A 257,916-nucleotide genomic window follows, 5' to 3' on the forward strand; every position below is an offset into this window, starting at 1 on the left:
GGCTGCGCAGCGTCTGCACAACCCGTGCGTGTCGTCGCGGAGCGGGAAAGGACACGAGCAGCCCTTCTCATCCGCCCGTGACAGCTCTAGTGCTCGATAGGAGAGATCGGGGCCGGTGGCTCTAAAGGAAACAGAGTCGCAAGACATTCAGGATGGGACTCGGGGTTTGGAGAGTGAGGATGATGTTCCAGAAGACGACCTCACTCTATTTGAATCAATGTAGATGGTTGTACCGCACTTAAAAAAAATAACACACCCCCTGAAAATAAGCCCTAGGGTGTCTTCTTGAGGAAAAATAAATAGAAGACCCTGTCTTATTTTCGGGGAAACATGGTACGTGCTTACCTTCAAACAAAAAGGGGGAAGCCCTTCTCCCCCAGTGATCGCCCCTCTGCTCTTTCCAACGGGGCGGGCGTGCCTGGTGCTCCCTGCCTGGGGCAGCCGCCCGGCACCCAGGCAGCCTCTGCTCCCCAAGCCCCCTCCCCCTAAACCAGCCCCCTTCCACCTCCTCCTGGTCAACGACACAGGCCAGGGACGGCCACAGCCCGCCCTCCGCCCCGTCCTCAGCAGCCTGCACCCCGCCCGGAAGCCACCAGCCTCCAGGTCAGAACCGAGGCCCAGGCTCCGCTCTCTTCTCTCTTCCTCAAAAGGAAGCACAGTCTCGGTCCTGGTCCCCCAGCCCGAACTAGCCCTCAGCCCCACCGCACTCACCGCTCCAGCTCCGAGCTCATCACCTCCACAGGGGGAGGGGGCTTGGGGACTGGTCTCCACCTCCCCCTCGGCACCCTGTCAGGCACCTTCTGGAAGGTGCTCGGTGAGACACAACCACCTCCCATCTCCCCGAGGCTGCCCTTATCCAAACCAGACCTCTGGGCTTCCAGCTGAGCTTGAACTTAAAGTGGAAGCTCCACTTAAAGTGAACTGCAAGTGGAAGGAGCTTGAGCCCGGGCTCAAAACTTACCTCCACCACTCAGGGACCACTCGGGGGTGAACAGTCTCTCGAATGTGCTTCCTGGTCTACCATAACCACTGCACGACACCCAAAGACTGCTAAGGACTCAACGTGTGTTTTCTCGTTTCATTCCCCTACTGCCTGGGGAGACTTGGTACTTTTTTTTTTTTTTTTTGAGACAGAGTCTCACTCAGTTGCCCAGGCTAGAGTGAGTGCTGTGGCATCAGCCTCGCTCACAGCAACCTCCAACTCCTAGGCTCAGGCGATCCTCCTGCCTCAGCCTCCTGAGTAGCTGGGACTACAGGCATGCGCCACCATGCCTGGCTAATTTTTTCTACATATTTTTAGTTGTCCAGCTAATTTCTTTCTGTTTTTAGTAGAGACGGGGTCTCGCTCTTGCTCAGGCTGGTCTTGAACTCCTGACCCTTTAGCGATCCTCCTGCCTGGGCCTCCCAGAGTGCTGTGATGACAGGCGTGAGCCACTGTGCACGGTGGAGAGTTGGCACTCTCATCATTACTGCCATTTCACAGAAGAGAAAGTCGAGGCTCAGGAGGTTACCTGCCCAAAGTCGCTTGGCCAAGGGATGATGGAGCAGTGACCCAAACCCGCTCACCCCCACCAAGCCCCAGGACCTCCCTGACCGAAGAGGCAGCAGGACGCGCCCGCCCCGCGCCCCCGCCCCGCGCACCTTCCTTGGGCGCGTCCGCATCCCACACGCTCCACATCTGCACGAAGAAGAAGGGCGTCCAGCACACGATGAAGGCCAGCACGATGACGAAGGTCATCTTGACCGTCCTGATCTTGGCCTTGGAGATGAGCTTGACGCTGCTGACGCGTGCCAGGGCCGCCCGGCCCGCGCCCGCCGCGCCCTCGGGGGCCTCAGCCGCCGCCGCCGCCGCCGTCTTGAGTCGCAGGTTCTGCCAGATCTTGAGGCTGATGAGGCCGTAGCAGGCGGCCAGCACGAAGACCGGCACGATGTAGACGGCCAGCGTGATCCACGTGACGTAGGCCTTGGGCCCCCAGGGCTGGATGAAGACCGCCCAGCAGTCGAAGACGCCGTCGGCCACCTCGCGCAGCGAGAAGATGTGCACCTGCGGCGCGCTGGCCGCCAGGCAGCCCAGCCAGGTGGCGAGCACGGCCAGGCGGTCGGTGCGGCGGCGCCGCGGGCGCAGCGGGCGGCAGATGGCCAGGCAGCGGTCCAGCGACATGAGCAGCAGCAGGTAGGTGGAGGCGAACATGCCCACCACCTGCAGGTACTTCACCAGGCGGCACAGCAGGTCGGGCCCGTAGAAGCGGAAGGTGATGTCCCACAGCAGCTGCGGCAGCACCTGGAACACGGCCACCACCAGGTCGGCGATGCTCAGGTGCTTCATGAAGAAGAAGAGGCGCGAGTGCTTGTGGCGCGTGGTGCGCAGCGCCAGCAGCACGCACGCGTTGCCGCCCAGCGCCAGGACGAGGATGAGGCAGAGCACGGCCACCTCCACGCGCGCCAGGGCCTCGTCGCGCCGCGGCGGCCCGGCCGTGTGGTTGCCTCCTGCGCCCGGCGGCGCGGCGCTCGCGTTGGCCGCCCCAGCGCCCCAGCCCTCCATGCGCGCCGCGCCGAGTCCTGCGCGCCGCAGCCCGCCGGGGCTCGCTCGGGACTCCGCGGGCGGCTCTGCCGGGTCCCAGCCTGAAACACAGCAGGGCGCGGTGAGAGATCCCCGTGCGTCTCTAAGGACGCGCGCGCACGCGGGGCGCACTCGTCCGCTTCCCGGGAAGCCCGAGTCGCCTGGGACTCCTCCAGGCACAAGCGCCGACCGTGGGCTGCTCAGCCGCCACCCCAGAAATCCCCATTCCACTTACCTTCTCCTCCTCTGAGCCAAGCCGAGCTGCTGCAAACGAGCGGGAATTGTCTACACCAGCGCCGGCTCCCTAATATGTCCAGCAGCTTCCGCTGGGGGACGGGGCGCGTCAGAATGAGCCGCTTTCCTCCGGGATGGGCTCCCGAACCCTCCACTCCCCTGGGGATTCCGAAACCACCTGCCCCTCCCGGTGCCCTCAGCTTGCCCGCCTCCCGCGGGGCCCCCAAGCCAGCCCTCTCCCGATAAGCCTCAGTCCGCGCGTGCAGCCCCCCCCAAAACCGCGGCTCAGGACCACCCGCCCTTCTCCTGTTTCTAAGTCGCTCGGCCTGGACTGCCAGCGCGTCCAAGCCGGCTGCTTCCACCGCGCCGCCTCCGCCCAAGCGCAGCCCCCAGAACCCCGGGTCCGGACACCTCCTGCGGGGACCCTCCCCGACCCGGCGGCCTCGGAAGTCCGGGAGCCCGCCGCGCGTCTCGGACAGCCAACAGCTCCACGTCTCGGTCCCGTCCAAGCGGCCACTTCGCAACTCTCAGGGCACCCCGCGCGCGCGCCCGGGGACCCGGAGCGCACGGCACCCGCCACCTGCACTCGGGAGGGAGCCGGTGGCCCCCGCCGGCCCTAGTCGTCCCGCCCGCCCTGCTCAGCACCCGGCTGTACCTGCGCGGAGCCCGCAGGTGAGCCTTGCGTTGGGCCCCGGGGGGCAGTGGCACCGCGAGCCGCCGAGTCCGCGCGCGCTCCGGGCCGGGTTGGGGAGGCTGCCGGGGCACCCCGTCTCCTCTCTGGCGCCGCAGCCTCGGGTGGCGGGTGGCGTCCCCGCGCCCTGAGCCCCGCCAGACGCGGACAGAGCGAGCCAGCAGCGCCGAGACTGCGCGCTGCGTCCGGCTGCGCTGTCGTCACCCTGGTCCGCTGGGTGGGGGCGGGTCTGCTTGCCCCGGCGAGGTCCCCGGGGCCGGTGACAGATGGGTTTATTTTGCAGGGGGTTGACACGCGGGGGGGGGAGAGCACCTCGTAAATAACCCGCCTGGTTTCTTCCTTTCTTGGTTTCGAGGCTGCGGACTCCCGGGCAGTCAGGAGGCTTGGAGAGTGAGGTTGCCCGAGCGCAGGGTGACGAGGCGCAGAAGCATTCCCCGGCATTGCCCAAGCAGGAGGCGGGATTCCGCGCCTTCCCGCCCCCACCCGCGCCCCGCTCCATGGAGTGGAGTCAGCGGCGAACTCAGCCGGGCCTTGCTGGGGAACCCGTTTGCCCTATTCCCGCTAGTGAGGACTTGGAAACGCCTTCTGTCCCAAGCAGCGCTGGTAGAGGTCTTCGTTCTCTAGGGGTAGTTTTAGGGGAAAGAGCTCAAGCAAAAAAAAAAAAATCCTATCTTCATTTAAAGGAGGCCGGTTCTGCCTCCTGCTCTGTGCTTCAGAACTGAACTCCTAAAGGATGCCAAAGGAAGAGGAGACGTTAACGACAGCTTCTCTGCCTCCTTGCCCCTTTTTCTATTCTAAAATCTTTTTTTTTTAAGTAATTGACAGTGGCTGAGAATTAAAGCAGGAAAAAAAAAGGCCAGGATTTAAAATGTATTAAATGCGTATTTCCTCCTCCTGACATTTCACTTCTCCCGCTTTTAATTATGTGGAGAGAATTGAGTTAGCCAAGGACCGGGTTTCCTGAATCCACAGTTACAGGCCTGTGCCAGGATGCGCTGGGTAGGGGTGCCCCTCGGGGCAGCCCTGAGCCCAGGGTTCTACTGGGGTAAGCACTCAGCCCAGAACCCCAGCAGCGTTGCCAGGGGTGGGAGGCAATATTAATCAATATTAATCAGTAGTATAGACCCGGCGCAGTGGCTCACGCCTGTCATCCTAGCACTCTGGGAGGCCCAGGCGGGCGGATTGCTCAAGGTCAGGAGTTCGAAACCAGCCTGAGCATGAGCGAGGCCCCGTCTCTACTATAAATAGAAAGAAATTAATTGACCAACTAAAAATACATAGAAAAAAATTAGCCGGGCATGGTGGTGCGTGCCTGTAGTTCTGGCTACTAGGGAGGTTGAGGCAGGAGGATTGCTTAAGCCCAGGAGCTGGAGGTTGCTGTGAGCTAGGCTGACGCCACAGCACTCTAGCCAGGGCAACAGGATGAGACTTTGTCTCAAAAAAAAAAAAAAAAAATCAGTAGTATATATCTGCCATGCAAATTATAGATTAAAGCTACAGAACACTCAGGTGACAATTAAGTGACCTTAGGCAAGTCCCTTCTCTTTGGGGGGAGGGGGTGGGGTGGTCAAGATAGCTAATGCCTGAGTTCTCATCCCTCTGGTTTTCTGAAATTTTATGATCCATGAGATCTGAGAGCTTAATTCTAACAGCTGAAACACCCCTGCCCCAGGCCATGAGTGGAGGGAGGGGAGTTTTCCCTGAGAACCCCTAACTGGGGAATTTGGAAAGGGAAGCACTGGGCCTGTAGAACCAACCTGCCCTGCAAATAATCCAACACGTCCCCTGAAAATAAGCCCTAGGGTGTCTTCCTGAGGAAAAATAAATATAAGACCCTGTCTGATTTTCAGGGAAACACAGGTAGTTAGGTAACTGAAAGTCATGCTGAAGGCAAGTAGCACGTTAGTCTTTATGAGGCAAAAGCAGGAAACATGGCGTGTAAAAAAGAAATTCTGTTAAAAGAGAGGGATTTCTGATTTAACGAATCTTTCGCTTGGAGGGTAGCTGCCTTTGGGGCGACGTTTGCGGTGCCACTTCTCCAGGGATGGGCTCTTCTACCCCACATGGGGAGACCCGCTCGGTCCTGTGTGACCCTCGAGTGGCAAGTGAGACGGTCCAGTTCTGGATTCACTTAGCAGGGCCATTTAGTTTCAGGAGTAGCCATATTTTCTAATTTGGCCTTCCTCTTAAAAAAAAAATGATGTCGTGATCCCCATAGCCTCTTTTCTGTTTTATTTTTCAGTGCGTGCAGCAACCAGGCGGGAGAGAGAGAGGGCCCCTTGAAAGCCCCTGGCAATGATCAAGACGCGCTCCCACCTCCCTGGAGCTCTAGCCGGAGGAAAGCACTTGCGTGCTTGCGGAGTGACGATGATACACGCTGGCGCGGGCAGGGCGCAAGTGCCAGGGCTGAGAGAGAGGGTGCGAGGGGCACACTCACACAGGAGGTAGCTGGATTGGGGGCTCGAGAAGGAGTTCTCCAGGAAGCAAGGAAACACGATGCACTTTCTCAGAAAGCGGTGCAGGATGTCCGTGGCATTTGCGTGGGCGAAGTGTTAAAGACGGCTTCTCGGCTTCTCTGCCGTCTTTAACGTTTTTCTGTTCTATTCTCAGATCATTTTTTGGGAGTAATTTACAGTGGCCAAGAGGTAAGGCAGAAAAAGGCCAGGGTTCAGAAGTGAATAGGGCTCTTTAAAACATATTAAATGGGCCGGCCTCAGTGGCTCATGCCTATCATCCTAGCAGTCTGGGAGGCTGGGGCGGGAGGAGTTCGAAACCAGCCTGAGCAAGAGAGAGACCCTGCCTCTACTAAAATAGAAAGAAATTAATTGGCCAACTAACATATATAGAAAAAATCAGCTGGGCATGGTGCACATGCCTGTAGTCCCAGCTACTCGGGAGGCTGAGGCAGCAGGATCGCTTGAGCCCAGGAGCCTGAGGTTGCTGTGAGCGAGGCTGACGCCACGGCACTCTAGCCTGGGCAACAGAGTGAGACTCTGTCTCAGGAAAAAAAAAAAACAAAACATATTAAATGCATAATTCCACGTAGCTGGGATGAGTCGCTCAGGGCCTGGCACGTGCTGGCATTTCGCAGACACGGCAGGCCTCCCTATCCGTGGTCCTGCATCAGTGGGCTCAGCCAGTGTGGATCGAGTATGTTTAGGAAAAACTAATTCCACAAAGTTCCAAAAAGCAAAACTTTAATTTTCCAAGCACTACGTCGAACCCATGCAAGTGAAGTGACGTGCACGCGTGGCACTAGGTGTGACGAGTAGCACAGAGAGGGTTTAAAGTGTGCGAGAGAATGTGCCTAGGTTATGTGCAGATGCTGCTCCGTTTTCTGTGACATAAAGGACTTTGGTGTCCACAGGGGCTTTTGGACCATTCTCCACCAACACGGAGAGGGGGATGCACGCGCTGATGCTGAAGGACGTCCAAGTCCCTGCAAAGGAGAACAGATTTCATCCTGTGATGCAGCGTCCCGAAACAGGGAGCGGACTACTTTCCTTACGGTATTTCAGACATGGATTTAGTGCTGAGCAGTTTTGCATAATCCAGGGAGGAAATTCAGATCCCTTTTGTTCTATTTCTCTCCCTTTGGTTCCAGCAAGAGGAAAGTCTGGTATAAACAAAAATCACGAAGGCCGTGCAGGGTGCATGGACGGCTGAGGCAGGGGAGGCTTTGCTGGGGAGGGGGAGGGGCGAGGGGAAGGGCTGCCAGCAGAACAGTATCGGGTCTGTGCTTTGGGGAGCCAGCCCCGGCCGCTCTGGCCGGGCAGGAGGGCAGGAGATGCTGGCATTGGGGGAGCCTTGGCGGTCCCAGCCAGAGATGCTGCCGGCACAGGCCACAGGGCGACGTTGGAGGGCGTCCCAGCTGGCATCCGCCAGAGCAGCAGAGGCACCAGGATGTTTATGTGTCCAGACGGAGACTTGTTTGAGGGCCAGGCTTAGGCTGTGGAGGCTGGCAAGTTCAGGATCTGCGGGGCGGGCTGGCAAGCCGGGGACCCGGAGAAGAGCAGACGTTCCAGTTCATGTCCAAAGCTCGTGGGCTGCAAATTCCTTCTCGCTCAGGGGAGGCCAGTCTCTTGTCCTCCACGGGCCTTCAGCCGACGGGCGAGGCCCACCCACATGGTGGAGGGCAGTCTACTTCACCCTGAGTCTGATGGAAATGTCCATCCAAAAACACCCTCCCAGAAACATCTGGAATAACGTTTTGTTTGTTTTGAGACAGAGTCTCACTCTGTTGCCCAGGCTAGAGTGAGTGCCATGGCGTCAGCCTCGCTCACAGCAACCTCCACCTCCTGGGCTCAAGTGATCCTCCTGCCTCAGCCTCCCAAGTAGCTGGGACTACAGGCACGCGCCACCATGCCTGGCTAATTTTTTCTGTATATATTTTTAGTTGGTCAATTAATTTATTTCTGTTTTTAGTAGAGACAGGGTCTCGCTCTTGCTCAGGCTGGTCTCAAACTCCTGACCTCGAGCGATCCTCCCACCCGGCCTCCCAGAGTGCCAGGATGACAGGCGTGAGCCACCACGCCCGGCCTGGAATACTGTTTGACCAGATATCTGGGCACTGAGGCCCAGCCGAGTTGGCACGTGGAATGAACGGTCACATAAAAGGACGACTGACGTTGCACAGACATCCCCTTCCGTTTGAGCTGCCAATCATCTTGGCAGTGCTGTCTATCCCTGTGCTCGGAAAGGCCCAGGCCAGGATCGGCACTTTGTAGGTATTTATTACTTATTATAGCAGGAGGGAAGGGAGAGGAGGAGGAGGGAGAAAATAAACACGCGTGCCCACAGGCGGCAGTTTCCCTCTCCTGAACGCAGAACCAGGCCACCTGGGGAAGGCGCCCCCGCCCAGCGCACGACCCGCTCCACGCCCGCTCCCGCCCCCGGGCCCTGGGTCCTCAGTTCTAGCATCCTGAGCACCCTCCAGCCCCAGCACCCACATTTAGACGTGGATCCAAGCCCTACAGTCGGGGTGGAAATGAATCATGAACACGCCCAGTATCCTGGCTCCCTGACTTCACCTCCCCTCCCCCCCGCCGCCTGCCCCAGATGACTCCTCGGTCTCTGCTCGGCCGTCTGGCCTCATCCAGGAGTGGGGTCAGTGACACACGCAGGCACGAAAGCTACTGCAGCGATAATCTTGCTGCTGGCAAACGGCCGCCTTAGGTTTGCTGCTGCTGGGCAGACGCAGGGCCATCGGGGCCAAGCCGGGCAGTCCCCACGAGGCCAGGCTGTGGAGGCAGGTTGCCGACTCAGCGTGGCTCTCACGTGCCCCTTCTGGCCGGCAGCTCCCTGGACTCCCTCTCAGCCTGGGTTTCCATCCCTGTGGTGCAGGGAAGGCGGAGAAAGAGAGAAAAACCTGTCTCCATGTTGTGGAGGGCACCGGGTTTGCAGCAGTCGGTGCCAATGCCTGGGTGTCCTTGCCAACAGCCTGGTGGCCACGGTACTGAGCCCCTCCGAGATTCAGTTTCCCCAGCCAGGTGCTGACCTCCCAGGGCTGTGTGAATGAACCAGACTCGATGCTCTGCAAACAGTTAAGAACCCCATAACCATCCATCCATCCATCTATCCATTCACCTACCCACCCACCCATCCACCCATCCATCCATTCACCCACCCATCCACCCATCCATCCATTCACCCACCCATCCACCCATCCATCCATTCACCCACCCATCCACCCAACCATTCATCCATTCACCCACCCACCCACCCATCCATCCATCCACCCACCCATCCACCCACCCACCCATCCACCCATCCATCCATTCACTCACCCACCCACCCATCCATCCATCCACCCACCCATCCACCCACCCACCCATCCACCCATCCATCCATTCACCCACCCACCCACCCATCCATCCACCCACCCACCCATCCCTCCATCCACCCACCCATCCCTCCATCCATCTATCCATTCACCCACCCATCCCTCCATCCACCCACCCATCCACCCATCCATCCACCCACCCACCCATCCACCCATCCATCCATTCACCCACCCACCCACCCTTCCACCCATGCACCCATCCACCCACCCACCCACCCATCCCTCCATCCACCCACCCATCCACCCATCCATCCATTCACCCACCCACCCACCCATCCATCCATTCATCCACCTACCCATCCACCCCCCCACCCCCATCCCTCCATCCATCTATCCATTCACCCACCCATCCACTCACCCACCCACCCATCCCTCCATCCACCCACCCATCCACCCATCCATCCACCCACCCACCCATCCACCCATCCATCCATCCACCCACCCATCCACCCATCCATCCATTCACCCACCCACCCACCCATCCCTCCATCCACCCACCCACGCACCCATCCATCCACCCACCCACCCACCCATCCATCCATCCATCCACCCACCCACCCACCCACCCATCCCTCCATCCACCCACCCACCCACCCACCCATCCATCCATCCATCCACCCACCCACCCACCCACCCACCCATCCACCCACCCACCCACCCATCCATCCACCCACCCACCCACCCACCCATCCATCCACCCACCCACCCACCCATCCATCCATCCACCCACCCACCCATCCCTCCATCCACCCGCCCACCCACCCACCCATCCCTCCACCCGCCCACCCATCCACCCACCCACCCACCCACCCACCCATCCACCCACCCACCCACCCATCCACCCACGCACTCATCCACCCACCCACCCACCCATCCCTCCATCCACCCACCCATCCACCCATCCATCCATCCATCTATCCATTCACCCACCCATCCATCCATCCATCCATCCACCCACCCACCCACCCATCCATCCATCCATCTATTCATTCACCCACCCATCCACCCATCCACCCATGCATCCATCCATCCATCCATCCATCCATCCATCCATCCATCCATCCATTCACCCACCCATCCATCCATCTATCCATTCACCCACCCATCCACCCACCCACCCACCCATCCATCCATCCATCCATCAACCCACCCACCCATCCACCCACCCATCCACCCATCCATCCATCCATCCACCCACCCACCCACCCACCCATCCATCCACCCACCCACCCACCCATCCATCCATCCACCCACCCACCCATCCCTCCATCCACCCGCCCACCCACCCACCCATCCCTCCACCCGCCCACCCATCCACCCACCCACCCACCCACCCACCCATCCACCCACCCCACCCACCCATCCACCCACGCACTCATCCACCCACCCACCCACCCATCCCTCCATCCACCCACCCATCCACCCATCCATCCATCCATCTATCCATTCACCCACCCATCCATCCATCCATCCATCCACCCACCCAGCCACCCATCCATCCATCCATCTATTCATTCACCCACCCATCCACCCATCCACCCATGCATCCATCCATCCATCCATCCATCCATCCATCCATCCATTCACCCACCCATCCATCCATCTATCCATTCACCCACCCATCCACCCACCCACCCACCCATCCATCCATCCATCCATCAACCCACCCACCCATCCACCCACCCATCCACCCATCCATCCATCCATCCACCCATCCACCCACCCATCCATCCATCTATCCATCCACCCATCCATCCATCCACCCATCCGCCCATCCATCCATCTACCTATCCACCATCCACACATCCATCCATCCATCCACACATCCATCCATCCTCCCACCCACCTGAGTCTTTTCTCCTATGCCAACATCTTTCCCCCCACCTCCCAGGACCACCCCATGAAAATATTGTCTCATCCTTTCAACCTTGATCTCATTAATCTTCCCGGATTGGGCTCATATGTCTTTTCAATTCAGTGAGACGAACTTCATGTGCTTTCGGCGAGCATGTGTGTGTGAGCGTGTGTGTGTGCGTACGTGTGCATGTGTGGGCATGTGCATGCCTGTCACTGTGCCAGGCAAGGAAAGCAACTCCTCTGAGCCCTACTGACATGAAGGAATGCTAAATCTTCTCTTCTGGGAGGCCTTTCCGGGTCGCCTCTACCCCGTGATGCACTTCCCGAGCTTCTCCAGCACGGCCGAAGGCTGCATGCACTCCATGAATGTAGCCAGTGGGTCTCCCAGATCCAGTTACGAGCGCCCAGAGTCAGTCCCCTCTACCACAGTCCTGTATGTATTTGCTCATCACCTTTCCTAGCATACATGCCTATCAATAAAAGTACTGTGTTTCCCGAAAATAAGCCGTGCCCATAAAATAAGCCCTAGCAGGATGTCTAGGCACGTGCGCCATAGAAGCCCCACCCCGAAAATCAGCCCTAGTGCCGGGCGTGGCTGCGCAGCGTCTGCACAACCCGTGCGTGTCGTCGTGGAGCGGGAAAGAACACGAGCAGCCCTTCTCATCCGCCCCATCGTGACAGCTACTAGCCCAGAGGTGACCGGAAAGGTGCAGGCAGCCCCACCAACAAGGTGGGCTCCCCCTGTCGGGTCCCGGTCATCCTGTGCGTGCTGCAAGCTGAGGCTTTGAGGGAAAATCACACATCCCCTGCCAATAAGCCCTGGGGCGTCTTCTTGAGGAAAAGTAAATATAAGACCCCGTCTTATCTCCGGGGAGACACGGCATGCCGAGCAGATGATTGACGGGTTACCTATGAGCGTCCCTTAGCAAAGGGATCACTGGGGCCGGACCCTTGCTTCCCGGAGCAAATGCTCCTAATTCCACGACCATGTTGCCGGTTGACAGCTGCCGCGACCACACAGCCCCTTAACGACTCGGCTCAAATAGCCGCGTCCTCCGCGCAGAGGCTGCTGGGCCGGGTGACGGCATGGCATGGCGTCCTGGAGAGAAGCTCGCTTCGGTGACCACAGAGCTCGGGATAGAGCAGGCTGTGCGTTTGCAGAGGGACAGGCTGTTGAGAAGCTGGGTCTCGGGCATTTGCGGCTTGTTTCGGAGAAGCCGGGTCTGGAGGCGTGGAGAGTAATTTCGAAGCGGCCGTTACCCTCGTGACAAGCAGAATAATCGTGGTCACCACGGTGTCTCTGCTACAGATGAGGAAACTGAGGACCGGGGAGGGGAAGACACCTGCCCAGGGCCAGCCCTGGGAGGCCTGGAAGGGACGCTCTCTCTCTGCTAAGAGCGCGGGGGCCTCGAGGGCTTTGCGGCGAGGAGGGCCAGCGGACTGCGACCGGCGAGCCGCGGCGGCAGGAAGGTCCATCGGAAGGCCGTGGGGGGCGTCCGGGCGAGAGTGGCTGAGTCTGGACGGGGCGGTGCCCGGGCGGGCAGAGCAAGGGCCGGAGCCTGGCCTGCAGCCCCCGCCACTGTGGGAAGCAAAGCCAGACCGGAACGCCCGTCTCGGGGGCCGCCGGCCGGGCACTGAGAGGCCCCAGCAGCACGGCAAATGCTCCGGATTGAACCGCGGAAAGACATTCTGGTGCAGCAGAGAGAGACAGAGGGAGCGAACCAAGCCAAGAGAGTCTTATTGATGGCTCGAGACAGTCCGGCAGAATCTTCTAGAGGTCAGCGTTCATGCAGGGACACGCCAGGAAGACAAAGCTCTCTTCTCTCCTCCGCCCTGCGCTGGCTGGGTCCCCCAGCCTCTCCAGGAGAGGATGGCGCCCGGGGGACATTCCAGCGCCCTGGCGGCTCCAGACACATCGTCTTAGCGGGACGTCTCCCCTCCGCAGGCTCCAACAGCCCACTGGCTTTTCATTTAAGATAAGAAAGGCATTTCTTCCCCGAGGGCCCTCCACGGAAATAGGCCTTTCTTCTAGGGATTCCGAGCACAGGGCGACAGAATGTTCTGTTTCTCCTGGTCTGCTGCTCTCCGACACTGCTCCAGCAAGCGTGCTCAGAGCGCCTACTGTGTGCCGGGGCGCCTACTGTGTGCCGGCCCCCCAAGCCACGGCACAGAGAGGCCGCGCTGCTAGTTCAGAGCTGAGCTCCACCAACCAGTGCCCACGGGCTGGGTGAGGAAACCGAAACAAGCAGAGCCCAGACCGGGGGCGGGGGGCGGGCAGGTCCCCGGGGCCTCGGTTTCCCCTCCTTAAAATGAGGGTGTTAGGCAATCTCTAAGATGCTTCACCGCTCTAACTTTCCGTCATTCTCTAAGTTTGGGAAGCAAAGCGCACACGACAAAGCCGCGAGCACGAGACAGGCTGACACGGAGCACCCGTCCCCCTGCCCCCTGCCCCCCGCAGGGCCAGCCGGGGCCGCACTCCAGGGTGCTCGCCCGATCGATCCCGTAGAAAGAAGGAGCGTGGCCCGGGCAGGAGAGGTGGGAGCGCTGTGCTGAGAGCCTGAGTTCTCAACCACCGAGTTCTCATTTCCCACCTAGCAGACTGGAGAAAATGTAAACAGAAAGACCTCGGGCGAGGCCGGCCCTCTCGACTCCGCTGAGGGGGTGCGTTTGGAGCAGCCTCCTCTGCAGGAAGCAGTTCAGCAATGTCTGTCCAGAGCCTTAAAAACGTGCGTGCATTTTGACACAGCAATGAGCTTCTCCAACGCTGCAACTTAAGGAAACAACTGGGCAAAAATGCAAAGATAGATGTATGCACGTGCTCACCGGGCACCGCTGCTAGCCGTGAAAAAGGGTTAGCAGGACGGGGGTGTCTACCGCACACGTCCGGCGAAAAGCCAGGTGGAGGCTGAGAATGACAGGATGGATCTGTGCTCTGATTCAGGGAGAAACAACGTGTGTGTGTTCGTGTTCGTGCGTGTGCGCGTGCGTGTCAGAGACAGAGCGTGGGGAGAGGAGAAAGAGCAGCCACAAAACAGGATGTATACGGTGATACTGTCTTTATTTATTTATTTATTTATTTTTGAGACAGAGTCTTGCTTTGTTGCCCGGACTAGAGTGAGTGCCGTGGCGTCAGCCTCGCTCATAGCAACCTCAAACTCCTGGGCTCAAGCGATCCTCCTGCCTCAGCCTCCTGAGTAGCTGGGACCACAGGCATGCACCACCATGCCCGGCTAATTTTTTTTCTACTTTTAGTTGTTTGGCTAATTTCTTTCTATTTATAGCAGAGACGGGCTCTTGCCCTTGCTCAGGCTGGTCTCGAACTCCTGATTTCGAGAGATCCGTCTGCCTCGGCCTCCCAGAGTGCTGGGATGACAGGCGTGAGCCACCGCGCCCAGCCGATACTGTCTTTATAAGTCTGCACGGAGAGTGGCCTTAAGGGATATTAGAGACAAGCCAACAGCAATGACCTCTAGATGGTAGGGTTGTGGGTGATTTACATGTTGCTATGATCTGTATTTTCTGGCGTTTCGTGGTGAATATGGATTGCGGCGTGAAAGGAGAGACTCTATGTCCAAAACGCCTCGTCCCTCCCTGGCAGGGACACCCCAGCCAGCGCCTCCCGCCCCGCCCGGCTGTGCACGGGAGGGCGGGGCGTTCCCTTCGCGTGTCCCGGGCTGTCCCTAGCCGGCTGTGCACGGGAGGGCGGGGCGTTCCCTTCGCGTGTCCCGGGCTGTCCCTAGCCGGCTGTGCGCGGGAGGGCGGGAGCGTTCCCTTCGCGTGTCCCGGGCTGTCCCCACCCGGCTGTGCGCGGGAGGGCGGGGCGCGTTCCCTTCGCGTGTCCCGGGCTGTCCCTAGCCGGCTGTGCGCGGGAGGGCGGGCGCGTTCCCTTCGCGTGTCCCGGGCTGTCCCTAGCCGGCTGTGCGCGGGAGGGTGGGGCGTTCCCTTCGCGTGTCCCGGGCTGTCCCTAGCCGGCTGTGCGCGGGAGGGTGGGGCGTTCCCTTCGCGTGTCCCGGGCTGTCCCTAGCCGGCTGTGCGCGGGAGGGCGGGAGCGTTCCTTCGCGTGTCCCGGGCTGTCCCCACCCGGCTGTCCGCGGGAGGGCAGGCGCGTTCCCTTCGCGTGTCCCGGGCTGTCCCCACCCGGCTGTCCGCGGGAGGGCGGGGCGAGTTCCCTTCGCGTGTCCCGGGCTGTCCCCAGCCGGCTGTCCGCGGGAGGGCGGGGCGCGTTCCCTTCGCGTGTCCCGGGCTGTCCCCAGCCGGCTGTGCGCGGGAGGGCGGGGCGTTCCCTTCGCGTGTCCCGGGCTGTCCCCAGCCGGCTGTGCGCGGGAGGGCGGGGCGTTCCCTTCGCGTGTCCCGGGCTGTCCCCAGCCGGCTGTGCGCGGGAGGGCGGGCGCGTTCCCTTCGCGTGTCCCGGGCTGTCCCCAGCCGGCTGTCCGCGGGAGGGCGGGGCGCGTTCCCTTCGCGTGTCCCGGGCTGTCCCCAGCCGGCTGTGCGCGGGAAGGCGGGAGCGTTCCCTTCGCGTGTCCCGGGCTGTCCCTAGCCGGCTGTGCGCGGGAGGGCGGGCGCGTTCCCTTCGCGTGTCCCAGGCTGTCCCCAGCCGGCTGTGCGCGGGAGGGCGGGGCGCGTTCCCTTCGCGTGTCCCGGGCTGTCCCCACCCGGCTGTGCACCGGAGGGCGGGCGCGTTCCCTTCGCGTGTCCCGGGCTGTCCCCAGCCGGCTGTGCGCGGGAAGGCGGGAGCGTTCCCTTCGCGTGTCCCAGGCTGTCCCCACCCGGCTGTGCGCGGGAGGGCGGGGCGTTCCCTTCGCGTGTCCCGGGCTGTCCCCAGCCGGCTGTGCGCGGGAGGGCGGGGCGTTCCCTTCGCGTGTCCCAGGCTGTCCCCACCCGGCTGTGCACCGGAGGGCGGGCGCGTTCCCTTCGCGTGTCCCGGGCTGTCCCCAGCCGGCTGTGCGCGGGAGGGCGGGGCGTTCCCTTCGCGTGTCCCGGGCTGTCCCCAGCCGGCTGTGCGCGGGAGGGCGGGGCGTTCCCTTCGCGTGTCCCGGGCTGTCCCCAGCCGGCTGTGCGCGGGAAGGCGGGAGCGTTCCCTTCGCGTGTCCCGGGCTGTCCCCACCCGGCTGTGCGCGGGAGGGCGGGGCGTTCCCTTCGCGTGTCCCAGGCTGTCCCCACCCGGCTGTGCACCGGAGGGCGGGCGCGTTCCCTTCGCGTGTCCCGGGCTGTCCCCAGCCGGCTGTGCGCGGGAGGGCGGGCGCGTTCCCTTCGCGTGTCCCGGGCTGTCCCCAGCCGGCTGTGCGCGGGAGGGCGGGGCGTTCCCTTCGCGTGTCCCGGGCTGTCCCCAGCCGGCTGTGCGCGGGAAGGCGGGAGCGTTCCCTTCGCGTGTCCCAGGCTGTCCCCACCCGGCTGTGCACCGGAGGGCGGGCGCGTTCCCTTCGCGTGTCCCGGGCTGTCCCCACCCGGCTGTGCGCGGGAGGGCGGGGCGTTCCCTTCGCGTGTCCCGGGCTGTCCCTAGCCGGCCGGCTGTGCGCGGGAGGGTTCCCTTCGCGTGTCCCGGGCTGTCCCCAGCCGGCTGTGCGCGGGAGGGCGGGCGCGTTCCCTTCGCGTGTCCCGGGCTGTCCCCACCCGGCTGTGCGCGGGAGGGCGGGGCGCGTTCCCTTCGCGTGTCCCGGGCTGTCCCCACCCGGCTGTGCGCGGGAGGGCGGGGCGCGTTCCCTTCGCGTGTCCCGGGCTGTCCCCACCCGGCTGTGCGCGGGAGGGCGGGAGCGTTCCCTTCGCGTGTCCCGGGTTGTCCCCAGCCGGCTGTGCGCGGGAGGGCGGGAGCGTTCCCTTCGCGTGTCCCGGGTTGTCCCCAGCCGGCTGTGCGCGGGAGGTCGGGGCGCGTTCCCTTCGCGTGTCCCGGGTTGTCCCCAGCCGGCTGTGCGCGGGAGGGCGGGAGCGTTCCCTTCGCGTGTCCCGGGTTGTCCCCAGCCGGCTGTGCGCGGGAGGGCGGGGAGCGTTCCCTTCGCGTGTCCCGGGCTGTCCCCACCCGGCTGTGCGCGGGAGGGCGGGGCGCGTTCCCTTCGCGTGTCCCGGGCTGTCCCTAGCCGGCCGGCTGTGCGCGGGAGGGCGGGGCGTTCTCTACGTGTGTCCCGGGCTGTCCCTAGCCGGCTGTGTGCGGGAGGGCGGGAGCGTTCCCTTCGCGTGTCCCGGGCTGTCCCTAGCCGGCCGGCTGTGCGCGGGAGGGCGGGGCGTTCTCTACGTGTGTCACAGGCTGTCCCCAGCCGGGCGCTGTGCGCTCACAACAGCAGCTTTGGTCATGGAGAAGGGCGGCCCCCAGGCCGGCGGCGGGGAAGGGGCTCCAGCACGGGCCTCCGGGGTCCTGGTCGGCGGGCAGGACGCTCTCTGCAAAGGCTCTCCGGCCCCCAGCTCTTCCCCCCGGGGCCATGCGCCCGCCCTCCTTCCGCTCCACGTTCCAGGAGCCCGTGATGCCCCAGCGACAGTTTCTTAAAGCTGCCCAGTCCCAGCACGTGATGCACCAAAAAACGCCGGAGCAGCCCGGGCTCGCACCCCCGGGCTGGGCCGTCAGAAGTGTGGGCGCCGGCGGCGGGGCGCGCCTGCCACCCTGCCACCCTGGCACGGCCCCGGCAGGCGGCCGGCCGCCGACACGCCACACGGTGCTGTTAGACGGGCTTTGCGAAGTCACACCTTCACCTCAGCAGAAGCCAAACTGACTGGACGCATCGTGATGTTCCGGAAAGCCTCGTGTCTCCTGCTTCTTGTGAGCACGCTGCTCGGTGAAGAACGCTGTCGCCCCAACGAACGCGGGGGTGAGGAGGAAGATTTTTTTGGCCAAGTTTCTACGGGGAACCTTTCAGGAATTACCTGATTTAACGTTGACGTCGCTCTTCTTATTTCATTTTATTTTTTTCCAATGCAAAGATGTTGTCTGGAAGCTCTTTAGCTGTGAGAACAAAGAAGCTTGCCTCAACCTCATCCCTTGCAAGGAGAGTGACGCAGCCCGGGACGAGGGACAGTGACCCCCCGTCGGGAGCAAGAGGCTGTCAAGGCTCAGGGAACACAAGTGACATCATCTGAGTGCTGGGGACATTTATCTCCCAAAGGTGCCACTCATGTCCTGGCCCAAGACAGGCAGGTTTCAGGAAGACGGAGTGGCCGCGCGTCACAGGGCAGGTGTCCCAGAGGGCCCCAAAGGTCACCTGGATGTGGCTCCGTTTCACGCTCGTCTGCCTCACCCAGCGTTAGGGGCTGACTCACAGACAGGGCCACCTGGAGGGTGAGGAAGATCTACGGTGACAAACGTCAGATGGTCCGAGGGGAGGCAGACGGATGGCGTCCCGTCCCCCGCCCCCCTCTGGGCGGAGCCGGCTTCTCCCAAGGCCTAGGCGGCCCCACGGCGCCCGTGAGGAAGCCGCAGCTGCCGTAGAGACTCCTGCGATGCCAGGTCCCGGCCGTGACATCGTGCAAGCGGCCACGGTTGGTCGTCGACCTCAGCTTTCTCGTTGTCTAAGACGGTGACGACGACAGAGATCAAATCGTTGGTGCCGTGGGTTAAGTCGGGCGGCTGCAGGAAAATAGCGCCTGCAGAGACGCAAAGCTGGTATGAAGACGCGAAGATACACAGACAACACAGTGCTTTTGCAGCTGGAGGATTGGGCGAGCCTCTGTGAAGTTGGGGACAGATGACCTTCGCCACTGTGAGGCCCAGACCCGCACCAGAGAGGCCTGGTCCTCACACCCTCGTGGCTCCAAACCGTCAGCACCACGGAATCACAGCCTATGAGCTCTAGAAGGATCTTCCCCGGGAAGCTTGCCCTGAACTCGCTTGTTTGCCGAGAGATTCTGGTCCTCGAGAGAAAAGAAGTCACTGGGTCGCAGGCATGGAAAGCGTCTGCCTAATAAACCCTGGCTGCATTTTCTGAACTCATCCGACGACACAGGAAAAAAAAATAGAGGGAGAAAAAGCTCAGCCTGGGCCCCCTTGTTTCAGAGGGACGGAGAAGAGGGTTACGGCCGCAGGCAAGAGCAGTCCCAAAGCGGGGAGATCTCAGACGAGAGGGCCAGCTCCTCATCGGTATGGCGGGTGACAGCCGCCGCCCCTCAAAGTGCTTTTGCAAGAAGTGAGTGAGACAGCGATGTCCAGCAGTGATGGATGTCAAACACAGGCTCTCTCTGCCACGAACGACGAAACATTAACGATGACCCGAGGCAAGCAAAGGAGTCCGGAGTCTGGGTACTCGGTGGGCACCACGGGAACGCCCTGGCTGTCTGTCAACAGCGAAGCGAACCGGGTTTCTAAGTCTGCATCATGCCTGGCCTTCACAGGCCTCATCCCCGCCGATGTCTGTCTGGCCTCTCCCCAGCCAGTCACCCCTGACACGCAACCCAGGCCTTCCTGGGCCTCAGTTTCCCTCCCCGAAGGGCAGCCAAGGCCATGCCCGCAGCAGCGAGCCTGGTGAGCTCAGGAGATGGGGCGTCAGGAAAGCTGCCCCTGCGGACACGTCGCTGAGTCCCCATTCCCTCTGTGAGCAGCAGCGAAGGCGCCTTCCCTGCGGGGCACGGTGGGGGCGCACGGACAGGGCCTGGGAAAGCACAGTGCTTTAAAAGCAGGAGGGGGTTTTAACGTGCCTGCTGAAATCGAGCTTCGGTCCAACCACAGCACTGGCTGGAGTTTCTTGGGGGTTTCTGCAAATTAAAAATCTAACTGGAGAGCAAGAGCCCGTCCCTACTATAAATAGAAAGAAATTAATTGGCCAACTAATATATATAGAAAAAATTAGCCGGGCGTGGTGGCGCATGCCTGTAGTCCCAGCTACTCGGGAGGCTGAGGCAGGAGGATCGCTTGAGCCCAGGAGTCTGAGGTTGCTGTGAGCGAGGCTGACGCCACGGCACTCACTCTAGCCTGGGCGACAAAGCAAGACTCTGTCTCAAAAAAAAAAGAAAAAAAAAGGCTCACGAGACCAGACCCACCAAAAACACAATTGCCAGCCCCTGCTGAGAACCACGGCACCCGGATGTTCACCCGGACGGGAAGGCCTCGGTTCCTGGAGTCCGCAGACACCGCCAGCCCCTCCCATTTCTCAAGAACAGACACAGGCGCAGTGGAGAATCCCCAGCTCTTCCTGCCAGAAGCCCCAGCGCCCTCAGACAGCACGAAAGGCCTCACCCCTTTCAAACAGGCGCGACTTCTCTGGCCCCGTCTCGGCCGGCGAACCTCGCCCGGGAGCGTCCAATGCAGCCCTGTCGCTTGCCCCTCCCCTCTGCTCGTCTCTCTGGCGCCGACCGGCCAAAACCTTGCGGGGAGGAGCACGGGGCTAGGCGTCCAGGGGACCTGGATCCCGGCGATCCCTGATCCGGACGGTTCCTCAGCTCTCAGCAGGGCTCTTCGTTCCTGATGGGTTTGCAGCTGGGGCGAGCGACGAACTCGTGGAGACGCCCCCGGCGGCCAGGCGGTCTTTCCCGAGACAGCTGCGGTCACCCTCTTTGCGCCAGGGGTCCGGCCCGGCCCGGGCGGCCATCTTTCCCGAGACAGCTGTGGTCACGCTCTTTGCGCCAGGGGTCCGGCCCGGCCCGGGCGGCCATCTTTCCCGAGACAGCTGCGGTCACCCTCTTTGCGCCAGGGGTCCGGCCCGGCCCGGGCGGCCATCTTTCCCGAGACAGCTGTGGTCACCCTCTTTGCGCCAGGGGTCCGGCCCGGCCCGGGGGGCCATCTTTCCTGCGACACCTGTGGTCACCCTCTTAGCGCCAGGGGTCCGGCCCGGCCCGGGCGGCCATCTTTCCCGAGACAGCTGTGGTCACGCTCTTAGCGCCAGGGGTCCGGCCCGGCCCGGGCGGCCATCTTTCCCGAGACAGCTGTGGTCACCCTCTTTGCGCCAGGGGTCCGGCCCGGCCCGGGGGGCCATCTTTCCCGAGACAGCTGTGGTCACCCTCTTAGCGCCAGGGGTCCGGCCCGGCCCGGGGGGCCATCTTTCCCGAGACAGCTGTGGTCACGCTCTTAGCGCCAGGGGTCCGGCCCGGCCCGGGCGGCCATCTTTCCCGCGACAGCTGCGGTCACCCTCTTTGCGCCAGGGGTCCGGCCCGGCCCGGGGGGCCATCTTTCCCGAGACAGCTGTGGTCACGCTCTTAGCGCCAGGGGTCCGGCCCGGCCCGGGCGGCCATCTTTCCCGCGACAGCTGCGGTCACCCTCTTAGCACCAGGGGTCCAGCCCGGCCCGGGCGGCGGGGGCTCTGGGCGGGGGCCGGGGCACCAGAGCCGGCCCCTTGGAAAGGGAGCACGCCCGCCCTCCCAGCCTCAGCTTCCTCACCTCGGCCCCGCTCCGGCGACCCGGCCTCAGCACCCCTCCGCCTCTCCGGGAGGAGAGGGAAGAGCAGAGTGGCGCTACGCTGGGGAGGGCTCCCCCGGCCGACGGTGACAGGACAGGTGGGAGCGTGGACGGCCTCCCCCGGCCGTGCCGAGTCCTGGTTTCTGCTTCCCCAGAGAGGTGGGCTCGTGGCGCGCGTGAGAATGGACAGGTGCGGCCGGCTCCCCGGGGCTGCCCAGGGCCTCCCTGTCCAACCGGAGCCACCTTAGATCCCAGCCCAGATCCAAATCTCGGCTGGCGGCACATCTGCGTGTTTGGCACCATTAAAAATTTACAGGTTTCTTAAAGCTCATTCGAGTCCAATTTATTTTTATTTTTATTTTGAGACAGAGTCTTGCTTTGTTGCCTAGGCTAGAGTGAGTGCCGTGGCGTCAGCCTAGCTCACAGCAACCTCCAACTCCTGGGCTCAAGTGATCCTCCTGCCTCAGCCTCCCGAGTAGCTGGGACGACAGGCATGAGCCACCATGCCCGGATAATTTTTTCTATATATATTTTTAGTTGGCCAATTAATTTCTTTCTATTTATAGTAGAGACGGGGTCTCGCTCTTGCTCAGGCTGGTTTTGAACTCCTGACCTCGAGCAATCCGCCCGCCTCGGCCTCCCAGAGTGCTGCGATGACAGGCGCGAGCCGCCGCGCCCGGCCTGGCCTCAGTCTTAACACAGGGTCGTCCAGTCCCATGTGCACGCCTGTAGTGAGAGCCACACAAAGCTGCCACTGGCTCGAGAACCTCCTGCCTGGACAGTGACGGTTCCTCGGGCCATTCCTAAGGAGCCCCAGTGTCCAGGGCTCGCCCTCCTGCGGACAGGCAGTGTGTGCTGAGAGAGGCACCAGGAAGAGACCACCTCAGACCCAAAAATCTTTTTCGTTTCTCCTACGCACTGAGTTCCTTCAATAGAGACTGATTCCCTGGGTTAAGCAATAACCTGTCACGGGGAATCTACCCAGCACGGCTCTTGTCGTGGATAATGTGCGCCGACTACCTCGCTCAGTGCCTTGCCCTCACGCAGAGCTCAGCAGATCTTAGCTTCCTGCCCTCCGTCCATCCTACCTTCCCTGGGGGTGCCCTCGCCACAGCAGGGAACAGAGTAGAGCTCTGTCGGGTCTGCCTCAGCGAGCTTGCTGCGTGGTCCCTGCGCAGCCGTTTGCTGCAGCCTAGTCTATGCCAGGCACTGTTCCAGGCACTGGGACTGCAGGCCCTAGTCAAGTCCACGCTTTCATTTTATTATTATTATTATTTTGAGACAGAGTCTCACTCTGTCGCCTGGGCTAGAGTGAGTGCCGTGGCGTCAGCCTCGCTCACAGCAACCTCAGACTCCTGGGCCCAAGCGATCCTCCTGCCTCAGCCTCCCGAGTAGCTGGGACTACAGCCCAAGTCAAGTCCTCGCTTTTACAGAGTTTACAACCAACCGAGGGGCAGGCGGATAGAAAATAAGTTAAAAAAAAAAAAGAAACCCATAAAATAAATATCACGGTTGTAATAGCCCCATGAAGAAACCGAGGGGAGGGCTGAGACTGGGCGGCTGGGCCGGGGGAGGCAGGAGGGAGGCTGAGGCCCCACGTGTTCCGGGCCTCCCCCGTGATTCTGCCTGATGGCTGCGGGGGACACTGCAGTTCAGATAAACAAATAAATCTAGAGAAACGCGCCGTCTCGGCAAACTCGCCGCAGTGAATCATGATCCCTCAGGGGCTGGAGCCACGGGCTTGGGGCTCAGAAGCCTCCCTTCTAGTCAGCACAGCGCCCGGCTTCCGGGAGCCCTCGGTTCCAACGCCAGCACCACCCCAACTCTGAGTGAGGCCCCCACCCCCCGGGTGCCTGGAGTGGAAACTGAGGCCGGGGCTGGGAGCCGCCGGCCCTGGGGCTTCACCAGCGACCAGCGCCTTCCGCGGGGCCTCGGCGCCGCCCGTCCTGCGGGCTCCGGCAGCTGGGGAGGTTCTCGCTCCGCGCCCGGCTGTGCGCCTGGCCGGCCTCACTGCGCGGCTCCAGCTCCAGGCCGCCTTTCCTTCCACGCAACTGTCTAGTCACAGCCCAGACGGCCGGCAACTCACAGCACCCCGAGCGGTGACCAGCTGGCCCCAACGCTATTCCAAGAAGTCGCCGTTCAGGCCGAGCACGGTGGCCTGTCATCCCAGCACTCTGGGAGGCCGAGGCGGGAGGATCGCTCGAGGTCAGGAGTTCAAGACCAGCCTGAGCAAGAGCCAGACCCTGTCTCTACTATAAATAGGAAGAAATTAATTGGCCAACTAAAAATATATAGAAAAAATGAGCCAGGCATGGTGGCACATGCCTGTAGTCCCAGCTACTCGGGAGGCTGAGGCAGGAGGATCGCTTGAGCCCAGGAGTTGAAGGTTGCTGTGAACGAAGCTGACGCCACGGCACTATAGCCCGGGCAACAGAGTGAGACTCTTGACTAAAATATATATATATATATATATAAACAACAAGAAGTTGCAGCTCGCACGGGTTCCGTCAGAGCCACTTGGGGACCCTGCCGTGTCCTGTGCATCCGCGGGTCCTGCTTCCTCTGGGCGAGAGGGCAGGTGCAGTCAGGCAGGGCGTGGCCGGGGCGGCGCCAGTGCACACACGCCAGGGCACGGAAAGACAGAAGCAGGGGCTGACACCCTAAATCACCAATGCCAGGAGAGATCTGGTCCGGCCTCTTCGTTTTGTGAGTGAGAGAACCGAGAAGCAGAGAGGGGCAACACCTTGCCGGAGCCGCGGGGCAGAGCGGAGTCCGAACCCAGTGTTTCTCATGCCCGCCTCGCCTCTTCCCACTGCCTTCGGCCACAGCTGCAATCCCTAAGACTTCGGAGTCTTGGGCGGGATGCCTTCTCATTCTGGTTTTGCAGGGTTTCCAAACTCTAGATAGGCCCCACCCAATGTGCACCACCCGCTCCCAAACTTTGTGGTCTTCCTGGGGTTCCAATCAGCCTGACCTCTTCGCTGGCCCGGACGCCCCTCGCCCGGGGCGTCCAGACCCCATAGCAGAGGTTCTGCGCTTCCCCTTGCCTGGAACCTCACCCTCTCTCTCCTTCCCCAGGCGGCCCTGTCCATCCTTCAAGGCTCAGCTCAAACACTCCTATTCATTTGTCTTCCTCGTTCTGGTTTCTTCTCTTCCTACCCATTCCCTGCACTCTGATCATCTGCAGCCTTCTAAAATAGGAATCGGGCCGGGCGCGGTGGCTCACACCTGTCATCCTAGCACTCTGGGAGGCCGAGGTGGGCGGATTGCTCAAGGTCAGGAGTTTGAAACCAGCCTGAGCAAGAGCAAGACCCCGTCTCTACTATAAATAGAAATAAATAAATTGGCCATCTGATATATATAGAAAAAATTAGCTGGGCATGGTGGCGCATGCCTGTCGTCCCAGCTACTCGGGAGGCTGAGGCAGGAGGATCGCTTGAGCCCAGGAATTGGAGGTTGCTGTGAGCTAGGCTGACGCCACGGCACTCACGCTAGCCTGGGTGACAGAGTGAAACTCTGTCTAAAAAAATAAAATAAAATAAAATAAATAAAAATAAAATAAAATACATACAAATAGGATCACATTATCCCCTCCTGACGTGTTTAAATGGCTTTTGATGCCTGAGGACACGGCTCCCACGTCTGCTCACTGTGGAGTGCGGGTCTTCTGAGCCTGGTTTCCGCCTCCTTCCCCGCATCCTCCTCCAGTCCCTAAACTCTCGTCGCACTGTCATTCCCAACTCCCGTGCTCTTCACGCCTCCAGCTCTGCCTGCGTCCTTTGCTCTTGCCCTAGTGATGAGCTTCTACGCCAAATCCACGTCCTCCGTTAACCCCCCACTTCTCCCCCGAAACCACCGCACCCCTTTGCTCCCCGACCCGGCACATCAAAACATAACCTCGGCCCCCGCCGCCACGTCTATCCCACTGTACCCGAGCTGTGTGCTACACGGCCAACCCACCCGGCCACGCAGCCCAGCGACACGCGTGACGCCTCTCCGCCCCCAGACCCTAGCGTCCACTTGGCACGGCGCCTGCCACGCAGCCAGGGCTCTGAAACGCTAGGGGGACAAGGGCTAGAGGGATACATGCGCAAACGAGTAAACAGCGACTTGCCAAATGTGAACTTCTGGTTCCCAGGTGCAGAATAGACTGCGTGTTCAGGAACGAGAGCGGCGTGCCTCTCTCTGGCCTCCCTCCGCAAGGCACAAAAGCCGGGCTTAGGAGACACACAGGGACGCTGGCGCCCTGGCCTGCTCCCTGCTCTTGCTTCCGCTTCTATCAGAGGGAAGGGATGCTCTTTACGGCTTCTCTCTCCATCCTTCACCCCCGGCCCAGTCGAGCCCAGACTGTTGCAAAATCGCTTTTTACGAATTAATCTGAAGCAAAGGAGCAAACTCCGTTGCCCCTAGCCATCAGCCGGGGCCTGGCTCCCTGAGGGTGGGTGAGGCAAACCTCTCCCCGCAAAAGCCGCCCTGGAGAGAGACTGGCTGCGCCTGGAAGTCTGGTCCGATGGTGCAGGCGGCAGAGCTTACCAGAGAGCAAGGATGCGCTCGGCTGGTGAACGGCGCTCTGCATCAGGCCCACGCCGGGCCCTGCAGGCACAACGCCAGTAGCCGGACATGGCCCTGCCGTGGAGAGCTCCCAGTCCAGACAGGAGGCAAAGAGCCACAGACAAGAAACTACGAAATCAAATTATTAAGTGCTGTAAGAAAGACCCACTCCATAATTGGGCCAGCATTTAGTGAGCACTATGTTCCAGGGTGCGGGGCACTGGAGGGTGTGTGAGTGAATAATACAGGGTCCCGTGCTCAGAGATTGACTATCAAACAAGAAGGGAAGGGATTCCTTATAAGGCGAGTGGGGAATCACCTGGGAGATTTGGGGGAGCTCTGAAAAATGGGTAAGAATTGAGCAATTAGGAACGGCACCATTCCAAAGGCAGTTGGAAGAAAACTCCTAGGATAACCTCAATCAGTGCAGTAAAAGCATTTGACAAAATTCGATATCCATGTTAAAAACAAAAATGCTTTAAGAAAATAGGAATAGAAGGGTGCTTCCTTAACCTACATCATAATTAATGTTGAAATATTAAGAGCATTCCCTTTAAAAACAGGAGCAATTTAAGGATATCTGCTAATACCAACTTCTACATTTTACTAGAAGTCCTATACTGTGCCAAAGATTAAAAAATAAAGAAATTTATTTATATCACCTATTTATAGGTGATATGTATATTTGCACAGAAAATTCCAAAGAACTCTCAGAGAAATTATTAGAATTACTAAGATAATTTAGTAAGGTTGCTCAGTCTAAAATAGACAAAAATAATTGCATTTTTTATATACAAGCATCAGGCAAAAAGTAACTTGTTTTTAAAAAAGATATTACCATCCAGGCTTGGTAGCTCATGCCTGAAATCCCAACACTTTGGGAGGCCAGGGCAGGAGGACTGCTTGAGCCCAGGAGTTTGAGACCAGCCTGGGCAATATAGCAAGAACCCATCTCTATTTAATAATAATAATAATAAAAAGATATTTACCATAGCAACAAAAGTACAAGGTACCTAGAAAAAAATTAACAAAAGAAATGGAAGCCATTTATAAAGAAAATGGTAAAACTTTATTAAGAAATATATTAAAAAAGACCTAACTACGTAGAAAGATAAACCCCATCTTTGGTAGGAAGACTCAATATTGTAACTATGTCAAGTCTCTTCCAATTGATCTAGAGGTTCGTTGCAACTCTAATAAAAATTCCAACAGAGTTTTTCACGGATATTGGCAAGCTGATTCTAAAATATAAGTGGAAGAACAAAAAACAAAGAATGGCCAAGACATTCTTAAAGAAGAGGAGCAAGATGAGACTTGTCCTCCCCAATAGTAAGATGAATTTAAAGCTTTCGTCATTGCTGCTGGGTATCCAACAAGACACAAGACAGCCCTCCACAGCAAAGAACCATCTGCTCTGAAATGTCCATCGTGCCCACGTCGAGAAATCCCACCCTAAATCCACTCCACAGTCAGGCCCTCCAGGCACAGATAGCCCCCGACAAAAGACTGGCTCGACTTAAGATTTTCCAACTCTACCATGGTGCAAAAAGAGAGGTGTGTTAACTAGAAACTGAATGGGAGTACCCGCACACGATCATTCTGGTTTTCACTTTCAGGATAAGTATTCGATAAATTACATGAGATATTTGACCCTTTGTTATGAAACGAGCTTTGTGGTCAGCGATTCTGCCCGGCCGCAGGCTGATGTGGGCACTGCGAGCACGAGAGGAGGGCGATGGGGGGCATTGCCAAGGCACAGCCTGCTCTGCCAGGCGGCCGTCAGAGCCCCAGCCCTCTGAAAGCCGGGGCAAACAGCTCTCCTCCTCCCTCAAGACACTTGCTCCTTGCCACTGGCTAATGTTGTGCACGACCACGGCAACGGGGTTACACGGGGACAGACTCCCTGTGCCTCCCTCCTCCGGACGCTGGCTGCGGAGTGTCAGGGATGCAATCACCACCTTTGCCAGGAGGGCAAGGAGCACAGGAACGGGCAGGCAAGTCTGCGTGGGCTCGGGAGGGGCTGCCTCTTCTCTGCGTCATGCTGAGTCCCCAGCTGTCTGTCTGATGTGCAGGATGCAGTAGGCAGCACAGCAAGACGCATGCGTGTAGGGGCTTAGCAGGGGCCAAGTCAGCTGGGGGTGGGCGGCATGAAGGGGGGGAATCAACAGGGTGCCACCCGGGCAGTGCCAGGTTAAGGAAGCCCACCTAGGCCGGGCGCGGTGGCTCATGCCTGTTATCCTAGCACTCTGGGAGGCCAAGGCGGGAGGATCGCTCAAGGTCAGGAGTTCGAGACCAGCCTGAGCAAGAGCGAGACCCCCGTAAAGTAAGGTATAGTAAAGACCCTGTCTTTACTATAAATAGAAAGAAATTAATTGGCCAACTAAAAATACATAGAAAAAATGAGCCTCATGTGGTGGCGCATGCCTGTAGTCCAGCTACTCGGGAGGCTGAGGCAAGAGGATCGCTTGAGCCCAGGAGTCTGAGGTTGCTGTGAGCTAGGCTGACGCCATGGCACTCTAGCCCGGGCAACAGAGTGAGACTCTGTCTCAAAAAAAAAAAAAATCACACCTGGGTTTGAAGTTCCTGCTGTACCTGTGTATGTAACCTGAGGCAAGTCAGATCTAACCTCTCTGAGCCTCAGTTTCCATATCTGCAACATGGAGAGACAGTGACCTTTCTTCGTCCTGCTTCACAGGCTTGCTGTTTTGATGAGGAGGCATTGCGTGGAAGAGGCTGAACATCATCTGAGCGCCCTGAGCCTCTCTTCCCCGTGGGGAAAAGGGATCTCATCACAGCTGTCCTGCCTCCCTGAAGGAGCATCACCAGTCCAAATGGGACCGTGGCCTGGAAGTACCTGCTTAGTACCAAGTACCCTGTTAGTACCAAGTACCCTGCTTAGTACCAAGTACCCTGCTTAGTACCAAGGCTGTCCTCCTCAGATGCAAATGGAGGACCCTTCCCCACCAAATGCCCCGTTCTCCCAGCCCTGGCCACCGCGGAGGAAATGCGGCAGATGCCAACCGACACTCGAAGCTTGCTCTGTTCTCTTGGAGAACTCCGCGGGTCACCCGTCATGCCCGTTGCTGACTTCCAAACGGGCGAGGCAGGCGCGGTCTCAGAGGGAAGGACGGCCACGGCCCCGAAAGGTGGGGACGGCAGCACCGGTGCCTTCAAACCTCACACGCCACTCCCCGAGCCCCGCGCTGGGCTTCCCCCTTGGCGACGCAGGGTTCCCATCACATATGAATGAAGACGGGGCCGGCCCCCCCACAGAAGACGGGGCGGTGGCCGCCAACGCCATTCATAACTGTAATTGCTTTTGCACGGGCTTTTCTCGAAAGCAATTTCGTGTCTGGCAAGAACTAGGAATGAAGGCTCTTCCTTCGGTGCTCACATGTGCAGGCATAACACAGAGTTGCACTTCGCTGCACATAATAAATGTTCTGGAAATATGCGTGATGGAAGGCTCATGCGCAGACTTCCGCTGCGCTCACATTAGACCCAGCAGGAAATGTGTTCTTTAATGCGAGCCCGTTCCACTCTTTTCGTCCTGTGTCTTAGTTTAGATTTTTTTCCTAGGTGATTGCCCAAAGTACTTGGACCATGTGGAATTTCAAACTAAAAGCAAATATTGTACAATCTCTATAGTCAACACGGGATTTCTGCAGTCACAAAGGGACCAGAAGTGGGGAATGGTTGCCGCAGTCCGTAAGGGGCACATGATCCTACCAGACTACATGGTGATGCTAAAAATTCTGCTCATTAGATTTGCAATTAGGTTAATTTCAAGGTTCCAGGGGGAAGGAGGGCGCCGAGCGCCTCCATTGAGGAGATTAAGGGCAACGGAACAGGAGAGAGAAGCCAAGGGCATGTTCTCGCGGGCACAGGACCGAGTCTCCGAGCACGGACTTTCGGAGCTACTCAGAAGGACAAGGAGGAACAGAACCCTCTGGTGCTTCTTGTAACAGATTCCTGGGTGACAAAAGAAAAAAACCATAAGTCCGTCCCTGCAGGGATAGAACTCAGGCACACTGGGGGTGTGAATCCCATGTGACCTGGGCAAGTTGCCTCGTGTCTTTGTGCCTCAGTTTCCCCATCTGCAAAATGAGGCCGGTGATCTCACAAGGGGTGAAGTTCCAACACAGTCATGTAGGAGGGCAGAGCCTGGCAACAGTAAAATCTGCACACAAATACTCCTCTTCCTCTCTGGTTCTGGGCCTGAGGGATCCTGCATGTGTGAGCTGCCTCCCGTGAGGCGCCTCTGCTCCCTGCTGTGGGGCCTCCTCTCTCCCCCAGCGGCTCTTCCACTTTGGTGTGGACAGGATCCCGCGGGGAGAGCTGATGAAAAGCACAGAGGCTCCCAGCTCGTGGGTGCAGGGGAGGACAGGCTTGGCCCGAATGTTTTCACCAAGTTCCCAGGGTGAGTCTGACACCAGCTAAAGGTACGGAACATCGTCTGAACGTACTGACAGCCCAGGAAAACCTTCAGCACAACAAAAATCTGACGTAGCCCTAATACACAAGTTCGTTCGGTGGTTCTTAATCTTGGCTGTACACTGTAGGCACCCAAGGACTTTCTTTTATATCATTGAGGTTACAAAAACCCACCCCCAGAGAACCGGATTTAATAGCTCTGGGCGCAGCTGGGCACCCAGATTTTTAAAAGCCCCCACAGTGTCTAATGTGCATGGGAATTATATGCCCCGTATAGACTGCAGCAACCATTTCCCCTTTCTAGTGCCTTTTGCAACTGCAAAAATCCCATGTTGACTACAGAGATTGTATAATATTTGCATTTAGTTTGAAACCCCACATGGTCCAAGTACTTTGGGCAACCACCTAGGAAAACCTAAACTAAGACACGGGACACAAAAGTGGAACAGTGTTCGCATTAAAGAACACGTTTCCTTCTGGGTCTAATGTGAGCGAAACGGAAAAGCCTGCTTAGCAGCCTTCCATCACGCATATTTTCAGAAAATTTATTATTTCGAGAAGCCCCGAGCTCCAGCCTAGCGAAGTGCTCGGTGGTCTCTCCCCAGCCCTGCGCCCCAGGCCTCTGGGCCTAGCTGTCAGTTATCCTCCCCGCTGGAATGCAGGCTCAAGAGGGCTGGGGAGCGGGGGTTCCTGTTTTGTCCAGGACTGTGCCTCCACCACGTAGAACACACGTGGCATTGTATAGATCGGGCATTCTCAAACTACGGCCCGCGGGCCACATGCAGGTGTTTTTGCCCGTTTGTTTTTTTACTTCCAAATAAGATATGTGCAGTGTGCACAGGAATTTGTTTATGGTTTTTTAAAACTATTGTCCGGCCCTCCAACGGTCTGAGGGACAGTGAACTGGCCCCCTGTTTAAAAAGTTTGAGGACCCCTGTAGAGAGGCTCGATAAATACGAGTTGACTAAAGAACAAGATGAGTGAATGTGAGTAGAAATTGTTCGCGCGCTTGCTGTATTCTTCCCAGAAATGCTTGCATTTCTATGGGGGGGCATTCTGGAAGACCGAAAACCTCTAAACCTCCGCCCACCCCCACCAAGAGATGGAATTTTAGGCATCTAACACACAGCTGCCCAGGAAGATTCGTTAGGGCTGGGAAACCTCGACAGTGCTCAATTCACCCAGGTATGGCACACACAGGTACCTCACCTACACTACCTAGCTGGAGTCAGTCTCACTTTCAGGCTTCTAGCATGTTCTGCAGAACAAGAAGGAGGCCTTGAGGGCCTCCAGGGAGAGGGTGGGTTGAAAGGGCAGGGTACCCTGCCCCCCAAAACTAGCACCAAGCAAAAGCACTCCATGGTTATCTGTTTTACATGTTCCATGTCTAAGGAGATTTTCATTGAAAATAAGGATTTTGGTGTTTTTTTAAAAAAAATAATAAGTTTGAAATACCCTAACTAGACTGTTTTGCTAAACAAGCAAATCTTTATACTCCCTTTATCAAGGCTGAGAGCCTCTCTCCAGCTGGCGGGAAGGAGGGAGCTGATGCCAAGGCACCACCCAGGGGGACGTCCCCTTGCAGACTGCCTGTCCCGCAGAGTCCCTGCAGCCTGGGGGGGCGCTGAGACCTCTCTCCCGCTCCAGACTCCCGCACCCTCCTTGGCGCCTGCGCTCGTCAACCAGGCGTTAGGCTTTGGGAATAAGAAACAGGCGTCCGCAGGGCGCGGCGGGGGCTCACGCCTGTCATCCCAGCACTCTGGGAGGCCGAGGCGGGCAGATTGCTCGAGGTCAGGAGTTCGAAACCAGCCTGAGCAAGAGCGAGACCCCGTCTCTACTAAAAATAGAAAGAAATTAATTGGCCAAATAAAAATATATAGAAAAAATTAGCCGGGCATGGTGGCGCATGCCTGTAGTCCCAGCTACTCGGGAGGCTGAGGCAGGAGGATTGCTTGAGCCCAGAAGTCTGAGGTTGCTGTGAGCTAGGCCGACGCATGGCACTTGGCCCAGGCAACAGAGTGAGACTCTGTATCAAAATAAATAAATAAAATTAAAAAAAAAAAAAAGAAAAAAAGAAAATGGGTGTCATCACTCCCCAGCTCAAAAGGGAAACTGCCCAAAGTGTGGCCACGAGAAATGTCACGGAAGAAAGGCCCACGCAGCCTCACGAATGAGGCCCTAGCCTGCAGGGTCTCAGAGTCCGTACCATTCCTGTCTGCCCGGGCACCGCAGCAACGCGAGCCCAGGTGTCCCTGCTACTATGGTTTGGATGTTCCTGTCCCTTCCAAAACTCATGCTGGGATCTCATCTCCAGCGCAACAGTTCAGGTGGGGCCTTTAGGAGGCGGTCAGGCCCCTAGGACTCTCCCGCTGCGAACAGGGTTAAGGCCCGCCGAAGCCTTCACACAGCGTGCATCCTCTTTCCTCCCTTCTGCCTCCCACCGTGTGAGGGGGCGCAGCGTGCACCCCTTCCGGAGCACGCGGCAACACACAGCCAGTAATGTTTACGGAGCGTCTACTAAGTGCCAGGTATGTTCTACATATTAGCAGCAGAGAGCAGCTTTCAACAAAACCAAAGTGGTCGCCACCTTGATCTGGGACTTCCCAGCCTCCGGAACTGAGAGAAATAAATTCATATGTGGAAATTTGGCATTTCTGCAGCATTTTGTGATAGCAGCACAACTAAGACAATCGTATGCCAAGAAAATCCTACTTGGCCGGGCGCGGCGGCTCACGCCTGTAATCCTAGCACTCTGGGAGGCCGAGGCGGGCAGATTGCTCGAGGTCAGGAGTTCGAAACCAGCCTGAGCAAGAGGGAGACCCCGTCTCTACTATAAATAGAAAGAAATTAATTGGCCAACTGATATATATAGAAAAAATGAGCCGGGCATGGTGGCGCATGCCTGTAGTCCCAGCTACTCGGGAGGGTGAGGCATGAGGATCACTTGAGCCCAGGAGTTGGAGGTTGCTGTGAGCGAGGCTGGGCTAGCTGTTTCACTCTAGCCTGGGCTTTAACAAAGCAAGACTCTGTCTCAAAAAAAAAAAAAAGAAAAAAAAAAAGCTACTTGACCTTCACACACGGACCCTGGGTAGCAGCGCTAACGGCCGGTACTCTACAAACTGTCTTCTCCGTTAGACTGTAAGCTCGTTAGGGACCAGGGAGAATTCTTGCTCTTATCTCTTTACTTACAGAGCCTGACGCAGAGTAGATGCGCCTCAACTGCTGTCGCTACACTCGGTTTTCATACGCTGCTTTCTGTCACGTAATACTTCCCAAAGTTCTACGAAAGCGGCATTGCCACCAGCTTCATTTCATGGTTACAGAAACTGAAAATCAGAAAGGATAGCCCCAAATTATAATTAGACTAAGATGGATCCAGTAATAGAATCAGAATCTTAACGCAGGCCTTCTTGGTCTACATCCTATATTCTTGCAAGACACTGAGGCTTGTGAAGAGGGTCTAGACGGAGCCTATCCAAACGCTGGGTCCACTGCAGAAGACAGGAGTCCGCGTCCACAGCCGAGATGGCCGGTGACGGCCCCACCCTCCTTCCCTGGGAAGACTAGGGAGGACCATTTCTCCTGGGCTCTTGACCCTAAAGGAGGCTCCTCTTTCTAGGGTGTATGTAAGAGCCCAGCGTCCTGCCTCCTCCTCCTCCTCCTCCTCCGTCTCCGGCTCTGAGTCACACTTGTCAGCTCGTTTCCAGTGATCGGCTGGCCTTGTTGGCTGTTTATGCCCTGACCCTCTTGGGACAACAGAAAAGAGTAGACCTTGGCTGACCTGTTTATTCCCTTACCCCGTCACATGAGTGACAAGCAGGACGTGCATCGCGAGACCTTTGGGAAGTGTCTCAGAGTCGGGGGCAAACTTGCGGCTAAGGTGAGAAAGCGTGCGGTCCGGGAGACAGTCCTAGGCCTGCCAGGAAACGAGGTTCTCCTAATGATGGGTTTTGGGATCGCACCCTGAAATAGGCTTTCAGGCTGACCAACAGGAGACAAAGGTCGATTTAGTTGGATCACACCTGTCCGCTACGTTCACAGGCACCACGCGCAGCGCCAATCCCGTCGAGGGAAGGAAGGAGCAGCTCTTCCTGTGTGTTTCTCTAACCAGCATAAAAGCTTTTCCCGGAAGCCCCTCATCGTGTCCTTCATAGACACCCGCCTTCAGCGACACCCGCCTGGCCTTAAACAGTCTCTGACAAGGGGAATGGAACCGCCACGACGGGCTTCGACTGGTTAGGGTCTGCCCCAGAGCTGGGAGGGGCAGACCCATTTCTGAACCCTTGTTGTCAGAGCAGAGACAGACAACAAAACAAAAAAGGAGGACAGGATCCACAGGTCCCTAAACCATCACCGGAGTTTCTTACAAAGTCAAATTGTTCCATCTGCTTGCTGATCCTATGATGCAGCTTTAAAATTATTATAAAAACCACGTGGCAGCAAGGACAACGTCTTCTAATTTAATAAGATGATAAATCAGGAGACAAAAACGTACGTGTACTAGGAGGGCAGCATACAAATGTGCCTGTGCGTGGACACCATCCAGGACGAAGTGCCCTCAGGGCGAAATTAATTCGTTGATGCATGAGATGGAAGGGATTAAGATGGATTTCATTTTTCAATTTTGCCTGTTATGTTAAAAAGTTAAGTAAACTCACTACCCGTCCAACATGCCTGCCTATTCTATTTCTGAATAGTGGAAACAGAGGTTATTCATACTGAGCTGAAGCGCGTCTATCTTCCTGTAGCTTCCACCCTCGGTCCAAATTTTACCACTAGGTGTCACACAGAAAAATAAAAAAAAAAATCTCTATGCCGGGCGCGGAGGCTCCCGATTGTCATCCAAGCACTCTGGGAGGCCGAGGTGGGCGGATCGCTCGAGGTCAGGAGTTCGAGACCAGCCTGAGCGAGACCCCGTCTCTACTAAAAATAGAAAGAAATTAATTGGCCAACTAAATATATATACAAAAAATTAGCCGGGCATGGTGGCGCATGCCTGTAGTCCCAGCTACTCGGGAGGCTGAGACAGGAGGATCGCTTGAGCCCAGGAGTTTGAGGTTGCTGTGAGCTAGGCTGACGCCACGGCACTCTAGCCTGGGTGACAGAGTGAGACTGTCTCAAAAATAAACAAACAAAAATGCCTAATTCTCCATTTGTGCGGTCAAGAAACTGGAACCAGACAAAGCTGGGCCCGGAGGTTTGCCCTGCCACCCTAGCTCCGTGACTTAGCTCTCTGCCCACTCACGCCAGCACCCACTAGCGGGCCTTGCCTGTGGGAATTGGCACTATGGTGTGGCAGCGACGACTTCTATTTCCCTGTGCTCAGTTCCCACATCTGTGAAACAGAACCCATGAGAATCAAAGGGGAAAACCCAGCATGTGACACACTCGCACCGTGACCAGTGCAGACGCAGGGCCCAGCAAACACAAGCTTTTATCACTGAGACACGGCCACGTCCTGAAGAACATTCTTCGCTAGGTTCGGTCTTCCTGGTGCCTGCCGCGGTTCTCAGGCACCTCACCCCGAGGGGCTGTGAGTGCAGAGCCCGCTCTGGGCCGCCCACAGTCTGTCCCATGGCACTCGCCTCCCTGCCGCCTGTCCTGGCGTGGCCAGTTCCTGCGGCCGTTCCCAGCACGCCGGTGGCTACTTAGGCACGGAAGACAGAAGGGCTGTGCTGCGGGACAGGCTGCGCCTCGCTTCTGGCGGGAACAGGGAGGTTCCGGGGGGTGGGGGCAGCTGGAAATAGCTGTCCTGGGACCGGGCGGAGGACTGGGGGGAGGCCCGGGTCCACACCTGCAGGAACACGCCCGCCCGCCGGGGCCGCCTTGCAGCCCGCACTCGTTGCTCAGGAAGCAGCAGACATCGACATCATAAATTCCCTTCCGTTCCACACACTTGACCCAGAAAACCAGAGCCGAAGAGAACCGTCTTCTCATCTGCAGGCACAGGGCACTGGGACAGGTCTCAACCTCACCCCGCTCTAAGGAAGCCGTGGGAGGAGAGATGAAAGCAACGGGACGAGCAAGGTGATGCTCACCTTGAAACAGCCGTGGACTCCCAGAAGGTCCCACCAGGCGCGAGCCTCCGAAGACCACTCTGCCAGTGGGGAAACTGAGGCCGGAGGGCTGAGGCACACGGGCAGGTTGCAGCAGAGCCTGGCTTAGGGCCCGATCTCCTCTGGTCTCCTCTGTCTAACACCATCAACCGTCTATATTTTCTGCTTACCCCCTCCCCCACAGCGCGCTCGTGCGACGGCTAGTGACCGGTGTCCCTGCCGGCGCCGCAGATGGGAAGCCCACCACAGTCTCACTGGATCTGTGTCGGCAGAAACGTCGAGTGAATAGAAATCCAACCTGAATCATAAAAGCAGAGGGTCGCCGTCCCTCGATCGGTTCCCAGCGGAGCCAGTTCACAGCCCGGCACCCCCCGAGTAAATGGGAGGCCCGCGCCCCCTGAGGAGGGACCCCGGTATATCACCAGGAACGCGTACCGTTCGTCTTTCTCCTGGCCTTCCCCGAGGGCCTACGGACACGGGTGACTGCACTGGCGAAAAGGAAACCACCAGACCTTCTGGGGACTACTGGACGCTGGCTCTGAACTGACACTGACTCCAGGAGATCCAGAATGTCACCGTGGCCCACAAGTCAGAGGCCAGCTAACGGTCGAGTTCTAGTTTGGGTCCGTCTCACAGTGGGCCCAGTGAGCCCCTGAACCCATCCTCCAGCGACTTCCCCAGTTCTGGAAGGCAAAACTGGGACAGACAAACTCAGCAGCGGGCAGAATGCCCACATTGGTTCCCCTGACCTGCCACATTGAGGAAAGCCAAGCGGAAGCCACTAGAACCGCCGACAGCCGGGAAAACAGTAAGCCAGACGCAAGACCTCACCCCGAGAGGTGGTGGAGAGCAGCGCAGGTAGGGAGGAGCACACGTCTGGAATCCACGCGATCCCTTCAGACATCTCTCATCACGCCCTGTGGCTATGGGCAACGAAAACGACAACAATCGACTGATGGCCTGGATTCTCCGGGAATAAAGTCCGGGCCATCCCAACGGCTCAAAAACCATGAGCAACTAAGGCTCTCGCTGAAGGAAGAGAATGCAGAGCGAGTGGTGGAAGAAGGTCGTCACAAATACTTGCTGTGACCATGTGACCAGCTATAGAACAGGGACTGTGACTGTCATGAGCACTTCCTCCAGGGAGGCCATCCACAGGGATGAAGTTAGGTCCCTTCAGGCTAGGAAACCAAGGCCCAAGGGCAGCCTGAGGGAGGGACGACCCCACGATGGTGTCATTGATCCTTTTTTTTTTTTTTTTTTTTTTTTTTTGAGACAGAGTCTCGCTCTGTTGCCTGGACTAGAGTGCCGTGGCATCAGCCTCACTCACAGCAACCTCAAACTCCTGGGCTCAAGCAATCCTCCTGCCTCAGCCTCCCGAGTAGCCGGGACTACAGGCATGCGCCACCATGCTCGGCTAATTTTTTCCATATACTTTTAGTTGGTCAATTAATTTCTTTCTATTTATAGTAGAGACGGGGGTCTCACTCTTGCTCAGGCTGGTTTCGAACTCCTGACCTCGAGCAATCCTCCCGCCTTGGCCTCCCAGGGTGCTAGGATGATGCGTGAGCCACCGCGCCTGGCCAGTGTTATTGATCTTAAGCAGCTGCCCTGCTCTGCTTTGGTGCTGGACACTGGAAACATTTTCCCTGATTTGAGGGGCCCACTTTCACCTCATGGGGGAGCAGAGGCACAGGGATGTGCTCACGCCCCAGCAAGCGCACACAGGAAGAACACCGAGCGTCCTCAGTGTGTACCTTGACTCTGGTGCCCATCGCCACCCCACGCACGCTGCTCTCCATGTCTGCTGACATGCTCTTTGGTTCTCTGCCAGCCAGCCCGTCTCCCGGGCAGACATGAGCCCCTCACGGGCGAGGGCTGTGCCTTCGGACCCTATGTTCCCAGTGCTGGGAAAGGGCACAGCGCGCAGGAAGCCCAGAGAGACGGTGTGCTGAGCTCGACCTCGGGGCTGGAGTCCGAGCCCTGGTCTCGCGGCGCCCACGGCCAGCGCGCTTCCCATTCCACTGTCGGGCCGTGGTGGGGGGAGGACCACAGCGTGCACTCGCTGCCACGCGCGGAGTCTGTCTGCCTGGGGTCCGGCCTCCTCCTCCGTGGAGACCCGGCCAGGGATGACGGAGAAGCCACGGAACGCGGAGCGACGGTGCAAACCTGCCGGGCGGGCAGCTCACGCGTGGGGAAGGACTCCCCCGGCGGCCAGTCTGTGCTCTGGGCGCCCCACCGGCCTGGCGAGACCGTGGGCGCTGCCCCCACCCGAGGCGCCTCCTACCCCAGCTTCTCCCTTCCTCCCTCCCCCCACAGCCCGACAGGGTCTGGAGGCTCCGCCCACCTGCTCCTGTTCCGTCTCCCTTCTGTCCTTCGCAGACGTGCCCTCAAGAAACGTGTGGCCCAGCCGACTGTCCCGGCCTCAGGAAGAGCCTGGAGCACCGGGTGCCGGGAGCGGCGGGCACGCCCGGCTGGCAGATGAGAGCAGACAGGTGTGACCACGGGCGCTGGCTGGCGATCCGTTCCTTTGAGAGACACACACGAGCGTCCCGAGCCGCCGAGGGCACGGGACAGACAGCGGGTGACGTCGTGCGCACTGTGGTGTCTCAGCGACTCTCTGAACCCGAACCTCCGCCAGGCAGAAACCTGGCTCCTCACAGAGAGGCGAGACGGGGCAGTGAATCGAAACGTGTCGCTCCAGCTCGAGGTCTCTGCCCCTCCCGGAAGAGGGCCTGGGAGCGGCCTGGGGAGCGCAACCCGAGCCCGGGAGCGCGGGGCGACCAGAGGGTCAGGCGTCAGACCTGCAGCAAGCGTCCCGCGGGTCGAGGTGAGTGCGGGCAGGCGGAAGCGCTGACGTTAGCTGTCCTGTGACAGGTGGCACGCTTGACGGATGGAGACCTCGACAGCACCACTCACCCGCGGCCATCAGACCCACGGCTCTGACTAACAAGAGACGCCGCGAGAGCAATGTCTACGAGACACTGGAGACTTGGGACGGCGGGGTGTCAGCCAGCGAGGCCCGCGCGTTCCCGCCCTGCCGTAGCCGCGGGGAAACCTGACGCTGCGTCCCGAGTTCAGAGGCCTCGTGGCCTCTGCTCCTTTGTCTCTTTTCGTCGGGTTTGGTCTTGGTTTCCAATGACCACGTTCACTCTGTGGTGAGGGAGCCGCTGCGGTGAGGGGCCGGGTCTGGAGCTGTGCCCTGCACCCGACCACCGGGTGCAGGACCGTTCTGCCTGCCCCACTGGGAGCCGCTGTGTCAGATGACCTCTGGTGACCTTGGTGTTTCCAGTCCCAGCGCAGGAACTGACGTCCATGAAGGAGATGGACAAATATTCACCGAATGCATTCACGAGCCTGACTTTCTGCCCTGGGTCTCACCGCCCCCTTGCAAACTCCTTTTGCTGCAATTAAAGCAGTAATTACTTCCGGCTTAATTTCTAGCCGACTGTGTGATTTTTTAACGGAACAAGCAGTCTGGCAGGGCTCCTGGCAACTCAGTGGCGCGGCCACCGCGTGGACGCCAGCCTGTCTCTCGGCGGCACGGCCCGCGCCCCGCATCGGATCCACCGCGAGATCTGGAGCGGCGCTGCCATCAGTGTCCTTAACGCGCTGCACGACGCTGAGTCGGTGAGACGATGATGACAAATCCTTCTACGGCCACGTGAAGCTCAGGGAGAAAACAGAGGCCAGATTTCAGCGTGGACGCACTAACCTCTCAGCCACCGTGAGACTCCACGCGTTGTCAGAGACCCCGAAGCAAAGCCACAAGCCAAAGTCAACGGAGACGTTCTCTGGACGAGAGAAGTCGCCAGTGTTGAAGCCCGCACGTTCACAGCCCCGTCACCACCGCCGTCTGCCGTCAGTTATCGGAAGCTGACGTGTTGGGTGGGTGGGGCGGGGAGGCTGGCTCCGAGACGCCCGAGAGAGGCGTAAGGACTCCGGAAGGAACCGGCAACTGGTGGACGCTCTGCACGCAGACAGCGACATCCGACCGACACACTCCAGTGATTTCTAGCCAGCACCCAACAATTCACAGGATATTGTTTTAATGACATTATTTAAAAATTGATAGGGAGTCTATTCATTTACAAAATCCATTTATTGCATACTTTTTGTTTAATAGCTGGGGTCCAAAGTGTTAAAGATCTGACTGACCCAAATGAAAAGATACAACAACAGTAATCACTTTTAAGCGCTAGTTCAGAAGAATATGCCTAATGTCTCCAAGTTATTACGACTTTTTTGACTATTGTGATTTTAAATTATGATGTAGCACCCTGCCCCTAAGTAATGTGTAAACAGGGTTCTAACAAACTGCCACATTAAATTCCGCACCAATCGCCGGGGCTGGCGTCTGCACTCACGCGCCAAGGGCGTGAATTATGACATCCTGCCTTTCCAGAAACGCAGATGCCCTTAACTCCTCAACTGCTTCTTGTGGAAGAGAGGTTACGGAAGAAGCCTGCTCTGAAGCTGCGTTCTCCACGGAAGAGAAGGAGACTGTCTTAGGGATGTTCTGACATTTACACATCAAGCCGAATCAAACCCTCTGCCAAAGAGTCTGCCCACTGCAAGCTGGTGAGCGCGCGGACGCCAACGTCAGGCCTTTGGGCAGAGACTGTTGTAGGGGCAGGAGGCAACCAATCAAGTGGGGACGTTTTCTAACTTTTTTCTTCCCCAGAAAGGCAGAAAAGAATGAAAATAAGCTAACCATAATATTTACAATTTAACATCTTTCCTTGGGCATTTATAAACATGAACTCTGTAGATGACAACAGAGAGTACCATATTCTGATCACTGAGTTTTAAAAAGTCAGTAAAAGCTCACACTAATTCCTATTACGCTTATTTCTTGGCTCAATCTCAGCACTTTCAGGCTCTCGGGTGCGGCGATTCTGTCTCGGACTTATTTCTGTGTCTTGAAGATCATTTCTGAAAACAGAAAAAAAAAAAAAGAAATGGCATCGTAGAAAATAACAACCATTATTCTACCCATTCTACCCATTTTTCTTCCCATTCTGGTCAATGTAAATATATTTTATGCCTTGTACTGTGTGTGTGTGTGTGTGTGTGTGTGTGTGTGTGTGTGTGTGTGTGTATACATATTTTTTCCCTGTATATTATGATAGTTTGATATTTTCAAAAACTCTCTGGCTGGGAAGAGCCTGTCCCTGCTGGGTGGGGCGTCCCAGAGACAGGGCAGGGCCCAGTCGGGAGCAGGGCTCTGATGTGCCGCTGACCAGCCCGGAGCCCCACCTCCTCCCTGACCCTGCGCCGCACGAGGCAACACTCCTCCTCCTTAGTCATCGCCAGGCCAGGCACCAGGTAACTTGGGGCCACCCTCTAGTTTGGAGCCTGCTGGAATTATTCAAATGAGCCGACCCTACGGTATGCACCCTGCCCCACCCTGCCTCTCCCAAGGAAACACCCATCAAGGTTCTCCCCTCACGTTTTCTCCTTGCCCCTGTCTTCTGTTGCCTGATCGGCCTGCTGTCTTCCCCCTGTGGGTGCCCCAAGCCCCCTGCCTCTAGGACCTTCGAGGGTAGTAAACTGCTTTCCTGAGCCTCCCCTGTGTCTCCTCTTGTGCCGCTCCTGAATGACCATCTCATAAAAAAGGAACACACACACATAGCTCAAAACAGCTGGATAAGCCAAGACATGAGACACAGAGACACAATAACCCAAGACCAGGCTGTAGGAAATAAGTCTTTCTGCTGCTTACGAAAATACTGCTCTGCAGGGAGCAATGTGTTGCTAATGAAACCTCTAAATCATTAACAGAATCAGGAGAATGTGCCAGGACCGATACAGTATGTTCTAGGACAAGCATCTCAAATATGCCACTTGTGGCACCTCGAGGTGGCTATTTATAAGAACCACCACATTTTGCTGAAAAGCAAGCGGTGGAGGCTTTTCCTGACTATCTCTGAAACCGTATCAAGGCATAAGCTCGTGCGAGGCAGGAATTGCGGTCGTCAAAACTGCTCTGCATTTGTCTGAAACAAGAAGGCCTGTATTCTGATCCTGGTGGTGCCACTAACGAGCCCTGGGACCTTGACCCAGTCAGCTTACTTCTCTGGAGTTCTAGCGTGGGCTCAAGAACTCTGGGCTACAGCTTGCTATAGCCATTGGCATCAGTTTTGGTTCAACACAAACGGGTACAGGAGGAGGTAGGTAGATGACCGGTCTGCTCTTATACAACTTGCCACACCAAGCTTAGGTAACACAGAAAGAGCAATGCAACCAACATCTCAGACTTCCATAAGCTGCTCCCGTTCGGGCCACCAAATATCTCACAATGAACCTACGCATGATGCACCGCCTAGACACCCCACACTGCTGCCCTCGCCCGGCGGTTCTGTGTGAAGTGACAGAATGTCAACAGCATGGTAAACTACCCTTCTTTGAAAAGACAGTATAGTTTGATGGTTAAAAGTGCCAACTTTTAACAACTGGGTCAGAATTTCATCTCCACTGATTATCACTTACTGCTATGTGACCTTGGGCTAGAGGTTTTCCCTTTCAGCCTCAGTTTCCTCACCATAAAATGGAGACGATAGTAGTACACCATAGTGTTGTTATGATATTTAACAAAGCATTCACTCTGGGTCAGGCTTGGCTGACACGGGGGTTACACCAGGGTCACAGAGCAGCAGGGAGAAAGGCAAACAAGCAGGCATGCAGAGGCAGTGGGAAGAGGAGGACGCGGTGCTGCACAGGAGGGTTAGAGCCAGGAAGGAGGGTCAGCGCAGACTTCGAGAGGAAGGAGCTCTCGCGCTGAGACCGGAAGGGTGAGCAGGTGTGTGAACCAGGTGCAGGAGAATGGGAAGAACATCCTGGGTAGAGGGAAAGCCTGCTCAGAGGCGCCGTGGTGGGAGGGAGCTTTGCATGTAGGAGGACCATCCTAAGAGGTCTATACGATGGAACAGAGAGAGTATGTAGGCATATAACAAGAGATGAGTCTGAAGGAGATTAGATCATGTAGGACCTTTTAGATATATTTAGGTATGTCACATTCCTTCTTAATCCTCAGAGGAACAAGAAGTCATTAAAGATTTTTTTTTTTTTTTTTTTTTTTTTGAGACAGAGTCTCGCTTTCTTGCCTAGGCTAGAGTGAGTGCCGTGGCGTCAGCTTAGCTCACAGCAACCTCAAACTCCTGGGCTCAAGCGATCCTTCTGCCTCAGCCTCCCGGGTAGCTGGGACTACAGGCATGCACCACCATGCCCGGCTAATTTTTTATATATATATCAGTTGGCCAATTAATTTCTTTCTATTTATAGTAGAGACGGGGTCTCGCTCTTGCTCAGGCTGGTTTTGAACTCCTGACCTTGAGCAATCCGCCCGCCTCGGCCTCCCAAGAGCTAGGATTACAGGCGTGAGCCACAGCGCCCGGCCGATTAAAGATTTTTGAAGCAGAGGGCTGAGCAACAGTGACCAGATCTGCATTTTGAAAAGACCACCCTAGTGGCTGTGTGGCAATGGTAGTATAAAGAAGCCAGAAGAAATGAGGACAAACTGAGACTACTGTCCAGTCAAGAAGTGACGGTGGCATGGATTCCGGTGATGAGAGAGCTGGAAACAAAGTCCACCTGGTGGAGGTGGTGGCTTCCAGACATACAGTCACGGGTTGCATGATGACATTTCAGTCAATTAGAGGCTATGTAAGATTGGGACACTCTATTTTTACTGTGCCTTTTCTGTGTCTGAATGTATTTAGATGACCAGACGCTCACCACAGTGCTGCCCACAGCGCCCAGTGCAGTGACACACTGGGTGGGTTGGTAGCCCAGGAGCAACAGGCCCTGCCCTACAGCCTGGCTGTCTACTAGGCTCGTCCATCCAGGGTTGTACAAGTACACTCTGTGGGGCTTGCACGAAAATGAAATCACATCTCTCAGAAGGTATCTCCATCATTAAGCGATGTACCACTGTATGAACTGCCCACAGCTACAACCTGTCCTTATACTAATAGCTTCTGATAGGTGGCAGGAGTTATTACAATAGGATTCCATATCTAAGCAGAAATATACAGAAACAGGTAGTGAAATGGAAATCTTTACCTTGCATGTGGATTACTACTTTCTTACACCAGAAAGCAAAATATTCTTTTGTTTACAAATCAGATGTATAGAAGCGTAACTCCTCAGGTCAAAGTACATGTTTATTTCTTGATTATGAGAACTCACTTGTGTGACGCTTCCCAGGCTTCCTCTTCTTCTAGAAGATCTCTTATGATGTCCGAACTGGAACTAAAAGGATAAGTACCTCAGTATTGCCAGACAAGAAGATGACTGTATGATTCCATTTATATAAAATTCTAGAAGACAAAAACTAGTCTATAGTGACAGAAAGCAAATCTGCAGAGCAGTGGTTACCAGCAGGGGTGGGGGGAGGAAGGAGGAGTGGGAGCGGGCAAGGAAGGATGACAACGTAGCACGAGGAAACTTTGCGAGTGATGAATACGTTCGTCACCTTGATTGCGGAGATAGGTTCATAACACACATATGTCAAAACTCATCAAATTATGTGCCTTAAATATTTGCAGTTTATTATACATCAATATCAATAAAGATGTGAAAGAATCTTACTAAATTAGCAATAATAGCGGAAAAAATCATTACAAGCTTCAATAAATCCAACATAAAACCTGTATCCAAATGGGATATAGTCATGAGACTTTTCAGTTTCCAGCCAAGCGAAGATCAATTTGTTTGTTTTTGAATTTCAAAATATTAAGGAGGTAAAAATGTCTTTGTTAAAGCGCTTTAGTGTGCCCATCACCCGAACAGTGTTCACTACACCAGCAGGCGAGTGTTTGCCCTTCCTCCCTTCTTAGCTTCCAGTGTCTTTTACACCTCTTTGTGCCCATGTGGGCCCACTGATTCACTCCCAGTTATTAGAGAGTACATGCGGTGTTCATTTCTCCATTCCTGAGATACTTCACTTAGGATAATGGTCTCTAGCTCTATTCAAGTTGCCACAAAAGACATCACTTCATTCCTTCTTATGGGTGAGTAGTGCTCCATGGCATCTATACATCACATTTCGTTAGTCCACTCATGAACTGATGGGCACTCAGGCTGAATCCACATCTTTGCAATTGTGAGTTGTGTTGCAATACACATTTGAGCGCAAGTGTCTTTCTGATAAAATGAATTCTTTTCCTTTGGGTAGATTCCCAGCAGTGGGACTGCTGGATCGAATGGCAGGTCTACTTCTATTCCTGGAGGAATCTCCACAGAGTCTGTGCTAGTTTGCAGTCCCACCAACAGTGTATAGGCGTTCCTTTCTCTCTGATCCACGCCATCTGTTGTTTTCTGACTTTTTAGCAATGGCTGTTCTGACAGGGAGAAGGTGGCATCTCACTGTGGTTTTTTTTTTTTTTTTTTTTTTTTTTTTTTCTTTTTTTTTGAGACAGAGTCTCACTTTGTTGCCCAGGCTAGAGTGAGTGCCGTGGCGTCAGCCTAGCTCACAGCAACCTCAAACTCCTGGGCTCAAGTGATCCTTCTGTCTCAGCCTCCCAAGTAGCTGGGACTACAGGCATGCGCCACCATGCCCGGCTAATTTTTTTTTTTCTATATATATTAGTTGGCCAATTAGTTTCTTTCTATTTATAGTAGAGACGGGGTCTCGCTCTTGCTCAGGCTGGTTTCGAACTCCTGACCTCGAGCAATCCGCCCGCCTCGGCCTCCCAGAGAGCTAGGATTACAGGCGTGAGCCACCGCGCCCGGCCTCACTGTGGTTTTAATCTGCATTTCCCTGATAATTAGTGATGCTGAGCATTTTTTCACATGTTTGTTGGCCAGTTGTCTATCTTCTTTTGAAAAACTTATGCTCATGTCTTTTGCCCACTTTTTAATGAGGTTGAATCTGCCTGATTTGAGTTCTCTGTAGATTCTGGATGTTAGCCCCTTATCAGATGGACAGTTTGTGAATATTTTCTCCCATTCCGCAGCTTGTCTATTTACTCTGTTGATTATTTCCTTTGCTGTGCAGAAGCTTTAAAATTTAATTAAGTCTCATTTATTTTTCTTTGACAAAGCCGGCAACAATATACACAGGGGAAAGGAAGCCCTATTCAATAAATAGTGCTGGGGAAACTGGATAGCCATGTGTAGGAAAATGAAACAGGACCCCTATATTCTCACCATATACAAAAATTAATTGCAGGCCGGGCGTGGTGGCTCACGCCTGTAATCCTAGCACTCTGGGAGGCCAAGGTGGGCAGATTGCTCGAGGTCAGGAGTTTGAAACCAGCCTCAGCAAGAGCGAGACCCCGTCTCTACTATAGAAAGAAATTAACTGGCCAACCAATACATATAGAAAAAATTAGCCGGGCATGGTGGCACATGCCTATAGTCCCAGCTACTCGGGAGGCTGAGGCAGGAGGATCGCTTGAGCCCAGGAGCTGGAGGTCGCTGTGAGCGAGGCTGATGCCATGGCACTCACTCTAGCCTGGGCAACAAAGTGAGATTTTTGTCTCAAAAAAAAAATTAACTGAAGATGGGTAAAAGACTTAAATGTAAGACGTGAAACCAGAAAAATTCCAGAAGAAAATGTAGGCAAAACTCTTCTAGACAGCAGCCTAGGCAAATAATTTATGAACAAGACTCTAAAGGCAAATATAGCAACAACAAATCCTATTTTAAAAACTGTACTCTAAGGCCACCTGTGACAGTTCACACCTGTAATCCTAACACTTTAGGAGGCCAAGGTGGGAGGATTTCTTGAGGCCAGGAGTTTGAGAACAGCGGAACAACAAAGTGAGACCTTGTCTCTACAAAAAAATTTTAAAAATTAGCCCGGTGTATTGGTGCACACCTATAGTCCCAGCTACTTGGGAGGCTGAGGCAGGAGGATCGCTTGAGCCCAGGGGTTTGAGGTTGCTGTGAGCTAGGCTGACTCCACTGCACTCCTGCTGGGGCAACAGAGTGAGACTCTGTCTCAAAAAAATAAAAACCAAAATCCAACCACCCCCCCCCCCCCCGCCTCCTGCATTCTAGTAATGAGATTCACAAGAGATTTCAAGTTCCTAAGTGGCTTTTAGTCCTTTTATAACCAAAGTAAAGTAAAATTTAATCAATTTGAACTGTGCTAATGGAATCTGTTATAATACAACCTGGCTTAAAGTGCTGCATCTTTGGCCTATTTGTGCAAAGAGCGCAGAGTTAAAGAGAGTTATAGAAGGCATGCACTATTTCTTTAAAAGGAAATACCGTATTAAGGCTTTTAGCATCTTGTTCTTACCCAAATAAATTTTTTTAAAAATTCAAGGATATGTACATCAATATCAAAAAAGGATTTCTTTTGACATCCAAGACACAGAAAGTCATGGGCATTGTATGGGACAACTCAGAGAAAGCTGTCACTACCCCAGAACGAAGATGACAAAAACAAAAGGAAAAAATCCCATTCGCTCTCTCAGGTGAGAAACAACAGGTTTGGAAATGTTACTGCCAGTCGTATGTCTAATAATACTCTAATAAATAATAAATGTTTAAAAATTAGGAAGATTTAAAGCGCCAATGAATCATTCTCAACCATTTCCGACAAATCACTTTGAAGCAAATTTTGTCTATGATGCTTGAACAAAAAAGGGCAATGATGGCCATTAAGTACAGCTCTCCAAAGGTTTTACTCAAGGGACTTCCGGGTAACTGAATGCCTAGGACTCTCCAGGAGCTGTAGGAAGGCCCCTCTGATCCCTATGTGTGACGATTACGCCTTCGTGCTGGGGAATCCGGTCACGCCGCCGACATAATGACCCTCAAATGTATCTAGCTTGTGGGTTCCAGGCCTTTCAGGAGGAGCTCATATGGCAGTAGTAACATTTTCAGTATTTTTTGCTTGAGAAAATATATAATGGTAAAGAATGACTATAAATTCAGTAATACTTTTTACATTTTAGTCATTATAGCATTATATTATTTTTAAAATAGTAGCACATGCATTTTTGAGATACTATTTTGTCTACAGACAATTCTACCTTGCCCACAGACCCACTGCAAGCATTCCTTCAGGCCTCTGGGTTGGGGACCACTGATCTGGGCTGTCACAGCGTCTAAGCATCTGCTACCCTTGTACACTGGGGGTAGCCCTGCTCCAATGCAAGTGTCCCTGAGAACAGCTAACATTAATTTATCAGTCATTTTCACTCTAAACTGGCTTATGATAAGCTTCCCATTAAACAGCTAGCTTAACGTAGTTTCCATTAGGAGAGACGGAGGAAAAGCCAAAGGTCTGGAAGGAAATTAAGGCAGATTTAACCAAGTTTATGACTTTCTCAAGAGACAGACCCATACAACCACTCACGAGGGAGGCTCATATTCACTGCCACTCATCTATTTCCACAGAAGTGACCCTAAACCTTTCTGTTCACCATATCTCGACTCCTTACTTTGGAGATAATTACTCCACCTCTATAAAGAAAACTGAAGCTTTCTTAACCCAACCTTTTCATTCGCTTCCCTCTACTCCAAAGTCACCCATTCTTCTTTACCTGGATAGACCTTAAGGTGGTGTTTCTCAACCTCTTTTCATTATCATCTCCCAAAGCAGCTTTTTCATACTTTTTTCCCTCAACCTCCCCATGAAATTTTAATACCACAAATACAATGTCTATATCTATATCTATATATAGATATAGATATAGGCTACATGGTACGTGAAAGTGACAGCTCCCCTATGGAAGGACATTCAAATAGTCCCGTGATGACCCCACTGCTCCAGGCTAGAGTGGACATTACACAGGTTACACATGAGAAAGACTCACCAATAAAAAACATGAATTTTGAATTCTATGGCATTCTCAACCTCTGTTCAGTATCTATCTATCGATCGATCGATCGATCGATCGATCGATAGATATCTGTGCTTTATACATAAAAGGAGTAACATTTTTTACTCCCGTCCCTAGCCAAGAACCAATTTCCACCCCCTTGGGGGTGATATCGCTCCTATTAAGAGCCCATGAGCTAGGGGAGTAGGAGTTGGGGGGTGATCATGTAGCTCTGGGTCCTAGAAGGGCTCACAGAGCTGAAGAAAGAATAAAGCCAGCTTCTTGCCTACACTCCCAAACACACACACACACACACACACACACACACACACACACACACACACACACAATTAAAAAAAACAAAAACCAGGAAGGTTACAAAACATCTGCACTATTCCAGCTAAGTCAGCAGGATGGCCGAGCCTGTCAACTAACCTAGGCGAGTCCGCCATCAATTTACCTAGGGGCTTTCAAATCACTGGCACGAGTCACTGATTTGTTAAAGGAAAATATTTGCGGTACACTAATGACATAAACCTAAGAGGTTTTTGCTGTGTGGCCTCAGTGAAAGCAGATGGTAGAGGGAGTTTACAAAAAAACACATTTTAGAAGTTGCCTGCAATCTCCTCTGTGACTTCAAAGCCACTTCCGGACAGGCTACGCAGCTCCCCAGTCCTTAATTGCCACTGCCCTCCTCCTCCCCCACCCACACCTGAACGCATGATAACCGCTGCGCTAAACAGACAAAGTGTGTGAGTTTGAAGTTTACCTAAAAATGAAGTTTCAGGATTATTTGCCACATCTGCTGCTCCAATTCTCGTTACTACCAAGAAATTGAGAGTTGATGCTGATACGATTAAAATACCAGATAGAACTGGTGATTCCTTTTTAAAATCATGTACTTACTGTATCTACTCAAAAGCCACAATCCTTAAATTAAACATAGTTTCACAAATAGAATTTTACAAAGAAACTCTTGGGTGTTAACAGTGTTACTAAAATTATCACTCTCAGATCTCTTCCTTGTGGATAGAAGCAATTAATGTTTTTGAAGTCTTACTCATTTTAATATGTCCTGAAGATCAAAACTTCCTTTAATATTCTTCTGAGACATCTAAAAATATCCTCCACCAAAGAAAATTACTCACTCTTGGTGTATCTAGAGTCAGAGCATGTACAAGCCTACACAACCACAGCTTTTAAGTCTAGGACGAGGAACGTTTTCAGAGTGAATTTTAGCATCCCTACTATTTGGTCTGAAAACATTCTGGAAGACCATGTTTTAAGAAACTGGATGAACATGAGGCTACATGTTACATGAAAGTGATAGCTCCCCTATGAAAGGACATTCAAATAGTCCCCTGTGATGCCCCCACTGTTCCAGGCTAGAGTGGACATTACACAGATTACACATGAGAAAGACTCACCAATAAAAAACATGAATTTTGAATTCTATGGCATTCTCAACCTCTGTTCAGTAAGATTCTGATAGGCTTATTAAGAACAACCAAATTTAATTTATCATACACCTTATAGATACTATTTTCAGCTCAAAGTTTTGGAATTGTAAACTAACTCTTGTGTGTGTACACATGTACCTTGGCCTACTTGGTGTTCCTGTAACATTTTACTTCCGCCAGAAAATGACAAAAGTAGAACAACTTCTTTGGCAAATGAAACATTCCTTTGTACATTCCTTTTGTAGCATCTCATTTCATTCTACTAGTAAAGATTTTACCACCGTAGCTGAAAAGTAAGATGCCAAATACCTCTGGTGAAGATATGACTGGTAATGTTATCTAGGGGAAAAAACCCATAGATTTTAGTGTTAGTCAAAGTTAGGGCACAGTCCCATTCTGCAGTGCAGCTTCTGTTTCTATGCATTAGGTTATTAAGTATGAAATGTCTGATTTCCTCAAGTACTGACAGTTGATATCTCTGACATGTCACTTTGACGTTTCTTGGTTTATGTTTATTGTGAAGTATATCCTCAGTCTTCCAAATGCATGTTTTGGCTTGTAATTATCTTTCAAAAAAATTTTCAGAGTAATTTTTGTGAAACCATGGATAAGTCAAAAACTTGTGTTATTTTCGAATATAAGTGTGTCGTGGAACCAATGCAGCACAGACAGCTTGAAATATCGAGGCGTTTGGGAAGGATGTGGCTGATGAACGCACAGTTTGAGAAGTTCTTCTGATCTGGTGATTTTAATCTTGAAATTGAGCCATGTGGGCAACCTGAGAACAAGGTAGATGATGATGAGCTGAAAGCTGTAGTGGAAGCGAATCCATTTGAACCTACGTGTGAATTAGCAGCAAGGTTTGACGTTACTGTTACAACATTTGGACCATTTGAAATAAATGGGCAAGGTAAAGAAGCTGGACAGATGGGTTCTGTGTGAATTGCAAGCTTCAGAAGAGAAATCATCTTGAAGCCCGCCCTTCTTTGCTGTCACGTCATAAAGGCGAATCATTTTTACACCGTATTGTGACATGTGATGAAAAATGGATTCTTTTTGACAATCACAAGCATTTGGCACAATGGTTGGATAAATATGAAGTGCAGAAACATAGTCTAAAATTGAACAGTTATCAAAAAAAGCTAATGGTGTCTGTTTGGTGGTCTAGAGCTGGCATTATCCACTACAGCTTCATGAAACCTGGTCAGTCGATTACAGCAGATGTCTACTGCACCCAATTGGACAAAATGGTGAGGAAGCTTGTGACTGGGCAGCTGAGATTGCTCAACGTGCCACGTGTCGCATAAACAACACTGCTATAACTACGGAAGCTGGAGTAACTCTCCGACATTCACTGTACTGCACCAACTTTTTCCAGGCTTTGGACCACTTCTTGCAAGGAAAAATATTTAACTCACAGCAAGCTGTGAAAACTGCCTTTCGCAATTTTACTGCCACTCACTCTCCAGGCTTCTTTGCTGCCGGCATGACCAAGCTACTGTTAGGATGGCAACACTGTGTTGATAGTTTAGGCGCACACTTTGATTAATTGTACTGCTTCCTGTTTGAGATATAGTAAACTGCTTTTGATTTGAAATTGGACGTTTGATATTTAATGACCTAATAACTTTGGGCAAGTTACCTTTTTCCTGTGTCAATATCCTCATCTCTAAAGTCAGGATAATAATACACATACTTCATAGGGATATTTTTAAGATTAATCAATATATAACATGCAATGTTTAGCACAGAGCTTAACACACAGTAAGTGTTCAATAAATGTTGGTTCCGTTTTCATGAAACAGATTTGGGCCTGAAATTACCCAAATCACTGCCTCAGCACTGTGCTTCAGTGTGCCCCGGGGAAACCTGATTACTATGTGCTCTACTTTAATCTTTGATTTCCACTGTTTCTATGACACCAGAGTGCAAATTCATCAGAATTTGTTATTTATCCAGCATGGCAGGTACACAGGGTACTGTGTGTGGGGCAGGAAAAATGCAAACATCTGCTATAAAAATCTTGTGGATTAAGGATTACTCATGAGAGGAATTTTTCTATTATCTAGTCGTTAATGTCCCCGTCTCTTCTCTTTATCATGCATTAACTGGAATGTGGTTGAGTACATCCTACTTAAGGGGAAAAAAAAACCAACTCCTTAAAGACAGATCACGGGAGGATTAATGGAGAGTATACGATGCCTACCAGACAATGGTTCTTAAATAAGTGCTGCCAGCTACCATGAATCCTTCCCTAAACTTCTATTTTTAGTAACCTGTTCTATAAGATGAACAATAGCTTATATGCCACATATTTTAGCAGTTGGCTGACCAAGTATTAGAAAACACCCTAGGTTCAAACAACAACAAAAAAATCACTCAAAGGTGACGATGACAAAATTATCATTTTCCGAGCAACTACCCTTATGATGATAAAGATAAAAAAAAAATAATTTGATAGAAGCAAAAGGAAGAGCCTTACAACAGCATTAGGTACATAAATAAAACACTGGGGAAAATGTAGAGATCCAACAAAAACTGAACAATCTGGTCCATGACGATGTACAAACATAAGAGAATATTGCACCCATTAAAAATAACAGGTACAAACATTAGGTAGAAATGTGAGCAACCACATTTCTACCTCATGTTTATTCTGTGAAATACCAGAATATAAAATGGTATGTATAATATCTGTGTGTATATACAAATATAAATAAAATGAACACCTTTTGAAAAATATCTTTCCAGATGAACCACTATCAAAGTTCTAGTTCTTAAAGCTTCCCCTATTTACTCAATTAAATGTTGCTGCTTTACTCTCCCATGTACGTCTTTCAACCATCTTTGTTTTCCAACACAGCTGTCTTTGACGCCTTCATTCATTGTCCTGATAAGATTTCACTGCCTATCATGCCGACTTGTCCAACTCTAGGAAAACAAATATATACAAAGGTGACAGAGTGGAAAACGAAGTCACTGTGTGGCTGTCGCAGCCTCCCACATGCTGCCTGCCGTCGACGCGAGGGCTCCCCGGCAGGAAAGGAGGGTGTGATGGAAGAAGACTGGCAGGCTGCAATACGCCTCAAAGGTATTTTCTAACTATTTCTGCCTATCTACCTGCCATGTTTCCTCGAAAATTAGACAGTCTTATATTTATTTTCCCTCAAGAAGACACCCTAGAGCTTATTTTCAGGGGATGTGTTATTTTTTTTCAGTACAACAATCTACATTTATTCAAATAGAGTGAAGTCATCTTCTTCTGGAACATCATCCTCACTCTCCAAACCCCGAATTCCATCCTGAATTCTTGTGACTCTATTTCCTTTAGAAAAATTGGCCCCCATCTCTCCTGTCAAGCACTTTAGCTCTCATGGGGCAGATGAGAAGGGCTGCTCATCTTCTTGACCGCTCCTCGACGACATGCATGGGTTGTGCAGATGCACTGTGTAGCCACACTCATCACTAGGTCTTACTTTCAGGGTAGGGCTTCTATTACCCAAATGGTTAGAAATCCTGCTAGTGCTTATTTTATTTGTGATTAGGCAGCTGAGATTGCTCAACAGAGACAGGCCAACCCTGTCTTATTTTCGAGGAAACACAGCATGCGTGCATAGGAAACACATATTTAAGATAATCGACTGCGGCATGTCTCTTACCTATTGCACGAATCCGATTCTAGTGAAGAAGGCACTTCTTGAATATCAGTACAACTAGAAGAATCGTCTGGTCTTTCCGACTCCAGTTTCCCTGAGGAGCCCAGCTGTGACTTAGGGAAGTAGTCTGTTACTGAGGTCAAATCTGAGAACTTCATTTTATTATCTTCCTTTCCTACACGGGAAAAGGAAATTTAAAAAAGAATAGAAAAATTTAAGTGTACCTTATAATCTACAGCCTCTGTATGCCTATTATTTCTGCAACATTAAATACTGCTATTTACACTTAGTAAAATAGAAATGTATGTAACATTGACTCCAAAACTCTAGTGACAGCCAGAGAACAAGAATCAATTATATTGCCCAGCCTGTGTTCTTCCAAGATTAAAGATAAAATTTCTTTTAGAACCAGGAGTAGTGAGAACCTTGTAAGTTTAATGAGGCACCTACTTACAGATCACTGAGGAATTCTTGCATATTTCATTGATAAGAGAACACTGACAAACGTAAGAATTGTAACACAAAGAGACTAAAGATTCAACTAATAAGAAAAGCACAATATTTCTCACTAACAAGAGGGTATACCTGTCTGGACATTTCTCTAAATCTGTTAAATAGAATCTAATTTTTCACTATGAAAAAGGAAAAGTAACCAGACAAAATGAGCATTTCCATTTGACCCAACATGCATCCTATTTCTATGCTTCGCCTGTCATATTCTCAGTTTTTGAGGTCTCTTATTACAGATTTTTTCAGGCACTAAACTCATTTCTAGGAATATTCTTTAACAACTGCATGAACAAATTCAAGTTGTTCAAAGAACACCAGGTGTGTACTGAGGTAGGCAGCAAACAACCTACTAAATGGCACTAACAGAACTGAGGGCAAAAATAAGGAATGTAATAGTACGTAAAAGAATAAAATACTTAGGAATAAATCTAACCAAGGAGGTAAAAGACTTGTATGCTGAAAACTACAAAATTTCTAAAAGAAGTTAAAGAAGAAATAAATAAATGAAAAGATATCCCACATTCATGAATTAGAAGATTTAAGACTGTTAAGATGTCAATAGTACCCAAAGCAACCTACAGATTATAGAAATAGAAAAATCCATCCTCAAAAATTCCAAGGAAAACCAAATAGCAAAAATAATCTTGAAAAATAATAGAGGACTCAGACTCAATTTCAAAGTTTACTACAAAGCTACAGTAATTAAAACAGTATAGTATTGGCATAAGGACAGATACATAGACCAATGGTATAAAATAGAGAGTACAGAAATAAACCTTCACATACGTTGTCAATTGATTTCTGACAGGACTACCAAGAGCAATCAATGGTACTAAGAATTATATATCCACATGCAATAGAATGAAGGTGAACCTTTACGTTACATCATATACAAAAATTAACTTAAAATGGATCAAAGACCTAAACATATGAGATAACACCATAAAATTCTTAGAAGAAATCTTTATAACATTGGATTTGGCAATGACTTCGTAGATATAACATAAAAAGCACAAGCAAAAAAAGGGAAAAAAATTAAACTGGAATTCATCAAAATTAAGTACTTTTGTGCATGAAAAAATCAAGAAGGCAAAAAGACAACATAGAAAATGTTCATAAATATTTGCAAGTCACATGTATAGTAAGAATATAGAAAGAACGCTTAAAATGCAACAATAAAAAATCCCCAAAAGAACCCAATTTAAAAATGGGCAATTAAGGTGCAGTGGCTCATGTCTGTAGTGCCATCCCTTTGGGAGGCTGAGGCAGGAAGATCACTCAAGCCCAGGAGTTTATGAGACCAGTGAGCAACATAGTGAGACCCTGTCTTACAAAAAAGAGAGAGAGAGAGAGAGATAAATTAGCCAGGTGTGGTCATGCATGCCTGTCTGTAGTCCTAACTGCTTAGAAGGCTGAAGCAGAAAGATTGCTTGAGCCCCAGAGTTTGAGGTTGCTGTGAGCTAGGCTGACGCCACGGCACTCTAGCCTGGGCAACAGATGAGACCATGTCTCAGGAAAAAGAAAAAGAAAAAAAAGAAAAGAAAATGAGCAAAGGACTTGAATACAAATTTTCTTCTTCTCCAAAGAAAAATAAATGGCCAATAAGCACATGAGAAGATGCTCAACATGATTAGGCATTAGGAAAATGCAAATCAAAACCATAATGACATACCTCTTCATACCTACTAACATAGCTACAATTAAAAACAACACAAAACAAAACAGAAAATAACAAGTGTTGGCAAGAATGTGGAGAAACTAGATTCCTAAAGTATTGCTGGAGGGAATGTAAAACAATGCAGTCACTATGGAAAACAGTTTGGTGCTTTCTCAAAAGGTTAAACATAGAAATGCCCTATGACCCAGAAACTCTATTCCTAAGTACACATCCAAAAGAATTAAAAGCAGGAACTTAAAGACATCTTTACACCAGTGTTCAGGGCAGCATTATTCACAATGACCAAAAGGCAGAATTAATACATAACAGATAAATGGATAAACAAAATATGGTGTCCATATATACTACGGATTATTAGTTATATTTATTCAATCATAAAAAGAAATGACATTTTAATATGTGCTATATCATTGATGGACCCTGAAAACATTATGTTTAGAGAAATAAGCCAACACAAAAAGACAAATATTGTATAATCTCACTTACGTGAGGTACCTAGAATAGGCAAATTCACAGACACAAAATAAAATAGAGATTACCAGGGCTGTGAGGGAGAGTTATTATTTAATAAGCACAGAGTTTGTGCTAGGAATGAAGAAAAGCTTTTGGGTGATGGTTACACAGTATTTTGAATGCATTTAATGCCAATGACTTGCACATTTATTAGTGGTTAAAAAAGATAAATATTCTTATGCATATTTTACCAGAATAAAGAAAAAGTAATAAGGAATTTCTTTGTGCACTTTCCCCCATTATGATTCTGCTTTGTTCACTGACCCAAAGCCCTGGCAATAGAAACAGAATATTAATCTTGAATTTTAAAATGGATCAGAATTGAGAAATGTGCCATGCATTAGCCTACCAGGTGTACTAGCTTTAGATCATTTACCAGAACATTTCATCCAAAGTAAACACCAGTATTCTATAACAAAAATAACTGATTCTCTTTATAGGATATCTTGGGATCTCCAGCAATAAATCCTATACCTAGAAAATCCTCAAGCTTAAATAACTAAGAAATTTATGATTTATCATTAACTGAAAGGAAGACAGACAAAAGAGATTTCTTCAGGACATTCTTCCAATCATTTTTCCCACAACAATAAACCTAGTTTATATTCAACAACTGCTATGAAGTTTATCTAAAAATACTTCTTCCTATTTCCAATAACTAATAACTCCAAAGTAAATTCCTTTGATTTTAATTTCTTTTTATATTAAAAGTAATTAATGAAATTCAACATTACTTCTGTTTTTAATTAAAGTCTCTTACCCATGCATACAGATAATAGCTTTTCTGTAGCTTCATCTTCTTGTTTTGTTGTTACTGTTTTTTGCGACATTCCAACAGTTTTCTTATATCCTTTTTTGGCCTGATCCACCAGAAGCTGAAATTCATTCTGATGTTTTTTACCTGAAATTCAAAAGATCTTTTCTGTAAAGCTATGACTATGAAGGTTAACCATCTACAACTGACAAACTGAATATCAAGAGATGTACAAGCATCCAGAGGCAGGAGGATCACTCCTGTGCCCAGGAGTTTGAGGCTGCTGTGAGCTAGGCTGATGCTACGGCACTCTAGCCTGGACAACAGAGTAAGACTCTGTCTCAAAAAAAAAAAAAAAAAAAAAAAAAGCATCCTTAGAAATCACTTGCAACCAATGTAAAAGCTGCCAAGCATAAGAATACAAACAGCTAGGACATGGATGCCCTCCTTTTTAACTTCTCCCTTCCTCAAACACAATCATGGAAACACGACACTCCTCATCTGCTATTCTAGGTTTCTTCCCAAACCTCATAGAGAAGCTTTTGATGGAGCATGAAAGATGCCACTTTCTTAAATACATCCAAAAATGCCGTTCTAACTTCCAAGATACACAAGAGTACTAGGATAAGGAGTACTCATTGAATATAAAAAAATAGAAGTGTCTAGGAAATTGGAGTCATAACAACAAAAGATATCCATTCCAATTCTCCCTTTTTTCTTTACATTTCCTTCCTGTTTCCCAAAAGAACTCCTTTACTTTAATATTCTAAGACCTCCCCCAGCCAATTCCACATTATCTTAGGATACTATAATAACATCAATCTTTACGTACTACCTTAATGCCTTTGAATACAATTTAATTAACCCTGGCCTCAAGGTCATTATTATTAATGGACACCAATTTACTCAATAAAGAGTAGCCAGTCATCATCAGCACACAGACTTTAGGGCATCTATTTGTGATCTGAACTGTGGTTCAGATAGCTGAGGTTGCAGTTTACTTATCTAGCAGTCTTAAATACGTAGGTCATGGTTCAAAACTATGTCATAAATCCTGTAAAATTTTTACAAAGAATCATACAGCAAATAATTAAAACAAAAATTTGAGACCGTTTTCATACAAAAACCAACAACGTACATTTTATCACTCGGTTTCTTCCATTTTCCTTGTAGCACGATACTAAGATACATGGAATACACTGGGTATAGGGAAAACATGTGCTCTAATTGAAAACTATGGCATTATCTAAAGCTACCCTTCCAGGATTCTAGCTATTTGCTGCCTGTCTCTATGGTACAACTCTGTGAGTTGTTGCAAATAAGCAAAATCCTGCCTGGTGAGGTTTCGTAGACTCCCCTCTCCCACTATGGAAAAAGCCAGTTTTCCTCCATTTGCACATTCATTTCAATATTCCTGATCTATAAAATGTGACTTTTCTTCGGATTCTCCTTTGAAAACCTTATAAACATCTTATCAGTCCCCTAATTGTGAGTTTTAAAACGTCCTTAATAAAAACATATTTATTTTATGTCTATGATAACATTTTACTTGCTTTTGAAAATTAGCTTTTAACATGGGAAGAGAGGGCACTAAGTTATGAAGTACAACAAGGAAAAGAGGAGAGAAGTTGTAGCCTATGTGTAGACACTGACAGGCACAGCAAAGACATTTGGGAAAGAATGCTCCTAACTCCAATCTATCTAGGTGTATCATTCTAACAGGAACACTGCCATCTTCCAACCTCCAGTACATCCTGTCTGTGCACGCATGATCGACCTTCCTTGCTGTCACCATTCAACAACTGTCCTTACTGCAATTAGAGACTGCCCTCTAATTTATGCTCTGGACTCTACAGTGAAGGCCTCTCAAAGACAGGCTGTTGTTTTCAAGACGGAGAGTGTGCATTGTGAGAAAAGCTCAAAAAGCACAGACTGGCATATTATCTTAATGAAATAATCGAGAAAGAAAACAGAAAGTACCAGAGTGCATTAAAAATGGAAAAGGTAAATATGTTTTGTGATACTTTTGTTTCAGCAATGTGTGTGTGTGTGTGTGTGTGTGTGTGTGTAGTTACTAAGTGATATAAAATGTATTTCTCACTGTGGGTTGAGTCCAAACGGTCTGAAAGTCACTGAGTTAAGTGTCTCCCAATTTAAAAAGCAAACATAAATAAATAAATAAACAAACAAACAAAACTCACCCTTGACCCAATGCCCACCTCTGGCTACACCCTCACTTTTCTGCTCTCCTTGATGCAGTGGCTCTTCCCCCAGAGAGCTGCCTACCTGCCTCACTTCCTCGCCTCCAATTTGGTCTCGATCAACTCTAAGCAGTTCTGAGCCTCCTCCTTCCTTAAATCTCTTCTCAAGGTTTGCTGCCTCCGAGAGCTGTGAAACCCACTGGTTCGTTCTCTCTCCTTTTACACACCCTTTCACGACATGCGACACCATTCGAGATTTCTCCTTTCTTGACACAGTCTCTCCATCTAGATTTTCTGATGCCGTATTTCTCAAGATTTCCTATCTCACGGCACTCACTCTGCTGGCTCCTCCTCTGGTCGTCCTCCCTGCTACCGAGCCCTGAGGGTTCTCGCCTCAGGGCTCCTCAGCAGACGAGTGAAAAACCTATTGTCACAATAATACTAAAAAGTTGTCTATTTTTGGTACGTTGACATAGGCACTGTACAGTGAGCACTTGAGGAAGCACCTGTTTGTGTGAGTTGTGGCTCGAGCCCTCACTGCACGTTGGGACACATCAGAAGAACTTTATTTGCAGCTCTCGTTTCATCACAGAGGTCCTTAGAAAGATACGCACTCAAGGGTCAAAATTTAATAAGATTAATAAATTTTGTCATTGCTTCATCAAGGACATTCTTAAGTGTAACTGACTCATTTTTTTTTTTTTTAGTGGTAAGGCATGGCCAGGTAGAATGCAGTGACTACCAGCATAGCTCGTTGTCACTTCCTTAATACACACTAAGGCACGGCAATTTTACTCCCACTGCTATTGTACCTTCCGTGTGTGCGTCAGTGAAGCCAAGCTAATGCTCCTGAGATTCACCCACACTGTTTCCCATGTCAGAAGTTCATTCTTTTTTTACTGCTGAATACTGCTCCACTGTACATGGATATATCGCATTGTGCTTACAGATATTTGCATTGTTTTCAGCTGAAGATAATATAAGGTGCTATAACCACATCTGCCTGTAACACTCACCAAACTGTTCACTTACAACTGAGAAACTTTATACAAATTATATCTCAATGAACCTACTTCAAAAAACTTCCGTATGGACACATGCTTTCATTTCTCCTGGGTAAATACCTAGGAGTAGAATGACTGATGTTAACAGGGAAAAAAAAGCCAAACTCTGTAAAATAATTTTAAAGAGATTTACTTTGAGCCAAATTTGAGGACCATGACCTGGAGCCACGCCCAAGAAGCCTTGAGCAAGTGGACTCGGTGTGGCTGGGTTACAGTTTGGTTCCATACATTTCAGGGAGACAGAGGTTACAGGTAAAGCCATCAATCGAATACGTGGGAGGCATACATTGGTTTGGCCCCAAAAGGTGGGACATCTCAAAGTGGGGGCTTACAGGTTATAGGTTGTTTTATAGATTCTTTGACTTGTACTTGGTTAAGGACATGAAGCTTTGTCTAGAGGCTTGAATGTTTTAAGATAAGAAGCTCTTATCAGAGATAAGCCACCCATATATTGGATGTGTAAATTGAGGACCTGCAGGTTTATCTTGACTACCCATAGCCTGTTAATGGGTTACAAAGGATGTCCTCAAGAAGGGAGGGGGGCATGATGAGGCCTGTCTGACCTCCTTCCTCCTGGCAGGCAGTTTAGTTGTAGGATATCCCTTTGGCCACAAGGGGGTCCATTCAGCCAGCCCCTGGGGGAGGGGGTGAGCCAGGATGGCAGCCAAGTAGGAGCCCAAAGAGCGCCAGAATAGACTGGAACTTAACACAGGTGGAGGTGGCTGTAGGTAGGTGAGGTGTTCTTGAGAAAATAATGAAGTTGACAAATAATCTATTTGTGTAAATGTATTAGAAAGCGATTTATAGTTCTGGTGAAGGGTTCACAGATATGTTAGTACTAGGTAAACAGAAAACTAAACAAATAGAAGAGAATTATTCATTATAAGAAAAATGGAACATCTCCCTGAAAGGAATGAGAACCATAGTATTGTCATAGACAGAATATCTGGCTCAAGCTGTAAACAACATATCTAATCATGACAGGCTGGGTGTGGTGGCTCACGCCTGTAATCCTAGCACTCTGGGAGGCCGAGGCAGGTGGATTGTTCTAGTCAGGAGTTCGAAACCAGCCTGAGCAAGGGCCAGACCCTGTCTCTACTATAAATAGAAAGAAATTAATTGCCCAACTAATATATATAGAAAAAATTAGCCGGGCATGGTGGCGCATGCCTATAGTCCCAGCTACTCGGGAGGCTGAGGCAGGAGGATCGCTCAAGCCCAGGAGTTTGAGGTTGCTGTGAGCTAGGCTGACACCACAGCACTCACTCTAGCCTGGGCAACAGAGCGAGACTCTGTCTCAAAAAATTAAAATTTAAAAAAAAAAAAAATCATGACAAAACATTCAGAGGAGGGGAAGAAGGCAGTGGTAAAGATCAGGATTTATAAAAAAGCTAAATCTTCTAGCACTCTGGGAGGCCGAGGCGGGCGGATTGCTCAAGGTCAGGAGTTCAAAACCAGCCTGAGCGAGACCCCGTCTCTACCATAAAAATAGAAAGAAATTAATTGGCCAACTAATATATATAATATAAAAATCAGCCGGGCATGGTGGCTCGTGCCTGTAGTCCCAGCTACTCGGGAGGCTGAGGCAGCAGGATCGCTTGAGCCCAGGAGTTTGAGGTTGCTGTGAGCTAGGCTGACGCCACGGCACTCACTCTAGCCTAGGCAAGAAAGCGAGACTCTGTCTCAAAAAAAAAAAAAAAAAAAAAAAAAGCTAAATCTTCATTTACACCAATAGTAAACATGTAAAACTGAAAAACTTCAAGAACTAGCAGAAAGAATAGTTTCTTATAAACAGGAAGGTAATTGCCAAAAGAAAAGCCAAGGTTGTTGCTGTCAGGGAATGGAGGCGGCTGTTGGTAGAAGAGGCAAGAGACTGTTTTTTTTTTTTATAAGCCCCACAGAAATATGTGATTTTTTAAAAAAACTGCATGCATATAAAACATTAATAAAAATGCTTAAAAGGAGCTATATCAATAGTCTATTTAGAGCCTGATATTAATTCAAAATGTACAGCTAAACTGTAAGGCTAAGTATTGAAGCTTTAGGAAGCATGTGAAAGCTTTAGGGGGAAAAAAGGTTAAACAATTGAGGTTTATTTTAAGGCTAAAAGAATTAATTTAACATCACCTGTTTAGTAAAGCTAAACTTGCGATAGAAATTTGTATATTTTCTGGAGTCTGTCTACTACAGATTTTTCCTAGTATGGCATATAACTGTTAAATACCAACCTTTTAGTTATTTAAATTACTTTCTTTCAATGCAAATTTTCTAGTTTCTTTAACTTTACAGGCCTTAGTTTTCCCAATTCAGTTATCGTATGATATTCTTTTCTATGTCTTCTCTAGAGAAAAATCACTGAGGTTTCCCAGAAGTTGATCAAAGAGGCTCACATCATACTTATCTTTCTACAAGAGAACAACGGTGACTTTCCTTGTATCGCCTACAGTCCAAGAATAGCCTAGGCTCCTTTTACTACTCTAGCACAGGCCACCACACCTACATCGAGGTGAACACGACCTTTCAAAATTTAAGAACTGAAAAAAGAAAAAAATCATCTTAGCACAGTTAAAACACACCATGACCGGGAATACTCGTAACAAACATTTATTAACTATCTACTATGTCAGGCATTTAAATTTAAACTAAAAACCAACCAACCGAGCAAACAAAGAGTAACAACTACCTAACTGATGAAGCAGTGATGTGCTAGCCCTGGGAAACACAATGTACAAAGGCCACTTAAGGAAAAGGGAGTGATAAGTTGTGAAGCTGGTGACAAATAATAAAATGACAACTATTCTTGGCACAAATTTGCTAGCTATAGAAATGCTAAAATTCTTTAGAGAGGTACTGTTATTTAGAGGCTTGAGGACAGGATAGAGTCAGGAATGTTTCTATTTTAATCCCATCTTCTTCTCACAGAGATGCTTTGAGACCGGCTATTAATAATTAATATTTGCAAAGTGCTTAGTGATAAGTTCAAAGCAGAATGCTAGTCACAAATCAAAAAGCAGACACACAGAGTACAAAAAAAGGTCACTGTCTGAGTAAACACTCAACTAAAACTCCATCTATTAAGTAATATTAACAAAAGTCTGTGTCAAACATTAACATAAAAACAATTCTCTAAAAAATTACTTAAGATGAAAAACAACAACACAAGTTCTTTGCAAATAAAGAAAATGTTGCACAACTTACGGTATTTACTGTGAATTTCTTCTATTTCCTTTTCTGTTTGGTCCTTAGTAAAAACCATTACCTAAAATGATAAAAAAAAAAAAAAACCTTAATAAAAATTCCCCAAAAAAATGTCAAAATGGAAATCAATATTACAAACTTTAAAATCTCAAATGTGGGTGTTTAAAACAGAGAAAAATAATCTCTTATCTCTGTTTTATCTAAATCTAAGAAGAATAACTCCTATGTACTTCTCCTGAATACCATAAATAGCATCCCTTTTACTCATTTTGTTCCACACTGCTTTTTTCTCATCAGTAGATAATGCAACACTGATTCTATTATATGAAGTGTTAAGAAAATGATCAATTAAATTTCCTATTAACAATAATTTTACACATTCATTCATGTAACAGATAACACTTGAAACTAGAAGACCAAAGACATTTAACCGATTATTAATAAAGAAGATTTCTTCCATTGCTTTCCAGCTTTTCTTATCTGTCTTCTTTCCTTTCCAACCTAACTTCTCCAGGTCACACTAAAAAGCAATATATACATATATAGAAAATGCAACAGTACAAGACTCTGTGTGTTAAATTTCCAGTTCCACTGTCTAAATCCCAGACTTAAAAGGTCAGACATCTATTTACCCAATTCATTCCAGTCACTATCTTACAAGTCAGCACACAGGTAATAATAAAGTCATGCAAATTCCATTTTTTTTTCTACTATCTAGTTATAAACTTACTTCCCTAAGGTCGCTGCTGTCCTCACAAACATATTACCGATGGTCTAGAAAAATAAAAGTCTACTTGGGAGAGCCCAAAACACTTTCTCCTGTGTCATGGGACACAATGACTATTTTCTTCTTTGGTATCCTGTCCTCAAGTTTTGGGCCATCAAGCTAAAGGAAGGCAACAGTGAAGAATTTTAGGTCTCTCATTCCCTCAAAAGTTCCACAGAACAGTCAACTCTCATAAACTCTCAGAATTACTTATTACTCCATAAGTATAGTCACAGAAGTGCAGAATGCCAGAGCTAAAAGGGGATCTCAGAGGCCCTATAAGTTCAACCCCTGAGTTTTACAGATGAAGACCCAAAAGACCATAGAGATTAAGCAGTTTATCAGATGCAACCAGCATAGAAAAAAAACAGTATCAAAGCTACCTGATGCACAGGTATAGGCTTTTTCTACAGGACTCCAGCTCATAAACAAACTCTACTTTGGATTCCATTTTGTGCTAGAAGACTACTAAATATGATCAAATATCATTCTAAAAATGAGCTGCGAGTAAATCACTATATACTAAATGGAAATGTGTGTGTTCTAATACATTTCCCACTGAACAAATTAACAATGGCTTGCTTTAATTTGATTAGAGTACTGAACTTTTCTTTCCTTCATTTCCACCCAGATACTGAAATAGACCACCAACATACACTTTCATTGAGTTTACTAGCTTCAAGACGCATCCTGGTCTTCTCCATATTTTCAATTTCTTGAACTATTTCAGCAGCTGTTAAAATAAGAACATATAACCACTGTTAATTACATGGTTTCGATCATTGTACTATCCTTAGGTTGCTAACATCCAGAAGATGGGTGATGGGTATATGCGAACTCCTTGCCCTACTTTTATAATTTTTCTGTAAATCTATTATTATTTCAGGAAAAAAGTTAAAAAAAATAAGAACATGGAGTCAAAATACTGAACTCTTAACACATGCACAAAGTTCAAAATATAACCAGAAGAGTAAAGTCATTTTGCTTAATCCTTTGAATATACAGGTATAAACTACAGTCCCAAGGAAAATATGAAAATTAATTTGTTTGAGTTCATTTATTAGGCTTTATTTGCTCAAATTCCAATGTACTAAATGCAGTACAACACTCTACTTTTCAAGGAAAGAGAAAGGTCTACAAGTAACAGGGGGAAATGTCCTTGCCTTCAAACCCTTTGTCTGTAGGTATAGTTACCTACATAAAAAGACAACACATCTGAAATTTGCTTCAAAAAAATCCATGGGGAAAGAGGTAAAAATGGCAGATGAAACATTAGGATAGTTTGATAACTGTTTAAGCAGGATAGTAGGTATATGGGGAAATCAGTAAACTCTTTCTCTACATCTATCTGTGTTGAAATAATCCAAATTAACGTTTTTTTTTAAGTCCATAGACCTTAAGAGGATTACTTAAGAATGCAATAGCATATACATAAAAAGTACATATAAAGTATTTGAAAAGAAAGTTTCAAATACTCCCACAAATAAATAAGAAAAAAAGAGGTCCACAGCATATAAAAATTGGACATAGTATTTAAGCAGGTACTTCACCAAAGAGTGTATACTTTACCAAAGAGATGGCCAATGAGTATGCGGATAACAAATCAGTACGTATGTCGATATGTTGGGAAGGAGGATTCTTACTTCGGGAAACAGTATCCTTGAAACCCACTTTTATCAGGTATCAAGTGGCTTGCCCGAAGTCACCCAGCCATAAACCTGAAAAACCAGGACTATAACCTAGGCTCTCCAGAGCCCCTCTTCACCTTAATATAAATGTAAGATTTACACAGGACTAAAGAGCCTGCCTAACACTGAGGCTAAATCAGAATAACAGAGGTGACTCCCTTTCTCCCTGCCATGACAAGTAACAGCAGTCTCCCACCAGAAGACAGATAACCTGGAGACAGAGCCTCACTGAGGCACAGGCTGAGAGGGAAAACCTAAGTTGTGAGGGACATAGGTACAACAACTCTTACAGACATTGGCCTAGGGAAAGAATTTATGAAGAAGACCCCAAAAGCAATCACAGCAACAACAAAAATAAACAAATGGGACCTGATCAAATTAAAAAGCTTCTGCAGGCCGGGTGCGGTGGCTCACGTCTGTAATCCTAGCACTCTGGGAGGCCGGGGCAGGAGGATTGCTCGAGGTCAGGAGTTCGAAACCAGACTGAGCAAGATCGAGACCCCATCTCTACTATAAATAGAAAGAAATTAATTGGTCAACTAATATATATACATATATAAAAAATTAACCGGGCATGGTGGTGCATGCCTATAGTCCCAGCTATTCAGGAGGCTGAGGCAGGAGGATTGCTTGAGCCCAGGAGTCTGAGGTTGCTGTGATCTAGGCCATGGCACTCACTCTAGCCTGGGCAACAAAGTGAGACTCTGTCTCAAAAAAAAAAACTAAAATAAAAAAAAATTAAAAAAAAGCTTCTTCCACTCCCAAGCTCCATCAAAAAAAAAAAAAAGCTTCTGCATGGCCAAGGAAACTATCACCAGAGCAAACAGACAATATACAGAATGAGAGAAAATATTTGCATGCTACACATCACATAAAGGTCTGATAACTAGAATCTATATAAAACTCAGGAAAATCAGCAAGAAAAAATCAAACAACCCAATTAAAAAGTGGGTAAAGGATATGAACAGAAACTTTTCAAAAGAAGACAGACTAATGGCCAAAAAAACATATGAAAAAACGCTCATTGTCTCTAATCATCAGGAAAATGCAAATCAAAACCACCATGAGATATCACTTAACTCCAGTGAGAATGGCCTTTATCAAAAATCCCCAAACAATAAATGTTGGCATGGATGCGGAGACAGGAACACTCATAAACTGCTGGTGGGACTGCAAACTAGTGCAACCTCTGTGGAAAGCAATATGGAGACAACTCAAAGAGCTACAAGTAGATCTACCATGTGATCCAGTATATGTGTATACTCCTCACCACCACCCTATTTCTGCAAAGACACACGAGAAACTGGCAGCAGTGGTGCTTCTAGAAGGGGATTTGGGGACTGGGAGACTGGCTGAGAGGAAGGCTGGCTTACTGTAGCATATTCTCGGTACCTTTTGAAGGAATATATTCACATGTCTTATTATAAAAAATGCATTTATTAAGAATTTTTTCTATGGTTTATAATATCTGAGCTACACAGAATTGCTTTACCCCAGAAATATGCATAACTCATTGCTTTACCTGACTTAGGATGCAAAGCATCACACTGAGCATTGTACATATGTACAAATTCCTGGTGCCTTTTAATGAGCTGTTGTTTAGTTCCTTGAACAGATAATCCATGCTGTTTCAGTTTTTTCTTTAAATCACGATCAGAGAGCAAGTTGTATACAGTCTTGGGCAGCGGCTTCCTTTTGTGAACAGAACTGAAAAGGGGGAAAAAGCCCTTTGAGGATTATTGTGAATAATCAAATGCTTTTCATGTAAAATGGTAAATTACCTTCTGACTCAACATCTGAGTGACTGGGAGAATAGTAGAACCATTAAGATAAGAAGGGGAAAGAGAAGAATCTAGCTTGCAGATAAAGTTGACAGTGTTTGACACGATGCACCCAAGGTACTGGTGGGACGTTCAGATAAAGGGGTCTGAGCAGCGTCAGAAGCGAGAGACTTAGGTCTCAAGAAGTCAGACAAAAAGATGCACGCTTAGAAGGCATATACGGAAGGCTTGTAGAATAATACTATGCAGAACCTCACTTAGAATCACACTTACATAGACCTATTATTTCTCTACCTCTTCAAAGCATGCTTTTCCTAAAATTTTACCACAGTTTCCCTGCAAAATCCCTGCAAAAATCAGTTACCTTAGATGATAAGAGTACAAATGCTACCATGGCTATGGATTTAAGGATATATCATCACACATAGCTTCTTTAAAGCTCTGATCCACAGGAAAAACTGCCCCCTCAAACCCAAGGCAGTCATTCTGCAAAGGCATTAGACAAGTAATAGAAGACCTATTAGGATGGCTATCTTTGCCCAACTCGTTATCACCACTGAAAACATAATCCAGAAAGTTGATGAGTAGATAATCTTCTTATAGGATCATCTTCAAAGAACACAAGTGAAAACAACAATAAAAAATACAACAGGGTATTGTTATCTTCAACTATCTATGTTAATAAATACATATGGCATTACAAGAAGTGCAGTAGCAAAATCACCACCTAGCTTTTCATTCTATTTACATAATTAATATAGTGAATAAGCACTAAATAATTTCAAATATAACAAAGCCATATTAAATTACTTTCTCCTTCTCTCTCCATAACAGACAGTTAATAAACATTATTTCTTAAAGTGGACTGGAATTCAAGCTACCTAAAAGTATCAATGACTTGAGGCAATTTCACAAACAGGAACTCCACTGTGAGTTTAAACCATTTCATCTGATGACAGCACGGTTCTCTCGAGTACACTGCCAGGCTCAGCACTATGGCAATTAGGTGCCTAATAAAAATGTGCTCAGGGGGTCACTAAAATTGCTATCATTTCAACATGAGAATAGCAAAGGTTCCGGTGAAAATTAATAGAAACTTGAAAGTAATAGGTGTATCCAAAAAGCAAGCTTTTACAAAGGGTTTACATATGACTAGTTTCCATAAGGCTGTGCTTCCCAAATGTTGGCCTGCCTCGGAATCCGCTTGTTTAAAATGCAGATTCTCAGTTCCCTTCCCCACACCATTTACCAATTGTGGCTCAGGTCTGAACCGGAAACTTAAAATCTAAATTTTTAACAAAGTTCTGCAGGGTAAATCTGATGCAAATGCTCCAAAGGTCATATTTAGAGTAATATTACAGTCAAGTATAGAGTAAAAACAACCAAACATTTCTCTATTAACCAACAGTGCTCTTTCCTAGCTAAACTATTTTTTATGCACTATTAATAAAGTCCAAAAGCCAGAAATAACTACTGAACTGTGAAAAGAACTGCAAACCCTCAATAGATTATATGTTTCCGGAAATTGCTCTTCTTATAATCACGGCCCATTGGACTCTACAAGACTGATAAAATTATGGCAAAATAAAATCACAGCAGGTAGTAACAGCCGAATCTTTTTGTAGGTGTTTATACAAGCACACAGGCAGGGAGGACTCATTAAGCCTGTATCTAAAACATTTATTTTATCAAGGATAGATGATTAAATTTATGACTGTAAAATTCTAATGAAGAACTTTATTGTTCACTGGCATTTATAGTGAAAAGCACCACCAGAGATCAACAATTTCTATCAAAAATCTTAAAATATGGCCGGGTGTGGTGGCTCACGCCTGTAATCCTAGCACTCTGGAAGGCCAAGGTGGGAAGAATGCTTGAGGTCAGGAGTTCGAAACCAGCCTGAGCGAGACCCTGTCTCTACCAAAAATAGAAAGAAATTAATTGACCAACTAAAATATATATATACAAAAAATTAGCCAGGAATGGTGGCACATGCCTGTAGTCCCAGCTACTGGGGAGGCTGAGACAGGAGGATCACTTGAGCCCAGGAGTTGGAGGTTGCTGTGAGCTAGGCTGGCACCACGGCACTCACTCTAGCCTGGGCAACAAAGTGAGACTCTGTCTTAAAAAAAAAAAAGAATCTTAAAATATGCCACCTGATAAATGTTTCCCCAAACATAAAAATAACATCGATTCTTCTTCCATGATTTAGTAAAACTAAGTAACACATTTAAGGGGCCTGAGAATCTGGGGGCATCAAAGGAAGAGTGCCTTCTCTGGATCAACTCTGACGTGATATTGCACAGAATGGGTCAGTGCCGCCACCCACATCCTGGGGACGGCCTGCCAGGACCTTGTGGAGGAGACTGAACAACCGGCAAGGCCTCTTCCCTCATGCTGTCTCCCAGGCTGCGGCAACCTCAAACTCCTGGGCTCCAGGGATCCTCCTGCTTGAGCCTCCTGAGCAGCTAGAACTACAGCTGAGTGCTGTCACACCTGGTTAATTTTTTTTTTTTTTTAATGTTTTTGTAGCCATGAGGTCTCCCTGTGTTCCCAGGCTGGTCTCAAACTCCTGGCCTCAAGCAATCCTCCCATCTCGGCCTTCCAAAGTGCTGGGATTACAGGCGTGAGCCACCGCACCCAGCCTGGGAGGGCCAGTTCTATGTAACCAAACCCCAGGGGCATGATACAGCTAAAAAGAGATGTGGCTCAATGTTTCCCTCAATGCGTCATCACAAATACCAGTTTTGCCAGATGAGGGTTATGAGGACAAAAAGGTGTTGAGGTCAAATAAATTTAGGAATTACTGGATTAAACAAATTGTTATCCCTAATATAAGAATTCTCAGAGTCTTCAATACACTAAAGGGGCAATACAAAAGCCAGAGCTTCTAAGTTGTGCTACTGCGCAACTGGTAGTATTCTTTAGAGCAGGATTTGGAACCACTATTAGAACTTAGTCACACATGGACGAGTATGTTTTCAGATAAATTCACAATGCCAAATGTGTCAGAAATATCATGGATACATCAGAAAAACAGGATTGCAAGCAAGATCATCATTTCAGATTCCTCACTCTTCAAGGAGAAAATACTCAGCTTCTACATTCCCAATTCATTCTTTAGGAAGAATATTCCTAAAGAGAAAAGCAGGTCATCAGACTCCCCGGTTTATGGGAAATAATCCTTACGAGTATCCAGTTTCATCTATTCCAAATCTCCACTAACTAAGCAACCTAAAAATCTAACATTATTCTCATCTACAAATTTACCCACTAGGTGGAAGCACTGTGCACGCAAGACTGCCACAGGTTTGGGCTCAAGTACGTCCCCCACCACAAACTGACAAAGCACAGCTGTGTTTTACGTCAGCTTTTGTTAAGCTACAACAGCATGCGTCAGTCCCTGGGAACCTGCATTCACTCTAAATCTATTCATAAGAATTAAGTGATGTCTTTTCTTTCATCACGAAAGTAATAAGATGGCTCTGCCTTATTAACAGTTTTTGGAGAATACTCTTCAAAGTCCTTCAAAACAGATCAAACATAAGAGCCAATCATTCTATTAATCCCCGCTTCCCAGATACCATTAATTTTTTCAGCTTCCTTCCTCTTCGTTTCCAAATATCTCTGAACTATCGCCTATTCTCTTCCCCTTTCCTCCTGCTTCTTTCTGCTTACCTAGGAAAACATCACGGTCAGACTCTGATCTCTTGCGCCCCTACTCTGTTCTATTTACCATCTGCTCTTTCCTTGGAGAGTGGAATGAAGGAGACTGAAGGCTTAAGCAATCCCTATTTTTAAAAATAAAATCTTCCCTTGATCTTGCTGTTCACTCCTTTCCCAAACTACTCTTTCATCTCTCTTCCTACCTTAATCGCTGGACTCATCTAATTTGCAGCTTCTGTTTGTCTTCATTAACCACTGATTCCTTAATACCCTGCAATTTAACTCTGACTCAAATTTCACTGCTGAACAACTTAGTGGACTGATTTAAGAAATCACTGTCACTTTAATGGAAAAGGGTGACAGAATAGCACTGCAGTTCAGGTGCAAATACTGAGCTGACGATTTATTAGTTATGTCACATGGGTGGTTTGGGGTGGGGGGGTAACATTACATTACATACATACCCTTTTGTACCATTTTATATCATGTGTATATAATTGCCTAGTCAAAAATAAATAAATTCTTGAAAAATTCTGTTTAAAATTTTAAAACTTCTGAGCATCCTAAGGACCAAAGAAAGAGTTTATATGTTCTATACTCAGAGTCTAACTTTGCCTTCTTTGGCCAAGGAGCTTTATGAGAAGAAAAAAAGTTTAAAAAGGATTGAATCCTAAGTTACTAATTTCTCATTAAGTCAAAGTTTAGTGGCAGCTCGAAGATTCAATATACCTAATGATATTTGGCAAAGTAAGACTTGAGAAAAGAACAAGAGGAGAGGGATTGAAAGAGCTCACCAATAGGATTAACGGAAGCAGCAAGTGAAAGAGGTAATATGACAACTGGTCACCTGGACAAAATGAATACTGTATTTTTTTTTAAGTTCATACAGGACAAGAGACAGCTGCAGCAGGTCAATGGCTATGCTCAGCTTTCTTACCTTCTAAGGCTCTCCTTCTTCTCTTCACGTGATAAACAGCTGTCTAGGTGCTTATTAATGTGGCTTTCTGGAATGTTAACCCCACAAACAGGGCAATCCACTGCATTTTTTTAAAAAGAGAAAAAGAGGCTTTATTAGTTGCAGAAAGGGCAAAAATAATATAAGGTGCCACCTTCGTCAATTAAGTAAAAAAGAATCCCAACCCAGCATGCACTTAGAAAGGCAGAAAAGAAAAAGAACAAGCCATCAGGGTAACAGGAGTGGGACGGGCTGGTAACTAGGTGATGGCTAAACTGTGGGATGCCACACCATTAGGTCCTGGGTCTAGAGGAAGAGGTGCAAATAAGTCTGGAAATTAGTTTAATAGAAAATGCTTTCGTTAAACCTTCTCTACCAAGGCGTGACCAAACTGTAAAACTAGCCTTCCATTTTCCCAAGACTTAGGACCCATCCATGTTTAGCACAGAAGCAATGGCGCAACCTGCAGGAGGCGCACTGGCCTGGGGGCGGGGTAGGGGATGGGTGCAGCTAAATTAACGCATTTACTGGGTTGGGCCAACGACTGCTCGATTTTGTCAATGGCTACAAGTTTTTGTTTTGTTGTGTTTTGTTTTTGAGATGGGGTCTCACTCTGTTGCCCTGGCTAGAGAGTAGTGGTGTGATCATAACTCACTGCAGCCTCCAACTCCTGGGCTCAAGCCATCCTCCCGCCTCAGCTTCCAGAGTAGCTGGGACTACAGGCTACTATACCACCACGCCCGGCTCATTTTTCTAATTTTCTTGTATAAAGACGGGGTCTCACTCTTGCTCAGGCTCATCTCAAACTCCTGGCCTCAAGCAATCCTCCCTCATCGGCCCCCCAGGGTATTAGGATTACAGGTGTGAGCCACCATGCCTGGCCACAAGTTTGTTAATTTAGCTCTCATTTGTAATTTCACATATAATGTTAACATTAGGAAATGCAATCATTCTCAAAGTGTTTTATGAAGATGCAGAGATCTGTGCAGGTATCTCAAGGCCTAGAAACCACCCTGGCTAATAGCCAGTGGCTAAGGGGGAGGTCAGGTAGAACAGCACGATCTCCAGGCACTCCCTCCCTATTTTAACAGAGCAGGGCCAATTTTATCTATTTTGCAGGTTACAGTTTGTTATAAGATTTCAAAAATGTTCTGCTAGGGGAAAAACAGTTTACTATCAAGCTAATAACACTACCACAAAAACTGTCAATTGGTAAAAAAAGAAAAATTGACCAAGGATGAGACATAATAGAGAACGTAAGTGAATTTTATATATCCTTAAGAAATGTAAACACGTGAGTACTAATAAACTAATTTCAATCTAAATTTAATAAGCCCTAACATCTCTGCACTGTGTATAGTACGCGTATATCAAAGAAGTCTAAGACAGTTTCTGCCTGAAAGATGCTCAGAACTTCAATGGCAAGAAAAGACACAGAAACAAAAGGTTAAACAAGCACCAGTTAAGCAAATGACATATAGCACAGTCCGGAAAACAAGTGCTATAGCACCTTAGTGATGTGAGATATCAATGTTTCCTCACATCACCAAATAATAGTTAGGATCTGGATAGAGTCTAGAAAGGCGTAGACCAGGGATTGGCAAACGTTCTTATTAAAGGGCAAAGGAGTAAAGGATTTAGGCTTTACCAGTCATACTGCTTCTTTTACATGTGCAGCTCTGGCAGAGTAGCATGAAAGCAGTCACAGACAACATGTAGACAAAAGGGTGTGTCGTAAACCTTTATTTACGAAAACAGGTGGGAAGCCAGGTCTGGCCTGCAAACTGAAGTTCACCAATCCCTGGGCATGCTGGGGGAACAGTGGGGAGATGGGCTTGGTAAGAGCAGGATATCTGACAGGGTGAGGTGTGAAAGAAGGTTGCGATGGCTAGGCACGGCTCGAAGCATCAAAGGCTTTAAATGTCAGGAAGAACAGCACGGAGGCATTCAAGCGGTGACATAGTAAGATGAAAAGAGCGTTTTATAATTAAACAGGACCTTCTATGCTGACTGGGAGGAAGAAGGATTAAAAGCCAAAATATAGAAAGCTACTGCCATACGTTAAGTATGAATTAATAAAAATTGTTTCGTTTTTGCAGGCTGAATTCCTACTCTATGAGAGAGAGAGAGAGAGAGAGAGAGAGAGAGAGAGAGAGAGAGAGAGAGAGAGAGAGAGAGAGAGAGAGAGAGAGAGAGAGAGAGAGAGAGAGAGAGAGAGAGAGAGAGAGAGAGAGAGAGAGATCCAACATACCTAGAAGCACAGACTATACCAATCTCTGAGAATGCAATAAAGGTGAAATCTCGTTTTTCCTCTCCCCCTCAAAAATGCTACCTATTGGCCGGGCGAGGTGGCTCAGGCCTGTAATCCTAGCACTCTGGGAGGCCGAGGCGGGCAGATTGCTCAAGGTCAGGGGTTCGAAACCAGCCTGAGCAAGAGCAAGACCCTGTCTCTACTATAAATAGAAAGAAATTAATTGGCCAACTAAAAATATATAGAAAAAGTTAGCTGGGCATGGTGGCGTGTGCCTGTAGTCCCAGCTACTCGGGAGGCTGAGGCAGGAGGATCGCCTGAGCCCAGGAGTTTGAGGTTGCTGTGAGCGAGGCTGATGCCACGGCACTCACTCTAGCCTGGGCAACAGAGACACTGTCTCAAAAAAAAAAGAAGATGCTTCCCTACCTTTGGTAACTAGTTTCAAAGTGGAGGTAGACGGCGACTCGGGACCACGAGCATCTGAGGAGCCGGGAGCCATCTTTCCCACGGAATGCGTCTCTACGGTCTCTGCAGTAGTGCTCGCCTCTTTTCGAGGGCTGAATCTGCTTTTATTTTCTCTTATCAGCAACTCTGACGTAGAACCACCCGTTTCTCTGACCAAGTAAGTATCCACTGACTTGCTCCCCTGCTTTAAAGAATGCCTGAAGGCCACAGGAGTGTGCGCCTTGGCAGCAAGGTGCTTTGAAGAGGAGGACGCGGGAGATATAGGCGGCGACTCCAAAGCGAACTGCGACAGGTGATTCCTGGAAGCACAAAAAACACAACTGATAACTAAGATTTCAGATTAAGTATGACAAATTAACTGCCATAGGCTGCTTTCCCAATCAACACTGTTTCTCTGACATACAAGACTCACACCGCAAGGACCACCAAAGCAAAGTGTTTCTTCTAGAATAAAATGCAAAGCAATAAATCTGACTTAAAAGGCAGTTAATGTGCCTACAAAAGAAAATGGAGGGACATCACGTTCTGGCCATGGAGAAGAGCTGATATGAGGCTTACTCTCCACCCATAAATAACTCTAAAATCTGGGTAAAACATATAAAATAACTGTTCATAGGCACTGGACTGAAACCAACAAAAGGCTGCAATCCCTGAGAAAAGAAACACATGAAGTGATCCAACCCCCCCCCCCCCCCCGAGATTTTACCCTGGAAGCATCTTCCAGGAGGCAAGTATTGAACTAAAGTCCACACAGGAACTTTTCCTCTCACTGGGCAGAGGAAAGAGGGGTCAGAGTTCTGGGCAAAGGTTGTTAGGACTGGGGGGACAGGGTACTTGGCAGGAGGCTGCTACAGAAAGGCAGCGGAGATATTCTCATTCATTCCTGCTCGTCTCCAGGGTGGTTCAAGGTTAGACAAAAAAGCACAGGAGACGTAGCAGGAAGCAGACACTGGCAAACTAAGATTCCAAGGTGAGTGCTGGAAAATCGTTGCTGTCTGAGCCCAGCCAAAGCCGGGAAACCTTGGTGAGAACCACAGACACCCAGGTGAGACCCCACAAAGGCCCTACTTTAGACAAAGGACCACACTGTGGTCTGCGACGACATGCATGGGTTGTGCAGATGCGCTGTGCAGCCACGCCCATGACTAGGGCTGATTTTCGGGGTGGGGCTTCTATTGCGCAAATGCCTAGAAATCCTGATAGGGCTTATTTCATGGGTGGGTCTTATTTTCGGGGAAACACGGTATAATGAATGATTAAATAGCCTATTCCTTTGGAAGGGAGGGAGGGAAGAGGAGAGCTCAACCATTCCAAGGCCTCAATTTAAGTTACCAAAAGGTCTGTGAACCTAAAGATACTGATCACCTCTCTTCAAAAAAACATCTGTTTCCTAGCAGGGAAATTATGCTTTTAGTATCAGCCGAGGAATAAAATACACTTTGAGATGTAACTTTACTGTCTCAGAGGAAAATCAAACCACCAATAAACTCATTTGTAAAGACACAGCCCCGGCGGCACCGCTGTCGGCCTTCCTGCCCAGCAACCACGTGAGCAAGGGCCGTGTTGGGGCCCCACAGCGCCACGGCCGAGGCACCTCCCCAGGTGGCCCGTAGTGCCCGGACCCGCGGGAAAGATACCATCAAGTTGTACTGGTATGACCATATATATAAATAACTAACACCTGAAGTCTCAATGTAACATGGACATTAACAGTGATGACAGATAAATACAGATGATTGGGAATCAAATACCAGGAGAAACACTTTTTAAAAAGTATATCAGGCTTTTAAGAAACACGTCTGCAGGATCCTGTCTACCTTAAGGCCGGAAGAATTCAGCTGAAGGAATTTAGGAGGTTCTCAGGTTCCCCGTGGCTGAAGCTGAGAGTGTGAAACCCTGATGCGTGAGCTCTATTCTAGACCACAGCTCCAACTCCTTCAGGATGTAAGGAAAAGAGCTGATACTAGCACAGTGGCAGATCTTTGGTTGTGCAGGTTTCCGAACGAGTGGATCATGATGACCAGGTTGCAGGGACTTGCCAGAGCATGGCTGCTTCCCCATCTACTCCTGTTACAAGATCAACAGTGGGTTTAAACAGCTTGGATGAATCCTTTTGTGGCAGACCCTTAAGGAATCGTGGTATTGCTCACCCTGAAGAAATCTCTTCTCATTCTCAAGTACAATCAAGAGCACCAAAGAAGAGACCAGAGCCTGTGCAAATTCAGAAAGGAAATAATAATGGAAGAACCAATGCTTTAAAACAGCAAAGTACCAGAGGATCATGGGTAAGCCCTAGGAAAAGAGGACTTTCTTCTTCTGAAAAGGACAACATAGAAAAGGCAGGCTGTAGAAAATTGTGAGAGAAAGCAAACAAAACCTGTTTCACCAGTTTTAAAAAGAATTAAGCATTGTCTCAGATCTGAAGCACCAAACAGTTCAGAAGAAGATTCACCTATAAAACCAGACAAGGAATCACTGATGACAGTGATTCAGCTGTTATAAACTGTGGTGACTGTCAGCCTGACAGGAACACTAAGCAAAATAGCACTGGTTCCTATGTGTTGCAGGAAAAATCAGTAGCTGAAAATGGGGATTGGGATTGATCATTTTCAGGATGCAAACCAATGAAATGTGCAATTCTACTGCAAGAGATATGTTTATACTTTTGCAAGGAATGTAAGGTACCTCCAAGAATGTTCCAATAAGCCTGGACGCCATATACACTCATGCGCCACATGATGACTTGTCATTTGATGACAGACCGAATATATAGTAGTGGTCCAATAAGATAACGGAGCCAAAAATGCTTATCACCTACGGACATCTTGATGCTCTTGATCCTGTGTAGGCATAGGCTAATGTGTATGTTTGTGTCTTCCTTTTAACAAAAAGTTTAAAAAGTAAAAAAAAAAAGGAAAAGAAAAGAAAAAAATGTAAATAGAGCAAAGCTTATGGAATAAGGATATAAAGAAAATATTTTTGTACAGCTGTACAATAGCTTTGTGTTTTAAGCTAAGTATTATTTTTAAAAAGTTAAAAAAATTACAAGTTTATAAAGTAAAAGTTATAGTCAGCTTAGGTTAATTTGTTACTGAAGAAAGCTATTTATTTTATAACTTCACAGGGCCTAAGTGTCCAGTGCTTACAAAGTCTACAGTAGTGCACAGCAGTGTCCTAGGCCTTCACGTTCACTCAGCACTCACTCACTCACTCACCCAGAACAACTTCCAGGCCCACGAGCTCCATTCATGGTAAGTGCCCTATACAGGTATATCATTTTTTACCTTTTATACCATATTTTTACTGTACCTTTTCTATGTGTAGATATGTTTTGATACACAAATACATACCATTGTGTTTTACAATTACCTACAGTATTCAGTATAGTAACATGCTGCACAGTTTTGTAGCCTGGGAACAACAGGCTGCACCATGTAGCCTAGATACGTAGTAAGCTGTATCTAGGTTTGTTTACGCTCTACAATATTCACACAAGGACAAAGTCACCTAACGACACATATCTGAGAATGAACCCCTATTGTTTAGCAACACATAACTGTACTTAACCATACAGCCACCTCTTATCTAAACACAGTATGTTCTTAATAAAAATTCTTGATTGACTTGTATGATTAAAAGTAAAAATAATTCACGATATCGTTCGGCAAAACATGCCTTTCAATATCCCTTTGGATAACCAAACTCACACATAAATGCATTTGACAGCCAGCGGGTAAAGCTGCATATCCGTGCTTTATAAAGTACAAGCAACTACATATTTCACATGGCACATCATTTAATACATGCTGAGTGAATCAGATTAAGAATTAATGGGTTAATATATAACAGAACCAGTTATAGATATGTGCATATGCATGGGTTAACACACACACGTATACATATATGTATTACCCAGCTCTGTCCACTTAGAGAGCCTAGAAGCAATGACACCCCAGTAGCAACAAGCACACTCTGCACCAGATCCTGGTTTCTAAATAACATTCTCCAATAAAAGGAGCTCTTCAGAGAAATGGTTGATTCTAGGGCTGGGGCAGGTACAATGCAAGATACACAACAAGTATCCCAGCACCCAAAAGTAAAGAAGTCCTCAAATCTGCATTTTGACTCTTAATTGTTCTTTATAACAGGAGAATTTCTGTTAGGTAAAAGAAGAAAATCTTATTACTATTAGATTTTCCATGTGTGAATGAGTATTGTCACTTCCCTTCTTTTACTCCAAAACACGTAGTCCTGCATTTCCTAATCCAAACGTGCACAGAGTAAAGTGAGAACACATATAAAAGGCAAAAGTAGTTAGAGGTTAGTCACAAAATTAAATCATACCGTGCAAAATTCAAGCTTTTTACCAGTTCATCTAATATGCGGTTATTTTTCAGGTCCGGCTCCGTGACTGTCTAGGAAAAAAAAAAAAAAACCAGATGGTAAGGTCAAAAACAATAATTAACTTGTCATAATCTTGTTTTTGAAAATGTGTGACCCATCCTCCTGAGGTTCTCCATCCCACTAAGTCTTCCAGGAAAGCCTCAAAATAAATTTCATCTATCTCGTACTGACATGGAATTGTAAAATGGTCAATCAGAATCTGCTGGCTGACGGGAAATCTGATAAAAGCTCTCCAAGGCATCTGTTAAAATTATATATACTCAGCACTAAGACAAAACCTAACATGAGCAAGAATCTTTCCTCAAAATGCCAGCACTCAGCTTTCCCAAAAATTTCTCCTGAAAAACAGAAGAGAGATGCTCTTTTAAGTAGTAATACTGGAAGAGGCATCAAGTGTCCATACAGAGTTTAAAAAATAAGAGTGGTTTTCAGGATGACAAATCCAGTACTTATTTAGCATGGATACACAGTTTACCTCAGTGACACCATCTTGACAAAGGCAGCATAGCATCATTTAAAGGCCTTAGGTTTGGAAGACAAACTGCACAATTCCTTACACTGGAAATAGTTCAGACGAGTTTAACGACATCCTGACACCGCACACCTACCAAAGCGGCCAAACTAGCCAAACCCTCTAGCTAGCCCCAAGGCCTTTCTGTTAGATCTCACTGCCTCTTCTCATTTTATTCCTGCTTACGTTTCATTTCCCTTTTAATCTACATTTCCACCTGTTCCTACTACTTGAAAAGTTTCAGAAACTATAACGACAAATTTCCCAGTGTTTTCCCTGAAGATCTGGTTGGGGAAAGAGGTAAGGCTACCAGTTAGTTAGGCTGGGAAAGCCCAACAGCCATAAATCTTTGCCTTCTGCACAAACACTTATCCCAGTCCTTTGCAACGGAATGAATAATCATACCAGCATAGTTTCTGCCAAAGGTGAGAAACAATAAAAAATTGGGAGCCATAAAAACATAGGTCATAAGTATTAAAGAGTGCTACATCCTGATCTTAAAATTAACTTTTACTTCCTAAAATACATTTAGGTTATGAGTAATCTTAATGAAATATTCAACAAAGCCCAATTCTCCTTACATGTACTTTAGAAGTACTTCGATAACTACACATCTTCCCATGGGCCTTTGCATGTAGATAAAGCAGAAATATCTGCACCAATCAATCAATAAGTTAGAAAAAGAAAAACTCACCACACAACAAGTTGGACATTGAGTTTTATAGGATAGAAATTTTCTTATACAGAGAGAACAGTCTGCAAAAACACAAAATGCAACATAACAAGTTAATTAAGCTATATTAATAACACAGAAATCTGACTTCTAACAAAATCTGACTTAAGCCCTAAGATATATCCATCATCTAGGGTATATCATTATAGCCTTAAATTTCTAGTACCTCTAATCTATGCACATTTATACATGTAATTAAACAGTTATGTTTAGGAAAAGGAAACACAGCAACTATAATGATCCCTAGGACATCACAAATCCATGAGCAGCATACATCACTGTGTGTACGCTACCTGTGAAACACAGGAAACACGCATGCCAGATCTGCTAGATATGCTGGATATCTCTACTGCCTTCCATTCCAAAATACGTATGTTAAAATACGATACATACACGTTAAGAAATAAAATATTCCCAACATATCAAATCAGGATTTCAACATCCTAACTTTGTAAACGATTCCATCATCCCACATTTAACAAGCATTTTTGTGGCAAGCACAAAGAAAACAACAGTGTGTGAGGGAAGGTTCCTGACTTGAAGGGGCTAAGGAAGCAATGAGGCAAGCACAGCACAACTCAGACACTAGAGACAACCAAATGTGGAGGGCTTACCACGTCTGGCTTCTAGTTACTACAAAGCCACAATAACAAAGACAGTGTGGCTCTGTCACAGGACAGACATACAGACCAGTGGAACAAAAGAGTCCAGAAACAGACCACACATGGTTGGCTGGGGCCATACTGACTCACATGGGGAAGAATTTATCAGATGATGAAAATATTCAGTACTTAATTGTAGTGGTCACATGATACACACATTTGTCAAAACTCATTGACACTTTTTAATGGGCTCTTAAAATGGATGTATTGTATTTTATATGTATTTTATATTATATGTATTATATGTATTTATTTTATATTTAAACAAAGATAATGTTAAAACACATTTAGAAACCGTACCTAAAATTTATCTCAGTTTTTTTTTTTTTTTTTTTTTTGAGACAGAGTCTCGCTTTCTTGCCTAGGCTAGTGTGAGTGCCATGGCGTCAGCCTAGCTCACAGCAACCTCAAACTCCTGGGCTCAAGCAATCCTACTGCCTCAGGCTCCCGAGTTGCTGGGACTACAGGCACGAGCCACCATGCCCGGCTAATTTTTTATATATATATATTAGTTGGCCAATTGATTTCTTTCTATTTTTATAGTAGAGACGGGGTCTCGCTCTTGCTCAGGCTGGTTTTGAACTCCTGACCTTGAGCAATCCGCCCGCCTCGGCCTCCCAGAGTGCTAGGATTACAAGCGTGAGCCACCGCGCCCGGCCTATCTCAGTTTTTAATGTGAATCTGGCCTAGAAGGAAACGAACATTTATTGAACACCCATAATGTGCCAGACGCTGACTTCTGCACACTTAATTCCCAGCACCACTTTCTAATGTAGGGATTACTGACCAGACGTTTACACCTGAAGAAATGTCAGGCAACTGCACACTCTTCCACCTGCTGAGTGGAGAGTCAAGAGTTAAGCCTAAGCACATCTCCAAAGCCCACACTGATGTGGCCACCACTGCCATCCCCTTAGGTCTTCTCTACAGAAACTGTTCCACCAAAGCTTCTACCCACTAAAACCATTTTTTTAGGCCTAACTTGATTGTTTTTTAACATTCCAAGACAAATAAACTTGAAAATGGAGGACAAGAAAGACCACAAACCTGAAGAATTCATAAACTGGATGGCTGGCTAGCTCCTGAACAAAGATAGGCTAAGCCCTCTATGCTAAATGCCTCAAGCATGCCACAGTATTAAAAATGTTTATATACCTGACTCAAAAAGAGAAATACAGCAAATTCCAGTATGGGTCTCCTCAGCATTACATAGCAGTTAAGTTATAAAACTGTCCATAACACTCTTCAGTGGTGGAATTCTTCCACTGGGAAAATATTCTTATTGTTACAGATATTTAAATTTTGAAATTATACACAAAGTACTACTTGGTTGAACCACCTATCTGTTATCCTAGACAAAAATTCTGCAACTTAACATCTAAAAGCACTTGACAAATAAAAAGCCGTATAGCATGACCAAAACCTTTATTGCCATAAATGCTATAAACGGCATAAAAACATCCAAGGGGAAGGTGGCAGAAAATATGGGGGCCTTCTAAAAACTTCAATATTCAAGAGAGAGGTGGTGGAAAAAGACCTTGTGAAAACTTCAAGATAGAGGAGCTCAAGGTGAGAAATAAATATATGTACTTATCATTATTGTTAAATCAACGCACTTATCTTTATTGTTTAATTGACACTACCGTATGTAAATATCACAATTTACTGAACTCACAGAAACAAAACATACTTACAGTTATGTGAACACTGAGGAATTATCATTGCAATGTTGAAATATTCAAAGCAAATTCCACACCGCAGCAAATCATCTATTGTCTGAAATGCAAAAATACATATATACATCTAAGAAATGCAAAGAATTACCATTGCAATGTTGAAATATTCAAAGCAAATTCCACACCGCAGCAAATCATCTATTGTCTGAAATGCAAAAATACATATATACATCTAAGAAATGCAAAGAATTACCATTGCAATGTTGAAATATTCAAAGCAAATTCCACACCGCAGCAAATCATCTATTGTCTGAAATGCAAAAATACATATATACATCTAAGAAATGCAAAGAATTACCATTGCAATGTTGAAATATTCAAAGCAAATTCCACATCGCAGCAAATCATCTATTGTCTGAAATGCAAAAATACATATATACATCTCAGAAAGACACCAAGATTGGAATGTCTGCCACGGAACTTTATCTCCATCCTCTAAAAAATTAATTCAATAACACATCTTTGTCAACTATACATACTCAAAAGCTAACTCCAGATAAACTGCAAGGGATCTTGACAAACAGAGAAAAACCTCCGTCATATGACTCTTACACATTTAATCTCAGGTTACCCAAATTGCTTCAGACAGATAAAGTTGACATTGCAGATTCCTGTGCCCTGCCATCAGCCCTTCACACAAGGGCTGCTGTATTTCTGCTCCACTTTCCACATGTTTCCAGCTTTTACTCCAAGTCTCCTCCCTCTCGGACTCTATGCCCCAGCCTACAGTCACTGTTGGGTGAAAGGTACCAGGGCCAGTAGCCACCACAACGTTAAGAGCCAAATCGGAGAATATTAAATCCAAACATTAGAAATTACCTAATTATAATAAAACCCTTACTTCAGAAATGAGGAAACTGCATCCAGAACAGGCACACAATACATGGTGAGAGCGAGACTTTACTCTCCATTTTACGTATTTTTTGAACCATGTAAATCTATTACCCGATTATATTTAAAATATATTTAAAATATAATCTTAAATTAAATCTTAAAATAAATATATTTTAAATATATATTGATTATATTTAAAATATAATCAAAAAAACACTATTGTCACCAATGACCCATACAATGAATTATTATATAGCCATTAAAAAACATTCTTTCAAAGAAAAATGCCACAGAAAAATGTTCCTGTTTTAATAGATACCTTTTTTAAGTCAGAAAACAAATCTACAATAATACATACTAATGGCAACTCTGTAGTTCAATCTTCATAACAATCTTATGAAGTCCATAGCAACAGAATCCCAGTTCTAAAGATGTAGAGTTCCTGAGTGGTTGGATCGTACCCAAGAAGTTGACTTCAAGGTGATCCCAAATTTTAAATGTATAAAAAACTGAAGGAGGCCGGGCACAGTGGCTCACACCTGTAATCCTTGCACTCTGGGAGGCCGAGGCGGGCAAATAGCTCGAGGTCAGGAGTTCGAAACCAGCCTGAGCAAGAGTGAGACACCGTCTCTACTAAAAATAGAAATTAATTGGCCAACTAATATATATAGAAAAGATTACCCGGGCATGGTGACGCATGCCTATAGTCCCAGCTACTCGGGAGGCTGAGGCAGGAGGATAGCTTGAGCCCAGGAGTTTGAGGTTGCTGTGAGCGAGGCTGACACCACGGCACTCACTCTAGCCTGGGCAACAAAGTGAGACTCTGTCTCAAAAAAAAAAAAAAAAAAAACTGAAGGAAAATAAGATAAAATGTTAAACAGTAGTTATCTCTGGGTGGTAGAGTTATGGGTGATTTTCATTTTCTCCTTTACCTTACTCTGAATCCTTATTTTTTTTTTCCACTGTGTACATATATGACATTTATAATCTGTCAAAGACAGTAAATTTTTATTATAGTGAAACCAGGCAAATAAACATTAAAATGCCATAATCCTCCTTTATTCTGTATGGTAAACTACCACAGACACAAAAAGCTCAAGGATATGCTGAAGATCAATGAAGAGCAGAGGCAGGCCCCAGCCAGAACAGTCCATCACGCTCTCTCATCCATGCCATCCTCCTCGGGAGGACGGGGTGCTTCTGAAAGACCTGCAGAGCACCACATGTGGGAGGTAACACCACATCGGAAGAGCTGTAACATGCTTGTACAAATCTCCAGTCGTGCCCCTCCAAGACAGCAACGTGCATATCACATGTGTCTCAACCAAAAAAGAAAAAGAATGCCCCAGGATTTCTTTAGAGAGAAAGCAAAAAGGGAAAGCAGAAAATGGGTGAAAAGGCAAGAATTACAAAAATATTCTCAAGGTTTTGGGGTTACAGATCCCTTTGAAATATGGATGAAAAGTATGGACTCTCTTCTCAGAAAAACATACAAACAAAAATTTCATAAATTATTTGAGACTCCAAAGTCTTTCCACGGATCCCAGGTTAGGAACCGCAGATTCTGAGTCAGGTTTCTATATCATACTCGATATAAGAAGGAACTTCGAGCAATCAGATGGGCTTCTGGGAGCAGGTATTTCTTTGTCCCTGGAGGAGTTCAAGCAAAAATTAGATAAGAAATTAGCAGATATGTTAGAAAACGGATTAAAATACTGGAGGGGGCTGGCTTTCCAACTTTAAGATTCTGTGATTCAAACCGGAGCTAAATATGGACTCAACCGTCTCTCTGGCTGAACACACACTGAACACTCTCTGGTACTGAGCTCTGTATGCAGTGCAGAGATGGCAAAGTCACACAAAACACGGACCCTGCCTCGAGGACACTGAAGGTGTGGGAATATATAAAACATGCTTAAATCTACAAAGCGGGAGCTTTACGGGTCAGAGAGCTCTTCCACTTTCTTCATCCAATTCAATCTTCATGACAACAAAAGGGGAGGGAAGCACTTAGGACATCTTAAGTGCTAATAATAATAATAAAGATATAGTAAGTGAAAAGAAGACAGAATGGCCAGCAAATGTATAAAAATTTGCTCAACATCTCTAATCATCAGGAAAAATGCAAATCAAAACCACCATGAGATATCACTTATCCCCAGTGAGAATGGCTTTTATCAAAAAGTCCCAAAACAACAGATGCAGGTGTAGATGCGGAGAGATAGGAACACTCCTACACTGCTGGTGGGACTGCAAATTAGTCTCTCTAATCTCTATGGAAAGTGATATGGAAATACCTCAAAAAACTAAAAACAGAACTACCATTTGATCCAGCAATCCCACTACTGGGCATCTACCCAAAGGAAAAAAAGTCATTTTATAATAAAGACACCTGCACTCAAATGTTTATAGCAGCACAATTCACTGTTGCAAAGCTGTGGAAACAACCCAAGTGCCCATCAATACATGAGTGGATTAAAAAAATGTGGTATAAGTATACCATGGAGTTCTACTCAGCCACAAAAAACAATGGTGACATAGCGCCTCTTGTATTATCCTGGATGGAGCTGGAGCCCATTCTACTAAGTAAAGTATCACAAGAATGGGAAAACAAGCACCACATGTGCTCACCAGCAAATTGGTACTAAATGATCAACACTTAGATGCACACGTGGAAGTAACATTCATCAGGTGCCGGGCAGGTGGGGGATGGACTAATGGGTGCCAACCACACTGTCTGGGGGATGGGCACACCTGTAGCCCTGGCTTGGGCAGGCACAATATGTTGCGAAGGCAACATATTGACCAATATGTTTGTACCCCCATAATATTCTGAAATTTAAAAAAAAAATCTGCGTGTGCATAGAAGGCACACTGTTTTTACTTACATTATACGATATAAGTAAAATATAAGTAAAAACATCAAGAACTCCTTCTAAAAATGCTTTTGTTCATTTTACGTAAAGTTGAGAAAATGTCAATGTCTTTATAAAATATTAATCCTTTGTTAAATAATAAAATAAAGACATGTTAATTGAATGCTTACCAGGTTCCAGATACTTTCGATTAGCGAATAATTTTTGAGCACCCACTTGCTATCAGCAACTGCATTAAGCACAGCGAATAAGCCAGCAGCATGAGTATCCACATGTATCAACTCATTTAACCGACTATTTATTTTTAATCTCTGGTTTACAGTTAAGGCTGTTCAAGTTCAGAGAGGTTAAACAACTGACTCGAGGTCACAGTGAATCCAATGCAGACATCAGACTTAACCCAGGACCCGTGGAGCTCCAGCCTGTGCTCTCTTCATTGCTCTTGGTGCCAAGATCACCACAACTCCAAACCCACAGGTTTCCCGGATCCTTCCACAGTGTCAGCTTCTCACCATGGGAATATCTCAAGACCCAAGCACTGCAGATGACACTAAAGACACCAGGAAGAACAAGTCCTTATGCTTACTTCAGCCTTCGATTAATCCTCAAAGTCAGGGGACACAGGTACTATAATCCTCAGGTTAACAAAACCGAGGAGCAGGAGGAAGTCATTTCACCCACAGTCACAGACAGAGATAATCACAGGGCACGAAGAAAAGCCAAGCAAGTGCAGCCAAGCGCACCTGCTCTTGGGCAAACCTAGCAGGAACCCAGGGCCTTGCCAAAACAGAAAGTGGCCATAAAAATAAGTGTTATTGGCCAGGTACGGTGGCTCACACCTGCCATCCTAGCACTCTGGGAGGCCGAAGCTGGTGGATCCCTCAAGGTCAGGAGTTCAAAACCAGCCTGAGCAAGAGTGAGACCCCCGTTCTACTAAAAAATAGAAAGAAATTAATTGGACAACCAAAAACATATAGAAAAAATTAGCTGGGCATGGTGGCGCATGCCTGTAATCCCAGCTACTCGGGAGGCTGAGGCAGGAGGATCGCTTGAGCCCAGGAGTTTGAGGATGCTTGAGCGAGGCTGACGCCACAGCACTCTAGCCCGGGCAATGGAGTAAGACTCTGTTTCAAAAAATAAGTGTTATTAAAATAAAATAATGCGATGAAATGAAAGACTAGCGCTGAGCCTGCGTCCTGATCTCCGTTTGAAAGAGAGATAAGCCATCGTCAGAGCGGAGTTAGGACACCTTTGGGGGCAGCTGGGGCAGAATGTTGGGGCAAACCAGCCCCAGGCTCAGCGGGAGGATAGAAGAAAGGGCACGTAAAGGAGACTACCTGCTTAGCTGCGTGATTAACTAAACGTTATTTGATACAGAGTCCACCAAAATTACGCCCAGTGTCACTGTTTACATACCGTGTTTCCCCGAAAATAAGCCCTACCTGTAAAATAAGCCCTAGCAGGATGTCTAAGCACGTGCGCAACAGAAGCCCCACCCCGAAAATCAGCCCTAGTGCCGGGCGTGGCTGCGCAGCGTCTGCACAACCCGTGCGTGTCGTCGCGGAGCGGGAAAGGACACGAGCAGCCCTTCTCCTCCGCCCCGTGACAGCTCTAGTGCTCGGCAGGAGAGATCGGGGCCGGTGGCTCTAAAGGAAACAGAGTCACAAGACATTCAGGATGGGATTCGGGGTTTGGAGAGTGAGGATGATGTTCCAGGAGAAGGCGACTTCACTCTATTTGAATTAATGTAGATGGTTGTACCGTCCTTAAAAAAAATAACACATGCCCTGAAAATAAGCCCTAGGGTGTCTTCTTGGGGGAAAATGAATATAAGACCCTGTCTTGTTTCCGAGGAAACACAGTAGTGCCTGACACACGCCAAGCTCTCAGGAAAGGCTGGCCGTGGCTGTCATCGTTTGGAGTCACTGGTCTTCCCGATGTCACTGCTGTCACTGTGACCGAACGGCGGGATATTCGCTTCCACGAGACGGCCCGCCTCAGCTCGCCCTGTGGGACCGGGGTCTGTCCCCGTCCCTTCGCAGGGGAGGACACTCAGGCCCGGGGCCACGCGACAGGCTGGTGGCACCGCCAAGCCGCGTCCCCCGGCCCAGGGCACCGGCCGCGCCACCTGCCTTCTCCCGCGGACAGCGGGAGCCCCCAGCCTCCCTGAGGGACTCACCTTCATCACCGCCAGGCCCGGAGGCCACCGAGGCTCGGCCAAGGAGTCCATGGCCGCGCCTGAGGACGCCTCGAGGCCGCCACACACCGGCTTCCCGCGTTCGGCCACGACTCGAAATTGCCCGCGCTACTCAGCTACGTCAGCAGTCCGCGACGCGCCTGAGGCGGGCCCGGCGCCTGGCGGAAGTTGCAGTACGCGAGGGGGTGGGATGGCAGCGAAGGTGCTCGCACTGCGCGTGCGCCGAGCTTCTCCTGCGCTTCGTAGGCGGAAGTGGCGTAATTTTAAAAGCCGAAAGTGAATTTAAGGACGAAACTAAACCAGGAAGTCAACCAAATCTAGATTTTTGCCAGCCATTTCGAGGTCTAGGCTCATGCCTGCTCTTTCGGGCTGCCCTCCGTGGTTGCTATAGTGATCTGTCCCTGCTCTACGAAGTTTTCTTATTCGTGGCTTCCTCCCTGCCAGATTGCAACACTGGGAGGGAGGTAGTGTCACTGTCAGTTAACACAACAGCAACTAGCGGCCCAAAAAAGTGAATAGCGTGTACTTGAGTCACCCGGTGGCATTGACCAGACTCCCAATAGGGCCTCTGGGCTTTAACTAGGATGTCTTGCTTTCATTCAAATTAAAATTTTAAAGTATAGATAGTTTTCTTCAGAGAAAACCACAATTAGTTTTGGCATACAACCTTCCAGACACCGTGTTTCCCCGAAAATAAGACACGGTCTTATATTTACTTTTCCTCAAGAAGACACCCTAGGGCTTATTTTAAGGGGATGTGTTATTTTTTTAAGTACAGTACAACAACATAAGTTGATTCAAATAGAGTGAGGTCGTCTTCTGGAACATCATCCTCACTCTCCAAACCCCGAATCCCATCCTGAATGTCTTGCCACTCTATTTCCTTTAGAACCATTGGGCCCAATCTCTCCTGTCGAGCACTAGAGCTCCCACCGGGCGGATGAGAAGGGCTGTTGGTCTTCTTTCCCGCTCCACGAAGACATGCATGGGTTGTGCAGATGCGCTGCGCAGCCACGCCCATCTTCTTCTGGAACATCATCCTCACTCTCCAAACCCCAAATCCCATCCTGAATGTCTTGCGACTCTATTTCCTTTAGAGCCATCGGCCCCAGTCTCTCCTGTCGAGCACTAGAGCTCTCATGGGGCAGATGAGAAGGGCTGCTCGTGTTCTTTCCCGCTCCGAGACGACACGCACGGGTTGTGCAGACGCTGCGCAGCCACGCCCGTCACTAGGGCTGATTTTCGGGGTAGGGCTTCTATGGTGCAGATGCTTAGAAATCCTGCTAGAGCTTATTTCATGGGGAGGTCTTATTTTCGGGGAAACACGGTACTTCCTATGCAGACTGACAGATTATTTGCTTGACCAAACTTTAGGCAGGCTCCTGAACCTTCTCCTAGGCCAGTGTGTGTACTTCCTTACGAAATCCAGTTTTAGCAAAGAACCCTGCTAAATCACTTTAGCAAGAACCCCCACCCTTGAAATCTGATCACCGTTGATACCCAATGGGTTCTACAAGCTCTGCTGTACTCCACGTGATGTCTGATCACTCAGGCCTCTTTTCAGCAAGAGTCCTATTAGATCGATTTAGCCAGAATCCCCTCTCACTGCTGGTGTTTCCTCTTAGTCACTTTCCACGCATTGCCTCCTACCCTGCTGCTTGGCTGCAAATCCCCATTTGCCCATGCTGTGTTCAGAATTGAGCCCAGTCCCTCCCTCTCGCAGGACCTGGTTGCAGAGATCCCTTATTCCTATTGGGATGGTCCTGCGTTCGCTGCCCCACCCCCAGCCATTCTCTTCTTAACAAGCTGCTGTTTCCAGGGGTGGTCTCCTTCTGTTAGATCAGGGGTCCTCAAACTCTTTAAACAGGGGGCCAGTTCACTGTCCCTCAGACTGTTGGAGAGTGCACACTGTGGACCCAGGAGGAGTCAGCCGCTAAGCAGGACAGGCAGTGGTGGCAAAAACACCTGGCACGCTGGATAAATGTCCTTGGCAGGCCGCATGTGGCCCAAGGGCCATAGTTTGAGGACGCCTGGTCTATTATCATAAGCCACTAAGTTTGGGAGTGGCTAACTCATACAGTGAGGGGAAAGCACAGTGACCCTGCCCAGGAGTCCATCTGCCAGAGCCTGGCTTGGGAGGCCCCAGATACAGAATGGCTGGAGCCCGAGTCCTACCGGTCCCCCTCTCTCCCCCAGAGCCCACTCCCAGCCTCCTCTCTGGCTCTCTTAGGCCCCGATGCTCTTCTCTGCTTCCAATCTTGTGCATAATTCCAACTACGGTGTCAGAGTGGGCTCAGCCAGCTATTCTTGTCCCCATAAGCTCCTAGTTCCTTTGACAAGGAGGCAGCTGCCTACCTGGAACAAGGCCACATTCTGTGCCAGAAAAATCTCTCCCACCATCTGTTACGGTGTCTGGACGCAGCACCAATTTTTTGCTTCATAAAGGCTGTTGGGTCTCCCAGAGGCCCCTGGGAGAGCTGACTGCTCCTCTGGGGGTGCCCACAGCAGGTTCACCTCTTATGCAACGGCACGAAGGCACCATGTGGCAATTCCGTATCTCCCCAACTAAACCACAGTTTCCTTCTCGTCCCAGCTCCTCTGAGCTCTGGCATGGACTTAGTGGAGGCCCAGAGAATGCCCCCACCCCGGGTGAGTCACCTGGATAGACACACGGTGCCTGAGCCTGGGGTCCTGGGAATAGGGGGCACCTGGGCTCAGGGAGCTGAGCAAGGAGCCGTTGAAAGGAGGCAGGTTGATCACCGACTGATAAGTCTGCAGTGACTAAGAGAACACAGCTGAGAGTCGCACAGGCTGAATTCAAATCCATGCTCTGCCACTTAGACCATCTGGTCTTGGGCAAGACACTCATTTCTCTGAGCCTTGTTTTTCTCTAGTAAAGACTAGGGTAACAATGCCTACCCCCAAAGGGCCGATACAAGAACCAGGTCTGTTAACAATGCTGGAGGCCGGGCGCGAAGGCTCACGCCTGTCATCCTAGCACAGGGAGGCCGAGGCGGGAGGATCGCTCAAGGTCAGGAGTTCGAAACCAGCCTGAGCAAGAGCCAGACCCCATCTCTACTATAAATAGAAAGAAATTAATTGGCCAACTAATATATATAGAAAAAATTAGCCGGGCATGGTGGCACATGCCTGTGGTCCCAGCTACTCGGAAGGCTGAGGCAGGAGGATCGCTTGAGCCCAGGAGTTGGAGGTTGCTGTGAGCTAGGCTGACGCCACGGCACTCACTCTAGCCTGGGCAACAAAGTTTGACTCTGTCTCAAAAAAAAAAAAAAAAAAAAAATGAATAAAAAATAAAAGACTGCCCACAAGCACGGAAATTCGAACATCTATTATGTAACGCATTATGTTGAGAAATGATCATTAATTTTATTCGGTGTATAATGATATTGTCTTTATGTAGAAAAATGTCATTTTTTTAGAGATGTACACTGATGTATTTCAGGGTGAAATGTCACGATGCCGATGATTTATTTGAAATTCGAAAAAAAAAGGTAAAGCAAACTCTGAAAAATGTGAATAATTGTTAAATCTAGATGATAAACATAGTGGGTCAACTATACTATTCTCTATATTCTTCTGTAGATTTGAAATTTTTTCGTAATAAAACTTAGAGGAAACTTGCCCTGTCTACCATCTTAGCAGTGACCACATGAGGGCAGCAGAGTGCCAGCTTCGAGGAGGAAGGCAGATGGCTGCTCACCCCACTCATTCATTATGTATGTTTGTTTTTTTGTTTTTTTTTTTTTTTGAGACAGAGTCTCACTCTGTTGCCTGGGCTAGAGTGAGTGCTGTGGAGTCAGCCTAGCTCACAGCAACCTCAAACTCCTGGGCTCAAGCGATCCTCCTGCCTCAGCCTCCCAAGTAGCCGGGACTACAGGCATGCGCCACCATGCCCGGCTAATTTTTTCTATATATTTTTAGTTAGCCAATTAATTTCTTTCTATTTTTAATTGAGATGGGGGAAGGGGTCTCGCTCTTGCTCAGGCTGGTTTTGAACTCCTGACCTCAAGTGATCTGCCCGCCTCAGCCTCCCAGAGTGCTAGGATTATAGGCGTGAGCCACCGTGCCCCAGCCCATTATTTGTTGTTTATTTTTCGTCTTTTCATTGAAGCAGTCATTTGGTGAGCTGACCGCACGCAGGGGCCTGTCAGGGACAAAGTCACATCCCCCCCACCCCCCGTCCCTGCTCTACGGCAGCCACATGTGGAGTATCTGTATCTGGAGGTCAGGAAGGGGTGGTGACCAGGAGCCTCTGCCCTGCGGGTCCCGGCAGACACCGGCGCCTCTGTGTTTGACGTCACTGGGATGCAGACCTTGGCCAGGCCAAGGCGGAAACGAAGACATAGGTGTGGGGACCGCAGGGAGCTGGCTGCTTGTGTCGTGCGAGTCGATGTCCACGCGTTGGGGCTGACCACTTAACAGCTGTGTGAGCTTGGCAAAGTTACTCCCCCTCTCTGAACCTCCTGGTGGCAACACCAGCCTTGGAACCACGGGGTGGCTTGGGCCATTTTGTCCATTCCGTCACCCTGGCCTCTGCTCCGGGGTTGGACCTGTGGCTCCATTCTGGTCAGCGAGAACCAGACCCAAGACTCACTCTACTGAAGCTGAGGGGATGCAAGTGGCGGAAGCTTCTGCAGCCATTGAGCAACCATGAGGTACCGGACAGGCTGTCTGAGCGTACATGAAGCCACAGGGGTGGGCAGAGCCGCGCTGAGGGGAGAAGAGCACTGCACCCTGGAGAGCAGGCTCAGGTGCTCACAGCCCCCAGGTTCGAAGCCCGTCCTAGCCAGAAGCTGCCAGCTATGTGAGCCGACACATTCTCTTTTGCTTGGGGGCTGTCTGGGCTGAATAGCCTGTCACCTGCAAACAAGAAAGTGCCCTGGACAGGCGCGCCAAGGACATGGACACTCCAGCAGTGGGCCTTGCTTTGCAGCTGGCGGAACAGTCAAAAGGCTGAAATTAACCCTTTGTGGCTCCGTGGGTTAGAGACGCTCTTATACTGTTGAGTCCAAAGTTGATGTCATGATTCTAGAATGACCATTCTGTGCAGTTTGACTACAAGCAGCTTGAGGGTAGGAGCTGGGTCTCATCCACCTGCCCCAGCTTGGGGCAAGGTGTACGAAAAGGTGCTTCACACATGCTTATTGTATGAACGGGGAGGTTCTGATTCGGGGCCTTCGAATAAGTCCTGATTACGGGACACACACATTTGGCCTCCGAGGAGGTTCCTGCTGTGATTCGAAGGGACCCCCCAAGTTTATGGAGTGGAAATTTAGTCCGGATGCAGCAGTGTCGGAGGGAGGGCTTACTGGGGGGTGACTGGGTCTTGAAGGCAGAGCCCTCTTGAATGGATTGGCGTCACTGTGGTGGGAGTGGGTTAGTTATTGTGAGTATTATACAAGGGAGTCTGCCCTGGCATCTCTCTTGCTCTTCCACCTGCCACTGTGCGACTGCCCTGGCCAAGTGCAGGTGCTATGTTCTTGGACTTCCCAGCCTCCAGAACCGTGACCCAAATAAACTTATTTTCTTTATAAATTGCTCGGTCTGTGTTATTCCATTGTAGCAACAGAACATGGGCTAAGAGAGTTGCACAACAGAGGAGTCTGGAATTCACGAGACCACACCCCCGAATGACGAGTGACTTTGGCGGGAATAATGACAGAGTGGCTGAGGCCAGCAAAAGACCTTGGTCTTTTCTGCAAAGAGGTCCTTGCATGGAGACCCACCTTGCATGGAGAGAGTTCACCAGAAAGGACAGGCCCTGGAGTCTTCCGTGACAGCAGCAGGCAGCCATTGACCTTAACTGAGAGACCCCGCCTCCAATCCTGGTGTAAGGAGCACAGACAATGGGAAGCAGTAGGATACACTTGCAAAGAGCGTGGCTTTGGATTCAGGCAGGCTGGGTTGAATCTCTGGCTCCTCCATTTCCTAGCCTAACCTGGGGAAAGCTGCTTAACCTCTCAGAGCCTCAGTTTCCTCATTTGTAGGATGGAGTATGATCATGGTACTTACTTTCAATGGATGTATTGAGAATTTGATGAGGAAATGCGGGTAAGGGTAAAGGGTTTAATCTAGTACCTCGGACAGAAAAGACTCTCACACACACTCTGTTGCCCAGGCCAGAGTGCCATGGCTTCAGCCTCGCTCACAGCAGCCTCAGACTCCTGGGCTCAAGCGATCCTCCTGCCTCAGCCTCCCGAGTAGCTGGGACTACAGGCACGTGCCACCATGCCCAGCTAACTTTTTCTATATATTTTTAGTTGACCAATTAATTTCTTTCTATTTTTTTTTTTTTTTGAGACAGAGTCTCACTTTGTTGTCCAGGCTAGAGTGAGTGCCATGCCGTCAGCCTAGCTCACAGCAACCTCAAACTCCTGGGCTCGAGTGATCCTTCTGCCTCAGCCTCCCGAGTAGCTGGGACTACAGGCATGTGCCACTATGCCCGGCTAATTTTTTATATATATATATCAGTTGGCCAATTAATTTCTTTCTGTTTATAGTAGAGACGGGGTCTCGCTCTTGCTCAGGCTGGTTTTGAACTCCTGACCTTGAGCAATCCGCCCGCCTCGGCCTCCCAAGAGCTAGGATTACAGGCGTGAGCCACAGCGCCCGGCCATTTCTTTCTATTTTTAATTGAGATGGTGGAAGGGGTCTTGCTCTTGCTCAGGCTGGTTTCGAGCTCCTGATCTTGAGCAATCTTCCCGCCTCGGCCTCCCAGAGTGCTAGGACAGGCATGAGCCACCTCGCCTGGCTGATTTTTGTCTTAAACTTTTGAAGACACTTTCTGCACGGGAAAGCTCTGCTCCCACTTTGGTTTTGCTTTGACATTCCCCATCTGTTCTCCCAGCAGCCATCCACACCCTCTTCCATCAGCTCTGCAGTCGAAGCAGTTCTCCTCGTAACCTTGACCTTGACTTTGCTGGAGCCGAGCTTCAGGACAGCTCAGAGCCGGTTCCGGTTCCGGGGGGAGGCGTGCAGAGTGTGGCCTGGAGGGTAGGAACTCCCACCCCGGGACCTCTGCATCCCCGCCGTGCCACCTCACCCTTTCAAAAATCACTGGCGTACATTTGAGAAAAGTTAAGCTGTTTTATTTCACAGAACAGCTCCACGTCAAACCAGCAGGCACCGTCGGAACACGCAACAGAGGCCGGTCAGACACTCCACGGCCGGGCGCTTGGCCGCAAGGTAGAAGCGGTGATCCGGGAGAGGGCGGCCGCGGCATCGCCAGGTGGGGACAGGCAACCAGCCATGTCCAGGGGTGGTTGGGGTTTTTTCCTCCTGTCACGAGGTGGGGAGGAAGGGGCACCAAAGGAAACGAGACAGACCAGCCCCTCTGAAGCGGTCAGAACCAACCTTCGGCCAAACCGCGAGAAAAGCCGTACACTGCCGGGAGCCGGGGCCTGAGCGGACGGTCGCGCCGGGACGGACTGCCGTCCAAGGGAGGAAAGTGCATTCTGGTCGTCCTGGTTCGAGGGACAGCTCCGTCATTTGCCTGGGACGGTTCGCCCAGACGGGAGGTGCCAGCGAGGGGGGCATCGACGGCCAAGTGGCCCGTCCCGAGGCCGGCCAGCGGGACCTGGCAGACCGGCCTCAGGGCGGCCGGGGGACCGAGACGCGGCAGCGAGAAGCCCCTTCTCTCGGCTCCCCTGGGCGGCTTTGGGAGAGTGGGGAATTCTCCGCGTTGGAGACCCCAGAGAACCAGGGGAGCGGCCACCGTCAGCTCTGCACAGCAGAAATCCGAGAGCCGCCCCCGCGCCCGCCCCACCTCCCGGCCCGCGGGCCCAGCGGGCTGTGAGCCGGCCTCTCCTGCCCGCGCCTTTCCGGAGAATGCGGCCTGCGCTCTGCCATGGAACCGTCTGGAAGTGTGGCAGGCGAGGATCAGAAAGACCGGAGGGAGACCCCTCGCACGCGTCCTTGTGGATGGATTTCTGCTCGAGGTGTGACCCGCACGACAGGCCCCACGCAGTGCCACGTTCAAGCCTCCCACACGAGAGAGAATCCACCGACAGGGCACTCCACGGGGCTGGGGCGGGGAGGCAGCCCCACGCCCAGGCCCTTTCCCGTTGTGGCCACCAGCCGGGTTGGAGAGTGTGCGAGGCGGTCTCCGAACCGCCGGCCCCAGCTTCCCGGCGTCTCTTCCCACTCCGCTCTCTTCCCCAGACCGCCACCTTTCCTCCCTTGGGAACCCATCTCTCTGCCCCGAGCCCTGGCCCTGCGACATCCGAGCAAAGGACCCGAGCCCTGTCCCCAAGGCCCACCGTCCGTGCGCCGGGCGCCCCGTCCAGGCTTCAAGAAGGCGCTCGGAGGCGAGAGGGTGTCGGCACTGGACACGAGCAGGGCAGGGCTGTCCGCGGAGTCCCTCAGCCGGAGGCCGTTTAGGGGGAAGGGCGTGAGGCGGGCGGGCGGGGCGCCGTGGGCACCGGGCAGGAAGCTCGGCTCCTTCTCAGTTTCATCCGAGAAAGGTCTCCAGCGAAGCTAGACCAGGAATTTAATCGTCTTTGGTCAGTTTTCAACTAACAGCTTGCTGGTTCATTCCCAAAACAGACTGAGCGTCGGTTACACGGAAGGACAAAAGGCTCGACCTCAAGGTGAGTCGAAGGTTAAGGAAAGAAATCGGTCCGCAAAAGCAAAAAAAAAAGAGAAAATGCCCGTTATCAACTAACCGATCAGTACAGCTTTCCACGATGATGGATGGACAAGAAGGTAAACACCACTCTCCCTTGCCCAAATCGGTTATGTTGAGGACTGCTACCGAGGTCACGCCGTTGCCCGGCACTCGCGGCAGTTAGGGCTCGGGGATTTTGTTTGTGCGTCCATCTAGCTACGAGGTGCGCAGATCTGGTGAGGGGTCTGGGCTAGCGTTGAATTGTAGCCTTTTGAAACAATCAGTTTCACATTTGAACAGTCACCCTCCAGCACTTAAGCACACACAGCAATGCAGAGTGGCCTGGCCGGGCAGGGGCAGGCGGAGAGCGTCCGGGTGTTCCGCGATCGTGGTGGCAGGGTCGCTGAGACATGCTTGGAGCCAGAGGAGAAGGCGGGGCGGAGGCGTGGAAAAGGGCTTTCCCACCCGGTTCCGGGGTGTCGAGCCTCAGAGTCGGGGCTATGGGGTGAGCGGGACACGCCTGCTACCTGCGTGTGCGCCCCTAAAATGCGCACCGCCGGCCGTTTCCCCAGGGGAGAAACAGTCGGGCAAAGACAACAGCTGAGCCTCTGCCTTCCGGGGGAATTCAGCGGAAGGCAAGGGAAAAAAAGAAAACGGAATCGGTCAGTTCGGAGAAAACCCCCGCGGTCTGCCCGGCGCCGCGTGTGTGCCAGGCGGGAGATGCGCCCGCCCGTCTTGCCCCGCGTCTGCCGGCGGCGCGAGGGCGCGGCGTTCTGCCTGGAGTGTGCCGGGCGTAAGTGCCCTCTGGGAACGGCCCTGGGGCAGAAATGAGGAGTCGAAGGGTGGCCGCACAGCGTCAGCGTGCTCGCACACACGTGACCGCGCCGGCCGGGCAGCCCCCCTCCCAGCCGGCCAGTCACAGCACAGCCCAGGGCCTTACTCTCCCGAGCTGTGAAATGGGGATGTCTTTTATGTACTCAAGGTCAGAGGCGCCTGTCACTTCCAGGCACCTAAAGAAGACAAGGGATGGCTCTAAGCAAAGCAAGCGAGGTCAAGCCTGTCCCTGGCTTCTCCCTGACATCCTCTGTTTGTGCCCTTTCTTTTTTTTTTTTTTTTTTTTTTGAGACAGAGTCTCACTCTGTCACCTGGGCTAGAGTGCCGTGGCGTCAGCCTAGCTCACAGCAACCTCCAACTCCGGGCTCAAGCCATCCTCCTGCCTCAGCCTCCTGAGTAGCTGGGACTACAGGCATGCGCCACCATGCCCGGCTCATTTTTTTTTCCTATATCTTCTTAGCTGTCCAACTAATTTCTATCTATTTTCAGTAGAGACGGGGTCTCGCTCTTGCTCAGGCTGGTCTCGAACGCCTGACCACGAGTGATCCTCCTGCCTCGGCCTCCCAGAGTGCTGGGATGACAGGTGTGAGCCACCGCGCCCGGCCTCCTTTTTTTTTTTTTTTTTTCTTTTTTGAGACAGAGTCTCACTTTGTTGCCCAGGCTAGAGTGAGTGCTGTGTCGTCAGCCTCCCTCACAGCAACCTCAAACTCTTGGGCTCAAGCGATCCTCCTGTCGTACCCTCCGGAGTAGCTGGGACTACAGGCATGCGCCACCATGCCCGGCTAATTTTTTCTATATATATTAGTTGGCCAATTAATTTCTATTTATAGTAGAGACGGGGTCTCGCTCTTGCTCAGGCTGGTTTCGAACTCCTGACCTCGAGCGATCCTCCCGCCTCGGCCTCCCAGAGTGCTGACAGGCGTGAGCCACCGTGCCCGGCCCCGGCCTCCTTTTTGTGCCCTGTCCTGATTCTTCCTCCCACTGCGTCGTCTCTGGTCCAGCCTTTCAGACGAGGCAGGATGGCTTTCCACGTGCACACCCAGGGGTCAGTGGCTTACTAGGCCCCTCCCTCTGGGTGTATTTACCTTTGTGTGGAGGACCAGAGGAGAGGCCAAAACTCAATCCAGTGGGTTGAAATGCTGACGGTGGCCGTTCAGGGCTCCTAGGAAGCTGGTGGGAAAATCCCACTGCCCTCCCCTCCAATGCCATCAGGAGGTTCCAGAAAGGCCCGGGTGGCGTCTGATGGAAAAGGCTGACTATACTAACGACAACGGCAAGAGCCAGCGGGTCGGCCCGAGCCTCCGAGCGGCACGGCCCGCTCCCTTCCGCTCCTCCTCCACCGCCCGCTGCTCAGAGCGGGAGCTGAGGCTGGGGGCGGAGCGGCCTGCCCGGAGTCCCCGGGGCCCTACCTGGCCAGGCTGGGACTCCAGCGCAGCGTTTCGGGCTCCAAACCTCACCGCCCCGAGAGGGAGGGACAGAGATGAAACTTGGGGACAACAGGGAGGGGCCCCGGGCCTGGCAGGAGGTGGGGTGGCAAAACCAGAAAGTCACCCCCATTTTTAGGGTCAGATTCACCTGCTGCGGGCGTGCTGCCACCCGCAAGCAGCCTGTCTCTGGAAAGCAAAGGGATCGAGGGAGGCGGCGGGCGGCCCCAGACGAGTGGCCCAGAGCGAGGCCTTTCCCAGCCAGGAGGCAAAGCCGGCTGCTCACGCGTGAAGACCGTGCACCCCGGGTGTCTGTCACCTGTCACCGTTGCTCATCTACTTTCAATGCTCTGCAGGGAGTGGGGGACGGGAGGGAGGGAGGGGAGCCGTCTCAGTTGTAAGGACCGGACCCTCAGTGTCCTCCAGGACAGGCGCTCCTGGGGTAAGACCCCTCAGCCCCGGGCACCCTGGGCGCCTGCGACTCGTGCCAGGCAGCGCCTGGCGCTCCGGGACACGACGTGACTAGAAGCCTCCTCGCCTGTTCAGCTCCAAATTCGACACAAGAGAATTAGGAGAACGAGGAAGAAAGAAATATTTAAATATGCTGAAAACGATGTAAGTTAAACCTCTATAGTTACCACGGATTTATTCCTACAGCATTTCTAGGTCTCGAAGCATTCCACACCACTGCATTTCTTTTTTTTTTTCCCAGCCACATGTCACACCGTGCTGCCACGGGGCGCAGGGTCGCCGCCCGGTTTCTGCTCGTGGGCGCGGACGCGGTGGTGCGGGTCTTCTCCGGCCACCCTCCTCCCGTGCCCTCGGGGTCTGGCTGGCCTTTGGCCTCGGGTGGAAGGGCAGGGCGTCTGGGCCGGCTCGGGGAGGGGGAGGCGCCGCCTGCCCCACCCTTCCCGCAGGGGGAGACTGTTCTGGAAGGCCACTGCTTCTGGGGGAGACGGCGGAGGCTGTTCTCTGCGTTTCTCGGGTCGTATATTCTCGAGTGGTATATTGCTTCGTGCGCACCGCCACGGCCTCTGGGTGCTCCCAGAAAGAGTCCCTGCGCCCGCCAGCTGCTCGCGAGGGCGTCTTGGTGGCGAGGGCGTCTTGGTGGCGTGGGTGTGAGGTAAATCTACGTTTCATAGAAAGAAAGAGGAGATCCTATTTACATTTCTGCATGTGTGTGTCCGGACCTAGCATGTGTGTGGAGAGATGCATAAATATATATACACACGCACACACGCCTACAGACGCGCGCGCACGTAGTAGGTCTGCAGAGACGGCGTCGAGGGAGGGGCTCGGCTCGCGAGGAGGGCTCTGCCGGATGGGAGGGGCTCCGCGGGCGGGGCTGCTCCGGCTGTGCGCCTCGCTCTCGGGGTGTCTGCGCGCCGGGGGTCTGCGGGTCCCCGCGGCTGGACGTGGCTGCAGCCTGCACCCGGGGCCCCCCAGCTCCGCAGGGACCCCGGCTCTCCCCTGGGGGCTCAGGTCCTCTCGCCCCACGAGGCCGGGGTCTCCGGGGGAGCCGCCCGGGGCGGGTCACATGGTGCCCGACTTGTCCGCGGGGCCGCCGCCGCCGCCGGGGAAGCCCTTCTCGGTGGGCGTCACGGCCGGGCTGCCCACGCCCGAGCTGCTGCTGCTGCTGGAGCGGTGCTGCGCGGCGGGGCGCGCGGGGCGCACGCAGGGCGGCGGGCGCAGCTGCGCCCCGGCCAGGCGCGCCGACAGCGCGGGCTTGAAGGTGGTCATCATCTCGGCCGACGAGCTGCTGCTGCGGCGCATGGCCGCGTCGGGGTCGCGGATGGCGATGGTGTGCAGCGGGCTGGCGGGCTCCGAGCTGGCGGGCCCCGGCGGGTGCTTGAGCGGCTCCAGCGTGTCCAGCACCACGTCGGGCGCCTGCTTGGCCGCGTTCTGCCGCTCCAGCTCGCGCAGCTCGTGCAGCGCCGTGCTCATGGTCTTCTCGATGTCCTGCGGGCACAGAGTGCGCGTTAGCGGCCGGAGGCCCAGGGTGGAGGCCCGGGGTGGAGGCTGGGCCTTCCTGTCTGCAGACTAGCTTGCAGGGTGGGTCCTCTCAGGGAGGTCCCCCCTCTCCCCCCGCCCCAGAACCTCATGGGATGGAGATGAAGTACCTCCAAGGTGTCCAATAACCACATGAGAGAACGGATGTGGGCAACCCCCTGCAGTCCGCCCTGCACGGGAAACAGACTTCACCAGGGCAGGCGCTGCAGTCAGACAGACACTGGTTCGAATCCTGGCTCTGCCATTCCCTTGCTGTGTGACCTTAGGCAAGTTACCTCACCTCTCTGAGCCTCTAGAATCCTCACTTTTTTTTTTTTTTTAATTGAGAAAGAGTCTCACTTTGTTGCCCGGGCTAGAGTGAGTGCCGTGGCGTCAGCCTCGCTCACAGCAACCTCAGACTCCTGGGTTCAAGCAATCCTCCTGCCTCAGCCTCCTGAGTAGCTGGGACTACAGGCATGCGCTACCATGCCCAGCTCATTTTTTCTATATATATTTTTAGTTGTCCAGCCAATATCTTTCTATTTATAGTAGAGACGGGGTCTCACTCTTGCTCAGGCTGGTCTCAAACTCCTGACCTCCAGCAATCCTCCTGCCTTGGCCTCCCAGAGTGCTGGGATGACTGGCGTGAGCCACCACGCCTGGCCTCAGAATCCTCATTTTTAAATTACAGGTGATGATTATAATGTGGGTTTCTGAGGGGTCGATGCTTGTGCTCAATAAGATGGTCCCTGTGAAGAGCCTGATGTGTTACCTGACACAGAACAAGCGCTCAGAAATCGGCCAGTGGCTCACGCCTGTCATCCTAGCACTCTGGGAGGCCGAGGAGGGCAGATTGCTCGAGGTCAGGAGTTCAAAACCAGCCTGAGCAAGAGCGAGCCCCCATCTCTACTATAAATAGAAAGAAATTAATTGGCCAAATAATATATATAGAAAAAATTATCTGGGCATGGTGGCACATGCCTGTAGTCCCAGCTACTTGGGAGGCTGAGGCAGGAGGATCGCTTGAGCCCAGGAGTTGGAGGCTGCTGTGAGCGAGGCTGACGCCACGGCACTCACTCTAGCCTGGGCAACAAAGTGAGACCCTGTCTCAAAAAAAAAAAAAGAAAAGAAAAAAGAAATAATGACAGTGACAACAGCAATCGGAGCTCACACCGAACACCAACCCAAACCCTTCCCTCTAATAAATTCACTTAACACTCACACTTACGAGGCGGGATCCACCACTCACCTCACACAGGAGGAAACTGAAGCTCAGACTGGTTAAGAAATTTGCCCGAAGCCACACAGTGAATCAGCAGCATGACCCAAGTCTGAACCCAGAGGCGGTTCCATATTATTATTATTAAAAAAAAAAAAAAATTTGTCCACAGAAAAATTTACTTGGAAGTTATATACCTGAACGGTTCACAATGTCTATCCCAGAAGAGTGAGACGGCTACTCTCTTCTCTGTGTTATCATTTAAAAAAAATTTTTTTTTAATGGAAATTTTTAAAAAGAAAAAAATCCTAGTCTGCCTATGTAATTTCCAAGGTCGTCATGATATCTGAGAGCTCACTGGCAGGAGAGCTGCGAAGGGCCCAGAGGGAGAGAGACACGACGCCCCAGGCCTGCCTGGCCTCGCCAGGCCGCCGGGCGGCTTTCCAAGCTCCTGTCCCCTCAAGCTGGAGCGCGGCACTGCAGCTTCTAGCTCAGGAGGCCTCGGGCAGGGCCCCGGCCCCCCGCTTTTGAGTGAAAAGACTCCCCGGCCACTCCCTGGCCCTGCGAACCCCGGGCAGCCGCTCTGCACCCCACTTTGCTCGTCTGCTGAAAGCCCGCCCTTTGCTGGCTGTGAAGATGGATGGCGGCCATGGACGTGACAGAGCTCTGTAAGCTGCCAGACGGCAGCTTCCAGACCCTCCAGCCCGGGAGTCCTTGGTCCCCACGACTGTCTACAGGGACCCCTCCACCAACAGACGCCAAGAGGACCTGCCCAGGCCACAGCCCGGCTGGCCTGGCCACCAAGGGCACAGGGAGGGGACAAGGTTTAAAATCACCGCCGGCAGGTGCTGGGCACAGCCTCGCCTTGGGGTTGACAACACCCAAGCTGGGCTTGGCCTTTCCTCCCATCCCTGTCCTCCCCAACTCCCACGCTCTCCTTCCCTGTCTACAGGGGCCTCAGCCGGCCTTGGGCCCCATGGCAGGCTCCGATCTGGCCAGGGTCAGGGTGCCAGTCTCTTGCTGTCTGCCGCCCCAGCCTGACCCTTTTTGCTTTCTTAAGGGACTATCCATGTCCCACTCACGGCTCACAGGACAATTTGCTCCTTGCCCCAGGTTGCTAGAAACTTTAAGAGTGGGCCTTTAGTGCTCTGTCCAGAAGGATTTGTCATCAGGGGGCGGGGCTTCTCTGCAGGAAGGGGGAGGTGGCAGTCCTCTCCCGGCCGTGCCATGCCTCAGCCCCGTGGTGACTCGGCCTGCTTTCCGAGAGCTGCCCTGCCGTCACCCACCCTGCTTGCCCTCGGTCTCGTTGACCTCACGACCCTCTCTCTCTGTTTGCAGTTCAACCTGAGCCGCCAGGGGTTAACTTGAGCCAATAAAACATGATCCCCACCCCTCCCCTGTCACCCCCAACCCGACCACCAGCCACCCCACCCTGAGCAGAGCAGGAGCGGGAAGACAGAGAGCTCAGAGGAAGAGCAGTCGGCGGGCTTGGTTAGGCTGCAGCCTGGCGTTTGACTCAGGGGTGAGGCTGGGGTCTCCGGGCAGGGCTGCCGAGAGCTGCAGGGGTGGCATGGGGAGGGCCACCGCCCCTCGCCTCCTGCCTGAGTACATCTTCCCCTCAGATGGTCCTGTCGCAAGTTCCCCAAACAGCCTCTTTAACTGGGCTCAGATCTAAATCCTGAGACATTCTGGGAACACAGAATTCTGGATAACTGGGTTCAAGTCTAAATCCTGAGACATTCTGAGAACACAGAAATTTGGGGAACTGGGGTAAAATCTAAATCCTAAGACATTCTGGGAACACAGAATTGTGGGTAACTGGGTTCAAGTCTAAATCCTGAGACATTCTGGGAACACAGAAATTTGGGGAACTGGGGTCAAATCTAAATCCTAAGACATTCTGGGAACACAGAATTCTGGGTAACTGGGTTCAAATCTAAATCCTGAGACATTCTGAGAACACAGAAATTTGGGTAACTGGGTTCAAATCTAAATCCTAAGACATTCTGAAACACAGAATTCTGGGTAACTGGGGTCAAATCTAAATCCTAAGACATTCTGAGAACACAGAATTCTGGGTAACTGGGGTCAAATCTAAATCCTAAGACATTCTGAGAACACAGAATTCTGGGTAACTGGGGTCAAATCTAAATCCTAAGACATTCTGGGAACACAGAATTTTGGGTAACTGGGTTCAGATCTAAATCCTGAGACATTCTGAGAACACAGAAATTTGGGTAACTGGGGTCAAATCCAAATCCTAAGACATTCTGAGAACACAGAAATTTGGGTAACTCTACGTACGACGTTTGCCCAAAAATAAGACCTCCCCATAAAACAAGCCCCAGCAGGATGTCTGACCACGTGCGCAACAGAAGCCCCACCCCGAAAATCAGCCCTAGTGCCGGGCGTGGCTGCGCAGCGTCTGCACAACCCGTGCGTGTCGTCGCGGAGCGGGAAAGAACACGAGCAGCCCTTCTCATCCGCCCCGTGACAGCTCTAGTGCTCGGCAGGAGAGATCGGGGCCGGTGGCTCTAAAGGAAACAGAGTCACAAGACATTCAGGATGGGACTCGGGGTTTGGAGAGTGAGGATGATGTTCCAGAAGAAGACGACTTCACTCTATTTGAATCAATGTAGATGGTTGTGCTGTACTTAAAAAAAATGACACATGCCCTGAGAATAAGCCCTGGGGTGTCTTCTTGAGGAAAAGTTAATATGAGACCCTGTCTTTATTTTCCGGGAGACATGGCACTGGGTGTCCCCAGGCCGCCACGTCTTCGTGGCCTGCAAACACAAGGGCTCGTCAGAGCCAAGGCTGAGCAGGCCGGGGCTGGCCAGGGGCTCTGCGCTATGCACGTGTCATCCCCACCTCGCTCTCCCGTGGGCTCTTGAGGGTGGCTTCCCGACCAGACAGGGTGTGGGTCCCTCCGCCTGCTGAGGCATTCTTTGGGCTGGTCCTGCAGCATGCTCCGTGCATGAAGGTCAAAGCAGTCGGGAGATGGGGCGTCCCCTACTCTCTTTCTTGGAGGTGCGCAATGCACATCCGCACCTTCGAGGGTTCTAAGAAGTCTCATGGATGAGCCATCCGACTTTGTCGGAGCGGCGTCTCCAAGCTTTGTGGGCCGCAGAGCTCTGATCCCCCACCTACCTCCTCAGGGCCCACGGAACCTGTCTGTCCTGCAGCCTTCTTTCAGAAACAAATGGCGCTCTTGGACCACACGCGAGTCTTTCTTTTTTGAGACAGAGTCTCACTTTGTTGCCCAGGCTAGAGTGAGTGCCGTGGCGTCAGCCTCGCTCACAGCAACCTCCAACTCCTGGGCTCAAGCAATCCTGCTGCCTCAGCCTCCCAAGTAGCTGGGACTACAGGCATGTGCCACCACGCCCGGCTAATTTTTTCTATATATTTTTAGTTGGCCAATTAATTTCTTTCTATTTTTAGTAGAGACGGGGTCTCGCTCTTGCTCAGGCTGGTTTTGAACTCCTGACCTCGAGCGATCCTCCCGCCTTGGCCTCCCAGAGTGCCAGGATGACAGGCGTGAGCCGCCGCACCGGCCTGCACTTGAGTCTTTATGTAACGGGCTCTGGGCCAGGCCTCAGGCAGCCAGCCCAGCCCCCATCACGACTGGCAGAACTTTCCAAAGTGGTTAAGTTTCCGGATGGTGGCAGCTGCTACGGCGATGTTCCCGCAAAGACAGAGGGACCAGGGGGTGGCCTGCTTCCTCTGCTCGACCCGTGCCGAGGCACTGGTCTTCGGGGACGTCCTCGGGGTGCCCATCGGGACTTGGGGCCAAGCTAGACCCTGCAGGCGCGAACAGGAGTTCCAGCTGGCAGGTGAGCTGTTTCTGGGTTGGGTGCTCCTTCGGAAGCCCCCTGGCCTCCTCTGGACCAGTCTCCACCTCTCCCCTGCCCTGCCGAACAGGGGCCAAATGCCGCTCCCCACGCTAGACCTCTCGCGGCCACGGAACCCTCTCGGCTGTGTCTCTTACCTTAAGTGGCAGACGGCACCGGGCAGAGCTCGCATCATGCGCACCCCACACCCAGTTCCAGAGAGGAAAGAAGGGAAACTTTTGGAAATACAACAGAACTGTCAGAAACGCATGATGTATCAGCTACATAAAATCGCTGAACCAATCCTGGTTCTGTTCTGTTTGGCGAGTGCAAAAACCAAACAAATTTCTCATCCAAATACAAAGAGATAAATTAAAAACAAACAACAGGCCGGCCGCGGTGGCTCACGCCTGTCATCCTAGCACTCTGGGAGGCCGAGGCGGGAGGATTGCTGGAGGTCAGGAGTTCAAGACCAGCCTGAGCAAGAGCGAGACCCCATCTCACCTAAAAATAGAAATTAATTGGCCAACTAAAAATATATAGAAAAAATTAGCCGAGCATGGTGGCGCATGCCTATAGTCCCAGCTACTTGGGAGGCTGAGGCAGGAGGATTGCTTGAGTTTGAGGTTGCTGTGAGCGAGGCTGACGCCACAGCACTCACTCTAGCCTGGGCAACAAAGCGAGACTCTGTCTCGAAAAAACAACAACAACAATGACAACAACAAAAACATCTCTAAGCACTGTGGAAGATTCTAGAACATTCTTCCCTTCCAGCTTCAGCTATTTTGTTCTTCCTACCCTTTGGGTCTGGAGGGCTCTGGGCCACTCCTTAAAGGCCCCCGGCCCCAGAGCCGTGTCACGGCTGTGTTTATCAGCTGACATCTCTCTCTCTTCTCAAAGGCCTGCTCCGTGAGTGCCTGGGGTCTGAGCCCGTTTTACGTCTTCTCTACTTGCAGTGCCCGGCACGGTGACTGCCACACGGCACGTGCTAAGCCAGTATTTGCCCATGGATGGATGAATGATGAATGAATGAATGAATGAACGAGTGGATGAATGAATGAATGAACGGATAACTCGGTCAGGCCGTCTGGTGGAGAGACCTGCCCCTACCCCGTGCCCACGATCTGGCCCATCCCCTTCTCTCCGCTCCTGGACACCGAGGGTGCTCGGACTTTGCAGAAACCCCGGCCGGTGGCCTCACCCAACCGGCCTCCACTCCCACGGGGAGGCCCAGGGGGGAGGACGCCAGCTCCCTCTCGGGTCTCGGGGCTCAGCCTGAGCCTGGCACAGGGCTGGCCCAGGGGGGGTCCCCGTTCCCAAGCTTCCCACCCCGCCGCCCCTTGGGGGTCCCGGCTGACCCGGCCTGCCCTTACTTCTGCCAGGGCCTCGGCCTCCAGGGACTTGTGGTCCCCCAGGCTGCTGTGCCTGGTGGAGCCTCCGGGCCTCAGCGGGTGGCCCTCGGAGAGCGCCTTCCTGTCGGGGTAGTTGATGCTGCCGGCGCTCCCGAACGTCGCCATCCTCCGCTTCTCGGGGCTCTCGATCCTGCCCCGGGCGAGGGGCGCCTTGTGGGGGCTGCTGGGGCAGGCGGCGGCCCGCGGCGGCGCGTCCATGCCGGGGCCCAGGCCCCCCCGGGGCGGGCTGTGCGTGTCGCCCCCGCTCCGGCGCCGGGGGATGGCCGCTCCGTCCGACCGCAGCCGCACTCTGCAAAGGGGCCGGGCGGGAGGGGAGGGCGGGGGCAGAGGTCAACCCTGGCCAGTCCGAGAACCTCGGGTCTGCCAGCCACCCCACGCCACACGCCACACGCCAGTCCCACAAGCCTGGCCCGTAGCCGGGCGACAGAGGCGAGGCGCCTCGCTGGCGCCCCTGGCTGAACGGCCGCCTGCCTGGCAAGGCCAGGCCAGCAGGTCCCGCCGGACACGCTGTGGCGAGGGCCTGCACCCGGGCCCTCAGACTTCCTAGGCGGGGCCCTCACCGTCCCTCACACCGCTGGAGCGCCGGCTGCAGTTTTTTAAAAAAAAACTATGAACAGATTGCTGTGCACACTGCGCACTGTCTTATTTTGCAGTAAAAAACAAACAGGCAGAAACACCCTCGCGTGGCCTGCAGGCCGCAGTTTGAGGACGCCTGGGACTCTGGCCCTTGGCACAACCTGAGCCCTTCAGACACCTCCAGGGACAGGCTTCTGACGGGTCCGAAGCCTGAGGCTGGACTGCACCCGAGTCACCGGCGCCCACAAGCAGAAGAGGGGCCGGGGACCCAACCCGGGCTGATGTTCCGCCCATCCCCCATCTCTCCAGAAAAGGGCGGGCTTGCCTGCCTTTCTTTCTTTCTTTCTTTTCTTTTCTTTTTTTTTTTTTTTTTGAGACAGAGTCTCGCTTTGTTGCCCAGGCTAGAGTGAGTGCCGTGGCGTCAGCCTCGCTCACAGCAACCTCCAACTCCTGGGCTCAAGCGATCCTCCTGCCTCAGCCTCCCGAGTAGCTGGGACTGCAGGCATGCGCCACCATGCCCGGCTCATTTTTTCTATATATATTTTAGTTAGTCAATTAATTTCTTTCTACTTTTAGTAGAGACAGGGTTTCGCTCTTGCTCAGGCTGGTCTCCAACTCCTGACCTTGAGCGACTCTCCCGCCTCGGCCTCCCAGAGTTGCTAGGACTGCAGGCGTGAGCCGCCTCGCCCGGCCAAAAAGGGCTATTTCTGTGAGGCATTTTCAGATACTGGAAAGCCAGCTGTTCACGAGTTCAAACACTGCGTCCCTGAATACAGCCCTGTCCCCAGTCGGGTGGAGTGAAAGAGGGGCGTGAGCGAGTACCAGGAGGGTGCGCCCTTGCCCTGGGTCTGGCACGTGTTTTCCTGCGTCCTCTTTCAAGTCCACCTTATCCGTCTGATAAATGGGCGCAATGTTCCCTGCCCGCCTTCAAGTGAGTCTGAAAGCAGGTTGATGGGCAAAGGTTCTGCACGGAGGTCTGGCCGCACCCTACGGAGGTCGCCAAAGGGTCTGAGGACCTAGTGGGGGGGGACGGCTGGAAGTGGCCAGGAGGGAGGGGGAGGGGGTGTGTTTGGGAACAGACTGTGACCAGGGACCGAGTCCAGTGTGGTCAGACCCTGGTGCCACCAGCCAAGCTAAGCAGCGCCCGTGAGCACCTCAACAGGACCAAGGCACGCTGCCGGGGAGGAAGAAGCACCCAGAAAGCAAGAGCAGGATGAAGGGAGACAAGGAGTGAAAGGGAAGAAGGGAGGCAGAGGACAGGGGTCCTCCTAGAAGCCAGGGCACCGTGGCGTTCTCATCTACCCACCCGGCCTTCCGCCTGCCCCTGTGCTACCACCTGCCACCGCACCCTGAGCTATCTGCTGAATCCAACAGAATTTGCTTTAAAAAAAACAAAGAAAGAAAAGAGGCTGAATCAGGACATCTGCTGAAATAAAAACTCATATAAAAGTGTTTTCCTGTTTTGTGACTCATTTTTTTTTTTTTGGCTCTATCTGCAAATACCCACACATGTGGGCTTGTCACATGACCCTTTCCACTTTGGGGGAGGAGAAAAAAACCATAGACTATGACATTTTGAGAGTCTGATTTGAAAAAGCAGTGAGAAACTACCAGCTTTGCTTTTGCTTTTCTACTCTTCATTACTTCATTTATATATATATATATATGTATATATATATTGCCAGCCACGTGCTCTGGAGCACACCTGTTCTCAAAGATCCATGTGGGTGGCGCCTTGCCTGGGGGGCGGGGGTCACGTGACACAGCCCGGCGCCCACGTGGGGGTAAAGAGACCTGCCGGATCTTGCTCCCACCAAGCACACGGGTGGAATATCGAGTGTCGACTTCCCCCGGCACGGGGGTAGGTGTGGGGTGGCATCTCCGTGGTGCATTTTGGGGGAGCATGTGCACTTTATGAATGTTTAAATATGACAGCTTGGGTCCCCAGCAGAGAGCAGAGAGGAGGTGCGGGAGCTGGAGAGCAGGAAAAGTCCCCGCCGATTATTACTGTTCTAGATAAAAAGCACTGAGCTCCCAACGATGATGGATGTCTCTCCTCCTCCTCTTCCTCCTTCCCCCGCCCCTCCTCCTCCTCTTCTCTCCCCCCCCACCCCCCACCCCCCCACCCCCACTCCAGGCCAGACCGCCTCATGCCTGGCATTCTTGGACCAGGCGGCACACGCCTTGGGGACCAGCAGCTGCAGGGGCCACCCGGCCTCTGCCCTCCCCCCAGCCCCCCTTCCCGTCCATACACGAGCAGGCACGCCCCGGCAGGAGAAAAACGAATGTGTGTCTCCTACCGGCCCATCACCCCCCCAAAGCCGCAGTCCACGAGGTGCTGCTCCGTCGGGGACTGGAGGTCGTTCTTGGAGGACGCCTTGTCGTCCAGCAGCGGCCCGCTGCTGGCCTCGCTGTCGGCCTTCTGGCTGAGGCTGTCGGAGAAGGCGTCATCCCTGGGGGGAGACGGGCGTGGATGACGGGTGCCGCCCGCGGGGGTGGGAGGGACACGGCTCCTCGACACCTGTCCGAGGGGCTGAGTTGGCACCCTGTGACAGCCGGCGTGTGCCCACTCAGCGCTCCGTGGCAACGCTCCTGGAGCCGGTCCCTACCGCAGGAGACCCGTCCGCCCGGCCCCACACCGGCCAGGCCCTCCCGGCTGCTCCAGGCAGGACAAGGTGAAAGCCGGAGGTTCGTCGGAGGAAGGACAAAGAACAGGTGGCGCGGCAGGTGCGGCTCCACGAGGAACGCTTGGGGGCTAAGCAGGGAGGGAAGACGGGGCCTCCACCCCTGGCCTCCCCTCCCCACCCAGGGCCGGGGACAATCGTGAGGTGGCTTGCAAGCCTGCTGGGTCGCCCTGCCAGCCTCCTTCCACGACCCTCTCCCTCTGGGACTTCCTCCTGCCCTCAGGGGCCTGGGACAGCGGGAGGCTCCGACACAATGTGGAAGCTGTCAGCCTCCTTCCCAGGAGGTCACGCTTGGAGGCTGCCTCTCCATTCGGTCAGTCCTGCTGAGCCCACCCAAAGCTCACGGGGACGTCTGAGCAGGGACCCCACATGGCTCGCAGAGGCGTGGGAAGTGCAGACTTTCCGTGGTAGGCCCAGGGCACTCAGGATGCAGGGCTCTCTTTTTTTATTATTTATTATTATATTTTTCATAAATAAATAGCAGCCTGTCAACTGGAAGTGAGGGCACGGCTGTGTCCGCCGATCCCCCCGAGAGGGCCCCCCACTCTGACATGTGGGACAGGGAGCACTGAGGAGCTGGAGGCTCAGGGCCAGACCCACGACACGGGGAGCCAGGGCAGGAGACGGAGGCTGGGCTGGGAGGCTGGGCCGGCGGCCGCAGACACTGACCATGTATCCTGGGGAGCACGGAGGAGCAGTTTGCATGCTGGCCAGGTGCATCACCAGGTGCATGGCCAGGTGTATTGCCAGGTGCATGGCCAGGTACACTGCCAGGTGCATGGCCAGGTGCATCACCAGGTGCATGGCCAGGTGCACTGCCATTTGGGGGGAAGTTAGATCTGACCGTTCTTGCAGAGGACAAGAGTGTGGGGTCAGAGAGAGCTCGTCCCTGGCACACAGCCCAGCACCCGCTTCCAGGGCCCATTCCAGACATCACTAATCTACCCTGGCATCCTTCTCCTGACTGTCACCCCTTTCCAGGGCCTGTTCCAGACATCACTAATCTATCACAGAATCCTCCAAACTGTCACCCCCTTCCAGGGCCCGTCCCAGACATCACTAATCTATCGTGGCATCCTCCCAACTGTCACTCCCTTCCAGGGCCTGTTCGAGATATCACTAATCTATCGCGGCATCCTTCTCCCGACCGCCACTCACATGTCCTGGACCACGATGTACTGGTGAGGGATGAGCCCGTCCACGCCGTTGTGCCGGCCCTCCCACCAGTCCTCGGAGGCACGGTGACACAGGAGCAGCGAGGCCCCCTTCTTGAAGGACAGCTCACGGGGGGACCGTCCCACGTAGTCGAACTTGGCGATGGCCTCGATCTGCTCCACTTCTGGAAGGAGAGTGAGGGAGAGAGTGTGCCTGAGGCCAGCAAGGGGCAGCCGGGAGCTGCACTCAGGGGCCTGGCTTCTTGGGGAGGGACAGACAGGCAGGGCGGGCACATGCGGGCCGGGGCGCCGGGGTTCCAGCTCAGACCCGCCCTGCACTCTGCTGACACCCCAGACCCTCGCTTTCCACTGTCCCTCGGGGTCTCCACTTTCTGACACTCATTAAAACAACATCTGAAGGAATTTCCTTTTCCCCAACACTTAACAGCTCTATTTCTGTTTGCCCGTGACCCCTCCCCGCTGTGCCCACGTACAATGCTTCTAGTGGTTCTCGGCCTTTGGGGAGGTCAGACAGACAATGCGTGTGGCCCTCATCCATGTAAAATGTGGCACACGGTTTCTAAGGGTTCCCAGATTCCTCAAAGCACATTGTTAAGGATTGAATGGGGTCTCCCCAAAATTCCTGCGTTGAAGCCCTTATCCGCAACGCGATATTTAGAGATAGAGTCCCTCATGCGTGTAACTGAGGTGACTAAAGTTAAATGAGGCCATAAATGTGGGGGCCCTAATGCAGGAAGACTGGTATCTTTATAATAAGAGGGAAAGAAGGCTGGGCGGGTGGCTCATGCCTGTCATCCTAGCACTCTGGGAGGCTGAGTCAGGAGGATTGCTCAAGGTCAGGAGTTCAAAACCAGCCTGAGCAAGAACAAGACCCCGTATCTACTAAAAATAGAAAGAAATTAATTGGCCAACTAAAAACATATATAAAAATTAGCCAGGCGTGGTGGCACATGCCTGTAGTCCCAGCTACTCAGGAGGCTGAGGCAGGAGGATCGCTTGAGCCCAGGAGTTTGAGGTTGCTGTGAGCGAGGCTGACGCCACGGCACTCTAGCCCAGGCAACAGAGTAAGACTGTGTCTCAAAAAAAAAGAAAAAGCCGGGCGCGGTGGCTCACGCCTGTAATCCTAGCTCTTGGGAGGCTGAGGCGGGCGGATTGCTCAAGGTCAGGAGTTCAAAACCAGCCTGAGCAAGAGTGAGACCCCGTCTCTACTATAAATACAAAGAAATTAATTGGCCAACTGATATATATATATATAAAAATTAGCCGGGCATGGTGGCACATGCCTGTAGTCCCAGCTACTTGGGAGGCTGAGGCAGAAGGATCGCTCGAGCCCTGGAGTTTGAGGTTGCTGTGAGCTAGGCTGACGCCACGGCACTCACTCTAGCCTGGGCGACAAAGCGAGACTCTGTCTCAAAAAAAAAAAAAAAAGAAAAAGTCCCCTGGTTCTGCCCACCCCACTGCGCCACCCCGGGCAGGCCGCCGTCTCCCCTCTACCTGGCCTCTTCCCTCTTACGCCTGCTTGGGTAGAGCCATTTCTCCCGGCAGCAGCCAGAGAAACTTTTTTTTTTTTTTTTTGAGACAGAGTCTCTCTGTTGCCCAGGCTAGAGTGCCATGGTGTCAGCCTAGCTCACAGCAACCTCAAACTCCTGGGCTCAAGCGATCCTCCTGCCTCAGCCTCCCGAGTAGCTGGGACTACAGGCACATGCCACCACGCCCGGCTAATTGCTTTTATAGATATATTTTTAGTTGGCCAATTAACTTCTTTCTGTTTTTAGTAGAGACGGAGTCTCGCTCTTGCTCAGGCTGGTCTCGAACTCCTGAGTTTGAGCGATCCTCCCGCCTCAGCCTCCCAGAGTGCTAGGATGGCAGGCGTGAGCCATGGTGCCCGGCCCAGAGGATCTTTTAAAAACATTAATCGGATCATGAAACTCCTCTGCTCAAAACCTCCGAAGGCTTCCCGCTGTGCTAAGAACAAGACCTGACTTCCTCCCACCACTCCCTGCTCTGGGCCTGCCTCACACGCCTTCTTGATGTTTCTCCTCCATTGTCGCACTGTGACATCTTTCAAACACCAAGGAAAGGTGGAAGGATCTTACAGTGAACATGCACATACCCACCACCTACATTTTACTACCAACGTTTTTGCTGTACCAGCTTTATCTATATACCAGCTATATCGATCCATCCCTGTATCTAAATATCCATCTGTCCATCTTCCTTTTTTAAAATGAATTTTAGATTAAGTTGTAAATAGCAGTACACTCCACCCCTAAACACTCACTCCAGCATAAATATTCACAGACCTTCTTGGTCTTTTTAAAATATGCCAAGTTTTTTCCCACCACAGGGCCTTTGCACCTGTCACTGCCCCTTTCTGGAATGCTGTTCTCCCAGGCCTTTGCAGTCATGCACATCCACCACATATCCATTACTTACCGGCCGCTGTGTGTGCCCTGCCCTGATTCCATCCGGGCTGTGCCCAGAGGCTGTCGCCTCAGCGGCTTTCCCGCCCCCACCGTGAGAGGCCCAGTGCCACATCACTTGCTTTTCTGCTACCTTGTGTCGCTTTGTTTTTCTTCATGGCGCTTATCACAGCCTGCCTCAGCACGTCTCCGTGTGCATCTCGTGTGCGCGCGCGCGCGTTGTGTGCGCGCGCGCGCGTTGTGTGCGTGCGCGCCGTGTGGCTTTCAACACTCACAGCTCCTTTGCTGCCAGTCTTTCCTACTAAAGTGTGAGCAGCAACTCGAACTGGGAATTCCGTGACTAGCGATGGAAACAGCCCCGCTAGAACACAAAGACCTGCCCATCCGTCCTGCCTCTTTTTTATTTATTTATTTTTGAGACAGAGTCCCAATCTGTCACCCGGGCTAGAGTGCTGTGGTGTCAGCCTAGCTCACAGCAGCCTCCAACTCCTGGGCTCAAGCGATCCTCCTGCCTCAGCCTCCCGAGTAGCTGGGACTACAGGCATGCACCACCATGCCCGGCTGATTTTTTCTATATATTTTTAGTTGGCCAATTAATTTCTTTCTGTTTATAGTAGAGACAGGGTCTCGCTCTTGCTCAGGCTGGTCTCGAACTCCTGACCTCGAGCGATCCTCCCGCCTCGGCCTCCCAGAGTGCCAGGATGACAGGCGTGAGCCACCGCGCCCGGCCGGGTCTTGCCTCTTTCATCAGCTCCAGAAGCCTCCCGTGAGCACATAGCCTGTGCTCCTGGCAAATGTGGTAGCAAACGGGGTGAAGGACTGCACCTCAAAGAGAAACACAAAGGCCAAGCAAGAGAACTGCTAAATAATGATGTTTAAAAAGTCAAAATGCCACAGGGAGAAGGAGGACAACAACACTCAGTGCGCGGCGTCACGTGCCGGCCTCCATGGCCACAGCCACTCCTGCCGATGTGGATCCCTTCCTCCATAAAAAACATTAAAAATTATATTTTAGGGCCGGGCGCGGAGGCTCACGCCTGTCACCCTAGCACTCTGGGAGGCCGAGGCAGGAGGATTGCTTGAGTTCAGGAATTCGAGACCAGCCTGAGCAAGAGCGAGACCCCGTCTCTACTATAAATAGAAAGAAATTAATTGGCCAACTAAAAATATATACAAAATATTAGCCGGGCATGGTGGCGCATGCCTGTAGTCCCAGCTACTCGGGAGGCTGAGGCAGGAGGATCGCTTGAGTCCAGGAGTTGGAAGTGGCTGTGAGCGAGGCTGACGCCACAGCACTCTAGCCTGGTTGACTCTGCCTCAAAAAAAAAAAATTTAAATTTAAAAATTATATTTTATAACTGCATTGGTATAAGGATAAATATAATCTGGGCTGTATGTCATATTCATTTTTTCCTTCTGATTTTAGAAAAAATCAAGATATTTTAGTGACCCCTACCAGTAGCATAGACCCTGGGCGCTGTGCCCACTCTGCCTAATGGATGAGTTGGCCCCGGGCCCGTAGTGTCCAGAGCGCCTGTCTACACAGCCCGGTTTCCCTAGAGACTAATGCGACTCTCTTCTCCTAGTCGGGAAGGGCTGGAGGAATCTGCTGAGTGTCCTGGCGCCTGGCTGGCCTTTCTCTGTCTCCACATACCGCCCAGGGTCATCACTCTTGGCCTCGGGGTGCCCGCTGCCTGGGGACTAGTCTGGCCTCATCCCTTATGCATCACGAGGGGCTTCTTCCAGTCTGTCCAGGTCTGGCGACAGAACAGGAGCTCCTCAAGGACCAACATCTCGTTCACCCTGTGCCTATTTCCAGCGCGGGCCTGGTGCCAAGCAGATCCTCAAGAAAACGAAGCCAGCACAAAGGGAAGCAGAACTGGGAGGCAGGGACAAAGTCCTGACCGAAAAAAACCCATCCGTGCTCCTGGATCCAGCCATACCTGAAGCTGTGCCAACCCTGGGTTTATTTATTTTTTTTTCAGACAGAGGAGCTGATTCCCTTTCACGCTTAAGTCGATTTGAATTGGGGATTCCGTCATGAGCAACGACAGGGTTCACGACGTGCCCGCCCGTGAGGATCTGCTCTGCCGGGCCCGGGCTGGGACTTGGGGCGTGCCATGAAGGTTTTTCTCCCAGGTTCTCCTGGGTCCCCACGTGCTCTGACGTGGCGAGCTGGAGGGGCTGCGTGGCCAGCCCTGCGGCTGGGCGGGCATCACGCTGAGGGGCTTCCAGGACAGCCCCAGGCCCCGGTCCCCTCACCCACCTTCGTCGCTGGTGTGAGGCTCAGTGCCGTTGTCGTGGTCAACCTCATCGATGGTCCCAGGCTCGCTGTGGGGGCTGTCGCTGCAAGGGGACAGGGAACGCCGACTCGCTGGGTGGCCGTCTATACTCGCACCACCCTGAGCCTCCCACGGGCTCAGACGCGAGCCCCTCCCAGCCGCCTCCCTGGTGAGCCTCCAAACGCGTCCCCCCCCCCCCCCCCCGCCACGCTGTCATCCGGTGCAGTGGGGGGGGCTGGGGGGGAGGGGCAGTGCCGAAACCCCCGCATCCGCCACCGGGAGGACCAGGGCCAGAGCAGGAATCTCGGAAGCACTGTGAGCCGTGTCCTCTGGCCTGCCTCCCAGCCGGCCTCGCAGCTGCCTCCCAGCTTCGCAGCTGAGGGGTCCAGCCTGCGGGGTGGAGTGACGCCTCGAGTCCCCAAGCTGCAGCCCAGAGCCTCACGGGCAGGGCAGTGACGGCAGCCCAGGCTGCAGCCCCGCCGAGCATGAGGCTGAGGGGCCGGGGCCTCCCAGCGCAGCTGTCAATGTGCTGGCTTCGGTCTGGCGTGAGGCTCACACCTGTCATCCTACACTCTGGGAGGCCGAGGCAGGAGGATCGCTCAAGGTCAGGAGTTTGAGACCAGCCTGAGCAAGAGCGAGACCCCGTCTCTACTAAATATAGACAGAAATTAACCGGCCAACTAGAAATATATAGAAAAAAAATGAGCCGGGCGTGGTGGTGCATGCCTGTAGTCCCAGCTACTCGGGAGGCTGAGGCAGGAGGATCGCTTGAGCCCAGGAGTTGGAGGTTGCTGTGAGCGAGGCTGACGCCACCGCACTCACTCTAGCCTGGGCAACAGAGTGGGACTCTGTCTCAAAAATAATAATAATAAAAAATAAAATATTTCTTCTTCAACCCAGTGCTGTACCAGGTACAGAGAGGTGCCCGCCTAGTGATTGCTGACCCACCGCAGAACACTTAAAAAAAAAAACTGAGGTCACATAGCCCGGAAAAGAAAACTCCTAGGAGAGAAGGGACACGGGGGGGGGGGGGGGGGTGCGCGTCACACTCAGTTCTTGAGGCTGAGGTGCGGTTATCCACTCCCTGCTTCCTGAGGTGGACCTGTGACCCACCCAGCCAGTTGCACCACCACCTCTTCTTGCACCACCACCTCAATGTGATTGCTTCGCCAGCACCAGCCCCCAGCAACGAAACACAATTCTTGGCTTGGGCGGGAACATTTGGGAAAGAGAAGCTCTTTTTTTTCTACTGAAAATGCCGGATGAGTTATGAATCTAAAGTTGCCAGTTGGCTGCCTCTCATGACCAGCCACCAAGGGGAGAGGCTATTTGAGGACGAAACCAAAACAGGATAAAACAGAGCCAAGGCACGGCGGTTGTAGGACCAAGTCCTCATGATAATCATTGAGCCCCTGGATCAAGCTATACCTGAAGCTATCCTCCCAGATTTTTTAGTTAAATAAACTAATACATTCCCATCAGGCTTGAGCCAGTTTGAGTTGTATTTCTGTCCCTGGTAACCGAGAGCACCGTGACGGATGGACCTGTCTCGTGTAAGGCTGCTGTGAAGCTCAAATGAGAAAATGCATATGGAAGCAGAGACTGTCGCAGTAAGAAAACCGGAGGAAACTTCTGACTGTCCCCATACAACGGCGGCAGCCACGACGACAGTAATTACATTAAGGGGAATGGTGTCTTACCAGTATTCTTCCCCTCCAGCCATGCACTTCTCATACACAGGTCCCTCTAGCTCCCGGGGGCTGGGGAAGATGGCTTCGTGGTGGATGATGATGGTTTTGATGACCTCGTTGACGTGTGCCTGGCAGGACACCGGGTCCTGCCCGTCCGGGATGTGCATGAGGGTGGGCCCGAAGCAGATGGCCAGGTTGTAGGGGTCCATCATGTTCTCGTCACTGTACTGAGAGAGGCTAGGAGAAAGGAGGTGTCCACAGTCATCCGGGAAAGGCAAATCCCACCCCTGGGATTCTCCTCTTTGGGGGTGTTTGATGGGGGGACTCCACTCAATTCCAGAAGGTTCCATGTTCTTCTTTAAAAGCAGCACCTGCAGGCCGGGCGCGGTGGCTCACACCTGTCATCCTAGCACTCTGGGAGGCCAGAGCAGGAGGATCGCTCGAGGTCAGGAGTTCCAGACCAGCCTGAGCAAGAGCGAGACCCCGTCTCTACTATAAATAGAAAGAAATTAATTAGCCAACTAAAAATATATATAGAAAAAATTAGCTGGGCATGGTGGTGCATGCCTGTAGTCCCAGCTACTCAGGAAGCTGAGGCAGGAGGATTGCTTGAGCCCAGGAGTCTGAGGTTGCTGTGAGCTAGGCTGATGCCACGGCACTCACTTCTAGCTTGGGTGACAAAGTGAGACTCTTGTCTCAAAAAGAAAACAAAAAACAAAATAAAAACAGCACCTGCAAAAGCCTCAGGACACACCCTCCCAGAGGAGGCCGGAGCCAGCCAACAAGGGGCCCCTTGTCCACTAGTCAATGAGGACATGGAAGAAAGAGGGGGGCCCTTGGCTAGACACTCACTGGTTGAGGAAGGCGAAGAGGTATCTCATGACCACGATGACCACACGGGGAAGGGTGACAAGGATTTGCTGGATCTGGTGCACCCTCTCAGCCAGGTTCTCCAGTTCTGAAACATAAAAGGGCTTTGCAGGAATCAAAACCACAATGAGACATCACTTATCTCCAGTGAGAATGGCCTTTATTAACAAGTCCCCAAACAATAAACGCTGGTGTGGATGCGGAGAGAGAGGAACACTCCTACACTGCTGGTGGGACTGCAAACTGGTTCAGCCTCTGTGGAAACCAACATGGAGATACCTTAAAGCGATACGAGTGGATCTACCATTTGATCCAGCAGTCCCACTACTGGGCATCTACCCAAAAGATCAAAAATCACTCTGTAAAAAAGACACCTGCACTCGAATGTTTATACCAGCACAATTCACAATCGCAAAGCTTGTGGAAACAACCGGAGTGCCAATGGATACATGAGTGGATTAATAAAATGTGGCGTGTGTATACCATGGAGTTCTACTCAGCTATGAGAAACAGCGGTGACAGGGCACCTCTTGTGTTTTCCTGGATAGAGCTGGAGCCCATTCTACTGAGTGAAGTATCCCAAGAATGGACAAACGAGCACCACGTGCACTCACCAGCAAAGTGGTACGAACGGATCAACACCTAACTGGACAAAGAGGAGTAACCTTCATCGGGGTGGGGGGGTGTCGGGCGGGTGGGGGAGGGGATGGGCATACACATCCATTATGAATGCGGTGGGTGCGCACCAACTAGGGATGGGCGCACTTGAAGCTCTGACTTGAGGGGGAAGGGGGGCAAGGGCAATATACCTAACCTTAACATTTGTACCCCATATTAACAAAAATCTGCATACAAACAAACAAAAAAAAAACATTTGTACCCTCATAATATGCGGGAAAAAAGAAAAATAAAGGATTTGAATTTAAAAAAAAAAAAAGGGCTTTGCAGGGCACCTTTCACCCCCAGACCGCACCTCCTCTAAGCAGCCCAAGTGGACCGCGGGAGTGAGCGCTGCACCCTCAGTTCTGGGATCATACGTCATTCTGGCCTAGCCAATCAGAGCATCGTGGGCGGGACTGGAGTTGTGGCCTAATCAGAACCAATCAGAGCCAAGCCTCGGGACTGTGGGCGGGAGAGACCCGCAGGCAGGTGCCATCTTAAACCTGAGAGGGCGGAAGCGGAAGCAGCTCAGAAGTGGAGGCTGCTGGGGACCCCTGAGTGGGCAGAAGTGGAAGCAGCTGGGGGCCCCTGAGCGCGGAAGCAGCGGCAGCTGGGGGCCCCTGAGCGCAGAATTGGTGGCAGCTGGGGGCCCCTGAGCGTGGAAGCAGAGGCAGCTGGGGGCCCCTGAGCGTGGAATTGGCAGCTGGGGGCCCCTGAGCGCGGAATTGGCAGCTGGGGGCGCCTGAGCGCGGAATTGGTGGCAGCTGGGGGCCCCTGAGCGCAGAAGCAGAGGCAGCTGGGGGCCCCTGAACGCGGAATTGGCAGCTGGGGGCCCCTGAGCGCGGAAGCAGAGGCAGCTGGGGGCCCCTGAACGCGGAATTGGCAGCTGGGGGCCCCTGAGCGCGGAATTGGCAGCTGGGGGCCCCTGAACGCGGAATTGGCAGCTGGGGGCCCCTGAGCGTGGAATTGGCAGCTGGGGGCCCCTGAGCGCGGAATTGGCAGCTGGGGGCCCCTGAGCGCGGAATTGGCAGCTGGGGGCCCCTGAGCACGGAATTGGTGGCAGCTGGGGGCCCCTGAGCGCGGAATTGGCAGCTGGGGGCCCCTGAGCGCGGAATTGGCAGCTGGGGGCCCCTGAGCGCGGAATTGGCAGCTGGGGGCGCCTGAGCGCAGAATTGGTGGCAGCTGGGGGCCCCTGAGCGTGGAATTGGCACCTGGGGGCCCCTGAGCACGGAATTGGCAGCTGGGGGCCCCTGAGCACGGAATTGGCAGCTGGGGGCGCCTGAGCGCAGAATTGGTGGCAGCTGGGGGCCCCTGAGCGCGGAATTGGCAGCTGGGGGCGCCTGAGCGCTGAAGCGGAGGCAGCTGGGGGCCCCGGAGTGGGCAGAAGCGGAGGCAGCTGGGGGCCCCTGAGCGGCGGAAGCGGAAACAGCTGGGGGCCCCTGAGCAGCGGAAGCGGAAACAGCTGGGGGCTCCCAGAAGGAAGACCCCGCTGGACAGTGAAGCTTGCACAGTGAGACCCAGGGGCCAGACACCATGGGCGGGTCCCCAGCCTATACTGTTCCAGTGCATGAACCAATCGATGCACTCCCTTGCAGGAAGTAAGCCCGTCTGAGTTTCCGTCACCTGCCACCCGCGTGTCCTGACACAGGCAGGGACCGCAGTTCATTAAACCCTTTGCAAACACCGACTGCGGCACCAGCCTGGCACGTAGTACTGCGTTTCCCCAAAAATAAGACATGGTCTCACATTCATTTTTCCTTAAGACATCCTAGGGCCAGACTCGGTGGCTCACGCCTGTAATCCTAGCACTCCAGGAGGCCGAGGTGGGAGGATTGCTCGGGGTCAGGAGTTCAAAACCAGCCTGAGCAAGAGCCAGACCCCGTCTCTACTATAAATAGAAAGAAATTAATTGGCCAACTAAAAATATATATAAAAAAATTAGCCAGGCATGGTGGCGCATGCCTGTAGTCCTAGCTACTGGGGAGGCTGAGACAGGAGGATCACTTGAGCCGAGGAGTTGGAGGTTGCTGTGAGTTATGCTGACGCCACGGCACTCACTCTAGCCTGGGCAACAAAGCGAGACTCTGTCTCAAAAAAAAAAAAAAAAAAAAATCTAACTGGAAAGCCGGGCGCAGTGGCTCATGCCTGTCATCCTAGCACTCTGAGAGGATGAGGCAGGAGGATCGCTCGAGATCAGGAGTTCAAGATCAGCCTGAGCAAGAGTGAGACCCCGTCTCTACTAAAAATAGAAAGAAATTAATTGGCCAACTAATATATAGAGAAAAAATTATCGGGGCATGGTGGCGCATGCCTGTAGTCCCAGCTACTCGGGAGGCTGAGGCAGGAGGATTGCTTGAGCCCAGAAGTTTGAGGCTGCTGTGAGTGAGGCTGACGCCACGGCACTCACTCTAGCCTGGGCAACAAAGCGAGACTGTGTCTCAAAGAAAAAAAAAAAGGTCTTCCCCCTCTTGCTCCACTTTACCCTTTCACCCTCTGGCACCATCCACTGGCCAGGTGACCCTCCTGCTAGTCCCACTGGCCTGTGTCCCCAACCCTTCCCAGGGTCCCCTGCGTCCACTCCTCCTGGTCACATATCCCTCCCAGCTCTGATCTACAAAACCGAGTCTCCCTCTGAGCCCCTTCCGTACCCAGGGGTGTGCCGCACCCATCACCCCTTTCCTTGTAAACCGTCTTGTTATTTCCACAGCTAGGTTTTCAGTCCAGTGGGGACTCAGGCCCACACACGTCTTCTCCCGTGACACCCCTCCCCCGAGCCCAGCGAAGAGATGCGCCCGCAGCCTGGTCTCAGAAGCGATCCGTCGAGGAACCCGCTGTTCCTCCCGAGAAATACTCACTAATGGCAGATATCAAGTCTTGAAACCTTTCCTTAGGAAAGAGTGGGTTTTCCAGTCCTCGGAAATACAGTTTTAAAACGCCAGCGACTGAGTTGATGTCGCGTTCGTTTTGATCGTCCACAAGGGGGTCTTCGCCTGCGTGGAAACAAGAGACAGAGTTTCAGCTTGATCAGGAGGCAGGGAATGGGCAGGCAGAGGGAGGGCTGAGCTGAGCCCAGCCTGCACTGCCAGATGAAAGGCAGACGGGACGAGCCTCCCTTACATGTGACCCTCACCAACAAGTGTAACGCCCCTTGCGGTTTCTTATTTGAATATGTTCAAATCTATGGAAAAGTTACAAAAGTAAAATAATGACCACCCATCACCTTCTTTTACACTCATCTGGCCACATTTGCTCTATTTGTGTTTATTGTCGATCAAAATTCTAGAGTAGAATTTCTGTAGACATCGAGACATGTCACTGCTAAATAGTTCAGCACATTTCTCCTAAGAATAAGACTATTCTCGGCCAGGCGCAGTGGCTCACGCCTGTAATCCCAGCACTCTGGGAGGCTGAGGCGGGAGGATCGCTCAAGGTCAGGAGTTCGAAACCAGCAAGAGCCAGACGCCGTCTCTACTACAAATAGAAAGAAATTAATTGGCCAACTAAAAACATATATAGAAAAAATGAGCCGGGCATGGTGGCGCATGCCTGTAGTCCCAGGCAGCAGGAGGCTGAGGCAGGAGGATCACTTGAGCCCAGGAGTTTGAGGTTGCTGTGAGCTGGGCTGACGCCACGGCACTCACTCTAGCCTGGGTGACAGAGCGAGATTCTGTCTCAAAAAACCAAAAAGGATGAGGAGCTACTGCTGTCCTTCCGGCCGCGCCTCTGCGTAGGAGAGACTCCTGGCGCTCACTCGGCTGCTCGCACAAAGCAGGGACAGCCGGGGTTGGTGGGGGCAGAGGGGTGGAAAGCTGGCATGGCAGACGACAGCAAACCACAGCTCATCCCAGGGCCCAGCTGCCAATTCCTGACTTCATGATTTCTTTTTTTTCCCCTCCTTCATCGTGCCAGAAGATTCCAGGAAGAACTCAAAACTTGAGCAGTGAGCTTAAGATTTATTGATAAGAACAGCAGAAAGAATTCCAAAGGAAACTGGCATTGACTAGTATCAGAAGAAAAAGGAAGTATGTTTAGGAAGAATAAGCCAGGAGTGGATTTCCAACATGTTATCAACTTCTAAAAGCTTAAGGAAAAGAAACACTGCACTCCTTTTAACAGCCTGCTGCAAGGAATGCAGGAAAGAACTTCTGCCCCTGAGGGCCGAAGGCGGTGCAGGTCATCCGAGCACTCTGGGAGGCAGAGGCGGGCGGATTGCTCGAGGTCAGGAGTTCGAGACCAGCCTGAGCAAGAGCGAGACCCCGTCTCTACTAAAAATAGAAAGAAATTAATCAGCCAACTAAAAATATATATAGAAAACATTAGCCGGACATGGTGGCGCATGCCTGTAGTCAAAGCTACTCGGGAGGCTGAGGCAGGAGGATCGCTTGAGCCCAGGAGTTTGAGGTTGCTGTGAGCGAGGCTGACACCATGACACTCACTCTAGCCCGGGCAACAGAGTGAGACTCTGTCTCAAAAAAAAAAAAAAAAAAAAAAAAAAAAAAAAACTTCTGCCCTGGAGAGATAAAGAAAGAAAAAAAAACAACCAGAAAGAACATGACCCAAATCTTTTTAACAAGTGGCAAAGGATAAGCACCCTGCAGGGATCAGCAGGTTTGCATTTTTTAAAAATTAAATAAAAGCCAGAAAGGAGAAACACACGATGTACTGATTTGGAGAGAAAGCTCCGTCACACGTGCGGCTGTGTGGGAGGTGAAGAGTGGGCGAGAAGAGAAGCACTGAGTGGTGCCCACACGCTGCCACCTGGTCTGGGGGGGGCGTGGAGAGGCAGCCGGTCGGCGGCCAGGAGGAGGGAAGGTTCTAGCAGGAACAGAGGCGGGAGAGAGAAGCAGTCCCGAGGGTCAGCCAGGTGAGAAGGCAAATCTGGGGCGTTCACGTGCTCTGTGAGTGTCACACGGAGCAGAAAAGAGTCCGTGAGAAATCCGGCACTGGCCGAGCGCCGTGGCTCACACCTGTCATCCTAAGCTCTCTGGGAGGCCAAAGTGGGAGGATCGCTCAAGGTCAGGAGTTCAAGACCAGCCTGAGCAAGAGCAAGACTCTGTCTCTACTAAAAATGGAAAGAAATTAATTGGCCAACTAATATATATAGAAAAAATTAGCCGGGCATGGTGGTGCATGCCTGTAGTCCCAGCTACTCGGGAGGCTGAGGCAGGAGGATTGCTTGAGCCCGGGAGTTTGAGGTTGCTGTGAGCTAGGCTGATACCACCACACTCACTCTAGCCTGGACAACAAAGTGAGACTTTGTCCGCCCCCCTCCCAAAAGAAAAAAAAAAGAAATCCGGCACTGGCAGCCCGGAAAAAAAGCCAGCGATGGATTTTTCTAAAAGAGACATAGCAGGAGCTGTTCTTTCAGAAGCAGACATGCTTCCCGGGGGGGGGGGCAGGAGGACAGGACTAGCGAGAGAACAAGATGCATTTCGAAGTTATGAGCAGAGGGAAAGTGGCCAACTGCAGGTGTGAGGCAAAGAAAAGGGAGAAAAATGGTTTTCGTAGCTGAGATTTGGGTCAGGTGATCTCTCCCTGCCCAGCTGGGCTCTGCCTGGGGCCATCCAAGGCTCATTAGGAGCAGAGAATCCTTTTTTTTTTTTGAGACAGAGTCTCACTCTGTTGCCCAGGCTAGAGTGAGTGCTGTGGCGTCAGCCTAGCTCACAGCAACCTCAATCTCCTGGGCTCAAGCCATCCTCCTGCCTCAGCCTCCCGAACTCCTGACTGAGCGATCCGCCCGCCTCGGCCTCCCAGAGTGCTAGGATTACAGGCGTGAGCCACCGCGCCCGGCCTTCCAGAGTCTTTAAAAGGCCCCCCTTCCCAGCAACCAGGGAACAGTCCCCTAGAGAAAGTCACCATTGAGCAGCAGGAGGAGGAGGAGGAAGAAGAGGAGGCGTATGTTTAACGGTCAGCTCTGGCGGGAAACAGAGATCACCGCCTTTGCCAATTGCCGTGGTGCAAACACTCCGTGGCGTTCGAGCTGCCAGGGCTAAGCCGTCGGCGAGAATCTGGGAAGAGGTGTGTACGGGCGCAAGCCGGCGTCCGCGCGGCACGGGCTCTGAGTCGCACGTTCACACCCACCCCGTTTTCCCCGGCCACGAGCTGGGGACGGCCACCACCAGGCACCCACCTCTCTCAAAGGAGTTTCTGATGTCGCTGACCTCCACCTGAGAGCCCGGCACTCGGAAGACTCCCTGCTGCTGCAGTCCTGGACGGGAGACAGAGGGAGACAGTGAGTGCCGTCGGCCTGGAGCTGCTCAGTCCTCGGGGAGTCCAGCGACTCTGCCCACGGCTCGGCGCCTTCTCCCTCCGTCCTTTAAAATAACAAGAGTCGGCCGGGCGCGGGGGCTCACGCCTGTCATCCAGCACTCTGGGAGGCCAAGGCGGGAGGATCGCTCAAGATCAGGAGTTGGAGACCAGCCTGAGCAAGAGAGAGAACCGGTGCCTACTAAAAAAAATAGAAAGAAATTAGCTGGACAACTAAAAATATATAGAAAAAATTATCGGGGCATGGTGGCACATGCCTGTAGTCCCAGCTACTCGGGAGGCTGAGGCAGGAGGATCGCTTGAGCCCAGGAGTTGGAGGTTGCTGTGAGCGAGGCTGATGTCATGGCACTCACTCTAGCCTGGGCAACAGAGTGAGACTCTGCCTCAAAAATAAGTACACAAATAAAAACGACGAGAGCCATTCCCAGTGGAGGTCTCCTGGCGGAAGCCCCAAGATGGCCTTTGCAATGAAACACGGCGGGCCAAGTGCCCGGACACACCTGCTTTGTGTGACTGATCTCCCGCCTGGCTTAAAGGAAAAGGCCGCTAGCAGCTTGGGTCAATGCTGTTCTCCACCCCGGCCAACATCTGTCTTTAAGGGAAGCTAGACTCTAGCATGGCAGATTAAATTATTAAAGAAAGCCAATCTCATTTTGTTGTTGTTGTTTTGAGATAGAGTCTCACTCTGTTGCCCAGGCTAGAGCGCCGTAGAGTCAGCCTAGCTCACAGCAACCTCCAACTCCTGGGCTCAAGCGATCCTCCTGCCTCAGCCTCCAGAGTAGTAGCTGGGACTACAGGCATGCGCCACCAAGCCCGGCTCAATTTTTTTCTATCTATTTCTAGTTGTCCAGCTAATTTCTTTCTATTTTTTTAGTAGAGACGGGGTCTCACTCTTGCTCAGGCTGGTCTCCAACTCCTGACCTTGAGCGATCCTCCCGCCTCGGCCTCCCAGAGTGCTGGGATGACAGGCGTGAGCCACCACGCCCAGCCAACAACCTCATTTTTTAAACATGTTTCTCCAAGGCCTTAACAAAGAGGAGATCCTGAACCTGCCACAGCAGTAACTATGTAACCTCAGCCTGTGCGACGGAAAGAATGAGAGGGCCCACCTCGTCTCAAATGGGAATTAATGGGGGAGGCTGGGACCCTTTCCCTGGTTTTTCTCTATAAAACAGTTCTCCACATTATACTTTTTTTTTTTTTTGAGACAGAGTCTTACACTGTTGCCCAGGCTAGAGTGAGTGCCGTGGCGTCAGCCTCGCTCACAGCAACCTCAGACTCCTGGGTTCAAGCAATCCTCCTGCCTCAGCCTCCCGAGTAGCTGGGATTACAGGCATGCACCACCACGCCCGGCTAATATTTTCTACATATATATTAGTTGGCCAATTAATATCTTTCAACTTATAGTAGAGACGTGGTCTCGCTCTTGCTCAGGCTAGTTTTGAACTCCTGACCTCAAGCGATCCACCCGCCTTGGCCTCCCAGAGTGCTAGGCTGACAGGCGTGAGCCACCGAGCCCGGCCCCCCACATTATATTTTAGGAAGCATTTACCGTCAAAGGGCAGAGTTTGGTTGGTACGTAGTATGTGCTCAATAAACACTTGTTCATCTCTTTCGGGGAACCATACTGAATTTCTATCACCCGAGACTCTGAAGCCATCCTCCTGGCCGGTGACCCCCTAGCCACACTGACCCTCCCTCCCTCCCATGTTGGGCCTTTCCACCTGCCATTCCCATTCTCCCCACCCGGACCCTATGGTGGGCTTCTCCTACTCTCTTGTGACTTACCGTGTTTCCCCAAAAATAAGACACAGTCTTATATTTATTTTTCCTCAAGAAGACACCCTAGGGCTTATTTTCAGGGGACGTGTTAATTTTTTTAAGTACGGTACAACAACCTACATTGATTCAAATAAAGTGAAGTCATCATCACTCTCCAAACCCCGAATTCCATCCTGAATATCTTGTGACTCTAGTGACGGGCGTGGCTGCGCAGCATCTGCACAACCCGTGCGTGTCGTCGCGGAGCGGGAAAGAACACGAGCAGCCCTTCTCCTCCGCCCCGTGACAGCTCTAGTGCTCCACAGGAGAGATCGGGGCCGATGGCTCTAAAGGAAACAGTCGCTAGACACTCAGGATGGGACTCAGGGTTTGGAGAGTGAGGATGATGTTCCAGAAGAAGACGACTTCACTCTATTTGAATCAATGGAGATGGTTGTACTGTCCTTAAAAAAAATGACACATCCCTTGAGAATAAGCCCTAGGTGTCTTCTTGAGAAAAGATAAGTACAAGACCGTCTGATTTTCGGGGAGACACGGCAGCACCTGATTTACTGGCCAATGGCATTCAGGGCTGAGAGCACAGAGCTCTGGGGTGGATGGGAAGTGGGGAAGGAACTGACACAGTCCTCCTGTTGGTGACCTGACTGTTCCTGCCCCCTCGGTGCTCCCAGGCCCTGGGTCCCAGGACCATGACCGCCACGCACCGCCCAGACACACAGGGCTCAGGAGACAGCAGTCCCAAGGGCAGCTGCTCCGCTCGGCATCTTCTGCTTGGGAGCAGGGCAATGACAGGAAGTCTTCCAGGACGAATTAGAACCTCGTTTTCCCATCGGGACTGCCTCGCACCTGCTCCTCGCATTGCCGCCCCGGCCCCGGGGCGCGCTTACCGTATAGATTGATGTAGCGGATGCAGCTCTCGACCACAAGCGGGATGGCTTGTCCCGAATCCTTAAGACAAAACAAATAATTGTGAGTTTTATCGGGCTGGACAATTGCTACCACAGGAAGAAAAGACATTGCCAACACAGATCGTAAACGCAAGCCAGAATATTAGTGCCGCCGGATTAGTAGGAAAACAAGCAAGGAGCTGCTAGTCCTAAAGTCCCCACCAACAGTTAACGACAGCAAGTCTCTGGGTAGGTGCGGAAAAGAGGCATCGCCGGACAGCTCTAAAGAAATGCTCTGTCTTCTGCCCCAGGTGATGGGGAATCTGGGCTGGGGAAGCTTGACGGGCACACCTGGGAGGGGCTGGTGTCTGGCCTCGAGGAGTTCCCTGCTACTGGCCACTCCGATAAAAAGGCAGGAGCGAGTCCTTAACCCTGTCCCTGCAGGACCTGGCCGCAAACACGATGGAGGAGGCATGGCTGCCTCCAGCGGTGCTTCGCACTCCAGGAGGGGGGCCAGCGCTGCTCACGCTCCCACAGCGGAACCTCCGGACGCGCACGCTGTGTAGCAGATGCACAGGCGCACACCTTAACAGATGCATAGATGCATGCTTTGTATATTTCCTGGCAGTGTTGAAAAAAGGGAAAAAAAGCCAAAAATAAAAAAAGAAAAAATTAAAAACAAAAAAAAAAAATAGACGCATACTTTGTTTAGCAGATGCATAGATGCATACTTTGTATATTTCCTGGCAGTGTTGAAAAAAGAAAAAAAAGCCAAAAGAAAGAAAAAATTAAAACAAAAAAAAAGAAAAAAATAGATGCATACTTTGTTTAGCAGATGCATAGACGCATATTTTATATATTTCCTGGCAGGGTTGAAAAAAAATAAGCCAAAAAAAGAAAGAAAAAATTAAAACGAACAAAAAGAAAAAAGAAAAAAAAAATAGACGCATACTTTGTTTACCAGATGCATAGACGCGTACTTTGTTTAGCAGTTAACACGTCACAGGTAAAAGCTCTAGAAGCAGCTAACGTCAGCCCTAGGGGCCAAGCCTTAGTCCAAAAGGCTGCAGAAGACGCGGCTCTAAATACAGGCAGCTGGAGCAGTGCTTCCATGGCATCTTCCTAGACACCTGGCTGGGCAAGGGGCAGTTGTCTTTGGGAGTCCATGGCCGGCTGACCTCTCTGTTATACCAGGTCACTTACAGAGCATTAAAAAAATTGTGTTTTTTTAACTTTCTTAAAAAGGGGCCAAGTTCCATCACTAGCCTCCTCACCAGGCTTGGAAACAACGAGACATATGTAATGTACTTTCTTTTTTTTTGAGGCAGAGTCTCACTCTGTTGCCCAGGCTAGAGTGAGTGCCGTGGCGTCAGCCTCGCTCACAGCAACCTCCAACTCCTGGGCTCAAGCGATCCTCCTGCCTCAGCCTCCCGAGTAGCTGGGACTACAGGCATGCGCCACCATGCCCGGCTAATTTTTTCTCCATATATATATTAGTTGGCCAACTAATTTCTTTCTATTTTTAGTAGAGATGGGGTCTCGCTCTTTCTCAGGCTGAGCTCCCACCTCGGCCTCCCAGAGTGCTGGGATGACAGGCGTGAGCCACTGCACCCGGCCACTAACGTGCTCTTGTAAAGATGGCGTGGCTCTGCATGTGCTCTCGGCCACTCCACGCCCCACCTGTGGACTCTACCCCAGGCCGGCCGCGGTCAGGGAGAGGGCAAGACCCGGGCCCACCAGTGACTGGCCAGTGCCCGGCCGGGACCGGGTGGACGGACCCCATTCTGGGAGCCAGCACTAAAGACAGGCTCCCCCTGGAAGAAAGGGGGGCTCACGGGCCTTTCTGGAAATACCTGGTTCCTGGTTCGAGCATTTCTTCTTCCTCTGATAGCAAGACACAGAGAGGCAGCAGAGCGGGAGAGAAAGAGAAGATTATGCGGGACAGATCAGCTGGAGCCAGCAGGTCCTTGGGAGTCCGGGAACGCCGGAATGCAATGGCAGCCAGCCAAGGGGGTCCTGGGGGTGTCCCCGGAGCCCGCCCGCGGGGAGGGCCGCCCTGAGCCGCAGTGCCCCTCTGGGGGCCTTCTGGAAGCTGCCCCCAGCCAGCCTTCCCCTGGGGCTGCCTCAGTCTCCCCCAAAGACGGCAGGGGACAAGGGGGCTCCTTCCGTCCCTGTTGCAATGCCAGAGCTGAGCCCCCGGCCCGGTGCCTAGCTTCTCCCGATGACGGGGCCGGAGCCTCGCAGGCCCTGGGCGCGAGCCCAGCGCCACGACGAGGAGCGTGCCTGCGCAGCCCTGCCCTGGAGTCCGGCTCTGAGAAACCTCAGTCTTGGTAAAAAAAAAAAAAAAAAAAAAAGTTTCATTTTTACCCAGGTCGTGTCTACGAGGTGCCCTCCGGATTGGGGTCCCCCGGGGGCCCCAGCTTGACCCCCAACTCCGAACAGCCACTGAGCCACCCTGCCGCACTCGCCCCGACGCCGGCCTGGCTCTGCGCCCCTCGGACCGTCCCGGCCTGCACCCCGGCGCGGAGGGCACCTCCGGGACACAGGTGCCCGCCGGAAGGGGCCGGAGGAGGGAGGGAAGTAGAGTCAGAGGCCTGAGTGGTCCGTCCCAGGCTTGGCTGTCGCTGAGAGCCACTGGCGCTGCCCGCTGTCGGGGTGGGGGGGCACCATGCTTTCCCGCCCTTCCCAGGGCTGAGCGGGGGGCGGGTGCCGCGTCCCAGGTGAGCTCCCTGAGCGTGGGTGTCCTCTGGCTCCTGCCTCCTGTCCGGCTCCTGGCCTCCCAACAAAGGGTGCTGTCTGCTGGCTGCCCCCGCCTGAGCCCTAGAACCCGGCAAGCACCTCAGTGTGCTCCAGCGGGCTCCTGAGAGTGACATCCCCAAACGGGTGCTAGCAGTGCTAGGTGACACTTGCATGGGCTTACAGGTGCCAGCCAGTGACATACATTATTAGCTCATGTCATCTTTTTGGAGACAGAGTCACCCGGCCAGAGTGCCATGGCATCAGCCTCACTTGCAGCAACCTCCAACTCCTGGGCTCAAGCGATCCTCCTGCCTCAGCCTCCCGAGTAGCTGGGACTACAGGCATGAGTCACCGTGCCCGGCTCAATATTTCTATATGTTTTTAGTTGGCCAATTAATTTCTTTCTATTTTTTTTAGCAGAGATGGGAGGTCTTGCTCTTGCTCAGGCTGGTTTGGAACTCCTGACCTTGAGCGATCCTCCTGCCTCAGCCTCCCAGAGTGCTAGGGTGACAGGTGCGAGCCACCGTGTCCGGCCGAGAAAGGACTCCTCTGATGCAGCCTCACCCCCCGCCCCCACGACCCGATGGTGGCCCGCTCCCTCTGGGCCACCTGGTGCTCCTGGCAGGACCCCTCTTGGTGGCATCCTTTCTGCGTCTGTCCTCTCAGGTACACGAAACAGTCCTCGCGATTGCCCACCCCGGGGCAATCCCCACCTGGACCCTGGCGTTCCACTTGCCGGATCTCAGCCCACTGGCAGAGACAGTCCTGACACCCAGGCCGGTCGTGCCTGCCCCTCCCCTGCCTGAAGCCACCCGCATCATCTCTCCCTGTCCTGCAAGTCCCGCGCTGCACCCTGTCTGAGGACCAGGGCTGGGAGCCTCCCTGCCTCCCAAATCATCAGCAAAGCCCAAGAAGAGCCTCTACTTTTCTCCTGACTGATCCCCGTCTCCTATGTCTTTGCTGCGTCGTGGTGGGCTCTCAAAGGCCTGGCAGGGGCCTTCACCCCGTCCCCTAAGTGATGTGAGGAATGCCTCCCCCGTCGGGCGCTGCGGCTGACGCCTGTCATCCCAGCACTCTGGGAGGCCGAGGCGGGAGGATTGCTCAAGGTCAGGAGTTGGAGATCAGCCTGAGCAAGAATGAGACCCAGTCTCTACTAAAAATAGAAAGAAATTAATTGGCCAACTAAAAATATGTAGAAAAAGTGAGCCGGGCATGGTGGCGCATGCCTGTAGTCCCAGCTACTCGGGAGGCTGAGGCAGGAGGATCGCCTGAGGTCAGGAGTTGGAGGTTGCTGTGAGCTAGGCTGACGCCATGGCACTGTAGCCCGGGTAACAGAGTGAGACTCTGCCTCAAAAAAAATAAAGAGTAAAAATAAAGAATGGCTCCTCCTTCCTTCCTCAGTATGCCCGCACCTGTGCTCTATGCAACTCCGTCACCATGTGGATTTGCCCCGAGCCCTGGCATCTGGGACGGCTCGACCTTGCACCCTTCACATCGAAGGAGAAAGAAAAGAGGAGCTCACCTAGCCGAACCGCCTTCTCTTTTAGTTTAAGGTGGAAAGGGTTAACCTGGAATTTGAAAGGGCCCACCTCATCTCTCCTCCCTCCTTGCAAGCCACCTAGCAAGAAGCAAAGCTCGGCGGGAGGATGTGATTTCCCTTGCCAAAAACTGCGTGTGTTTCCTTTGCAAGTATGGACGCGGATAAAAAAAGAAGAAATCACTGGTATGAAAACGCGCTGCCACCCACCGGGATTTCCTTGTGTCGCTTTCAACCCACAGCCCCCTTGGGGAGACGTGGGTGCGAAGAGAGGACACGGGGCTCCTCTGACTCCCCCCACCCCTGGGGGTCAGGGCTGCAGCTCCGGAAGCAACAGAGCGAGGCTGGCTGGGGCCGAGGCCTGCCACCCCCACCCACTGGGCTCCGTCATGGGCAAGGCCGTCCTCCCGGGCTGAGACTCAGGGAGGCACTTCGGGGCGGAGGCCAGAGCAGCTGTGAGGCGGCCTCTGGCTGATGCTGAGAGCAGCGCCCCTGGCTCAGCGGGGCCTGGGCCGGAGGACAGGGCGGCGGGGAGAGAGGGGCTGCCGTTACATCCGGCGGCTCCGGGCTCCCGGCTCCCCGCGGGTACCTGGATGAAGGCCTCCATACTGCCGTTAAAGAGCCTATGGCCACACACTGAGAGGGGCCTAGGTCTCCTCATTTTCTGTGGCTTAGGGGGAAGGCAGGGGGGCCTGGAGGGAAAAACGGAACAAAACAAATCAAGAAAGAACCGACATTGCAGACCCAGTCCTTTGTGGGAAAGACAAAAAAGAGAAAAAGAAAATAGAAAAAAATAATAATGATAATAAAAATAAATAGATAAATAAAAAGAAAGCAACTGACATTGTAGACCCAGTCCTTTGTGGGAAAGAAAAAAAAGAAAATAGGAAAAAAATAATAATGATAATAAAAAATAAATAAATAAAAAGAAAGCAACGAACATTGCAAACCCAGTCCTTTGGGGGAAAAAAAAGAAAATAGGAAAAAATAATAATGATAATAATAAATAAACAAATAAGAAGCAAGCAACCAACATTGCAGACCCAGTCCTTTGTGGGGGAAAAAGAAAAAAAAAGAAAGTAGAAAAAATAATAATAAAAATAAATAAATAGATAAAAAGCAAGCAACCGACATTGCAAACCCAGTACTTTGTGGGAAGAAAATAGGAAAAATAATAATGATAATAATAAATTAATAAATAAAAAGAAAGCAACCAACATTGCAAACCCAGTCCTTTGGGGGGGGGAAGAAAATAGGAAAAAAAGGTAATAATAATAAAAATAAATAAATAGATAAAAAGCAAGCAACTGACATTGCAAACCCACACCTTTGTGGGAAAAAAACAAAAAAGAAAATAGAAAAAAAAAGAATAAATAAATAAATAAAAAGAAAGCAACCGACATTGCAAACCCAGTCCTTTATGGGGGAAAAAAAAGAAAATAGAAAAAAATAATAATAAAAATAAATAAATAAAAAAGAAAACAACTGACATTGCAAACCCAGTCCTTTGTGGGGAAAAAAACATAGAAAGAAAATAGAAAAACAATAATAATGATAATAATAAATAAATAAAAAGAAAGCAACCTACATTGCAAACCCAGTCCTTTGTGGGAAAGAAAAAAAAAGAAAATTGAAAAAAATAACAATAATAATAATTAATGAATAAATAAAAAGAAAGCAACCGACATAAACACAGGGCGGGAAGGCTGGGCCCACGCCTGAAGGAGAACACAAAATGCAGACGGGAGCCCCTGGCCCATCCCCCCGCCCCCCAACACATTGGTTTCCAATGTTCCATCTGAAGGCCTTTCGGATGTTTTCAGGGGTCCTCAGTTTACCCACAGTGCCGAGCAGGAGCGACCCAGGCTTGTCTAACACAAATGCATTCTGAATCTGGGGGTGTGGGGGGAACAGACATGCCCGAGAAACCACCATGGAAACCCCAGGGAGACAAGCCGGCCAGATGGAGGGGGAGGGGCGCTCAGGGGAGGGGGTGTGACGCGCAGGGGAGGAAAGCAAGAGACTTTCAAAAGTGATCGGTCAGGAGGGTTAACGTTCACTGTTTCCACTGAACTCGTCAGGAGTCCTCACTCCCAATGTACCGGGCCGCTGGTCTTCCCAGCGCCGTTCCAAATGCACTTGACTCGTCTCCGTGCCCTTGGTCTCAGAGCAGGTGATTATTATTATTCTCGTTTCAGAGACGAAGAAACTGGTGCTGCCAGGGAGGCTGCAGCTTCTTTGAGGTCTCTGGCTGACCGGGCTGACGGATGATCAGATCTCGTTCTTTTTCTTTTTTGAGACAGAGTCTCACTCTGCTGCCCGAGCTAGAGTGAGTGCCGTGGCATCAGCCTAGCTCACAGCAACCTCAGACTCCTGGGCTCAAGCGATCCTCCTGCCTCAGCCTCCCGAGTAGCTGGGACTACAGGCACGCGCCACCATTCCCGGCTGATTTTTTCTATATATTTTTAGTTGGCCAATTAATTTCTTTCTATTTATAGTAGAGATGGGGTCTCCCTCTTGCTCAGGCTGGTCTCCAACTCCTGAGCTCGAGTGATCCTCCCGCCTCGGCCTCCCAGAGTGCTAGGATGACAGGCGTGAGCCACCACGCCCGGCCCCAGATCCCGTTCTTTAGTCGAGTAAGTGCTTTCTGATTAACGCACTTCCAAATCCGCGATCACGCTTCCCGCCGCCTTGACCCGGTCCATGTGGTCTCAGGAAACAGGACCGGACCAAAGCGTCGCCCCTCCCCTCCGCATTAACCCTCCCCCCACAGCGGTCAGCTTGAAAGTGCCTTGCTTTACTTCAGGCCTCGGCTCCTAAAGGACGCTCCGCTCTCGGCCACAGGGAGGGGAACCACACCGCAGCTCACCAGCGACAGGGAAACGGGCACAGACACGGCCGGTGTCCGGAGCCCGGCCGCCATGCATGCACCTGTGCCGGCTCATCTGCTCATTTCACCACCTGGGTCAGCCGGACTCCGTGCAGCCCGAGAAAAACGGCTTTCTGAGGTTAGCCGGAGGGCCCCTCCACCAAGAGAGGCCTTTTATTTCCAAATGGCTTGATTCCGAATTTGGGGGAAATAAAAAACAATCGGGGACCCCCGGCTGGGCACAGATAATGGTCACACGTGACAATCGAAGACCTGGCCCCTCCCCCCGAAAGCTGGATTGACTTTCTTTTTTTTTTTTTTTTTTTTTGAGAGACAGAGTCTTACTCTGTAGCCCAGGCTAGGCTAGAGTGCCGTGGCGTCAACCTAGCTCATAGCAACCTCACACTCCTGGCCTCAAATCGACCCTCCTGCGTCAGCCTCCCAGGTAACTGGGACTACAGGCGTGTGCCACCATGCCTGGCTAATTTTTATATATTTTTTGTATATATATTTTTAGTTGGCCAATAATTTCTTTCTACTTATAGTAGTAGAGACAGGATCTCGCTCTTGCTCAGGCTGGTTTCGAACTCCTGACCTCGAACGAGCCGCCCGCCTCAGCCTCTCAGGGTGCTAGGATGACAGGTGTGAGCCACCGCACCTGGCCTTGACTGACTTGGACTGTGCAGCCAATCGAGATACATGATGAGGTTCCTGCTGCCTCTGTTTACCGGGCTCGTCATACCCGTGCCCGCCAGGAGCCCTGCCACCCGGGGAACCCGGACCCACTTCTCCAAGGTGTCTGAGCACTCAGCAAACTGAGCAAATGCTGCTGGCTCCAGGACATGCATGGGCAGAGGCTCGGCTGAATCCAAACATCATGCCACCCAGACAACAGAACCAAAGTGACAGCACAGATCAAAATCTTGAAAAGAAACAATAGGCAAGATGACTTCGAGCCCATCGTGGATCTATGTCAATTTGGTTAGCTAAGTCCATGTTATTTCTTTTCTTTTTTTTTTTTAATTACTTCTTCTTTGGTTTTTTTTGGAGGATGTATGTACATAGGGGTGGGATTTCTCACAACAGCTCTGCTTTTAAATTTCCAGATGCGGAAGGCAACGGAAGAGTGCCCAAACATGCGACGTGAGGCCACAGGTTTTAAGTTCAGGGATTGAAAATAACTGGAGGATAGCAACAGCGTTGTCACCTCGTTTTCCTAGCGTTTTAGGGGGTTCTGTTTGTGAACCTTCCCATATCGTGTCCTTATCTGCCACTGCCTGATGTGACCTTTTAACAGCCCTGCGAGGCAGGCGAGAATTATTAAACCCATTTTGCACACAAGGAACTGAGCCTATGAGAGAGGAAGAGACCTGCCCGTGCTCACGCCGAGGGACTGAGGCTGGAGGCGGCACCGGCTCCTCCCACTGGAGGCTCCAGTGCCACCGTGAAATGGCCTTTCATCGCGGAACCCCTGGCAGTCACGTGAGAGCGTCCACCGCAATCCCCACAGCCAGGACCGAAACTCGTTAAAGCAGGTGTTGGACACCCAATATTAAAAAAAAAATCCAGGATGTCCGACTGGACAGGTTCCTTAAAAGACATCCTGAATGTTTTTGTTTTTTTCTTAAATTTTGTAAAGTGGGATAAAGGGGAAAATAGGATATGTTTTCCCACGAAGCAAAAGGCCGTCTGAGAGTCACGCGGGGATCTCCTCCTATCTGTGCGGGCTGTCGGGGCGGGCCGCGGCCTCTGACGGGGAGCCCGGCTGCCCCAGCCCTGCACGGCCGCGGCCTCTGACGGGGAGCCCGGCTGCCCCAGCCCTGCACGGCCGCGGCCTCCGACGGGGAGCCCGGCGGCCCCAGCCCTGCACGGCCGCGGCCTCCGACGGGGAGCACGGCGGCCCCAGCCCTGCACGGCCGCGGCCTCCGACGGGGAGCCCGGCGGCCCCAGCCCTGCACGGCCGCGGCCTCCGACGGGGAGCCCGGCGGCCCCAGTCCTGCACGGCCGCGGCCTCCGACGGGGAGCCCGGCTGCCCCAGCCCTGCACGGCCGCGGCCTCCGACGGGGAGCCCGGCTGCCCCAGCCCTGCACGGCCGCGGCCTCTGACGGGGAGCCCGGCTGCCCCAGCCCTGCACGGCCACAGCGGGACTCACTGGAGTGCTGGGCGGGCGCATAGTGGGGGGCTGGGGGGCGGCTCAGCCAAGGGGAGTGGGACAGCCTGGGCCTGTCATCTCGTCTGCTGCCCGTTAGAAGAGGGAAAAGGAAGGAAAGAGAGGGAGGGAGGGAGGGGGCAGGGAGGGGCAGGGAAAACGGGAACAGAGAAAAAGCCACAGAGAGGAAGAAAGAGAAACCAGAGACCAATGTCCCTTTTCTGCCTTTCCACCAAGATGAAAATTAATGAACGTTGGCAACCACGAGAATTAGCCTCAAAAATTATCCTGTGACTAAAAGGATGGGACTGAGAATTTCACTGGACAGCCCAACGGACGTGGAGGCCAACATACAAAATGGTCAGTGTCCAAAATCCGGAAGCACGGTGGTGGTCGGGCTCTCAGAGCCCGTGTGTGGGTGTGCGGCACACACACCTATTTGGACCAGACCTCAAGGGCCCCCCCAATTCAGGCCATGGGCCACCTCCACCTGGGTAAGGGAAGCCACACTGTCATTTGAATCCCGGTGATCGAACCTTACATGTGCATCTTGCGTTGCCCTTGACAATACACTTTTCAACTGCGCCATCACGTCTGGCCACCCTAAATAACAGGGTTACTAGGAATGGGGGCTGTTCTAACGTAAGTTTCTTTTGCTTTTTTTTTTTTTTTTTGAGACACAGTCTCACTCTGTTGCCCAGGCTGGAGTGCTGTGGCGTCGGCCTAGCTCACAGCAACCTCAGACTCCTGGGCTCAAGCAATCCTCCTGCCTCAGCCTCCCGAGTAGCTGGGACTACAGGCATGTGCCACCATGCCCAGTTCATTTTTTTTTCTATATATATTTTTAGTTGCCCAATGAATTTCTTTCTATTTTTAGTAGAGACGGGAGTCTCCTCCATCTTGCTCAGGCTGGTCTTGAGCTCCTGACCTTGAGCCATCCGCCCGCCTCGGCCTCCCAGAGAGCTAGGATGACAGGTGTGAGCCACCGCGCCCGGCCTAATGTAAGTTTCTTAAGTGTGAGAAAAATACGCCATGCGGCAGCCCATGTGCAAAACTGGCCCGTGTATATATACGAGGTCGACAGCAACTTGGCTGAGGGGGCCTGCTCAAATGACCACCCAAAACGACACTGAGCACCACGGGCGGGGCCACAGAGGGCACAGAAAGAGCCACAGCACAGAGTCATTTCACTGGGGCCTTTCAGATCAAGTTTGAAACCACTCCCAAATTGGCAGCCAGTTCCACATGTTCAATAATTATTTTGGAGCTAAAGGGAGATTTTTTTTTAGCTTACTAACAGAGTTGTCTTTGGCCTTCTCCAGGGGCCAGAGTGCAGCCAGGGGAGGTCTGCGGTTCCGTGCAGGGCAGCTGCAAACAGCCAGGGTACCTGAGTGGGAGGTCTGGTGAACTTTGCCTGGATTTCCCAGGCCCCAGGTCAAAGCGGGTGTGAAACAGAACACCCTAGAGTGCTTTATTTAAAAACACAAAACAACAGAACCCTCAACTCTCCCCTGCAGGAGGGTTTGATGGCAGGATCTTCTCTCTTGCAATCTGCTGGGACAATCTCCTCCACATGAACTCTAGGAATTGGGAAGGAGGGAGGGAGGGAGGGCAGCTCCATGCGTCCCCCAGCTATTTCACTATTACCGTGTTTCCCCGAAAATAAGCCCTACCCATGAAATAAGCCCTGGCAGGATGTCTGAGCATGTTCGCAATAGAGCCCCACCCCGAAAATCAGCCCTAGTGACGGGCGTGGCTGCGCAGCGTCTGCACAACCCGTGCGTGTCGTCGCAGCGCGGGAAAGAACACGAGCAGCCCTTCTCCTCCACCCGTGACAGCTCTAGTGCTGACAGGAGAGATCGGGGCCGGTGGCTCTAAAGGAAACAGAGTCGCAAGACATTCAGGATGGGATTCGGGGTTTGGAGAGTGAGGATGATGTTCCAGAAGAAGACGACTTCACTCTATTTGAATAAACGTAGATGGTTGTACCGTACTTAAAAAAAATAACACATGCCCTGCAAATAAGCCCTGGGGTGTCTTCTTGAGGAAAAATACATACAAGACCCGTCTTATTTGGGGGAGACGCGGTGGCAGAATCTGGTGTGAAATACATCTTCTGCTGTGTCGGGGCTACAGCGACACCTTCTCGCCAGAGGAAGAACAATATAATGGGTTTGTTTCTGAAAGGTTCTTGGAAAGCGACCCTGCACATCTGCCACCCCAGGTGGCCCGAGGGGCCTCGCCTGGCGGGATTATTCCTCCCTGATGCCCCCAGACTGCGAGGCCCAGAGGAGCAGCTGCACAGGCTGCAGCTCTGGAGAGCCCTGCGCTTCCCGCCCCGGGCCTTGGGGACACTGGAAACCACTGCAGCGCTTTGCAAGCCTCGGCCCTCCTGCTGCCTCCCCAGGGAGCAGGACACAGCTGAGGGTTCCTCCTTGCTCCTGCCAAAGAGACAGCTCTCCAGGAATCCGGGCCACCACCAGGAAGGGACCGCTTTGCGGGAGGGGAGAGCTAGCACTCAGGTCACCTGGCACAGAAAGGGAGGCCTGAAGCAGCTCTCAGCGACCCAGGAGGGGCAGGTGCAGGCTGTGGATTGGAACACGGGAGGGACTGGGCTGTGTGGGACAATCTGGATGGTAACACCACTGCCAGAGAGTCTGAACCCTCTGGGGGGGGACAGTCAGCCCTGGGGGGTCTGAACCCTCTGGGGGGGAGACAGTCAGCCCTGGGGGGTCTGAATCCTCTGGGGGGAGACAGTCAGCCCTGGGGGGTCTGAACCCTCTGGGGGGGAGACAGTCAGCCCTGGGGGGTCTGAACCCTCTGGGGGGGGACAGTCAGCCCTGGGGGGTCTGAACCCTCTGGGGGGGAGGACAGTCAGCCCTGGGGGGTCTGAACCCTCTGGGGGGGGACAGTCAGCCCTGGGGGGTCTGAACCCTCTGGGGGGGAGGACAGTCAGCCCTGGGGGGTCTGAACCCTCTGGGGGGGAGGACAGTCAGCCCTGGGGGTCTGAACCCTCTGGGGGGGGACAGTCAGCCCTGGGGGGTCTGAACCCTCTGGGGGGAGACAGTCAGCCCTGGGGGGTCTGAACCCTCTGGGGGGGAGGACAGTCAGCCCTGGGGGGTCTGAACCCTCTGGGGGGAGGACAGTCAGCCCTGTGGGGTCTGAACCCTCTGGGGGGGAGGACAGTCAGCCCTGGGGGGTCTGAACCCTCTGGGGGGAGGACAGTCAGCCCTGGGGGGTCTGAACCCTCTGGGGGGAGGACAGTCAGCCCTGGGGGATCTGAACCCTCTAGGGGGGAGGACAGTCAGCCCTGGGGGGTCTGAACCCTCTGGGGGGAGGACAGTCAGCCCTGGGGGGTCTGAACCCTCTGGGGGGAGGACAGTCAGCCCTGGGGGGTCTGAACCCTCTGGGGGGGGACAGTCAGCCCTGGGGGGTCTGAATCCTCTGGCGGGGAGGACAGTCAGCCCTGGGGGGTCTGAACCCTCTGGGGGGAGGACAGTCAGCCCTGGGGGGTCTGAACCCTCTGGGGGGGGACAGTCAGCCCTGGGGGGTCTGAACCCTCTGGGGGGAGGACAGTCAGCCCTGTGGGGTCTGAACCCTCTGGGGGGGAGGACAGTCAGCCCTGGGGGGTCTGAACCCTCTGGGGGGAGGACAGTCAGCCCTGGGGGGTCTGAACCCTCTGGGGGGAGGACAGTCAGCCCTGGGGGATCTGAACCCTCTAGGGGGGAGGACAGTCAGCCCTGGGGGGTCTGAACCCTCTGGGGGGAGGACAGTCAGCCCTGGGGGGTCTGAACCCTCTGGGGGGAGGACAGTCAGCCCTGGGGGGTCTGAACCCTCTGGGGGGAGGACAGTCAGCCCTGGGGGGTCTGAACCCTCTGGGGGGGGACAGTCAGCCCTGGGGGGTCTGAATCCTCTGGCGGGGAGGACAGTCAGCCCTGGGGGGTCTGAACCCTCTGGGGGGAGGACAGTCAGCCCTGGGGGGTCTGAACCCTCTGGGGGGGGACAGTCAGCCCTGGGGGGTCTGAACCCTCTGGGGGAAGGACAGTCAGCCCTGGGGGGTCTGAACCCTCTGGGGGGGAGGAGGACAGTCAGCCCTGGGGGGTCTGAACCCTCTGGGGGGGGACAGTCAGCCCTGGGGGGTCTGAACCCTGGAGGGGGGAGGACAGTCAGCCCTGGGCTACCACCTGCAGAGTGGGAGGTGCTCACTGGCTCTACTCTGGCACATGGTGACCAAGCTGGAGAGGAAGCTCAAGTTGCCCGTGACCATCTCCGGCCGCCCAGCCCAAGCGCAGGTGAGGTCCCAGCAAGGTGTGCATGCGGCGCTGGGGGTGTGGGGGCGCTCTGTGCGCGCTTGTGTGCCTGCGCGCATGGGTGCGCCCAGCTGCCCGCCAGGCCAGCCAGACCCAAAGCCTCGGAGCTGGGGACCCCGGGTGGCCTCCACGGGGCCATCCTCGCAGCAGCCAGGTAGCAGCAGGCAGGGAAAGGGTTCAGCAGCCCCCTCGCGGCCTCTGGCCTCTACTGGCTGCGCCCAGCCACTGCGCAATGGATTATTCCCCATCCCACCCCATGCATGGCGCAAAGGGAAGACGCCCCCCCACACCCCTCCCAGCAGCAGGGAAAGCGCCCCTCCCCCTCGCCAGGTGTGGGGGGCGTGGCCTCGCCTTCTAACACCGCAGGTACAGAGCAGCTGCTGCACCTGCCCCCAGGACACCGGGGGGCAGCCGGCCCGGCTCTCCGCAGTGTCTGCACCTCCCACCGCACCCCACCGCACCCCATCCCACCCGGATCTCAGCCTGCAGGTGGAAGAAACAAGATGGTCCCGCTCTCACCTGGTGGTGCCGAATTCCGCTCTCTCCCCTGGAAAGGAAAGGATACATGGGTATTTAATTGCTTTTTTTTTTTAGCCAGAAAATACTCATCTTTTTCCAAAAAAAATAAAACACGCCTGGTCTTAATTATTTACGAAATGTGAACATCACATGATGCCTAAGGTACTGTGTGTTGAAAACAACCGCATTTTATTAATCCTTTATTAAAAGCCTGCTCTGTGTAAGGGCTATGATGTTCGCACGCGTCACTCACACACACGTGTTCCGTGATCCTCTAGGGACAGCCTGCTGACCGCCTGCCGTCAGGAACGTCTGGGGCTCAGGTGAAAACCGCAGAGCGGTCTCGGCTCTCCCAAGTCAGACCTCTGAGATAAGAACATGGGAATCTGAGCTTTGACAACCAGCCCTCCTGTGCCTGCCAAAAACTTCAAGAACTCCTGCACTGGTTCCTGTCGACCAAGACGCAGGGAGCCCTGTCATGTGCCTGGCACTGAAGGGTGCGAGCTACCGTGTTTCCCTGAAACGAGACCTCCCCATAAAGCAAGCCCCAGCAGGATGTCTGAGCACGTGCGCCATAGAAGCCCCACCCCGAAAATCAGCCCTAGTGACGGGCGTGGCTGCGCAGCGTCTGCACAACCCGTGCGTGTCGTCGCGGAGCGGGAAAGAACACGAGCAGCCCTTCTCCTCCGCCCGTGACAGCTCTAGTGCTCGGCAGGAGAGATCGGGGCCGGTGGCTCTAAAGGAAACAGAGTCGCAAGACATTCAGGATGGGACTCGGGGTCTGGAGAGTGAGGATGATGTTCCAGAAGAAGACGATTTCACTCTATTTGAATCATTGTAGGTTGTTGTACTGTACTTAAAAAAAATGACACATCCCCTGAGAATGAGCCCTAGGGTATCTTCTGGAGGAAAAATAAATATAAGACCCTATTTTCCAGGAAATACGGTACGCCGAATCCTGTATGTACTCTGTTTTTTCAAACTGATAACCAGGATGGCTTCTAAGCGACAGATCTGCGGGGAGCACAGACAGCGTGGATCCTCTGGCCCAGGGGTCCTCACACTTTCTAAACAGGGGCCAGCTCACTGTCCCTCCGACCGCTGGAGAGCGCGGCGCACATTCCACACATGCGCACTGCGGGCCCGGGACGCGTGGGCTGCTAAGCAGGACAGGCAGCCGCGGCAAAGACACCCGGTGGGCCGGATGAACGTCCTCGGTGGGCCACATGTGGCCCCGTAGTTTGAGGATGCCTGGTCTGGACAAAGGAAGGAGGAGTCAGGTCCTGGCAAGGGTGGAACGAGACGCAGATTTCAACACGCTCCTCGGTGTGGCATGCAATTTAGTTGTTTCTGGAATTTTCTATCTTATACTTTCAGACTGCGGTTGACTACAGGTGACTGAAGCTGCCGAAAGCGAAACCACGAGTAAGGCAGGGACTACTGTACTTGAGGGAAACTAAGGCGCCAGACACACTTCGTTGCATAAAAAAAAAGGGGGGGCTGTATCTCTTCCACTAAAATATTCCATCAGCCCCATATTTCTCACCTGTTTTCAAAATCTCCAGGTCGCCCCTCCTCGTACAAAATAGCTCTCAGATGACATAAAAAGGCCATGGTGCAGGTGTGGCCCTACCCTACTTTTAAAAGAGAATTCTGCTGAACAGAAGCATGGAAATGCCCAGCTAGAGGGGACTCATCAGCGGACGCGCAGAACGGACCAGCTAGCACTCCGAGCTCCCTGCGGAGTCCTCCCACTCCCCCTCCCGGCGGGCCAGAGCTCTGCCGATGAGGTTGGTGCAGACTCTCCTCTTTTGTCCAATGCCCCTAAGCGCCGCCATGGATGTCTGTCCTGCAGGGACACACAAGGCGACTAGAGACGCGTCCCTGTGTCATCCTCCATGTTCTCAGCCATGCAGGCCCCTGTTATTCCGGGCAGCGAGGGCGTCTGCGCGCTCCCCAGAGGCGACACATCACCGCACAAAGGGAGCCGGGAGACCAGAGGGCGAGGCGTGGAGCCTGTGCGGGCTCCGCACCATCTCGCCCACATCTCACAAAGCTGAAACTGTCTCTTTTATTTTTTTATGTTTTTATTTTATTTTATTTTATTTTATTTTGAGACAGAGTCCCACTCTGTTGCCCAGGCTAGAGTGCCGTGGCGTCAGCCTAGCTCACAGCAACCTCAAACCCCTGGGCTCAAGCGATCCTCCTGCCTCAGCCTCCCGAGTAGCTGGGACTACAGGCATGCGCCACCATGCCTGGCTCATTTTTTCTATATATATATATATATATATATATATTAGTTTGGCCAATTAATTTCTTTCTATTTATGGTAGAGACGGGGTATCGCTCTTCCTCAGGCTGGTTTCGAACTCCTGACCTCAAGCAATCGGCCTGCCTCAGCCTCCCAGAGTGCTAGGATGACAGGCGTGAGCCATCACGCTGGCCCATCAATGAGATTTGACAAATGGGCACCCCCACGTGTATAACCACCACCGAAATCGGGACATAGAACATTTATTTCCAGCACCCATCCCCCGCCCCGAAGCTGCCCAGCCCTTACCAGCCAGAGCACAGAAAACGAATCCGTGGTGATAGAAACCAGATCCGTGGTTGTTTGGGGGGTGAGCACACCGGAGTTTCTGAGGGCGAATGAAATGCTCTGTACCCCGATTTGGGTCGTGGCCATGCACACAAAGGCCCTGGGGCAGGAATTAGCTTGGTGAGGTCTAAAGGGCAGAAATTTGTTCAGCACGGCTGGAGCACAGGTAGGGAGGGGTGACTGGTACCATGTTTCCCGGAAAATAAGGCCCTACCCATAAAACAAGCCCTAGCAGGATGTCTGAGCACGTGCGCCCTAGAAGCCCCACCCCGAAAATCAGCCCTAGTGACGGGCGTGGCTGCGCAGCGTCTGCACAACCCGTGCGTGTCGTCGCGGAGCGGGAAAGAACACGAGCAGCCCTTCTCATCCGCCCGTGACAGCTCTAGTGCTCGGCAGGAGAGATCGGGGCCGGTGGCTCTAAAGGAAACAGAGTCGCAAGACATTCAGGATGGGACTCGGGGTGTGGAGAGTGAGGATGATGTTCCAGAAGAAGACGACCTCACTGTATTTGAATCAATGGAGATGGTTGCACAGTACTTAAATAAGCGCTAGGGTGTGTTCTTGAGGAAAAATAAATACGAGACCCTGTCTGATTTTGGGGGAGACGCGGTAGGTGAGGTCAGGAACTCAGGCAGAGGACAGGTGACGTGACTTAGGACCTCATGTGCCATGGGAGTGGCTGGGACTTTATTCCAACGGCCGCCAGACGGGTGGTTTGAAGCCGGGTCCCAAAGCCCGTGAGACCCAGTGCCTCCTCACACATGCGGGTCTCCCTCTCTGGGCCTGGAAGCCCGGCCGGGCACTGCAGGATTGTTCCCAGCGAGCAGCGTCTGCTGCACAACCGCCCAGACGCCATTTCCCGCCCCACCACTCTGCCGGGCTCACCCCACCAGGCTAAGGCTGGCGGCTGCCCTCCGCTTTTCTGCAGCCACACGGGGACCCCCACCCCTCGCTGTCTGTCCCAACAGGATTGTCCTGGCCGGCTCGGTCCCAGTAGGGGGGCGGGAGAGGAGGGGTCCAGGACCACGATTCATTCTGCAGGGTCTCAAGCTCACACAGCCCGACGACTAAAGGTGCCACAAGAAAACCCCAGCAGGGCGCCCGGCCCCGGGCCGGCCTCCGTCCCCGGACTCACCTTCGCCCAGGGTCTGCTTGAGCAGGTCGTGCTTGGCCTGAAGCTTGGTGATGAGGTTGCTGCCGTTCACGTACTCTTTAAATTTCTGCAAGACAGGAGGCACAGGGAGTCACAGGTGGCGGGGCCAGGGACTGGCATCTCTGGTCTCCTCCTCTGCGCAGACCTCAGCCCTGCCCCGAGGCGGCCAAGCCCTTGAGGGCTCCAGACCTTGGGGGTCAAGGTTCGGGGACACCCCGAAAGCCCGGGAGGATGAGAGCTGTGAGGGGCCACTGGGACCAGACGCAAGGGGCTTCCTTGGCCGTCAAAGCCCAGCCGTGTTGCCGAGAGCAATGCAAAAGGAGCTGTCTCAGAGGCTGGGCAGCTGAGGCCGGGCAGCTGAGGCCGGACAGCTCCATCGGACCCGCCGGAGACAAGCCCGGAACAGTCTTTCTGCCACCCCCTCCGCTCTGAGGGAGGAAGAGCCATGCGGCCCCTGAGAAGCCGTGCTATTAAAATAACCCGGACTCGGCCGGGCGAGGTGGCTCACGCCTGTCATCCAGCACTTGGGAGGCCGAGGCAGGAGGATCGCTCGAGGTCACGAGTTTGACACCAGCCTGAGTAAGAGCGAGACCCCGTCTCTACTAAACATAGAAAGAAATTAATTGGCCAACTAATATATATAGAAAAAATAAGCCGGGCATGGTGGCGCATGCCTGTAGTCCCAGCTACTGGGGAGGCTGAGGCAGGAGGATCGCTTGAGCCCAGGAGTTGGAGGTTGCTGTGCTCTAGGCTGATGCCATGGCACGCTAGCCTAGGCAACAGAGTGAGGCTCTGTCTCAAAAATAAATAAATAAATAAATAAATAAATAAATAAATAAATAAATAAATAAAAGAATATGACTGTGCAACACATGAACAGGCACATGGTAGCTGGTGTACAGGTGTGAACACCGCCCCCTTCTGTGCTGCCGGACCAGCGCTGGGATCTCGCGGTGAAGAGCCATCCACACACAGAAGGGGCTGCTAGGTAGCTGAGGCTACTCGAAATGAAAGCTCACGAGGCAGGTTGAGTGGGTCACAGTTAGCCCGGAGAAACTAAAGCCCCGTGCCCTGCAAGCATGGGAAAGACGGCCATGTGGAATCAGCCTTGCTCTGGGTGGCCCCGAGAACAGGATGGAGATCAGAGGTAGATTTTTGAAGATTAACAAAGATAAAGGAAAACATTATCGCACCCAAAGGCAGCTGCAACCTAGACAAAAGGGCTGTTTGGGGAAGGAGGGAGCTGTTAATCCTAGGGCAACCAAGCAGAGCCTCATGACCTCTGATCGAATCCAGCGTCAGATGGAAGATTTAAAGTCCCTTACAAAACTAATATCCTATTTCTAATAGACACATGTTGAACTAAAGTCCCAATTCCCCTTCTCTTTGTCTCTCCCTGCTCCTGGCAGAATGGAAGGTAACTCACATGGGGCTGTATTTGAAGGGCTGCCAACTCAAGAGCAGTTGCATAGGCCGGGCACAGTGGCTCACGCCTCTAATCCTCGCTCTCTGGGAGGCCGAGGCGGGAGGATCACTCGAGGTCAGGAGTTCGAAACCAGCCTGAGCAAGAGCGAGACCCCGTCTGTACTAAAAATAGAAATTAATTGGCCAATTAAAAATATATAGAAAGAAAAAATTAGCCGGGCATGGTGGTGCATGCCCATAGTCCCAGCTACAGGAGGCTGAGGCAGGAGGATCGCTTGAGCCCAGGAGTTGGATGTTGCTGTGAGCGAGGCTGATGCCACGGCAGTCTAGCCCGGGCAACAGAGTGAGACTCTGTCTCAAAAAAGAAGAAAAAAACAATGAGAAAAGAGCATGTTCTTAGATTGCTGAGGGCATGGTTTCCATCCAAAACCCACACCCCAATTTAAGACGATCGACACCATAATCCACACTCGCAACTTCAAGGTTGTTCTCTGGGCTGCACGCCCGGCTGCTGTTAGCACTTTCCTCTCACCCAACTAAGTTGAGACTCTCTCTCTGTGGTGTTTCTCTACAGCAGGAAAATTGTCAGTGACTGTCACCCAAGACCAGCGGCAAGACCACCCGCTGGCAGCCTGCTCTCTGCCTCTCAGCGGCCGCGGGCTCGGCGCCCTGGGGCCACTCACCGTAAAGTAAAACACTTCCGTCTCCTGCTGGTTGGCTCTCCTCTTGGCGACCTTGACCTTGCTCATGTAGGTCTCGGACGCGGCTGACTTCACGGACTCCGTGGACCGGCTGTGCTGGAAGGCGTCGGACACATCGAAGTCCTCCACCGTCAGCATGTCCTGCAGGGTCTGCATGGTGGCGTCCAGGGTCTTCCTGACCTGGGGGGACATTGCGCCACGGAGATCCCACATCCCCACTCGGCCCTCGGCCCACCGAGTCCCGGCCCCAACTGTCGCCTCGCCTCCCACATAAAGTCTTCTGGTTTGTTTTGGTTTTTTTTGAGGCAGAGTCTCACTCTGTCGTCCAGGCTAGAGTGAGTGCCGTGGCATCAGCCTCGCTCACAGCAACCTCAATCTCCTGGCTCAAGCAATCCTCCTGCCTCAGCCTCCCGAGTAGCTGGGACTACAGGCATGCGCCACCATGCCCGGCTGATTTTTTTCTATATATTTTTAGGTGGCCGATTAATCTCTTTCTATTTATAGTAGAGGCGGGGTCTCGCTCTTGCTCAGGCTGGTTTTGAACTCCTGACCTTGAGCAATCCGCCCACCTCGGCCTCCCAAGTAGCTGGGACTGCAGGTGTGAGCCACCGCGCCGGGCTCATTATTTCTCTATATATTTTTACTTCACCAATTAATGTCTTTCTATTTATAGTAGAGGCGGGGTCTCGCTCTTGCTCAGGCTGGTCTTGAACTCCTGACCTTGAGCGATCCTCCCGCCTCGGCCTCCCAGAGTGCTGGGAAGACAGGGTGAGCCCCGCGCCCGCCGTATCTGTCTTCTCCCAGCAGACCCACCGTCCTCGAGAGAGGTGCCGTGCGCTGCACCCTCACCGCTACTCTCCGTCTAGAACGTCTGGCATATAACATATGCTCTGCAAACACCTGAATAAGTAGGAATTATTTGAATAATTTGAATAAATAATGCTTGAATAATTTGAATGAATGCGTGTCGAGCGAGCTGTGAATGAACGAATGTGACTCTCTAGCGGAGCCTGAGGGGAAGCTCGGGCTGGGAGCCGAGCCCAGGCACAGCCTCCCCAGCCCGGCGGCGGGCGTCTGCGTCGCTCTTTCTCCCGCCCTGGTTTCCGATTTCAGTGCCGGGCGGTAGGGTCCTCCACCGCGCCCTGCAGGCGTCCGGCGCCCGGCGTCCTCCTCGGCACGCCGGCCCACTCACCTCCTCGTTCTCGATCTTGAGCGTGGCCAGTCGGGACTGCAGCTGCTGGTGCCGCACGAGCAGCTCCGTCTGCACCGGCTGCTGGGCGCTCACCTGGCACACCTGCAGGACGACACCCGCCCGTCAGGCCCCTCTCCGCGCCGGGCAGGGGCTGGCACCGACAGCCCTTCTTTCTTTGTTTTGAGACAGAGTCTCACTCTGTTGCCCAGGCTAGAGTGAGCGCCTGGCGTCAGCCTCGCTCACAGCAACCTCCAACTCCTGGGCTCAAGCGATCCTCCTGCCTCAGCCTCCCGAGTAGCTGGGACCACAGGCATGCGCCACCATGCCCGGCTCATTTTTCTATTTATTTTCAGTTGGCCAATTCATTTCTTTTTATTTTTAGTAGACACGGGGTCTCGCTCTTGCTCAGGCTGTTCTTGGACTCCTGACCTCGAGCAATCCTCCCACCTCGGCCTCCCAGAGTACTGGGATTACAGGTGTGAGCCACCACGCCCGGCCTTTCCTAGGAGTTTTCTTTTTCGGGCTATGTGACCCATTTTTTTTTTGTTTTTGTTTTTGTTTTTGTTTTTGTTTTGAGTGTTCCATGGTGGGCCAGCAATTGCTAGATGGCCACCTCCGTGTACCTGGTACTGCACTGGGTTGCAGAAGAAATATTTTAGAACCTGATATCCCTTTCTGCAGCTCAGAAATGGGCTCAGAGTGGTTAAGCTACCTGCCCAAGGTCACACAGCTCACACGTGGCCATGGCAACCCAGTACCCAACGGGAACCAGGATCACCCTGCTCCACGAAGCCCGGCCTCTTGCCCTTGCGGGGCTCAGACTCTCAGCTGGGATCTTCTGCATCCGGGCAGCACCCGAGGGCTCACAGACAGCTTTCACGGGATCCCATGAAGCCAACCCGACTGGTCAATCTCAAGGCAGGAAGTTGTGGCAGGAGAGCAACCAGCCAATAAGAGAAGCCTTTGGGGCCGGGCGCGGTGGCTCACGCCTGTCATCCCAGCACTCTGGGGAGGCCGAGGTGGGAGGATCGCTCGAGGTCAGGAGTTCGAGACCAGCCTGAGCAGGAGCAAGACCCCGTCTCTACTGAAAATAGAAAGAAATTAATCGGCCAACTAAAAATATATAGAAAAAATTAGCTGAGCATGGTGGCGCATGCCTGTAGTCCCAGCTACTCGGGAGGCTGAGGCGGGAGGATCGCTTGAGTCCAGCAGTCGGAGGTTGCTGTGAGGGAGGCTGACGCCACGGCACTCACTCTAGCCTGGACAATCTCAAAAGAGAGAGAGAGAGAGAGAGAGAGAGAGAGAGAGAGAGAGAGAGAGAGAGAGAGAGAAGTGGATGGGAGGGAGGGTCAGCAGGACGCTCCGAGGCCCCATGGGGGCTGGAGATGGCAGGAGGCCGGAGAGATCCGCCTCTGCCTCCACCCGTCCATCTCGGACCCTCACTGCTCCGGGCCTCACCCCTACAATGACACAGCTGGGACCAGAAGGGACAGCAGGACTCTGTTGGCAGTGCCAGTGGTGCCAGGCCCTGAGCAGGCAACCAGACTTCACGGTTGCCTGGGGCAACAAGGAGGCCAGCATTTTCAGACCTGGGAGCCCAGCAAATGCCAGCTTCTCAGGTGCTCGCCCCGCCCCGCCCCGACCGGGTGCCACTCATGGCCCAGCTGAGCCCTGAGGGGACTCAGAGGCTGCCTGCGTCTGGCACAGGGTGGTCCAGGTGCCCCGGGCTCCCAGAGGGAGGAAGGACACAACAGCTCAGGGAGCCGCCGGCGACACCACCCTGGACACGCCTGGCCCTCCTCGGCTGCTCTCGAGGCCAAGCAGGGCCGGGCCTGGTCAGCGCTGGGAGGAGGCCGGCTCAGGGGACTGCACAGCGCTCTGTCAGCATGGCGCCCACCGCGTCTCCCAAATCAGACAGGCTCTTATATTCACTTTTCCTCAAGAAGACACCCTAGGGCTTATTTTCAATGGATGTGGTTTTTTTTATGAGACAGAGTCTCGCTTTGTTGCCCGGGCTAGAGTGAGTGCTGTGGTGTCAGCCTCGCTCACAGCAACCTCCAACTCCTGGGCTCAAGCGATCCTCCTGCCTCAGCCTCCCGAGTAGCTGGGACTACAGGCATGCGCCACCATGCCCGGCTAATTTTTTCTATATATATTTTTAGTTGGTCAATTAATTTCTTTCTATTTTTGGTAGAGACGGGGTCTCGTTCTTGCTCAGGCTGGTTTCAAACTCCTGACCTTGAGCAATCCACCCGCCTCAGCCTCCCAGAGTGCTAGGATTACAGGAGTGAGCCTCCGCACCCGGCCAGGATGTGTTATTTTTTTAAAGTATGGTGCAACAATCTACACTTATTCAAATAGAGTGAAGTCTTCTTCTGGAACATCACCCTCACTCTCCAAACCCCGAATCCCATCCTGAATGTCTTGCGACTCTGTTTCCTTTAGAGCCACCGGCCCCGATCTCTCCTGCCGAGCACTAGAGCTGTCACGGGGCGGAGGAGAAGGGCTGCTCGTGTTCTTTCCCGCTCCGCGACGACACGCACGGGTTGTGCAGACGCTGCGCAGCCACGCCCGGCACTAGGGCTGATTTTCGGGGCGGGGCTTCTATGGCGCACGTGCTTAGATATCCTGCTAGGGCCTGTTTTATGGGTGGGTCTTATTTTCAGGGAAACATGGCAGTCGTGCGGTATTGGGGCCAGTGAGTGGCAGGTGCCTTCTCGCCGCTTGTTTTTTTTCTCCAGAATAGAGCAGGATCGGCTCGGCAGTCCCACGGAAGGGAACTCACTGGTCTGGCTCCTGGAGAGCTCGTGGTATTCGGAGAAGGCAGCGCCTTTTGTGGGGCAGGTCCCAGCCCGAGCGCTGGAGGGTGGAGGGTGGGGTGTGGGGGTCCCCTCCCAGGACAGGTTGGGGTGCCCTCCCGATCTTCTGCACCTACCTGGGAGGGATTTTAAGGGAAGCCCTAAGGGCTCCTGCACTTTTGCAGGTGGGACCTGAGCCAGCAAGCCCCCCTCCCCGCCCCCGCCCTGCCTGCAGCCCGGGGCTGGCTTTCCGGAACATACCTGCGAACAGGGTGGGGGGGTGCGGCCCCTGGGAGACACCCACCTCGTCCCCCATGTGGGGCTGGAACTCGAACTTGAGCGGGGGGCAGAACACCTGGTTGCACATGTCCATGACGGTGTGCTTGTCGCTGCGGGAGTCCAGGCCGTCCACCGCGTTCTCGATGACGTCCAGCCCCTCGTGGCGAGACGTCTCCAGGTTGTACTCGGCCGACAGGTAGGTGCGGAAGGTGCGCGCCAGGCTGGCGTGGAAGCCCAAGTCGCAGCACTGGGGGGGGGGGGCGGCGACACACAGCAGGAGGGGGCGGGTGAGAGCGGGGCGGGCAGCCCGATCCTCGGGGCTGGGGCCCGCAAGCCCAGGACGGTTCTCCCGGATGCTCCGTGCCTCCACCCGCAAGCTCTCGCTCCAGGACTCAGCTTACCGCGTTTCCCGAATATAAGCCCCACCCACAAAACAAGCCCGGCAGGATGTCTGAGCACGTGCGCAACAGAAGCCCCACCCCGAAAATCAGCCCTAGTGCCGGGCGTGGCTGCGCAGCGTCTGCACAACCCGTGCGTGTCGTCGCGGAGCGGGAAAGGACAGGAGCAGCCCTTCTCCTCCACCCCGTGACAGCTCTAGTGCTCCACAGGAGAGATCGGGGCCGGTGGCTCTAAAGGAAACAGAGTCGCAAGACATTCAGGATGGGACTCGGGGTTTGGAGAGTGAGGATGATGTTCCAGAAGAAGACGACTTCACTCTATTTGAATCAGTGTAGATGGTTGTGCCGTACTTAAAAAAATAACACATGCCCTGAAAATAAGCCCTAGGGCGTCTTCTTGAGGAAAAATAAACATGAGACCCTGTCTGATTTTCAGGGAGACACAGTGGAGGTCACTTCCTCCAGGAAGCCTTCCGTGATATTCTCCCCCACTCAGAGTTCAAGGCAGGTGTCCCTCCTTCTCCGGGATCCTCTGTTCCTGTCGACTCCCTGGCACTGTGACCTTGGCACTTGCATTGCTCCCCTCGGCCTCAGCAAGCTAAGGTCCAGGGCACAGACCCCTGGGCCTCGCCCCCTGCTGCACCGCAAGCCCTAACCGCACGGGCGTGCAGTTGACATTCAGGAAATGAAGGGCTGAGAAGGGCCAACGGGAAACTCAAAATCTACTTGGGGCTGGGTGTTGCGGCTCACGCCTGTCATCCTAGCACTCTGGGAGGCTGAGGCAGGAGGATCGCTCTAGGTCAGGAGTTGGAGACCAGCCTGAGCAAGAGCGAGACCCCGTCTCTACTAAAAAATAGAAAGAAATTAACTTGCCAAACAACTAAAAATATATAGAAAAATTAGCCGGGCATGGTGGCGCATGCCTGTAGTCCCAGCTACTCGGGAGGCTGAGGCAGGAGGATCGCTTGAGCCCAGGAGTTGGAGGTTGCTGTGAGCGAGGCTGACGCCACGGCACTCACTCTAGCCTGGGCAACAGAGTGAGACTCTGTCTTTTCCAGCAGGTGCACTGGGAGAGGGACCCAGAGCTGAGCCCTGCTAAGCGTCGGGACCAGGGGTCCTCACACTTTTTAAATGGCGCCAGCTCACTGTCCCTCAGACCGTTGGAGAGCGCGGCGCACATTCCACACATGCGCACTGCGGGCCGGGACGCGTTGGCCGCTAAGCAGGACAGGCAGCGGCAGCAAAGACACCCGGCGGCCGGGTAAACGTCCTCGCGGGCGGCACGTGGCCCCCGGCGGCAGTTTGAGCCGCTGCAGGGTGTGAGCCCCCCCCCCCCGTTTGTGCAGGCAGGGGACATGGGAGAGGCAGTGGCAGCCGCAACGCCACTGCTCACAGTGTCCTGTCCCCACGCCCGGCGTGTCCCTGTGGCACATTCTGCACTGTGTGGAGACCCGGGTCCCGCTCCCCGTTTGCTTAAGCGGCCTGATGTCTACAAGCCACCTTCCACAGAGGGCTGCTGTGCGGAGTCAATTCTGTCCCGTTCCCCGTTTTCGAACTGCTGACCTCGAGCGATCCGCCAGCCTCGGCCTCCCAGAGTGCTAGGATGGCAGGCGTGAGCCGCCGCGCCCGGCCTCCCGTTCCCCGTTTTCCTTCTGTGAGCGGATGCCCATTTTTTCCTGCGTCCAGCTGGCTGGACCCTGGTGGCGCTGGACAGACTGAGTTCTGCATCGCCACTCCGGAACCCCACGGCACGACCTGCGCCATGCACCCCCGGGCCCCTCAAGCCCAGTAAAAGACCTGGTGTGTGTGTGAGGCTGGTGGCGGGCCCCCCTTCCCTCCCTAGATCAAAACAGAAAAGGTGCCGGGCGTGGTGGCTCACGCCTGTAATCTTAGCACTTTGGGAGGCCGAGGCGGGCGGATTGCTCAAGGTCAGGAGTTCGAAACCAGCCTGAGCAAGACCCCGTCTCTACCAAAAAATAGAAATAAATTAATTGACCAACTTAAAATATATATACAAAAAATTAGCCGGGCATGGTGGCGCATGCCTGTAGTCCCAGCCACTCGGGAGGCTGAGGCAGGAGGATCGCTTGAGCCCAGGAGTTGGAGGTTGCTGTGAGCGAGGCTGACGCCACGGCACTCACTCTAGCCTGGGCAACAGAGTGAGACTCTGTCTCAAAAAAAAAAATAAATAAAAATAAAAAACAGAAAAGGCTCGCGAGACCAGACCCGCCAAGGACAACTGCCGGCCCCGCTGAGAACCACCACACCCGGATGTCCACCCGGATAAGAACATCTTGGCTCCGGGATTCCGCAAATACCACCAGCCCCTCCTATTTCTCAACGACTACCCGAGGTCGCCCCCACTCTTCCCGCCAAAAGTCCCCAGCCCTGCCCAAAAAACAGTATAAAAGGCCCACACCCCCTTCAAACGAAATTGACTTCTGGGGCCCCCCCTTTCTTGGGACCCCAGAACCTCGTCCGGGAGCGATGAATAACGCCACGTGGCTTGGCCCCACTCTTTCTCTCTGTCTGTCTTTTCTTTTTGCCGCCACCGAAAACCTTATAGCGTGTTGGGGGACTCAGGACGGCGGCCTTGAATACAGGCTGGGCAGAGCCGGCTGCATGGGGGCCCCGGACGAAGGGAACCCCACCCACCCCCGCTCACAAAGTGGAAACTGTGAGCGGATGCCCATTTTTTCCAGGTCCCAAATGCTCGCTGCCGGCCCCCCGGCCCCCAGCCAGGCCCAAAAGACACCACCACCCCCACCACCCCCGCGTGCCACAAAGCATGCGGCCGGCGCGGCCCTCGGCGGCCAGACTCACGTCGATGAGGTCCGAGGCGTCGTGGATGTAGTACTTGCTGATGGCCGCGTTGGTGGCAGCCAGGTTCAGCAGGTAGTCGTTGCGGGCCTTCGTGCATTTCAGCTTGTTCTCGGAGTACTTGGCCTGCCTCTGGAAGCCGGAGGGGGACGGGGAGGGCGGGAGTGAGGGCCGCGGGGACGTGTGGGCCAGGCGTCTGGGGTCTTCCGCGCGTGGGACCTGCCCGCCACTCGAGCAAACGCCCAGGCCCGGGCAGCTCACCTTACGTCCGTGCAGGTGTGCCGCCCGTCACCGTGTGGTGAGCCTTTCCATGGCTCTGCCCCAGTGAGACCCCACCAGACACCCTCCCACGGCCTCCCACACTGTGCTGCCGGCTGTTGTGAACTGAAATAAAATCTTAAGGCTCACCCCCCACCCCAAACCAGCTGACTGAATGGACCCCCTCGTGGCCAAAGGAATATCCTAAAACTAAACTGCCTGCCAGGAGGAGGGAGGTCAGACACGCCTCATCATGCCCCTTCCCCCCCTTTTTTTCTTTTGAGACAGAGTCTCACTCTGTCGCCCAGGCTAGAGTGAGTGCCATGGCGTCAGCCTCGCTCACAACAACCTCCAACTCCTGGGCTCAATCCTGCTGCCTCAGCCTCCCGAGTAGTTGGGACTACAGGCATGAGCCACCACGCCCAGCTAATTTTTTTTCTATATATATGTTAGTTGGCCAATTAATTTCTTTGTATTTATAGTAGAGACGGGGTCTCGCTCTTGTTCAGGCTGGTTTCAAACTCCTGACCTTGAGTAATCCGCCCGCGCCCAGCTGCCCCCCTCCCCTCTTGGCAACATCCCTCGTAACCCATCAACAGGCCTAAGGGTGCGCAAGACAGTCCTGCAGTCCTCGATTGACACAGCAAATCTATGTCCGGTGGCTTCTCTCAGACAACAGCTCCTTACGTTAAAACATCCCAGGCCTTCAGATAGAGCTTCCTGTGCTCAGCCAATGACAAGCCAAAGAATCTTTAAACCCACCTGTCACCTGTAAGCCCCCACTTCGAGATGGCCCACCTTTTGGGGCCAAACCAATGTACGCCTCCCACGTATTGATTTGTGACCTTGCCTGTAGCCCCGTCTCCCTGAAAAGTATGGAACCGAACTGTGACCCAGCCACGGCGAGTCCACGTGCCCAAGGCCTCTTGGCAGTGGCTCCAGGTCACGGTCCTCAAATTTGGCTCAGAATAAACCTCTTTAAAATTATTTTGCAGAGTGTGGCTTCTTTTCGTTGACACTTGAAGCCCCCAGGACCTGGTCTCTGTGTACCTCCAGACCCCCCCTCGCCGGGTACCCTCCGCCCATCTTTTAAGAGGTCAAGTTCATGCCTGTCTCAAACCCCGCAGATTCCTGCCTCCCCCAGCCTGGCAGGCCAATCCCCAAATCGACACTCGGCTCCCCACCCAAGGTCTGGGGGCACACGGGCCTTTGGCCGCAAGCTTGTCTACAGGGCACCCCAAAACCTCCACTTCCCGCCTCCTTGCCCCTCCCCCGATGCCCAGATCTGCTTCCTCATAAGCACTTTCCACTGCCCGAAACTGTGTTGTTAGGTGTTTGTTTACCAGGAAGCAAATTCTGTGACGTCAGGCACTCGAGCTGCCTTGTCCCTGTTCAGTCTCACTCTGTTGCCCAGGCTAGAGTGAGTGCCGTGGCGTCAGCCTCGCTCACAGCAACCTCCAACTCCTGAGTTCCAGCGATCCTCCTGCCTCAGCCTCCTGAGTAGCTGGGACTACAGGCATGCGCCACCATGCCCGGCTAACTTTTTTTCTGTGTATTTTTAGTGGGCCAATTAATTTCTTTCTATTTTTAGTAGAGACGGGGTCTCGCTCTTGTTCAGGCTGGTCTTGAACTCCTGACCTCGAGCGAACCTCCTGCCTCGGCCTCCCAGAGTGCTAGGATTGCAGGCAGGAGCCACCGCGCCCGGCCTGGCCTGTGGTTTTTGCTGACTGAAGGACGGGGGCGGGGAGGGCTGGAGAGTGGCCGTCTGAGCGGTGGGGAGGGGGTGAGGCAGCCGCGGTCTCGGCCGGGAGCCGCCCTGCCTCCAGGCCTGCTGCTCCGGCCCCTGCGGCCTTGGCAGCGAGGAAGGGAAGGCGGGCTGAGGACTGCCCCCGCCCTTTAGACCGAGTCCCACCGTGAGTCCCAGCTGTTCAGCAGAGATCCCTGCACGCTCCGCCTTTTCGTTCTCTTCAGAGATCTCCTCCGACTTTTCTCCAAGGTCCTGGCAGTTAATGATCCTAAACCGGCCACGCACCCAGTCCGCGCGGAGCGTTAAAACACTCCTGGCCAATTTCCAGTGGGCCACTATGACCCCGAGACCATTCCCAGCCCTTCAGAGACTTATAAAAAGTTTATACCTGGAAGGATCTTAAGTGTCCTAGTTGCGCTCGTCTATTTTATAGGTGATGAAGTGGGAACTAGAGAAGCGGCCTGTCCAAGAGCCACTGGCTCATCAGTGCACAGCTCTGCACTAAACACTGGACTCCAGGCCGGGCACAGCGGCTCACGCCTGTCACCCAGCACTCTGGGAGGCCGAGGCGGGAGGATCGCTCGAGGTCAGGAGTTTGAAACCAGCCTGAGCAGGAGCGAGACCCCGTCTCCACTATAAATAGAAAAAATTAATTGGCCAACTAAAAATATATAGAAAAAATGAGCCGGGCATGGTGGCGCATGCCTGTAGTCCCAGCTACTCGGGAGGCTGAGGCAGGAGGATCGCTTGAGCCCAGAAGTTGGAGGCTGCTGTGGGCTAGGCTGACGCCACGGCACTCACTCTAGCCTGGGCAACAGAGTGAGACTCTGTATCAAGAAAAAAAAATTGGACTCCAAACCCCCAGCCAGCACTCTCTCTACCCCTCTGTGTTTCCACCTGTCTCATAGTCCTGTCATTCTCTTGGTTATTTTATTTCTATTTATTTTTACATAGAGTCATACAACCATCACCAGTACCTAAATTCAGAATATTTTCATATCCCCCCCCAAAAAACCATTCACCCATCATCAATCATTTCCCCATTCTCCTCTTCTTCAGCCTAGGAAACCAATGATATACTTTCTATCTCTATGCATTTGTCTGTTCTAGATATTTCACGTAAATGTCATCGTACAATACAAAGACACATAAATGGTCTTTTGTGACTGGCTGCTCTCACTTCGAGTACTGTTTTCACGCAGGGGTTAGGCACGTCGTGGCATGTGCCAGGACTTCGTTCCTTTTTTATGGCTGCATAATATTCCGTTGTGTGGCTACATCACATTTTATTCGCCCGTCTGTTCAGCAGATGAACATCTGAGTGGCTTCCACCTGTTGGCTGTTATGAATAACGCTACTGTGAACATTCGCATACAAGTTTTTGTCTGGACGTGTGTTTTAGATTTCTCTTTGGTAGATAGCCAGGAACGGAATTGTTGACTCACGTGGGAAGTAAGTCTGTGTCTAACATTTTAAGGAACTGCCAGATTGTTTTTATAAAAGTGACAGAACCATTTTACATCCCCTCCAGTGGTGTGAGAAGATTCCAATCTCTCCACCCCGTCGCTGATGCCTGCCACCGTCTGCCTGTTTTATTGCTAGCCATCCTAGCGGGTGGGAGCAACATTCCAACACGGGTTTGATCTCTGTTTCCTCATCGCTAATGACACAGACAATCGTTTCTTGTACTCATTGGCCACCTGCATACGTTTTTCGAAGAAATGTCTGTTCAAATTCTTTGTCCATTTTTTTTAAAAAAGTTGCCGGAATAGGGGCTTCGCGAACCTCAAGCCTGAGCTCTGGGCGGCCTGTGCCCGACGGGCCAGGGCTGACCCGGGAGGTCAGACTTATTTGGCATCCTGGCAGATTTGGACACCGAGGCCCAGAGAGGTGGTCGCCATGTGGCATTTTCAGAGCTCAGCCCCTCTCACCCCAAAGCGGGACTCCTCCCACCGTGCCGCTACTAGAGCGCCAAATCAGTGACTCTAAATCTCTTGTCTTAGGCCAGACAAGGTGGCTCACGCCTGTCATCCCAGCACTCTGGGAGGCCCGGGTGGGAGGATCGCTCGAGGTCAGGAGTTCGAGACCGGCCTGAGCAAGAGCGAGACCCTCCCCCCTCATCTCTACTAAAAATAGAAAGAAATTAATTGGACAACTAAAAATATATAGAAAAAAATTAGCCGGGCATGGTGGCGAATGCCTGTAGTCCCAGCTACTCGGGAGGCTGAGGCAGGAGGATCGCTTGAGCCCAGGAGTTGGAGGTTGCTGTGAGCCAGGCTGACGCCACGGCACTCACTCTAGCCTGGGCAACAGAGCGAGACTCTGAGACTCTGTCTCAAATAAATAAATAAATCTCTCGTCTTTGGCTTGGCAATGGCAGTTTCGGAATGAGCCCTTTGCCATTCCCTCGCTTTTTTTTTTTTTTTTAGGACCAAGAGGGTTTATTGAATTTATACCACATGACACATCCTTAATTGTTCCAAATTATGTATCTCAAAGATACAAAAATAACAAAACTTGTTACTATATAAATACACATTTAAGGATTTTTGTTCCTAGAAGTCTCTACAATGAAGAAAAAAAAAGGATTTTTGTAAACCTGCTTCCTTTTAGAGTATAAACAGAATTTTCAGAGTAATACATTTTATTATGAAACTCTGTCAGGTTCTTTATAAAAATAAATATCATTACTGCAGTCGAGGTAAAAAATAAAATCCTTTCCGAGAAGACCTAAATGCGGGTAGGCTAAACTCAGTCAAGTCTCAGAAACGGGTGTGCAGACTCGGGGGCGCACGCCCACAGGGCGGTGGGCAGGGAGAGAGGCCAGCTCTCGGTGAGGCCGAATCTGCCCGGCGCCGGCGGCGAGCCGTTCGCTCCTGTGGGGACATGGTGGGTCACCGCCCCACCCCTGCCCTCAGCCTCCAAACTGGCCTCCAGAGCCAGCCTCCCCACCCCTGCCCTCAGCCTCCAAACTGGCCTCCAGAGCCAGCCTCCCAGCCCCTGCCCTCAGCCTCCAAACTGGCCTCCAGAGCCAGCCTCCCAGCCCCTGCCCTCAGCCTCCAAACTGGCCTCCAGAGCCAGCCTCCCAGCCCCTGCCCTCAGCCTCCAAACTGGCCTCCAGAGCCAGCCTCCCTGCCCCTGCCCTCAGCCTCCAAACTGGCCTCCAGAGCCAGCCTCCCAGCCCCTGCCCTCAGCCTCCAAACTGGCCTCCAGAGCCAGCCTCTGCCCGGCTAGTGCCCGGCGATTCCTGCACGGATGAGAGCCCGCCCGGCCACTCGCCTTCTCCTTCATCTTCTCGATCTTCTTCACGGAGCTGCGGCGCTGCGGCCGCTCCTCAAGCCGCAGCAGGTTCGCGCCCAGCTCGCCCGCCTTGCTGAACTGCTTCTCCTCCTGCCGCTCCGCCTCCTTCAGCTTGCTCTCCGCGCTCAGGCTCTCCGCGTGGTACATGTGGTAGGTCTTCATCACCTGGGCGCGGGACCCGCGTCAGCGGTGGCCGCACCCCTCCCCGCACCTGCTCCGCACCCCTCCCCGCACCCCTCCCCGACCTGCTCCCCGCACCCCTCCCCGCACCCCTCCCCGACCTGCTCCCCGCACCCCTCCCCGCACCCCTCCCCGACCTGCTCCCCACACCCCTCCCCGCACCTGCTCCGCACCCCTCCCCGCACCCCTCCCCGCACCTCTCCCCGCACCCCTCCCCGCACCCTTCCCCGCACCCCTCCCCGCGCCTGCTCCGCACCCCTCCCCACACATCTCCCACACCTCTCCCCGCACATCTCCCGCACCTCTCCCCGCACCTCTCCCAGCACCCCTCCCCGCACCTCTCCCCGCACCCCTCCCCGCACCCCTCCCCGCTCCTGCTCCGCACTGTCTGCCCCCCCCAGCCCAGGACACACTCTCAGTCCCACCTGCACTTATTTACGTTTTTTATTATTATTATTGTTTTTTTGAGACAGAGTCTCACTGTGTTGCCCAGGCTAGAGTGAGTGCCATGGCGTCAGCCCAGCTCACAGCAACCTCCGACTCCTGGGCTCAAGCGATCCTCCTGCCTCAGCCTCCCGAGTAGCTGGGACTACAGGCATGCGCCACCATGCCCGGCTCATTTTTTCTATATATATTGGTTCCAGCTAATTTCTTTCTATTTATAGTAGACACGGGGTCTCACTCTTGCTCAGGCTGGTCTCAAACTCCTGACCTTGAGGGATCCATCTGCCTTGGCCTCCCAGAGTGCTAGGATGACAGGCGTGAGCCACCGAGCACCAGGCCTATGTGGTTATTTACCTTTTTTTTTTTTTTTTTTTTTTTTTTTTGAGACAGAGTCTCACTCTGTTGCCCCGGCTAGAGTAAGTGCCATGGCGTCAGCCTCGCTCACAGCAACCTCAAACTCCTGGGCTGAAGCGATCCTCCTGCCTCAGTCTCCCGAGTAGCTGGGACTACAGGCATGCGCCACCATGCCCGGCTAATTTTTTTTCCTATATATTTTTAGCTGGCCAATTAATTTCTATTTTTTTAGTAGAGATGGGGTCTCGCTCTTGCTCAGTCTGGTCTCCAACTCCTGACCTTGAGCGATCCTCCCCTCTCGGCCTCCCAGAGTGCTAGGATGACAGGCGTGAGCCACCTCGCGCCAAGCCTATGTGCTTATTTACTTTTACACAAACTCTCTTGGGACCAGATATGATGATGATAAAGATAAAAATCATCATCATCAAGTCATTACTAATGCCCGGCATGGAAACTGAAAAGGGTACCCACGGCCCCAAGCAGGCGAGCTTGGCCCTTCCTCAGCTGTGCTCTCTAGTCCCCCAGCCAGCGACTCTCACGTCGGTCCCTCGCCCCCAGTGTCAACGGGAAGGCCCCTCCCCACGCACTCAGGGGACTTCCCCAGGGCCCATCCTTGTTACTGGCATGCACGTCACTTTCTCAGCTGTTTCCTGGAGTAAATGAGGCCTGGACATGGCTGCGTGCCCAGACAGACTGGTATCAGACAGCCCAGCAGACATTCTACGCTCTCTGGAATAAACTCATCCTTGCCTCTTAAAACAATCCCCATAAAGCAAATAACTCTTCAACTACTCCACTTTCATAAGCAAAATTGGACATGGTTATCACAAGGGAAATTTCTGAACCAGGAGAAATTCTACACGTTATCTGATCCGACAACCACCCAGTTTGACAAAGAGGGAAACTAAGGCCCAGATGGGGCAAAGTATCACTGCAGAGTCTCTGGAGTTTACATCCGTGTTTCCAGCGCTCTACAGTCAGGATGTAGAATTCCTGGCCGGGCGCAGTGGCTCACCCCTGTCATCCTAGCACTTTTGGGAGGCTGAGGTGGGAGGATCGCTTGAGGTCAGTTCGAGACCAGCCTGAGCAACACAGTGAGATCCCGTCTCTACTAAAAATAGAAGTTAGCCAGGCTCGGTGGCTCACGCCTGTCATCCCAGCACTCTGGGAGGCCAAGGCCGGAGGATTGCTCCAGGTCAGGAGTTCGAAACCAGCCTGAGCAAGAGCGAGTCCCCATCTCTACTATAAGTAGAAAGAAATTAATTGGCCAACTAAACATACATATATAAAAAAAAATTAGCCCGGCATGGTGGTGCGTGCCTGTAGTCCCAGCTACTCGGGAGGCTGAGGCAGGAGGATCGCTTGAGCCCAGGAGTTGGAGGTTGCTGTGAGCTAGGCTGATGCCATGGCACGCTAGCCCCGGCAACAAAAGTGAGACTCCGACTCAAAAAAAAATAATTAATAAAATAAAATAAAATAAAAATAGAAAGAAATTAGCCGGGCATGGTGGCGCATGCCTGTAGACCCAGCTACTCCGGAGGCTGAGGCAGGAGGATCGCTTGAGCTCTGATCATGCCACGCCATCTAGTGGCCACGCGGAGTCACTGCAGGCTCACTGATACCCACAGCAGCTGCCAAATTTCCGCCACCTGCGTGCAGTGGTTTTGGGACCAGGCCGCGGCTGAGAGTGGGGGCCCTGCGCCTACCCCCAGGGGCCCCGCCCTCTGGGTGCCTTCCTCTGCCCCACGTTCACAGACACCCTGCTTTCTCTGCCCACCCCAGTATTGCCGGTGCTGTTCCTTCTGGACCCCGCCTCTTTCTGGTTTCCAGGCTTCCCACCACGTCCACTTTTCCACTTCAGCCTCTGACTCCGTTTATCTCACCATGAATCTGTCGTCTGGGTCAGACAGTCGCGAAGAAGAGACAGCATTTTTTTTTTTTTTTTTTTTTGAGACAAGAGTCCCACTCTGTTGCCCGGTGCTGTGGCAACAGCCTCGCTCACAGCAGCCTCCAACTCCTGGGCTCAAGCGATCCTCCTGCCTCAGCCTCCCAAGTAGCTGGGACCACAGGCATGTGCCACCATGCCCAGCTAATTTTTTCTATATATATTTTTAGTTGACCAATTAATTTCTTTCTATTTTTATTTATTTATTTTGAGACAGAGTCTCACTGTGTTGCCCAGGCTAGAGTGAGTGCCATGGTGTCAGCCTCGCTCACAGCAGCCTCCAACTCCTGGGCTCAAGCCATCCTCCTGCCTCAGCCTCCTGAGTAGCTGGGACTACAGGCATGCGCCACCGTGCCCGGCTAATTTTTTGTATATATTTTTTTAGTTGACCAATTAATGTCTTTCTATTTTTTAGTAGAGACGGGGTCTCACTCTTGCTCAGGCTGGTTTGAACTCCTGACCTCGAGCGATCCTCCCGCCTCAGCCTCCCAGAGTGCTGGGATGACAGGCGTGAGCCACCGCGCCTGCCCGAGAGCATTTCTGTTTGCCGCCAGGTCTCCCTGTGCCATCAGCCATGCACTCGAGCAGCCACCCAAGCCGGCGTCCCGGACGGCTGCGTGGCTCCTCCCCCGCGGTTCCCTTTGCCTGTTTTCTCAAGTGCAGTTGGGTCTTGACTCCAAGCAGACACCGTGTGTCCCCCAAAACAAGACAGGGTCTTATTTATTTTTCCTCTAGAAGACACCCTAGGGCCTATTTTCAGGGGATGTGGGTTTTTTTTTTTAAGTACAGTACAACCATCTGCATTAATTCAAATAGAGTCAAGTCGTCTCCTGGAGCATCATCCTCACTCTCCAGACCCCGAGTCCCGTCTGAATGTCTTGCGACTCTGTTTCCTTTAGAGCCACCGGCCCCGATCTCTCCTGTGGAGCACTAGAGCTGTCACGGGCGGATGGGAAGGGCTGCTCGTGTTCTTTCCCGCTCCGCCTCCTCGTGCTGCAGAGGAGGCTGCTGAGGCCCCAGCGAGCTGCGCAGCTGCCCCAGGCCCCATCGTGGTGGAGGGCAGCCACGACTCGAGCCTGAGCCGCCCCCCCACAAAGCCCCCGTGCCGGCGCTGGGGGGGGCACACCCCGGCGACCTCCGCCTCCACCTTTGCTTTCCCAGGCCACGGGTCCCTCAGCTGCAGGTGGTCACCTGAACCTCTCCTGAACTCTCGCAGACTAGCCATGCCTGGGCCCCGGCCCCCAGCCGTGAAGCTGGGGCTGCGAGTCATCACGTCCCAACAGGGTGAGCCATTGTCATGGGCGCCAGACATGGGCAGCAGAGAGGCCCCGGGGCAGCCCCGACCTCTGCGTCCCCTCCCCCACCCCAGCCCGCAGCGCCCGCGGCAGACTCACGGTGTACAGCTCGTTGGTCACGTTCAGGAGCTCCTCGTGCATCTGCAGGCCGATCTCCTTGCTCTGCAAGACGGAAGGACAGGCGTCAGAGGGGAGGCGGTGTGCCGGTTGCATCTACCGTGCTTCCCCGAAAACAAGCCCTACCCGTAAAGCAAGCCCCGGCAGGATGTCTGAGCACGTGCGCCATAGAAGCCCCACCCCGAAAATCAGCCCTAGTGCCGGGCGTGGCTGCGCAGCGTCTGCACAACCCGTGCGTGTCGTCGCGGAGCGGGAAAGGACACGAGCAGCCCTTCTCCTCCGCCCCGTGACAGCTCTAGTGCTCGGCAGGAGAGATCGGGGCCGGTGGCTCTAAAGGAAATAGAGTCGCAAGACATTCAGGATGGGACTCGGGGTTTGGAGAGTGAGGATGATGTTCCAGGAGAAGGCGACTTCACTCTATTTGAATCAGTGTAGATGGTTGTACCGGACTCAAAAAAAATAACACGTCCCCGAGAACAGGCCCTGGGGCGTCTTCTTGGAGGAAATGAACTTGAGACCCGTGTGACTTCAGGGAGGCGCGGCCTGCCTGCCCTGGCAGCACCGATCCGTGCCTACGAACGGGCGGCGCCGCAGGCCCGGCGGGCAGAGTGACGCCCGAGACCCCGCCCGGCCGACAGCGCAGACGGGCAGGAGGGCCCTGCCTGGCCCGGCCTCGGCACTCGGACCCTCGCTCTCGCCCGCAGCCAGAAAATAGAAGCGGAACCTGGCGTTGCATCCAAGGCCGCTGGGGCTTCGGACCTCGGTTTCAAAGGACACAGAATGCAACGGGCATCTTGGAGGGGGACAGAAAAGCCGGCTCCAGACCAAGCCTGCGTCCCACACGGCCAGTGGCGGCCTTGCCCTGTCCTCTCGGCCAGGAGCCCCTCCTCCCCACCGGAGCCCCTCCTCCCCACCGGAGCCCCTCCTCCCCACCGGAGCCCCTCCTCCCCACCGGAGCCTCCTCCTCCCCACCGGAGCCTCCTCCTCCCCACCGGATTCTCCTCCTCCCCACCGGATTCTCCTCCTCCCCACCGGAGTCTCCTCCTCCCCACCGGAGCCCCTCCTCCCCACCGGAGTCTCCTCCTCCCCACCGGAGCCCCTCCTCCCCACCAGAGTCTCCTCCTCCCCACCGGAGCCTCCTCCCCACCGGATTCTCCTCCTCCCCACCGGATTCTCCTCCTCCCCACCGGAGTCTCCTCCTCCCCACCGGAGTCTCCTCCTCCCCACCGGAGCCCCTCCTCCCCACCAGAGTCTCCTCCTCCCCACCGGAGCCCCTCCTCCCCACCGGAGCCCCTCCTCCCCACCGGATTCTCCTCCTCCCCACCGGAGTCTCCTCCTCCCCACCGGAGTCTCCTCCTCCCCACCGGAGTCTCCTCCTCCCCACCGGAGCCCCTCCTCCCCACCGGAGTCTCCTCCTCCCCACCGGAGCCCCTCCTCCCCACCAGAGTCTCCTCCTCCCCACCGGAGTCTCCTCCTCCCCACCGGAGTCTCCTCCTCCCCACCGGAGCCCCTCCTCCCCACCGGAGTCTCCTCCTCCCCACCGGATTCTCCTCCTCCCCACCGGAGCCTCCTCCTCCCCACCGGATTCTCCTCCTCCCCACCGGAGTCTCCTCCTCCCCACCGGATTCTCCTCCTCCCCACCGGAGTCTCCTCCTCCCCACCGGAGCCTCCTCCTCCCCACCGGAGCCCCTCCTCCCCACCGGAGTCTCCTCCTCCCCACCGGAGCCCCTCCTCCCCACCGGAGCCCCTCCTCCCCACCGGATTCTCCTCCTCCCCACCGGATTCTCCTCCTCCCCACCGGAGCCCCTCCTCCCCACCGGAGCCCCTCCTCCCCACCGGATTCTCCTCCTCCCCACCGGAGCCCCTCCTCCCCACCGGAGTCTCCTCCTCCCCACCGGAGCCCCTCCTCCCCACCAGAGCCCCTCCTCCCCACCGGATTCTCCTCCTCCCCACCGGAGCCTCCTCCTCCCCACCGGATTCTCCTCCTCCCCACCGGAGCCCCTCCTCCCCACCCGAGCCTCCTCCTCCCCACCGGATTCTCCTCCCCACCGGAGCCTCCTCCTCCCCACCGGATTCTCCTCCTCCCCACCGGAGCCCCTCCTCCCCACCCGAGCCTCCTCCTCCCCACCGGATTCTCCTCCCCACCGGAGTCTCCTCCTCCCCACCGGAGTCTCCTCCTCCCCACCGGAGCCTCCTCCTCCCCACCGGAGCCTCCTCCCCACCGGATTCTCCTCCCCACCGGAGCCTCCTCCTCCCCACCGGAGCCCCTCCTCCCCACTGGAGTCCCCTCCTCCCCACCGGAGCCCCTCCTCCCCACCGGAGTCTCCTCCTCCCCACCGGAGCCCCTCCTCCCCACCGGAGCCCCTCCTCCCCACCGGAGTCTCCTCCTCCCCACCGGAGCCTCCTCCTCCCCACCGGAGCCCCTCCTCCCCACCGGAGTCTCCTCCTCCCCACCGGAGCCTCCTCCTCCCCACCGGAGCCTCCTCCTCCCCACCGGAGCCCCTCCTCCCCACCGGAGTCTCCTCCTCCCCACCGGAGCCCCTCCTCCCCACCGGAGCCTCCTCCTCCCCACCGGAGCCTCCTCCCCACCGGAGTCTCCTCCTCCCCACCGGAGCCTCCTCCTCCCCACCGGAGCCTCCTCCTCCCCACCGGAGCCTCCTCCTCCCCACCGGAGCCCCTCCTCCCCACCGGAGTCTCCTCCTCCCCACCGGAGCCCCTCCTCCCCACCGGAGCCCCTCCTCCCCACCGGAGTCTCCTCCTCCCCACCGGAGCCTCCTCCTCCCCACCGGAGCCCCTCCTCCCCACCGGAGTCTCCTCCTCCCCACCGGAGCCTCCTCCTCCCCACCGGAGCCCCTCCTCCCCACCGGAGTCTCCTCCTCCCCACCGGAGCCCCTCCTCCCCACCGGAGCCTCCTCCTCCCCACCGGAGCCTCCTCCTCCCCACCGGAGCCCCTCCTCCCCACCGGAGCCTCCTCCTCCCCACCGGAGCCTCCTCCTCCCCACCGGAGCCCCTCCTCCCCACCGGAGTCTCCTCCTCCCCACCGGAGCCCCTCCTCCCCACCGGAGCCTCCTCCTCCCCACCGGAGCCTCCTCCCCACCGGAGTCTCCTCCTCCCCACCGGAGCCCCTCCTCCCCACCGGAGTCTCCTCCTCCCCACCGGAGCCCCTCCTCCCCACCGGAGCCTCCTCCTCCCCACCGGAGCCTCCTCCCCACCGGAGTCTCCTCCTCCCCACCGGAGCCTCCTCCTCCCCACCGGAGCCTCCTCCCCACCGGAGTCTCCTCCTCCCCACCGGAGCCCCTCCTCCCCACCAGAGCCCCTCCTCCCCACCGGAGCCTCCTCCTCCCCACCGGAGTCTCCTCCTCCCCACCCGAGCCCCTCCTCCCCACCGGAGTCTCCTCCTCCCCACCCGAGCCCCTCCTCCCCACCGGAGTCTCCTCCTCCCCACCGGAGCCCCTCCTCCCCACCGGAGCCCCTCCTCCCCACCGGAGCCTCCTCCCCACCGGAGTCTCCTCCTCCCCACCGGAGTCCCCTCCGCAACCACCACGGCCTGAGAAGCAGATTCTCGCCACGGCCGGGGCGTGTCATTACATTCCGTGGGCATCGGAGCATGGAATAACGGGCGCCTACTGTCAAGGAGGCGGAAGAAAACAGAATGAGGCTCAAAAGGGAAAGGGCCTGGACGCCCGGCCTCAGAAACACGGGTGGGGCAAACAGACAGGGGTGCAGACTGAACCCCCTGCCGGCCCAGCAGGGTAGTGGATTCGGTGCTGGAGTCAAAAACCTGATTTTTTTTTTTTTTATTTGAGACAGAGTCTCGCTTTGTTGCCCGGGCTAGAGTGCCATGGCATCAGCCTCGCTCACAGCAACCTCAGACTCCTGGGCTCAAGTGATCCTCCTGCCTCAGCCTCCCGAGTAGCTGGGACTACAGGCATGCACCACCATGCCCGGCTAATTTTTTCTATCTGTGTTTTTTATTGTCCAATTCATTTCTTTCTATTATTTTTAGTAGAGACAGGGTCTCCCTCTTGCTCAGGCTGGTCTTGAACTCCTGACCACGAGTGATCCTCCCGCCTCGGCCTCCCAGAGTGCTAGGATGACAGGCGTGAGCCACCGCACCAGGCTGAAAACCTGATTTTGAGGCCAACTCTGCACTCACCAGATGTTGGCCTCAGTTTCCTCATCAGCAAAACAGGGACATTGGACGAGGAGCCATTCTCCGTGTTTGGGCCCCAAAGCAGGGCCCCTGGGAGTCTGTTAGAAAAGCAGCCGCTCAGGCCCTGCCTGGACCTGCTGACCGGAGGCTGTGAGACCGGGCCCTGCCGGCTGCATCTCACAAGCCTCCAGGTGACTCCGGTACGTGCTGGGGCTTAAGAGTCACTGTCAGAGCATGTTCAAAGACAGGTCCACAAACCCAGATATGCGCGGTGGCTCACGCCTGTCATCTTAGCACTCTGGGAGGCCGAGGCAGGAGGATAGCTTGAGCTCAGAAGTTCGAGACCAGCCTGAGCAAGAGCGAGACCCCCGTCTCTGCTAAAATAAAACAGAAAGAAATTAGCGGGACAACTAAAAACATGTAGAAAAATTAGCCGGGCATGGTGGCGCATGCCTGTAGTCCCAGCTACTCGGGAGGCTGAGGCAGGAGGATCGCTTGAGCCCAGGAGTCTGAGGTTGCTGTGAGCGAGGCTGACGCCACAGCACTCACTCTAGCCTGGGCGACAGAGTGAGGCTCTGTCTCCAAAAAAACCCAAAAATACAAAGGAGCCAAGTAGCTGGGACTGTCGGGGCAACGGCAGGGGCGGGGCGGGGCCCACAGCTGGCAACACCAAGCGTGCGGCTGTCGTCAGAGCCTCTGACTGTGTCCGAGAGACACAGAACCCCGATTTCATGTGGCAGCTCCAAAATGTTGAGTGTCGGTTTGACGCTTCTTAACATAGTGAAGGCCGCGGAGATCGCGACTTCAGAGTCTCGGCCAGCCACGCACGGCCACGTGCCGGCCTCTCTCCCTCGTGACACACCCTCCCCACCGTGCTCTGTCCCCTTTCCCCAGTCGGCAGACTCCTTTTCAGCCCTCAACACCCAACTCCAGGGTCGCCTCCACTGTGAGCGCATTCCTGCCTCGGCCCCACCTCCCGCCTCTCCTCGAAGAGGGCAGAGAAGAAGCAGACACGAGGCCGAAGAGCAACACACATGGACGCAGGTGACCAGAGGGGAGGACACGGAGGCGGGGCGGGACAGCCTTCCCCGCGGAGGAGAGGTCAGGCCGAGGAAGCCTCTGACTGCCTGAAAAGTCACTTGAATGAGGATGCTGGTCCCACCTGACCAGAAATCTAATAAAACAAAGCTTTAAAGGGGGAATATAGAGGAAACACTGCCAGGTTCATAGCCTGGATTAAAAAACAGTCAGGGCCGGCGCGGTGGCTCACGCCTGTCATCCCAGCACTCTGGGAGGCCGAGGCGGGCAGACTGCTCGAGGTCAGGAGTTCCAAACCAGCCTGAGCAAGAGCGAGACCCCGTCTCTACTAAAAATAGAAAGAAATTAATTGGCCAGCTAATATATACAGAAAAAATGAGCCGGGCATGGTGGCGCATGCCTGTAGTCCCAGCTACTCGGGAGGCTGAGGCAGGAGGATCGCTTGAGCCCAGGAGTCTGAGGCTGCTGTGAGCGAGGCTGACCCCACGGCACTCACTCTAGCCTGGGCAACAGAGTGAGGCTCTGTCTCAATAAAAAGAAAAGGGAAAGAAAAGGCGAATCATGAAGTCAGTCCTGGCCAGAAGACGGGCACAGGATGGAGGCCGGCCCAGGAGCCTCGCCCGCTGGCTCAGTGGCCGGGGTGGGGGGGACTTGGCAGGTCACCCAGGCCCCTGGAGCAGCGCAGCTCCGGCACGGGGAGGGGTCCATGCTTAGGGATCGCTGGCGAGCTGCCACTGAATGAGCACCTACTGAATACCAGGCCTGTGCCGCACACTCCCCTACCTCTACCCCCAGCAAAGCAGCCCCAAGGAACAGGCACTGTTACCGTCTCATTTCCCAGATGGGGAAACTGAGGCTCGGAGAGACCTGCCCGGGGTGGTCACCGAGAGGCGGTTCTGAGACACACCCCCAAAGCCCAGCCTCGCTGCCTCCCGCTGGTGGTGACGAGAGCCCCCAGGCCACCCGATCGGGGTCCTCCTTGCAGCTTCTCGGGGCTTTTCCGTCACCTTTCCAATGGGGTGAGCGAGGACGCCGCCAGCTCCCCAGCCTGACCAGGGCCAGCCTCCACGTCTGTTCCCAGGGCTGCGGGAACTACCGCGTTTGCCCGAAAATCAGACAGGGTCTGATATGCATTTTTCCTCAAGAAGACACCCTAGGGCTTCTTTTCAGGGCATGTGTTATTTTTTTTAAGTACAGTACAACTATCTACATTGATTCAAATAGAGTGAAGTCGCCTTATCCTGGAACATCCTCCTCACTCTCCAGACCCCGAGTCCCATCCTGAATGTCTTGCGACTCTGTTTCCTTTAGAGCCACCGGCCCCGATCTCTCCTGCCGAGCACTAGAGCTGTCACGGGCGGAGGAGAAGGGCTGCTCGTGTTCTTTCCCGCTCCGCGACGACACGCACGGGTTGTGCAGACGCTGCGCAGCCACGCCCGGCACTAGGGCTGATTTTCGGGGTGGGGCTTCTATAGCGCACGTGCTCAGACATCCTGCGGGGCCTTACTTTGGGGGAAAGGCAGAACTGTTCTGAAGAGCAGGCCTGGCACTGAGATTAGAGACAACCCAGGCGGCACAAAGGGCCCTGCGGGGCTAAGCCTCGGGCGGCTGGGCGTCTCTGGGCCGTGGGCAGGGAGGCAGCCTTTGCCGCGCGCAGGCGCAGGCGCAGGCGCAGGCGCAGGCGCAGGCGCAGGCGCAGGCGCAGGCGCAGGCGCAGGCGCAGGCGCAGGCGCAGGCGCAGGCGCAGGCGCAGGCGCAGGCGCAGGCGGCAGGAGCACAGCTGCACCGCGTCTTCATTACGTTCCGCCCTGTCAACCTCCTCGCAGCCCAGGCTGGTGTCAGCCCCAGTGAGAAATGCGAAGATTCATCTCGCCTGTCCCAGGGCTCAGCTCGGGAAAAGCCCATTCATTTCCTAAAGGCCTGAGGACCCTTTCTCTGCGAGTCACTCCCACCCAGGAAAAACAGGCGAGGGACAGCGGCAGATGGGGGCTGGGGACCCGACTGGCTTCAGTTTGGCTTTGCAAAGCACTGCGTAATATATATAAATATATATTATTTTTTCCTTTTTTTTTTTTTTTTTAAGGCTGGTCAAGTGGAGCAGTGGGAGTGGAGAAGGAACAAAGGAATCTGTAACTGGTTGTGATCAATTAGTTGTAAACACCACTGCACTCGGACCAACCTATTTTTTCCTTTTTTTTGCATGGTATTTACCTTCCTGATTGTGTTTGCTTACAAAAATATTAAACTGAGTCCACATTCATAAATGTGGCCCCGGGAGGAAACCAGAGGCCGTGCTGTGCTGGAGGAGGGAATTGGGGGGCCATCGTGATCCTGCTATCAAAGCAATCCTCCAAGTGGACAGTTCAAACACACACCACGGAGAGATGATTATATTTTAAATCGACTTGTCCCTTTTCCCTGTGCTTCCAGCAAGCCCAGGTCACTGAACCCCTAAAATTGGTTCTATCATGTTTCCCCGAAAATAAACCCTACCGGTAAAACAAGACCCAGCAGGATGTCTGAGCACGTGCGCAACAGAAGCCCCACCCCGAAAATCAGCCCTAGTGCCGGGCGTGGCTGCGCAGCGTCTGCACAACCCGTGCGTGTCGTCGCGGAGCGGGAAAGAACACGAGCAGCCCTTCTCCTCCCCCCGTGACAGCTCTAGTGCTCCACAGGAGAGATCGGGGCCGGTGGCTCTAAAGGAAACAGAGTCGCAAGACATTCAGGATGGGATTCGGGGTGTGGAGAGTGAGGATGATGTTCCAGAAGAAGACGACTTCACTATAGTTGAATAAATGTAGATCATTGTACTGTACTTTTAAAAAAATGACACATCCCCTGAAAATAAGCCCTAGGGTGTCTTCTTTAGGAAAAATAAATATAAGATCTTGTCTTATTTTCGGGGAGACACGGTAGATTCTTTTAGTAACAATGGTCCCTTACATTTGCATGATACTAGCTGCATTTCCCTGGGTGCAGCCCTCCACCTCATAAATGGGGATGACAGCCCTGTGAATCCCTCCAACTGCCCTGTGAGTGTTTATTTCCATCCTCGTTTCACAAACTAGGAAACTGAGACACAGAGAGCTGAATTAACAAGCCCAAAGATACACTGCTAATAAATGAGGAAACCAGGACTAATGAATCAGGAGTCCTGAATTTAAGAATGCTGGACTCTGCCGGGCGCGGTGGCTCAGGCCTGTGATCCTAGCACTCTGGGAGGCCAAGGCGGGAGAATCGCTCGAGGTCAGGAGTTCGAAACCAGCCTGAGCAAGAGCGAGACCCCGTCTCTACTATAGATAGAAAGAAATTAATTGGCCAACTAAAAATATATAGAAAAATTTAGCCGGGCATGGTGGCGCATGCCTGTAGTCCCAGCTACTCGGGAGGCTGAGGCAGGAGGATCGCTTGGGCCCAGGAATTTGAGGTTGCTGTGAGCTAGGATGACGCCACGACACTCTAGCCTGGGCAACAAAGTAAGACTCTGTCTCAAAAAAAAAGTAAATTAAGAGAAATAACCTGAAAGTGTTCAACATAGTTAAATAAATTAGGGCACATCTATATAATGAAATACCATATTATCATTCAAAAAGTTATATGATAGAAATATATTTATTGGCATAGGAAACTTACGTAAGAGAGCACTACACAATTTGTTAGGCAGCATAATCGGTTGGTAAAATCATAAATGCAATATGGTCTCATTTGGAAAATGTATGTGTACGCTAGAAAGTGAATAAACATAAGCACTCATAGAAAATGTATTTGCATGTGTATATATAAAGAAGAAGGCCGGGCGCTGTGGCTCACGCCTGTAATCCTAGCTCTTGGGAGGCCGAGGCGGGCGGATTGCTCAAGGTCAGGAGTTCAAAACCAGCCTGAGCAAGAGCGAGACCCCGTCTCTACTATAAATAGAAAGAAATTAATTGGCCAACTGATATATATATAAAAAATTAGCCGGGCATGGTGGCGCATGCCTGTAGTCCCAGCTACTTGGGAGGCTGAGGCAGAAGGATCGCTTGAGCCCAGGAGTTTGAGGTTGCTGTGAGCTAGGCTGACGCCACGGCACTCACTCTAGCCTGGGCAACAAAGTGAGACTCTGTCTCAAAAAAAAAAAAAGAAGTTCTTGGACATCAAAGTGATTGTCTCTGAGTGATAACATTTCAGGTGATTTTTTTTTAACTGAGTCTCAGTTATTTTTTTAATTGTCCAATTAATTTTTAATTGTCCAATTAAAAATATTTTTTAATTGTCCAATTAATTTCTTTCTCTTTTTAGTAGAGACGGGGTCTTGCTCTTGCTCAAGCTTGTTTCGAACTCCTGACCTTGAGGGATCCGCCCGCCTCGGCCCCCCAGAGTGTGGGATGACAGGCGGGACACCGCGCCAGGCAGGTGATTTCAATTTCGGTGTCTGTGCTCGCCTCCGCTGCTCCCGTTCCCTGCAGTGCTACTGTGCCTCTCACCTAGCCATGCAAAGGCTTGCCTTCCGTGGCGGCAGTTGCCCAAGTGGCCAAGGCCACACAATCTTTGAAAGGCGTATGCAGAATTTGAACTCAGGGCCCGGTGCCAAGTCCAGCCCTCGCCCCCCACCCCAACCCTCGACACGCTTGTCCTGGTCCCCGCCCCAGCCTGCTCTGCATGTGGCGGCCAGCCGGGGCAGAGACCTGGGACAGGTGGGGGCCGCCCCTCGCCCACCTTTTTGAAGAGCCTGATGACGTCCTCGCTGATCTGGGAGAGGCGCACGATGACATTGTTCGTGAAGATGTCGTTGAGGGTGGCATGGTCTCTGCTTTCCCGCCGCGTCTGGTGCAGAACCAGGTACCAGCAGTTCACGGGCGAGAGCAGGTACTGGTCCTTCCTGCGGGAGCGAGACGGCTCGGGTTGGCGCCGTGGAACCGGCACCCGCCTTAGCCCCACTTCCAGCCTGGCTTTTTTTTTTTTTAGACAGAGTCTCACTCTGTTGCCCGGGCTAGAGTACCATGGCATCAGCCTCGCTCACAGCAACCTCAAGCGATACTCCTGCCTCAGCCTCCCCTGAGTAGCTGGTACTACAGGCATGGGCCACCATGCCTGGCTAGTTTTTTTTTTTCTATATAGTTTTAATTGGCCAATTAATTTCTTTCCATTTTTAGTAGAGACGGGGTCTCGCTCTTGCTCAGGCTGGTTTCGAACTCCTGACCTTGAGCGATCCTCCCGCCTCGGCCTCCCAGTGCTGGGATGACAGGTGTGAGCCACCCCGCCCGGCCAGGCCGGTTTCATTTTTGTGCATTTCACAGCTGGGGGAACAGGCTACGATGAGGTCTTGGACTCTAGGTCCTGCGCTGCTCCACCGTCCCATCAGCCATGGCCCTTGCTCCACACACCCCTCCTTTCTGGGAAGAAGCTGCCTCCCCTGGGGCTAAGACATGCCACGCCTACTTTGTGTCTGAAATCCTGGCAGGATTTCTAGATCGACGCAATGCAAAGAACAAAAAGCAGACACTTCCTTCATCCCATCTCCCCCGCCTTCTGGAATCTTCTCCGGCTCTGTTGCCCAGGCTAGAGTGCCATGGCGTCAGCCTAGCTCACAGCAACCTCCAACTCCTGGGCTCAAGCGATCCTCCTGCCTCAGCCTCCCGAGTAGCTGGGACTACAGGCATGCGCCACCAGGCCCAGCTAATTTTTTCTCTATATATTAGTTGGCCAATTAATTCCTTTCTATTTATAGTAGAGACAGGGTCTCGCTCTTGTTCACGCTAGTTTCAAACTCCTGACCTCAAGCAATCTGCCCGCCTGGGCCTCCCAGAGTGCCAGGATGACAGGCGTGAGCCACCGCGCCTGGCCCCGCCTAGCACATTATCCGGCCCGCCGGGTGTCTTTGCCGCCGCTGCCTGTCCTGCTTAGCAGCCGACGCGTCCCGGGCCCATAGTGCGCACTCTCCAACGGTCTGAGGGACAGTGGACTGGCCCCCATTTACAAAGTTTGAGGACCCCTGCTCTAACCTATGGGACATCATGCCTTAGCCTGGCCCACCTTAGCCATGCTCAGAATGCTCTCGGGGCCTACAGCTGCACAAAATCGTCTGGCACAGACATCATTTTATAGAAGAAGTGTCGAACACCTCATGCAGCGCACCAAATGCCATACTGAAAGTGAAGAGCAGAGTGGCCGGACGGACGCTCGGAATGCGGCTCCCCTGACCGCAGACCCGCCCAGGCCACGGCAACGTCGGGCCGGACGCCAGACCATTGTGAAGTGGGAGACTGTCCGTGCCCTGCCAAGACCCCCCAGGGAAGGGTGTGTATGCTGTATTCTCCGACAGGAGGAAGGGAAATTAAGAAACAAAACCAAGGCAGGACGCAGTGGCTCACGCCTGTCATCCTGGCACTCCCGGAGGCCGAGGCGGGAGGTTTGCTCGAGCTCAGGAGTTGGAGACCAGCCTGAGCAAGAGCGAGACCCCGTCTCTACTAAAAACAGAAAGAAATTAATTGGCCAATTAAAAATATATAGGAAAAAAAACTAGCCGGGCATGGTGGCGCATGCCTGTAGTCCCAGATGCCACGGCACTCTAGCCCGGGCGACACAGTGAGACTCTGTCTCAACAACAACAAAAAACAGCAAGATCGAACGGATAACCCCATCCTGTCACAAGGAGCATCTGAGAGAGAGTCCTTTTCCCCAGACTCCACTCCCCAGTGAGGAAGGGGAAGCTGGCAAGGCAGGGAAGAGTCCCATCCTCGCCTGGAGGGGGGTGGCTGGCTCCTGGGTGTCCCCCAGGCCAGGCCGGCCTCATTCCACCTGTCCTGGGTGTGCGGGCACTGGCCGAGGTCCCGTTCCCAGGAAGCCCAGCCTCCCGGCCAGCGTGTTTGAGGACGGCAGCTCTCGGTCCTGCTGTGACGGTGGCCACCACCACACGGCCAGGTGGCGATGCCACAGGTGCAGCCCCCAGGGCCTCCCTGCCCCGCCCCCCACCTCTGGGGTCGGGAAGGCAGGGAGTGAGGTGGGACCACCTGACCCAGAGGACCTTTGCTTTCTGTCACCAAATGGCATAAAAAAAAAAAAAAAAGTCTGCGTCAGTGGCAGGAGGACTCTGGGAGGGGCGTTGGGTTTGGAGCGAGGACAGACCCGTCCGAGCAGAACGGAGGAAGATGAGAAATAAACGTTTTAAACAATCAAGCAGGTGGGGAGGAGAGGATGGGCAGGTCCGCACTCACTGGGTGCGGGGCACACTATCTGGACGATGGGCACATCTGTCACTTTGACTCAGACGGTACAGAATCAATGTGTGTAACCAAAACATTCATGCCCTGTAATATCCAGAAATCAGAAATAGTGATATAAATCCTATAACAAATATAAATACATGACTCTTCACCTAATAGCAATACACTTAATCACACTGAAATAAATTATTTAACTGGCAGCATCATCTTCTAAGGCTATTCTTATAAACCAATGTTTTAGAACTGTTCAAACATTGTGCTATCTTTGTGTAAATATAAATAATAAATATTTATATAATAATTTTATAATTATATATAACATTGCTATAAGTATATAAATATTTATAGCAAAAATAAATTTTAAAAAAAGACACGCTGCTGCGCGAGAAGCAGGTTTCTCCCTGGCTTGCAGCCCAGAGAAAGAGCCAGAACAGCGAAGCACACGCCAGCCAGCGGCCCCAGTGGCCGCCCTGTCAGGGCTTCGGACTCCCGCAGGGCTGCGATGGGACCCTGCCCGGAGGGGGCCCGCGCAGAGGCTGAGGCAGAAGGAAGGAGTTAGCGCCAAGGCGGTGCGGCCGGGGCCCAGGCAGTGGGACAAGGCGCCTCCCGGCCAGGTGTCCCAGTGCAGGCACCAGGCTCCTCTTCTTCCCTCCCGAGAACTCCGCCTCCCTCACCTGACGCGGCATCACCATGGCACCCCTGCCCAGCTCAAGTCACCTCCCCACTGGGCACGTCCATGCGCCCACGCTGAAGAGCGGTTCTCAAAGTGCAGCATCCGCACCCCCTTGGGAACTCTCCAGGCCACCCGACGACTCAGGTGGAGACCCCGGGGACCGGCCCAGCACCTGTGTTTTAAGAAGCCCTCCAAGGCCGGGCGCAGTGGCTCACGCCTGTCATCCTGGCACTCTGGGAGGCCGAGGCGGGAGGATCGCTTGAGGTCAGGAGTTCGAAACCAGCCTGAGCAAGAGCAAGACACCGTCTCTACTATAAATAGAAAGAAATTAATTGGCCAACTAAAAATATATATAGAAAAAATCAGCCAGGCATGGTGGCGCATGCCTGTAGTCCCGGCTACTTCGGAGGCTGAGGCAGGAGGATTGCTTGAGCCCAGGAGTGTGAGGTTGCTGTGAGCGAGGCTGACGCCACGGCACTCACTCTAGCCCAGGCGACAAAGCGAGACTCTATCTCAAAAGAAACAACAACAACAGCAAGGCAGAGGGGCGGGCGGTGGCGCAGGGTGGGGCTGGAGGGGTGTCTGGGGAGCACGGGGTGAGGCGTGCGCCCTCCCGCCCTCCGCCCCGATCGCGCTGGGCTGGCGGAGGAGCAGGAGGCCAGGTGAGGCCGCAAAGCCGGACGCCAGCCGTCAGGGCCCTCCAGCCTCTGCCCTGCCCTTCTCAGCCAGGGCACCCATCTGTCCCTTTCGAGAGCAGAGCCCGTTGCCCTGAGCCCCGGCGCTGCCCGCGGCCGCCGCCGCCGGGAGACCGCAGCGTCCAGGGCAGCCGGGCGGCCGCCCGAGCACCCTTCCTGTTCCCGGGCCTGCCTCCCGGCGCCGGCCCAGCGCCAGACGCTGCCGAGCCGACAAGTCACGCTAGAACTTCTGCGCGCATGCGTGTGTATGTCTCTCTCTATATATTTTTTATGGCCAGAAAATGGCCATGCACATTTCCGGGAAGTCACAGCTTCCCTTCCCTGGCTCGGGGAGCTGGAGCGAGCCTCCCAGACGGCAGCGTAGAGGAGCCCGGCTGGCTCTGCCGAGCGGGGGAGCCGGGAACACGAGATTAGCAGGGAGCCACCCCCTGCTTCTCGGCCGGCCCGGAAAACTCCGCCCAGCACTCAGAACCCCTGCCGGCCTGAGTCTGCCCGGGCCCTCGGGGAGAAGGCGGCCGTCCCTCCCCCCAGGCACAGGACAGGCACCTGCTCTGCAGAGCCCTGCCTCAGTGAGCACCGGGCCGGAGAACCACGGCCACCCAAGCTGTCCCCGAGCAGCACCTGGAACCCACGCGCTTGCCGCAGCATGGACCGCCCGTCTGCAGGCGGTCACCTCGTGCCTGCTCTTCACCAGGAGGTGGCGGGCGGAGTGACCCACCTCCCAGCCTCGAGGGGCTGGATGTCCAGCGCCGGCCGACACTTGTCACATGGACAAGCAGGAGACGGCGGTGGCCAGCCTGGAGCCCCGGGAGTCTGCGGCGGGGACCTCCCGAGGGGAAGGTGGCGGTGGCCAGGGGCCCAGGCTGACCGCAGCTGGGCCGTTTCTCCTCCAGGGGTGCCCCGGCGCCCTGCAGCACTGGGGATGCCCGCGCCTGCCTGTCCCTTCCTGCACCTCGAGTCTGTCCTGCCAGCCACCCGTCTCCGGTGCCCAGGCAGGGCGCAGGGCCAGCCCTCGGGAAATATTTGCTTGGAGAGGTGAAAAGGTGCTCCCGGAGCTGGGACCACAAGACGAGGAAGAGCGTTCTGGGCCCCCTGCGCGTGGGCACCTTCCAGAACTTTCTGGGAAGAGGTGGGCGTGGGCAGAGGGGGACGGGAGGAGGGGCAGAGACGAGGCCAGGCAGGTGGCACAGCCGGGGCCTGGAAGGAGAAGGTGAGCACGGAGCCGCCTGCTGGTTTTCCGGGGTTTGAGGGGCTCACCTCACAGAGACGGGTGTCACGCGGTGCATGTGGGATCAGGAACAGAGACGGCTGGGGAAACTGCAGAGAGAGGCCGGGCGTGGTGGCTCACGCCTGTCATCCCAGCACTCCGGGAGGCCAAGGCGGGAGGATCGCTCGAGCTCAGGAGTTCGAAACCAGCCTGAGCAAGAGCGAGACCCCGTCTCTACTAAAAATAGAAAGAAATTAATTGGCCAACTAAAAATATATAGAAAAAATTAGCCGAGCATGGTGGCGCATGTCTGTAGTCCTAGCTACTCGGGAGGCTGAGGCAGGAGGATCGCTTGAGCCCAGGAGTTGGAGGTTGCTGTGAGCTAGGCTGACGCCACAGCACTCACTCTAGCCCAGGTGACAGAGCGAGACTCTGTCTCAAAAAAATAAATAAAACAGTACAGAGAGAAAAAGGGTGCGCAGCTGTGGCACGGCCGCTCTTTAGGGCTGAGCCTCCTGTCTTAAAATCCCCCCCAGCGATGAAAGGAGGAAGGTGGGGAGTGGAGAGGGCAGAGGTGGGAGGGGCTTGCTTTCCAGAGGACCTGGGACGGCCCTCAGGCTGACCTTCGCTGGCCACGGGGTCTCTGCCATTCCTGCGTCCCACGCATTGAGCGTGTCTCTGTGGATTGTCGTTTTATTCTTAAATAAGTTTACCTACAAAGGATTTCCCTAATCTTAGTTAAAAAAAATAAAAAGGCTTCACTTTCCATAAACAGAAGGTAACTGAAAAGGAAGTTCAAAGGAAACGCAACAGGTGCGCAGCTTTAGGCGGGTGCTGGCTGGAGCCTGTCCTCTCTCCGTCTGTCGAAAGGCAGGCCGCAAAGCTGCCGGCAGCGCGCTGCTGGCCCCACACGGAGGCTTCCTCTCCCAGGCCGCCAGAAAGACCGAAAGAGAATCGACAAGATCATTCAATATTTATGGCTCAATGCGTCGTCAATAGTCTCTCTCTCGTTTTGGCTATCCATCATGTTGCAGAAACGTCCCCGCCCCCAAATACTGGCCTTTGTGTACATACCTCTGTGCACGGGGAGATCACTACCCTCCGAGACAGCCCTTTCATTGGTGGACAGCTCTGGCTGCTGGAAGGTTCTTTGTTTTTTGTTTTTGTTTTTGTTTTTGTTTTTTGAGACAGAGTCTCGCTCTGCTGCCCAGGCTAGAGTGAGTGCCGTGGCGTCAGCCTCGCTCACGGCAACCTCAATCTCCTGGGCTCAAGTGATCCTCCTGCTTCAGCCTCCCGAGTAGCTGGAACTACAGGCATGTGCCACCATGCCCGGCTAATTTTTTCTATGTATTTTTAGCTGGCCAATTAATTTCTTTCCATTTTTAGTAGAGACGGGGTCTTGCTCTTGCTCAAGCTGGTCTCGAACTCCTGACCTCAAGCGATCCTCCCTCCTTGGCCTCCCAGAGTGCTGGGATGACAGGCGTGAGCCGCCGCGCTCGGCCAAGCTGGAAGGCTCTTTAAGGTCGAGTCAAAGTCTGCCGCTCTGACAAAGCCAGCTTCGGCCCTCACTTCCCTCCTGCCGAGGCCACGCAGGGCGAGTCTCTTCTTACCACGTATTTAATGAAGAAAGTGTTTGCTGGCGTCTCAGCCTTGCCAGCGATTCATGCACGAAACTCGGAGGGAGCATCAGAGCGGGAGCCGAGCGACGGCCCCTGGCGTGGGGCGGACTGCAGTGGGGCGCAGACTCGTGCGTGCTGGCTCGCGCCCGGAAATCCGCCCGGAGCCCCGTGAGAGCGACGACACGCACCGGCCGTGGGAGCCGGGCCGCTGCCCGCGGTCGGCTCGCGCGGGCCAGAGGCTTCTCAGAGGAGGCCTGGCGCACGCACGCAGGGTGGCCGTGGTGCAGGCAGGCGGGCGGCTCTCGGGACTCCCCTCCCCAGCCCAGAAAGGCCGGGGCTGGACCGCGCCCAAGGCAGCTGCACCGAGGCCACGGTGACAGCCACGCGTGACGTGCCGGCCCCATCCGAGGGCCTTCTCCACCCCCACCCCGTTCTGGGCAGACCTTTTCGTTGGAGAATCCATTGCCCGTTTATTTGCACGCTTGATTTATGTGCTACAAAAAAAAAAAAAAAGCTGCTCTTTTTAGGACTCGTCTAGAAGGCTGAGCCTAAATGGCAGCATCTCTGTAGAGCAAGGCCGAGTCTGTGCAGAGACTCCGTGGTGTTTTATCCCCAAGAAGGAGTGGTGTTTCCTGCGTGTGAAGTTAGCTGCTCACTGGCAGAGATCCTTCTCCTCCGACTGCTCCGTGAAGCTGAAGGACGAGCCAAGCCTCCCTCGCACACGGCGCGTTTGCACAGAACGTCTCACACAAGGCACATTTGCACAGAACGTCTCACACAAGGCACATTTGCACAGAACGTCTCACACAAGGCACATTTGCACAGAACGTCTCACACAAGGCACATTTGCACAGAACGTCTCATACAAGGTGCATTTGCACAGAACGTCTCATACAAGGTGCATTTGCACAGAACGTCTCATACAAGGTGCATTTGCACAGAACGTCTTGCACAAGGCACATTTGCACAGAACGTCTCACACAAGGCACATTTGCACAGAACGTCTCACACAAGGCACATTTGCACAGAACGTCTCACACAAGGCACATTTGCACAGAACGTCTCATACAAGGTGCATTTGCACAGAACGTCTCACACAAGGCGCATTTGCACAGAACGTCTCACACAAGGCGCATTTGCACAGAACGTCTCACACAAGGCGCATTTGCACAGAACGTCTCACACAAGGCACATTTGCACAGAACGTCTCACACAAGGTGCATTTGCACAGAACGTCTCACACAAGGTGCATTTGCACAGAACGTCTCACACAAGGTGCATTTGCACAGAACGTCTCACACAAGGTGCATTTGCACAGAACGTCTCATACACAGTGCATTTGCACAGAACATGTTGCACACAGCACATTTGCATGGAACATTTCATACAAGGCACATTTGCACGGAACATCTCACAAGTGGCGAATTTGCATGGAACATCTCGCACACGGCACATTTACACAGAACATCTCACACATGGCGAATTTGCATGGAACATCTCACACATGGTGAATTTGCATGGAACATCTCGCACATGGCGCATTTACACGGAACATCTCGCACACGGCACATTTGCATGGAACATTATTCACGGACTAGCCAGGCATCTCTTGGCACTTGCCAAATCCTGACTCACCCTGAACATTTTTAACACACTTGAACAGAATTCCCTGCTGCTTTCTTTTCCACATCCATTCAAATAGCAGCGACAAATGTTTCAGCCTCTGGATGGGGCGTTCTCATCAGCTGTGTCCCCTGGAAGGCGAGGGGGGTCAGAACTGAGTCGGGGATCTCTGCCACCCCAAACACGAGCACGGCTTGCAGGGACTGCCACTTCCCCAGGGGGTAGGCAATCCCGCATCTGTCTGGAGCCATCTGTCACTCGGGGCCTCAAACAGTGCAGGTTTGTGAAATATCAGCAAATATCACCAGGAGGGAGAATTCTGTGGTCGAGTAGCATTCAGGAGAAGTCGTTGCAAAACTTCTCAGAGGTTTCCTCCTCCTCCTCTTCCTCTTCCTCCGCCTCCTCCTCCTCCTCTCTCTCTCAACCAAGCATCTCAAAATATTGTGGGGTTTTTTGTTTTGTTTTGTTTTTGAGACAGAGTCTCACTCTGTTGTCCAGGCTAGAGTGAGTGCCGTGGCATCAGCCTAGCTCACAGCAACCTCCAACTCCTGGGCTCAAGCGATCCTCCTGTCTCAGCCTCCCGAGTAGCTGGAACTACAGGCATGCGCCACCATGCCCGGCTCATTTTGTCTATATATATTTTTAGTTGTCTAGCTAATTTTTTTCTATTTTTAGTAGAGACAGGGTCTCACTCTTGCTCAGGCTAGTCTCGGACTCCTGAGCTCGAGGGATCCTCCCACCTCGGCCTCCCAGAGAGCTGGGGTGACCAGCAGTCCTCAGTGCACATGCTTCAAATAAACGGAGGAGCACACGCCTTCGTGGTGAGGGAAGCCCAGGCGGGACATCAGGCAGTCGGGATCTCCAAGCTCAGCAGCTCACTGCTGTGTGGCTGGGGAAAGACGCCACTCAGCTTTTCTGTTGCTCAGTTTGCGTGAGATAAAACCACTGGTTTGGCCGGGCGCGGTGGCTCCTGCCTGTCATCCTGGCATTCTGGTAGGCCGAGGTGGGAGGATCGCTCAAGTTCAAGAGTTTGAGACCAGCCTGAGCAAGAGCAAGACCCCGTCTCTACTAAAAATAGAAAGAAAGAAATTAGTTGGCCAACTAAAACATATATATAGAAAAAATTAGCCGGGCCTGGTGGCACATGCCTGTCGTCCCAGCTACTCGGGAGGCTGAGGCAGGAGGATAGCTTGAGCCCAGGAGATTGAGGTTGCTGTGAGCTAGGCTGACGCCATGGCACTCACTCTAGCCCGGGCAACAAAGCGAGACTCTGTCTCAAGAATAAATAAATAAATAAGAAAAGAAGCATGCCGCTGTTGCTCTCTAAATGCTCCGCCTGCCCCGGGGAAACCCTCAGAGATGTCCCTAGAGCCTCTCTCTGCGTCACGCAGGCGTGGAACCGAGCCAGGTGAGTCCAGCCCGGAACACAGCGCCTCACCGGCAGTCCCCAACCACCAGGTGCACGGGGAACAGCGGGCCTGGGAGAGACAGGGCCCACAGAGCAGGAGGAGGCTGGACTGGGAGTCCGAGGGCCCCGCTTCCTGACCCGGTTCCGCCCCAGGCTGCTGCAGGCTCTCGCGCAAGTGGATTCCGTCTTGGCACCGACCTCCCAGCGAGAACCCGGGCCCTGCCTCCCTCCCTCCCTGCCATTCTGGACGGCGGCTGGCCGGCTGGGAGCGAAGGACGCTCTGCAAGGACACGCCTGCAGGGCAGCAAGGCCGGGCTTCCCGGGACACCAGCGGGAGACGGCGCGGCGCAGAGCGGCCCAGGCCTGCGCGCCCAGCTCCAAACAGGCAGCCAGGGGTCAGGCAGGGCCGGGGGCCAAGGGCGAGTCCAGCCTGCCCCTGGAGACCCCCCTCGTGCAGGAGCCGGGGCGGCCCGGCCGCCACAGGAGCAGGGCGCCCGGCTCCAGCTGCCCCGGCCTGGCTGGCGCCCTAATTAGACTTTGACGGGGCGTCCAGCAGCCCTCGGCCCGGCTGCCAGCTGGGGCCATCCCGTCTGGCGTCCCGGTTAATGACCGACCCCACAGGGGCCGGCGGAGCTCAGGCAGGTGATGCTGGGGGACGCCCCCCTCCCCCCCCCCCCCCCCCCCCGTCTGTCCGGCGTTCGCTGGGGGATGGGAGGGGCTGCTTCCACAGCGAGAGGAGGGGCGCAGCCCTTCCTCCAGGCCATCTGCAGCCGGCACGCTCCCGTGACGTCTGCCCGCCGCAGCGGGCCACCGCGCCTGGGTCTGCCTCTGTGCTTTAGGGCAGGGTCCAGATTCCCCGGCTGCTCTTGGGCCTCTTCTTTTTTTTATTTTTTGAGACAGAGTCTCGCTCTGTTGCCCGGACTAGAGTGCCGTGGCGTCAGCCTCCCTCACAGCAACCTCAGGCTCCTGGGCTCAAGGGATCCTCCTGCCTCAGCCTCCCGAGTAGCTGGGAGGCTCTCCACTAAATTCTCTCCACTATAAACAGAAAGAAATTTATTGGCCAACTAAAATATATATAAAGAAAAAATCAGCCGAGCATGATCAGCCAGGCATGGTGGCGCATGCCTGTAGTCCCACCTACTTGGGAGGCTGAGGCAGGAGGATGGCCTGAGCCCACGAGTCCGAGGTTGCTGTGAGCCAGGCTGACGCCAGGGCACTCACTCCAGGGGGCGACAGAGCTTGGCGGGACCCATCTCCAGCTCTGCTCTGCTCAGGGAAGAGTGCGGCCTGGAGGTCGGAGACCCCACGGACCCAGCAGCGCCTTCGGGGCACTACTCGCCCCGGCCTCCTTTCTCCTTGGCCTCCTTTGCTGTGTGCCCCCCCGCCCGCCCGCCGCTCACTTGAACTGGTGCTCCCGGGAGCCGCGGATCTTGGAGGAGAAGCGCTCGGCCAGCTTCTCCAGGCTGCGCGAGTACTCGAGCTCGATCTCCGCCCGGCGCCGGAAGAACTCCTGCAGGTCCTGCAGCAGCTGCAGCCGCGACTCCGACTGCTGCTCCAGGCACTTGAGCTGCTCCGCCAGCTGCGCGCGGATCTCTGCGGGAGAGGCCGGGCCGTTAGACAGCGCGGGGCCGGGTCCCGCCGCCCCAGCCTCCCTCCACCCGCCGCCCGTCCTCCGGACCTCGCTCCGCTCCGAGCCCCGGCCTTCCCGGGCGGAGCGCTGGCACAGAGCTCGGGCACATGCCGGTCTCTGCTACTTGTTGTGACCCAGTATTTTTGGGGAGGAGGGGGACAGAGTCTCGCTTTGCTGCCCAGGCTAGAGTGAGGGCGTGGCGTCAGCCTCGCTCACAGCAACCTCCAACTCCTGGGCTCAAGCGATCCTCCTGCCTCAGCCTCCCGAGTAGCTGGGACTACAGGCATGCACCACCATGCCCGGCTAAATTTTTTCTATATATTTTTTAATTTGCCAATTAATTTCTTTCTATTTTTTTTAGTAGAGACAGGGTCTCGCTCTTGTTCAGCTTGGTCTCAAACTCCTGACCTCAAGCAATCCTCCCGTCTCGGCCTCCCAGAGTGCTGGGATGACAGGTGTGAGCCACCGCGCCTGGCTAATTCTTTTTCTATATAATTTTTAGCTGTCCAAGTAATTTCTTTATATTTTTTAGTAGAGATGGGATCTCACTCTTGCTCAGCCTAGTCTTGAACTCCTGGCCTCGAGCGATCCTCCCACCTCGGCCTCCCAGAGTGCTAGGACTGATTACAGGCGTGAGCCACCATGCCCAGCCAATAAATGGGTCCTTTTGGTGCTGCAGTACCAAGAGCCAGCTCTGCATCAGATTTCGCTGAGTTAGGAAGCTGACCTTGATGCTGGCTAGCTGTGTGACTGGGGCAAGTCAGGGACCCTCTCTGGGCCTTGCTTTTCCCGTCTTCAGAATGGAGGAAGAGCAGACATTGCAGGGCTAAGTGCTTCCCATGAGTCGTCTCATGGACCCATGCTACAGCCTCAGGAGGCAGCCACTATTATCCTATTTTGCAGAGCAGGAGACTGAGGCACAGAGAAGAGACGTGGCATGCCCATTTTCATCTAAGTAGCAAAGAGTCTTTTGGCCCCAAATCTTGTACCACTTGCCAGAGAGATGAGTGTTTCCCCTACTACTTGCCAGACCAAGTGGGCCAGGGTTTCACTCTGTCTCTAGCCACCTCACAATTATTCGGGCTATGGAAGGCCAGGCTTAGCAAGGAGACTCACAACATGTCAACTCCTAAGCCCTCCTTGAATCAAACTGCATCTGCTCACAGCTTTCTAGGGGTGCAGGAGACGCGTGCCAGGAAGGCAGCAGCTCTTGGGGAAATCATTGACATTTCCCCTCCAAGTCTCTCCACTACGCCGCCTTCTCCAGAAGTGAAGCACGGTGTCTTGGCTAGCATTTTGAAAACATTAAAGAGTTATTTAATGATGATGATGATGATGCTGTCAACCAGGAAAATTTTCCCCTATGTAAGAGCAAATGGTGTGGCCCCCAACACATCAGGGAATTAGTTTTGGACACACAGGCGTGGCTGAAAAGACGCAAGACAGGAGGACTCCTGCTTCCCGCTGTGGTCTGGGAGCAGAAATCCAGCTCCGCAAGCCCGTGACCGCCCTGCCCCGATTCCTGAGCCCGTCGTTCCCCTGGGCGGGAGGCAGGCAGCGGAAACCAGGACGGGTGGGAAGAGAGGGTTTCGCCATAGCATCTGCGCTGAGTCCAGATACCGTGTTTCCCCGAAAATAAGCCCTACCCACAAAATAAGCCCTGGCAGGATGTCTAAGCACCTACACCATGAAGCCCCACCCCGAAAATCAGCCCTAGTGATGGGCGTGGCTATGAAAATCAGCCCTAGTGATGGGCGTGGCTATGAAAATCAGCCCTGGTGATGGGCGTGGCTATGAAAATCAGCCCTGGTGATGGGCGTGGCTATGAAAATCAGCCCTGGTGAGGGGCGTGGCTATGAAAAATCAGCCCTGGTGATGGGCGTGGCTATGAAAATCAGCCCTGGTGATGGGCGTGGCTATGAAAATCAGCCCTGGTGAGGGGCGTGGCTATGAAAATCAGCCCTGGTGAGGGGCGTGGCTATGAAAAATCAGCCCTGGTGATGGGCGTGGCTATGAAAATCAGCCCTAGTGACGGGCGTGGCTGCGCAGCGTCTGCACAACCCGTGCGTGTCGTCGCGGAGCGGGAAAGAACACGAGCAGCCCTTCTCCTCCGCCCCGTGACAGCTCTAGTGCTCGGCAGGAGAGATCAGGGCCGATGGCTCTAAAGGAAACAGAGTCGCAAGACATTCAGGATGGGACTCGGGGTTTGGAGAGTGAGGATGATGTTCCAGGAGACGACGACTTAACTATATTTGAATCACTGCAGATGGTTGTACCGTACTTTAAAAAAAATAACACATGCCCTGCAAATAAGCCCTAGGGTGTCTTCTTGAGGAAAAACAGAAGACCCTGTCTGATTTTCAGGGAAACACAGTAATAGCCATCCCCTCCGTGAAGGCGTCAGGCAGAAAGAAGGTTGCCTCCCCGCCTTCCAGATGCTGGGGGAACACAGAGAAGGCGGAACGGGGCCACGCCTCCTCCTGCCAGGCGTGTGATCAATCTCAACACGAGATGAATATTCACGGCTCTGCCGCCCAACGGTCCCTGAAGGATGAAATATATTTAATGAGCAGAGATCAGAATGCATTAACGGGGAGCTCCCAGCTGCGGCCTCTGACCGCTGATGCTCCTCTTTGCGTTCTGGACGCTGCTCTTCCCCAGGAGCCGAAGCAGCAGCGAGAGAGCTGGGGCCCGCCCGGAACACCCACGTCTCTCCAGCTTCACGGCCGTCTCTATGATGTGCCCGCTCTGAAAACCACCGGTCCTGTATTCACTTATCATCCCACTGTTTATGTGGAATGCTAAATGGTACTACCATAAATGGAAAAGCCCAAATCATTTGCCACTAATGGAAGATAACTAAAAACAAAAGAAGGAAAAAAAATTAAGTTTTTTTGTTTGTTTGTTTTTTGAGACAGAGTCCCACTCTGTTGCCCAGGCTAGAGTGCCATGGCGTCAGCCTCGCTCACAGCAACCTCAGACTCCTAGGCTCAAGCAATCCTCCTGCCTCAGCCTCCCGAGTAGCTGGGACTACAGGCATGCGCCACCATTCCCGGCTAATTTTTTTTCTCTATATATTTTTAGTTGGTCAATTAATTTCTTTCTATTTTTAGTAGAGATGGGGTCTCGGCTCAGGCTGGTTTTGAACTCCCAACCTTGAGCAATCCACCCACCTCGGCCTTCCAGAGTGCTAGGATTACAGGTGTGAGCCACCACGCCCAGCCCAAAATTAAGTTTTTAAGAAAGAAAGACACAGCAAACACAAAATAATTTTAAAATTAACACATGTGACCTAGATTCTGTAGTATGAGACCTACTTTTTTTTTTCTTTGAGATAGAGTCTCCCTCCATCTCCTAGGCTAGAGTGTCGTGGCGTCAGCCTAGCTCACAGCAACCTCAAACTCCTGGGCTCAAGTGATCCTCCTGCCTCAGCCTCCCGAGTAGCTGGGACTACAGGCATGCACCACCATGCCCAGCTAATTTTTTCTGGTTTTTGTAGAGACGGGATCTTGCTCTTGCTCAGGCTGGTTTCGAACTCCTGACCTTGAGCGATCCTCCCGCCTCGGCCTCCAAGAGTGCAAGGATTACAGGCGTGAGCCATTGCGCCTGGCCTGCTTTCTTTTTGATAAAAAGGAGTTTGCCAAGTATCAGAAGAATTGTTGAAGACATGCTAGCAGCTAACGGCAACTTTCTCCTTAAGGTAATGAGGAGAGTTGAAGGAAGGAAGGGTTGAAGAAGGACCAGAGGACTAAAAAGGAAATAACTGTTTCTGTAAGTCAGTTATTTAGTTCTGCCTCTGTGGGCCATCTAAAATCATCCTGCAACTATGTGTGTACAGATTGAGCATCCCTAACTTAAAAATCTGAAATCTGAGACGCTCCAGGATCCGAAACTATCGGAGTACTGACACGACACTTAAAGTGGGAAATTCCACACCTGACCTCATGTGATATCACAGTCAAAATGCAGGCACGCAGCACAGATTCATTAAAAATTTTGCGGCCAGGCAGGGTGGCTCACGCCTGTCATCCTAGCACTCTGGGAGGCCAAGGCAGGAGGACTGCTCGAGGTCAGGAGTTCGAAACCAGCCTGAGCAAGAGTGAGACCCCGTCTCTACTAAAAATAGAAAGAAATTAACTGACCAACTAAAAATATATATAGAAAAAATGAGCCGGGCATGGTGGCGCATGCCTGTAGTCCCAGCTACTCAGGAGGCTGAGGCAGGAGGATCGCTTGAGCCCAGGAGTTTGAGGTTGCTGTGAGCTAGGCTGATGCCACGGCACTCTAGCCTGGGCCCCAGAGTGAGACTCTGTCTCAAAAAAAAGAAAAAGAACAAAACTAAAAATGTGGTGTAACAGAGTAGCGTCGGCTGGCTGCGACCCCCAGGGCTTGCTGTTTTGGGAGAGAAAGAGGAGGCGTCATGGATACATTTGTAGCCTTAAAGCTGGCAGCACTGAAGCTACCTGGGGTTACTCAACATCTGTTTTAGTGCACATTTCCCTATATATTTTTTTTTTGTTTCATTAGGTTTTAATCAGCCGGCTACTTTGAGCCTGAATTAGGAATTTCACACACATCCAGAGCCAAATGACAACAAAAGAGAGAAAAAAAAACAACCAAAGAAGCCCCACGACCAACCGAAGCAGGACGTGGGGCCAGCAGCTGAGTTGGCCCCCTGCGAACATCCCCTGCCTGGGATCAGAGGGAAGTCGGATGGCAGTCGGATGGCACGCCACCCTGGGGGCCAGGGACCTGGGGCAGGGGCGCGCCACCACAGTGGGCTAAGTCACCCCTTTCCTCCATGACCTTGGCCCGAAAAGCTCTTTCTCCCATCCCTGGGCAAAACCCCAAGCTCCCCCAAGTCCCAGCCCAAACATCGGCTTCCTTAGGAAGTCTCCCCTTGCTCCAGCCTGCTCCCTCTCTCCTTCCCGCCAAAAAAAAATAAGTAAATAAAAGATTCCCCTCCTTTGCTCTCTGCGTCCTCCCCCGCTCCCAGCGTGTTTGTCGTGTCTCTGCAGGGCGGGAGGGTACAGGTGTGAGCCCCCCTCGTTCCCAACTTCGGGGAGATCAGGACAACAGCAATGTGAGGCAGCAGTCTGGGGCAGAGCTGGGCCCTGGCACTTGGGTCGCCAGGATTGTCGCGATCGGCATGCGGAAAGCACCACAGAGAGAAAGCTGAGCGGGAACGCACTGCCCGGGTTTCTCCACCGCCACGAGCAAGCCTTGCTTTTGTAATTGACAAAACATAAAACAAACAATTATTGGCCGGGCGCGGTGGCTCACGCCTGTAACCCTAGCAATTTGGGAGGCCGAGGCGGGAGGATCATTTGAGCTCAGGAGTTCGAGATCAGCCTGAGCAAGAGCGAGACCCCGTCTCTACTAAAAATAGAAAGAAATTAATTGGCCAACTAAAAATATATATAGAAAAAATTAGCCGGGCATGGTGGTGCATGCCTGTAGTCCCAGCTACTCAGGAGGCTGAGGCAGGAGGATCGCTTGAGCCCAGGAGTTTGAGGTTGCTATGAGCTAGCCTGGGTAACAGAGAGAAACTCTGTTTCAAAGAAAAAGAAAAGAAAATGCACTGCACATTCCTCACACTAAAGAAAGGAACTTACGGTGTTTCCCGTCGTGCGGAAAACAGACGTGCAGCCGTGCACACACGTGCACGGGGCGTTGGCGGGCCTGGGTGCGCGGGACGGAGGGGACTCAGCCAGCCTGAGGGTGTCAAGGAAGGCTTCAAGCTGGAGGGGACGCTTCCCCGGAGACCGGAGGATGAAGGAGAGCTCTTCAGGTAGACCGAGGCAGAGGCGGTGGAAGGGAACGCCAGGCAGAAGGAACGGCAGATGCGAAGGCACAGAGGCAGGAGATGCGGCTCCATAACAGGGCCAGGACGGGGAGTGCCGGGCAGAGGACGGCGGGTGGGAGGTGGGCAACAAGGGGTTAACTCCCCTGGCTTGGGGTCCCCGAATTCTGCGCTTCCCAGAAAAAGGATTGGGAGCATGTCCCCCCTCCAAGCTCCGAGCATATCCTGCCTGACTACGTTTGGGTCACTGTCACCGGGGCTCTGGGCCAGCCCGGGCAGTCTATGTCGACCATGTGACTCAGGGCAAAGGCCTGCTTCTGTTTGCCCGGGCCCCGGGCCTGGCTGTCACCAGCTTGATTCCTGGGGGTGGGGGAGTCCATTGCAGGGGTGACCACACCTCCCTGAGCAACACCCCCACACCCCTGCCACAAAAGCCCTGGACACCAAGGCTCAGGCGAGCCCCCCTAGTGGGCCATACTTCCTGTCGTTGTCACAGGACGCCAGTGCTGGGAGGCCTCACCAGCGTCCAAACGACTTTTCCTGGGAGAGGACAACTGGACACCTGTGCCCGGTACAGGCGCGTCTGCAGGTTGGAGGAGTCTGCACCAGCTAGTCCCTCCACGCCACAGACCGGAAGGCCTGGCCAGGCCTTCCCAGCAAGGGCGATCCGACCAGTCGCGAGGCCACCTGTCCTGCTGTGCCCGGGGGTTCTGACAGCAGTGCAGAGCTGTGGCCACCCGTGCAGGCGCCCTGGGGACGCTCATCACCAGCCTGCCCTGCCCCCACCCTCCCCAGACTGCCGTCCCTCTCCGCTTCCTCATTCAACCGCTGCCCAGGCCAGAGCTGCGAAGGGCCGAGGACTCGTGCAGCCCGGAGGAGAGCTGGACGCGGGGGTGGACCGGCCAGTCCCCCGTCCCACCTGGGCCCCTGCTGTAGCAAGAGCTTCTTATAAATTCTTTCCCACCGGGCGAGCGGCTGAACGCACAGGGTCTGCAGCCAAACACACCGGAGTTGAATCCCAAAGGTGTGCTGGGGTGAGTGACTGCATGTCACCGAGCCTCTGTTTCCCCATCTGTAAAATGGGGAGAAAACCTACCTCCTCATCACGTTGATATATGGATTCTACGAGCTAAGGTCTAAAATGCCTTGTACACAGTAAGTGCCCAATAAATGCCTTTCTTTTTTCTTTTTTTTTTTTTTTACTGCTGGTTCCCTAAGTCTGGAGACCAAAGAGAAAACTTTTGAGCGTTGGGTTCTGCAGATAATAAAGCGAGATGCGGTTCTTCCGAACTCCCAGGGCATTAGTCAGCCTAGACTCCCCCGCCCCCCTCCCATGCTTTGCTGTCCCCACCCTGGATGAGTTTTTCCAGAAGGGCCACGCCCTCCGTAAATGACACGCACCCAAGCCCATCTCAGCCTCTGCTCCTAAGGAATGCCACCTAAAGTACTTGTACAGAGTGAAAATTGAAGGAGAAACGGGAAAGATCACTGTGGTTTTGGAGGAATCCACAGGGTTGGGGGAGACTGAGGTTTGGAAAAGACAGGCAGAAGTCGCTCCAGACGGGGAGAGCGGTTTAACCCAGGTTAAACCAACAAGCATGCATGTGACAGGTCTCCAGCCCCTGGGGCCCTGGGGACCACCTGGTTAGGGACTGCCATGCTTGGAGGGAGGGGGGTGTTTCCATGGTTACAGTGTGATGAAGGAAGATGTGCGGGTCCCTGACGAAGAAAGTACGGTGTCCCGGTTTGCACTAGAAACCTCGTCTGTACCAAAGTCTTTGGAGCTAGAAGGTCCTTTTCAGATCATCTAGTGCCAGGGACGGATGAAAGCTTTCAGGTGGGGAAAGCATAAATACAGTATTATTTATTTTCATCGTTGTGTTTTCTTTGCTCTTGGTTTATTTTTGTTTGTTTGTCTTTAAACGTCTTAATTGTGGTAAAATATACACAACGAAAAATGTATCATCTTAACCCACCTTTGTTTTTAGAGTTACCTTCATTTGTAGAAGTATATAATGTTTCCCTTTAAAATAATTTGCACTTGCCGGGCGTGGTGGCTCACGCCTGTAATCCTAGCACTTTGGGAGGCCGAGGCGGGCGGATTGCTCAAGGTCAGGAGTTCAAAACCAGCCTGAGCGAGACCCCGTCTCTACCAAAAATAGAAAGAAATTAATTGACCAACTAAAAATATATATACAAAAAATTAGCCGGGCATGGTGGCACATGCCTGTAGTCCCAGCTACTTGGGAGGCTGAGGCAGTAGGATCACTTGAGTCCAGGAGTTTGAGGTTGCTGTGAGCTAGGCTGACGCCACGGCACTCACTCTAGCCTGGGCAACAAAGTGAGACTCTGTCTCAAAAAAATAAAATAAAATAAAATAATTTGCACAGAACCAGATCAATTTTTTAAAAAACACAGAGAATAATACGGGTAATACAGACATGGAAAACTTAAAAAAGTAGGACACAAAAGCCCTAATATTTGCAAACCAGTCCAACACTCTCATTTTACGACGGCAAAATTATTGGGAGAGAAGGCAAGCCCCACAGATCGGGCAGCCAGTTAGTTGCAGAAACAGGATTAGAACCCAGGTCTTCTAGTTCCTGGTTCCACCTTTTCCACTCTGCCATGCTTCCCTTTTAAATTAGGAGAAAGGTCTGGTGCGGTGGCTCACACCTGCCTGAAATCCTAGTACTCTGGGAGGCCGAGGCCGGAGGATCCCTTAAGCTCAGGAGTTCGAGACCAGCCAGAGCACAAGTGAGACCCCGTCTCTATGAAAATAGAAAAAATTAGTCGGGTATAGTAGCAAGCGCCTGTAGTCCCAGCTACTCAGGAGGCTGAGGCAAGAGGCTCGCTTGAGCCCAGGAGTTGGAAGTTGCTGTGAGGCTGACGCCACGGCACTCTAGCCTGGGCAGCATATAGAAAAGTGTCTCAAAAAAATAACAACAAAAAATAAAGAAAATAAAGAAGGAGGAAAAACAAGGTGCTCTTTTCCAGAACACACCTCTCCATTTTTGTCCTCCCCCTAAAAGATATCTAACCTAGCAGGTTATTTCTCATTCCTGACAAGGAAAAGCCACTTCCCCTTTTAAAATCAACTCCACGGATGGTTTTCGGGGCAGAAAAGGTTCTCGTATAGATGGCGGGGTGCACTGGCCAAGAGAGGATGCGAACCCTCTAGAAATCTGTCGCCTCTGGATTCGTCGGAGCTGGAAAGGAGAGGGAAGCAGGCGCTGGGATGCCAGCGTCTGCCGCCAGCTGCTCCGTGGGGCACGCCTGTCAAAGGGGTAGCCTGTTTTCCAAACCCAAATCTGCAAGTAGCGTTGGCTTAAGACTCGTCTTGCCGAGGCTGTGCATCAGGCTGGTCTAGCCTCTGCTTCCCTCTCCAGCCCGAGCTGGCCCGCCCTCAGCTGCAGACGGTCGCTCCGGTTTCTTTCACGATCATTTCACTAACCGCTAAGTGCTTTTCGTGACAACAGTTTGCACAATGTTTCTTCAGACCTAGCGTCTCAATTAAACCATGCAACTGCAGCCGGGCACGGCGGCTCACGCCTGTCATCCCAGCACTCAGGGAGGCCGAGGCGGGAGGATTGTTTGAGAGCTCAGGAGTTCGAGACCAGCCTAAGCAAGAGAAAGACCCCCGTCTCTACTAAAAATAGAAAGAAATTAGCTGGACAACTAAAATATATATAAAAGAACAAAATGAGCCGGGCATGGTGGCGCATGCCTGTAGTCCCAGCTACTCGGGAGGCTGAGGCAGGAGGATCGCTTGAGTCCAGGAGATTGAGGTTGCTGTGAGCTAGGCTGACACCACGGCACTCACTCTAGCCTGGGCAACACAGTGAGACTCTGTCTTAAAAAAAAAGAAAAAAGGGCTGGGCGCGGTGGCTCACGCCTGTAATCCTAGCTCTCTGGGAGGCCGAGGTGGGCGGATTGCTCGAGGTCAGGAGTTCGAAACCAGCCTGAGCAAGAGCGAGACCCCGTCTCTACTATAAATAGAAAGAAATTAATTGGCCAACTGATATATATATAAAAAATTAGCCGGGCATGGTGGCGCATGCCTGTAGTCCCAGCCACTTGGGAGGCTGAGGCAGGAGGATTGCTTGAGCCCAGGAGTTTGAGGTTGCTGTGAGCTAGGCTGACGCCACGGCACTCACTCTAGCCTAGGCAACAAAGCGAGACTCTGTCTCAAAAAAAAAAAAGAAAAAGAAAAAAAAACTGGTTCTCCAACAAGAAGATTCAGGGACAACAGAGCAGACAGGAGGAGGTGCCGGAGCTGCCGGAGCCCCCAGTCTCGCCCTCTGGGACCCCCCAAATCACACTGGCACACCCCAGACCCCAAGTGAGGAACAAGTGGGTATGAACTTCTCTGATGCCCGCTAGTCACAGGACCGAGTGGAAGCTCAGGTGATGGAAGAGTCTGGAAACCAAGGCAGAGGTTCAGCCAAATTAGGTGGTTCTGGGAGAAAATGGAAGCTCACCGGGGAGACCCAAGCGCCCGCTGGCCAGGACGGGCTCTCCAGAGGCGAGGAGCCTGCCTGCCTCCCAGCAAAGAGGCTGGGCCTGCCTCCACGGCCCTGTAACTGGCTCCGTGCAAAGCAGGGGCCAGCACAAGAGACGCCCGAGAGGCTGCAGCCGTGGGACTCCGGGTCTGTCCCTAGGGAGAGTAGGGGGACACCAAGGAGAGCTTATTCCGTTCCAAGTGTATCTAACACCCAAGGAGACCCCGGACGGGGGCTGCTAGTACCATGTTTCCCCGAAAATCAGGCAGGGTCTTATGTTTACTTTTCCTCAAGAAGACACCCCAGGGCTCATTTGCAGGGGATGTGTTGTGTTTTCTTTTAAGGACGGTACAACCATCTACACTGATTCCAATAGAGTGAAGTCGTCTTCTTCTGGAACATCATCCTCACTCTCCAGACCCCGAGTCCCATCCTGAATGTCTTGCGACTCTGTTTCCTTTAGCACCACCGGCCCCGATCTCTCCTGCCGAGCACTAGAGCTGTCACGGGCGGAGGAGAAGGGCTGCTCGTGTTCTTTCCCGCTCCGCGATGACACGCACGGGTTGTGCAGACGCTGCGCAGCCACGCCCGGCACTAGGGCTGATTTTCGGGGTAGGGCTTCTATGGCGCACGTGCTCAGACATCCTGCTGGGGCTTGCTTTACGGGTAGGGCTTGTTTTCGGGGAAACTTGGTAGAGAGATGTCATCCCTGAGCAGTCCAACTGACAAAGAGGAACACAGAAACCGCCATCTCACGTGCGGGCCAGGCGAGACGCTGCGTGTTCAGACACCACCTCCTTCAATCCCTACCGCAACCTCCTCCCTGGGGCTCATTAGTTGCGTTTTGCAGGTGGCAAGGCTGGGCTCCACACTCGGGCCCTTCTAGCTTTCAGAAACAGCTAAAGGCTTCTTTTTTTTTTTTTTTTTTTGCGAGAGGACACAAGTGAGCCGGCTTCTTTGGTTGGCTGGGTGGGGGGAGGGTCCTCACAAAAAGTTATTTGTGGGCTGCAACAAAAGACTCTGCAAGGCTAGAGGCTTGCTGCCTTTGATGCTTTTGAAGGTGGCCAGACGGAGGCTGAAATGTATCCATGGAAACGGCTTTGGTGGGAAGGGCGGCCAAAGGAGCTTGCCCTGGAGGCAGTTGGGTTGGGGACCCTGGAGGCTCTTCCACGAGGAAGGAGGAGAGCAGCATCAGCTCCCACTTCACCTGCCAGCCTTGGCCACCCCTGTCCCCAGCGCTGGACCACCTGAAGGCTCAGCCCCTTCTCCCCAAGATCCAAGCCCCACCCAGAGACCAAGCTGTCCATGCAGCCGAGCCTTAATCCCCATCCAAGCCCCCACTTCCGGGGAGGGGGCTGAACACCCCCTGGGGTGGCCTCAAGCCAGGCCACCACTCTGATTCTCACCCGCATGCCCTGCTCCCTGGCAAAGACCTGGGCCCAACCGGGAAGTCCTGCCTGGGGCAGAGGATGCCCCCACCGGGCTCAGACCTCCACATAGAAACTGCCCGATGGCCGGGTGCGGTGGCTCACGTCTCAGAAGACGACTGGACACCAGCTGCTGAAATTGCAAAAGTTTCTATTTGTTGATTCGGAACTTCTCCTTCTAAATATATGTCCTTCAAAAACACTCACCCATGTGCACAGAGATATATGTGCAAAAATGTCTGATAAAGCATTATTTAGGCCAGGCGCGGTGGCTCACGCCTGTCATCCCAGCACTCTGGGAGGCCAAGGCAGGAGGATCACTTGAGCTCAGGAGGTCGAGACCAGCCTGAGCAAGAGCGAGACCCCGTCTCTACTAAAAATAGAAAGAAATTAGCCAGACTACTAAAAATATATAGAAAAAATTAGCCGGGCGTGGTGGTGCATGCCTGTAGTCCCAGCTACTCAGGAGACCGAGGCAGGAGGATCGCTTGAATCCAGGAGTTTGAGGTTGCTGTGAGCAAGGCTGACGCCACGGCACTACAGCCCGGGGAACAAAGTGAGACTGTGACTCAAAAAGAAAGCATTATTTATATCATCCAAAAAATCCAAAAACTAAGTAAACAGCCGCCAGTGGGATCTGGCTACCCTGTTCTGGAATCGCCGTGTGCTGCGAGGCTGCCCGGGAGCGCCACAGGAGGAAGCGTGGCCTTGTCCGCAGCGAGATTGTTCCCAATAGCCGAAAACTGGAAACGCCCGAACGTTCACCAGCTGGTAAACAAAAAAACAAAACATGGTGTTGCCCTAAAACAGAATATTATTCGGCAATGAAAAGGAACCAAGTACTGATCTAGGCCACAACACGGATGAACCCTGAGAGCACCATGCTCATGAAAGGAAGCCAGACACAAAAGAAAACATATTGCATGATTTCCTTCATATGCAATGCCCATAAAAGGCAAATCTATAGAGGCCAAAAATAGACTGGTGGTTGCCTGGAGACGGGGTAAGAACAGGGAGTGACTGCAAATGGGCATAAGGGATCTTTTAGGGGTGATGGAAATGTTCTAAAATTGAACTGCCATGTTCGCTACATGATTCTGAAAACATAACTAAAAAGTCAATGAGTTATACACTTAAAAGCAGGTGAATTTTACAGTGCAGTATTCAAATCTCAGTAAAACTGTTTTTAAAAATAGAACAAGGCAGGCCAGGCACGGTGGCTCACACCTGCGATCCTAGCACTCAGGGAGGCTGAGGCGGGCGGATCGCTCAAGGTCAGGAGTTCGAAACCAGCCTGAGCAAGAGCGAGACCCCGTCTCTACTAAAAATAGAAAGAAATTAATTGGCCAACTAAAAATATATATAGAAAAAATTAGCCGGGCATGGTGGCGCATGCCTGTAGTCCCAGCTACTCAGGAGGCTGAGGCAGGAGGATCGCTTGAGCCCAGGAGTTTGAGGTTGCTGTGAGCGAGGCTGAGGCCACAGCACTCTAGCCCGGGCAACAGAGTGAGACTCTGTCTCAAAAAAAAAAACAAAAACAAAAACAAAAATAGAACAAGGCAGACGAATAAATCCTCACACGCAAAGATGTCCAAAATAATTTATTAAATATTTTTAAAGAAGAAAAAAAAGAATAAATGATATTATCTGATTGTTAAGTCAATCATAATAATATGTTAGTTTACACTAAAAAAAAAATCCTGGAGGATTATATATAACCCTGATGTTCTCTGCAGGATCACGAGGACATTTCACTTTCTTTGTGGTTCACTTCTGACAGATCTGACTCTTTAAAAATTGTGTATTTTTGGCTGGGCACAGTGGCTCACGTCTGTCATCCTAGCACTCTGGGAGGCCCAGGCAGGCAGATTGCTCAAGGTCAGGAGTTCAAAACCAGCCTGAGCAAGAGTGAGATCTCGTCTCTACTAAAAATAAAAAGAAATTCATTGACCAACTAAAAATATATAGAAAATATTAGCCGGGCATGGTGGCCCATGCCTGTAGTCCCAGCTCCTCGGGAGGCTGAGGCAGGAGGATTGCTTGAGCCCAGGAGTTTGAGGTTGCTGTGAGCGAGGCTGACACCACGGCACTCTAGCCCGGGCAACAGAGTGAGACTCTGTCTCAAGAAAAAAAAAATTGGGTATTTTTGCTCTTTGTGTGAACATTTTCTTAATAAAACGTTGAGGGTGGGGGGAAGCGGGCATTACTTTTATAATCTAAAAAAACACACAGGATGAAAACAGCCAAATAAATAGGTAGATAAAGAGGAGTTGCTGAGTATGGGCTCTGTTTTGTTGGTGCCGCCGGTCCCAGCTGAAGACGCCACGTTGGGTCACAAGATGCATGGGACCTCTCGTGCCCCGGCTCCACCGCAGCCGGGGAAAAGAACACTCAGAAAACCTCCCAGTTCTGGCTCCCTCTTTCCAAGCTCCCCAAGCAAACCATGGCCCATGGTCTCCCAGCCCGGGAAGCCGGGCAGAGGCGCCTCCCCCAGCTTAATCCCAAGCCACTGGAGCCTGGGACACCATGGTTTATCCGGCAACTTCCCACAGCTTCCTCAGGGGCTGCTAGAATAACCTCATCACTCAGAGAAGGCAAAGAACGTGCCCAGGGCCCGAGGACCCTCCCTCCAAGACGGACAGCAGGAGCGTCTCAAGCACGACCCCCGCTTGGTTTTTCTCCGCTCAGCAAACTTAAGTATTTTCTTAACTTTTTAGTGATGTGTAATAGACACACAGAAAAGTGTACCTATTTTAAGTAGCATTTGTTCTTTTTTGAGACAGAGTCTCACTCTGTTGCCCAGGCTAGAGTGCCGTGGCCTCAGCCTCGCTCACAGCAACCTCAAACTCCTGGGCTCAAGCGATCCTCCTGCCTCAGCCTCCCAAGTAGCTGGGACTACAGGCATGCGCCACCATGCCCGGCTAATTTTTTCTACATATTTTTAGTTGTCCTGCTAAATTCTTTCTATTTATAGTAGAGACGGGGTCTCGCTCTTGCTCAGGCTGGTCTCCAACTCCTGACCTTGAGCAATCCTCCCGCCTCGGCCTCCCAGAGTGTCTGGGATGACAGGCGTGAGCCACGGAACCCGGCCAAAAGGACCCCTATTTTAAGTAGCGTTTTTGAGAGAGAGCAAACCAGATGGGCTGAAGGAAGAGCGAGAACACCCTCCTACACAGCAGGAGACTCCACGCACGTACGAAAACGGTGCCCGGCGTCACACAAGCGTGGCGCCACCGCGCGCTCCCGGTCGCAGGCACCAGCCCTGCCTGGGCCGCTGCAGCCCCTCAGTGGGCCCAGCGGTTCCTCGTGTCCCCCGCCAGCGCCTCTCCACGCTCCAGGAGAGACCTTCCCACACCAGGAACCGTCACCTCCCTGCTTAAAACCTGCAGCCGCGCGTGAAGTGAAACAGGAGTCTCGACGCAGCCACGGGCCGCGCTCTCTTCTCCTGGCGGGCTCGGCCTCGCTCGGCTCCTGCCGCCCCTGCCGCGTCCCCCGCAAGTCAGACAGGGGCTCACATTCATTTGTCCTCAAGAAGACATCCTAGGGCCTATTTTCAGGGGATGTGTTATTTTTTTTTAAAATACGGTGCGACCATCTACACTGATTCAAATAGAGGGAAGTCGCCTTCTCCTGGAACATCATCCTCACTCTCCAGACCCCGAGTCCCATCCTGAATGTCTTGCGACTCTGTTTCCTTTAGAGCCACCGGCCCCGATCTCTCCTGTGGAGCACTAGAGCTGTCACGGGCGGAGGAGAAGGGCTGCTCGTGTTCTTTCCCGCTCCGCGACGACACGCACGGGTTGTGCAGACGCTGCGCAGCCACGCCCGGCACTAGGGCTGATTTTCGGGGTAGGGCTTCTATTGTGCACGTGCTCAGACATCCTGTGGGGCTTGTTTTATGGGTGGGTCTTTCTTGCACGGTGCTTTCTTGCAGTTCCCTCCCCCTACTTTTTCTTTCTGTAATTCTCTTAAGTTTGGTGTCTGTGCCCCAGGGCCTTTGCACTTGCTGCTTCCCAGGCCTGGATTCTCTTCCTCAGCTTTTCAGGTGACATCCCGGCATAGAGGAGACTTTTCTTGATTTCTCATCAGGAACCCACTCCCCTCCACTCACGCTCTATTCCATCACTCTGTTTTATTTTCTTTATAATGACTACCACTATGTGAATTTATCCTGTTTAGGAATGAACCTTTTCATTGCCAATCTGCCTGCCTTCCACCCTCCCACTGCTGACACCCCAGACTGCAAGCTCACGCCCCACTCTTTCTCTAGCCTCTAAAATGCAACAGAAGCTTAAGAAAAATTTGTTTGTTTTTTTGTTTTTGTAGAGAGGGTCTTCTTTGCTGTCCAGCCTTGAGGGAATGGTATGATCATAGCTCACTGCCAACTCCTAGGCTCAAGTGATCCTCCCAAGTAGCTGGGACTATAGGCATAGTGCGCGCCACCACACCCGGCCAATTTTTCTGCTTTTTGTAGAGACGGAGTCTTGCCGTGTTGCTCAGGCTGGTTTCAAACTCCTGACCTCAAGAGATTCTCCTGCCTCGGCCTCCCAAAGGACCAAGTTTACAAGTGTGAGGCTACCACGCCCAGCCTTAATAAATATTCTCTGAAGGAATCATAACAATTATAATTGTAAATCCCTTAAGAGTTTGCAAATAATACTCATATTCGATTGCCTCATTTAACCTTAAGAACATGTGGGGTAGGTTGCATAACCCTCATTTTTAGAAATGAGGAAACAGAGGCTCAGGGAGGCCCAGCAGCTTAGCAAGGGTCACGCAGCAAGAAAGAAGCTGGATTTGCACTCAAACCCAGGCTTTCTGCATCTAGGTCCAGAGTTCCTCCCTCGGTTTACTGTTAACACCCAACAGTGCCTCCCACGCGCTGAGCAAAGACTTTAAAAAGGAGTAAGACAAGGAGAAAAGCAGTTACTTGCAGGATAGAGTCAAGCTGCAAAACAAAACACGAACCTACGAAGCCATTTCAGAACCGTCACCACGGACAATTACGAAAGGGCTCCGATGTCCTCTCTCTATTTTGATCTGTGGTCAGAGGATCCCCTGATTCCAACGAAGGAAGGCAGGCCGAGGCGGGAGGAATGCTCCAGGTCAGGAGTTCAAAACCAGCCTGAGCAAGAGCGAGACCCCATCTCTACTAAAAATACAAAGAAATTAATTGGCCACCTAAAAATATATAGAAAAAAATTAGCCTGGCGTGGTGGCGCATGCCTGTAGTCCCAGCTACTCGGGAGGCTGAGGCAGGAGGATCGCTTGAGCCCAGGAGTCTGAGGTTGCTGTGAGCGAGGCTGACGCTGCGGCACTCACTCTAGCCTGGGCAACAGAGTGAGACTGTATCACACACACACAAAAAAAAACAACAAAAAAAACAAATGAAGGAGGGCAGGGAATGGGGGCAGGGGAGATACGGAAAGAACTGGGAAAGGGGGCTGCGCCTGCCCCAGGACTAACGGAAAACGCATTGCGGGGAGCCGACCGCACACTCCAGGAGGGCGGATCCCCATTGCGGGGAGCCCACCGCACACTCCAGGAGGGCGGATCCCCATTGCGGGGAGCCGACCGCACACTCCAGGAGGGCGGATCCCCATTGCGGGGAGCCCACCGCACACTCCAGGAGGGCGGATCCCCATTGCGGGGAGCCCACCGCACACTCCAGGAGGGCGGATCCCCATTGCGGGGAGCCCACCGCACACTCCAGGAGGGCGGATCCCCATTGCGGGGAGCCCACCGCACACTCCAGGAGGGCGGATCCCCATTGCGGGGAGCCCACCGCACACTCCAGGAGGGCGGATCCCCATTGCGGGGAGCCGATCGCACACTCCAGGAGGGCGGATCCCCATTGCGGGGAGCCCACCGCACACTCCAGGAGGGCGGATCCCCATTGCGGGGAGCCCACCGCACACTCCAGGAGGGCGGATCCCCATTGCGGGGAGCCCACCGCACACTCCAGGAGGGCGGATCCCCATTGCGGGGAGCCCACCGCACACTCCAGGAGGGCGGATCCCCATTGCGGGGAGCCCACCGCACACTCCAGGAGGGCGGATCCCCATTGCGGGGAGCCCACCGCACACTCCAGGAGGGCGGATCCCCATTGCGGGGAGCCCACCGCACACTCCAGGAGGGCGGATCCCCATTGCGGGGAGCCCACCGCACACTCCAGGAGGGCGGATCCCCATTGCGGGGAGCCCACCGCACACTCCAGGAGGGCGGATCCCCATTGCGGGGAGCCCACCGCACACTCCAGGAGGGCGGATCCCCATTGCGGGGAGCCCACCGCACACTCCAGGAGGGCGGATTACCCCCTGCAGACCGCAACGCTGACACCGCGGTCCCGGCGCGCAGGCCTGAGCGGGGGAGCCCGCTTCCCCGCCCTAACCACGCGGCTCCGGCTCGGGCGAGCGTGATGCTGAGAGCCGCACCTGCGCTCGGAACCCAGCGAGCGGGAGGGACGCGCCACCTCCCAGCCCTGCTAGGCCCCTCCGCCCGCAGCTGCCTCCGGCTTCCTCGGCTCCCCAAGCCAGGCCGCGCGGCCTCCGCTCCACGCGGCCTTCACTCCGCGGCCCACGGCCCGCGGCGGCCAGACGGCCCTCCACGCTGCGCACCAGGCCAGAGGAGGAAGAGGCTCCCGACCTCCCCCAGCTGGTTCGAAGGGCGAGGGTGGCCCGGCGCGGCAGCCCACACCTGTCATCCCAGCACTCTGGGAGGCCGAGGCGGGAGGATCGCTCCAGGTCAGGAGTTTGAGACCAGCCTGAGCAACAGAGAGACCCCGCCTCTACTATAAATAGAAAGAAATCAGCGGGACGACTAAAAATAGGCATAGGAAAAATGAGCCGGGCATGGTGGCGCATGCCTGTAGTCCCAGCTACTCGGGAGGCTGAGGCAGGAGGATCGCTTGAGCCCAGGAGTCTGAGGTTGCTGTGAGCGAGGCTGACGCCACGGCACTCACTGTAGCCTGGACAACAAAGCGAGACTCTGTCCCCCCCCAAAAAATAACCAAAGTCCTGATTGGAGCAAGAGCACATGTCAGTTGTTTGGTAAATCTTTGCACGTTGATTGAACTCATTCCCGATTGATTCCCACAGACCTCTCTTCAAACAGCATTGGTAAATCTTCTGTTTAGCGTCTTCCACCGCATGTTTTGTTCTATTTTATTTTATTGAGACAGAGTCTCACTCTGTTGTCCAGGCTAGAGTGAGTGCCGTGGCGTCAGCCTCGCTCACAGCAACTTCCAACTCCTGGGCTCAAGCGATCCTCCTGCCTCAGCCTCCCGAGTAGCTGGGACTACAGGCATGCGCCACCACGCCCGGCTAATTTTTTCTATATATATCAGTTGGCCAATTAATTTCTTTCTATTTATAGTAGAGACGGGGTCTCGCTCTTGCTCAGGCTGGTTTCCAGCTCCTGAGCTCAAGGGATCCTCCCACCTGGGCCTCCCGAGTAGCTGGGACTACAGGCATGGGTCACCATGCCCGGCTAACTTTTTCTATATATTTTTAATTGTCTGGCTAATTTCTTTTCATTTTTAGTAGAGAGGGGGTCTAACTCTTGCTTGGGCTCGTCTCCAACTCCTGACCTTGAGAGATCCTTAAGCCTTGGCCTCCCACAGTGCTAGGATGACAGGCGTGAGCCACCGCGCCCGTTCTTCTTTATCTATGACACCTGGAACTGTGTGTCTCTTAGAGGCACTGACCTTCCTCAGCCCTTTTGATGACTCCGGACCCTTCTCTAGACCGAAAGATGGTTGTGTCTAGACCAGGGGTCCTCAAACGTTTTAAACAGGGGCCCAGTTCACCGTCCCTCAGACCGCTGGAGGGCCGGACTATAGTTAAAAAAAAAAAACTATGAACAAATTCCTATGCACACTGCACATATCTTATTTTTAAGTAAAAATCAAATGGGGAAAAGAAGACCCAAGTGCGGCCTGCGGGCCGTAGCTGGAGGCCGCCCGCCCTAGACCCCAAAGAGCTCAGGAAATGAGGGCAGTGAGGTGAGCCTAGCCAATGAGATTCCACTTGGCAAATCGGGCAGAAAACCAACAGCAGCCTTCTCGGCCTTTAGATCCATTTGCTGCAGACGCCCCACGCTCTCCCGGTGCTGTGAGCCGGCGCTCACGTGACAGTCAACTCTCGTTAGCACAAGTCACAACCTGTCCGCCACAGAGTCCCAGTCCTCCAGGACAGGGGCGCAGTGGGAGCGCAGTAGACATTTGTTAAACTAAACCTAAGTGAACCGGGCCACCACATCTTTTTCCTTTTTTTTGAGACAGAGTCTCGCTCTGTTGCCCGGGCTACAGTGCCGTGGCGTCAGCCTCGCTCACAGCAACCTCCAACTCCTGGGCTCAAGCCATCCTCCTGCCTCAGCCTCCTCTGGAGTAGCTGGGACTACAGGCATGCACCACCACGCCCGGCTAATTTTTTCTATATATTTCTAGGTGTCTGGCTAATTTCTTTCTATTTTTAGTAGAGACAGGGTCTCGCGCTTGCTCAGGCTGGTCTCAAACTCCTGATCCTCCGGCCTCAGCCTCCCGAGTAGCTGGGACTACAGGCACGCACCAACGTGCCCGACTAATTTGTTCTATATATTTTTTTAGTTGGACAATTAATTTCTCTTTTTAGTAGAGACGGGGTCTCGCTCTTGCTCAGGCTGGTCTGGAACTCCTGACCTTGAGCGATCCTCCCGCCTCGCCTCCCAGAGTGCTGGGATGACAGGCGTGAGCCGCCGCGCCCGCTGCATTTTCAGCCTCTCTGTCATTCTGTGTCTCTGGCAGATAGCAGCAGGGCCTCTGCCATGTCTGGAGCAGAGTTTCAGCAGTGACACTCGCCAAGGATGAGATGCGGCAAGACAGAGACGCGCCAGGTGGGGGCCTGAACCGGGAGGATGGGGCTGCGGACAGAGTCCCCGGGCAGCTGAGGGTCAAGGGACAAACAAACTCAAACACCACAGCCAGGCAAAAGATCAGGAGTCCAGATGGTCAGGGCAAGAGGCCAAAGGGTAATCAATTATCAGATCGCCAAAAGCCAGGGAGTGACTGCTGTTCTGCCTCAGTTTCCCCAAGGTGATATGTCTCTGGGAGACCCACAAGATACTGTCTGGAGAGGCCACGGATCAAAGTAAAGGCAGTGTTACTACCGTGTTTCCCCGAAAATAAGACAGGGTCTTATGTTTATTTTTCCTCAAGAACACACCCTAGGGCTTATTTTCAGGGCATGTGTTATTTTTTTTTTAAGGACGGTACAACCATCTACATTAATTCAAATAGAGTGAGGTCGCCTTCTCCTGGAACATCATCCTCACTCTCCACACCCCGAGTCCCATCCTGAATGTCTTGCGACTCTGTTTCCTTTAGAGTCATGGGCCCCCATCTCTCCTGCCGAGCACTAGAGCTGTCACGGGGCGGAGGAGAAGGGCTGCTCGTGTCCTTTCCCGCTCCGCGACGACACGCACGGGTTGTGCAGACGCTGCGCAGCCACGCCGTCACTAGGGCTGATTTTCGGGGTGGGGCTTCTATTGCGCAAATGCTTAGACATCCTGTGGGGCTTATTTTACGGGTAGGGCTTGTTTTTGGGGAAACACGGTGCTTTCTTGCAGTTCCCTCCCCCTACTTTTTCTTTCTGTAATTCTCTTGCGTTTCCTGGGGAGGGCTTGTTTGCGGGGGAGGGCTTGTTTGCGGGGGAGGGCTTGTTTGCGGGGGAGGGCTTGTTTGTGGGGAAACGCGCATCCAACTCTGCATAAGCGTCCTGCTGAGACAGCTGCCCGTGGACAGCCACGGCCCTTGGCCTGTTCCCGGCTCTTAGACTAGAGGCTCATCATAGAAATGACGCCCACTCTTCCGTGTCCCTGAAGGTGGCTACGGTGTTTCATGGGTAAGAGTCCTCTCACGTCACCTCTCTTTCTCTGATTCCTTCTAAGGAACCATAAGCTACGGCAGGTCCCCCCTAAGGAGCTAGCTCATCCCGCCAGGCACGAATCTCTCAGTGGCGACTCGACCTGCCTGCAGGAACCCAGGCCTTTCTGTCTGAGAAATGGCTGGAAAACTTTCGGACCCACATTAACTGTGTGTTTTGAAAACACTCTCCACCAACAGTCACAAACACAGGGTGTGGCCGGGTGCGGTGGCTCACGCCTGTCATCCCAGCACTCTGGGAGGCTGAGGCGGGAGTTCGAGACCAGCCTGAGCAAGAGCAAGACCCCATCTCTATTATAAATAGAAAGAAACTAATTGACCAACTAAAAATATATAGAAAAAATTATCCGGGCATGGTGGTGCATGCCTGTAGTCCCAGCTACTGGGGAGGCTGAGTCAGGAGGCTCGCTTGAGCCCAGGAGTTTGAAGTTGCTGTGAGTGAGGCTGACACCACTCTAGTCTGGGCAACGAAGTGAGACTCTGTCTCAAAAAAAAAAAAAAAAAAGCAAGGGGTGACAGGCCACCACTGGTGGCAGCGGCAGACAAAGCCATCAGGAATCCAAAAAGCAGCCCTGATGGCCAAGGAGGCTGGCAGAGAGCCACACCAGTGCCAGGGGACAGGTCCCCGCGGGGCTGCTGGGGACAAGTCCATTGTCCAGACAATGCTGTCCTTCTCATGCTTGCTGCCGAACACAGACTGCAGTCTGGGCACCAGAGGGAAGCGAGGCCGCAGGGCTGGGAAGGGGGACGTTTTTAGCCGAGCGAGGCTGGGACGGGGTGGGGGTGGAGGTCGGTTCTTGACGAGTTAGCCCTGTCCCCCCCACCGAGTCTATACAAGTCTGCAAAGCTCGGAGACAGAAGTGGCCACTGCACACCCGCTGCAAGAGAGTGGCCGGGAGGCCAAGTGCACGCTGCCTACAGCAGAGGCACCCAGTCCGTCTGGCAAGGGACCGGCTCCACGGAGGACGGTTTCCACGGAGCTACCGGCAGACTCATGGCAGAATCCAGGAGCAGAGAGGAGCTGGGCCCCTCCGCAGGCTGAGCCCGGGGACAGCCACCGGAGACCCAGTGGGAAGGCAGCTATCCCAGGCAGTCACCGAGGGAAACCGGCCACAGCGGATGTCCCCACAACAGCCCTGCCACTGCCTAAGCACCACGGACACAGCCTTGGAGGGAAACGGAGGGACACCCCAGAGTGACTCAGATTCATTTCTGTCACTCCCAACAGAATGGAGATATGAAATGGAGACCGAGTCACAGAAACATTTTTAAGGTCGGGGGCAGTGGCTCACACCTGTCATTCTAGCACTCTGGGAGGCTGAGGCGGGAGGATCGCTCGAGGTCAGGGGTTCGAGACCAGCCTGAGCAAGAGCGAGACCCCCCCCACCCCATCTCTACTAAAAATAGAAACAAATTAATTGGCCAACTAAAAATATATACAAAAAAATCAGCCGGGCGTGGTGGCGCATGCCTGTAGTCCCAGCTACTCGGGAGGCTGAGGCAGGAGGATCGCTTGAGCCCAGGAGTTGGAGGTTGCCGTGAGCTAGGCTGACGCCATGACACACTAGCCCAGGCAACAGAGTGAGACTCTGTCTCAAAAAAATAAAAAATAGGCCAGGCACCGTGGCTCACGCCTGTAATCCTAGCACTCTGGGAGGCCGAGGCGGGCATATTGCTCGAGGTCAGCCTGAGCCAGAGCCAGACCCTTTCTTTCTACTATAAATAGAAAGAAATTAATTGACCAACTAAAAATATATAGAGAAAAAATCAGCCGGGCATGGTGGCGCATGCCTGTAGGCCCAGCTACTTGGGAGGCTGAGACAGGAGGATGGCTTGAGCCCAGGAGTCTGAGGTTGCTGTGAGCTGGGCTGATGCCACGGCACTCACTCTAGCCTGGGCAAGAGTGAGACTCTGTTTCAAAAAAAAATTACATTTTTAAAATCTGATTTCATGAGCACTGTGTTTGTTCGCACGGAGCACAAGGGGCGGTGGCTTCTCTGTGTGTGTGGGCACCGGTGGCACCCGGGGTGGGATCAGGACACCGGGGAGGGACCGAGGCACCCGGGGAGGGACCGAGGCACCCGGGGCGGGACCGAGGACACCGGGGAGGGACCGAGGCACCCGGGGAGGGACGGAGGCACCCGGGGTGGGACCGGGACACCGGGGAGGGACCGAGGCACCCGGGGAGGGACCGAGGCACCCGGGGCGGGACCGAGGACACCGGGGAGGGACCGAGGCACCCGGGGAGGGACCGAGGCACCCGGGGTGGGACCGGGACACCGGGGAGGGACCGAGGCACCCGGGGAGGGACGGAGGCACCCGGGGCGGGACCGGGACACCCGGGGCGGGACCGAGGACACCCGGGAGGGACCGAGGACACCCGGGAGGGACCGAGGCACCCGGGGCGGGACCGGGACACCCGGGGCGGGACCGAGGACACCCGGGGCGGGACCGAGGCACCCGGGGCGGGACCGGGACACCCGGGAGGGACCGAGGCACCCGGGGCGGGACCGGGACACCCGGGGCGGGACCGAGGACACCCGGGGCGGGACCGAGGCACCCGGGGCGGGACCGGGACACCCGGGGCGGGACCGAGGACACCCGGGAGGGACCGAGGGCACCCGGGAGGGACCGAGGGCACCCGGGAGGGACCGGGACACCCGAGGCGGGACCGAGGACACCCGGGGAGGGACCGAGGCACCCGGGAGGGACCGAGGGCACCCGGGAGGGACCGGGACACCCGGGAGGGACCGGGACACCCGGGAGGGACCGAGGCACCCGGGGCGGGACCGGGACACCCGGGGCGGGACCGAGGACACCCGGGGCGGGACCGAGGCACCCGGGAGGGACCGAGGACACCCGGGGAGGGACCGAGGCACCCGGGGCGGGACCGAGGCACCCGGGAGGGACTGAGGACACCCGGGGCGGGACCGAGGACACCCGGGGCGGGACCGAGGCACCCGGGGCGGGACCGAGGCACCGGACCTGGCCGGCCGTGCAGGGCGCCCTGAGCTCCCGCAGCGGCGCGCGGCGCAGGCGGGCCGGGCTGAGCGGCTCGCAGACGAGCGCGCCAGCCGACGGTCCCTGCGGCGTCAGGCCCGCGCGGCTAGGCCCCTGGCACTCGTGGGCAGCCGGCTGCGTGGCCGCGCCTCGCCCCGCCTCCTCCTCGTCAAGCCGCCGTCTGGGAGGCGCGGGGCCGGCGCCGGCGATGCGGGCAGACCCGAGCCACGGCGCGCGCCAGCCCAGTCGCACGGGACACCTGGAGGCCTCCTCTGTAAGATTCCAGGTTGGCGGAATCACCGCAAGAACCCACGCACGGCCTGGCCCGCGCCCCTGCCCGCAAGGCGGCGGCGGCTCTCCCTAGAACGCGCCGCCCGGCCACGGCCCGCCCCCCCCCCGCGCCCGGCCACGGCACCCCCCGGCCCGCCCCCCCCCCGCGCCCGGCCACGGCCCGCCCCCCCCCCGCCACGGTCCGTCCCCCCCCGCCCGGCCACGGCCCGCGCCCCCCCGGCCACGGCCCGCCCCCCCCCCCGCGCCCGGCCACGGCCCGCCCCCCCCTGGGCCACGGCCCGTCCCCCCCCGCCCGGCCACGGCCCGCGCCCCCCCCGCCACGGCCCGCCCCCCCCGGCCACGGCCCGTCCCCCCCCCCCGCCCGGCCACGGCCCGCGTCCCCCCCGCCACGGCCCGCCCCCCCCGCCACGGCCCGCCCCCCCCGGGCCACGGCCCGTCCCCCCCCCCCCGCCCGGCCACGGCCCGCGTCCCCCCCTGCCCCCCCCGCGCCCCCCCCTGCCCCCCCCCCCGCGCCCGGCCAGCCTCGCTCCCCCCCAGCCTCGCCCCCATCGCGCCTGTCGCTCACCAGCCAGCATTCCCAAGGAGGCGTGGTCTTGGGCCAACTGCTTCAGTGCCCTGTGCCTGTTTCCCCAGCTTTAGTTTTTTCTTTTTTGAGACAGAGTCTCACTCTGTTGCCCAGGCTACAGTGAGTGCCATGGCGTCAGCCTCGCTCACAGCAACCTCAGACTCCTGGGCTCAAGCGATCCTCCTGCCTCAGCCTCCCAAGTAGCTGGGACTACAGGCATGCGCCACCATGGCTAATTTTTTGTATATTTTTTTATTAAAATTTTTACTTCTTATTTTTTGTTCTTGTTGTTTTTTTTCTTTTCACCTTTGAGGAACACTCCTTATGTTGATATATATATATATATTTTTTATTTATTTATTTATTTTTTTTAGTTGTCCAGCTAATTTCTATTTTTAGTAGAGACAGGGTCTCGCTCCTGCTCAGGCTGGTGTCAAACTCCTGACCTTGAGTGATCCTCCCACCTCAGCCTCCCAGAGTGCTGGGATGACAGGCGTGAGCCACCGCCACACCCGGCCCAATCATCATTGCATTTCTATTTCAATTTTCCATTAGTTTGAAATGGAAATAGGAACTCTAAATAAATGCAGAACAGACCCTTACATCTGCCAACAAGAACCGGAGCCCAGGACACCGAGAATGGCTGCTGCTGTGATCACCAACGCGAGCAGTGATCTTTGAGGGAATTGGTGGAGGGCGGGCGGGTGCCGAAAAGCTGGAGACTGGCAAATGCTCTGATTTTCAAAAGAAGAAGGAAGTTACAGCCTGCCAGTTCCAGACTAGATAACATGATGTCATTCTCAGGCAAGTTTCTTGAACAGATTTGTAAAGGAACACTTTTGAGTACCCGGGACGGGAAGCAGTGTCTGTTCCGCACGAGCACAGGGTCACCAAAAACAAGTCATGTTAAATTCATTTCATTTTCTTCTCTCTGACAAGGCTGCTAGCCTAGCAGATTAAACAAAATCTAGCAGACGTATTATATATGGTGCAATGAGGGGATGAGCAACAGAAAGGGCCAATTCGACCCTTGGGCAATATTAACGGAAGTATTACAGACAGAATAAGGCAGGTGATAGCGGTTTTCTTCCTTCGACCACATCTAGAGAATCACATTTAGGACTCAGTATAATACTGCTCTTGAAGTAGGACATCGATAACATGATCTTTTGGAGGTTATTTTTGGCAAAACCTCTTTAAAAACATAAAACTCTTCATCCATATTTCATTCATCTGTTGCAAGATTTAAAGATCTGTCTGAGCCTACATCCCTAAATGGAAACGACTGGTTGAACCACGTAGTGACTATCCCTTTAGACAGGGCACGTGCTCTCGGGCCCACTGTCATCATCAGCACTCTTCTGCCACCCTGCTCGCGCGTGGCTACTGCCGCTCATTTATTCTATCTGCCGAGCACCCCAAGACACCAGAGTTTTCAGCTCAGGGTGCAGTGGATCCAAAGGACAGTGAAGATGCTAAGTGGCAGAGAACCAACTCACAAGGGCAAAAGCGCCAGCTACAAGCAGAGGCTCCAAACACCCAGCGTCATGGCGGCCATGGAGAAAAAAGTATATGTCTTGTGCCATGAAGTCCTGAGGGGAAGGGACTATAAAATCGGTAGGTGAGCGACATATTTAAAATAAGAAAAAACATGGCCGGGCTCAGGGGCTCACGCCTGTAATCCTAGCACTCTGGGAGGCGGAGGCGGGAGGATCGCTCGAGGTCAGGAGTTCGAAACCAGCCTGAGCAAGAGCAAGACCCCATCTCTATTATAAATAGAAAGAAATTAATTGGCTAACTAAAAATATATAGAAAAAATCAGCCGGGCATGGTGGCGCATGCTTGTAGTCCCAGCTCCTCGGGAGGCTGAGGCAGGAGGATCTCTTGAGCCCAGGAGTTGGAAGTTGCTGTGAGCGAGGCTGACACCACAGCACTCTACCCCGGGCAACAGAGTGAGACTCTGTCTCAAAAAAAAGAAAGAAAGAAAGAAAAAACCACAGGAGTCAAAACAGTCCAAAGACACAACACAAGGTTGTTTGCAAGGTGGTGGGTTCCCCGTCAGCAAAAAAAAAAATGTACAAGCCTATGGTTTACAGCTGCTTTGCAGGTACATAATCAAAGGAATTCCAGTATCTGATGAGGCTAGGGAAGGCAAGAGTCTAAACATTTTTATAATAGGAAAAATATCATTCTAAAACATTCCTTTTTGTGAGGCCAGCAGACTCTGGAGAAAGGAGATAAAACTGGGTACTGTCAACTAAGAACTCAGCACCATGTTGAAAAACCTAAAGTTCCCTTCACAAAATTCAGAGTGCAAAAATCTGTCTAACTAGGTCGACCATTTGCACCGAGGGAGCCAGATCATGCCAGGGAGCACGGTGACTGGCCTGAGGCATTGTTTTGGGGCTGGGTCGAACGTCCCTCGAGGCAGGCCGCAAAGGAGGCGGTATGAAAAGGTGAGAGGAAAGGACAGGACTTGAGCAAGAGGCAGCCAGTCCCCACCACCAACTGCCATCTGCTGCCCACGTCAGTCCTCCCAGGGGCAGGATCAGGCAACCATGTGACAGGGACCGCTGGGTCGTGTGACCCTGGGCACGCCATTTCATGTCTCTGGACCTCAGTTTCCCAGCTCTGAAACTGCGCTCCTCCTACGCACCCATCTGGAGTGGGCCCGGAGCAGGGATGCCACCCAGGAGGAGCCCAGGCACTGCGGGGCCCTGCAGCGGCCACAGCCACGGTGATGGTGACCAGCAGCAGAGAGAAAGTCTAACAGGAAATATTTCAGAGACTTGCGGAGACGGCAGTTATCCTGGCCTAAGTGTGGCTGTGGGTGTTGGCTCTAAAGAAATAAAACAAAACCCCTTTAACCAGAGTGCAGAGGCATTTAGGGTCTGGAAGGGACGAGATCACTCGGGCATGGTAGGGGATGGGTTCCCGATCAAATTCACAGCGCGTGCCGTGATGAGTTGTTAAAATAAAGGTGACAGGTGAAAAGTAAAAGCATTGGCTCACATAGTCACCGCTTACTTGGCCCTCAAGTCCAATCTGCCAGCCCGGTTGTAGCAAACTTTCAGAAATGCGATAGGTAGGCCAGGCGCGGTGGCTCACGCCTGTCATCCTGGCACTCTGGGAGGCCGAGGCAGGTGGAATGCTCAAGGTCAGGAATTCGAGACCAGCCTGAGCAAGAGCGAGACCCTGTCTATACTAAAAATAGAAAGAAATTAATTGGCCAACTAAAAATATACAGAAAAAATTAGCCAGGCATGGGCATGCCTGTAGTCTCAGCTACTCGGGAGGCTGAGGCAGGAGGATCGCTTGAGCCCAGGAATTGGAGGCTGCTGTGAGTGAGGCTGACGCCACGGCACTCTAGCCCGGGCAACAAAGTGAGACTCTGTCTCGAGAAAATCATCATCATCATCAACATCATTGGCCAAATTAATCCGATAGAACATAAACTTCCCGAAAAGAGTCTATCGGAAGACGGAAACCGGCTCCCTCGTGCAGCGCTCGGGTGAGTGCAAATTTCTGGGCTTCGTTCTGCATTTCCGGCAAGGCGACAGCATGGCCAGTCACAGCTTCCATTGCTGAACCCCAGACCAAGGGGCAGAGACCAGGACAGAGGCGGGTCTTCTGCTGCTCTCCGCCTCGACTCCACCCAGAGGTGATGCGCACGCGGCTTGGACCAGAGCGCAAGGGCGCGAGACCCTGGGTGAGGCCGGGGCCAAAACGGAGCCCTCCTGCAGCGGCGGCGAGTCCCCTCCCCACGTTCCCAGGCGTCCCGGCTCCCTGGGGGACTGAGGCTGCAGGAACCACGCACCTGGAGGCAGGCGTGGCACCCGCAGGTCACCTGAGCCCCAGATCACCAACCTGCTCGACCGTCCACGTGCGACCTCAGGGACAGGCCTCGGCGCCCACCCAGGGCGCGTTCTGCCTCCGCTGTCTCTGGGGACGGCCGCAAGGAGAACGGGGACCCCCGGAGACCTTGGGGCTCCTTCCCGGAGAGCCGGCAGCTGGCGCGGCAGGCGGACGGAGCTGCCAGGTCCTCCGGGCCGCAGTCCCGCCCGGGACGTGTGCGCGCCTGAGAGAGCCAGCCTGGCCTGGCCACGGGGTCCCTTCTCCCGTTTCGCCCGCCCGGGGCTAGCCGAATTCAGGGAGCGGCTTCGCCCGGTGGCAGCGTGCGCCCGGTGGCCGCGAGGCCGGACCCAGCAGCAGCAGCCAGAGGTGGGCGCACCCTCTCTCCCGCCGGCTTACACCCCGGGCGGGCGGCGCCCCCCAGCCTGCACGGCACACGTGGGGCTGTCGGCTGTGCCTGCGTGGAGCCCGGTAGCCCAGACGCCGGTGCACAGAGAGCCGGGCTGCAAGATGTCCCGCACCGGCCCCCTCTTTACGCCCAGATGCCTGCATCGGGGCGGGGCGGTAGGCCCCGCGCCAGCCCTCCCGCCAGCCACAAAGCAGGCCGCCTCCCTGAGCACAGCCTGCTGCTTCCAGCCGAGCCCAAGAGGTGGAGGCCAGGCCGCCACCACCACCGACAACAAAAAACAAAACGGCGGAGGCGCAGGAAGAAAAACAAAGCAGATGGTCCAAAATATACACGATATCAAGGAGCTTTTTACCGGGGTAGGGACGGGGCGGAGGCAGTGACTGTCAAAATAGCCCGACAGCGGGCATGTCGCCGCCAAGATGATGGGGCGGCCAGGACACTCTTCAGCGGGCGGAGGAGCCTCGGCGCAGGCACACGCGCACACACGCACACACACGCACACACACGCGCACACACACGCACACACACGCACAGACACGCACCTGCAATGCAGAGACCGCCGCCCGCTCGGCCGCCCTCCGCACAATGAGATTATTGATGCACGACAGTGATTCATGGTGGCGGGGAGGAAAGCAAGGGCGGCGAGGGGGAAGCCGGAGCAAGAGAAAGAGGGAAAAGGGGGAGAAAGGAAACTCTCCCAGCCAGCGTCTCACCTTTTATCTGGGCTTCATACTCGGCGATGATCTCTTTGTCTTTCTTGAACTTAGTTTGAGATGACATCTTCCGTGGCCAAAGAACCCGGCCGGGCTGTTCTGATGTCCTCCGTCCCTCCCCGGTCCTCTCTCCAGCCCCCGGTGATCACACGGCTCTGCTCGCTCTCACCAGAGCAGGGGCTAAGAGCTCTCTCTCTTTTGGGGCTGCGGAGCAGGGGCAAAAAAAATCCTTCTCCTTCCTGGAGGAAAATTCTCTTCGCTCGCCGCCCGCCAAGGAATGGCTCCAGCAGCTTGCTGCGGCCGGCTCTTCTTGCAAAAAAGAAGAATCACCTCCGGCACGGTAGCCTGCCCCAGATTTTCAAGATGTTTCTTCCGAAATAATAATGATGATAATGATAACCAAGAGCACTCACGCACAGACACACACACACTCACGCACTCACGCAGACACGCTTACACACGGTTGCGGTGTGCACACACGCACCCACTCACACGCACACGCCCTCGCTCACTCACACGCGTGCACACACGCCCGATCGCCCGCACGCACACACGCACACATGCACGAGAGGCGCGGCGCCTCCCGGCCCCTGCTCTGCCCGGCAGATGGTCAGGCCGCCAACGCGCCAGTCATCTCGCATCCTCCCTCCCTCCCTCTGGAGCCTCGGTCTGGGGACTGGAGAGACAGCGGCCGGAGGGCGGGGTGCAAGTTTCCCTGCTGCAAAAACGCTGCTTCTTCGCTTCTCCAGAGCCCGGGGCTGGACCGCTGGCCCCACAGGGCCCGCCCGCCCCGCTCTGCCCCCACCGCCCTCGCCACCAGACTCCGCCCCCCGGATTTTATAACAGCTGACACATTCTAGCCTGCAGGGCAGCAGCGCCCAGCGACAGCAGAAAGGGGAAGGGACATTCACAAAAGGGAAGGGGCGGCAGGAGGAAGAACCGGGCTGAGGAGGCCTGAGAGACTCCTTGCAAAAGACTCCAAACCACCAGCAGCAGCGACAGCAGCTGGGGTAGGGATTTTGCTCCCCAAAACTAAAGATCACCCCCTTTTATTTATTTATTTATTTATTTGCACTGTGCAATTGGATTCAATCTCTCAAGCCAAGGACTAGACGGCAGCAGGTCACTCTGGCTGGAGAGTCTAGCCGGAGGCCTGGCCCACGGAGAGAAAAGGCATTAACGGGTGTCTGTCCATCTCTTGGTGGCAGAGACAATGCCAAGAGTTTCCGGCAGGTGGCTTAGCAAAGCCACGGAGAGCAGGGACAGGCACGCTGGCGGACGACACACAGAGCCAGGGCAGTTGCTTCTCCGGCCTCAGATTCCTGGCCAATCAAACGGGCTGTCTTTGGGGGCTCTTTCATTCATTGTTTTTTTGAGACAGAGTCTCACTCTGTTGCCCGGGCTAGAGTGAGGGCCGTGGCGTCAGCCTAGCTCACAGCAACCTTAATGTCCTGGGCCCAAGCTATCCTCCTGCCTCAGCCTCCCGAGTAGCTGGGACTACAGGCATGCGCCACCATGCCCGGCTAATTTTTTCTATATATATTTTTGTTGGTCAATTAATTTCTTTCTATTTATAGTAGAGACCAGGGTCTCGCTCTTGCTCAGGCTGGTTTCGAACTGCTGACCTCGAGCAATCTGCCTGCCTTGGCCTCCCAGAGTGCTAGGATTACAGGCGTGAGCCACCGCACCTGGACTATTTTTTATTTTTTTGAGACAGAGTCTCACTCTGTTGAGCAGGCTACAGTGCTGTAGGGTCAGCCTAGCTCACAGCAACCTCCAACTCCTGGGCTCAAGCGATCCTCCTGCCTCAGCCTCCCAAGTAACTGGGACTACAGGCATGCGCCACCATGCCCGGCTATAATTTTTTCTATTTTTAGTTGTTTTGGCTAATTTCTTTCTATTTTTAGTAGACACAGGGTCTTGCTCTTGCTCAGGCTGGTCTCGAACTCCTGAGCTCAAGGGATCCTCCTGCCTCTGCCTCCCAGAGTGCTAGGATGACAGGCGTGAGCCACCGTGCCCTACCCTCTTTCATTCATTCTTTCAACAGATATCTACTGATAGGCCTGGAACAGTTCTGGGCACAGGGGTACAGCAATAATCAAAATATGCTCCTTCCCCCCCACCACACACACAAATCCGTGCGCTTCCGGAGCTCCTGAGCTGCACGGCACCATCCGTGCCAATATTCTCAGTGAGACCGGCCCTGGCGGTCCACGCAGCAAAGGGCGCCGCTGGAGTTGTGTGAGGGAAGAGGCCTTCCTTGCCTAGGAGAGGAAGACAAAAAGTAAGCATCATGAGTAAATTATATAACATTGTAAAAAAAACGAGCCGGGCACAGTGGCTCACGCCGTCATCCCAGCACTCTGGGAGGCCGAAGCGGGAGGATCGCTCAAGATCAGGAGTTTGAGACCAGCCTGAGCAAGAGCGAGACCCCATCTCTACTAAAAAAAAAAAAAAAAAAAAAAAAAAATAGAAAGAAATTAGCTGGAGAACTAAAAATATATATACAAAAAAATCAGCCGGGCATGGTGGCACATGCCTGTAGTCCCAGCTACTCGGGAGGCTGAGGCAGGAGGATCGCTTGAGCCCAGGAGTTGGAAGTTGCTGTGAGCGAGGCTGACGCCTTGGCACTCTAGCCCGGGCAACAGAGTGAGACTCTGTCTCTAAATAAATAAATAAAGAGCCTGGCGAGGAGCAGAAGTCCCTCGGACGTGGCGTCTTTGTCAGGGCCCAGCTTGGCCTAGGGCTGGCATTCAAGGGTCTGGGAACACCAGGCTGGAAACAGGAAGAGAGAAAAGAAGGAAAAGAAAGGGAAGAAGACTTTGGAAAGCCGTGGAGCCTCATGCAAATCCATCACCACACACGGCGAACACACGTCACCCCAGACCTTCTATCCCCCAGAAGAGGGGGTGTGGCCCGGGCAGGCCCCTGGCACCACGGCCTCACCTCTCCCTTCTAACCCCTGCAGCCCGCCCGGCCCTCCAGCTGCCCTCCCGTGGCCACCTCACCCTCGCTGTAGAAAAGCCAACTCTGGCCACTCTGGTGTTCCCGTCACGTGGTGGGAACAGCAGCCAGATTCCTCCCCCGTGCACGTGGCATGTGTCACCCGGGGATGGCGGGGGAGGGGCTCTACCCTGTGATTGACCTGTGCCACCCCCGCCACATTCCGAATGCCCCCTGGAATGTTCCGTTTCCCTGGGCCTCAATTCCTGAATTCTTTCAGATCTTCCGAATCACACGCATAGCTAGTGTTTATCAAGTTCTCCTCCATACAGGCGTGGGGCCAAGCACTCTGTGCAGGTTGTATCACTAATTCCTCGCTACGACCCCATGGTCAGGTGCTAGGATCATCTTCGCTTTAAAGCTGGGGAAACAAGCCGGACTCGCAGTGGCTCACACCTGTCATCCCAGCACTCTGAGAGGCCAAAGCAGGAGGATCGCTCAAGGTCAGGAGTTCGACACCAGCCTGAGCAAGAACAAGACCCCGTCTCTGCTAAAAACAGAAAGAAATTAATTGGCCAACTAAAAACATATATAGAAAAAATTAGCCGGGCATGGTGGCACATGCATGTAGTCCCAGCTACTCGGGAGGCTGAGGCAGGAGGATTGCTTGAGCCCAGGAGTTTGAGGTTGCTGTGAGCTAGGCTGACGCCACGGCACTCCAAGCCCAGGCCACAGAGTGAGACTCTGACTCCAAAAAAATAAAAAAATAAAGCTGGGGAAACAGAGGCACAGGGCACTGAAGCAGTTTGCTCAAGAACACATGACCGGGCTAGTAACTGAATCGCTTTCAAAGCTCAAGTCTGAGCCGTATTGGACCGCAAGAACTCGGCCAGCACCGGAGTCTAGGCCAGAGGCGTTGCCATGGGAATAATTGCTATTGAGTATTAACGTGTTTTTTCAGTCCTTATAATTGTGTCTGTTTCAATACGGTGTTCCACCTAAAGTTTTCCATTAAAAAAAGAAAAGAAGAATTTGGGGTTAAAAATATAAGTACCACAGTGGTCCCCAATGACCATTGGTGAGGCTTAAATTACAATAGCAACTGAACAATGCAAAACCCACTAAACTGGTTTCTTTTCCTGGTAGAAAAAAAAAGTCTCCAGTTGAAGGAACAGTGACCAGAATGGTTTCTGGTTTAAGGCAGTCTTACTCTTCTGGTCAAATAGGAACCCCTCCCAGCTCCCCAGGGTGACTCATTTGGGGACATCCTCCGAGTCACTACCAACTGGTGCTCCATCCTTAGCCAGCTCCGTCTGCCCCTCGAATTTCCGCCTTGCAAAGCGAAAGCAACAACAGGACCCAGCTCTGCAGGTGCCAGAGCTGGACACGACCCGAGGTGCTGATGGTCGCAGGGCCATGCCCGCCTGTGTGCTGTCTATCACTTCATACTTTGTGAGGCTCATGCATGTCATTCGTCTTGCTCAGTTGCACAGTGACGCTGGGGGAGGTAAGCAGGGCTGTTTCTAATCCCCCTTTTACTGGTGTAAAGAAATGAGTGGAGGCCGGGCGAGGTGGCTCACGCCTGTCATCCTAGCACTCTGGGAGGCCGAGGCCGGTGGATTGCTCAAAGTCAGGAGTTCGAGACCAGCCTGAGCAAGAGCGAGACCCCGTCTCTACTAAAAATAGAAAGAAGTATTGGACAACTAAAAATATAGAGAAAAAATAAGCCGGGCATGGTGGCGCATGCCTGTAGTCCCAGTTACTCGGGAGGCTGAGGCAGGAGGATCGCTTGAGCCCAGGAGTTGGAGGTTGCTGTGAGCTAGGCTGACGCCACGGCACTCTAGCCCAGAGTGAGACTCTGTCTCAAAAAAAAAAAAAAAGAAAAGAAAAGAAAAGAAATGAGTGGATAAGCAAAGGCGTTGAAGGGAGAATTATTTTATAACCTTGAGTTTTTAAGGATGTCCTTTCTAACTTCGCCACAGAACCCACAAGCTGGAAAAGCCGACAGGCTCGACCTCGTGACAGGATCTTCGAAGTTCTGCCTGACAACAGCCAAGTCAGAGACGTGCGGCAAAATGAGGAACAATATTTGGAACACTTATCGTAGGCCAAAGACTAGTTTCTCTAACATACAATTCAAATAAATTCTCGCACCCGGATGCTCACAGGACCACTACCCACAGCAGCCAGATGTCCACGGAGGAGTGGATAAACACAGCACGGTCCGTCCAGAGGCTGGAATATCACTCAGCCGGAAAAAGGAATGAGATGTTAATGCTAATACATGCTACAGTATGGAAGCACTTTGTGAATCACTTGATTCGCTTCCTCCTCCTCCCCCTCCCCCGGCCTCTTCCCCTTCCCCTCCCCTACCCCTCCCCTCCCTCTCTCCATCCCCCTCCCATTCCCCTCCCCATCCCCCTCTTCTTCCCCCACCCCCTCCTCCTCCCCACTTCCCCTCCCCCCTTCCTCTCCCTGTCCTCTTTCTCCTCCCCCTCCTCCCCCTCCTCCTCCATTGTCTAATGCTGGAGGGCCCAGGGAGAGAGGATCCAGTCAGTGCCAGGTCAAGAGGCTGAATTCAATCACAGTTTTATTTGGACCCAATCTCTTTCAGGAAATGAAATCAGCATTGGGCTGAATACTGTATTTTTTGCAAGTTAGGGCCCCTCCTGGGCTCTCTTGAAGAGAGAGATAATTCAGAACAGACATTCGGTCTGGCCTTACTTTTTTTCTTTTTTTTTGAGACAGAGTCTCATTCTGTTGCCCAGGCTATAGCGCCGTGGCGTCAGCCTCGCTCACAGCAACCTCAAACTCCTGGGCTCAAGCGATCCTCCTGCCTCAGCCTCCCAAGTAGCTGGGACTACAGGCATGCGCCACCATGCCCGGCTAATTTCTATCTGTTTTTAGTTGGCCAATTAATTTCTTCCTTTTTTTTTTTTTTTTTTTTGTAGAGATGGGGGTCTCACTCTTGCTCAGGCTGGTCTCAAACTCCTGAGCTCAAAGGATCCTCCCACCTCGGCCTCCCAGGATTACAGGCGTGAGCCACCGCGCCCGGCCTGTTCAGCAAGGATTTAGGATATCAACGTTATCCTGTGGCAATAGGCAAAGTTATACTTCCCCCCAGTGATAGCCCTGAATAGTGACTGAGAGAGACAGAGCTCCCAAGGCCTCTGGAAATCACCTTGTTCATCGAGCCTGAGGTTGGATGGGAAAAGAGCAGACACAGACACTTTGAGATATTAATAAATACGGGACAGGCCGGGTACGGTAGCTCATGCCTGTAATCCTAGCACTCTGGGAGGCCGAGGCGGGAGGATCGCTCAAGGTCAGGAGTCTAAAACCAGCCTGAGCAGGAGCGAGACCCCGTCTCTACTAAAAACAGAAAGAAATTAATTGCCCAACTAAATATATATAGAAAAAATTAGCCGAGCATGGTGGCCCATGCCTGTAGTCCCAGCTACTGGGGAGGCTGAGGCAGGAGGATCGCTTGAGCCCAGGAATTTGAGGTTGCTGTGAGCGAGGCTGACGCCACCGCACTCACTCTAGCCTGGGCAACAAAGCGAGACTCTGTCTCAAAAAAAAAAAAAAAAAGAAAGAAGAAACTCATGGTGACTCAGCAAAAAATTGTCATCTTATATATGTAAAATACAAATACTAAATACTATCTACACATACACATACATAACACCTATAATCATAACTATGTAAAATTGGAATGCACACAAGAATATTGACCAGATAATAACACTGCAGGTGAAAACAAGTAATTCAGAGGGAAGCAGGGATCTATTTTTTTAATTTTTTGAGACAGAGTCTCACTCTGTTGCCCAGGCTAGAGTGCCATGGCATCAGCCTAGCTCACAGCAACCTCAGACTCCTGGGCTCAAGCGATCCTCCTGCCTCAGCCTCCCGAGTAGCTGGGACTACAGGCATGCGCCACCATGCCTGGTTACTTTTTTCTATATAGTTTTAGTTAGCCAATTAATTTCTATTTTTGGTAGAGATGGGGTCTCTCTCTTGCTCAGGCTGGTTTCAAACTCCTGACCTCGAGCAATCCTCCCACCTCGGCTTCCCAGAGTGTGTGTGTGTTCTTTCATTCAGTTTAAATAGTGGCACCCCCACCCCCAGCACATATGGATTACATAGAACCCCCCAAAACAACCACAGAGCAAGAACTTGTTTCTTCTAGCAAAAACCCCAGGATCAATTCTCATTGACTCGGCTTGGATCACATGTCTGACTCTGGACAGTTCGCTGAAGCTGGGAGGTAACAGTATTCTGACTGGCTGGGCCCTGGAGTGAGGGGATAGGCTGAGCCCCACTGGAAACCTAGGAGCTGAGAATGGGGCAGAGCCTGAAAAGAAACGAAAAGGGGGGGGGTGCATGACAGGTGCCAGGAGGGGCCGGCCGCCTCCAGGCGTAAATGAGGCCTGAGCATAAGCAAGTACCGTGTTTCCCCGAAAATAAGACCTTCCCATGAAACAAGCCCCGGCAGGATGTCTGAGCACGTGCGCCATAGAAGCCCCACCCCGAAAATCAGCTCTAGTGCCGGGCGTGGCTGCGCAGCGTCTGCACAACCCGTGCGTGTCGTCGCGGAGCGGGAAAGAACACGAGCAGCCCTTCTCCTCCGCCCGTGACAGCTCTAGTGCTCCACAGGAGAGATCGGGGCCGGTGGCTCTAAAGGAAACAGAGTCGCAAGACACTCAGGATGGGACTCGGGGTCTGGAGAGTGAGGATGATGTTCCAGGAGAAGACGACTTCCCTCTATTTGAATCAATGTGGATGGTTGTACCAATATAAGCCCCTGTCTTATTTTCGGGAAAACATGGTAGCAATGACGACAGAGAAGACAGGGCTCCGCAAAGCAAACCGCCCCGCAGAGAAGAGAGGCCAGCAGGAGGCAAAGGGAGCACCCCACCCCGCCACCCTCCAGCCCCGCCAACCCCCCACCCCGCCACCCCCCAGCCCCGCCACCCCCCAGCCCCGCCACCCCCCAGCCCCGCCACCCCCCAGCCCCGCCAACCCCCCAGCCCCGCCAACCCCCACCACCGCCCCACCCCACCCCGCCATGCCCCCACCCCGCCACCCCCCAACCCCCGCCACCCCCCAACCCCCGCCACCGCCCACCCCCCACCCCCACAACCCCTGCCACCGCCCCACCCCACCCCGCCATGCCCCCACCCCGCCACCCCCCAACCCCCGCCACCCCCCAACCCCCGCCACCGCCCACCCCCCACCCCCACAACCCCTGCCACCGCCCCACCCCACCCCGCCATGCCCCCAGCCCGCCACCCCCCACCCCGCCACCCCCCACCCCCACAACCCCCGCCACCGCCCCCCACCCCCGACACCTCCCCACCCCACCCCGCCAACCCCCACCCCCGACACCTCCCCACTCGCCCGCCCCGCCACGCCCCCAACCGGCTTGTGGACGCTTGCAGCCGCGGCGGCTCTGGGCTCCGGGAGAGGCCGTCTGGCCCGCGGCCACCCGGAACCGGGTTATTTCCGCCGCCGCCGGGCCGGATGCCGACGCCACCGCGCGGGAGGGCCGCGAACCAGCGCGCGGGCTGCCCGCACGGAGCGCTCTGGCCCCGCCGTAGACAGCTGCGCGCCGCGCCGTCACCCAGCATGGGGAGGCCGAGGCGGGAGGGCCGCTGGAGCTCAGGAGTTCGAGACCAGCCTGAGCAAGAGCGAGACGCCTCCCCTACCCCCGTCTCTACCGAAAGTAGAAGGAAATTAGCTGGATAGCTAAGAATATATATACAGAAAAAACATTAGCCGGGCGTGGTGGCGCGTGCCTGTCGTCCCAGCTACTCGGGAGGCTGAGGCAGGAGGATCGCTGAGCCCAGGAGTCTGAGGTTGCTGTGAGCGAGGCTGACGCCACGGCGCTCACTCTCGCCCGGGCGACAGAGCAAGACTGTCTCAAAAACAAAAGTAAGTAAACAAACAGCAGCTGCCCGGCGGCCAACCTCCTTCCCTCCACCGGGCGCGGGAGCTGGAGGGCCGAGGCCAAGGCCAAGGCCAAGGTCAAGGCCAAGGTCAAGGCCCTCCACGCGCCGAGCGTGCCCGCTCAACACACGTCGCGTCTGCCTCTCTCCAACCTGATCTTCCAAAGGCCCTAAAGAGGAAAATCGGCGAAACTCTTTCTTTCCCTTTCCCTGACAGACACTGGAAACGTGCGGCGACTGCCCCAGACAGCGGCGCGGCAGCCCGGGCCCGCGAGCCTGGCGGGCTGGACGGGGCGCTGCCCGGGGCTCCGCGGCCCGCCGTCGGCCCAGGCTCTTCACTCCCCGGCCGCGGAGCCCGCAGCGCCGCGCAGCAGGACCGCGGATCGCGGGAGCCACAGGTCAGGTGCGGGCCAGACTGAGAGCACCCAGCCCGGAGCTTCCAAAGGCAAGGGGCGGGAGGCCGGCGCGGGGCTCACCCTGTCATCCCAGCTCTCTGGGAGGCCGAGGCGGGAGGATCGCTCCAGTTCAGGAGTTTGGTACTAGCCTGAGCAAGAGCAAGACCCCCATCTCTACTAAAAATAGAAAGAAATTAGCTGGACAACTAAAAATATATATAGAAAAAATTAGCCAGGCATGGTGGTGCGTGCCTGTCATCCCAGCTACTCGGGAGGCTGAGGCAGGAGGATCGCTTGAGCCCAGGAGTTGGAGGTTGCTGTGAGCTAGGCTGACGCCACGGCACTCACTCTAGCCTGGGCAACAAAGCGAGACTCTGTCTCAAAAAAAAAATAAAAATAAATAATAAAGTAGTGTTTCTCAAAGTATGGTCCAAGTTGTACCCGCGTCAAAATCCTCTAGGTCACTTATGATAATAAAACTTGCAGATCCGAGCTTCGACCCAAACCTACACAATCCGTCTTGCCAGGGAGGGACAGTGGGAAGGGAGGGTTACCCAAGGCCCAGGAATCTCAATTTTAACAAGCTTGCAGGGAAACCTCCAAAAGCTGAAAGCCGGGGGGAGTCAGAGTAGTGCCTTCCAAACTGCTAAAGAGGCCACTGGCAAAATGGGAAGTCATTTTTAATGAGCTAGAATAGAGCGAAAACTTGCAGAGTATGTCTCTTGCTATTGGGGTGATAATTATTTCACAAAACCTTTGTTTTGGTGTTACAAAGCCTGTGTGCGCGTGCTAAGCTGTAAAATGTGTTTTATGTGTTCAGGTCAAAAAAGTTAAAAAGGCGGCCAGGCACGGTGGCTCACGCCTGTAATCCCAGCACTCTGGGAGGCCGAGGTGGGAGGATGGCTTGAGGTCAGGAGTTTGAGACCAGCCTGAGCAAGAGTGAGAGCCTGTCTCTACTAAAAATAGAAACAAATTAATTGGCCAATAAAAATTAAAACATAAAAAAAAGTTAAAGAGGCATTGCCTTGGAGGATGCCTTCCACATTCTTTTTTTTTTTTTTTTTTGAGACAGAGTCTCGCTTTCTTGCCCAGGCTAGAGTGAGTGCCGTGGCGTCAGCCTAGCTCACAGCAACCTCAGACTCCTGGGCTCAAGTGATCCTCCTGCCTCAGCCTCCCGAGTAGCTGGGACTACAGGCATGCGCCACCATGCCCGGCTATTTTTTCTATATATATTAGTGGGCCAATTAATTCCTTTCTATTTATAGTAGAGACGGGGTCTCGCTCTTGCTCAGGCTGGTTTCGAACTCCTGACCTCAAGCAATCCGCCCGCCTCGGCCTCCCAGGGTGCTAGGATGACAGGCGTGAGCCACCGCGCCCGGCCTTTTTTTTGAGTTTGTATTTCTAACGAGGGGCCAGTGGAGCCTTCGCTCCAGGTCCAAACCACAGCTGGAGAACACGGTGGCGCAGACAGACCCTGCACCTCTTTCAAAACCTCGCTTAGGCGAGTCCCTCCATCTCTGTCTGCCCATGACCCATCCTCTGCTCTCTCTCTATCCAACTTCAACTCCTCAGCTAGTCACTCATTGTCCGTCTCACTGGTTTCCAGACTTTTCACCTGAACCGAACATTTTGTTAATCTCCCTTTACAAACCCCATGCTTTGGAATGCTTCCTGTCTACCCAACGAAACACATTTATCCAGTAATAATGAATTCGTTTCCTCATGTTTTATTAATCAAAGGTGAGGGTACCCGCCAATCAGAGCTTCTGGCCAGCATGGGGGTAACTGGTGTTTCCATCCTGAGTTGATATAATTCTAGCCCCGAGCAAAGAAACCTGATGTTTTGGTTTAATTAGCCTGCGTGTCTAATATCTGGTAAATATAACCGCTCTGGATCAAGTCTTTTTTGAAGTGCTGCAAACAGCTCCTAAGCACCCCTCCGGCTCTTCCCATCCCTGCTCACTAAGACGCCTGGCACCAGGTTGGGACCACCTGGTCTACATCACGCTCATTTGGTAATAATCACTGAGGGTTTCCCGTCGTCTCTTCTATCATTGTTCCTTAAGAGCACAAAGGAGTTGCATCTGACCCTTCTTTATAAACTGCACAGTACCTTGCTCAGGGTTTTAGGATAGATGCCATAAGAAAAAAAAAACATCCCTCTTGGTTTCAATTATATGTTTGACTGTATCACAATTGTATCCAGGGGAGAAGCAACACCATAAAAGCGTATTTGCAGTAAAAACAGACCTGAATTGCAAAGAGGAGAGTTAAACTCCAAAATGACCCTATTGGGGAGGAATACGAGTCAACAAAACAATTGCTTTTCCAGGGTTGGAAACTAGACTTGACAATAACCACTTGCCTGGGTAGGTTCACCTGGCCAGGTGGGATTCTGCCTGACTGCTCTGCCTGGTACCTCGTCTAGGATGGCAGGTAACAGGGAAATGTCTGAAATGAGCCTCACTTAATCACAAGCAGACAAACTGAGGGTTTGGAATGATGGTACGGTTTTTTTTGTTTGCTTTTTTTTTTTTTTTTTTTTGAGACAGAGTCTCACTCTGTTCCTCAGGCTAGAGTGCCGTGGCGTGAGCCTAGCTCACAGCAACCTCAAACTCCTGGGCTCAAGCGATCCTCCTGCCTCAGCCTCCCGAGTAGCTGGGACTACAGGCATGCGCCACCATGCCCGGCTAATTTTTTCTATATATTTTTAGCTGGCCAATTAATTTCTTTCTATTTATAGTAGAGACGACGGCTCACTCTTGCTCAGTCTGGTCTCGAACTCCTGAGCTCGAGCGACCCTACCACCTCCGCCTCCCAGAGTGCTAGGATGACAGGCGTGAGCCACCCGCCGGGCCATGGTGTGGTCTTAATGAATCGGACATACCTCTGCCTTCCTCAGCAGTATGGGACTCTTCCTTTTCCCAAAACTCTGCTTGAAACTCCCACCCTCCTGCAAGCCATCCACGGTGGTGATTACAGCCACCCCAGCCCAGCCTGATTCTGACCACATTTTATCCTAAATTTCCTCAGCAGTATGGACTCACTGCATTTTGCACTGAAATTGCTATTGAAGCTTTCTCAGGGGTGCGTGTGTGTATGTGTGTGTATTAAGGTACCTTTCTCTCCTCCAACAAATAGATCTCTCCTACCTACCTATGACATAAATCTAAAACTTGACTATTACGGGCCGGGCGTGGTGGCTCACGCCTGTAATCCTAGCACTTTGGGAGGCCGAGGCGGGTGGATCATTGGAGCTCAGGAGTTCGAGACCAGCATGAGCAAGAGTGAGACCACATTTCTACTAAAAATAGAAAGACATTAATTGGCCAACTAAAAATATATGGAAAAAAGAAAAGTAGCCGGGCATGGTGGTGCATGCCTGTAGTCCCAGCTACTCGGGAGGCTGAGGCAGGAGGATGGCTTGAGCCCAGGAGTTGGAGGTTGCTGTGAGCTACGCTGATGCCACGACACTCTAGCCCCGGCAACGGAGTGAGACTCTGACTCCAAAAAAATTAATTAAAAATAAAAATAAATAAATACAACTTGACTATTGTATAGTAATTTCTTTATCTGATGGCCTTACTTACTCCAGGCATAGTCTTTCTTTTTTTTTTTTTTTCCTTGAGACATAGTCTTGCTTTGTTGTCCAGGCTAGAGTGAGTGCCGTGGCGTCAGCCTAGCTCACAGCAGCCTCCAACTCCTGGGCTCAAGCGATCCTCCTGCCTCAGCCTCCCGAGTAGCTGGGACTACAGGCATGCGCCACCATGCCCGGCTGATTTTTTCTATATATTTTTAGTTGGCCAATTAATTTCTTTCTATTTATAGTAGAGACGGGGTCTCACTCTTGCTCAGGCTGGTCTTGAACTCCTGACCTCAAGCCATCCTCCCACCTCGGCCTCCCAGAGTGCCAGAATCACAGCCGTGAGCCACTGGACCCGGCCTCAACCATAGTCCTTCAAATGTCAAATGCCAACAACAGTAAACCCTGCTGTATCATTAATCTGTTAGTGCTCCTTCCTGCCCTCCGCGGTGAACGGGATGCTCCAACGTGATTGCTTCCAATGGTTCGGACATGGGAAATGTCGGGCGCTGGGACTCGGCGGCTTGCCGCCTCCCGTCACTCTGCATCTCCGAGGCCGGGCCCTGTGCCTGACCAGTTGGAGGGCGCGCTGCTGGGGCCCCGAGGCAGAGAGCTGCCTGGGCCCCAGTGCTGCTGCCTATTTCCAGCCACGCTGCTCGCGTGATCCTGATTGGGTATTTGAATCCCACTGTTGTTGATTGGATGTTAAGGCTTGTTGCTGATTGGATGTTAAAGCTTGATGTTGATTGGACACCTTTTGAGCCCTACCAAGGTATAAAAAGCAGGAGGAGCCCAAGGAAGGGGGTCAGAAGATCAGAAGACGAGGAGAGAGCTGTAACACTTGCTGGGTTGAGCTCTGCCGGAGGAATAAAGACCGTTCTCTGAGTCTTCATGTGCTTCTCTGTTCCTTCCCCCATCTAGAGCTGTAACACTAGCTGTGCACGCTGCCGCAACAGTTCCACCAACGAAATTCCAAGGAAATCTTTTGATTACTGATGACTCTGTAAAAGATGCGAGAAAAAAAAAAAAGAAAAAGCAAGCTTCGGCCAGGTGCGGTGGCTCACGCCTGTAATCCTAGCACTCTGGAGGGCCAAGGTGGGCAGATTGCTCGAGGTCAGGAGTTCGAAACCAGCCTGAGCAAGAGCGAGACACCATCTCTACCATAAATAGAAAGAAATTAATTGGCCAACTGATATATGTAGAAAAAATTAGCCGGGCATGGTGGTGCATGCCTGTAGTCCCAGCTACTCGGGAGGCTGAGGCAGGAGGATCGCTTGAGCCCAGGAGATTGAGGTTGCTGTGAGCGAGGCTGACGCCACGGCACTCACTCTAGCCTGGGCAAGAAAGTGAGACTCTGTCTCAAAAAAAAAAAAGAAAAACAAAAAGCAAGGTTTTGGGCTGCTGTTTCACTTATTCCAAAGTCTTATTAGATTTAGCTGATCACACAGGGCTTATCGAAGTAAAAGATCACGTGGGTGCTGTGGGATAGCCTGTCCCATCATTGGTGCCTGATTGATTCACATGGTTAAAATCCAAGGAGCTCTTCCTCTAATGACGTTCCTGCTCTGGTCCATTGCCATGGCAACTTGGGGCTGCCAGCCAAGAGGACAGCAAGTATATCAAATATCACTGCAGACCTGGTCTCCTTCTGTAGTGACCTCAGAACCAAAACCGGTTTGCGGCATCCAAGTTTAGAGGGAGTGTCGCCACGTCTGCTGTTTTTCCTTCTTTTCCTCCAAGGTCGAAGCCAACAATGTTGAGGTTCTCCAGCATAGTGTCGGCCATGGAGCAGGCATTCAGAAAATATCTTGGGGGCTTGGTTGTGATTGGAGGATGGACTGCACACATTGTCTTCTTCTTCTTCAGACCCCGCTAAAATGACAGCAAAGGCCTTAAAAAAGAAAATGGTCAATAATATCACAGTGGGCTAGAGGTCTCCATTTATGAAGCTCTTTTTTCATTTTGGTAAAATTCACATAATGTAAAATTAACCATTTTAACCATTTTTAAGTGTACAGTTCAGCAGCATTAAGTATATTCAGATTGTTGTGCAATCATCACCACCCTCCACCTCCAGGCCTTTTTTTTTTTTTTTTTGAGACAGAGTCTCACTCTGTTGTCCAGGCTAGAGTGAGTGCCGTGGCGTCAGCCTCGCTCACAGCAGCCTCCAACTCCTGGGCTCAAGCGATCCTCCTGCCTCAGCCTCCCGAGTAGCTGTGCACATGCCACCATGCCCGGCTAATTTTTTCTATATATTTTTAGTTAGCCAATTAATTTCTTTCTATTTCTAATAGAGACGGGGTCTCGCTCTTGCTCAGTCTGGTTTCGAACTCCTGACCTTGAGCGATCCTCCCGCCTCGGCCTCCCAGAGTGCTAGGATAACAGGCGTGAGCCTCCACGCCCGGCCTGTCTATAAATTTCTACTCGGGCACATCTGCACCCATTCACTACCCATGCGGATGGCTGCTTTTGTGCTACACAGAGCTGAACTTGCGGAAGACTGGGTGGCTTCTAAAGCTCAAAAAATTCCCCAGCTGGCTCTTTGCACAAAAAGTTGGCTGACTCCCTTTTTGCAGTAAGGCCAACACTTCTTTCCCAAGTTGTCATTCATAGCTCGCATTTTACAAGTGTAGACTTTTCCTTAAGTAGCTTCCCTTCATTTTCCATGTATTGAAATTCTTCAGCCTCTTTTTCTTCATATGCATGCCTCCTTGCAGTGATCTTCCTAGAGCTTGTCACGATTAGCTGTTAGCCAGCTGGAAATTATCCTTCACAGACCTGAAGTATCGCTGTATGTGCCATTCAGGAATCTTTAGGTTGCAAGTAACAGAAAACCAGCCAGGCGTAGTGGCTCACACCTGTCATCCTAGCACTCTGGGAGGCCGAGGCGGGAGGATCGCTCCAGGGCAGGAGTTTAAAACCAGCCTGAGCAAGAGGGAGTCCTGTCTCTACTATAAATAGAAAGAAATTAATTGGCCAACTAATATATATTCAAAAAATTAGCCAGGCCTGGTGGCACATGCCTGTAGTACCAGCTACCCAGGAGGCTGAGGCAGGAGGATCGCTTGAGCCCAGGAGTTTGAAGTTGCTGTGAGCTAGGCTGACACCACGGCACTCTAGCTCGGGCAACAGAGTCTGTCTCAAAAAAAAAAAAAAAAAAAAGCCATTCTTAGCTTGTAATTCTAGCACTCTGGGAGGGTGAGGCGGGAGGCTCACTTGAGGCCAGGAGTTCAGGACCAGCCTGAGCAAGAGTACATCTCTACAAAAAATAGATAAATTAGCCAGGCATGGTGGCACAGGCCTGTGGTCACAGCTAGTAAGGAGGCTGAGGAGGCAGCTTGAGGCCGCAGTGAGCTATGCACTCTAGCCTGGGTGACAGAGAACGACTCTGTCTCAAAAAAAAAAAAAAGTTATTGAATGAATGCAAACAGGACAATAAATGTGATGATCGATCAGGGCATGGGAGTGTGGAGGACAGTACTGAAAAGAGACGTCCACCCAGTGGTAGGAGTCAGGCAGAGACTACAAAAGGGCGGGGGCATGTTGAGGGCACAGCCTGAGACCAGACACATTCTACTATCTCCTCGGCCCCCTGAGCAGGAGAGGAAAACAGCCCTCACAGTGAAAGAAATGCAATATGAGGCCCAGTGCAGTGGCTCACGCCTGTCATCCTAGCACTCTGGGAGGCCAAGGCCGGCGGATTGCTCGAGGTCAGGAGTTCGAGAGCAGCCTGAGCAAGAGCGAGACTCCGTCTCTACTATAAATAGAAAGAAATTAATTAGCCAACTAAAAATATATAGAAAAAATTAGCTGGGCATGGTGGCGCATGCCTGTAGTCCCAGCTACTCGGGAGGCTGAGGCAGCAGGATCGCTTGAGCCCAGGAGTCTGAGGTTGCTGTGAGCTAGGCTGATGTCATGGCACTCACTCTAGCCTGGGCAACCAAGCGAGACTGTCTCAAAAAAAAAAAAAAAAAGAAAAGAAAAGAAATGCAACATGGGGCAGAGTTTCTGTCTCTCCGTAGGCCCTGACAGTACATACTCAGCCTGTCCTGCCCTCCTCAGCTGGAGGTCTGTGACCCCCACCGCCAGGTCCAGGCCTGCTCCCCGCCCTCGGGACAGACCGGAGCTGAGAGGGGGCACGGCCACGGGCAGCTCCAGAGCCCCTCTACGGAAGCCAGCACCCGGCCACCCCATCTCCAGGCGGGGGCCAGGGAGGGACCCAGGGTCTGATCAGCAGACGCCAGCTCCGTCCTCGGTGCCTGGAGCCTCATCTGGGCAAACCCCCAGCCCCTCTGGGCTCTAGCCCAGCCTTGGCGTGACCGGTGCCGTCCATGAGTCTCCTCCGTGGAAAGCAACAGAAAACGCCAGCAAACTGGCAGGGACACCATGGAGTGTTTCTGGCTCAAAGAGCTGAATTCCCTACTGGTAGGTCTGGCCTCAGTCTGGGGGGGGGCTCCAGTGATGTCATCCTGACTGTGTTTCTCTCCTGGCTGGGTCGGCTCCATTCACCCCCCAGCCCCTGGAGAGCCTCCCCCAAGGCTCCGGCCTCTGCCAGCATCTTTGGACCTTCATCTTGGCTGTGGTACCCACAGCCCCACCTCATCCCAAACCGAAGCACCTGCCTCTCCCCCACCAATCCCAGAAAAGTCTCTCTGCATGTCATTGGCTACTCACCGGGTCACGTGCCCATCCCTGAACCAATCACTGCGCTCTCCCTCCCTCATTGGGCGGGGGGTAGAGGGTTTGATCATTTTGATTGGCCAGGCCCTGGAGCTGAGCGTGGAGCCTCAGAGATCACGTGGCTGAGACGAGGAGAAAACAGAAGTCTGGACTGATGTGGGGCGCGGCTGCGGGGGTGGGGAAGCACGGCGGTAACCGCTCTTCCACCAAGTTCACAGTCCGCAGCCTGGCCTAGAGTGACTCAGCCAAAAAAAGTTAAATAATAGTCCTTGATTGAAAAATGCTTTCCATCTTAAAAATAAATGGTGAAATCCTATCTTTATGAGGAAATGAAAATCAAAGATGTATGAAATAGACTTAAACCGTGGAAGAACACGGGAGCCCCACTGATGATCATGATTTTTCAATATAACTTGCTCTCGGGATTAAGAAAAGAAAAAATGTAATGCTATTGACATGCATCTTTATTTTTTCTTTTATTTTTTTCTTTTATTTTCTTTTTTTTGAGACAGAGCCTCACTCTGTTGCCCGGGCTAGAGTGAGATGTGTCTTTAAAATAACAGAAAAAGCAGGATAAAATTAGGGAAGGGAAAACAGATATGAAGAATGCCTAAAATTGCATCTATTCTCCAAAAGCCATTTTAACTGACTCCAAAGGCTGAATTCCTCTTTGGTAAATGCAGTTTTTTTCTGTCAAATATTTCATGAAAGTGGGTCACTGGCTCAAACTCAAAACTGTTTGGGGTTTTGGATGTTTTTTTAAAACAAAACAAAAAAAAACTTTTATGTAACAATTTGTCCCATATGATTTTTTTTTAAGCTGGATTTTTAAGTTGAGCCAGTATTTTGGTCCATCTGAAGGAATGCTTCAAATATATTTGTTTACAAATCAGCTCTCCAGGCAATGTCTGAAATTATTAAAGAAACATTTAATTTGGTAATTGTTCTGCCCCTTCACTACTCACTGCTAAGTACCTTAAATGGGAAGAGGAGGTTGGAGAAAGGTTTTTTTTTTTTTCTTTTCTTTTCTTAAAGCCTGAGAAACTGGGCTTCCCTGCATTTCAAAGCACAAAGGCCTATTATTCAAGGAAAGGGGCCAGGAGGCAGCGCAATTCAATTTTGTAGGCCACCACGAACTTCTCCCTTTCTCCTGCCAAATCAAGGCTCACACCAATCTCAAGTGGACCGCAACGGGACAGCCCTCTGTGAAAAGTGAAAGCAGTCGAGGAAAAAGAAAACGGGGCCAGCAAGAATCCCCGTTTTTCCGAGAGCCTGGGAGACCACTCATTATATTTGAATAGAGCTGGTGAAAAGGGCATTAGCCCAGCAGCCGTGATGTGTCCACCGGCTAACGTAGTAGACGCTATTCACACTGCTACTGTGAATTCCATCTGTGTGCTATCACTTCCTGAGCCAGAAACAGGCAAATGTTTGGGCCATAAATTTCCCCAAGACCTGGCCTGGCCACAAATCATTCCCTCTGAAGTCCATCAGCTCCTTGGAGATTTCGTAAGGATTTTCTTTTTCTTTTCTTTTCTTTTTTTTTTTGCGACAGAGTCTTGCTCTGTTGCCCGGGCTACAGTGCTATGGCGTCAGCTCACAGCAACCTCCAACTCCTGGGCTCAAGCGATCCTCCTGCCTCAGCCTCCTGAGTAGTTGGGACTACAGGCATGCGCCACCATGCCCGGCTAATTTATATATATATATATATATTTTTTTTTTTTTTTTGAGACAGAGTCTCACTTTGTTGCCCAGGCTAGAGTGAGTGCCCTGGCATCAGCCTAGATCACAGCAACCTCCAACTCCTGGGCTCAAGTGATCCTCCTGCCTCAGCCTCCTGAGTAGCTGGGACTACAGACAAGCACCACCATGCCTGGCTAATTTTTTGTATACATATTTTTAGTTGGTCAATTACTTTCTTTCTATTTTTAGTAGAGACGGGGTCTCGCTTTCGCCCAGGCTGGTTTTGAACTCCAGACCTTGAGCAATCCTCCTGCCTCCGCCTCCCAGAGAGCTAGGATTACAGACGTTAGCCACCGCGCCTGGCCTATATATGTTTTTAGTTGTCCAGCTAATTTCTTTCTATTTATAGTAGAGATGGGGTCTTGCTCTTGCTCAGGCTGGTCTCAAACTCCTGACCTTGAGCGATCCTCTCTGCCTCCCAGAGTGTTAGAATGACAGGCATGAGCCACTGCGCCCAGCCGGCCTCGTAAATGTTTAAGATCGTGTTTGCCTGCAATTCCTTCTCCCCACCCCACCCCCATTTTCTTTTCTTTTTTTTTAATTTTAATTTTAATTTTTGTTTTATTTTAGCATATTATGTGGGTACAAGTGTTAAGGTTACTTATATTACTCATGCCCCTCCTCCCCCCTCAAGTAAGAGCTTCAAGCATGTCCATCCACCAAATGTTGCACTTCTTACTCATTGTGGTTGTATACACCCCTCTCTCCTCCCCCCTTCCACCCTCCCGACACCCGATAGATGTTACTCCTATATGTCCACTTAGGTGTTGATCCGTTAATACCAATTTGCTGGTGAGTACATGTGGTGCTGGTTTTTCTATTCTTGAGATACTTCACTTAGTAGAATGGGTTCCAGCTGTATCCAGGAATATACAAGAGGTGCTAGATCAACCATTGTTTCTTAAAACTGAGTAGTACCCCATGGTATACATATACCACATTTTATTAATCCACTCATGAATTGATGAGCACTCGGGTTGTTTCCATAGCTTTGCAATTGTGAATTGTGCTGCTATAAACATTCGAGTGCAGGTGTCTTTTTTAAAGTGACTTTTGATCTTTTGGGTAGATGCCCAGTAGTGGAATTGCTGGATCAAATGATAGATATACTTGTATCCCTTTGAGGTATTTCCATATTGCTTTCCGCAGAGGTTGAACTAGTTTGCAGTCCCACCAGCAGTGTAGGAGTGTTCCTCTCTCTCCGCATCCACGCCAGCATTTGTTGTATGGGGACTTTTTGATAAAGGCCATTCTCACTGGAGTTAAGTGATATCTCATTATGGTTTTGATTTGCATTTCCCTGATGATTAGAGATGTTGAACATTTTTTCATGTTCGTTAGCCATTATTCTGTCTTCTTTTGAGAAGTTTCTATTCATGTCCTTTGCCCATTTTTTTACAGGGTTGTTTGATGTTTTTCTTGCTGATTTTCCTGAGTTCTAAATAGATTTCCTTATCTGAGAATGTCTTGATTTCTCCTTCATATACAAAACTTAGTTTTGCAGGGAATAAGATTCTAGGCTGGGCATTGTTCTGTTTCGGAAGAATGGGGCCCCAGTCTCTCCTTGCTTGTAAAGTTTCAGTAGATAAGTCTGGTGTTACTGGAATTGGCTTTCCCTTGTATGTTACTTGCTTCTTTTGTCTTACAGCTCTTAGCAGGGCCTCTTTAGTTGATAATTTTGGTCAGTCTGATGACTGCATGTCGTGACGTCTTCCTGTTTGCATTGAATCTCCCAGGGGTCCTCTGAGCTTCTGGAACTTGTATATCGAGATTTTGAGCAAGGCCTGGGAAATGTTCCTCTATTATATCTTCAAATAGCTTGTCCAACCCTTGAGTGTTGTCTTCTTCCCCTTCTGGTAACCCTATGACCCTCACATTAGGTTTCTTCACATAATCCCACAGCTCTTGTAGGCTTTGCTCTTTTCTCTTGTTTCTCTGCTCTATCTCTGTGACTGATTTTTTTAATTGGAAGGTGTTATCTTCAATCTCTGAGATTCTTTCTTCTGTTTGATCTATCCTGTTCTTGAGGCTTTCCACTGAATTTTGTAGTTCCCTGAATTGATTCTTCATTTCCAGGAGTTCGCTTAAACTTTTCTTCATTGTATCGATTTCTTTAGTGAACTTTTGTTCCAGGTCCTGGAGGCTTTTTGTGGTTTCTTCGTGTTGGTTATTGAGTTGTTCTTGCAGGTCATTGAATTTTCTTATGATCCACATTCGGAATTCCTCTTCTGTCATTTTGGTTGCCTGATTTTGGTTGGTGTCCGTTTCTAAGGGGCTGGTGCTCCTCTTTGGGGGTGTGGTTTCCGTTTGGTTCTTCATATTTCTGGAGTTCCTTCACTGATTTCTTCCCATGTCGATCAGTTATTGTTTCTTTCCTTTAGGTTTTCGTTTGGGTATTCACACACCTTATTTAGTTTCTGAGCCGGTAGGTGGTGTCTGTAGGTGAGATTCGACCACTCCCTGTATAATGAGTCAGTAGGTGTCGTGAAGAGGATGTGCAGGATGCCATCCCTGTCAGTAGGTGGCGTTTGCTTGGAGGAACAGGCTACGCTGCTGTTTTTGTGTCCTGTTATCAGCTCTTGTTCTGGGAGGAGCTGGGTTGGGTAAGCCTGCCCTCAGGCACCACCAATGCTGTTATCAGGGGTCAAAGTTCTGTTCTCTGCTTCCAGGGAAAGCTGTCAGGGAGGGGCCTTGCTGCTGGTCTCCAGGCTGCTCTGGAGGTTTCTGCTTCCAGTTCTCCTCCACAACCTCCTCCCATGGAGTCTCCCGTGGTCTCAGGTACCCTCCTTCCGTCCCTCATCCGATGTAGGCTCGTCTTCTTGCTTCTTTCTTCTAAATTCTGCTAGAATATGTCTTTTCTGCAGAGACACTGTCTGGCGGTGTTTCTCATCCGCCATCTTGATCCGGATCCCCCACCCCCATTTTCTAAAGGATCTTCCCCCATCTCTTTTGTTCCTTCCAGAAACTGGATCCTCAGCAAAGTGAAACAAAACTGGGACAGTGATGAGGAGAAGCTTAAATGTGCGGCTGGCCCAGAGCTGGTGCTAGTCGAGTGCCAAGCAGCGACTTGACTGCATTGGAGTCTGTAAATCAGTCCAAGAAACTGAGTGTGAGTAAGAAAAGAAAACAGAAACAATGTAGAGGCCAGGTGCCATGGCTCATGCCTGTCATCCCAGCACTCTGGGAGGCAGAGGCGGGAGGATCGCTCAACATCAGCAGTTCAAAACCAGCCTGAGCAAGAGTGAGACCCCGTCTCTACTAAAAGTAGAAAAAAATTAATTGGCTAACTAAAACTATATAGAAAAAATTAGCCGGGCATGATATCGCATGCCTATAGTCCCAGCTACTCGGGAGGCTGAGGCAGGAGGATCACTTGAGCCCAGGAGTTGGAGGTTGCTGTGATCGAGGCTGACACCACAGCACTCTAGCCCAGGCAACAAAGCAAGACTCTGTCTCCAAAAAAAAAATAATGTAGAACAGTAGTTCTCAAGCTCGAGTATACATCAGAAAGACCTGGAAGACTTGTTGATTCACTCATTCTGGGGTGAGGCCCAAGAATGTACATTTCTTTTTTTCTTTTTTTTTTTTTGAGACAGAGTGTCGCTTTGTTGCCCAGGCTAGAGTGAGTGCCGTGGCGTCAGCCTAGCTCACAGCAACCTCAAACTCCTGGGCTCAAGCGATCCTCCTGCCTCAGCCTCCCGAGTAGCTGGGACTACAGCCATGGGCCACCACGCCCGGCTAATTTTTTCTATATATGTTAGTTGGCCAATTAATTTCTTTCTATTTATAGTAGAGACGGGGTCTCGCTCTTGCTCAGGCTGGTTTCGAACTCCTAACCTGGAGCAATCCGCCCGCTTGGGCCTCCCAGAGTGCTAGGATTACAGGCGTGAGCCACCGTGCCCGGCCCCACTGCTCCCATTTTAAAGACGAAGAGATGAAAGTTGAGGCTGTGTGCTGAGGACTGACTTTGGAACACGGTTCTGTATGGCATACACACGCACACGCCCGGCCACACTCAGGAATACTCCACTCTGGGGCTAGCTGGCAACTATCTGAGACTCAAAACTCAGATAGTGTGAGGGGTCGAGTCATTGTATTGCACACCTGCAAGGCCCGCACCCCCAGTGAAGCCAGAAGCAACATATGGCTTCTAGAAACTGTTGCTTGCTTGCCATGGAAACCGTTGCTTGCTTGCTTATTTGTGCCAACTTTGCATTGTTCGAACCCCTGTATAGTGGGGCTACCAGCCAGCCAATCATGTTAAAGGTCAATGCATGATCCACGCGTGATCATCCACTGCATAGCGTATGCACCATAGGGATAAAAGGCACGCTGCAACCCCAGTCGGGGTCCTTGCCTACCAGAGTGGCCACTGCGTTGGTGCTCAAGGCTTGGACCCTGGCTAGCCAGAAAATAAACTCCTCTTGTGTGTTTGCATCCTCGGTGTCTCTGTCTCTCTGTTGGGTGGGGTGGTGAGAGGTAGCCGACTCCCAACAATAGGACTCCCCTTCCCTAGCCCTGTGTACCCTAATAATTCTCTCCCAGATAACGAGCCATGTGGTAGGTCGAAAAGACTTGGCCACCGTGTTTTGGGGTTCCTTCTTCCAAGAGGTGGATTCTGCGTTCCTCAGATCTGAGCTGGCCCCGACATTCGCTGTATCTGACTGACAGACACGGCAGAAAGGATGCCACGTCAGCCATAGGGGACGTGAACATGTCCCCTTCGCGTGCACAGAACCTGAGACCACCATGCTATGAAGAAGCCCAAAATGAAACACCACCTGGAGAGAGAGGCCCAGCTGTTCCTGCCATGCCAAATGATCCCCAAACTCCCAACGGACCTTCCGAATACATGGAGACACATGAGTGACCCCAGGCAACACCAGCAGGAAAACTACCCAGAAAACCCAGAAAACAGTGAAAAGCAATACAATGTTGTTTAACCCACCGAGTTGTGGGATGATTGGTTATACAGCAATAGCTGACTGCTACAACTTGAATTCCACAAAGTGGAAGAAAATCTTAAGTCATTAAGATGCCTGTGCTGGGCCAACATTACCAAGGAAATATCAATCTACTGCGTTTCCCCGAAAATAAGCCCTACCTGTAAAATAAGCCCCAGCAGGATGTCTGAGCACGTGCGCCATAGAAGCCCCACCCCGAAAATCAGCCCTAGTGCCGGGCGTGGCTGCGCAGCGTCTGCACAACCCGTGCGTGTCGTCGCGGAGCGGGAAAGAACACGAGCAGCCCTTCTCATCCGCCCGTGACAGCTCTAGTGCTCGGCAGGAGAGATCGGGGCCGGTGGTTCTAAAGGAAATAGAGTCACAAGACATTCAGGATGGGACTCGGGGTTTGGAGAGTGAGGATGATGTTCCAGGAGAAGATGACTTCACTCTATTTGAATCAATGTAGATGGTTGTGCTGTACTTAAAAAAAAAAAATAACACATCCCCTGAAAACAAGCCCCAGAGCATCTTCTTGAGGAAAAATAAATATAAGCCCCTGCCTTATTTTCGAGGAGACACGGTGGTGCACAGCTTAAGCCATGCACAGAGTCATCATAGAGTTCACACTGCCTTCCAAACAGACCAAAGGCTTCTTCTTCTCAAAGCAGATCTATATGCAGCTGAACAAACACCAATAGGAAAGTCCAGAAGATTATGCAAAAGAGAACGTCAAGAGAACTCTTTCTGCATGAAAGCAAGGAATTGTTTGCCTAGGAAAATGTGTGCTGAAACCAATTAAGGTTTTTCTTTTGCTTTTATAGCACATTAGGTTTTTCTGCCAAGCTTTACTGACATATTAACTGTGGCAGGCTGAGTTTCAATTAAAGACAGAAGGCAAGGGTCATTTACCTACAACTAAATGCTTCTTCGATGATAATAGACTCATGAGCAAAGGGAATTTGCTGCAAGGAGAATACGACAATTTGTTCCTGTAGCTGTCATTTTTGTTCAGACACAAATAGCTCTAGATCAGAAAATCATGTTAGCTCAAGACATGATACATACAGAACCCACTATACCAGGAGATGTTTCTTGCATGTGGGTTAATTGCATATCAAAATTAGCAACAATGATGGAAGGGAAAAATAAAAAATACCCTAGCTTCTTGACAGGGTGATATAGCATATTTTAATTTTACAAAATACCAGAGTATTATCACAGATTAGTTAGATCCTTAAAATAAAATTATAGTATAGTTTTTTTTTGTTTTTTTTTGAGACAGAGACTCACTCTGTTGCCAGGGCTAGAGTGCCGTGGTGTCAGCCTAGGACTAGCTGGGACTACAGGCATGCGCCACCATGCCCAGCTAAATTTTTATAAATACATATATATATGTATGTGTATATAATATATATATATATATACATATATATATATATTAGTTTTCCAGATAATTTCTTTCTATTTTTAGTAGAGACAGGGTCTCACTCTTGCTCAGGCTGGTCTCAAACTCCTGACCTTGAGCCATCCATGGGCCTTGGCCTCCCAGAGTGCTAGGATGACAGGCAGGAGCCACCTCACCTGCCTGGCCAAAAGGAAATTATAGTATATATTTTTTAATGCTTTTTTTTTTTTTTTTTTTTTTTTTTTGAGACAGAGTCTCGCTTTGTTGTCCAGGCTAGAGTGAGTGCCGTGGCGTCAGCCTAGCTCACAGCAACCTCAAACTCCTGGGCTCAAGCAATCCTTCTGCCTCAGCCTCCCGAGTAGCTGGGACTACAGGCATGAGCCACCATGCCCGGCTAATTTTATATATATATATATCAGTTGGCCAATTAGTTTCTTTCTATTTATAGTAGAGACGGGGTCTCGCTCTTGCTCAGGCTGGTTTTGAACTCCTGACCTTGAGCAATCCGCCCGCCTCGGCCTCCCAAGAGCTAGGATTACAGGCGTGAGCCACCGCGCCCGGCCTTAATGCTTTTTATTATTCTTAGAAAGGAGGAATGCAAACAATAATAAAGCCATCAGATCCCCTGGTATAAATCTATGTAACTCATTAAAAGCAACAATACCAATAAGAATACCATAGGCATGTTTGGGATGAGATGATGACAGTCCTTTTTCAGGAGAAAGTGTCCCCCAGGGAAAAGAATTCAGATGGTATCCTAGGCCACTTTGCATTCCTGCTCTCTCAGCCTGGCTTCCTCTGCATTTCTCATGTTTCCTGGCCGTTCCCTTTGCTGACTCCCGTCACTGGGCCCCTTCTCATGCCTCCTCGACTTGAACCCTGGTTCCCTCCTTTCTGCCTCAGCTGACCCACAAAGGGTGTAGCTGCTCCTCAAGTGACAGCCCTGCCTTTCCCTGGTGGCCACAGGAAGGAATTCTCTTCCAGACAAGGTCAAGTTACCCAGCAATCTCCCAAGTCTTTTCTGATAGATCTCTCTCTGTCTCTGTCTCTATATGTCTCTGTCTCTCTCTCTCCCTGCCTCTCTCCCTGTCTCTCTCTCTCCCTGTCTCTCTCTCTCCTTGTCTCTCTCTCTCCCTGTCTCTCTCTCCCTGTCTCTCTCTCTCCCTGTCTCTCTCTCTCCCTGTCTCTCTCTCTCCCTGCCTCTCTCTCCCTGTCTCTCTCTCTCCCTGTCTCTCTCTCCCTGTCTCTCTCTCCCTGTCTCTCTCTGTCTCTCTCTCCCTGTCTCTCTCTGTCTCTCTCTGTCTCTGTCTCTCTCTCTGTCGCACACATACACTCTCTCTCTCTTCTTTCCTCCCTTCCTCTCTCTCTCTCCCCAGCATCTGATCTGTGATAGAAGACTGAGAGTACATTTGGTTAATGTTAAGATAGACTTACTCATAAGTGACTTTTATTTATTTATTTTTATTTTTTGTTTATTTTATTTTATGTTTTTTGATACAGAGTCTCACTTTGTTGCCCAGGCTAGAGTGAGTGCCGTGGCGTCAGCCTAGCTCACAGCAACCTCCAACTCCTGGGCTCAAGCCATCCTCCTGCCTGAGCCTCCCGAGTAGCTGGGACTACAGGCACGCGCCACCATGCCCAGCTATTTTTTTCTATATATTTTTAGCTGGCCAATTAATTTCTTTCTATTTTTAGTAGAGATGGGGTCTTGCTCTTGCTCAGGCTGGTCTTGAACTCCTGACCTTGAGCAATCCTCCTGCCTCAGGCTCCCAGAGAGCTAGGATGATAGGCGTGAGTCACCGCACCCAGTTCATAAGTGACTTTTAAATGGCACCTGCAAAGATTTCCCTAGAGCGGAAGTAGACGTGATTTCTAATGTACGTAAGTGGACACTGAATTCATATCAACAATGACTGAGTGTCTGCCCCCTGCCGTGGCTTGTGCTGGGGACAGAGATCAATGTAAGACTTAGGTTCCTGCTAACAAGAAGAAAACATGGCAGAAATTGTAAAGAAAAGCAAAGAACAGGCCGTGCATGGTAGTGGCTCACCCCTGTAATCCTAGCACTCTGGGAGGCCCAGAGGCAGGAGGATTGCTCGAGGTCAGGAGTTCGGCGAGACTCCATCTCTACTGAAAATAGAAAGAAATTAATTGACCAACTAAAAATATATATACAAAAAATGAGCCGGGCATGGTGGCGCATGCCTGTAGTCCCAGCTACTCGGGAGGCTGAGGCAGGAGGATCGCTTGAGCCCAGGAGTTGGAGGTTGCTGTGAGCGAGGCTGACGCCACGGCACTCACTCTAGCCTGGGCAACAGAGTGAGACTCTGTCTCAAAAAAAAAAAAAAAAAAAAAGAGAGAGAGAGAGAGAGAGAAAAGCAAAGAACAGCAATCAGCTGCTGGATAGGCAGCCCGGCAGATGTCCCTTCAGCCTCACCTATTGGAAAGAAATTCCCAGGGCCCTGAGCTTCTGTGTCCTCATTTTCAATATGGGCATAATGATAGTAATAATAATATTTGCACTGGGCACAGTGACCCATGCCTGTAATCCCAGCACTTTGGGAGGCCAAGGTGGAAGGATCACTTGAGGCCAGGAGTATGGAGATCAGCCTGGGCAACAGAGTGAGACCCCATTCCTACAAAAAAAATTGTAAAAATTGCCTAGGTGTGGTGATGCATTCCCATAGTTTTAGCCACTCAGGAAGCTGATGTAGAGGGATCACTTGAGCCCAGGAGTTTGAGGTTACAGTGAGCTGATGATTGGCTACACTCCAGCCTGGGCGACAGAGTGAGACCCCCCAGACACTTTCTGCTTTCCCTGTCAGATGCCAACATCACCCTCTGCCACAGAGCCCTGTATTCTATGACTACAAAGCTCGAGGCATCTGGACACCAGTAGCTTTTAGACAGAGTTCATAAACTAAAAACATGCAATATTCTGGCCAGGCCCAGTGGCTCACGCCTGTAATCCCAGCACTCTGGGAGGCCAAGGCGGAGGATCACTCAAGTTCAGGAGTTTGAAACCAGCCTGAGCAAGAGCGAGACCCCGTCTCTACTAAAAATAGAAACAAATTAATTGGCCAACTAAAAATATATATAGAAAAAATGAGCCGGGCATGGTGTCCCGTGCCTGTAGTCCCAGCTACTCGGGAGGCTGAGGCAGGAGGATGGCTTGGGCCCAGGAGTTTGAGGTTGCTGTGAGCTAGGCTAACACCACGGGACTCACTCTAGCCTGGACAACAAAGAGAGACTCTGTCTCAAAAAAAAAGAAGAAAAAGAAAAAAGAGAGAGATCTTTCTCTTCGTATAAGGCCAGAGACCTGTGGGATTGGGGCCATATCCTTAATGCCTCATTCTACCTTAATTAGTTCCTAAAGACCGCATCTCCAGGCCGAGCTCGGTGGCTCTCGCCTGTAATCCTAGCACTCTGGGAGGCCAAGACAGGAGGATCGCTTGAGCTCAGGAGTTCGAGACCAGCCTGAGCAAGTGTGAGACCCCGTCTCCACTAAAAAAAGAAATAGAAAGAAATTGGTTGGACAACTAAAAAAAAAAAAAAGGAAAAAAATATATATATATAAATTACCCAGGCATGGTGGCACTTGCTTGTAGTCCCAGCGTCCCAGCTACTCAGGAGGCTGAGGCAGGAGGATCACTTGAGCCCAGGAGTCTGAGGCTGCTGTAAGCTAGGCTGACGCCACTGCACTCTACCCAGGGAGACAGAGTAGACTCTGTCTCTGAAAAAAAGAAAAAAAAATGCAAGTCCTTTCTTTAATTCTCAGAGCAAATGCTATGCAAGACAGGGGACTTTCATTTTTTACATATGACTAAGTACTTAATAGCTTCCTTCATTAATTATTAAAGGTAATTAAAATTTTATATTCACTAAAAAAAATGCAGTGCTGCCAATTATTGAAAACTTTGGCTTCTACAGAAAGTTTGGCAATGATGCAAATTTCTTGCTGCAATGTGTGTGAGATCTTAGATTGCTGGATTTTGCAGGATTATCAAGAAGGATTTTCTTTTTAGTACTTCATAGTGTTTTGAGTTTCCTTTACAGCCCTTCTCATATGTATTATTTCATGTATTGAATAATGTTGGGTTTTTTTCTTTTCCTTTCTTTCTTTTTTTTTTTTTTTTCTTTTGAGACAGAGTCTTGCTCTGTCACCCAGGCTAGAGCGAGTGCCGGGGCGTCAGCCTAGCTCACAGCAACCTAAAACTCCTGGGCTCAAGCGATCCTCCTGCCTCAGCCTCCCGAGTAGCTGGGACCACAGCAAGTGCCACTATGCCTGGCTAATTTTTCTATTTTTTGTAGAGATGGGGTCTTGCTCTTGCTCGGGCTGGTCTCAAACTCCTACCCTCAAGTGATCTTCCCACCTCAGCCTCCCAGAGTGCTAGGATTACAGGCATGAGCCACTGCAACTGGCTGTTCTTCTATTTTTGATCATTTTGTTCATGCATAAATGCTATGATGTTGTCATCTGGGGCTGTTATTTTGTTCCTTTCTCATTTTTCTGTTATCACCAAATTCTTTTCCCACCAGAAGTGGAATGGATGGAGTGGGTGTATCTTGGGGTCTTTTGACCCAATTAAGGGAGCATGTTTAATGGTCTATACCCGGGCACGGTGGCTCAGGCCTGTAATCTTAGCACTCTGGGAGGCTGAGGCGGGTGGATAGCTCGAGGTCAGGAGTTCGAAACCAGCCTGAGCAAGAGCGAGACGCTGTCTCTACTATAAATAGAAAGAAATTAATTGGCCAACTAATATATATAGAAAAAATTAGCCAGGCATGGTGGCGCATGCCTGTAGTCCCAGCTACTCGGGAGGCTGAGGCAGCAGGATTGCTTGAGCCCAGGAGTTGGAGGTTGCTGTGAGCTAGGCTGACGCCACAGCACTCACTCTAGCCTGGGCAACAAAGCGAGACTCTGTCTCAAAAAACAGAAAAAAAGAACTGATGGTCTCGATGCAGGGAAATGGAGACATTTATGCAATTGGTTCTGGTGAGAGGGTCTGAGCTTACTTTCCTATCTAGCCCTGGGAAGCCACGTTTTTAAATGTACGGGATTTACCTCGACAAACAACCTTACAAGAGGATATAGGACCCTAATTCCTGCCAGCCCAGCTTGCATTTCAACAGGGACTCTGTGCAATGCTACCAGCCTGAGAAAGAACTGACATACCTGGTGGCAGGACATCTCCTCTTCCTTATGCAGGAAAAGGAGGAGAGAAATCGGCTAGGTCACTCCTACGCGGTTCTGCTCACATCTCTGCTGCCAAGAGCAGCATGGTTACTCACCAGCAGGCAGTGGAAATGCCCACACACTCCCAGATACGGACTGTCAGAGACGTGTTAGGCTTTAACTTAAAAACGCTTGCCTTTTTTTTTTTTTTGAGACAGAGTCTCGCTCTGTTACTTGGGCAAGAGTGCCGTGGCGTCAGCCTCGCTCACAGCAACCTCAGACTCCTGGGCTCAAGCAATCCTCCTGCCTCAGCCTCCCGAGTAGCTGGGACTACAGGCAAGCCCCACCATGCCTGGCTAATTTTTTTTTTCTATTTTTAGTTGGCCAGCTAATTTCTTTCTATTTTTTAGTAGAGACGGGGTCTCGCTCTCGCTCAGGCTGGTCTCCAACTCCTGACCGCGAGCCATCCTCCCGCCTCGGCCTCAGGAGTGCTGGGATGACAGGGTGAGCCGCGCGAGCCTGGCAAAGCCACCGCTCGTTTACCCGTTCAGCGCCCACAAAGGGGCGTTTCGCAGGTTCCGGGCGTTTGCTGGGTCTGACTCCTCCGCTAAACCCGGCGCCTGTCCTGCTTTCCGTGCGTGGAAGGAGCCTCGACATTCCGGCGCGAGTCACCACTGGGTGGCAGGAGTGTCCCGCCGCGGCCCGCCACCCGCTTCCCTCCTGGAACCTCAGCGACAGGGAAGACGGCCCCTCCCGGGACGCCGGCCTCCCCGCCGCCGCGGCCCCTCCCGGGACGCCGGCCTCCCCGCCGCGCACGGCCCCTCCCGGGACGGCGGCCTCCCCGCCGCGCACGGCCCCTCCCGGGACGCCGGCCTCCCCGCCGCCGCGGCCCCTCCCGGGACGCCGGCCTCCCCGCCGCGCACGGCCCCTCCCGGGACGGCGGCCTCCCCGCCGCGCACGGCCCCTCCCGGGACGCCGGCCTCCCCGCCGCGCACGGCCCCTCCCGGAACGGCGGCCTCCCCGCCGCGCACGGCCCCTCCCGGGACGCCGGCCTCCCCACCGCCGCGGCCCCTCCCGGGACGCCGGCCTCCCCGCCGCGCACGGCCCCTCCCGGGACGGCGGCCTCCCCGCCGCGCACCGCCCCTCCCGGGACGCCGGCCTCCCCGCCGCGCACGGCCCCTCCCGGGACGGCGGCCTCCCCACCGCCGCGGCCCCTCCCGGGACGCCGGCCTCCCCACCGCCGCGGCCCCTCCCGGGACGGCGGCCTCCCCACCGCCGCGGCCCCTCCCGGGACGCCGGCCTCCCCACCGCCGCGGCCCCTCCCGGGACGCCGGCCTCCCCGCCGCGCACGGCCCCTCCCGGAACGGCGGCCTCCCCGCCGCGCACGGCCCCTCCCGGGACGCCGGCCTCCCCACCGCCGCGGCCCCTCCCGGGACGCCGGCCTCCCCGCCGCGCACGGCCCCTCCCGGGACGGCGGCCTCCCCGCCGCGCACCGCCCCTCCCGGGACGCCGGCCTCCCCGCCGCGCACGGCCCCTCCCGGGACGGCGGCCTCCCCACCGCCGCGGCCCCTCCCGGGACGCCGGCCTCCCCACCGCCGCGGCCCCTCCCGGGACGCCGGCCTCCCCACCGCCGCGGCCCCTCCCGGGACGCCGGCCTCCCCACCGCCGCGGCCCCTCCCGGGACGCCGGCCTCCCCACCGCGCACGGCCCCTCCCGGGACGGCGGCCTCCCCACCGCCGCGGCCCCTCCCGGGACGCCGGCCTCCCCACCGCGCACGGCCCCTCCCGGGACGGCGGCCTCCCCACCGCCGCGGCCCCTCCCGGGACGGCGGCCTCCCCACCGCCGCGGCCCCTCCCGGGACGCCGGCCTCCCCACCGCCGCGGCCCCTCCCGGGACGGCGGCCTCCCCACCGCCGCGGCCCCTCCCGGGACGCCGGCCTCCCCACCGCGCACGGCCCCTCCCGGGACGCCGGCCTCCCCACCGCGCACGGCCCCTCCCGGGACGGCGGCCTCCCCACCGCGCACGGCCCCTCCCGGGACGCCGGCCTCCCCACCGCCGCGGCCCCTCCCGGGACGCCGGCCTCCCCACCGCGCACGGCCCCTCCCGGGACGGCGGCCTCCCCACCGCGCACGGCCCCTCCCGGGACGCCGGCCTCCCCACCGCCGCGGCCCCTCCCGGGACGCCGGCCTCCCCACCGCCGCGGCCCCTCCCGGGACGCCGGCCTCCCCGCCGCGCACGGCCCCTCCCGGGACGCCGGCCTCCCCGCCGCGCACGGCCCCTCCCGGGACGCCGGCCTCCCCGCCGCGCACGGCCCCTCCCGGGACGCCGGCCTCCCCGCCGCGCACGGCCCCTCCCGGGACGCCGGCCTCCCCGCCGCGCACGGCCCCTCCCGGGACGCCGGCCTCCCCGCCGCCGCGGCCCCTCCCGGGACGGCGGCCTCCCCACCGCCGCGGCCCGCCCTCCCCAGCAGCAGCGGGCGGCGCCTGGGAGCTCCCTGCGGCCTCGCCGCGCTCGCAGGGCCGTGAGCCGCAGAGCGTTGTGCAGCCCGTCGCTGCACAGGCCGTGGGAAAAGTTGATAAGCCCGTGCTTGCTCATGGCACAGCCCAAGCTGATTGCTTTTCCCTCTGGTTGTTAACACCCAAGAGGACCAAGGGCCTTTGGGTCACAGGTTCACAGACTCATAGGCTATCGTTTCATTAACAGGGTTGCAGGCCGGGCGCGGTGGCTCACGCCAGTCATCCCAGCACTCTGGGGAGGCCGAGGCGGGAGGATACCTCAAGGTCAGGAGTTCGAGACCAGCCTGAGCAAGAGCGAGACCCTGTCTCTACTATAAATAGAAAGAAATTAATTGGCCAACTAAAAATATATAGACAAAATGAGCCGGGCATGGTGGCGCATGCCTGTAGTCCCAGCTACTCGGGAGGCTGAGGCAGGAGGATCACTTGAGCCCAGGAGTTGGAGGTTGCTGTGAGCGAGGCTGACGCCACGGCACTCACTCTAGCCTGGGCAATAGAGTGAGACTCTGTCTCAAAAAAATAAAAAATAGGATTGTAAACACATCTCTTATTTTCCAGTGAGGTCCCCAAAGGTGTTCTTAGGAGAAATGGAATTTCAGTAGCTTATTCAGTGAGAAGCAGGTGGAAGGAGGGAATCCCTTCCTTCCTTCCTTCCTTCCTTCTTCCTTCCTTCTTCCTTCCTTCCTTCCTTCCTTCCTTCCTTCCTTCCTTCCTTCCTTCCTTCCTCCCTCCCTCCCTTCCTTCCTTCCTCCCTTCCTTCCATTTGAGACAGAGTCTCACTCTGCTGCCATGGCGTCAGCCTAGCTCACAGCAACCTCAGACTCCTGGGCTCAAGCAATCCTTCTGCCGCAGCCTCCTGAGTAGCTGGGACTACAGGCATGCGCCACCATGCCCGGCTAATTTTTTCTATGTATTTTTCGTTGGCCAATTAATTTCTTTCTATTTATAGTAGAGACGGGGTCTCACTCTTGCTCAGGCTGGTTTCGAACTCCTGACCTCAATCAATCCTCCCGCCTCAGCCTCCCAAAGTGCTAAGATAACAGGCGTGAGCCACCGCATCCAGCCAACAAAGGTAAATTTAACATTAAACTCCTTAAACAGTATTGGGTTATAACTATAATGGCAGGAGAAGGAAGGGGAAATAGGATGGTAATAATGTTAATAGGCTAGACCTCAAGTACTATAACAGAGTCCACCAATAGTACCTAAAATTCAAAAAGCAAGAAATAAGGCCAGACTTAATGCCTGTAATCCCAATACCTTGGGAGGGGAATCAAAGCAGGAGGACTGCTTGAAGCTGGGAGTTGATGAGATTGGCCTGGGCAATATAGCAAGACTCCATCTCTGCAAAAAATAAAAACAGAATTAGTGGGTGTGGTGGCATGCACCTGTAGTCCCCGTTGCTCAGGAGGGTGAGGCCAGAGGATCACTTGAGTTCTAGGCTGGAGTGAGAACTATGCTGACAGCACTGCCCGAGTGACAAGAGCAAGACCCTGTCTCAAAAAAAAGAAAAAAATAGCACTACAAATATGTTACATGGAGACAAAAAAGTAGTCACCATAAGAACTAAAAGCAAAAGTGGGCTGGGCGCAGTGGCTCTTGCCTGTCATCCTAGCACTCTGGGAGGCCAAGGTGGGAAGCTCGCTCAAGGACAGGAGTTCGAGACCAGCCTGAGCAAGAGCGAGAGCCCGTCTGTACTAAAAATAGAAAGAAATTAATCAGCCAACTAAAAATATATTTAAAAAAACTAGCCGGGCATGGTGGCGCATGCCTGTAGTCCCAGCTACTTGGGAGGCTGAGGCAGGAGGATCGCTGGAGCCCAGGAGTTTGAGGTTGCTCTGAGCGAGGCTGATGCCACGGCACTCACTCTAGCCCGGGCAACAGTGTGAGACTCTTCCTCAAAAAAAAAAAAAAGAAAAAAAAAGGGAGGAGCAGCATTAGACAGTTGATGGAAATCAATGGTGGAGAAACTCTCTCCAAAAGGCTGGTTCTGCGTAACTCTTAGGGCTGAAAGACAATGGTGGCTAACAAGGAGGTATAGCAAGGTGTCCCTGACCCTGTGCCCTGTCATGGCTGGGAACTGAGTTTTAGAGTGTCTCTGAGGTCCCTTGGTCAAGAGGAGTCCGTTGAGGGACTTAGGATTTTATTTTTATTTCTCCTGACATGCAGATGCAGCAGGTGCCTATCCGGGTCATCACGCGGCCAGTCCCACACGGCTGGCACAGGGACTGTATAGGCTGCCTCACTGGGGGTCGTTCCACCTGGCACTTATAGATGGAGACAGACAGCCCTCCTTCTCAGGATAAACAGACTTGCATGTGGCTTTCGTCCTGTGCCCCCTGCAGCCCATTCTCTTAGGAACAACTGCCTATAGCTGAGTCACATGTAGCCATCTGTGATTGTCCCGTTGTGAGCCATGGGTCCTGCATCCACCAAACGTGTTCTTTCACTCCGCAGCGTTTAAAAAACCAAAGACACTGGCCAGGCTTGGCGGTTCAAGCCTGTGATCCTAGCACTCTGGGAGTCCAAGACAACAGGCCTATCGCCGCTGGAGGGCAGGATTTTGAAACCAGCCTGAGCGAGAGGGAGACCCGTCTCTACTATAAATAGAAAGAAGTTAATTGGCCAACTAAAAATATATACAAAATATTAGCCAGGCATGGTGGCGCATGCCTGTAGTCCCAGCTACTCGGGAGGCTGAGGCAGGAGGATCGCTTGAGCCCAGGAATTGGAGGTTGCTGTGAGCTACGATGATGCCACGGCACTCTATAGGGGGAGGGGGGCACAGGCAGAGACTCTGTCTGAAAAAAAAAAAAGAAAAAGTTGAGCCTAACTTGTCTGGTAAGGTCACATTGCCCTTAAATTAGCTACTCTCAGGTTCTACTTTAGTAAAGGCTCTTCAGGAAGCTGATAACACTGAGCTATACAGTAAAACAATCGCTTCACACTGTACCCTCTGTTCCAGTAGTTGCTTGGTTTTGCCCCTTCCCCGCATTGACTGCATTCTTCATAACCACAGGTCTCAGAGGTACATTGTGTTGCCCCTGCATCATTTTGCCCTTGGGGGTGGCCCTGAGGCTAGGAGCTGAAGCTCAGACTCACTGAATGCTGAGTTTGCAATCTTTTAATTTCATTGTAGCTATTATAGCTAATGTAGGGGGTTAAGGAGAACTTTGCCCTATAAAGAAAGTTTACCAGGCCGGGCGCGGTGGCTCACGCCTGTAATCCTAGCACTCTGGGAGGCCGAGGCGGGCGGATTGCTCAAGGTCAGGAGTTCAAAACCAGCCTGAGCGAGACCCCGTCTCTACCATAAAAATAGAAAGAAATTAATTGGCCAACTAATATATATATATAAAAATCAGCCGGGCATGGTGGCTTGTGCCTGTAGTCCCAGCTACTCGGGAGGCTGAGGCAGGAGGATCGCTTGAGCCCAGGAGTTTGAGGTTGCTGTGAGCTAGGCTGACGCCACGGCACTCACTCTAGCCTAGGCAAGAAAGCGAGACTCTGTCTCAAAAAAAAAAAAAAAAAAAAAAAAAAAAAAGAAAGTTTACCTGAAAAATCAATTCATAAAAGATAGATTGGAGGCCGGGCGAGGTGGCTCACGCCTGTCATCCTAGCACTCTGGGAGGCCGAGGCAGGCGGGTTGCTCGAGGTCAGGAGTTCGAAACCAGCCTGAGCAAGAGCGAGACCCCGTCTCTACTAAAAATAGAAAGAAATTAATTGGCCAACTAATATATATAGAAAAAATTAGCCGGGCATGGTGGCGCATGCCTGTAGTCCCAGCTACTTGGGAGGCTGAGGCAGGAGGATCGCTTGAGTCCAGGAGTTGGTGGTTGCTGAGCTAGGGTGACGCCACGGCACTCACTGTAGCCTGGGCAACAGAGTGAGACTCTGTCTCAAAAAAAAAAAAAAAAATCAATTCACAAAAGGTAGATTGACTGGAGAAAAGGCATATACATTTATTTAACATGTGCACGTGGCAGCCTTCAGAATGAAAACCCAGTGCCCCAATGGAGTGAAGAAGCTCATGTGCCATCATGAGGTGACAGGAAGAATGTAGGCTCACGGCATTGCCAAAAACAGAGCGGGGAGAAGAGGAATTCTGTTAAAGGGCAATAACTTGTTACTAGGGAAGAATGGATGGATGGGAAACAGAAACTAACTGGTAAATAGTTCTCTTTGGAATTTGGATGTGTCTGAGAGACAGACACTGTCTTGTGAAAGGGTCTGTTCAGCGGTGGTTACATTCTTGGTCTTCTCATCTGCTACAGATACTGATATAACAGGGAGGGGAAGAAAAAACAATTGTTCCCCTTGGTTGGTCTGGACACTAGGCAGATAAAGGAACTTCAGAGAGCAACTTTACCCCATTCTTTGGGAGAGACAACTGCGGCCAGGGAGGGCATCAGACGGACCCTGAGGGTTTTAGTTCAGCATGTCAAAACAGCAGTTTGGGGTATCAGTTTCAGAGTCCCAACAATAACAATAGGCAAGGAATTGAAGAGTTTTCTTTTTCTTATTCATTTGCATTTCCTCATGTATTCAGTAAACCAACTCTCCAGCAGTTGGATCCATCTCTAAATTCCATTTGAGGGGATGAGTCATTGCACACCTGCAAGGCCCCACACCCCCAGTGAAGCCGGAAGCAACATCCGGGAAGGCTAACTGAGACGTCCACTTCTGGAAACTGTTGCTTGCTTGTTTGTGCCAACTTTGCATTGTTCGAACCCCTGTATAGTGGGGCTACCAGCCAGCCAATCATGTTAAAGGTCAATGCATGATCCACGCGTGATCAGTCAATGCATAGCATATGCACCATAGGGATAAAAGGCACGCTGCAACCCCGGTCGGGGTCCTTGCCTGCGAGAGTGGCCACTGCGTTGGTGCTCTGGGGCTTGGACCCTGGTTAGCCAGAAAATAAACCTCCTCTTGTGTGATTGCATCCTCGATGTCTCTGCTTTTCTGTCCGGTGGGGTTGTGGAAGGTCGGTCCCTAACACATTTGTCCACGGAAAAAAGCCAAACTCTGCAAAATAATTTTAAAGAGATTTATTCTGAGCCAAATTTGAGGACCATGACCCGGAGCCACTGCCAAGAGGCCTTGAGCTAGTGGACTCACTGTGGCTGAGTTACAGTTTGGTTTTATACATTTCAGAGACAGGGGTTACAGGTAAAGCCATCAATCAATATGTGGTAGGCATATATTGGTTTGGCCCAAAAAG

General features: G+C 53.0%; 3 protein-coding genes and 2 long non-coding RNA genes across 7 annotated transcripts in view; 1 reads left to right on the plus strand and 4 right to left on the minus strand.

Moving 5' to 3' along the window:
• Positions 1-2,618, minus strand: part of OXTR (oxytocin receptor) — a 9,453-nt gene extending 6,835 nt beyond the window's left edge. The window contains exon 1 of the mRNA XM_020284221.2: positions 1,642-2,618. Coding sequence (XP_020139810.2) covers positions 1,642-2,542 — 901 coding nt within the window. The 5' untranslated portion in view covers positions 2,543-2,618. The remainder of the gene's footprint in view (positions 1-1,641) is intronic.
• A 37,986-nt stretch (positions 2,619-40,604) lies between these two features.
• On the minus strand, positions 40,605-89,992 carry RAD18 (RAD18 E3 ubiquitin protein ligase). Its single transcript, XM_075998426.1, has 13 exons — positions 89,855-89,992; positions 83,924-84,005; positions 81,529-81,590; positions 80,264-80,334; positions 75,881-76,218; positions 73,186-73,285; positions 68,324-68,508; positions 65,770-65,846; positions 64,348-64,408; positions 57,891-58,031; positions 54,433-54,604; positions 44,722-44,784; positions 40,605-41,466 (listed from the first exon to the last, which is right to left on the minus strand). Exons 1-13 carry the CDS (start codon positions 89,903-89,905, stop codon positions 41,364-41,366), a joined length of 1,506 nt encoding a protein of 501 aa, XP_075854541.1. The 5' UTR covers positions 89,906-89,992; the 3' UTR covers positions 40,605-41,363.
• On the minus strand, positions 60,168-64,094 carry LOC142865017 (uncharacterized). The gene is made up of 2 exons (XR_012915309.1): positions 63,540-64,094; positions 60,168-61,209 (listed from the first exon to the last, which is right to left on the minus strand). It is a non-coding gene; the product is annotated as an uncharacterized LOC142865017 (long non-coding RNA).
• Positions 89,993-96,947: 6,955 nt separating the features above from the next.
• SRGAP3 (SLIT-ROBO Rho GTPase activating protein 3) lies at positions 96,948-220,144 on the minus strand. Of its 3 annotated transcripts, XM_075998494.1 has the most exons (23): positions 219,361-220,144; positions 188,650-188,842; positions 177,518-177,680; positions 167,614-167,676; positions 163,276-163,461; positions 157,995-158,123; positions 154,799-155,020; positions 151,697-151,798; positions 151,318-151,404; positions 150,487-150,684; positions 148,361-148,445; positions 144,627-144,654; positions 132,357-132,387; positions 130,504-130,564; positions 127,698-127,775; positions 124,423-124,557; positions 120,890-120,995; positions 120,047-120,274; positions 118,331-118,410; positions 113,625-113,805; positions 112,083-112,235; positions 109,168-109,495; positions 96,948-102,715 (listed from the first exon to the last, which is right to left on the minus strand). In XM_075998494.1, exons 1-23 carry the CDS (start codon positions 219,425-219,427, stop codon positions 102,290-102,292), a joined length of 3,330 nt encoding a protein of 1,109 aa, XP_075854609.1. In that variant the 5' UTR covers positions 219,428-220,144; the 3' UTR covers positions 96,948-102,289. The 3 variants fall into 3 exon arrangements, with proteins under 3 accessions (XP_075854609.1, XP_075854611.1, XP_075854610.1); XM_075998496.1 differs by lacking the exons at positions 132,357-132,387; positions 151,318-151,404 and adding an exon at positions 135,369-135,471 and having other exon boundaries at positions 96,949-102,715; XM_075998495.1 differs by lacking the exon at positions 151,318-151,404 and having other exon boundaries at positions 96,951-102,715.
• Positions 220,145-227,727: 7,583 nt separating this feature from the next.
• LOC142865016 (uncharacterized) lies at positions 227,728-229,069 on the plus strand. The gene is made up of 2 exons (XR_012915307.1): positions 227,728-228,237; positions 228,469-229,069. It is a non-coding gene; the product is annotated as an uncharacterized LOC142865016 (long non-coding RNA).
• The last annotated feature ends 28,847 nt before the right edge of the window (positions 229,070-257,916 follow it).

This window comes from Microcebus murinus, chromosome 28, assembly GCF_040939455.1.
Source record: "Microcebus murinus isolate Inina chromosome 28, M.murinus_Inina_mat1.0, whole genome shotgun sequence".
Classification (NCBI taxonomy): domain Eukaryota; kingdom Metazoa; phylum Chordata; class Mammalia; order Primates; family Cheirogaleidae; genus Microcebus; species Microcebus murinus.

Coding starts and splice junctions, on each gene's coding strand:
- RAD18 (XM_075998426.1), bottom strand. CDS start 89,905: ATGGACTCCTTGGCCGAGCCTCGGTGGCCTCCGGGCCTGGCGGTGATG. Junction 54,605..57,890: donor GCTATTATCTGTATGCATGG/GTAAGAGACTTT, acceptor TTTCCCGTGTAG/GAAAGGAAGATAATAAAATG. Junction 41,467..44,721: donor GCCTGGGAAGCGTCACACAA/GTGAGTTCTCAT, acceptor TTCTGTTTTCAG/AAATGATCTTCAAGACACAG.
- SRGAP3 (XM_075998494.1), bottom strand. CDS start 219,427: ATGTCATCTCAAACTAAGTTCAAGAAAGACAAAGAGATCATCGCCGAG. Junction 167,677..177,517: donor TCATCAGGCTCTTCAAAAAG/GTGGGCGAGGGG, acceptor TCCGTCTTGCAG/AGCAAGGAGATCGGCCTGCA. Junction 158,124..163,275: donor TCGAGAAGATGAAGGAGAAG/GCGAGTGGCCGG, acceptor TCCGGCTTCCAG/AGGCAGGCCAAGTACTCCGA.